General features: G+C 39.7%; 34 protein-coding genes, 2 long non-coding RNA genes, 1 other non-coding gene and 1 pseudogene across 48 annotated transcripts in view; 14 read left to right on the top strand and 24 right to left on the bottom strand.

The window, feature by feature from the left end:
• Window positions 1–8,233, bottom strand: part of fbxw8 (F-box and WD repeat domain containing 8) — a 14,352-nt gene extending 6,119 nt beyond the window's left edge. The window contains exons 1-8 of the mRNA XM_078789437.1: window positions 7,644–8,233; window positions 7,450–7,554; window positions 6,875–7,039; window positions 6,546–6,634; window positions 5,436–5,593; window positions 5,090–5,286; window positions 4,761–4,994; window positions 202–329 (exon numbers count right to left, since the gene is read on the bottom strand). Of these exons, the coding sequence (XP_078645563.1) occupies window positions 202–329; window positions 4,761–4,994; window positions 5,090–5,286; window positions 5,436–5,593; window positions 6,546–6,634; window positions 6,875–7,039; window positions 7,450–7,554; window positions 7,644–8,060 (1,493 nt within the window). The 5' untranslated portion in view covers window positions 8,061–8,233. The remainder of the gene's footprint in view (window positions 1–201; window positions 330–4,760; window positions 4,995–5,089; window positions 5,287–5,435; window positions 5,594–6,545; window positions 6,635–6,874; window positions 7,040–7,449; window positions 7,555–7,643) is intronic.
• A 166-nt stretch (window positions 8,234–8,399) lies between these two features.
• LOC144898218 (uncharacterized) lies at window positions 8,400–10,886 on the top strand. The gene is made up of 3 exons (XM_078789252.1): window positions 8,400–8,436; window positions 8,492–8,849; window positions 9,238–10,886. Exons 1-3 carry the CDS (start codon window positions 8,400–8,402, stop codon window positions 9,413–9,415), a joined length of 573 nt encoding a protein of 190 aa, XP_078645378.1. The 3' UTR covers window positions 9,416–10,886.
• Window positions 10,883–22,312, bottom strand: rnft2 (ring finger protein, transmembrane 2). Of its 3 annotated transcripts, none has more exons than XM_078789450.1 (11): window positions 22,167–22,312; window positions 22,004–22,081; window positions 21,238–21,782; window positions 21,085–21,161; window positions 20,849–20,949; window positions 20,431–20,584; window positions 16,580–16,729; window positions 12,554–12,619; window positions 12,365–12,466; window positions 12,115–12,291; window positions 10,883–12,044 (listed from the first exon to the last, which is right to left on the bottom strand). In XM_078789450.1, the coding sequence occupies exons 2-10, from the start codon at window positions 22,048–22,050 to the stop codon at window positions 12,157–12,159; spliced, it is 1,377 nt and encodes a 458-aa protein (XP_078645576.1). In that variant the 5' UTR covers window positions 22,051–22,081; window positions 22,167–22,312; the 3' UTR covers window positions 10,883–12,044; window positions 12,115–12,156. The 3 variants fall into 3 exon arrangements, with proteins under 3 accessions (XP_078645576.1, XP_057926685.2, XP_057926682.2); XM_058070699.2 differs by having other exon boundaries at window positions 10,885–12,044; window positions 21,238–21,764; XM_058070702.2 differs by lacking the exon at window positions 22,167–22,312 and having other exon boundaries at window positions 10,884–12,044; window positions 21,238–21,764; window positions 22,004–22,080.
• A 45-nt stretch (window positions 22,313–22,357) lies between these two features.
• spring1 (SREBF pathway regulator in golgi 1) lies at window positions 22,358–25,826 on the top strand. Its single transcript, XM_058070722.2, has 5 exons — window positions 22,358–23,100; window positions 23,464–23,620; window positions 23,691–23,842; window positions 24,035–24,148; window positions 24,771–25,826. Exons 1-5 carry the CDS (start codon window positions 23,005–23,007, stop codon window positions 24,852–24,854), a joined length of 603 nt encoding a protein of 200 aa, XP_057926705.1. The 5' UTR covers window positions 22,358–23,004; the 3' UTR covers window positions 24,855–25,826.
• A 1,397-nt stretch (window positions 25,827–27,223) lies between these two features.
• LOC131128135 (uncharacterized) lies at window positions 27,224–29,873 on the bottom strand. Its single transcript, XM_078789460.1, has 2 exons — window positions 29,625–29,873; window positions 27,224–28,904 (listed from the first exon to the last, which is right to left on the bottom strand). Exon 2 carries the CDS (start codon window positions 28,878–28,880, stop codon window positions 28,467–28,469), a length of 414 nt encoding a protein of 137 aa, XP_078645586.1. The 5' UTR covers window positions 28,881–28,904; window positions 29,625–29,873; the 3' UTR covers window positions 27,224–28,466.
• Window positions 29,874–32,693: 2,820 nt separating this feature from the next.
• Window positions 32,694–42,205, bottom strand: castor1 (cytosolic arginine sensor for mTORC1 subunit 1). The gene is made up of 9 exons (XM_078789454.1): window positions 41,894–42,205; window positions 38,205–38,275; window positions 37,901–38,094; window positions 36,841–36,976; window positions 36,477–36,600; window positions 36,029–36,148; window positions 35,808–35,890; window positions 35,621–35,715; window positions 32,694–33,255 (listed from the first exon to the last, which is right to left on the bottom strand). The coding sequence occupies exons 1-9, from the start codon at window positions 42,004–42,006 to the stop codon at window positions 33,184–33,186; spliced, it is 1,008 nt and encodes a 335-aa protein (XP_078645580.1). The 5' UTR covers window positions 42,007–42,205; the 3' UTR covers window positions 32,694–33,183.
• Window positions 42,206–42,794: 589 nt separating this feature from the next.
• On the bottom strand, window positions 42,795–49,228 carry nipsnap1 (nipsnap homolog 1 (C. elegans)). The gene is made up of 10 exons (XM_078789456.1): window positions 48,951–49,228; window positions 47,940–48,067; window positions 47,818–47,863; window positions 47,309–47,403; window positions 46,073–46,143; window positions 45,872–46,012; window positions 44,713–44,744; window positions 44,550–44,644; window positions 43,304–43,387; window positions 42,795–43,233 (listed from the first exon to the last, which is right to left on the bottom strand). Exons 1-10 carry the CDS (start codon window positions 49,016–49,018, stop codon window positions 43,169–43,171), a joined length of 825 nt encoding a protein of 274 aa, XP_078645582.1. The 5' UTR covers window positions 49,019–49,228; the 3' UTR covers window positions 42,795–43,168.
• Window positions 49,229–51,049: 1,821 nt separating this feature from the next.
• On the bottom strand, window positions 51,050–53,749 carry LOC131127792 (uncharacterized). Its single transcript, XM_078789452.1, has 2 exons — window positions 53,498–53,749; window positions 51,050–52,643 (listed from the first exon to the last, which is right to left on the bottom strand). Exons 1-2 carry the CDS (start codon window positions 53,673–53,675, stop codon window positions 51,622–51,624), a joined length of 1,200 nt encoding a protein of 399 aa, XP_078645578.1. The 5' UTR covers window positions 53,676–53,749; the 3' UTR covers window positions 51,050–51,621.
• An 807-nt stretch (window positions 53,750–54,556) lies between these two features.
• Window positions 54,557–58,165, bottom strand: LOC144898248 (uncharacterized). Its single transcript, XM_078789453.1, has 2 exons — window positions 57,921–58,165; window positions 54,557–56,097 (listed from the first exon to the last, which is right to left on the bottom strand). Exons 1-2 carry the CDS (start codon window positions 58,090–58,092, stop codon window positions 55,145–55,147), a joined length of 1,125 nt encoding a protein of 374 aa, XP_078645579.1. The 5' UTR covers window positions 58,093–58,165; the 3' UTR covers window positions 54,557–55,144.
• Window positions 58,166–58,296: 131 nt separating this feature from the next.
• Window positions 58,297–76,809, bottom strand: LOC131128095 (uncharacterized). The gene is made up of 15 exons (XM_078789251.1): window positions 76,226–76,809; window positions 75,374–75,520; window positions 74,977–75,198; window positions 74,446–74,652; window positions 73,359–74,303; window positions 69,158–70,382; window positions 66,702–67,114; window positions 64,993–65,157; window positions 64,614–64,835; window positions 64,071–64,277; window positions 63,068–63,928; window positions 61,237–61,623; window positions 60,367–60,531; window positions 59,988–60,209; window positions 58,297–59,338 (listed from the first exon to the last, which is right to left on the bottom strand). The coding sequence occupies exons 1-15, from the start codon at window positions 76,593–76,595 to the stop codon at window positions 58,683–58,685; spliced, it is 6,414 nt and encodes a 2,137-aa protein (XP_078645377.1). The 5' UTR covers window positions 76,596–76,809; the 3' UTR covers window positions 58,297–58,682.
• A 120-nt stretch (window positions 76,810–76,929) lies between these two features.
• Window positions 76,930–79,097, bottom strand: LOC144898249 (uncharacterized). The gene is made up of 2 exons (XM_078789455.1): window positions 78,866–79,097; window positions 76,930–78,205 (listed from the first exon to the last, which is right to left on the bottom strand). Exons 1-2 carry the CDS (start codon window positions 79,011–79,013, stop codon window positions 77,367–77,369), a joined length of 987 nt encoding a protein of 328 aa, XP_078645581.1. The 5' UTR covers window positions 79,014–79,097; the 3' UTR covers window positions 76,930–77,366.
• Window positions 79,098–80,191: 1,094 nt separating this feature from the next.
• LOC131128126 (uncharacterized) lies at window positions 80,192–81,962 on the bottom strand. Its single transcript, XM_058070710.2, has 2 exons — window positions 81,716–81,962; window positions 80,192–81,330 (listed from the first exon to the last, which is right to left on the bottom strand). The coding sequence occupies exons 1-2, from the start codon at window positions 81,960–81,962 to the stop codon at window positions 80,318–80,320; spliced, it is 1,260 nt and encodes a 419-aa protein (XP_057926693.2). The 3' UTR covers window positions 80,192–80,317.
• Window positions 81,963–85,704: 3,742 nt separating this feature from the next.
• LOC131128139 (galactose-specific lectin nattectin-like) lies at window positions 85,705–89,758 on the top strand. Its single transcript, XM_078789250.1, has 5 exons — window positions 85,705–85,747; window positions 87,227–87,315; window positions 87,392–87,526; window positions 89,170–89,266; window positions 89,447–89,758. The coding sequence occupies exons 1-5, from the start codon at window positions 85,705–85,707 to the stop codon at window positions 89,521–89,523; spliced, it is 441 nt and encodes a 146-aa protein (XP_078645376.1). The 3' UTR covers window positions 89,524–89,758.
• A 1,318-nt stretch (window positions 89,759–91,076) lies between these two features.
• Window positions 91,077–94,465, bottom strand: LOC131128117 (uncharacterized). Its single transcript, XM_058070697.2, has 2 exons — window positions 94,195–94,465; window positions 91,077–92,855 (listed from the first exon to the last, which is right to left on the bottom strand). Exons 1-2 carry the CDS (start codon window positions 94,370–94,372, stop codon window positions 91,630–91,632), a joined length of 1,404 nt encoding a protein of 467 aa, XP_057926680.2. The 5' UTR covers window positions 94,373–94,465; the 3' UTR covers window positions 91,077–91,629.
• Window positions 94,466–98,127: 3,662 nt separating this feature from the next.
• On the bottom strand, window positions 98,128–101,462 carry LOC131127793 (uncharacterized). 2 transcript variants are annotated; one of them, XM_078789434.1, is made up of 3 exons: window positions 101,239–101,462; window positions 100,291–100,383; window positions 98,128–100,260 (listed from the first exon to the last, which is right to left on the bottom strand). In XM_078789434.1, the coding sequence occupies exons 1-3, from the start codon at window positions 101,252–101,254 to the stop codon at window positions 98,450–98,452; spliced, it is 1,920 nt and encodes a 639-aa protein (XP_078645560.1). In that variant the 5' UTR covers window positions 101,255–101,462; the 3' UTR covers window positions 98,128–98,449. The 2 variants fall into 2 exon arrangements, with proteins under 2 accessions (XP_078645560.1, XP_078645559.1); XM_078789433.1 differs by having other exon boundaries at window positions 98,128–100,383.
• Window positions 101,463–102,030: 568 nt separating this feature from the next.
• On the bottom strand, window positions 102,031–105,266 carry LOC131128100 (uncharacterized). The gene is made up of 3 exons (XM_058070674.2): window positions 104,955–105,266; window positions 102,630–103,760; window positions 102,031–102,540 (listed from the first exon to the last, which is right to left on the bottom strand). The coding sequence occupies exons 1-3, from the start codon at window positions 104,968–104,970 to the stop codon at window positions 102,047–102,049; spliced, it is 1,641 nt and encodes a 546-aa protein (XP_057926657.2). The 5' UTR covers window positions 104,971–105,266; the 3' UTR covers window positions 102,031–102,046.
• Window positions 105,267–106,719: 1,453 nt separating this feature from the next.
• LOC131128116 (uncharacterized) lies at window positions 106,720–114,296 on the top strand. 3 transcript variants are annotated; one of them, XM_078789448.1, is made up of 4 exons: window positions 106,720–106,981; window positions 108,851–109,084; window positions 110,396–110,796; window positions 110,990–111,740. In XM_078789448.1, the coding sequence occupies exons 1-4, from the start codon at window positions 106,903–106,905 to the stop codon at window positions 111,662–111,664; spliced, it is 1,389 nt and encodes a 462-aa protein (XP_078645574.1). In that variant the 5' UTR covers window positions 106,720–106,902; the 3' UTR covers window positions 111,665–111,740. The 3 variants fall into 3 exon arrangements, with proteins under 3 accessions (XP_078645574.1, XP_057926678.2, XP_057926679.2); XM_058070695.2 differs by lacking the exon at window positions 106,720–106,981 and adding an exon at window positions 108,211–108,484; XM_058070696.2 differs by lacking the exons at window positions 106,720–106,981; window positions 110,396–110,796; window positions 110,990–111,740 and adding exons at window positions 108,212–108,484; window positions 112,250–114,296.
• Window positions 114,297–114,441: 145 nt separating this feature from the next.
• Window positions 114,442–117,307, top strand: LOC131128131 (uncharacterized). Its single transcript, XM_058070715.2, has 3 exons — window positions 114,442–114,634; window positions 114,970–115,146; window positions 115,562–117,307. Exons 1-3 carry the CDS (start codon window positions 114,553–114,555, stop codon window positions 117,031–117,033), a joined length of 1,731 nt encoding a protein of 576 aa, XP_057926698.2. The 5' UTR covers window positions 114,442–114,552; the 3' UTR covers window positions 117,034–117,307.
• A 1,269-nt stretch (window positions 117,308–118,576) lies between these two features.
• LOC131128127 (uncharacterized) lies at window positions 118,577–122,038 on the top strand. 2 transcript variants are annotated; one of them, XM_058070712.2, is made up of 5 exons: window positions 118,577–118,842; window positions 119,151–119,378; window positions 119,787–119,942; window positions 120,735–120,891; window positions 121,032–122,038. In XM_058070712.2, exons 1-5 carry the CDS (start codon window positions 118,758–118,760, stop codon window positions 121,558–121,560), a joined length of 1,155 nt encoding a protein of 384 aa, XP_057926695.2. In that variant the 5' UTR covers window positions 118,577–118,757; the 3' UTR covers window positions 121,561–122,038. The 2 variants fall into 2 exon arrangements, with proteins under 2 accessions (XP_057926695.2, XP_057926694.2); XM_058070711.2 differs by having other exon boundaries at window positions 119,151–119,414.
• On the bottom strand, window positions 118,609–123,222 carry LOC144898256 (uncharacterized). The gene is made up of 3 exons (XR_013627151.1): window positions 122,913–123,222; window positions 121,719–121,922; window positions 118,609–119,429 (listed from the first exon to the last, which is right to left on the bottom strand). It is a non-coding gene; the product is annotated as an uncharacterized LOC144898256 (long non-coding RNA).
• LOC131128087 (uncharacterized) lies at window positions 122,276–124,009 on the top strand. Its single transcript, XM_078789457.1, has 2 exons — window positions 122,276–123,120; window positions 123,449–124,009. The coding sequence occupies exons 1-2, from the start codon at window positions 122,871–122,873 to the stop codon at window positions 123,997–123,999; spliced, it is 801 nt and encodes a 266-aa protein (XP_078645583.1). The 5' UTR covers window positions 122,276–122,870; the 3' UTR covers window positions 124,000–124,009.
• Window positions 124,010–125,755: 1,746 nt separating this feature from the next.
• LOC131128112 (uncharacterized) lies at window positions 125,756–133,252 on the top strand. Its single transcript, XM_078789249.1, has 7 exons — window positions 125,756–125,998; window positions 126,159–126,380; window positions 127,280–128,627; window positions 129,268–129,279; window positions 130,310–130,452; window positions 131,017–131,238; window positions 131,718–133,252. The coding sequence occupies exons 1-7, from the start codon at window positions 125,899–125,901 to the stop codon at window positions 132,851–132,853; spliced, it is 3,183 nt and encodes a 1,060-aa protein (XP_078645375.1). The 5' UTR covers window positions 125,756–125,898; the 3' UTR covers window positions 132,854–133,252.
• A 788-nt stretch (window positions 133,253–134,040) lies between these two features.
• LOC131127794 (uncharacterized) lies at window positions 134,041–147,627 on the bottom strand. Its single transcript, XM_078789248.1, has 11 exons — window positions 146,838–147,627; window positions 145,855–146,534; window positions 143,874–144,068; window positions 142,135–143,457; window positions 141,022–141,170; window positions 140,782–140,977; window positions 138,843–140,186; window positions 137,317–137,505; window positions 135,103–136,367; window positions 134,136–134,194; window positions 134,041–134,065 (listed from the first exon to the last, which is right to left on the bottom strand). The coding sequence occupies exons 2-11, from the start codon at window positions 146,498–146,500 to the stop codon at window positions 134,041–134,043; spliced, it is 5,391 nt and encodes a 1,796-aa protein (XP_078645374.1). The 5' UTR covers window positions 146,501–146,534; window positions 146,838–147,627.
• Window positions 147,628–147,792: 165 nt separating this feature from the next.
• LOC144898247 (uncharacterized) lies at window positions 147,793–150,635 on the bottom strand. The gene is made up of 3 exons (XM_078789444.1): window positions 150,346–150,635; window positions 149,868–150,041; window positions 147,793–149,265 (listed from the first exon to the last, which is right to left on the bottom strand). Exons 1-3 carry the CDS (start codon window positions 150,440–150,442, stop codon window positions 147,797–147,799), a joined length of 1,740 nt encoding a protein of 579 aa, XP_078645570.1. The 5' UTR covers window positions 150,443–150,635; the 3' UTR covers window positions 147,793–147,796.
• A 519-nt stretch (window positions 150,636–151,154) lies between these two features.
• LOC144898246 (uncharacterized) lies at window positions 151,155–155,320 on the bottom strand. Of its 2 annotated transcripts, none has more exons than XM_078789443.1 (3): window positions 155,157–155,320; window positions 153,142–153,372; window positions 151,155–152,849 (listed from the first exon to the last, which is right to left on the bottom strand). In XM_078789443.1, exons 1-3 carry the CDS (start codon window positions 155,212–155,214, stop codon window positions 151,429–151,431), a joined length of 1,710 nt encoding a protein of 569 aa, XP_078645569.1. In that variant the 5' UTR covers window positions 155,215–155,320; the 3' UTR covers window positions 151,155–151,428. The 2 variants fall into 2 exon arrangements, with proteins under 2 accessions (XP_078645569.1, XP_078645568.1); XM_078789442.1 differs by lacking the exon at window positions 155,157–155,320 and adding an exon at window positions 153,711–153,958.
• Window positions 155,149–155,314, top strand: LOC131128849 (U1 spliceosomal RNA). Its single transcript, XR_009129732.2, has one exon. It is a non-coding gene; the product is annotated as a U1 spliceosomal RNA (small nuclear RNA).
• A 483-nt stretch (window positions 155,321–155,803) lies between the features above and the next one.
• On the bottom strand, window positions 155,804–170,425 carry LOC131128099 (uncharacterized). Its single transcript, XM_058070672.2, has 5 exons — window positions 170,142–170,425; window positions 167,600–168,832; window positions 158,677–158,826; window positions 158,263–158,463; window positions 155,804–158,156 (listed from the first exon to the last, which is right to left on the bottom strand). The coding sequence occupies exons 1-5, from the start codon at window positions 170,311–170,313 to the stop codon at window positions 156,571–156,573; spliced, it is 3,342 nt and encodes a 1,113-aa protein (XP_057926655.2). The 5' UTR covers window positions 170,314–170,425; the 3' UTR covers window positions 155,804–156,570.
• Window positions 159,549–166,882, bottom strand: LOC131128085 (uncharacterized). The gene is made up of 5 exons (XM_058070647.2): window positions 166,635–166,882; window positions 165,202–165,432; window positions 164,754–165,110; window positions 164,055–164,243; window positions 159,549–163,025 (listed from the first exon to the last, which is right to left on the bottom strand). The coding sequence occupies exons 1-5, from the start codon at window positions 166,729–166,731 to the stop codon at window positions 161,023–161,025; spliced, it is 2,877 nt and encodes a 958-aa protein (XP_057926630.2). The 5' UTR covers window positions 166,732–166,882; the 3' UTR covers window positions 159,549–161,022.
• A 1,120-nt stretch (window positions 170,426–171,545) lies between the features above and the next one.
• LOC131128129 (uncharacterized) lies at window positions 171,546–180,053 on the bottom strand (annotated as a pseudogene). Its single transcript, XR_013627112.1, has 4 exons — window positions 179,568–180,053; window positions 178,017–178,838; window positions 175,635–175,911; window positions 171,546–173,798 (listed from the first exon to the last, which is right to left on the bottom strand). The product of XR_013627112.1 is annotated as an uncharacterized LOC131128129 (transcript).
• Window positions 180,054–180,095: 42 nt separating this feature from the next.
• Window positions 180,096–184,483, top strand: LOC131128154 (uncharacterized). Its single transcript, XM_058070750.2, has 2 exons — window positions 180,096–180,824; window positions 182,155–184,483. The coding sequence occupies exons 1-2, from the start codon at window positions 180,335–180,337 to the stop codon at window positions 184,350–184,352; spliced, it is 2,688 nt and encodes an 895-aa protein (XP_057926733.2). The 5' UTR covers window positions 180,096–180,334; the 3' UTR covers window positions 184,353–184,483.
• A 699-nt stretch (window positions 184,484–185,182) lies between these two features.
• Window positions 185,183–187,228, top strand: LOC131128342 (uncharacterized). Its single transcript, XM_058071096.2, has 2 exons — window positions 185,183–185,490; window positions 186,213–187,228. Exons 1-2 carry the CDS (start codon window positions 185,379–185,381, stop codon window positions 187,142–187,144), a joined length of 1,044 nt encoding a protein of 347 aa, XP_057927079.2. The 5' UTR covers window positions 185,183–185,378; the 3' UTR covers window positions 187,145–187,228.
• Window positions 187,229–188,094: 866 nt separating this feature from the next.
• LOC131127798 (uncharacterized) lies at window positions 188,095–191,142 on the top strand. Its single transcript, XM_058070038.2, has 2 exons — window positions 188,095–188,200; window positions 188,702–191,142. Exons 1-2 carry the CDS (start codon window positions 188,095–188,097, stop codon window positions 190,561–190,563), a joined length of 1,968 nt encoding a protein of 655 aa, XP_057926021.2. The 3' UTR covers window positions 190,564–191,142.
• Window positions 191,143–191,632: 490 nt separating this feature from the next.
• On the bottom strand, window positions 191,633–194,048 carry LOC144898229 (uncharacterized). Its single transcript, XR_013627118.1, has 3 exons — window positions 193,956–194,048; window positions 193,603–193,722; window positions 191,633–192,126 (listed from the first exon to the last, which is right to left on the bottom strand). It is a non-coding gene; the product is annotated as an uncharacterized LOC144898229 (long non-coding RNA).
• A 3,708-nt stretch (window positions 194,049–197,756) lies between these two features.
• Window positions 197,757–207,143, top strand: LOC131127799 (uncharacterized). 2 transcript variants are annotated; one of them, XM_058070039.2, is made up of 6 exons: window positions 197,757–197,893; window positions 200,313–200,450; window positions 203,838–204,980; window positions 205,084–205,152; window positions 205,302–205,396; window positions 206,487–207,143. In XM_058070039.2, the coding sequence occupies exons 1-5, from the start codon at window positions 197,849–197,851 to the stop codon at window positions 205,362–205,364; spliced, it is 1,458 nt and encodes a 485-aa protein (XP_057926022.2). In that variant the 5' UTR covers window positions 197,757–197,848; the 3' UTR covers window positions 205,365–205,396; window positions 206,487–207,143. The 2 variants fall into 2 exon arrangements, with proteins under 2 accessions (XP_057926022.2, XP_057926023.2); XM_058070040.2 differs by having other exon boundaries at window positions 197,789–197,893; window positions 200,316–200,450.
• Window positions 207,144–208,994: 1,851 nt separating this feature from the next.
• gak (cyclin G associated kinase) lies at window positions 208,995–228,754 on the bottom strand. Of its 2 annotated transcripts, XM_058070037.2 has the most exons (30): window positions 228,356–228,754; window positions 227,419–227,480; window positions 226,386–226,445; window positions 226,170–226,284; window positions 225,783–225,925; window positions 225,574–225,699; window positions 223,948–224,037; window positions 223,729–223,864; window positions 223,544–223,656; window positions 221,830–221,908; window positions 219,581–219,698; window positions 217,046–217,095; window positions 216,052–216,200; window positions 215,802–215,924; window positions 215,585–215,718; window positions 215,316–215,510; window positions 215,130–215,247; window positions 213,773–213,852; window positions 213,503–213,696; window positions 213,266–213,433; window positions 213,036–213,202; window positions 212,740–212,962; window positions 212,169–212,363; window positions 211,947–212,087; window positions 211,714–211,800; window positions 211,361–211,648; window positions 211,118–211,266; window positions 210,436–210,612; window positions 210,169–210,271; window positions 208,995–209,613 (listed from the first exon to the last, which is right to left on the bottom strand). In XM_058070037.2, the coding sequence occupies exons 1-29, from the start codon at window positions 228,495–228,497 to the stop codon at window positions 210,170–210,172; spliced, it is 3,924 nt and encodes a 1,307-aa protein (XP_057926020.2). In that variant the 5' UTR covers window positions 228,498–228,754; the 3' UTR covers window positions 208,995–209,613; window position 210,169. The 2 variants fall into 2 exon arrangements, with proteins under 2 accessions (XP_057926020.2, XP_078645553.1); XM_078789427.1 differs by lacking the exon at window positions 211,714–211,800 and having other exon boundaries at window positions 208,995–210,271.
• Window positions 228,755–229,504: 750 nt separating this feature from the next.
• Window positions 229,505–233,197, bottom strand: LOC131127801 (uncharacterized). 2 transcript variants are annotated; one of them, XM_058070041.2, is made up of 3 exons: window positions 232,814–233,197; window positions 231,945–232,013; window positions 229,505–230,687 (listed from the first exon to the last, which is right to left on the bottom strand). In XM_058070041.2, the coding sequence occupies exons 2-3, from the start codon at window positions 232,004–232,006 to the stop codon at window positions 230,042–230,044; spliced, it is 708 nt and encodes a 235-aa protein (XP_057926024.2). In that variant the 5' UTR covers window positions 232,007–232,013; window positions 232,814–233,197; the 3' UTR covers window positions 229,505–230,041. The 2 variants fall into 2 exon arrangements, with proteins under 2 accessions (XP_057926024.2, XP_078645415.1); XM_078789289.1 differs by having other exon boundaries at window positions 229,505–230,682.
• Window positions 233,198–234,180: 983 nt separating this feature from the next.
• Window positions 234,181–239,229, bottom strand: LOC144898228 (uncharacterized). The gene is made up of 3 exons (XM_078789288.1): window positions 238,657–239,229; window positions 236,378–236,434; window positions 234,181–235,061 (listed from the first exon to the last, which is right to left on the bottom strand). Exons 1-3 carry the CDS (start codon window positions 239,199–239,201, stop codon window positions 234,434–234,436), a joined length of 1,230 nt encoding a protein of 409 aa, XP_078645414.1. The 5' UTR covers window positions 239,202–239,229; the 3' UTR covers window positions 234,181–234,433.
• A 2,248-nt stretch (window positions 239,230–241,477) lies between these two features.
• Window positions 241,478–269,979, top strand: aacs (acetoacetyl-CoA synthetase). Its single transcript, XM_058071335.2, has 18 exons — window positions 241,478–241,764; window positions 242,940–243,043; window positions 244,202–244,322; window positions 245,948–246,061; window positions 247,390–247,487; window positions 248,400–248,514; window positions 248,825–248,906; window positions 248,997–249,150; window positions 252,218–252,298; window positions 252,427–252,551; window positions 256,832–256,896; window positions 259,246–259,368; window positions 264,318–264,431; window positions 265,002–265,127; window positions 266,223–266,292; window positions 267,903–267,961; window positions 268,046–268,248; window positions 268,318–269,979. The coding sequence occupies exons 1-18, from the start codon at window positions 241,626–241,628 to the stop codon at window positions 268,453–268,455; spliced, it is 2,031 nt and encodes a 676-aa protein (XP_057927318.2). The 5' UTR covers window positions 241,478–241,625; the 3' UTR covers window positions 268,456–269,979.
• Window positions 269,980–278,883: the final 8,904 nt, after the last annotated feature.

The following is a 278,883-nucleotide window of genomic DNA, read 5'->3' as shown; positions in this document are numbered from 1 at the left end:
AATGCGGCATAGCCTGGCATGTCCTCCGAGCCAACTACGAGACATCCAGATGCATTCTGGGACGAATAGAAGCCATCAGCTGCAGACAAACACCCACCAGTGTCTCGTCTTTGTCCGCAGCACCCTCCGACCTCTTTTACACTCCTTCTCCTCCACCAACTGCCATCTTTTTTAATGCGGTTGAGCGACAACAGAACTCACCTCCTGTCTTTGTTGCCGCACGCCAGCAGGTGGGCGGGGCCGTCTCGCAAGTTGATGCAGGTGAAATCACCGGGCGAGTTGCCGACGCACGCCACCGGCTTGCCCGTCTCCGAGCTGTAGACGTGGATCTGGAAGGTGACGAGACATAAATTACAGTCTTCAAGATGCAGAACAGGGATTCTTAGTAAGTGCTACAATCTTTGCATCAACATTTGCAATAAAAGACAACTCACACAATTATTTTTTGTTAGTTAATTAAAGTATAAAATGTACAGGTAGGAAGGAATGGGAGTCACGGCGTCAGAGTTGTAGATAAGCTTCAAGTTTTGCATCTCTGTGGTGCCTTCAAGGACCACCAAAAAAACATACAGTGAAGCGTAGAGACTTTCTGGAGAGAGAATTTCTGCAGGCTGATTCCTTATTTGTAAACGGCATATTTCTATAGTTGGGGGAATATCTTTGAATACCTTTGAAATACCTTATTGAAATTATTAGAGCCCTCAAGACATAAAATAGCACCCCTATAGTCACCTTTGAACTTATATAGTGGATATAATAAGACATATTTTGAGATAATATAGACTTGTGCATGTTAGCATTAGATTTTTTACCTGCTACTGTCTTATTAATGCTACAATTCTGACACCTACTGACCATAAGTAGAATACTTTTACTTTAATTTTACTTTATTTTGACATTTTTATACTCATTTTAGGCAAAACAATATGCAGAATTTGCTGAAATATACTTATTTATTGACTAATAATAGGCCACATTCAACAACGGATAAAAATAAAAATAAAAATAAAAATAAAAATAAAAATAAAAATAAAAATAAAAATAAAAATAAAAATAAAAATAAAAATAAAAATAAAAATAAAAATAAAAATAAAAATAAAAATAAAAATAAAAATAAAAATAAAAATAAAAATAAAAATAAAAATAAAAATAAAAATAAAAATAAAAATAGCCATTTTTTGATCAGGGGTGTATTTGCAGAAATGTGAGGGATGGTACTCACTTGTGTTTTTTTTCCCCCATTAAAAGCTGATTAGCTTCTTTTTCCACTTATAACAGCTAAGAGCGTCAAACCATAAACGTTGACATTGCATTACGCTCGTTTACATTAATCAGCAATGAAGGGATTGCGTTTCCGCTGTACGTTTTACAGGCAAGATTCCATTCCGCCGCTTTGTACTTTTAACAATTTCTTCACCGCCTCGGGGGGGAGCAGCAAACTCTGTTCATGCGAGCAACAATGATGTCATCGGCAGCCCGTCTAATTGGCCAATTAGTGGCTGGTGTTTTCACCAGCAAATGAGAAACGCCGGCCAGAGTGCCAAGCCAAATTGTCTTTATAATGAAATCATTAAAAAAAAAAACGTGAGCAAAATGAGTGGAGGGACAGAGACGGACGGAGAGGAGCGGCGATAAGGATGCTTCAAATAAGGGAGGGGAGGGGGAGAATAAAAGACGAATGATGTAAACCTCCAGAGGGAGCCAGCAGTGTGTGTGTGTGTGTGTGTGTGTGTAGCTTATTTGGGCCAACACAGCTTTAATTGTGCACCACCGGAGGGCAAAGAAGCCCAAACGAACGGCAGACTTGGAAGTGACAGCTTGATGGGATTTGGACATGAACACAAACAGTAGCAAAGCCTGCTGTTTTTGATTATTCATTACACTTCCTACAATGTTTTTTCATCAGGAAATATCTTCCATTCTTGTCTATTTAGCAGTGGCGTCATTAGGCCTCTTTTAGGGAGCCCCCCCTAAATAATTTGATATTTTTTATGAATTTTTAAAAACATTTTTATAGATTTTTTTTACAAAAAAATAAAAATTGTACATATAATTTGTAATTTTTTACATATAATTTTACATATGTTAAAATTTAAATATAATTTTAAATGAATATTATAATAATGATTATTATATAATTGATGCAGAGCTTGAGCAGCGGTTTTGCAGTGTAGATTGTGTGTACTTGTGTACATTTAATGGTGGCCTAAAACAATTGAGTATTTTTTTGAATGTATATGTAGTATGATAAAACTGTCATGGCAGGCAGGTGAAACAGCTCAAAATTGCATTTTTTTTCCAGAAATTGCACAAGAATTTTTTTTTTTTCAGATAAGTATGGTATTGGTTAATAGATCACAGCATAAATTAGCAATCTACAATGACAGTATTGGTCCAATGTGGTCATTGTAGTCTTATTCATTTTGTTTCACTCATAACTTTTTATGAAATATGAATCGTGAAAAAATGAGGAAAAATGCATTCAAAGATGTGGTGACGATATGTAGTCACCTACACTGGTCACTAGGTGTCTAATGTTACTGGGGAGACACACAGACTGGATAGCCGGAACAACAGGCTTTTATTGCAGGTTGGAACTATCACAAAAATCCTAATAAAAGCACGGGCGACTGCTGTGGCCGTAACTCACGCCAAGGCAAAACTCAACTCTGACTCCCAGACACCACTTCCTGTCCACCTCCTACTCAGGTCCCCCTATACGGAACACATTTATATCAACGCACAGGAGCATGAGTCCTATTTATGTCTTAAATGGCTTATTTTCTCTTATTATGTCCACTATATTGCGTAATCCGAGCATAAAGGTGACTATGAGTGTTATTTCATGTCTAGAGGGCTCAAATGTTTTAAAAAAAACTAATTTAGAAGGCCACAAACAGGTTTTCTATGCTCTATAATTTTGTTGTAATTATTAAAAATTATGATTATTAGTATTTGTTTTTATTTAACTATTTATTGTTCTGCATTTATATAAAAATATTATTATTATTATTGTCAACATTTGTTGAATTAAGATTGCATTTATTTACCCATAATTATTTATATTATTTTTTATTCATAATGATTTATTATCATTAAATAGTTATTATGATGAATGTCACAATGTGACTTCAAAAATTGCCAGTATAATTAGTAAAGGTTATATGATGGCCACAGCTTGACACTGGAACAGACCATTTGTATTTGCATTATTTCCTATGGGGAAAATTTCTAAATATTTTTGCAGCATGCAAAAAAAAAAAATTTTTTTAAATTCATGTGACTTCGCCATGTCTTCTCGCCAGGCTCCACATCCCAAGCGAACGCAGCCTATCATGATCCATCTAAATAAAGATGAAGCACGTTCCCTAGAAGGACAACGTGCGGCACAAACAGATGCATCTTGGGAAACATCAGCTGGTCCGAGTAGAAAAGAGTCCGACAGGACCGAGCCCACCGAGGGCCGGGCGCTATTTAGGTGCGCTAGCTGCACTGCGGTCCGTAGTCCCGCAGGAGCCGGGTATTCACTTCTAAGGGGGCCCGAGGGCGCAGTGAGTGCAATGAGGGTAATAATCACCACGCCGGTCCGCAGAGACATTTTATGTTTGTAACACATGCCAAGCCCTAATGAGAGCAAATGCTGATTCGACACTTTATGGGCTTGCTCTGAACAGTAGACGGTATGACATCATTTTTTTTGTTTTTTTTTGACACATGCACACAAGCTGAAATGGTCAAAATGTAATTTGATGATGGACATGTTGTGCTACCTCAATGGGCTGCCGCAGCTCAAAGCACTTGTTGGGGTCAGGTCGGTTAGTTCCTCATTAACACATTAAGATTTAAAATACAAAATATTTACAAAATTATAAAAAATATTATTTGAAAAAAAACAACTAAAATTACAAATTAAAAGGTACATATAAAAGAAATAAAAAGGTCAAATAAACTTGCAAATTAATAATTTTAATTAATTACTAATAAAATTAAAATATCAAAAATAAATATTTTTAATTTTAATTAAAATGTAAAATTAATGTACAAATTAAATGCATCCTATTAAAAATAAAGATAGGGAATTAAAAGAAGTTTGGATTTAAAAATAATTACAAATAATTCAAATTTAACATTAAAATACATTCTAAATGACATCAAGATGTAATATAAATTTATCAATTGTATGTTTCAATATTCTTACATTACACTGTATGAATTTATGAACTGAATTTATTAATTAATGTATTCATTAAAAGTGAAAATGAAAGATATTTACATTTGTAATTATTAAAATAAAATGTAAAATTTAAAAATTAAAATAAAATGTAAAATACACATGCACACAAGCTGAAATGGTCAAAATGTTGGGGTCAGGTCGGTTAGTTCCTCATTAACTACTGTAATTTTACCTTATTAAAAAAAATACAGTACATTTTGTGTTATTTTGTTGGATTTTTTCCACACCTTAATTAAATAAATAAAAAACAATTTTTTTTTTGCACTAGTAAAAAAAAAAAATCTATAAAATAATACAAATAAAATCTGAATTGGACCGCACGCCAGCCAATGGCAGTCTACGGACATGATGTGCTTCCTCTACAGGCGGCGAGAGACAATTAGATGGTAGTGAGGCCTCTTCGAGATATTCGCATAAAGTGACATATCGGCTCTACGCCATCAGTAGAACCGTGCGCAAGATAATAATAAAATAAACGTCATTTGTAACGTAAAGATTTCAACAAATCCATTGAAACTAAAGTCACCTTATTGCCTCCGTCGTGCATAGCCCAGCCGGTGCGCTTCACCCCGAAGGCGACGTGGGAGTCGGACGCATCCAGGCACGTAACGGGATGTCCGTAGACTGAGTGAAGCGCCCTTAGCTCCTCCTCATCCTCCACCGTCTCCAGGAGGTCCAACAGATACACAGACTCTGCAGCTGCTACGGCGGCCACCTTGCACCGCTGCCCCCTGCTGGGCACCAACACCAAGCTCTCCACCTATTAGACAGAAAACACACGATAACAGCATCATGGTCCGGGGCTGCACGAGTGCTGCCATGCTTGGTGAATTACTACATTGTTTCATGACTTACAGTCTTGGGAAGCAGAGTCAGGCCGAGCGTCCTCCACAAGCCGTGATCATCAGCGCCGTCCAGTCGGACCTCCGACCCCCCCGCGGAAGCCAGGGTAGAACCATCTGGGCTCAAGGCCAAGACCCGGTTCCTCTCTGCCGTCTGGTAGTGGTAAATGGGCTCTCCGCCCGTCTGTGTGCTCCACACATCCACGCAACCTGTACCAGGGAAAAAAACAATAACATTAACAGATGTGGCTGTAGGCAACTTTCAATTTTTTTTTATGAACTCCACAAGATGGCAGTAGGTGTATTGGAAGTGACATGAGTGTCCAGCAAAAAACATTTAATGAACTTGAGCAGTGTACCATCGTGGTAGGCGGCGGCCGCCACGTTGTCGCTGACCTGGACGTGAGCAACGTGAGGTCTGGGCTCGGAGTGCGCGGACAGTCGGTTGGACTTGAGGTAGGATGACGGCAGGTCCCAATGTAGCGTGTCCCATAGCCTCACGTCACCAGAAGAGTAGCTGGGATCAACATCGAAATGTTTCATCTTCATGGCTCATGTTTTTACAAAATTTTTTACATTTGACTTTCGATTTAAATAAAACATATTTATATATTTTTTTAAATTACAGCTCAAATTAAAATGAAATTATAGGTCATTTCATTAAAAAATTTCATTAAAAAAATCAAACTGAATTTTAATTAAATACAAATGTATCAATTAAATCAGAAAATAATTTTATATTAAACATACATTTCTAAGTTAAATAAATAAACTGTATTAACTTTAACAACAATTATAGTTAAAAGATGAAAAAGTAAAATTTAAATTTAAAAACTAAAATACAGTTAAGATTTAAAGCACAAAAAAATTTACAAAATTATAAAAAATATTAAATTAAAAAGTCAACTAAAATTACAACTTAAAAGGTATATATAAAATAAATAAAAAATGTAAAATACATTTGTAAATTAATAATTGTAATTAATTACTAATGAAATTAAAATGTCAAAAAATCACAAATATATATTAAAAATTGTAATTAAAATGTAAAATGAATGTACAAATTAAATGTATTGTATTAAAAATAAAGTTAGGGAATTAAAAGAAGTTTTGATTTAAAAATAATTATAAATAATTCAAATTTAACATTAAAATACATTTTAAATGACATCAAGATGTAATTCAAATTTATCAATATATGTTTTAATATTCTTCCATTACACAGTATAAATTTATAAACTGAATTTATTAATTAATGTATTCATTAGAAGTGAAAATGAAAGATATTTACATTTGTAATTATTTAAAATACAAATTTTACATTTTAAATTAAAATAAATCTCCATCAAAAATTAAATTAAAGTGTGATTTTTTTTAAGGAGTACATTTTTAATTAAATTTCTAAAATAGTAATTAAAATGAAAAAAACAAAAAGTCCAAGCTATAACTCCATTAGATCCTAAACTCACCCTGCCAAGACGTAGCCGTCACAGGAGCTGACATCACACAGGACCTTGCCCAGCTCGAACTGCAGCTGACTAATGGATCCAACACGATTCTGCACAAAGCAAAAGAGTGATTGCATTCAAAGCACGCCATGTCACTTGGAACTCAACGTAAAAGCCCTTTGGTAGTGTTTTTACATTTGACTATACTACACTTTGTACATGTGGCTGACAGGTAACGTAAACACATGATTGTGGTGTTTTATTAACTATAAGAGCATGTTTTGATTTTTCTTTGTATGTTGTTTTAGGGGAAGAGAACGAACGGTTCCCAGGGTCCCACTCGAGCCCACCTTCCAGTTGGAGCGCACAGTTTTGGCGGAGTTCCTGCAGTCTCGCAGCGTGCTCTTCCAGCAGGGGGAGTCAGACACAATGGCACCTTGGTGATAGCCCTGCCTGGCGCACATCCTGAACCACAGGACGCTGTCCTCGGCCAGGACTCTCCACGCCCTGCTCACCTGGGAAGGGGAGACGAGAGCGTATGTTTACAAGAGCCATTCATCATCTTTACTGTGCTTATTAAAGCCGCGACCTTCATGCCGCCAGGACACGCAACGCAAACAGCGGCGGGACGTTACGAGCTCTAGTCTCGCGCCAAAGAGTGAGATGCAATAAACTCTTTGGAGAGGGAAGACTTTATTGATCCCAGCGGGGTGGCTGCTTTGTTAGCGGAGGCGTGGCCTCAGCTATCTGCCTGTTGGAGGAAGTGAATGCTATTGTGAGGATGCACACCAACGGGGGATTGCCTTGAAAAGGACGACTCAGCATCTGTTTGTCGTTTATTTCACTTCATGTTCACTTCCCGCCCACAGACCTGTCAATCATTCAGCCTACCAAGAGTAAGAAAAACAAATCTAGGTGGGCTTACCTGGGCACAGCGGCCAAGTTCAGCACAGTTGAGATACTGGAATATCTTCAAGGCCAACTCATACGGCAGCTCAATGTCAAAGAAAGGAATGTCGTTGGCATCATTCTGTGAAAAGATGAAAAATATGTATGATAAATGTACGCTACTCAGATTGATTATGAATGTTGTGTGTGCCATCATCACAATCATCATACCAGATCTTGAATGAGTTGATCCACCAACTGCTCATCTTTCTTGACTTTCCTCTGAGGATGCTTCAGGGACTCGCTGCACGCTTCAGTCACGTTCCGGTACTGCCTCTTCCTCCTGCTCCTTTCCTTCTGGAGTCTGTCCAAAATGGGGCTGGTCCTCCCGTCCAGCAAACTCCTGGCAATGGACACATAGCCGGGCTCCCCCTCGTCCACGTCTAAACATCTCCCACTCTCCTCGTCTGACTTACTTGTCTCCCTGTTTGAGTTACTTGAGTCCTCATAGCGGACTTCTTTGGAGGGACCCTGACCCGAAAGGCTAGGATCACTTCTGGAAGCGGAGGAAGGGACAAGATCATCTTTTTGACTGGACAGCTCACGTTTCCAGCGGTCTCTGAACGCAGCGAGTTCGTCCTCGGCCATATTGTACAAACATTACGAATAAAAAACAAAAAGTATTTTTTGTGTTTAAAAGATGAGGCAAGAATATGCAAAGTAGAAAAATAGATTTAAAACAAGAAGGGAAACCCAAAGAACGGAAGTAATGGAGACAAAACAAACACGAGTCCTACGGTTTAAAGACGTCGACAAGGAACCACAGTCAAATAAATATTTGTTCCGGGTCTAGTTTGATTGTAAAACTTACACCAGGGGTGACGAGTAAATGTTTTTTATGTTTAAAACATCTAATATATAAATAAGTGGAGTTAAGGAGTTAAGTGGAAATGTCTAGAAGACAATAACGTGGTCTGAGGAGTAGCCATGTTGTTTCAAAAGGTAAAGTGTTCTCTCCAGTACGGCAAGAGATGACGTCAACCCCCTACCACGTGACCGATTCATGAATAATTAAGCAGTGGGCGGTGAACAAATAAGCTTTGAAAACAAGAAGAGGGATTCGCGCATCAGCACCACTCAAAGGACAGGACATCATCTTCATCATCACCATCATCATCATCATCATCGGGAGGAAGAAGACGACGAAGATGTGCTGTTGGCCCGCCACGCCGCTCGTGGCCGCGCACGCCGCACGCACGCCCACCTGCTGCGCGGCTCAAGTGCTCGCGTCCCGTCTGCGGCTCATCGGGGACCACCTGGACAAAAGCTGGACGGCCAAGGACGTCGCGCCGGGGGGCAGCGGTCGCTGGGACCACCTGTGGAGGACCGTGTTGGAGATGCTGGCCACGAGGATGAGACCCCTGTAGGCGGCAACAGGTGCGTCGGCTGATCACGTGACCTACGTTAATACCACAAAATAATGACTTTCAAATATATTATAGAAATATTTTGAAAATTAAGCGGTAAGTTTGAGATGCCAAACATTTTATTAAGTCAAAATAGTATATTATGATCATACAATAGTATCCCAATTTTACCCCAAATATGTAATACGTCACAAAACGATATATATTAATATAATATTATGAAAACAAAGTAACTTCTAATATTACAATTAAAAGGTCCTCATATTTCCAGAATAATGATGCCATATATTAAGAACGTAATCCAAAAATGACAATAAACTAAAATTATTATGAAAACATATGAAAAAAAGATATAATTTTCACAAAATTGAATGGAATGTCGCGTCCCTTGTCCACAGACGTCTTCTGAGCATGTCTGGGGACAAAAAGAGACGTGCACGCATCCCGACTCAAACGTTTGGAGGCCACCTGAAGCGACGCTTGGCGACAGAAGATCGTACCTTCAGCACGGAGGCAAGCACGGTTCAGGAGCTGATGCACCGGCGCCCCCCCTCTTCTCCCAGCGACATGCGGTGATGTCATGCTCCCCTGGTAGCTCGGAGGGGAAAGCTCACTAATTGGGCTCCTCGAGCGTCATGGAGCTGCACGGTGCCAGAGCGTCTGATGCCGCAACCTTGTATGAACTTTTTTTTCCAATAGACTCATGGCGAAGCAATCTCTGTTGTTGTTGTTGTTATTTTTCTTAGTTCCACTTCGGCGCTAAGCTAAGCTGTTACAATCAATATTTGTTTGTGAGCAACTTTCTGTTAAATAACGGGGACAATCAATGCCAATCAAACATAACATGGGATCCAAGTCAAGTAAAAATGCTAAAATGCGGCCACAATGATCAATTAATCGAGAGCTGCAGCAATTAATAAATGATTAATCAATCACCCGATTAATCAACTACTATTATAGCACTCGATTCGTAATTTTTTGTAAATATTTTGGTAAATATCCTCTGATTTCATCCTCTGAGGTGTGATGTTTTTTAATTTCCTTATAGTCACGCATGAACGCAGAACAATTTTTTTTTGTTTTGTTTTTTGGAAAAAAAACAAACATATTCACACACATGAGTTCTCGCTTTGGAGAACAGTGATGGACATTGTTGCCACATTTCCAATACATTATTTCAGATTAATCGACAAAATTAATTATTGCAGTCCTAAATTAGTCGATTGTTTTAGATTTATTTTAAATGTCAAGAATATAACCGAGGGAATCACATTTTATGTTTTACCCCTCTTGAGTTAAAATAAACATAAAAAATAAAACAATGTACTTGATCAATTATGGCCAAAATTAATTAGTTAATGCAGAGGTGTCCAATGTGTTACCCCGGGGGTCATTTGCAGTCTGTGGCTGTTTTTTTTTGGCTCTTGGCTAAAAATATAACTCAAGAAAACTAAAAAAGCCTAGCAAAAATATTAAAAAGTGAAAATATTAACATAAAAACTTTTTCAATTTTCAATTTTACAAGAATAACATAAAATTAAGAAAAAATAATTTGAGTAGCTTAAAGTTGAAATATTAAAGAATCAAGACTATTAGCAAAAGAAAACAAAATTGGGAAAATTAGGTTTCGGCAAAAGTTACAATCCTACGACAATTAAGTGAAAATATTAGGGGAATAAAGCCATAATTACTAAAAGAAAATTTACAAGAAATTGAAATAGTTAGGAATTAAAAAAAACAGCAGAAATGGAAAAAAACTGCTGTAATTTAACTAGAATTAAGTCAAAATATTGCAATTTTTTTTAAAGTTGTCATATGAGAAAAAAAATGTGTAATTTTTGTATTTTTGTAATTTTTTTCATGAATGCACCCTTCAGTTACACATAAGCTATGTAAATACATCTATTTTTGCAATGATAAAGTCTTGCTAAAAGTGTTTAGACGTAGTTGAGCATAAGTGCATGTGCATAAGAACGTGAAAAGCCTTTTCTAACGCGTGTATACTTTTTTTTTTTAATTGTTTAGATGTAGAAGCTTTTCAATAAAGAGAGGAATCCTTGGGAGGATGAGTTCATGTGTTTTACTTTGACTCACCATAAGTGCCAATAAATCATAAGTTACAAGGAATGACACATTACAGAGTAGGAAGATGACTGGCTGACATATTCATACACACACAGTGGGGGGTTGGGATTTGACTCACCTCTAAATACATCCTTTTTTTCCACCCGTGTGCCTAATTCTAAATTCAAGGGAGTCAAACATGAAAACAACAATGTTGCTAAAGCCACACTTCACGCCGTGCCGCTGCGGTGTGACGGTTACCAAAATCTGTACCAGGGGTTCTCAAATGGTCTCGGCTTCAAAGTGGTCACCGAGTTGCAACCCTTTTATATTTAAATTTTATTTTTAGTTTTTATTTAAATCTTACTTATTTTTAGTTTTATTTTCGGTATTTAATAAATTTTTATTTACGTATATTTATTCTTTACACTTAAGTAATTTTAATATTATTATAAACACTTTTATTCAAGTCATTTAAATTTATTTTTAGTATTTTTTTTACACATATTTGTATTATTTCTTACACTTAGAAGTAATTTTATTTTAAATGTATTAACATTTATTTAATCCATTTCAATTTATTTTTAGTCATTTGTATTTTTCAGTCATTTTAATTTATTTGCACTATTTTACACATTTTGTATTTTATTTAGTTTACATTTTAAATTTTTTATTAAATTTTTTTCACTTGTATTTCAGCCTTAATTTTATATTTATTTAGTTATTTATTTAGTACATTTTAGATGATTTTTAAGGACATTTTGAGAAATGAGAAGAACATGTATTCATATATTTAAATTGTCAAAACACCACAAAATCAGATATTTTGTAAAAGGGTGCCCCGAAGACAGCTGGGATAGGCTCCTGCATGCCCTAGAAAATGGATGGATGGATCCGCGACCCACCAGTTGAGAACCCCTGCCGTATACCGCACCACCTCAGAAGTCAAGCCGAGAAGTATAAAAAACTAAGTAAAACTACTCACAGCCCTCCAGATCCCTCTTAGTAGGATACAACAGTAACAGAAAGCAGACATTTCAAAATAAAAGCACTGAGCAGGAAAAAGTCCAAATTGTACCGTCTATCCGGTGACAGCGTGTGTTCCATTTTTGGTTCTATGGTTATCATCACACTTAAAAGCCTGTAAAAATATGTAACCGTCAAACTGAATGCAAATGAGATTGACTGTGTTTATGAAGGTTAGGACTTACGCTGGGAGTGTGTCCACCGGCTGTGGACAAGATGGTGGGAGTTCAGTAGATCTGGAAGTGAGCGGAGGTGGTGCCGTCCTTCCAGCATCGGAGCGTCTCCACCACAGTGGAGCGACACAGCGGGCACGCTCTCTCCCGGTCAAACCAAGATGACAGGCACTCCTCGCAGAACACATGCTGGTGGGGGAGAAGCAGCCATGCCGTCATAAGCGTTGGTTTGCCGCCGCCGCCGCCACCACCATCGCCTTACCTGGCACAGGAGGGCTACAGGATCTCGGAAGTCGGCCTGGCAAATGGCACAGACGTCGCCGGCCTCGCTGCATTGCTGGCTGCCGGCTCGCACGCCGTAACTCTGCGGGATGGGGAAAGGAAGTCACCGTTATGCTTAGTTACGGCGAATAGTCGTAAAGTCGTAAAGACGGGAACAGGAGAGCCTTACCTGAGGGCGACAGAGCAACACCAGAGCCTTGCGGAGGGCGGACGCTCGGCCGCAGACGTCGAAAGACTAAAGGAATACACAAAACATAACATCAAAAGGTCACTATGTGACACTGTCAACTAAGACAAAGGTTCTCAAGTGGTGGGTCGGGACCCAAAAAGGGTCGCAGATCCATTCCAGGTGGGTCGAAAACAGCAACTCAATTGAATTGTTGTCATTCAGCCACAATGGAGACTTTTCCAGCATGAAGCCTTTTTAAGGTCATACCACAGCATCTCAATAGGACTCAGGTCAGGACTTGGACTAGGACACCCCAAAGTCTTCAGACTTGCTGGTGTGTTTTGGTTCATTGTCCCGCTGGTCAGACATTCTCCTTCTACATTCTCCCCAGAATTCATGTTTCCATTTATCACAGCAAGACTTCCAGGTCCTGAAGCAGCAAAACAGCCCCAGACCATCACACTACCTCCACCATATTTTACTGGTGCTATGAGGTTCTTTTTCCTGAAATGCGGTGTTACGTTTACACCAGATGTAACGAAACACACACCTTCCAAATAGTTCGACTTTTGTCTTGTCTTGGGGGACCGTAAAAATTTTTCTGGCGAAACTGAGACAAGCCTTAACGTTCCAAAAACCACTGCCAGTTTTGGTCTTGGAACTTTGCCATGAAGGCCGTTTTTGCCCAGTTTCTTTCTTATGGTGGAGTCGTGAACACTGACCTAAGCTGAGGAAAGTGAGGCCTACAGTTCTTAGGATGTTGTTGTGGGGTCTTTCGTGACCTCTTGGATGGGAATAAAGTCATTATTATGACATGAAGTTGGAATATTGACCAAAAAATAGCAGAAATGGAAAAAAAGAGCTGTCAAAATATCAGAAACAAAAAGTTGCAATTTTACAAGAAAAAAAACTCAATATTGTAAGGAAAAATAACGACAGTTAGTAGCAGTCGTAATATTTTATATATTTTTATATAATTATATTTTGATATAGATAGATTTAGATTTATATTATATAATTATATAATCATATAATTATATAATTATAAACATAATAGTATAATTATATAATTATAAACATATTTATATAATTATATATTTAAAAAATTATACAGATGATTGAAGAAGTTGAAATACTGTATTGAAAGAAATTTTAAAAAATCAGCAGCAAAAAAGAGCAAACGTGATTCCAAAAGTGGGGTACGCCAATTGTAACGGGGATACGTGAATAAAAATTCCGAGGGGGCCTGAACACCCCACAGCATGAAGCAAAAGGGAGACAGAGCACAGAGTTGCTGGTTGCTCTGTGTGCATCATATGAAGAAATGAGTGCGTTTGATGACGATGTTGTGCATTAAGAGTGTTTCATCTTGCAACGCGGCGGTGACAATCTGTCACTACGAGTGGGAATTCCCCCTCAAATGAGTCTTTATCTGCTTTATCATGATTGCTGGACTTTCCACTTAGGTTTGGTATGGAATGGATATGACGATTTATGCAGTGTAGTGACATCATCATCCAGTAGATGGCATCGTAACACTGCAGGGTTAGAAGCCACCAACTGCTTGACAACATGACACAAAAACTTAAACTGTTGTTTAAAAAGCGCCCACAAGGCATGCTGGGTACTCCAGCAAGAACTAGAATGAATACAATGATGTGTACATTAGCTTTAAATATATATATATTTTATTTAAAGCTAATGTAAAGCTAATTGCGGGAAGGCGCCGCTTCCTCCACAGAGCGTGGGCCTCTGGAATGCGGTCTTCCTCATCTGCCGTCGTCCACTCAGACTTGTGTCACCTGCTGAGTTCTTTTTTTCCGTGTCAAGTCATCGCCACACATAACTTGAGACAGCTCCTCCGCCGCGTTATTCATATGCAAAAAGCCACGGCTGCTATTGGCAGCCGCGGCCCGTCACACCACCGGGCCTGGCGAAGTCCGCCAGACGAGCGTCCTCCCACTTCCAACGAAGGGATGGCTCAGGGTATATTAAGAGAATGGGTCAAAGATGACAGCCGTGGGAACGGATCAGACGGATCTGTCATCACATTGTCATTGTTCGTTTGCGATAACGTGACTGCACAATCGCTCTCATGGAGGAAGCTGGGAAGTGAAACTGGAATGAAAGAGGTGGTTTTTCATTTGAAGAGGCGCAGTTGGGCTCTCGGTTGGAAGGCTGCAGCGCTCAAAGCAACATTTGCAATAAGAATGCATTCACATTTAAAAGTTATAAAAGATGCATCGGCACAGCATCATGGAGGACCAAATGGGACAAAATTTAATGAATAAATAAATATTTAAATTATTAATTAAATGTTTCGTCAAATAATTAAATCAAGAAATAAATCTGCTAATAATTAAAGGTGTCAATTAGATCAATAAATAAATGCGGCATTAATTAACTTGATAAATACATATGCAAAAATCAATTTAATGTGTCATTAGTTAATTAAATCAATAAATAAATCTACAAATGTGTCAATTAAATCAATAAATATACTGGATATCAACATAAAAGCCAATATCGGACATCCCCAATTATAATAAATTAATCTTTTATATGAATATGGTTGTTTGTATATATGTGCCCTGTGATTGGCTGGCGACCAGTCCAGGGTGTACCCTGCCTCTCGCCTGAAGACAGCTGGGATAGGCTCCAGCTCCCTCCGCGACGCTTGTGAGAATAAGCGGTAGAAAATGAATGAATGAGTAATAGAAGAATTATGTCAATTAAATATTTTTTTAATGACCAGTGAAGCATAAAAATATAACTATGCAAATCTAATTCTTTGCTGAAATTTTTGTTTTATATGTAGCTCAACCTGTTGCAGTCGAGTTGAGATTGACTCAGGAGCAACGTTTTTGTTGTTTCGGGGGGTGGTGTTTTGTTTGGAAACTTCTGCTTTCAGGGGAATTACTTCCTGCAGCTGATATGACTCTCTGGATTTCATGTGAATGGAAAGTAAAAAAAGTTCAAATGGAACATTCATAATCACTTGAAATACTACAAATTGAAAAAAAAATATCCATATAGAAAACAGACTTAAAAAAACATTTAAGTTCATAGTAATAATAAGAAGAAAAATAGTTTTACAAAATGCAAAAAAAAAAAACCAAAACTACAGTTTCCTCCATATTGTGTTGTACACGATAAACATTAGTCCTACATTTATTTTATCTACATATTTATATTCCTCTGCCATGAAAGGACTAGGTTTTTTTGTATTGTAAGTGCCTACCTCTGAAATGTTAAAAATATTAGTATAATTATGTTAGCATGCTAACACCTAGCATGATAATGCTAAGTGTCTGCTATTCCATATTCAAAAATATCCCAAATAATGCTTGTTTGTTCATGTTTACTCAGCTTACCATGCTAGCAATGCTAACATTAGCATGCTAACTCCCAGCATGATAGTGGTAAATGTTTACGTGTCTACCCATGAAAATAGCCAAATATGTCAGTATGCTAACATTAGCATGCTAACACCTAGCATGCTAAGTGTCTGCTATTCCATATTCATAAAAATCCCCCAAAATGCTTATGTTTGTTCATGTTTACTCATGTTAGCATGCTAACACCCAGCATGCTAGTGGTAAATGTTTACATGTGTCTGCCCATGAAAGTAGCCCAAAATGACAGTATGCTAACGTTAGCATGCTAACAACTAGCATGATAATGCTAAGTGTCTGCTATTCCATATTCATAAAATCCCCAAAAATGCTTGTTTGTTCATGTTTACTCATGTTAGCATGCTAACATGCTAGCATGCTAACACCTAGCATGATAACGCAATGTACCGGGAAGGCTAAATGCCCCAAACAAGTGAGGGTAAGCATTATAGAAAATGGATGGATGGATATGCACAAATACCGAAAATGGTCCTGGCTGACAATGTTAAGGAATCCTGGATCCAGACAGGGATCCAGATCCCGATCATCCATTCAGAACTTTTCAAGTTACATTGAACACAAAGACAAACGCCAGCAAAAACATAAACTACGTGCGGAGGTAAAAATGCACCTTGCAGAGGCTGTAGATGATAATGAGCGTCGCTCCCAGGAAGTAGCTTCCGGAGGGCTCTTCTCCCATGATGTACTTGTACCACAGCTGGATGGGCACCAGTGCCCGAAACAGCTGGCTCAGCTCCTCCATCAGCAGGTAGATCTTGCCCTGAAAAACAGTCAAGTTTAAGAACACTTTACCGGAGTGCTCTGAATGCAAGTCGGTGAACTTGCCTCTCTGAAAAATCTACTTGAATTAGATGGGGGGTGGGGGATTGGGTAGGGGTAGCCAGCACCACTTGGCCAAAACTTGAAAGGTGAGCGCATGTGCTTAACTCAAAAAAGCAGCAAACGTCTTCCGGCTCTTTTTTTCTATCTAGCGGAGAGCAGAGTGGTATTAAAAGCTTAAACGCAAGGCGCGCCTGCAGCACAAACATGGCCGCCATCCAGGCCGCTTTGCCGACACAATGAAAAAAAAGGCGCCGGCGGCTCTCTCCACCTGCTCCACGCTAACACCTCAGAGAGACACTGCCTGCAAGTCGCTCTATTGGCTGGTCTAATAACTTCCTGGATGCCCACTGACAAAGATGGATGGCTGTGGGTGAAGAGGCACTCGCAGGCAGGTTGCAAGGAAAGGAAGACCCCAGCAGAGCCTAATTCATCTTCCTTATTGTCCCCGCAGCCTCATGTCCCACCGTGCCCATCACGCCCACGCCAAAACTGTCAAATTTAAGCTTTGAACGCCAGCCAAGGAGTTAAGACTTATTTAGTTTCTCCTTTTTTTAGCTTTCACGACTGCCACTCCTTTGTCTGCTGACACAAAACTTCCTTTATTTGTTCCTACTACAGTCACGGTTCCATGTTTTCTTCATCCTTAAAAGTACTAAAGTTGTAATATTGTGGGAAACAAACAAAACAAATGAAATGGTTGGTGAAAAAGTTATTTTATAATGGTTTAATTTCATTTGAACATGCATCAGATTACAATTGAGTGCATCCCATAATCAGTTCCCAGTTCCACATGTCCAAAAGGAGTAGGAAGAAGCAAAGCTTATTAAATCCTACCCCTCCATCTGGTACTTTTTAATCAGTAACTGTTACATTTGTTCACGTCCTGCTTTCCATAATACAGTTTAATTTTTTTTCTTCTGTTTATGTCTGTTTATGAGAATAATGGCAGAATATTATAGGAATAAAGTCATACGATCATGATTACTTCAAAACATAGTTCCTGTAGTTGGGAAAATTACAAAAAAAACAGCAATGGTCAGCCTAGGGTGGTGTAATGGTACAGCTGCTGCCTTTTAATGCAAAGGCAGGGTGTTCCTTTTTTTTTTTTTTTTTTTTTTAAATCTGTTCATGTGGAATTTTTCAGTAAAGTGAAGTGATGGCACTTCGGCAAGCACTATGGCCGACAGGGGTCAAGAGGCAAATGAGAATGCAATGCGGGAGTGAGAGTTCGGGCACCATGAAATTCCATTTAACGCTATTTTTTGTGTCTTTTTGCAGAGAGTCAGCAATTTGTCTGGAATCAATGAATACTCTCACATGAAAATATTCATTACAGTGACTCACGGTTCTCTGGAAGGGTTTCCCTTTCATTACACGACTAGAGTGAAGCACAACACTGGGAGGCTATGTTTTGATTTCCTTGTTAATTCAAAGTTAGTTAGCACTGTATATGTACGGTTAATGGCCGATACTTTCTGGGGTCAAATGGGGAAGTGATCTACCAGGTGAGGCTGTGGTGGACACGAGTGGCACGGCTTTACTACCAACAAAACACGTCAGACAGACATGTTGAGGATCATCAGGCCAGGGCCAAGTTCTGCGCTCTATTGAGTACTCTGTAGTGTTGTAGTACAGCAGTTAGCAGTTATGGACACAGAGGGGTCCTAAGCGGGATTTGTCTTAGGGGCCCAGTTTACGACAAATTATATCGCAAGGCCCTAAGAGATGAGGAGGAGAAGAAGAAGCGACACAACGACAAAACGTGATCCACACTGCGAGAATGAATGATAAGGGAGAACCTGGTTCATGATGTCAAGGAAGTTGGGAGCACAGTGAGGAAATAAAGCATTTGTGAAGGCAAGGTATGACAAGAGAGGAGCTTGTTCATGATGTCAACGGAGTTGGGAGCACAGTGAGGAAATAAAGCATTTGTGAAGGCAAGGTATGATTGTGAAAATGACATGAGAAGAGCTTGTTCATGATGTCTAGGAAGTTGGGAGCACAGTAAGCAAAAAAAGCATTTGTGAAGGCAAAGATTGATTGGGAGAAAGGTGAGGGACCAGTCCAGAATGACAAGGGAGGAGTTGGTTCATGATGTCAAAGGAGTTGGGAGCACAGTGCGGAAATAAGGCATTTGTGAAGGCAAGGTATGATTGTGAAAAAGATGAGGGACCAGCCCAGAATGACAAGAGAGGAGCTTGTTCATGATGTCAAGGAAGTTGGGAGCACAGTCAAGGGGAAAAAAGCATGTGTGAAGGCAAAAGATGATTCTGAGAAAGCTGAGGGACCAGCCCAGAATAACAAGGGAAGAGTTGGTTCATGATGTCGAGGAAGTTGGGAGCACAGTGAGGACATATGTAAAGCATTTTTGAAGGCAAAGTATGATTGTGAGAAAGGTGATCCCTCCTGAGATGTACGCAACCCTGGTGAGCAACCACAAGAAACGAAAGGAAGAGTGTGTTGCTAAGCAAGTGCAAGAGTTATGTGTTGTCAAGTTTAGCAATAGGGGAAGAAGATGATTTCCTCTTTTCTACATTTTTATCCGACTTTTGTTATTTGGGGAAAATAAGCTGCAGTCAGCATCCTGCCCCCTGGAAAGTATTACATCTTCTAACAGCAGGGCCACGTAACTGTGCGCCCATGCCCATGCACCCTTAAAGACAGCAGACTGCTCCAGTTATACAGTATAGAGGATCTTTGACTAGCTTTTTTGGCCGTATAGTCTTAAAGACATAAGAGCACCGTTGTCATATGCAGGCTCTTTGACTTGCGTTTCTTTTGTAGCAGGTCAGTAAAAACAGAAGAACACTCCTGTCACATAAATAGGGTTAGGTTCCTTCAGATTCCTTGTTTTAATGCCGGTTCCTAATGATACAAAATTAAGGATCTTTGACTAGCCTTTATTTTGCAGTAGATCCTTAAAAGCAGGAGAGCGCTCTTGTCATATACTGTAATGGATCCTTAAGGGTCCTTAAAAACAGCTAAGTGTTGCTGTCATATAGAGGATCTTTGACCCGTGTTTATTTTGCAGGAGGTCTTTAAAAACAGAAGAATGACATATAGATCCTCTTTGACAAGCGTTTTTGGGCAGTAGGTTGTTAAAAACAGCTGAGCACTCCTGTCATATACAGGATCTTCGACTCACTTTATTGTGTAGAACGTCTTTAAAAACAGCTGAGCGCTCCTGGCATACAGAGGAGATTTGAATGGTGTTCTTAAAAACAGAAGAGCTCTCCTCTATTATAAAGGATCTTTGACTGTCATTTATTTTTGCAGGGGGTCCTAAAAATTAGTCGAGCACTCCTGACATATAAAGGATTTTTGAGTAGGTTTTTCTTTGCAGTAGGCTCTTTAAAAAGGAGGGCACTCCTGTCGCATAGAGGATCTATGACTAGCGTTTTGGGCAGTAGGTTCTTAAAAGCAGAAAAGCGCTGCTGTTAAATGAAGAATCTTTCATTTGCATTTTTTTTAGTACAGCGCTGCTATCATTTAGAGGATCTTTGACTAGCAGTTTAGTAGGTCCTCATGATCATCTTTCATCAAACAAAACAGAGGTCGACCGATCTCAAAAGATTGCACCGTGTTATTTCGTGGTTTCTCCGGAATGAAGGGAAGTGTGTTTGACTTGAGGATTCTCACCCTGGACTTGAAGGCCAGGAGGATCTTGGGCAGGAAAAGGACGACACATTTCAGGCCGATGGTGATGAACTTGAGGACAAAGTCTGTGATGCCCACCACCCAGATGAGGTCAAAGAAGTCCAGGCTGTTGAGGTTGGGCTTGGAAAACAAGAGGCTGGAAGAAACACACATGCAATAAGCAGAGTGACTTTATGCTTCGTGGTCAATTGTGACAGAATGACGCGCAACAGCCACGCTCATGAACGTCATGTGAAAAAAAAAAAAAACAATCAAGACAAAAATGAATACTCACAGGACACAAGCAGACAAGAACAGGAGGTCTGCCAACAGAAAGAACAAATGAAATGGCCGACACAACAAAAGAGGAACTTAATTGAACGTAAGTGATGTAGCAGGCAAAGAGGTGGTCTGCTGGTACCTGTTGTACAGCTCCTCTTGGCTGAAAGCGTAGTAAACGTAGGTGACGTTGCCAGAGAGGAACAGCATGATCCACAGGGCGACCAATATCGAGCGCTCCTCCTGAAACACATGCAAACGCATGCTAATCATCCATAGTTTGGTCTTTCTTATACATTTATATATTTGTGGCTCATTTGGACAGCCACAGGTGGACTGTAATTAGCTCCACTGTAATTGTATTGTAATGTTGTTTACCCGTAGCGACACTTGGTGCTTAAAAGTAGAGTTGGCGTAGGCGAACGTGCTGGCCATCCCCACACACACTGCGATACCTGCCACACAAATGCACGATAACATCAGCGGGCATGAAAAATGCCAGCAGTTAGCAAGATTGTGGCGCGGCTTTACCAAGCTTATGCTGAAAGCAGACTTTGGCCAGAAGAATGAGGATGAAAGGAAAGCCCCTCTGCAGCCAGGTAACCACCGCTTTCAGCTCCGACAAGGCCGGCGCCGGCGTGGATGGGTCATCCTGGCCGCCCTCCTCTCTGGAGCCCCGCCTCTCTGAGCCGGCAGCCGCCGTGGCCTGCTGGAGCAGAGAGGAGGTCCTGTGCTGCAGGGGTGGGTGGTGGAAATGGTGGTGTTGGTGGTGATGGTGGTGGTGATGCTGGGGAGGCCGAGGGAGGAACGGGGCCACCTCAGGGCGGCGGGTGCCGCCTTCTTCTCGAGTCGACGCTGTCATCTGGATGAAAACTTCCGGGGGGGAGCCCAGAACTAAACTTGCCGCCTGGAACTGGGCAGAGGAAACAGTCCCGGAAGGGACACCTACCAAGCCGGAAAAGATCTGTTGGGGTGACGTGGGCGAGTCGGGCTTCAGGCAGTCAAACACGCCACCTTCGTCCAGGCTGCTCTCTGATCCCAGAGTTTGGCTACGACTTCTGAACAGACAGAAACATCTGCATCACATGTGTCTTTTGCAATTCAAGAGTCATACTTAAAATAACATTTATGTGGTTTTTGGTTTAGGATCAGTTCGGTGCTTGTAGCATGTACGCCACCATACATTTCTATAGCAGGGATGCGCTTTCTATATCTAAAGTATGCTATGACACACTGGGGTGAACTAGGTTTGTAGATAATTATCTATCATGTGGTAAAATAGACATTGTATGCCCACCTTTCTGAAGGCATGCCATCAGTGTTGCTGCTATGTCTCCTCTGCATGGCACACCGCTCCTCAGCACATGAAGCAGCCCTGATGAGACAAATTTAGGGTCTCTGTCAAAATCACTGTTGACTTCAAAGATATGATTCTTCAGTGATACGTTACGAAATTGTACCTTAATTTGTTGGAGTAGTTCCCCTGCGGCGCTTTTCATGGTTAATTTTCATTTGCTAGCTTAATTGTTGCTCTGACAGACGCTTGGCCGCACCAGTGTTGTTTCGCTACAGGGCTAACAACTTCCGGGTTAACGGAATGACGTACGGACCAATCACAGTGGACTTTGTCGTTCTGCTGCTTCCGTGTTGTAGGATTGTTTTGCTGATGCGGAATAGAGAACGCTAAAATTCGATCGTACGTTATGAAATTGTAGCTTAATTTATTCGAAGTTCCTCTCCGGCGATTTGCATGATTAATTTTAGGTTAGCTACCTTAATTTCTGCCTCGATAGACGTTTCGCCGCGCCAGTTATGTCAACTTCCGGGGTGACGTAATGATGTGGTAGTTCCGCCGCTTCCGTGTTGCACGGTTGTTTTGCTGTTTCGGAATTACGAACTCGCGGGTGGTTTACATTACAGCTGTTTACTGCGCAATATGTAACTTTTGATTTCGTTAGCGAATCATTTTGTTGTCAACGGAGTTTCCATTTGTGCAGTAGCTGTGTTTGTAATAGGCGAGTAGGTTGGGGGCTAGCTCGCAAGCTAACAAAACAGGCTAATTTTTATTCACGTATCCCGTCACAGTATCGCGTTGTTTTATTGTCGAAAAAATACACGATTACGTGCATTTATAAAATAGCATGGGTTAATTAGAACTCATGTGGTTGTGTGAGCTCTCCGAGTGATCATATTGTGGTGTTCTGGTGGAACAAGCTAGCTTTGTCACAGCTAGCTGCTGAGATTGACATCCGGGAGGTTGGATGTTTCGGGCTGGTGTCTGTCTGTCAAAGTCATGCCATGATGGTCCTTCGTCGGCTCCTGAGGAAGCGCTGGGTGCTGGGAGTCGTCTTTGGGCTTTCTCTAATCTACTTCCTCACCAGTACACTCAAACAGGTACACAGCAAACACAATCCACTTTAAAACCATTTCCCTTTGAATATCATGGGAATATAAATAATCTGTTCCAGGGTCAAACTGTCACCATTACAAAACATGTCTGGGTTGAACAGGGAGTGTTTTTTTTTGTCTTATTTAACTGGTGTACCCGAGAAGTCTCCATTACGATCTAGAAGGAATATAATATTGCTGCATGTGTGGAAAATGGGAAGAAAACGTTTGTCATATTCTGACTCTCACTTGTGTCAGAACTTCATCCCACTTTCGGTCTGAGTGACGCACGTGAAACACACACACACACAGGAAGTAAGCAACACTGTTTACTCACACCAAATGTGTGGGGGTTTGTGTTTTGCACAGGAGGAGCGGATCATACGGGACCGCACGCTCTTAGAGGTTAGGGATTCGGACCACCGCATCCCGTGGAAGGTGCGCTTCAACCTGGGCAACAGCAGTCGCCAGATGAGCCAGTGCAGGAACTCCATTCAGGGCAAAATGTTGCTGACGGACGAGCTGGGTGAGCGCTCGCTTCCTGACGTTGGGGAAGCACCACGCCTTAAAGGTTTTAACTCGGACTTTTTTTTAAGGTTACGTGTGCGAGAGGAAAGACTTGCTGGTGAACGGCTGCTGCAACGTCAACGCTCCCAGCACGCGGCAGTACGTCTGCAAAAGCTGCTTGGCTAACGGCTGCTGCAGCGTGTACGAGTACTGCGTGTCTTGTTGTCTCCAGCCCGATAAGGTAAGCATCAGTCATGTACAATCTAAATTATTATTTAGGTTATTTCCTGTCCTGTCTCTCACTTATGCTTTTCACTATACCTGTGGAGTTAACCTTTTACATGCTCACCCAGCTGAAGTCTCATGAGATTTGCTGAGGTCTCGTGTGATGTGATACGGTGACGCAAGGGGTTGTGTGTCCTCTCGTCTTCAGCAACCTCTCCTGGAGCGCTTCCTCAACCGCGCCGCTGAAGGCTTGCAGAACCTGTTCGTTGCCGTGGAGGACATCTTTGAGCTGTGCCTGGCCAAGTGTCGCACCTCCTCGCAAGTAGGTGGCCGGGTCGATACCAAACATGCTGCTCCTGCAAAAGGGAAAATCAGCTAATGGTTATGAGTTCAGTTCACTTATCGGAAGTTTACGGTTTCCAACCCTTTGACTTTTTGTTGAACGCGGCCAGAAGAATATCGGCCAATGCAGCTAGAAGAGTAGCAAGAAGAATATCAGCAAAGTAGCCAAAGGAGTGTCAGGGAACGTAGCTAGAAGAATACCCGCAAACGTAGTAGCCAGAAACTTATCTGCAAACGTAGATGGAGTATCCCCGATCTTAGCTAGAAGAATACCAGCAAACATAGCCAAAAGAATATTAGCAAATGTAGCAAAAAGCTATGAGTGTAGCTATGAGAATATCAGTTAACATAGCCAAAAGAGTATCAACAATCGTAGTTAGAATATCAGCGAATGTAGTCAAAAGAGTATGAACGATTGTAGCCAGAAGAATATCAGCAAACGTACGCCAACTCCAGTAATAATAATATTAAAGCAAACAGAGATCTGGTATCAGAATTGAATCGGTATCTGGATAGCCACATTGTCAAGGTGTTGCGTCCCTTATACGTTTGTCTAATCAGCCTGTTTCCAGCACCCGCTCACAATACAAATGTTTTTGCAGAGTGTCCAACATGAGAACACGTACCGGAACCCTCAAGCCAAGTACTGCTACGGGGAGAGCCCTCCGGAACTCCTTGTACTCTAAGACGGAAAGGAAAGACTCTGTTGATATTTTTCATGATGATTTACACTTCATAAGTGCATTAACCGCTTCCATCCAGTCATCCGTGATGATCACTAGGCAGCTCTTTGTTCAGCATGATTCATGAAGTCACGTCCCCTCCACCAGTGTCGATGGGCGAGGCAGGTATTATGCATTTGGAGATGTGTAGTGAAGCCTTTTTTGCCTTTAGTCCAGATTTGGTGGAGGTCTAGGCTCCATGGTGTGCCGTTGTACTTTAAAACTCTGTGTCATCAAATGTATGGTGCATGTTTTGGAATCAAGTAAAAGAAACTGTGAGTATGTAAACGCAACATGGAAACAAATAAGGAAGTGTCTTTGGTAAGGAACAAAATACAGGATTGGATAATTACAGAAGTTCATGCTGCTCACTTCCAATCTGTCCACATCTTCCACCATGACTGGAGTCCAAAGCGGTGACTCTGTGCACCCTGTCACGGTGCCTCCACGGGGGCCGATGGGCTTGGGACAATTAATCATCCTGAAGGCTGAGCAAGCAAACCAAAAATGTCCTAATTAGGAAACTGGTTGGTGGTTTTGGCAGCTTGATTAATTCTGCCACCGGGGAGCAACATCACGTTGGATTGAGCAGCTTTTCAATTCCCAACATGATCAAAACAAAATTGCAGTATAATACGTCAGCCATTAGCGTTCTGGGACCGGTTGCCCTGCTGCAAAATTCATTTCTTAAAAGCATAACAAAACTGGACTACAATGGAAACCATCAGCTCAGACTGGATTACTTCTGTATGTGGACACACCAACCAAAAACCCCCAACAAAACTGAATACATAGAATTCTGCAGTAGAAACTATGGGTTCAGACCCGACTACCTCCTGGACAACAGTGCAACGTATGGATGTAGATCTTAAGTTCTAATGAAAGCCTGCAGAATTTAGTAGTGGAAACTATCATTTCAGACCCAAATACACTTTGGACCTGGATTCTGTTGTCTGCGAAGATTCAGCAGTGGGAAATAAAATTTCAGACCCGACTTCTGTGGCCTGGAAAGAAGTCTGCAAGTCCCTCAATGAGCAAATCTTAGGAATAAAGGTCTTTTTTGTGTATACTTGCATTGTAATAGAAAAAAAATCAACAGTATCCAGCAATGGAAAATGTCAGTTCAGACCCGACTATCTTCTGCACCTGGATTCTATGACCTGGGCTCAGGTATGCACTCCCTCACAGAGCACAAAGTTTGAGTGAAGACACTTTCTGTGCAAAATGAAGTTCTAACAAAATAATATGCAGAATTCAGCAGTGGGGAATACCATTTCAGACCCAACTACCCTCAAGACTTGGATTCTGTGGTCTGGAAAGAAGTCTCCAAGTCCCTCAATGAGCAAATCTTAGGAATAAATACCTTTTTTGTGCATATTTGCATTGTAATAGAAAAAAAATCAACAGTATCCAGCAATGGAAAATGTCAGTTCAGACCCGACTATCTTCTGCACCTGGATTCTATGACCTGGGCTCAGGTATGCATTCCCTAACTGAGCACAACTTATGAGTGAAGACATTTTTTGTGCAAAATTAGCAGAATTTGACCTCTGGAAAATATAATTCCAGACCCGACTACCCTCACTTGGATTATATGGCCCAGGCTGAGGTCTGCACTCCCAAACTGAGCACAACAGCAGCAGTGGGAAATATCATTTCAGACTCGACTACCCGCTAGACTTGGATTCTGTGGCCTGGGAAGAGGTATGTGCAGTCCTGGAATGAAGACTTTTTTTGTACATAAGTTGTGGAAAAAAAAAACAATACACAGTATGGAAAATGTCAGTTCAGACCCAACTATCTTCTGGACCTGGGCTGAGGTCTGCACTCCCTTACTGAGCACAGCTTATGAATGAAGACTTTTTTGGGGTGCAAAATTCAATTCTAATAAATATAAAATACTACAAATTTTACTAGTGGAAAATATCAGTTCATACCCGACTACATTTTAAACCTGAATTCTGAAGCCAAATTAGCCAAATCTTTGAATAAACACTTTCTTGTGCGTAAAATTAAGTTAATAATATGCAAAATTCAGCAGTGGTAAACATCAGTTCAGACCCGACTAACTTCTGGACCTGGTTTCTGTGGGCTGGGAAGTGGCCTGCAGTCCCTGAATGAGCAAAACTTTAGAATTGAAAATTTCATGGTGCAAAATAAAGTTGCAATTTAAAAAAAAAACACAGTATACACCGGTGGAAAGCATCACTTCAGACCCTACTACCTGGAGGGGAAGTGGTCTGCAGCTTCAAAGAAAACTTCAAAGAAAACATATGCAAGTTAATGTACAAGTACAGATTTTATAAAAAAATTACTTGTTAAATAGTGCATACAATAAAAATACATATTAAAAAAATCATCATATACAGTATATGGCATTAGAAAAATAGATGGCATTGCAGTAATAAGTAACAAAAAGAGGAAAATCTCCCTCAGATTTTCTCTTTTAAGCAACAAGGGTTTAGACGTCAGTGCAAAAGAATGAAGGGATGAAGTATTTCTGTGCAAAAGTCATTTCTTATAGAAGAACAACACGTGCTCAACAGTTCAGACCCGTCTACCATCTGGACCTGGACCTAGTTGGAGGTCTGCACCCCTTTGACTCTGCCTGTTTTTTCTACAACCTGAGTCTGCATCCAAGGAATGGCCAATGTACAAAATTCAGACCTAATGAAAGCAACAGTAGAATTGCTATTTCAGACCCGACTACCTTCTGGACTTGGATTTTGGGGCCTGTACAGAGGTTTGAACTTAAGACCCTTTTTGAGCAAAATAATGGTCTCATAAAAAATATAAACTCAGACCCGACTAGCTTCTGGAACTGTATACTAGTTAGAGGTCTGCAACCCTTGATTCCACCTGGGTTTTCTACAACCTGAGCAGAGATTTTCTATTTGTGTCCAAGTAGTGGACCTAATGAAAGCAACAGTACAATTACGACTTCAGACCCAACTACCTTCTGGATCTAGACTCTGGGATTTGTGCAACCCGATTTTTGAGTTTTCAGTGAATATTTTCTGGTGCCCAATGAAGGTCTAATAAAATAGTGCACAGAATCCAGCCGTGGAAAATACCAGTTCAGACCCGACTACATTCCGGATTTGGATGCTAGTTGGAGGTCCGTTGGCTATTCCACAACCTGAGCAGAAAAACAAGTTTTCTATCAATGTCCAAGGAATCTGCAAAATTCAGACCCAGTGAAACCAACAGTAGAATTACAGCTTCAGACCCGACTACCTTCTGGATTTGGACACCACTTGGAGGTCTGCAGGGGTTTCCCACAACCAGAGCAGAACTTTTCAATAAATAATTTACAACATAAATTCTAATAAAAGAATATAAAGCAAAAAAGGAAAGTTCAGACCCGACTACCTCCCAGACCTTAGAGCCTAGGCGGAGCTCTGAACCCTTGACTCCCCCCAGTTTGTCCCAGTAGTGACCCACGGGTCAGGGAGTGTTTTTTGTGCAAAATAACAATAAATGGTGAATCAGTTTTAGGATCAGGCCAGGTCTAGACCCTCTGATGCCCCCTGCAAGGAACACTTTTTCTACAACCCCGTGCAGAAGCAGGATCCTTCAGTAGGACTCAGTCGCAGTCACCTGGACATCACACACCTCTGGGGCCGCCTCCAGGGCCTGAGAGACTTGTGAGAGCCAGTCTCCCAAGCCCACGATGGCCCTCAAGCCGTACATCTTCTTAGCGTAGGAGTGGCTGTCGGCCGGCGGAGGAGGCGCCGCCGTCATCAGCGGGACGTCCGGTTGGATGACCTGGGCCAGAACCCTCAGAAGGTTCATTTGGCTGAAAAGACTGGTCTTGACTTGGGTCAGAGGCTCGCCCACGGACTTTGGGTTTCGCCAGTCGTTCTTCTGGTAGTCCTCCACATTGGCGATACGCTTGTTGTACTGCACGCTCTTGGCAAAGATGTCCTGCAGCTGCTCCGAGAAGTTGCTGCCCACGACCGTGGCGTCGGGGACGTGGTGGGGGGCCATGTTGGTCAGGCCGTGGAAGGTCCTCTGTGGGGGAAAGCGATGAAGATCTATTTATTACGTTGCAAATATTATATGTATTATATAACACTTACACACAGGAAGTTATATAGTACACACATATATGTATTTTTATTATATAGTGACATTTTAAAAAGCCATATTTTTAAAAATCATACATTAATATAAAAGGTCCTGGATTAAAAAAAACATTCAAAATTTTTAAAATAAAAAGCATATTATTTTTTAAAGCCACATATTTGTTCTTATCAAAAAAAATACATTTCATATAAAAAGCCATGTAAAATAATAAAAGCAAAAATGTTTATCATTTAAAATCAAAAGTAAATCATTAAATTTTTTAATTGAGGAAATTTTAATTTTTTGCAGGATTAATTTTTTTTTTTTAGTTTAGATAATTTTTTTTTCTTGTGAAAATTAAACTAAAATAATGTCATGCCTCAGAAAGAAATCCAGTTTTATTGTAGTAACATGAAATGCCTGCATTTACAACTTCCCAATTTTCCTGAATGCAGCAACAGTCTTCCAAAGAAGCTGATGTGTTACTTCCTTTGCAAAAAGAAGAAGTTCCATGTTACTAATATTACGGTCATAGCTGTACAGTAGTTGGGAATGTGTTTGATGTGCCACCACGAGCGTAACATTTGTCATGTGTCGACAGAAGTGGATGTTTTGCAACACGAGTGTGGCAAAAAGACACTCAAAGACAAGAAGGAGGACCCTTACGTATTCCACAAGCAGGTGCTTGGTCTCGAATCCAAGCGCCGTCGTCACAGAAGTCAGTCTGGCCAAGATGTCGTGGCAACGGATGGTGGCGAGAAGCGTCGGGCGCCACTGGAGGGTCAGGAACGCCAGAACCAGCGCTGAGGAAAGATGGATGTAAGGTATAATGAATTCATCATGACCACAGAGACAATTCCTTCATGTGCTCATCACTGCCTCGTAGTGGACGTATGTAGACACTGCATTAATGCTTGCAAACAAAGAAAAGGACGCAAGGGCACACTTATAATAATATTTTTAAAATCTCTTTATATATTATTTTGGTTTATTATAATTAAAATAAATAATAAAATACAAACAACTACATAAAAAGTTTCCCCAAAAAGTATACAATAATACAAAAGTCATGTTTTTCAAAATCCTATATCAAAACTAAATATTTGACTTTTCATTAAATCATTAAATTAAAAATAAAATAATAATAAATAGAAATAAAAAACATTAAAAAGTCAAATATTTTCACTTTTTATAATCATTAAAATAAAAATAAAATGATAAATAAATGGAAATAAAAACATTATAAAAAAAAACATGACATGAAAAACATGACTTAAAAATCATATATTTTTAAGTCATGTTTTTCAAAATCCTATATAAATTAAATCATTAAAATAAAAAAAAATACCCAGAAAATGAAAAACATTACCGTATACTAAAATAAGTAGAAACTTCTATAAGAAACATTCATTCATTCATTCTCTACCGCTTATCCTCACGAGGGTCGCGGGGGGTGCTGGAGCCTATCCCAGCCGTCTTTGGGTGAGAGGCGGGGTACACCCTGGACTGGTGGCCAGCCAATCACAGGGCACATATAGACAAACAACCATTCACACTCACATTCATACCTATGGACAATTTGGAGTCGCTAATTAACCTAGCATGTTTTTGGAATGTGGGAGGAAACCGGAGTTTTTTTTCCCCAAGGAAAACCAAAAATACGAACATTAGTATTATGTTTAAATTTATTAACATATATATATATATATTGTGTATAGTTATGCATAGTTTAAAAAGAACTTGAAAAAGTTCAGTAAAGTGCTGCGCATATTTTTGATGAATAAAATATTTTTTGTAAAGTTGTTAAAGTAGGAAATGCAGTTATTCGGCGTACTTTGTTACTAATACTTATTTGTTATGTTAACATATTTGTTAAATATGTAAAATAAAATAAAAAAATATTTTATCAAAAATATTTAAAAATACATGTATAATTGAATAATATATATTAATAATATATAATATAATATAATAATATATATTAATAATAATATATATAAATAATATATATTAAAAATGATTTAAAAATTCAGTAAAATGGTACATATATTTTATGAGACATAAAATATTTTTATAAAAAGTAGAAAATGCTGTAAACCACAGTGCACTTTTAATGTGCGCAATTTATTAAATTTGTTAAAAATATCAAAAATATTTTACTTTCCCAAACATTTACATTTTAAAATATATTTATATTTAAAATAAGTTAATTGTAGGGGTTTGAATATTTTTGAATAAACAAAATAATATTTGGAATAGTTTTTGTTGGTAAAAAGCTATTTAAGTATTTAAATTTAAAGTGTTAATTTGTTAAATATGTCAAAAATTTGTAATATTTTAATTTCAAAACATTTATATTTTATATATATTTAATAAATAAATATGTATATATATAAATAAATATGAGTTTTGTTTCAATAACAAATAATATTAGAACTTTTTTTGCAGGTAAAAAGTTTTTTTAAGTACTGTAAACGTGATATATTTTAATATGTGAAAGGTTAATTAGTTATAAACATCTGAAAGCATACACGTGTACTTACCACAGTGCGAGAGTAGCTTGGAAAACATGGCGAGCGTCGAACCTGGTCACCGGTCCAGTGGTGTCCCCGCCTGGAGGTACGACCTGCTTTATAGACGTCCTCCGGCACCGCCCGCCTCCACCACGCTGACACACACTTTTCAATATCCCATGTCGCAACACGTGTCAAACATGCTTCACGGTGTGACGGCGCTTTGTCACGGCGGCGTCTCTGACTTGATTCAACATCCTCCCGTCGCACGGGGGCGTGAGGATCTCCCGGAGTTTGTAAAAGATGTAAAAATAATCCACGAGCAACGCCGGTACACGCCTTCAGCAAGAGATAGTACTACAGAAAGTAACATACTTTAGAGTAGTCAGTGTACAGCTTGCATAGCGGGATAGTGAATATTCCTCGAGTGGAGCAGGGTGCACGAGTGCCCTTGGATAGTACGTCTATACTGCTCTAAAGGATCGTACTTTGTGTCCTATTAACAAGACCGCCTCTACCAAATCTGCTGATCTGATTGGATGAAAACAAAATAAATATCTTCGGTCAGCTGAATGATGAAAACCAGGGACTGTTGTGTTTCCTGTTATGGCGTACGTGCCTCAGCCGCTGACTGTCACCGCCGTCATCGCAAGCACTGAAGTCGCCGAGCCATGGACGCCATGAGTCACGACCGACTTGAGTGACACAGATTCCATTTTGCAATCGCCGTGGTCGCTTTGTGCTGACTTTCCTTTCGCTTCTTTTTACACTTTTTTACCGATTAGGTACCAATTTGGATCCTATATTTCAACAGATTAAGTTGTTTTCACTTTTAGATTTGTATAGGTGTCCTGGATCTTCCCATGGAGGCATCCGGGAGGCGTCCTTACTAGATGCCCGAGCCACCTGATCTGGCTCCTCCCGGATTACAGTGCGTTGTACCTTGACCAGCCACAGTACGGCGAAAACTCAATTTGGGTCGCTTGTACCCGAGATCTTGTCCTTTCAGCCAAAACCCAAAGATCATGACCATCGGTAAGGGTAGGAACGTAGATGGACCAGTAAATTGAGACCTGAGCCAGAAGGCCTTGACCACAAAGAAGCGATGCAGACCAATCGGCCTGTCAATCTTGCACACGTTTAGCCCCTCCGTCACTCAAAACGCCACCTCTCCAGTTATAAATATGAATATTTATGATGACGGGGGTGGGGGTAAAAAAAAAAAGTAATGTTTCCATACATTTTATTGTCAAAGACGGCATTACCAACAGTCATGTAACATTTCAAATGCTACAAAACCGAGTTGTACTCGGAAAATGTGATGTTAGCCAAAATTCAAGTTTGTGCAAATAATAAGAAACTACAAGAGACTTAATGACCTTGGAAAAATAATAATAATAATATTAATAATGTTAAAAAAATACTGACCTATGAAACTGGTTGTGCCTCAGTTAAGAGCCCAGATGCCATTTTCCGAGGAAAACGGGTAAAAAGTGTCACCGCTGAAGCATGAACGTTAGCTGATTATTAGCCGCTATTACGTGAAGAGTCGGGGAGGACTGCAAGCCCCGCCCCCTCCAATGACTGGGCTGAAGACACGACGGCTAAGTGCTCGTGGTGCTGGTGGCAACTATCAATATTTGCCGCTTGCGCAACGCTAGCCTAGGCTAGGCTAGGCTGGCTTGCACTCGGCTCGGACGGGACCTCGAGGATCAGCTGGCGGTCGGGTCCTTCCTCTGCTGCTGCAACATGTCGGTCACGTTCTCGATGTCTTCCTCTGGGACCTGGAAAAAAAAACGCCAAATTTTGACATTTCCCGAAAATGTTGTATTTAAAAAAAATATTAATTCATTCATTTTCTACCGCTTATCCTCACGAGGGTTGCGGGGGTGCTGGAGCCTATCCCAGCTGTCTTGGGGCGAGAGGCGGACTATACACCCTGGACTGGTGGCCAGCCAATCACAGGGCACATATAGACAAACAACCATTCACACTCACATTCATACCTATGGACAATTTGGAGTCGCTAATTAACCTAGCATGTTTTTGGAAACCGGAGTACCCGGAGAACACCCACACATGCACGGGGAGAACAGGGTGGAATTGAACTCTGGTCTCCTAGCTGTGAGGTCTGCGCCAACCACTCAACCACCGTGCAGCCTTAAAAAAAATACACGTTTACAAAAGTTACAAGACGGTGTCCCGTACCATCAATAAAGCGTTTATGATGATGACAAGCACAAGGTGTCAGACCCAAGCGGCGATTGCTGCATTTGGGGAAACTCATCCTCCTTCCTCTTTCTGGCTTTAAATTGTTAAAACATTTAAACGACCAAAGAGGAAGCCGCGTATTGCAATTAAGTTGAGAGTATTACTCTGGAGTGGGGAGACCCTCAACTTTTGGCGACCTCGGCGGTTACAACAGCGTTGCACAACCACAAAGGCCTGCCCCTGCACCCACACCCCCCCCTTCTGGGGTGACTGCTTCTGTTTATTACTTTCGAGTGAAGTGGCTAAAATTAGGGCGATGCGGTGGTAAAAATACACACACACCCCGGTTCCTGTAATGACAACCTTCCGTGACACTTGCAGAATTCTGCAACAGCATGACTACAGCGAGCATCGCAACAATGTGCATACTAATCGTGCGACCGCATAAAGTTAGCTAATCCACTTACGTAACCGTGCTTACATGTTTTGCTAATCTAGTCGCTGTGTACGTAGTTTGGGAACAACTAGCCAACTAATGTGGTTTGTTATTATTGAAGACATTTAACGTCCAAAACAACGCTAAATTTCTTCATCTCACATTAAAATAATGTGCGTTGAAAACAATCGCACTCGTTTTTTTATCGTTTTTGGACTCAACCTATGCATTTAATGTATTAAACAAGTTTTTTTTAAACATTGAGAATAATCTAGTCATCATTGAACCGACAAGGCATCTTCTGTTAACGTTAAAAACAACGTGTCAACAATCTAGTCGGCAGTCAGGCTAACGTATGCGTTTTGTTAACATTAAAATCTAGATGTGCGTTGTGTTAAATGTCGGAAACGATCAGCCGTCGGTGGACCCAAAACGTCAAAAACAATGTAGTAGTCCTAGGACCTAACGTACGTGTTTTGTTTACGTTGGAAACAATCTTGTCGTTAGCGTCGTCGATGTTGTTGTTCTCATGTTAAACGACACCAAAGTTTCAGATGATGAGGTTTACGCATTTGAACTCTGAACACGACGTTTCAGAAAGTTTTTTTTTTTAACTCCATCGCACTGTAATGTCACAGTGGGCTGGGCTTCCTTATATGGGCGTGCCCGGATAGAGTGGAACCAATCACAACGTAATCGACGTGTCCGGAGGGTAGAATAAATGAAAACAGACCATTTTGGAAAGCCAAGGAAATACAGCTGGAATAGGTGCAGATCCTGGAAGATCTCATAAGCTTTCTGCGCAGGTTATTGTGTGTATCTGCTCTATAGCAGTCCACAACTCAATACAAAGGGACGAAAATGAGCATAATAATGAGCAACAATCACTGTTCATGAGACCACCGAAAGGCAAAAACGTGGTCCAAGTTCCAAGACCAAAAACAACATTAAGGCTCGTCTCAATTTTGCCAGAAAACATCTTGATGATCCCCAAGACCTTTGGGAAAATACTCCCAAAGAGCTGAACTTTTTGGAACGTGTGTGTCCCATTACATCTGGCGTAAAAGTAATGCAGCGGTGCAGAAAAAGAACATCATAGCAACAGTAAAATATGGTGGAGGTAGTGTGATGGTCTAGGGCTTTTTTTTGCTGCTTCAGGACCAGGAAGCATGAATTCTGCTAAAGGAGAATGTCCGTCCATGACTTTTCCACACAGGGCCATGTAGGTCTGCATTTTGGGTTCAGTTGTGCTGTCATTGACTAATAATTAAATATGTTTGATGATCTGAAACGTTAAAATACGGTAAAAAAGGAAGATTTTTGACATCACTGTAACAGGTGACTAAATAAGAGTATATAATAAATAATCACAACGTCCTCGCCACCTGTTGGTGAGCAAACGCCACAGGAATGCGACGTCGACTCCCGCATGACAAGCAAAGAGCTTGAAATAAATGGTAAACATGTGAGGGATGCTTTGTGTGCGTGTGCGTCACACTGACCAGAGCGTGGTCGAAGCTGAAGGTGCTGATGTAATACGCCGAGATGTCGCAGTCGGCCAGCGGCCGGGAGATCTGCGCCACGATTCCACATTCGTCTGAGAACAAAAACAAAAAGGTTAATATAAGGGTTTATTTGCAGGTCTTGATTGCGTTCTAGACCCCGGCCATCTTGGATCCGGCCCCTCACCAAAGCCCAGCGGCTGTCCCCCAATGCGCACCATCCTCCACAGTTCTCCGGAAGAGCTGGTGAAGAGGAGGTCGGCTGGAAAGCTGCAGGACACAAAAAAAGAAAAAGGTCATATATATATATACATATGTATGTACATACGTATACATATATACACACACACACATATATACATACACATACATGGGGCCTATACAGGTGTGAGAAAGAGACTTCCTTACTGCCGCTGAGCGTCCGTGTCCATGACCAGCGAGACGTAACCGTCGATGAGGGAGAAGGAGAAGAACTTGATGCTTTCCAGGTCTTGGCTGGGTGAAGACGATGCTTCGTCGTCTTTTGCACTAGGGAGCAAGACGGAGAGCAAGTCAGTAGTTAGAAGCAGAAAATGAAACAATACTGCTATTATTTGCATACAAACAAATGGTACGGTATATTCTGTACCATGTACAATGGTGTGAAAAAGTGATATTTTTGTCAGAATATTACTTTTAATAATTTGATGTTAGTCTTGTAAAATGATTTTTTTTTCCCATTTTTGCTGTCATATACATTGTTTTGTTTTGTTGGCCCAAAAAAAATAGCACACTTTGGATGGCCCTGCCTTCCTTGAATGCCTGATCTCTGCCGCCATCTTGTGTTCGACAGTAGTACTGCAAAGCTCTGTCTCACCTGCTGGAGTAAAAGATGACGTCAATGAGCGTGGTGGCAATGGAGGGCAGCGTGTCCGGGTCCAGAGACATGACGCAGAACTGGTTCTGGGGTATGAGCACCGGGTGAAGTGTCGGCCGCATGGCTGATAGCACAACATACATATGGTAAATATTGTTTTTTTGTCATAATATCATCACATAATGTTATATTGACGGAACAAATAGCATATCTAGAAAGGCCTCATCAAGGGCTTTAATTTGAGGTGTCACTTGATGGGGTTTATTTTTGATCTTCAGGTCAGTCCAGTCATCCCAATCGCATTAAAAACATAAAAAAATATGAAATATGGCAGAGACGTCACACGCATGCAAAAAGCGTTCACCCTCTTTGCCGTTCTTCTCCAGGCCGTTGGAAAGGTCCTGACCGCGGACGAGGATCGACTCTCCTCCCACCTCCCTGTAGATGTTGAACTCCTCCTCCAGAGTGCTGACCACTATCGACAGGTCCTTCTCTCTCACCTGTGCACACACATCAAGGTGAAACCGTGACGGGGACGCCCAAGATCAGCTTCTTTCACACAGACGGCGGCCCGCAAATGTCATTATTGATGATAATTGTACCTCAATATTCAAAATAAGAGTGCCTTTTATACAGTACAGAGCAGCCTCTCTGGAACAAAAAATGCCGGCTGCTGTCCCCATTCTGTGTTCATGTCATTTATACAATATAACAACTAAAGAAGGGGAGAAGGTGGAAAAATGCCGGATTTTGCAGTCAGTTTGAAAGGGACTTTTTGATACTACGCCCGAAAGGTGGAATATTCACTAGAAGATTTGAGTGTTGGTGCCAATTACACAGCACGGAACAGAATTAGGAAAAATGCCGGCAGTCGTCCACATTCCGTGTTGGTGCCATTTATACAGAACAATGAAACTGGAGGAAAAAGGTGGAAAATTGCCGGATTTTCAATCCAAGTCAGTGTAGACTTGGATTGTATGCCCAGAAGTGGAATATTCACTGTACGGCTTTCATACAGTACAGAACACCAATCTGGAAAAATGCCGGATTTCACAATTACTGTCAATGGGAATTCTGATATTACATCCGATACTATGTCAAAAGACTAGGTGATTTCATACATCATACAGGAAAAAGGGCTGAAAAATTATGTCTGTCTTCATTCTGTGTTGGTGCAGGTTATACAGAACCACTCATGGGGGAAAAAAGGCAGAAAAATGCCGGCTTTTACAGTCAGTACATCCACAGGCTGTGTATTGGATATGGATATATGAATATGGACAACTTCTGTGTTGGTGCATTTTATACAGCAGCAGTCCGTGTGAAAGGAGCTGACTCCTTTTTACACTTAGGCAGCAATCACTGTAAGAAAAGTAAATAGTAAGTTGTTGTGTGTTGCTTCTTTTTACGCTTGTACACCTCACCAGGATGAAGTCGGTCTGGTACGTGGAGAGCATGAAAACGGAAACGTGCTGCTGGGCCAGCGGCGCGATGACGGACTTGGCGATCTTGGTCACGCCCACCGCCTGCGAGCTGACGGAGGCGTTGGCGTTGGAGACCACGTTGAGCGGCAGCCACACTGAACTCTCCACCTGGAGGTGCTCCGAGGGGCGGAGCTCTGCGAGGGAGGTGCACAGTATGTGACAAATTAATTCACGGGGCCTTCAGGGGGGACACAATGGGGACTTAATGGAGTTCAGGATTGGAAGTCTACAGGACTTTCTTTACCTTTGAATCCCTCCTCGTCCAACACGACTGTGTAGTTCTCAGGAGTCTCGGTCCAACTGAAGAACTTACATCTGAAACAAAGCAGAGCGGACAGGGGGCCAGGAAGTGGGGGTGGCGGGGCATACGGTAGAACAGAAGTGTTATTCATTTTTGCATTGAAAAAGAAACGAGGGGGGTCGCGTCTACAAAGAAAACATTTACCAAGAAAGAACTAAATGGGGGTTGTGTGAAATGTACACACGGGGCTGATATTTGGCTGCGACCCAAGTCGAACCAGTCCCACACAAAAAAAAGCTCCTCTTTGTTTGTCTGCTGGCTCCCGGTCCAAACTTCAGTGTGGTGCATTCAAAGAAACTTGGCAATGCCAGCGCTGACCCCGATGAAGTCTCAATGACTAACTCAATGAGAACCACGCTGGTTAAATATTAGGAAAGGTCGCTTCCACTTTGGCGCCGCCGTGCATTTTCCCTCAGCGATTGTTGATTATTTGTGTCATGAAGCGATGGCAACCACTGGAGGCACGACAACATCATCTATGCTACCGTTTATGTCGATGCCGCTTGGACCGGCGTGGGTATAAACGGTTGTCGACCTATCCCAAGTGGAACACACAACAAGCTTGTGCTTGCACATTTACTTGCGACTTTGGCATCTAAAGATTAAAGGACCTACTTTTTACAGAAATGATGTCCCTGGGTCTCAAATTTTATGTCAACATAAGCGGCTGTCGACATAACTGGGATGGAAACTAAAACTAGCCATTATTTGCACATTTAGTTGCGACTTTGGCATGTCAGGATTAAAAGGACATGTTTACAGAAATTATCCCTTTGGCTCTCAAATTTTATGTCAACATAAGCGGCCTGTCGACATAAGTGGACTAGAAAAAAAGCTAACCATTGCTTGCACATTTACTCGTGATTTCAGCATGTTAACATAACCAGGCCTATTTTTCATTTAAATTATCCCGTTGGGTCTCAACTTTTATGTCAACATAAGCGGCTGTCGACATAAGCGGAATAGAAAAAAAAAGCTAACCATTGCTTGCACATTTACTCATGACTTCAGCATGTTAACCAGACCCATTTTCCATTGAAATTATCCCTTTGGGTCTCAACTTTTATGTCAACATAAGCGGCTGTCGACATAAGCGGAATAGGAAAAAAAGCTAACCATTGCTTGCATATTTACTCGTAACTTCAGCATGTTAACATAACGACACCTATTTTTCATTGAAATTATCCCGTTGGGTCTCAAATTTTATGTCAACATAAGCGGTTGTTGACATAACTGGGATGGAAAAACTAAAACTAGCCATTGCTCGCACATTTACTTGCGACTTTGGCATGTCAAGATTAAAGGAACTATTGTTTACAGAAATTATCCCTTTGGGTCTCAAATTTTATGTCGACATAAGCGGCTGTCGACATAAGCAGAATAGAAAAAAAAGCTAGGCACCACATTTTTGCGTGTCTGTGCTCTACTGGGTGACATTGTAGTTCAAGACTGAAGCATTGCTATAACAACACAGCTAATGGTGTTTAGCGTTAGCGCTGCAGGGAAGCGGAAAGGCAAGGGGGGGGGTATCCAGGAATTGTTGCAGATGCAGTTTGTGGCGATTGGAAACATCCAAAAGTGAACTTTTCAAACAATCTTTTTTTTTTTTAAAGTTCCCTTTCTGGGACTTTGGACCAGAAAGGAAGCACCACCCTGGTCGTCCTGCTTTCCGCAGACACGCCGTCCTCGTCCTCGGCGTGGAAAGCTGCCTGCTGAGTCGACAGAGTCTAATCCTGGCCATGTGATGGGACAATCGGTCCCCAGCCAGCTGTGCTAGGCTAGGACAGCCCATTGTCTTACTTCCTGTTGACCCTTCGCCTTCCTTGGCTCACAGACTCCGAGCAGGTGGTGAACGCCATGGCTTGGACGCGGCGAAGCGTTATCCACGTGTAAAAAAATTCCAGATTCTGATACGTAGCTTATTTTGTTTATTCGCTTTCAGTTAAAAGGGGGCGGAGGCTAATCCTTATGGGGAACAACCTAAACAATCACTAGATAGTCACAGTGCCCATAAAAGCCGGCATTTTACCAGGTCACTGTTCTGTATAAACAGCACCGACACAGAAATTTACCACCGGCAATCAGAGGTCCCTTTCACACAGCCTGGAAAAGCTGGCAATTTTTCCAGCTTTTTCCAGGCCTCGAAATGAAATGGAGAGATGAAGCTGACCCGGCAATTTATCACCTTCGATTGAGGCTTTTTTCGATGTTGCTGTTTTGTATGAACGGCACCAACATGGAAAGATTGCCGAATGCGGTACAATGATGAGCTCTTTTCCGGCAAAAATTGCACATTTTCACCATTCTCCAAGCTGCTGTTCTGTACGAACGGCATCAACATTAAATGGAAAAATGAAATTGACCGGGCAATTTACCCCTTTCACACCATCTGTAAAATCCAGCTGCCTTTTTTGAGGTTGCCGTTTTGTGTAAACACCATCGACATAAACAGTCGACACGGCAATTTATCACATTCTAAAAACATTGCTGTTTTGTATAAACAACACGGAAACTCCACCTGGCAGTTACCACATTCGGTTTAATGAGAAGCTCTTTTCCGACAATTTTCCACCTTTTTCCAGGCTGCTGTTCTGTATAAGCAGAACCAACATCAAATGGAGGAATGAAGTTGACCCGGAAATTTACCCCGCTCAGAGTTTTTATGAGAAGCCCCTTTCACACTGCCTCCAAAATCTGGCCATTGTCCAGCTTTTTCAGGGAAATGGGGCACAACTTGAGCTGGCAATGTAGCGCCTTATGTCGTGTCAGAATCCCCTTTTACACATCCTTTAAAAGTCCTTTTGAGGTTTTAAAAGCCGGCAAATTTGCACCTTTTTCCCCCCAAGGCTGCTGTTCTGTGTAAACGGCACTGACAGTAAATGGAGCAATGACAACCTGGTAATTAACAATCCAAAAGCCCCTTTCACACACTTTTCTGTGTGAACAGCACCGACACAGAATGGTGGGCGGAATGGTAATCGAGGAAAACCAGATCTTGATTTCTTTGTTTTGAATTCCTAGCCAAGGAATGTTGGCATGTGAGCGTGCACATTTTGATGCTGTGACTACGGGCCAGGTGTGTCACCTGATTGCTCAACGCTCAGCACAGCCAATAGGAAATGAGGGTGAGGGAGGCAGGGGGCGTGTCCTAGCTGTGGCGCAAACTGGTCGCTCTGTCAACATGACACAATGAAGCTGGTATCTTGAAAGGAAGGAAGTTCAAGTACGGGTGGCACAACCGATCCAAGTATCGATACCAGGGGTGGTATCAGTATTGAATCGATACTGGCGCGATGAGGTTGACATTTGTGAGTTTGTAATGGCGGGAATAGTTGTATTATTTTAATGATATTGCCTGAAACTGTATTGTCATAATTATGTGTTGCTAAATTGTTCACAAGTAAGATATTTGTTCATATTTTCTGTCTCTTATTCTGACTATTATCCTGTTAAAGGACAAATCACAACCTCATTCAATGATTTTAAACATTTTACAGTAAAAAAAAGTATTGATATCGATGATTCCATACCAAATGGTCAGCATCACCCAACCCTCGAAGGAAGCAGCAGGCTGAGCAACAAACGTGCTAAGTGACGTCATGTAGCAATCAACAGTCAATCAGCTCACTTACCGTGTCCGATTCCGGAGGAATATGAGTTTGATCAGCGGGTGTGTGAAATGCACTAGTCCGCTCTTGGATATGCTGGTGACCCGCAGCCGGTGGTCCAGAATGTGCAGGTCCATGTTCCGGTCCCGCGGGCGTGCATGCAACGGAAAGGTGTGGGCGTTCGGAATGAGGGGATAGATGTTTAAAAAAGACGTGTAAATGAAGATGATGCAAAGTTAGCTCACTGCTAGCAAACACGAAAAACATCCGACGTAATCCAAGACCAGCCCTTGTGTGCAAGTACTGTATATTCAAACGAAAGGGGCGTGTCCACCTCCAAAAACCGCGCCCCCTGCTTCTTAAAGAAACAGTCACCTGCTAAACCAGCTGTTTTGGTGTCGTAAGCACAGAGAGCGTAGACGTAGAAAGCTCACATCCGGGACACAACGCACAGAGCGCAGTGCTTCAGTGTACACGCCGCCATCTTGTGTAGCACAACTTTGCAGCTCAGCGTGGGCAGTGTATAGACATATATAGGTAGTTTACAGCCGCATAGTAGGGTATGTTAATGCCTTATCGCGTCCAGAATATCGGAAACTATCAAAAAAATGTTGAAAGTTGCAAAAAAACAAGGTAGTGCTACACAAGATGACGGACTCGTGGCGACAAAACGTACGGCTCATGAGTTTTCTACGAAATGTAGTTCTGTGGTCGGAAGCGGCAGGGTTTGGCTGGAAGTACAGCTTCTATTTCCGTAGCAGGAGTGTGACTTTCAAAATAAAAGGAGCCAACACGTCAGTTCCGAAAAGCCCTCATGTTTTATGTTTTTTTGTTGTACTTGATAGTACTGCTTCACTTACTGTTGATAGATATATACTGTATTTCACTCAATTCCATGAAGAATGACAGGAAAGCGGGAATTCTCTCAGCTTTTATTATGGCAGACACTTTACATCCCTTCAGTTGAAAAAGTGAAGCATGGAGACTGTCCCATCATTATAAAAGACATTTTTTTAAAAAAACATGTCATGTTAGTTTCTATGTTTGACATCGCTGTGCAAATAAAAGCTCACCCGGCCACTTCATTAGGTACACAATCTAAATGACACCCAGTACAAAAATGGAGATAATAAGGCTCACGTTGGACTGACTCAGAGGGTCACAATATTACAATGACATGCCAATCAAGACAACATTTAAAGCTCTTGTCCAGGTGTACCTAATGCTGTGGCCAACAAGCGTAGAATCCGTTATTGGCGACGCGGAGGTAGGAGCTAGCTGAGGCAGCAGTTTCAGTCTTCACTGCAACGGGGAACTGGAGGTGGGAATCATCACCCTGGACTCCATGCTCCTGATGAGAGGCACTGCAACACACACACACATATTTAGCGCCAGCAAATGTGTGTGTGTGTGTGTGTGTGTGTGTGTGTTTACCAGTGTAGTACACGTTGGCATCCCATCCCTCCTTGAGCCAGGCCGAGTTCCTGGTTTCCTCTCGAGACTGGAGGTTCTCATATGCTGCAACACAACCATGAGGTCCGTCCAGCTGGTAGAGCTTTTTTTTTTACACATCAATTAGTGTTCCTAACACAAAGTATGGAAAATACTAAAGTCGTAAATTCACGAGAAAAAAAGTTGTCAATTTACGGGAAAAAGTTCTTAGTATTAAGCTTTGCACAAGGCCAAAGGTCACATGAGTGATAAGTCCTCCCTTTTCATAGCTGCCTCAGACAATGCCTGTTATGATGGCATAAAATATAAGCAATTTTGAGAATAAAATCATTAAAGTTGTCAACTTCAATTTCGTAATATTCTGATTTTTTTCTAGTAAATGTATGACTTCATTCTCGTAATATTAAAACTTTTTTTCCTCGTAAATTTCCAACTTCATCCTCGTAAATTTCATAATTTTTCTCTCTTATATTTACAGTTTAATTCTCATAATATTAATTTTTTCCCATCATATTACCGCAATAAAGTGAAATTATTTTGAAAGTAAATAATAATAATTTACCTTTAATTTTGAAATAATTAAAAATAATTATATATAATAAGGTGATACATTAAAGTAATAATTTACCTTTAATTTTGAAGTAATTTATAACAATTATATATAATCATAAGGTGATACATACATTAAAGTAATAATTTTCCATAAATTTTGAAATAATTTTGCATAATTATATATAATAAGGTTATACATATATTAAAGTAATAATTTACCTTACATTTTTAAAATAATTTAGAATAATTATATATAATAATGTGATACATACATTAAAGTAATAATTTACCTTAAATTGTGAAATAATTTTAAATAATTATGTACGTATATTAAGGTAATATGTACAATTATTTTTTAGAATAAATAAGAAGAATTTACATTAAATTTCAAAATAATTGCACTTTATTGTGGTAACTATGTTTTCATGATTATTCAATATATTTTTCTTTATTTTGAAATTTGGATAAATCATTTATTCTCAAAATAATTGTACTTTATAGTGGTAATATTATGACCTGATTTTTGTTGTTTTTTTTCCCCACTAATAAAAACATATCACTATCAGGTCATAAATGTACCACAAAAAAGTACAATTATTTTGAGAATAAAAAAAGCACATGACACTTTGTTGTGGTTTTACTAGCAGCGAGTCCATCACGGTTCTACGATGCTCACCCCATAAGTGATGGACCACGTACAAGTCACCCATCTGCGAGAAGAAGCCGCCCACTGCCTCGTTGTTCTCCTGCCGGTACCTGATAGCCCTCGCCCTGGTGCGAGACAACCCGTAAAGTTGGTTTTGTGCCAAGGTGTCGGGCACCAGTGAGTCCAGTCTTACCAGTGATTGCCCCATTCGATCATGGTCCCAGGCTGCAGCAGGCGGGAAACAAGATGGCAGGTAGAAGATGGTGAGAAAGCAGGAAGACACGTGACACCGTGTGGACAAAAGTACTGGGACAGCTTCTGGCTTTCTGCAAGATGTTGGGAGTTTTTGGGGCAACTGGTGAGGTCCCAGGTTACTGATGTTGGACCAAACCCGGCCAAGCATGCCTTGAGGGAGCTTGCCGTGTGCAATAGGAGCAGAAAACGGCCTTCTCCAAAGTGTAATAATAATTTTCATAATATGAAAATAAAGTCGTAAATTTAGGAGAAAAAAGGCATAATTACATGAATAAAGTTGTAAATTTAGGAGAAGAAAAATATGTAAATTTACAAGAATATAGTCATAAATATATGAGAATAAAAGTCATAATATTGCAAGAATAAAGTCATAAATTTACGAGACAAAAAGTCATAATATTACGAGAATACATTAGTAAATGTATTATTAAAACATATGTACATTTACAAGAATAAAGTCATAAATTTATGAAAAAAGTCATAATATGACGAGAATTAAGTTCTAAATTTAGGAGAAAATTCACAAGTCGTAAATATACGAGAATAAAATTTGTTATTACAAGCAGAAAGTCATAAATTTATGAGACAAAAAAGTCATAATATTATGAGAATAAGGTTGTAAATTTAGGATAAAATTTATGTAAATTTACAATTATAAACTTAAGAAAAATAGTCACAATATTACAAGAATAAACTTGTAAATATATGAGAAAAATAGTCGTAATATTACAAGAATAAAGTCGTAAATTTATGAGAAAAAAAGTCAGAATCTTACAAGAATAAAGTTGGAAATTTGGGAGAAAATATGTACATTTACAAGAACAAAGTACTAAATTTATGAGAAAAAATATAGATCTACAAGGGAAAAAATTCATAGAAATTCTGAGAATAACAGTGGAAATTTTCGACAAAATAAGTCATAAATCTATATGAAAAAAATTGTAAATCTACTGGCAAAAAAAGTTCTAATATTACAAGTATTGTTGTAGTATTATAACTGACACTTTATGACAAATGAAGCCATTCACTGATTAGGAGGAGTGTCCCATTACTTCTGTCCACACAGCGAGTCATTACTGCGGTTCTCCAGTCGTCACCTTGAGGTAGTACGTCCGCATTTCGTAGATGTTTGGTCCCGGTCTGGGAAGAGGTTCATTCCAGAAGCTGAACTCCAAGAGCAGCTGATTCCGCCTGGAATTCAGCATTTTGGCCCTCTCTTTACGAAATTCCAAATATTCCTGGAGACAAAAGGGACCAAGTCAAGCGAAAAGAAGAATTGTGTGATGCTTGTGGAATACCTTGTCAACTTTGAGCTTGTTGAGGCATTCCGTCAGGGCAGGGTAGCCCCCTCTGTAGCGCCACAGGTGCACTGCAAAGACACACCAGCAGAGGTCAGTGTGGTGCCGTGTGAGGAATGCATGCCTTCCAAACAGGAAATGCAGCAAATTCCTGCTATTATGTCATAGCAAAAAATGGCTGTCTTGAAAAAGTCTTACATTTACGAAAATGATATAGTAAATTTATGAGAAAAAAATCATGAAAAAGTCATAATATTACAAGAACAGTTGTACATTTACAAGAAAAGTGCTAAATTTTCAATATTACAGTCGCAAATTTACAAAAAAAAATCATGAATTGAGGAAAATAAAAGTCATAATATTATGAAAATATGAAAAAAGGCATAATTACAAGAATAAAGTTGTAAATTTAGGAGAAAAACATATGTAAATTTATAAGAATATAGTCTTAAATATATGAGACTAAAAGTTGTAGTAAAGAAAAATAATAAAAAAAAGTAAAACAATAAACTCATACATTTATGAGACAAAAAGCTGTAATATTACAAGAATAAAGTAGTAAATTTATTATTAAAAAAATATGTACATTTACAAGACTAAAGTCATTAATTAATGAGAAAAAAGTCATAATATTACAAGAATAAAATAGTAATTTTATTATTTAAAAAATATGTAAATTTATAAGAATAAATTCATACATTTATGAGAAAAAAGTAATAACATTACGAGAATGAGGTCATAAATTTAGGAGAAAAAAAGTACATTTACAAGAATAAAGTCATAAATATACGAGAATAAAAAATATTGAGAAGGTTGTAAATTTTGGAGAAAATGTAAATTTACTAGAATAAAGTTGTAAATATAAGAGAATAATAGTCATAATATTACAAGAATAAAGCTGTAAATATATGAGAAAACTAGTCTTAATATTACAAGAATAAAGTCGTAAATTTATGAAAAAAAAGTCAGAATTTTACAAGAATAAAGTTGGACATTTGGGAGAAAATATGTACATTTACAAGAACAAAGTATTAAATTTATGAGAAAAAACACAGATCTACAAGAAATAAAATCAGAATATTTCATATTTAATAACTTCACGACAAAATAAGAAAAAAGTTGTAAATTTACGAGCAAAAAAAGTTATAATATTACAGATATTGTTGTAAATTCACTGGAAAATGTACAAATTGATGAGAATAAAGTCTGAAATTTACAAGACAAAAATGATCGTACCCGCTTGGTCCTGCTCTCCATACCAGGTGTTCCAGCTCCCTACAACCTCACACGGAAAGTCCTGATCCTGATGGAGCCTCTTTTGCACCTCAGCCCTTAAAAAAAAAAACGGAAAAAAAACACCAACAGCCAAGCATATTCATAACCACAAACAGTAGCATTAGATTAGCATTCCACACTGGTCTCTATTTAGGAGGTCATATACATGTTTCTATGTGCTAGATTATTAATATCCAAACAAGGGGCGAGTGTGCTGCAGCTACGAATCCAGAAATTCACTCAATATTTTCCAGCAGGAAGATGCTTTAACAAGACGCCATGTTGTGTAACTGCATGTTTTTGTAAGAACAACACTTGGCAATTCAAATCTCAGATTCAAAATCCAAAAATAAGATGTTTATTTCATTCTGTGGGTAATAATTGAAAAATGTTCTTGAACGCACCACAGCTGCTATAAGACACAAAAGTGGGAAAGCTGGAAAAAGAGGAAAAAAAGAGAATAGACTCACTCCAGACTGTTGTAGGCTTCTAGGCACTCTGGTTTCACATTGTGAACTGGAACCAACAACAACAAGAACCAGAAGACGTTTAAAGACAGCACAGAAGCCACAGAAGCGTAGCGTCATCTTACATTGGATTTTGTACAAGTTGCTGGTCTCCTTCTTTGACAGCAGGTTGGAGTGGGCGTCTTGCCTGGCCTCCACTTTGTGCACAAACAGGGAACGGAACCAGCTTTTGTCGGCGCTCTGGGAAAACCTCCTGGCAGGAGTGAGGAGTTCCACCATTACCATTAGGGATACATACGGTATGTTATATAATACCACTTCATTCTAATAATATCTGTTAGAATTCGGAGGATTCCATAATTTTCATAATTATTACATTGTTGTCATTATATTTTGATTTTATTGTCATAAAATTATAACTTTTCCGCAACCCAATTTTCTTTCTTCTGTATTTTTAATTTCTCTTAATATTCCAAATTTTCCAAATAAAGATGTCTTTATTCCTTAATATTTCTACTCACATTACGGCAATGTTATCATAAATTATGATTTTAACTGTTTTTCTCTGAATATTTTGACTTTATTCTTGAAAATTTACGGCAGATTTTTGTTGGCTTTTTTTTCTCGAGATTTATAGAATGTGCCGAAGGGGTCAATAAAAACAAAACAGCCACAGGCCGCAAACTTTGAACGCCCCTGTCATAATGAATAATAGCGCAGCACGTTTGTTTACAAATACTGTCTACGTATTGTGCGTCACATAAAGTTGGGTGAGATTGAAACATTCAAGAGTAAAAGGCCAACAATTTGAAGGAAAGAGGAGATAAGTGAGAGTATGGCTTTAAGGGACAAAGTACAGAAGTCCAGCAAATGATTAAAACAGGACTGGGATGGAGCACTGGAGGGGGGGTGGGGGTCCAAAATGTACTGTAGTTTTGCCTTAATGGCAAGTAAACACAATAAAAAGGCTTCCTGACAAAGAACTGAAAGCTGTGCCTGTCAAAAAATGGGCAATAAATAGTAGTACAATAGTACAGTACTACAGTTTTTTAAAGTACTCACACATTCAAACCATTTCGGACTACGTTTTTGCAGGTGAGGTGAAGCAGTTAAAATGTAAATCCAGTAGGGCTCACCTGGCCACTTGGCGCAGACTCACAGCAGCGTACCTGTACAACATGTGTCCGTTAGCCGCCATCATCATCCGCCTCCTCCTTGTTGAACTTCTGTTGGGCTGTCAAATTATCTCACACACACAAACACTGACTACTTGAGTTAATGATTAGCTTTCTTTTCACCATTTTTTCTGTCATCATGCGGCAACGCGCCGGACATTCGAAAAGTCACGTGATACTCAGTGCCCATTCACAGAACTAGAAAGACGTCCGGACACAACACACGCCGCCATTTTGTGTAGCACAACTTGGCAGCTCAGCGTGCGCAGTGTATATTCATACATAGGTAGTTTACAGCCGCACAGTATGGCATTTTAATGCCTTAATCGCGTCCATAATTTCAGAAATCATCAATAAAAACGTCGAAAGTTACAAACGAATAAGCTAGTGCTACACAAGATGGCGGACTTACGGCGACAAACACATCCGGCTCATGAGTTTTCTACGTAATGCAGTTCTGTGGTGTCGATTACAGCGCTCACGTGGATGGGAATTTTGACCGTGTAGCACCGCCCCAACTCGCGCACTTACCGGAAATGAGCACGGAGAGGATTTAGGGTGCACCGTGCTTTACTGTACACTAGGGGGTGCCCAAAGCTTTTCCAGCGAGGGCCACATGGAGGGAAAATTGACATGTTTTGTATTTATTTTCCTTATTATGACTTTATTCTCATAACTTTGTTTGTTTCTCATATTATTATGTCATAAAAATCATCCTTTGTTGAACATTTCAACACTTCAGCTAAAAGGACATTATTTTTTCATCATCAAATTGTGACTTTTTCATAACAGATGTAATTTTCTCATTATATTACGACTGCAACAATATTTTTAAATATGTCAACTGTATGCTACTAAACCATATTTTTTTAATTTTTTTAAAATTTTGAATTTTTCTCATAAAATTCAAGCTGCTTTTTTACTTTTCAAAACATTCTTCCCGTAAATATGACTTTTTTTGCCATAATATTTTGACTTTATTCATCTTATCTATCTTTTATCTGCTACAAGATTTTCAAAAAATTACAACATCATTTTTCTTTGTTTGTCTGTCTTTAATATTTCAACTCTGCAACTAAAAATTACATTTTTTACCCTCTCATGTTACGACTCATGCTCATAAATTAGGATGTTTTCCTCATTGGATTACAATGAAGGCCAATAAAAAACTACATTACTACTTTCTATTAATATCGCCGCAATCATACTATTCTATTAAACTATAACGACGATATTTTAGCATTAGCTAGCAAGTACACGACTGAAAACGTTGACCTTCGCCATTCATGACGTTACTCTGCCGCCATCTGGCGGCGGTATTGAAGACTGCACCAGACGAGGGCTAGGGGAGAAAAAAGAAACACAAAATCTAAATGGTGTTTATTTCAAAAACGTGTGCAATGAATATTTTATTGGTAATGTTTAATGACGAGTACAAGCAGTTATATTATATTTTTAATGAAATACAAATAAAAAATAATAACGCACATTTTTTCTCCCCATTTGTTGTGTCTGAGCAGAGAATAACTGAAAAATAAATTCAACATGCAGAATACAAAACACCACCACGCTGCAAAATAGTTTGTTGTTCACGTATTTGCTATTTTTGAGAACATGCAGTTACAGGAGGTGCACTTGTATTTTGGACAGTGACGTTTTTTTAGGAATTTTGGAATAAAACGACCCAGACGTTCCCGGTCCACTCCTCATACCGTAAAGCAGGGGCGTCAAACGTCGTGTATCGCCTGTACGATTTCACTTTGGATTGTTTCACCAACAAACTTGAAAGAAGTCAAGTAATTTTATTAATAATAATTAATTACATAAATAATTAATGAATAAATATTTTTAAATTGATTTTACAAAAAATAACTTGTCTGTTAAAATTGAGTATTTTTGTTAAAAATATTTTTTTACATAATTTAACAAAAACAATATATATATTTTTAGAATATTTCAAATAAAATATAACTATTTATTTTTTAGTTAAAAATAAAACAACAAAATTAAAATATATATACTTTTTAATTAATATAAAAATAATAAAATAAAGTGAGCAAATTTTTTTACATGCATTATGGTCGTCCATTACAATATCGCAGTTTGATTATTGCTCCCACATTTTTTTCCCCAAAAATTAACTAATAAATAAGGCTGTTTCTTGGTCTATTATTAGTCAAAACATACTGAAATACAAGTCAAGTGTAGCATTCTGGCCACTAGGCGGCAGTATTGAACATTATGTGTCATGCCCCACATGATAGATTGGAAAAAAAGTTCTCCTCCCATCATGTGTGGCAGTGGTAATTTTTTGTTTCAGGTTTTCTTGGTTATAAATACAGAAATATTACATTTATTAACGCTGAATCCTGTTGTGTCGGGTCTGGAACCAATTAAGCACTAATAACGAGGCTTTTCGGGGGTTACATAAAACGATACAACAGGACGGTTCAACTTCTGGGATTTGAGTTTGACACCCGTGCCTTAGAGAAAGCCAACCACTTATTATGACTGAAAGGAAACCCACTAGCAAGGCAGTGATTCTTGGCTGTTTTTGAGTCACAACCGCCATGTTAACATTCGTTCGGTGGCGTGCCGTGACATGAATCCAACGAGGTTGTGTACTTTTTTTTTATGATTTTAATTCCCTGCTGTGGGTGGACATGTGCACCGTCAAATCGGCGCCCCGCGCGAAGGTTTGAGCACAAAGCGAGCAGGGAAATATCCCGTCTCCAGCGTGCCTTTTCATGTGGGCGAGCATGTAGGCCTTTTGAGTGAATCTCTTCTCGCAAACAGAGCAGTTAAATGGTCTCTCTTCCGTGTGCGTCCTTGTGTGCGACACCATATTAGACTTCTGGAAGAATCGCTTCCCGCAAATTGAGCAGCTGAAAGGTTTTTCCCCCGTGTGCGTTCTCATGTGCGACACCATGGTGGACTTTTGGAAGAACTGCTTGCCGCACACCAAGCAACCGAAGGGTTTTTCCCCCGTGTGCGTTCTCATGTGCGTGACCACGTTGGCTTTCCGGGAAAATCGTCTGTCGCACACAGAGCAGCTGAAAAGTTTCTCCCCGGTGTGCGTCCTCATGTGTGAGAGCATGTTGACCTTCTGAGCGAATCTTTCGCCGCAAACCGAGCAACTGAAAGGTTTTTCCCCAGTGTGCGTTCGCATGTGCGTGATCATGTTTGCCTTCTGAGTGAATCTTTTCTCGCAGATGGAGCAACCGAAAGGTTTCTGATGGTGCGACTGCATGTGGAAATTCAAGTTGCACTTATACGTGAAGCTTTTAGCGCAAACGGAGCAGGTGAAACGTTCTTTGCCTGCCTGCCTTTTGGAGCACTCCGATGGTTGGGGGTCGGCGTGAACCCTCAAGGGGTGGCCCCCATCTTCTGCTGTCATGTGACTGTGGTGAACCTGCGAGGGCTCGGGTGGTTTGTCCTCGTCGTCTTCAGTCTTCACGGAGACACCAGTCAGGGGCAACTTGGTGATATCGGCGGCGTCCGTCGGCCCGAGAAGACACCGGCCCTCCTGAGCGGTCCAGAGTTCCTCCGCTTCCTCTTTAACGTGGGGGGGCTGTGGATCCTCCAGGCCAAAAGTGGGGGTCCTTCCCTGCTGCTGAGGGGGACGTTCTTCAGCGCCTATCGACTGCTGAGCATCTAAGGGACACAAAGTGACACAAAGACACTTCCAGTAGTTTTTCATTGGAACATCAGATTTTTCATATTGGACTTCTTCATAAATTAATATAAAAAATATAAAATATTATGACTTTATTTCCATAATATTGTTCCATAATTTTTTCTCAGATTACAACTTAATTTTTTTTTATTTAATTTTAATTAACTAATAAATGAAGGCTGTTTCTTGGTCTATTATTAGTCAAAACATACTGAAATACAAGTCAAGTGTAGTATGGCCACTGGCCACTAGGCGGCAGTAATGAACATTATGTGCATGAAGTCATACAGTCAGCTATGCCCCACATGATTACAATACTTTTTTCTCTTCTTAATTTCCATAATATTGTTCCATATTTTTTTCTCATATTACAACTTAAATTGTATTAATTAATATTATTTTTTTTATTCTTTAAAAAATATTTCTACTCTTTGCCAGTAAAATGACATTATTTTTATGATGATGTTACAAGTTCATTCTCCTAAAATGGCGACTTATTTTATGTTACAATAATTTTTACTCTTCATAAAATTACTGCATTTTTTTTAATTTCAGGTTGTTAAAAATGTCGTGTTCCTTCTATTTTATTTTTTTACTATTCTTGTAAATTTAATGCTGATTTTCCCATTTTTGTTGGTATTGGACCCGGGCCACAGACCGGGGACCCCTGACCTAAACAAGCCGACGAAGGCGCGGAGGAACACCGGCTAAACTCAAGCTAACACCTGACCGAGTATTTTCCCCGCTAATGTGGCTTCTTCGGTAAATAAAACAAACAGACAACTCAGTCTAGTGTCTTAAAGAAAGAAGGCGATTAAACGTTTAAACCTACCTTCGGCGTTTAAGACAATTTGAGTCTTCCAAGCAGCTTCCAGTTGTTGTCGATGTCGCTCCTTCTCCTCTCTCGTTCGACAAAGTTCCTCCTCGTAGGAAGCTATCGTTCTTTCAAACAGCGCGAATATTTCATCAGCCGCCGCCATTAGTCTCTCCTTCACCAACTCTTTCAACATTTTGGACAGTTTTCTTGCAGCGAGTACGCTACACGACGCTGGTCAACATAAACACCAAGCTTCGGCAACTTCCGCCTTTTTTTTTTCTTCTTCGACGGTTTGACCAGTGAGCCGAGTCACCCGTGACGTCACGCTGCTGCTACCTGGAGGCGGGTTGGAGACGGTACAGGAAGACAGGAAATTATATATCAGATCGTTCGTTATATCAACACGTTCTAAAAATAACAAGGAAATATAAAATAATTTGAAAATATCAGCAGTAATAACCACGATAAACAAATAAACAATAAAGTAAAAATAAAGACGCGAAAAAATTGTAATCCAACAAGAAAAATAAATAATTGTATGTGAATAACAATTATATAATGAGGGAAAATAATGTCATTTTTATCTTACAATGTTAAAATATTAAAGATAAAATATAATTATTAGTTATATTTTTAAGAATGTAATATAATGGAAAACTACAACAGAGTATTGGGGCTTGTCTTGAGAATAAAGTCATAAACTTATGAGAATAAAGTTATACACGATTACACGTTTACACGAAAAATCGGAAATTTATGAGGAAAAAAAAGTCATAAAATTACAAAAATCAAGTCGTAAATTTCTGAAAATAATGTTGTGTATTTACACAAAAAAGTCATAAATTAACAACAATAAAGTCACACATTTAATTTTACCAGAATAAAGTCATACATTTATGAAAAAAATTAAATAGTACATTTATGAAAAGAAGTTGCAAATGCACGAGAAAAAAGTTAAAGTGCATTTAAAAAGTGCATTTATGAGAATAAAGTCACAAATTTACGAGAAAAACAGTAGTAAAATTCATGACAATAGTCTTAAATTTAAAAGAAAAACATTATACATTTGCGAGAATAAAGTCGTTAATTTACAAGAATAAAGTCATACATTTACGATTTTAAAAAAAAGTAAATTTCTCAGAATAAAGTCGTAAATTGACAATAAAAAATGTGTACTTTCATGTGAATAGAGTTAAATTAACAAGAAAAAATAAAGTTTAAATTAAATTAATTTATGAGAATAAACCTTTTATTGATAACGTGGAGCATTAGCATGCATGTAGCATGCTACAGACGTGAATTAGTGGAATAATGCAACCAAAATATTGCTGGATTTACTTTTTAATTCCACACAATGACCCTAAACAAGCAGCAGTTAGAGCAGCGACGAGCTCCCCTCATTGTGACACAGCAGTGATGGGGAACTACCGCTGTAGCTAGGGAGCTTTGAGGAAGTTGGAAAGTGGCCCAGAGTTAAGATGTCATACGACAACATGACAACTCTAACAGTTAGCTCGTGCTAACTATATAGTGAGTACGTATGTGCAACTTAATTATGCTTTTTTGGAATCTTTTAGGACAAATTTTACCAAAAATGTTTACTCTCCATTGTGTGTTTGCGAGCAGGCGAAAGGTTTCCCTCCAGCGCGAATCCACGAGAAACTACAACTGAGAGGTTTTGTCTCCCGCATGCGTCCTCATGTGTGATGCCGCGTGCGCTTTTCGAAAGAATCCGGCCCCGCATATTGAGCAACTGAAAGGTTTTTCTCCTGTGTGTGCTTTCACGTGCGCAACCATTTGTACCTTTTGAGAAAATCTTTCCCCGCAGAATGAGCAACTAAACGGTTTTTCTCCCGTGTGCGTTCTCATGTGCGTTTGCAAAATGTACCTCTGAGAAAATCTTCGACCGCAAACTAAACAACCGAAGGGTTTCTCTCCCGTGTGCGTCCGCATGTGCAGCACCATGTGCGACTTTCGAAAGAATCTAGCGCCACAAATTGGGCAACTGAAAGGTTTTTCTCCCGTGTGTATCTTCATGTGTGTTTTCAAAATGGACCTCTGAGAAAATGTGTTGCCACAAACTGAACAACCGAAAGGTTTTTCTCCTGTGTGCGTCCGCGTGTGTCGAGTCAAATCACACATGTAAGAGAAACCTTTAGCACAAACCGAGCAAGTGAAACGGATTTCATGCGTCTTCTTTTTAGCAGATCCCAACTGTTTGTGGTCAGGGGGGGTCCTCATGTCAACTTCCCAGTCCGGATCGCCGCTCAAAGGTTCTTGAGTGACGTCCTCATTGTTGCTGCGTGATAGCGGAGCTCCACGGTGGTCTCCGTTAGCTTCTGTTGAGCTGGAGCTTGGAAGCTCCGCCCATCTGTTCTCCTCACTTGGACTGTGATGAAGCTGTGAGGACTCCTGTGGTTTGTCTTCATGGTCTTCGGCCTTCAGGCAGACAACAGTCAGTGGAAGCTTGGTGAGATCCGCCTCCTCCGGCCAATGTTCCACTACTTCCTCTTTAATGTGGGGGGGCTGGGCAGGATCTGCCTGCGTCAATGTGGAGCGCCCCCCCTGTGGCTGAGGGGGACGTTCTTCTTGACTGTCAATCAGCGGCTCGGGATCTTCAGGATTGTAAGAAGACAAAACATTATTATAATATATATACCATATTATTCATATACAGTCATCCCTCCCCACTATTTTTTATTATTTATTATTTTATTTTTTCATAAGTCATAATATTGTGAGAAACAAAACAAAATAAATTTACCATTTTTGAAAATTAAGTTGGGGAAAAAGTTATAATATTCTAGCAATATAATATTATAATATAAATTATTATTATATAATATTATAGGAAAAAAGTCTAAGTGACTAAAGTCATAATATTACAAAAATAAAATTTATACAGATTATTTAAAAAAACATTTAAATACTTACAATGTATACAGCAAAAATGTCAGGAAAAAAGCAAAAAGCGAAGTCGATACTACAGTATTTGGTAATCGGAGTGTACCGGTGATTATAGGGGTGTTATGTCATATCTAGAGGGCTCTATTCATGTTAAAAGGCCGTAAACAGGTTTTCTATGCTCTAACTACTAAAATATCCCATTTATCAATAAAGTGGGTGATGGTGAGTCCCACAAATATTTTACTTAAATAGTACGTAAATAGTATGATTAAAACTAAAATATATTTAAGGCAAAAAATAAATAATAAATATATAAAAGTAGATAAAATATTTTACTTAAATAGGACGTAAATAGTATGATTAAAACTAAAATATATTTAAGGCAAAAAATAAATAATAAATATATAAAAATAGACAAAATATTTTACTTAAATAGGACATAAATAGTAGATGATTAAAACTAAAATATATTTTAGGCAAAAAAATAAATAATAAATATATAAAAATAGACAAAATATTTTACTTAAATAGGACATAAATAGATGATTAAAACTAAAATATATTTTAGGCAAAAAAATAAATAATAAATATATAAAAATAGACAAAATATTTTACTTAAATAGGACATAAATAGATGATTAAAACTAAAATATATTTTAGGCAAAAAAATAAATAATAAATATATAAAAATAGACAAAATATTTTACTTAAATAGGACATAAATAGTAGATGATTAAAACTAAAATATATTTTAGGCAAAAAATAAACAATAAATATATAAAAATAGACAAAATGACAAATATTTTTATAAATAATATAAATTACATTAAAAGTATAAAACTGCTGTCAAAATGAAATATTATAAATAAATGTGCATTATTATAAATGCCGCAATGAGGAGGCGTGCAGGAATGACACCGTCTGTCCTTCGCCCTCCTGTCATTCGTCAATCGCTGTCCTTCCTCATTCGTTTTAGGGACTCTCCCTCCTCATTGCGGGATTTATAATATTTCATTTTGACAGCAGTTTTATATTTTTAATGTAATTTATATTATTTATAAAAATATTTGTGTCATTTTGTCTATTTTTATATATTTATTTATTTTTACCAAAAATATATTTTTGTTTTAATCATCTACTATTTACGTACTATTTAAGTAAAATATTTGTGGGACCCACCATCACCCACTTTATTGATAAATGGGATATTTTAGTAGTTGGAGCATAGAAAACCTGTTTACTGTCTTTGAAAACAGTTTTTTAACATGAATAGAGCCCTCTAGATATGACGTAACACCCCTATAATCACCGGAACACTCCTGTTACCAAATACTGTAGTATCGACTTCGCTTTTTGCTCTTTTTCTGACATTTTTGCTGTATACATTGTAAGTATTTAAATATCCTTCCTCATTCGTTTTAGGGACTCCCTAAATACCGCAGGACAGGCGGTTTTTTTGTTTGTTTGTTTTTTGAGCACATCCTGTATTAGTTCCATGTGTTAAAGATAGGTCAGTGAACATTAAACTCACCTTTCATATTCAAAACAAGGCTGCCAAAAGCTTCCACTTGCTGCCGATGTCGCTCCTTCTCCTCTCTCGTTCGACAAAGTTCCTCCTCGTAGGACGCTATCGTTCTTTCAAACAGCGCGAATATTTCATCAGCCGCCGCCATTAGTCGCTCCTTCACCAACTCTTTCAACATTTCGACACCTTTATTCTTCTCTATTCGTTCAGTCTCTCTCCAGCCGCTGCGTCACAATACTTGATAAGAGTCGTTCGCTTCCGCCTTTTTCTTCTTCGTTGGTTTTTTCCACTTATCAAGGTCACGCTGCTGCCACCAAGCGGCGATAATAGGGAAGTGAAGTGAAGATGAAACATGATACACAGGTTTCTGTCATCAAGAACTATGCAGTACTATTTGTAGGATTCAGCAAGATATCTCTTTAGACAAGGAAACATGGTACTGTACCCTTTTACAGCCAAAAATACTAAACATTTTTAGCTTATTATACAACAAAAGAGTCACAAGATTGAAATATACAACATAAATATTGCTTAATAAAACCCAATACCACAAAAAAGCAAAAATACCACCTAACCTGACATATAAAGAGTATTTACTTGCATTTGCTAACCATACAATTTACTGTGTTATTAGTTTCAAACCTTACTTAGCTTGAAAGGCATTTAAAGAAAAACAACACATTCTATGTGGGTGGGCAAGGTGAGTAGCTGCGAGGAGCATGTGAGAGTCGACGGTGTGAGTCCTCAAGCGTGTGTTCATGACATGAACTAAGAGTTTTTATTTTCGGTGTGTGTTCTCATGTGTGACACCGCATGCCATTTTTGAACGAACCTAGCGCCACAGATGGAGCAACTGAACGCTTTTTCTCCCGTGTGGACTTTTGCGTGAACCGTCATTTGTCCCCTTTGAGCAAATCTTTTGCCACAAACGGAGCAACTAAAGGGTTTTTCTCCCGTGTGCGTCCTCTTATGAGATACCACTTCCGACTGTCGGAAGAACCTAGCGCCGCAAATTGAACAGCTATAAGGTCTTTCTCCTGTGTGCGTTCTCATGTGAGCTGTCAAAGTCGACCTCTGGGAAAACGCATTGCCACAAACGGAACAACAGAAAGGTTTTTCTCCCGTGTGCATCCGCATGTGTTGGGCCAAATCACACCTTTCAAAAAATCCTTTTCCGCAAACCGAGCATATGAAACGTTTCTCTCCCGTGTGCGTCGCCATATGTCGAGACAAATAGCTCATATAAATAAAGCTTTTATCACAAACTGAGCAGGTCCAAGGTTTTTTACCCGTCTTCTTTTTAGAGCATTTAGAGTCTTTGTTGTCGGTGTGAGTCCTCAGATCATCTGCATCGCTGCTCAAGGGTTCTTGGGTGATGTCCTGGTCTTCAGCTTCAGGGGAGTATGACGTCGTGTCGTCGCTATCTGATAGCGGAGCTAAGAGGTTGTCTGCTTGTGATCCTCCACGGTGGTCTCCATCGGCTTCTGTGGGACACAATTTACATTGTCATATTTTCGTCAATAAATATCGATACGATGGATTGTGCCCGGTTCTCGCCTAATCCCGCCGCCTCAACCCGTTCTAACAGACCGTGGGTGCCTCCTTTTCCAAGGCAGACGGTGGGTTCCGAACATGCAGTGATTACCGGCGTCAATGATCCCACGCCAGACAGCTACACCGATTCAAGATTTTTCAGCGCACCTCACGGGGCGCACAATTTTTTCGGACGTCAATTTGGTGCGGGGTTACCATCAGGTACCTGTACACGCCGCCGACATCCTGAAGACGACCGTCATTACACCTTTTGGGCTGTTTAAATTTCTCCGGATGCCGTTTGGGCTCAAGACCAACGACGCTGTGATTTCTAATATTCAAGACTGGTCGCTTGTAATGTTCAGTGAGACACACAAGCACCAGATCTGATCGTCGGGGAATGTAATCTAATGAGAACATTTTTACAAGAATAACGCAACATTATAAAGAAAAATAACATCATTTTGGTAGTAAATACTAAATAGTACAACAATAGTACTTAGATTAGTTTCTTAGAGAGACGTCAACAGAACTGTGGACCTTTTTCTCCTCTCTGATCCGCGGGGCGCGGTCTTAGACTCTGGATGCCTTCAAGAAGAGCCGACACCATGGACTCGTTGCTCTGGAGGATGGTATTCACCAGCCTTTCCTGCATTTCTTGGCTCTGTCGTAACTGGTCGACCAAAACAGTCTGGAATCTCTCCATGCTGGACGTAAACCGCTTCACGTCAGACCGTCGGCCCCTGTGTCTTTGCCTTTCCCCTAAAACATATAAAAAGTCATCATTAGCCATCCTCCAAACCCCTTGGACAGCTCAACAGGCCAATTTAGAGTCTCCTATGAAGCAAACATCCATATTCTTTGGAGAAAATGCCACACAGAGATGCAACATTGTCACCATACCTGCAAGATAACCTACCAAACGTCGCAAAGCTACCTGTGTGAGTATTCGTCTTTAATACAGGAGGACTATCAGTCTCCCGTTCTTCTGTTTCAGTCGTCTCTTCCATTTCGACGGCATCCTCTTCGTCTGGATGCTTCTCTGGGTCATCAGTTGGCTCTCTCTGGTCTTTCGGCACACTCTCTACAAGCAAAATAATGAAATAAACGTAAATAATCTGTTACTATAGAAGAAGCAGACGTGTTTTTAGCTCTTCAGCAATTGAAAAGGTCTATAATTTGCCGAATGGTTTGTTCAAGTATGCATTTCTTTATGCCTCGCTGTAGTCAAAACAAATCATAAGCATTCAATTGTATTGTGCAATGTATTTAACATTAAAAGTACAACTACAATTTTTTCTAATAATCAGCAATCCTTATGTGAGACTTGAATACGTGTCTCTCTTTTATGAGCATTCTAAAGATATAAAAAGAGCTAAACAGGAACAGTTAAGAACGCAGGTAATTGAAAGCACCTTGTATAAAACCTATTGAAAAAATCTACAATGCCCCATTTACATAATGTGGCCTACCTATTAAACAAACTACAGCGACATTGTTATTATTATTATTGTCTTCTAGCTGTCATGTATAGTCATTCCACGGTCAGAATATTCCATCGGGGTGCTGCGGTATGATCAATAATGTGTTTGAAACTATAGTGGTATAGTTGTATTTATTGAATAATTGGCCATTTAAAAATTGCATTGAGGTGAAGCGATATGAGGAAATGACGAATCTGCGGATAAGAACAAAAAGATCGAACATGGACACACATTAGCTTAAACCATAGCTACTAGCGATGTGTACGGATACAGTTAGCTCCTAGCTAACGTCACTAGCAATTTACCTGAAACGGAAGCCCCAAAGCCAACGTCCAAGCCACACGTTTGAGACAACGCTCGTCCTCCTAGCAGGTCATCGAGGAGCTCAAAGTATGGACACGGAACTGACTTGTGTCCATTTATTTGAATCTTCCTTTTGGTTACGAAGTAAATCCGCTTCATGCTTTTCCATTTCATTTTTATCTGCCCGAAAGTCCGAATGAAGCCCGCTTCCTCCATTTTTTTCGCCACCTTTTTAAATACTTCCGCATTCCTGAATTTTCGTCCGTCGAGCCACTTGAAAATGTTGGGTTCTTTCAGCTGCCGAAGCAAGAAGACGGCCTCCTCTTCGCCCCAGAAACGAGTGCCACGTAGTCCTTCTGACGACATGTTGGAAAATAATGTCCGTCTCTCTTGAAGACGAAGTGAAGTGAATGGGATCCGCTTCCGGGTTATTGCCCGCCTTGGAAGATGGCGCATGCGCAAAACGCCAGCTCGGACAATACTGTACCTCTGGAATAGAGGGGCCTGTCGAGCAAAAGACTAAAGCTAAAACAATTTGCTCACGATATGTTTGTGTTGCGTTTGTGTCAAAAGGAGAATGCATTATATTTATTATATATTTTATATTTTTAGTTCATCTAGCCAGTCAAAAGTTGTATGTATTATAACTATATATGTATAAATTACTTTAAAAAACAATAATAGTCAATAGTTTATTTCCCATAAAAATATCATTAAGTAATGTGTCATGTGACTAACGTAAACACCGAAATAAAATAAGCCACATTTATGATCAAGATGTAGAAAATGTTTAAGGTAGCAGAACATGTGCGGGGTTGCATTCAAAGACACAATTGCTTTGTGTTTTTGTTTATTTAGAAAGCACACACACACTCTCTCTAAGGTCACATCTACTTCTGACCTGTGCAGCTATGTCCTCTTGAGGGTGTGATAAAACTATCTGCTGAGAGAATGTTCTGACACGTTCTGTTTTCTCTAATCATGATACACACCAAATGTGCAAGCGACACAACATTAATCTTACTTTTGCCACGTGAGTGATATGAAATCCTTGTAGGTCATAAGAAAATAGGTCATAAGAATATAGTAAAAATAGAATAACTTTATGTACAATTCTTCCAACCAGACTGCACAGTTATAATCCTCCTTACCCACTCTGAGACAGTCTCCACTCTCCGTGCTTTTTATTCAGTTAGGAACGCCCTAGTTACATGAGATTTCAACTGCTAAGAGGAGGTGTGCGGTTAACTATTCCAGTTGAAACCGGTTCTTTTGTACAACATGTTATTCAGTGTGTGGGTATTTCCTCCTTAGCATGTTATCTCCTGGAAACACTCACACACACACACACATCCTACGGTCACATGCAGCTATTTCCTCTTCACGAGGGTGCAATAAAAACTGCTGAGAGAACATTCTGTTTTCTCTAATCATGAGGTACACACCAAATGTGCAAGCATCATCGTATTAATCTTACTTTTGCTACATGAGTGATATGAAATGTTTGTAGGTCATAAGAATATAGTAAAAATAGAACAACTTTATGTACAATTCTTCCAACACTTAATAAAACCCAATACCACAAAAAAAGCAAAAATACCACCTAACCTGACATATAAAGAGTACTTACTTGCATTTGCTAACCATACAATTTACTGTGTTATTAGTTTGAAACTTGACGGGTTCTTACTTAGCTTGATAGCGTTTAAAGAAAAACAACAGTTACATTCTATGTGGGTGGGCAAGGTGAGTAGCTGCGAGGAGCATGTCAGAGTCGACGGTGTGAGTCCTCAAGCGTGTGTTCATGATCAGCTAAGAGTTTTTATTTTTGGTGTGTGTACTCCATGTGTGACACCACATGCGATTTTTGAATGAAGCTAGCGCCACAGATGGAGCAACTGAACGCTTTTTCTCCCGTGTGTCCTTTCATGTGTATCGTCACTTGTGCCTTTTGACCAAATCTTTTGCCACAAACGGAGCAACTAAAGGGTTTTTCTCCCGTGTGCGTTCTCGTGTGTCTGTTCAAAATGCACTTTTGAGAAAATCCTTGATGACAAATTAAACAGCGAAAAGGTTTCTCTCCCGTGTGCGTCGCCATGTGTCGAGACAAATGGCTCATACAAGAAAAGCTTTTATCACAAACTGAGCAGGTCAAAGGTTTTTTACCCGTCTTCTTTTTCGAGCATTCAGAGTCATTGTTGTCGGTGTGAGTCCTCAGATCATCTTTGCGGTCTGTATCGCTGCTCAAGGGTTTTTGGGTGATGTCCTGGTCTTCAGCTTCAGGGGAGTATGACGTCGTGTCGTCGCTATCTGATAGCGGAGCTAAGAGGTTGTCTGCTTGTGATCCTCCACGGTGGTCTCCATCGGCTTCTGTTGTCATGTGTTGTGGCTCCGCCCCTCTGTTCTCCTCACTTGGACTGTGATGAAGCTGTGAGGACTCTGGTGGTTTGTCTTCATGGTTTTCGGTCTTCCCAGTGATGGGAGTCAGTGGCAACTTGGCGAGATCAGGAAGAAACTCTCCCTCTTGGGTGATCCAGAGTGCTTCCTTTTCTTCTTCTTCTTTAACCTGGGGGGGCTGTGGGTCCACCTCCTCCTTTTTAAAGTGGAGGGGATGTGGATCTTCCTGCTTCCAAGTGGAGGTCCCGCCCTGCAGCTGAGGGGCGTGTTCTTCTTGACAAATCATCTGCTGGATGTCTGTGGGACACAATTTTCATTGTCATATTTTCGTCAATAAATATTTCCCCCGGGATACTTTTACTGCCAAGCTGACGCTCAGCTCTGAACCCCTGACATCACTTCCTGTCTGCCTCTCTCTCAGGTTACCGAGGAAACATACCGTATTTACAGCCCCTCCGTTCCAACCATGGGGATTGTAATGTAGCCATAAAGGATTCGGGCGGTTTGTCTTCGTGGTCTTTAGTCTTCACGGCCATCTTGGTGAGATCAGCCTCCTCTGGCTCTCCGTCCTCAACTTCCACGTTAACGTTGGGGGTCGGCGGGCGGGGCTCCCCCTGCGACTGATGACCATTCAGCTGGTGGACGTCTGCAGGACACAAACACACGTTTGTGTAAGTCCCACGACAAAAATGGCGGCTCATTTCATGAAATGTATGCATGACCTTTGGGGAAACGTGAATACTGTTTTGGAAAAATGAAACAGTCAGCAGTGGGGAGCGAGGATTGAACCAGCAACTGTGTAAAACCCGCTCTACCACACTGAGCAACTGACACACCCACAAACGTAATCTAATGAGAACATTTTTACAAGAATAACGCAACATTATAAGGAAAAATAACATCATTTTGGTAGTAAATACTAAATAGTACAACAATAGTACTTAGATTAGTTTCTTAGAGAGACGTCAACAGAACTGTGGACCTTTTCCTCCTCTCTGATCCGGGGGGGGCGGTCTTAGACTCTGGATGCCTTCAAGAAGAGCCGACACCATGGACTCGTTGCTCTGGAGGATGGTATTCACCAGCCTTTCCTGCAATTCTTGGCTGTGTCGTAACTGGTAGACCAAAACAGTCTGGATTCTCTCCATGCTGGACGTAAACCGCTCCACGTCAGACCGTCGGCCCCTGTGTCTTTGCCTTTCCCCTAAAACATATAAAAAGTCATCATTAGCCATCCTCCAAACCCCTTGGACAGCTCAACAGGCCAATTTAGAGTCTCCTATGAAGCAAACATCCATATTCTTTGGAGATAATTCCACCCAGAGATGCAACATTGTCACCATACCTGCAAGATAACCTACCAAACGTCGCAAAGCTACCTGTGCGAGTCTTCGTCTTTAATACAGGAGGACTATCAGTCTCCCGTTCTTCTGTTTCAGCAGTCTCTTCCATTTCGACGGCATCCTCTTCGTCTGGATGCTTCTCTGGGTCATCAGTTGGCTCTCTCTGGTCTTTCGGCACACTCTCTACAAGCAAAATAATGAAATAAACGTAAATAATCTGTTACTATAGAAGAAGCAGACGTGTTTTTAGCTCTTCAGCAATTGAAAAGGTCTATAATTTGCCGAATGGTTTGTTCAAGTATGCATTTCTTTATGCCTCGCTGTAGTCAAAACAAATCATAAGCATTCAATTGTATTGTGCAATGTATTTAACATTAAAAGTACAACTACAATTTTTTGTAATAATCAACAATCCTTATGTGAGACTTGAATACGTGTCTCTCTTTTATGAGCATTCTAAAGATATAAAAAGAGCTAAACAGGAACAGTTAAGAATGCAGGTAATTGAAAGCACCTTGTATAAAACCTATTGAAAAAAGCTACAATGCCCCATTTACATAATGTGGCCTACCTATTAAACAAACTGCAGCGACATTGTTATTATTATTATTATTGTCTTCTAGCTGTCATATATAGTCATTCCACGGTCAGAATATTCCATCGGGGTGCTGCGGTATGATCAATAATGTGTTTGAAACTACGCAATCGTGATAATCTGCTTATAGTGGTATAGTTGTATTTATTGAATAATAATAATAATAATGAATAATAAATTTAAAAATTGCACTGAGGTGAAGGATATGAGGAAATGACGAATCTGCGGATAAGAACAAAAAGATCGAACATGGACACACATTAGCTTAAACCAGGGGTGCTCACACTTTTTCAGCATGCGAGCTACTTTTAAAATGATCGAGTCAAAATGATCTACCCACTACAAAAATGCAAAACATCTATTTATTTTCAAATGTATTGAGGATTATTTGTACGTACAATGTATGTTGATGTACCTTACATAACCAAATGAGCCAATATTGGAAAACACACATAATTAACTATTAACAGTTTTTGTAATTACCTGAGTTTACTTTGATGACTTGCACTGAATTGAATCAGCCAGGGATGCATAGTCCGGACAGTAGCTGCTGATAGCCAGGTTAGCCAGGCAAACGCACTTCGAAAAAGACATTGTGAAAAAAAAAGTCCACCTCCCATTCCGTATGGAAGTGATATGTTTTTGGCTTTTTACTTGGTCCAGCTACTTCACTCATTTTAGTGACCATAAACTTTAGCGAGGGCTTAAAATCTGACGCTATTCGCCGACTAGCTTAGCACTTTGCATCGTTGTTTACGCATGAGCGGTGACCTAAAGGTCAAAATTCAGTTGTCATCTGATTGGTTGTCCTGTATGTCAATCAAGTAACGGGGATGGGATGATAGGCTGACATCGTAAGTTCTGCTGCACTTAGAGATGTTGTTTGATTTGATTGGTCACCCGAAGGGCAACGTTCAGTTGTCATCTGAGTGGCAGCCCTGTATATCAATCAAGTGACGGCATTGATGCTAGGATGATATTTTTTTAATGTCACGCCGCGATCGACCAGTACCACCTCCGCGATCGACCGGTAGATCGCGATCGACTTAATGAGCACCCCTGGCTTAAACCATAGCTACTAGCGATGTGTACGGATACAGTTAGCTCCTAGCTAACGTCACTAGCAATTTACCTGAAACGGAAGCCCCAAGGCCAACGTTCAAGCCACACGTTTGAGACAACGCTCGTCCTCCTAGCAGGTAATCGAGGAGCTCAAAGTGTGGACACGGAACTGAGTTGTGTCCATTTATTTGAATCTTCCTTTTGGTTACGAAGTAAATCCGCTTCATGCTGTTCCATTTTATTTTTATCTGCTCGAAAGTCCGAATGAAGCCCGCTTCCTCCATTTTTTTCGCCACCTTTTTAAATACTTCCGCATTCCTGAATTTTCGTCCGTCGAGCCACTTGAAAATGTTGGGTTCTTTCAGCTGCCGAAGCAAGAAGACGGCCTCCTCTTCGCCCCAGAAACGAGTGCCACGTAGTCCTTCTGACGACATGTTGGAAAATAATGTCCGTCTCTCTTGAAGACGAAGTGAAGTGGATCCGCTTCCGGGTTATTGCCCGCCTTGGAAGATGGCGCATGCGCAAAACGCCAGCTCGGACAATACTGTACCTCTGGAATAGAGGGGCCTGTCGAGCAAAAGACTAAAGCTAAAACAATTTGCTCACCATATGTTTGTGTTGCGTTTGTGTCAAAAGGAGAATGCATTATATTTATTATATATTTTATATTTTTAGTTCATCTAACCAGTCAAAAGTTGTATGTATTATAACTATATATGTATAAATTACTTTAAAAAACAATAATAGTCAATAGTTTATTTCCCATAAAAATATTAAGTAATGCGTCATGTGACTAACGTAAACACCGAAATAAAATAAACCACATTTATGATCAAGATGTAGAAAATGTTTAAGGTAGCAGAACATGTGCGGGGTTGCATTCAAAGACACAATTGCTTTGTGTTTTTGTTTATTTAGAAAGCACACATGAAGACGATTACCTGCGTCAATAGTGTCCCAACACTTTTGCTGTTTTTTTCCAAATATTTCTTTCCTCTTCAAAAAATTTTAGTAAATGTTCTTTTTGTCGTATTATGACTTTATTTTCATATTTTTACTTTATTTGATTTTTATTTTATTATTTGATTTTATTATTTATTTTTTATATATTTTGTTTTGTTTCTGTTAATATTATGATTAAAAAGTAATGTATTTTTTCTTCAATATTTCAGTATTTTTCCTCATAATATTATCATTTCTTAGTCTGCACAACATGACATTTTCTCTTAATATTTTGACTTTATTCTCATAAAATTACTGATGTTTTTTTAATTTTATTTTCCACCTCTTTCGACTTTCCTCTTGTGAATTTTCTTCTCGTAATTATGACATATTTTGACTTTAAAAAAATCTTAGTAAATGTTTTTTTTGTCATATTATGACTTTATTCTCATATTTTTACTTCATTTGACTTTATTCCCATCACATTATAACCTTTTCCCCAACCTAATTTTCAAACAATTACAACTATATTTTGTTTTGTTTCTGTCAATATTATGATGAAAGAAGCAATGTATTTTTTCTTCAATATTTCAGTATTTTTCCTCATAATATTATGTTGGAAGAATTGTACATAAAGTTATTCTATTTTTACTATATTCTTATGACCTATTTTCTTATGACCTACAAACATTTCATATCACGTAGCAAAAGTAAGATTAATGCTGAGTCGCTTGCACATTTGGTGTACCTCATGATTAGAGAAGAACAGAATGTTCTTTTAGCAGATAGTTTTTATCACACTCTCGTGATGAGAAAATAGCTGCACGGGTCAGAAGAAGATGTGACCTCAGAGTGTGTGTGTGTGTGTGTGTGTGTGTGAGTGTCTCCAGAAGATCACATGCCAAGGAGGAGATACCCACACACTATGGATAACATGTTGTAAGAAAGAACCGGTTTCAACTGGAATAGATAAACCCCCCCATCCCCTTATCAGTTGAAATCTCATGTAATTAGGGCGTTCCTGACTAAATAAATAGCATGGAGAAATGGGGACTGTCAGAGTTGGTAGGAGGATTGTAACTGTGCAGTCTCCATCACTCTCCTTGCAAGTAAAAAGAAACTCACCTCTCTGTGTCTTCCTTTGTACAGGCTGTGTGTTGGGGTTTAAACCTGACAACTATGCAGTACTATGCAGTACTTTTTGTAGGATTCAGCAAGATCTCTTTAGACAAGGAAACATGGTACTGTACCCTTTTACAGCCAAAAATACTAAACATGTTTAGCTTATTATACAACAAAAGAGTCACAAGAGTGAAATGTACAACATAAATATTGCTTAATAAAACTCATTACCACAAAAAAGCAAAAATACCACCTAACCTGACATATAAAGAGTATTTACTTGCATTGGCTAACCATACAATTTACTGTGTTATTAGTTTGAAACCTGGCGGATTCTTACTTAGCTTGAAAGGCATTTAAAGAAAAACAACACATTCTATGTGGGTGGGCAAGGTGAGTAGCTGCGAGGAGCATGTGAGAGTTGCCGGTGTGAGTCCTCAAGCGTGTGTTCATGACATGAACTAAGAGTTTTTATTTTTGGTGTGTGTTCTCATGTGTGACACCGCATGCGATTTTCGAACAAAGCTAGCGCCACAGATGGAGCAACTGAACGCTTTTTCTCCCGTGTGGACTTTCGCGTGTACCGTCATATGTTCCTTTCGAGCAAATCTTTTGCCACAAACGGAGCAACTAAAGGGTTTTTCTCCCGTGTGCGTTCTCGTGTGTTTGTTTAAACTGGACTTTTGAGAAAATCCTTGATGACAAATTAAACAGCGAAAAGGTTTCTCTCCCGTGTGCGTCCTCTTATGAGATACGACATGCGATTGACGGAAGAACCTAGCGCCGCAAATTGAACAGCTATAAGGTTTTTCTCCAGTGTGCATTTTCATGTGTACAATCAAATGTGTACTTTGAATAAATTTTTCCCCGCAAACGGAGCAACTGAAGGGTTTTTCTCCAGTGTGCGTTCTCATGTGAGTTGTCATAGCCGACCTCTGGGAAAACGCATTGCCACAAAAGGAACAACAGTAAGGTTTTTCTCCCGTGTGCGTCCGCATGTGTCGAGCCAAATCACACCTTTGAAAAAATCCTTTTCCGCAAACCGAGCATATGAAAGGTTTCTCTCCCGTGTGTGTCGCCATGTGTCGAGAAAAATCGCTCATATAAGAAAAGCTTTTATCACAAACTGAGCAGGTCAAAGGTTTTTTACCCGTCTTCTTTTTAGAGCATTCAGAGTCTTTGTTGTCGGTGTGAGTCCTCAGATCATCTTCGCGGTCTGTATCGCTGCTCAAGGGTTTTTGGGTGATGTCCTGGTCTTCAGCTTCAGGGGAGTATGACGTCGTGTCGTCGCTATCTGATAGCGGAGCTAAGAGGTTGTCTGCTTGTGATCCTCCACGGTGGTCTCCATCGGCTTCTGTTGTCATGTGTTGTGGCTCCGCCCCTCTGTTCTCCTCACTGTGATGACGCTGTGAGGACTCTGGTGGTTTGTCTTCATGGTCTTCGGTCTTCACAGTGATTAGAGTCAGTGGTAACTTGGCGAGATCAGGAAGAAACTCTCCCTCTTGGGTGATCCAGAGTGCTTCCTCTTCTTCTTCTTCTTCTTCTTCTTCTTCTTTAACCTGGGGGGGCTGTGGGTCCACCTCCTCCTTTTTAAAGTGGAGGGGATGTGGATCTTCCTGCTTCCAACTGTAGGTCCCGCCCTGCAGCTGAGGGGCGTGTTCTTCTTGACAAATCATCTGCTGGACGTCTGTGGGACACAATTTTCATTGTCATATTTTCGTCAATAAATACCCCCCCCCAACAAAATTGAACATAGACAAAAAAAAAGGACACTTCCGGTCCACCTCTCTCTCTTAGAGACACAAGCACAAGTCTTGTTTATTATGTCAACTATATTGGGGGACACCAGAGTAAATGTGACTATAGGGGTGCTAGTTCATGTTTGTAGGTCTCTAATAATGTTAAAAAACACATTATAGAGTAAAAGCAAAATAAATAAAAAAATACCACCAGATTTATAGTGAGCAAAGCTATGATTGATTTGTTTGCCATCAATACTCCATAGCAAAAATATTTTGTTTATTTTATGTGTTAACTTATTAATTCATATTCATAAAGTGTTAAAGTTATTGTGGTGTTGTGTCATCTATGTCATATATTTGTCATTTATGCTACAAAATGCTAATCTGTTGTAGTACACGGACTGTGTAGAATAATGAAAATATGTCTAATTTATAGCCATATTCAATCCTGGGGCGTCAAATTAAAGCATTAATTGTAATTAATTCCGGTCATATTTACTGTGTTGTGATTTTTAAAATATTGTTAATCTATTTCTTTATCTAATTTTCCTGTTTCTGTATGCGAGTTGCCTTTTTGTAAAATCCCTTTTTTTAAAGATGTTGGGGTGGAAAACAATGGAATGGAACAAGGGAAAACACACCCGGAAGTGGTCCCTGATTGGCTGTCATTGTGTTGGGATTGTTGCTGTGAGCTTCATCTTGCAAGCACAATAACAGCCAGTCCATGTCCACTTTAGGGTGTGACTTTCCATCTTACACTCGGAATTTTCCACTTTTCAACACTTTATGAGTAAACACATAGAAATACCTTCTCCTTTTCCTCTCCTGTTCGAGAAAGTTCCTCCTCGTAGGACGCTAGCGTTCTTTCAAACGATGCAAATATTCATCCATTCATCGGCTGCCGCCATTAGCCATGACCGTTTTCTTGTAGCGAGACCCCCCCCCAAAAAAAACACTAACTGTGTCCAAATGAAGGATGTGCAGCCGACGAAGGACCCAGAAGACCCGGTTCGACGAAGGCCAGACGTCTGGGGGTTCCTCCTTCAGCAGTCGCTAGCCTTTTTCTTCTTCGACGGTTTTACCACTGAGCCAAGTCACCCATGATGTCACACTGCTGCCACCAGGCGGCGGGGATGAAAACGGCAACGGAAACACGAGTGAAGTCGTTTTTTCCATAGCAGGGGCGTCACTAGGTTCTGACGGGGGTGGGGGGCTGAGTCCCCTGGAGATGAACAGGATATGCCTAGTAGTTTTTTGTAAAAAAAAAAAAAACAATACATTAAAAAAATCAATACAAAATAAAAAAATCGATACAAATTTATTTATAAATTCATATTTTAATGAAATAATAATTAATAATTATTTTGTAAAATGTTAATTTATATAATTTTATAAATTCCAATACAAAATTAATCATTTTATAAAATTAATAATTTAATACAATAATAATTACTTTATAAAATAATAATTTTAGAAAATAAATAATTTTGTATTTGCTATTAATTTTTTATAGATTTTTTTTACAAAAAAATCTCAGACAAATTTATTCTAGGGGGCCTGAATAAATAATAATAAAATAAAAACTAAAAATAATTTAAAAAAATAGGCCTAATGACACCACTGTTCCATAGATTGTATTAAATATAACAAAAGTAGCATGAGCTTTAAATGGTCTGAAATGACCTCCTAAATCAAATAATTTTTGACAAATATTGCGCCGGTCGAGCAAACTTGGTTTCTTGGATGAAAGGTGTCCATTCAATTTATATTGCAATAAAAAACATCAAGAAAAGACAAGCTACATCCTTCTAGTATACAGTTGAAAAAAATAACCTAAGAAATCAGTTTTACTTACAATATTTCACAACAACATACATTACCGTAGGGCACCTTTAACTATGCGTTTAACTATTCCAGTTGAAACCGGTTCTTTTGTACAACATGTTATCTATAGTGCGTGGGTATCTCCTCCTTGGCATGTGATCGTCTGGAGACACTTACACACACACACACTCTCTCTAAGGTCACATCTACTTCTGACCCGTGCAGCTATGTCCTCTTGAGGGTGTGATAAAATTATCTGCTGAGAGAATGTTCTGACACGTTCTGTTTTCTCTAATCATGATACACACCAAATGTGCAAGCGACACAACATTAATCTTACTTTTGCCACGTGAGTGATATGAAATCCTTGTAGGTCATAAGAAAATAGGTCATAAGAATATAGTAAAAATAGAATAACTTTATGTACAATTCTTCCAACCAGACTGCACAGTTATAATCCTCCTTACCCACTCTGAGACAGTCTCCACTCTCCGTGCTTTTTATTCAGTTAGGAACGCCCTAGTTACATGAGATTTCAACTGCTAACAGGAAGTGTGCGGTTAACTATTCCAGTTGAAACCGGTTCTTTTGTACAACATGTTATTCACAGTGTGTGGGTATTTCCTCCTTAGCATGTTATCTTCTGGAAACACTCACACACCCACATCCTGCGGTCGCATCTTCTTCTGACTCGTGCAGCTATTTCCTCTTATGTGCAAGCGACACAGCATTAATCTTACTTTTGCTATGTGAGTGATAGGAAATGTTTGTAGGTCATAAGAATATAGTAAAAATAGAACAACTTTATGTACAATTCTTCCAACACTTAATAAAACCCAATACCACAAAAAAGCAAAAATACCACCTAACCTGACATATAAAGAGTACTTACTTGCATTTGCTAACCATACAATTTACTGTGTTATTAGTTTGAAACCTGACAGGTTCTTACTTAGCTTGATAGCGTTTAAAGAAAAACAACAGTCACATTCTATGTGGGTGGGCAAGGTGAGTAGCTGCGAGGAGCATGTCAGAGTCGACGGTGTGAGTCCTCAAGCGTGTGTTCATGACATGAACTAAGAGTTTTTATTTTTGGTGTGTGTACTCCATGTGTGACACCACATGCGATTTTTGAATGAAGCTAGCGCCACAGATGGAGCAACTGAACGCTTTTTCTCCCGTGTGTCCTTTCATGTGTATCGTCACTTGTGCCTTTTGACCAAATCTTTTGCCACAAACGGAGCAACTAAAGGGTTTTTCTCCCGTGTGCGTTCTCGTGTGTCTGTTTAAACTGGACTTAAAAAAAAATCCTTGACGACAAATTAAACAGTGAAAAGGTTTCTCTCCCGTGTGCGTCCGCATGTGTTGGGCCAAATCACACCTTTGAAAAAATCCTTTTCCACAAACCGAGCATATGAAACGTTTCTCTCCCGTGTGTGTCGCCATGTGTCGAGAAAAATTGCTCATATAAGAAAAGCTTTTATCACAAACTGAGCAGGTCAAAGGTTTTTTACCCGTCTTCTTTTTAGAGCATTCAGAGTCTTTGTTGTCGGTGTGAGTCCTCAGATCATCTTTGCGGTCTGTATCGCTGCTCAAGGGTTTTTGGGTGATGTCCTGGTCTTCAGCTTCAGGGGAGTATGACGTCATGTCGTCGCTATCTGATAGCGGAGCTAAGAGGTTGTCTGCTTGTGATCCTCCACGGTGGTCTCCATCGGCTTGTGTTGTCATGTGTTGTGGCTCCGCCCCTCTGTTCTCCTCACTTGGACTGTGATGAAGCTGTGAGGACTCTGGTGGTTTGTCTTCATGGTTTTCGGTCTTCCCAGTGATGGGAGTCAGTGGCAACTTGGCGAGATCAGGAAGAAACTCTCCCTCTTGGGTGATCCAGAGTGCTTCCTTTTCTTCTTCTTCTTCTTTAACCTGGGGGGGCTGTGGGTCCACCTCCTCCTTTTTAAAGTGGAGGGGATGTGGATCTTCCTGCTTCCAAGTGGAGGTCCCGCCCTGCAGCTGAGGGGCGTGTTCTTCTTGACAAATCTGCTGGACGTCTGTGGGACACAATTTTCATTGTCATATTTTCGTCAATAAATATTTCCCCTGGGATACTTTTACTGCCAAGTTGACGCTCAGCTCTGAACCCCTGACATCACTTCCTGTCTGCCTCTCTCTCAGGTTACCGAGGAAACATACCGTATTTACAGCCCCTCCGTTCCAACCATGGGGATTGTGATGAAGCCATAAAGGATTCGGGCGGTTTGTCTTCGTGGTCTTTAGTCTTCACGGCCATCTTGGTGAGATCAGCCTCCTCTGGCTCTCCGTCCTCAACTTCCACGTTAACGTTGGGGGTCGGCGGGCGGGGCTCCCCCTGCGACTGATGACCATTCAGCTGGTGGACGTCTGCAGGACACAAACACACGTTTGTGTAAGCCCCACAACAAAAATGGCGGCTCATTTCATGAAATGTATGCATGACCTTTGGGGAAACGTGAATACTGTTTTGGAAAAATGAAACAGTCAGCAGTGGGGAGCGAGGATTGAACCAGCAACTGTGTAAAACCCGCTCTACCACACACACCCACAAATGTAATCTAATGAGAACATTTTTACAAGAATAACGCAACATTATAAGGAAAAATAACATCATTTTGGTAGTAAATACTAAATAGTACAACAATAGTACTTAGATTAGTTTCTTAGAGAGACGTCAACAGAACTGTGGACCTTTTTCTCCTCTCTGATCCGGGGGGCGCGGTCTTAGACTCTGGATGCCTTCAAGAAGAGCCGACACCATGGACTCGTTGCTCTGGAGGATGGTATTCACCAGCCTTTCCTGCAATTCTTGGCTCTGTCGTAACTGGTAGACCAAAACAGTCTGGATTCTCTCCATGCTGGACGTAAACCGCTCCACGTCAGACCGTCGGCCCCTGTGTCTTTGCCTTTCCCCTAAAACATATAAAAAGTCATCATTAGCCATCCTCCAAACCCCTTGGACAGCTCAACAGGCCAATTTAGAGTCTCCTATGAAGCAAACATCCATATTCTTTGGAGAAAATGCCACACAGAGATGCAACATTGTCACCATACCTGCAAGATAACCTACCAAACGTCGCAAAGCTACCTGTGCGAGTCTTCGTTTTTAATACAGGAGGACTATAAGTCTCCCGTTCTTCTGTTTCAGCCGTCTCTTCCATTTCGACGGCATCCTCTTCGTCTGGATGCTTCTCTGGGTCATCAGTTGGCTCTCTCTGGTCTTTCGGCACACTCTCTACAAGCAAAATAATGAAATAAACGTAAATAATCTGTTACTATAGAAGAAGCAGATGTGTTTTTAGCTCTTCAGCAATTGAAAAGGTCTATAATTTGCCGAATGGTTTGTTCAATTATGCATTTCTTTATGCCTCGCTGTAGTCAAAACAAATCATAAGCATTCAATTGTATTGTGCAATGTATTTAACATTAAAAGTACAACTACAATTTTTTGTAATAATCAACAATCCTTATGTGAGACTTGAATATGTGTCTCTCTTTTATGAGCATTCTAAAGATATGAAAAGAGCTAAACAAGAACAGTTAAGAACGCAGGTAAGTGAAAGCACCTTGTATAAAACCTATTGAAAAAAGCTACAATGCCCCATTTACATAATGTGGCCTACCTATTAAACAAACTACAGCGACATTGTTATTATTATTATTGTCTTCTAGCTGTCATGTATAGTCATTCCACGGTCAGAATATTCCATCGGGGTGCTGCGGTATGATCAATAATGTGTTTGAAACTATAGTGGTATAGTTGTATTTATTGAATAATTGGCCATTTAAAAATTGCATTGAGGTGAAGCGATATGAGGAAATGACGAATCTGCGGATAGGAACAAAAAGATCGAACATGGACACACATTAGCTTAAACCATAGCTACTAGCGATGTGTACGGATACAGTTAGCTCCTAGCTAACGTCACTAGCAATTTACCTGAAACGGAAGCCCCAAAGCCAACGTCCAAGCCACACGTCGGCGTTTGAGACAACGCTCGTCCTCCGAGCAGGTCATCGAGGAGCTCAAAGTTTGGACACGGAACTGAGTTGTGTCCATTTATTTGAATCTTCCTTTTGGTTACGAAGTAAATCCGCTTCATGCTTTGCCATTTCACTCTTATCTGCTGGGAAGTCCGAATGAAGCCCGCTTCCTCCATTTTTTTCGCCACCTTTTTAAATACTTCCCCATTCCTGGTTTTTCGTCCGTCGAGCCACTTGAAAATGTTGAGTTCTTTCAGCTGTCGAAGCAAGAAGACGGTCTCCTCTTCGCCCCAGAAATGAGTGCCACGAGGTCCTTCTGACGACATGTTGGAAAATAATGTCCGTCTCTCTTTTGTGAAGTGAATTGGATCCGCTTCCGGGTTATTGCCTGCCTTGGAAACTGGCGCATGCGCAAAACGCCAGCTCCGACCTCTGGAAGAGAGGGGCCTGCCGAGCAAAATACTTGATGATGTAACGCCATAGTCACATGGGAAAGTAATCTAATAATCTGCTCACGATATGTTCGTGTTTGTGTTGCGTTTGTGTCAAAAGGAGAATGTATTATATTTATTATATATTTTTAGTTCACCCAACCAGTCCAAAGTTTTATGTATGATCAGTTTTAGTTTTATGTTTAAGGTAGCAGAACATGTTCAAAGACACAATTGCTTTGTGTTTTTGTTTATTTAGAAAGCACACATAAAGGCGATTACCTGTGTCCATAGTGTCCCAACACTTTTGCTGTTTTTTTCCAAATATTTCTTTCTTCTTCAAAAAATCTTAGTAAATGTTATTTTTGTCATATTATGACTTTATTCTCACATTTTTTCTTTATTTGACTTTATTCCCATCACATTGTAACCTTTTCCCCAACCTCATTTTCAAACAATTACAACTATATTTTGTTTTGTTTCCGTCAATATTATGATGAAAAAAGCAATGTATTTTTTCTTCAATATTTCAGTATTTTTCCTCATAATATTATGATTTTTTTTGTCTGTACAACACAACATTGTCTCTTAATATTTTGACTTTATTCTCATAAAATTGCTGATGATTTGCTAACTCGTAGCGCGTCCCACTTAGCCTAGTGGACATCAGGGAGGACATCCCACGTGTGTCCCCATGTGTCTATTCAATGTGGAACTCTGAGCAAATGAATCGCCACACACAGAGCAGCTAAAAGGTTTTTCTCCAGTGTGCGTCCTCATGTGTGACACCACATGCATCTTTCGGGAGAAATGAGCGCCACAAACCGAGCAACTAAAAGGTTTTTCTCTGGTGTGCGTCTTCATGTGTGACAGCATATTTACCTTATGGGCGAATCTTTCACCACAAAGCGAGCAGCAAAAGGGTTTTTCCCCCGTGTGCGTTCTCATGTGTCTTGTCAAAGTGGACCTCTGAGCAAATTTATCACCACAAACCGAACAACTAAAAGGTTTCTCTCCTGTGTGCGTCCGTATGTGTCGAGTGAAATCACCCTTTTTAGTAAATATTTTCGCACAAACTGAGCAAGTCAGATGTTTTTTACCGGTCTTCTTTTGGGAGCATTTAGAGTGTTTGTTGTTTGTTCCGCTGCTCAAAGGTTCCTGGGCGTCGTCCCAGTCGTCATCCTCAGGGGAGTGTGACGCTGTGTCGTTACGATGTAGAAGTGGAGCAAAGAGGTGGTCTGCTTGAAGCTGAAGCCGTGACGACTCGGGTGGTTTGTCTTCACCGTCTTCAGTCTTCACGGAGACACCAATCAGTTGCACCTCGGTGAGATAGGCCTCCTCTCCTTCCTGAGTGATCCAGAGTTCCTCCTCTTCTTCTTTAACGTGGAGGGGCTGTGGCTCCTCTTCTTCCACTTTAATGTTAGGGGGGTCCTGATTGAAAGTGGCGATCTCCGTCTGAGGCTCAGGGGGTCTTTCTTCTTCAGCATCAATCATCTGCTGGGCGTCTGCAGGTCACAACAAGAACACTTTAACTCAGACTGTCAAATATGATATGATCAAATATGAATATTTTACTCTAGTGGACAGACAGAATGGTGTCTGAATGATGTTCTTCTACACATGGAATGGTCTTGAAAAGCAGGCAGACATTATAAGAAGTTATAAATAGTTCTAGTAGAGCTGGTCTATGACAGCTTTGCCTTGATTTTGACTTTATTCTCATTATATTGTGACTTTATTCTCCTAATATTACTATTTTTTCCCCAACCAAATCTTTCAAAAAATTATTTTTAAAATATTGTCTGTAAAAAACATTTTTTAAAATTAATTCAACTTTACTGCATTTCTGTTGTTTCTTTCCATTTCGTAAAAAAAAATTCAACTTTTTCTTGTTTTTTCCCACATTATATTTTTATTATATTTATAATTTTATGATATTATTTTCTAACCTAATTTTCCAAAAATGACTATTATTTATTTCCTTTAAAAAATGCATCAATCGCTACATATAGTATAACTCGAATAATACCGCTCGTTTCACACAAATGGAAAAAAAAGGCAGAAAAAGACGATCAGACCTACCAGCGCTGGCAGATATATTAAATGTAGTAAAAGTAAAAGTAGAAGGCTAGTAAAGTTGGGAAAAACATCAATGTGAGACTCACAAACAGCTTCAAGTTGTTGTCGATATCGCTCCTTTTCCTCCCTTGATCTAGACAGTTCCTGCTCGTAGGAAACTATCGTTCTCTCAAACAGAGCGAATATTTCATCCGCTGCCGCCATTAGTCGCTCATTCACCAACTCCTTGAACATTTTCTATGTTTTTAACCCAATTAGACCTCGTCTTCTTTACCCTTTGTCGCGTCTCTGCCGCCCCCGGAAGCGTTGCTAACTTCCACCCTTCTTTTCTTCGGTTGAGGTTAGCTAAGGCGACCGCGGCGTCACAATGCTGCCATCTTGCGGCGGTGTTGAAGGTTACCAAAATAAGGAAGAAGAGTGAGAATCACCTTATCGCTAATCTTTCTAGTCAATAAAATGTAATAGTTGTACATTGCGCTAAATAATGCACGTGCTTTGCCTTTTCTGGTTTGAATCGGTTGATGTCAAAACTTGGTGGGTTTTCCGCCCTTTTTCCCACACGTGACACCGCTCTCTTCTCCTATTGGTTAGCAGAACGTAAACAGGAAAAAGGGTTTGTTGGGCAGACCTTGAAACAACTAGTGATGGAAAACTCGATTCCTTTAAATGATTCGCTTTCTTATGAGTACATCATTGAAGTGAATCGGGTAGTCTATTCTCCCAAGTCGCTACAAGATTGTAATGATTAAATTGCGCAAAATTCGAATAATATTACGATGTACAGACTATTCAGCAGGAAAAACGTCACGACTTCGAAATGAAACCTCCTGACAAAAACTCAGTCGTTATAAACATTAAATAAAATGTACAATCTTTTCCAAAATCCACTTTTCTAAGACCTAAATGCATATAACTGAGTCCTTGTAAAAAAAAGTGCTATTTTACTTGACGTGCAGGTGGAATAACAAATAATTGCTTCCAAACCCGACTGTAATCATTAATTTCTCCAAAAACTAGGATTCCTTAATATTATTAGAGCCCTCTAGATGTGGAATAACCCCCCTATAGTCACATTTACACTCGTATTGCCTAATGTGGTCAACATAATAAGAGTAATTTAACATAAATAAGACTCATATTTGTGTGTTTTGCCATAAATATGAGTGATCAGGGGTTCAGAGTTTAATTTTAACTAGGCTTGGGTTACAGTCACAACATTAGTGGTTTTTTTTAGGGATTATTGGTGATTGATTATAATTCTAACCTGCAATAAAAGCCTTGTTGTTCCTGTGATCAAGTCTGGTGCTTGTGTGTCGCACCCTTTATAGTATTTTAGTACATTAATGCTTGAGTATGCTTAATTATGTAAACATTCATTCAATATGTACAAATCCTGGCTAATATTGGGCTGTATTCAACAATAACACAACAGCATGGTTTATTAATTCATATTTTTGACAAACTGTGATAAAGTGAAGCTGAGAAAATGTTTTTTTTCGGAACTCACAACGCTTCATTCACTCCACAGTACCCAGACCTTACAATGAGACCTTTAAAGGAAGTGTAGAACCCGTGTGTGTTCCCATGTGTCTGTTCAAAGTGGACTTCTGAGCAAATGTGTCGCCGCAGACTGAGCAGCTGAAAGGTTTTTCTCCTGTGTGCGTCCTCACATGACTCAGCAAATGACTGGAATATGAGAATGTTTTAGCGCAGACGGTGCACGTAAAACATTTTTCTCCTGTGTGCGTTCTCATGTGTAATAGCGCATAATCTTTTCGGAAGAACTTCTTACCGCAAAGCGAACAATGAAAGGGTTTTTCACCCGTGTGCGTCATCATGTGTCTTTTCAAATTGGCCTTGACCGCAAAAGTATCGCCGCACACAGAGCAACCGAAGGGTTTTTCTCCAGTGTGCGTTCTCATGTGCCCGACCACATGTTGCTTTCGGGAGAATCTTTTCCCACAAACTGAGCATCGAAAGGGTTTTTCTCTTGTGTGCGTCTCCACGTGTCTCGCCAAATAGCTCTTATAAAAAAACCTTTTACCACAAAACGAACACGTAAACTGTTGTTTTCCCGGCTTCTTTTCAGAGCATTCAGAGTGTTTGTTGTCGGTGTGAGTCCTCATATCACCTTCAGCGTCTGTATCGCTGCTCAAAGGTTCTTGGGTGTCGTCCCCGACTTCATCCTCAGGAGAGTGTGACGTTGTTTCACCACTATCAGATAGCGGAGCTAAGAGATTGTTAGCTTCTGTTGTCATGTTTTGTGGTGAGATGCTGCTCGGAAGCTCCGCCCCTCCGTTCTCCTCACTTGGACTGTGATGAAGCTGCGAGGACTCACGTGGTTTGTATTCATGGTCTTCGGTCTTCACAGAGACACCAGTCAGTGGCAGCTTGGTGAGATCAGCCCCCTCCAGCCCTAGAAGACACTCTCCTCGCCGGGTGATCCAGAGTTCCTCTTCCTGTTTGACATGGGGGGGCTGTGGATCCTCCTGCCTCAAAGTGGAGCTCGTCCCCTGCTGTTCTTCTTGACGACCAATCAGATGCTGGACACCTGCATGACACAAACCGGAATTATTGATTTGTTTTGAACATTGTCTTGTTTGATGTCATAGTTATTAAACTTCAAAAAATGTTTATTATTATTGTACATTTATTGATCAACATTGACTGCTTATAAAGTAACCACCAATAAAAAGTATTTTACTACATACTACAATGTATGTGTAACATAAATGAAAGCTAAATGAGAACACACAATACTGTACATTTGTATACGGGCCGCCATTTTGGATTATATTAGCATACTGTATTGTGATATCATAAACAAAACTCTTTCGTGGTGTGTGCGAAACTGCATATATAAATATAAACATATTCTAAATATATATATATACAATGTCAAGAGATGAAGATGTCTAGTTGAGAGGTAAACATACGTCCAACTTGCAATCCAATGTTAGCCTTGCTAACAGCAGCCGTCAGTTGTTGTCGATGTCGCGTCTTCTCCTCCCTCGTTCGAAAAAGTTCCTCCTCGTAGGACGCTATTGTTCTTTCAAACATCGCGAATATTTCATCAGCCGCCGCCATTAGTCGCTCCTTCACCAACTCTTTCAACATTTTAAATGCGATTTCACTCGTTTTCGCCCTTCGACCCCAAGCGTTTCCGGTTTCTGACTTCCGCATTTTTCTTATTTTGCTTTAATGGCGGGTTGCAACCATGACTTAAAAAAGGTGAATACCGCCACCTAGTGTGTCAGACTTATTTTATTATTCAGATTAGGGAGAAATAAAAAAATAATACTGATTAAATAATTAAAAATTAAATATTACTACCATCATGTAATATTCTAATTATATATATATTCACAGTAATGGTAATTATTATGAATAATTTTTACTCCTCTACTGGTTTGAAGCCTTTTGACCTCTATTGTTTTACTTATTTTACCTCTGATTTCTCTCCTAATTTCTTATTTTAACTTCGTAATTGACATAGTTATTTTTGTTTAATTACATATTTTCCTTTTTCTAATAAATGTTTTGCAACGTTTCATGCTTTGTTTAATTTCTAATTTCTGTCACCACTCAAACTCCAACTTCTGCTCAAACCAGTTTGGTTGGCTGGCCTTTGTTGTTGTGCCAAGAGACACTTGTAGGACATCTTCTGACACTTAAAGGGTGTTACTCAAAGGGTGTTTAAGTGGATTAATTACACAGCCGTGCGAGGCGTTTATTTTCTTCAAAAATAATTGATGTTTTGTAACATTTCATGCTTTGTTTCACATCATTTCTGTCACAACTCAAACATTAATGACATTTTTTCCGCTTTTAAAATATTTTTTCTTTCTTTTTTCTAAAATTTTTTAACCTTCAAATGAAACCTTTACCATATATGACAATATCCACGTTTACATGAGGAGTTTTTCCTCTTTCCGAATGACCTTTCCGAAAGCAATGGTATACATGGAAAGGAATATTCCAGTCTCTTGTCAACATGCGCCGCTATAATCAACCAGAATAGTCAATGGGGCATGCCCAGTAAAACCTAAACATCAACATCACGTGATACCGACTTCCTGGAGTTTTTCTTTCACTTGTTGGAAAAACTCCATATTGCCAGTTTTTCCGTTGGTCCAGTCTTGAAATTTAGTTTGGATCAAAAACAAACATTCCTGCAGCAGTCCAGTGCCGACTGCTGGCCTCCATTTTTAAAACTGAAGAACATCTCGAGCTGCGTGTTACTATACGTGGCTAATTTCAGGTTAAATATTTCAGTATTTGAAACGTTGCAATAACCAATCAAATTTATACAGGCTGTAACCCCATCTGCATTTAAGCAAGTTTCAAACAAACATTTAATTAATTCACATGACAAATTCAATCAAAAAAAAATCCCCAAGCAGCAGTTCATCTTGGGGTAATCTATAAACAGGACAGTATGTTTGGATGATAATAGCGTTTACCGCATCCTGCAGACTCTTTGATTTGTGATTGATTTATGAGGGAGTGGATAGATGAAAGGAAGGCAGGTGCACAGGTGGGGAAGACGACAATCCCACATAATCAGTACACATAATCAGTAGGGGTGGGAATCTCACCACTGAGGACGATTTGATACACATCTCGATGTACTGCCAGCAAATTTTCTGGCGATACGATTCACCCTCTTCACGATGCGATACGATGCGATACTCATTTAGTTCAACTAAATGCGATCCGATACAATATGGAGCAATTTCTTGCGATATGATGCAATTCAACATGATGCAAATAAGCAAAGAGGAAAAACTGTAATTCAGTATGGTCCTACAAAAAGTACTTGGCTTTATTCCTTATCGGCACTTAGCAGTAAATTTTTTACTATGCACCACTTCTTACTAATTATTTTTGCCATCTTAAAACAGCAACAACTTTTCCGCACACTTTCACATCGGCTATGCAATTCCAATAGCAGTGGTTCAGTGGTGGAGTAAAACACTTAAAAATTACTGCTGTAAAAAATACAATGCGCAGCAACAACAAAGTTAAAGTGACACTTTCAACAGTGCAATTAATGTTTGTTTATATTCCTGCAAAACAACAAAATTGCAAAACACACTGCTAATATAAATGCACTAGAACAGGGGTCTCAAACGCGCGGCCCGCGGGCCAAATGTGGCCCGCAGGACACTCGTTTGAGGCCCCCGCCTTGATATGAAAGTTTAATGTTAGTGCGGCCCGCGCAGGTTTGATATGGATGCTGTATGGTATCATGTACCCAGAAAAAATTATTACGTTTGATTAATGTTCATGTTAAAGGTTAAATAACTGTTAATAGTTATCCTCCCTATCTGTGTGGAAGTGGTAAGTTTTTGGCTATTTAACTTTAAAGGAAATAACTTGAAGGCTACCGTTTAGGTCGCTAGCGCTCTAGTTTTCGAGTTAGCATGTGTCCCAAGACCCTGCAGTTGCGCAATATGTTGTAAATAAAAAGAGTATAAATGTGACTATAGTCGTGTTTTGTCATGTCTACAGGGCTCTAATAATGCTTTGTTCATTTTAATCTGAAAAAAAATAATTTGGCCAAATAACTTTGGCATTGTTTAGCACGCAAACACTACAATCTAACTATATTTAAGGTCAGAAAAGTGGAAAAAGCCTAATTAGTCCAGCTTTAAGATGTGCTCATTTCCAGTTAAACCACACCTACTTTCAGTTTAAGTCCCGCCCACTCCAAGTACAGACACAACACAGGTCATTTCGATGGGCGAACCGATAAAGATAGTGGTGTACTTCCTCATCCCCGGTACTTAATCACTTAATCACACTTGATGGGAGTTAATAACGGGCATTGAGCAACTAATTGCACAGCCATGCGAGGCATTTCATGAAAAGCACACAAACAGGTTGACACCCAAGACCAGGATTTCAGTCGCGAGAGTGACATGCATTTCAGTGTGACTCAGTCAGATCAAAGCATCTTCGTTATTTGCAAACAATTAAACAAAAGAAAGAAGAAAGTAATTACTTTTACTCACGAGGAGAACGGAAAAGATGCACTGAACATACAATCTCCAAACGCTCTCCATTGCATCTCTTTGTATTCTCTTTGAGGGTCCCCTAGTTATATAGTTCACAGTGCAATCGTTATTATGGTGTACCTTCCTTGTCTGTGTATCAGTTCGGTGAACATCCGCTACACCCACCAGAACCTTTTGGAAATATGGGACCAGCATCAGATATCTGATACAAGTGAATATCATCACACGTGCAACATTCAGGACAACATAGCGAGACCACCGGGCTCTCCGTGGATTGTTTTCGGGTCTGCCTAGGAAGTTGATTACGCAACATTCAAGCCCTGTTTTGTGTGTAAGAAAGTTTTAAAAATGAGGCCGCCTTGTGTTTCCATGGTTTCGGATAGTGTTGTTGTTGTTCCATTGTGTTGTGTTCGATCAGTCGGTCGCTGCAAAAAAAAAAATTGGGAACCAAATGAAGGTGAAATTCCACACAGAAAGACCTTATTGCCTTATTGCCTTATTGCCTTATTACCTTATTGCCTTATTGCCTTATTGCCTTATTGCCTTATTGCTGAGAGACAGCAGTGCCAAACAACAAAATATTCCAGTGTGAACAGGACCTTTTGTGTCAATATATACCAGGGGTGTCAAACTCATGGCGTGGAGGGCCGAGACACTACAGGTTACTAAAACAGTTGATTTTAATAATGAACCCTCCTTTGGTTTGCGGGAAGGAGCTCAAGTATCAAAGAAATCCCCATTATGTTTTGTTTGGCTTAATTGCGCGTGTGAAGTTGAACCGATGTTGATAGATTAATTAAATCAATTAACGGTCTGAACTTTTGCGGCATTTTAAATGTGATATGTGTCTCATGGAGATAATTGACATAGTTCCAATTCCAGGGTTGGGTTAAGACAACGTATAAATGGCTCCTTGTTGGTCTCAGAGCAAGCATCACAACCGCAAAGGTAAGACGACACATCTCGCTTAACCTCACTAGATGGATGGATGGATGGATGGATGGATGGATAGATGGATGGATGGATGGATGGATGGATGGATAGATGGATAGATGGATAGATGGATAGATGGATAGATGGATAGATGGATAGATGGATAGATGGATAGATGGATATATTTTTATATCCATTCTATTTTATATTTTATATTTTATATTTTATATTTTATATTTTATATTTTATATTTTATATTTTATATTTTATATTTTATATTTTATATTTTATATTTTATATTTTATATTTTATATTTTATATTTTATATTTTATATTTTATACAATAGCTGAAACGTGACTTATAAAATATGATATATAATCATATAGCCTTCAAGTTGTTTGAATGACAATGGAAACATGGAGTAAGCGTATATGAACCTTTTGCTTCCGCCCACTCATTTTGAGCTTTTTTTTTTTTGATTGTACAAACATTTTGTGAGTCAAATTGCTCAAAAATCTTCATATATATTTTTTTATAATATTTTGTATTTTTCTATCATTCCACAGATGGCATTTGCTTTTGGCATTTTCTTCCTCCTCTGCGGGATCACTTCACAGGCTGTAAGTCAAAGGGGTTGTAATGCAAAGTGAGTTATATGTGTTGAGTGGAAAGCAGGACTTGCGTGTGTCAGTGAAGGCACCTGTCACCATGGTAACGTAGGCTAAACTCATAACCTGGTCAGGACCAGGACATGGCGTCATCATTTATCAAGAACCTTTCAGCCTCCCAATGAGACGGAGTGCTCTTCTCAGCACTGCCATCTAGTGGCCGTAGCGAGATACAGCAAGTATATTTCAAAGATTAAAAAAAATATGTTTTTGATCTTATTTATTTGTTGTTTTTAATGGATAAGTGTTAAAATGTGCAAGTTGTGCAATTGGCTCAGCTTGGCTGTAGCTGTTGCACGGCGGTCGAGTGGTTAGCACGCGGACCTCACAATTCCACCCTGGGCTATCTCTGTGTGGAGTTTGCATGCGTGGGTTTTCTCCGGGTATTCCGGTTTCCTCCCACATTCCAAAAACATGCTAGGTTAATTAGCCACTCCAAATTGTCCATAGGTATGTATGTGAGTGTGAATGGTTGTTTGTCTATATGTGCCCCGTGATCGGATGCCAGTCCAGGGTGTTACCCCGCCTCTCGCCCGAAGACAGCGGTAGAAAATGAATGAATGAATGAATCTGTACTCAGATTGGGCGGGGCATAAACCGGAAGTGGGTGTGGTCTCACCGGAAATACCCGCAGAATAACCGCCCTAAATCTCATCTGCTGACTTCAGTAAACATATATTTTAAATTGTCTATATTTTTGTTTACTTTTCTTCATCTCAGTGGTCTCGGACTGCCTGGAGCAAAGGTTGATAGCTTTTACTTCTTGACACTTTTTCAAATGAACATTGTTTGCTTTTTTTTATAACAAATAACTCCGTGTTGCAGTCGGCAAGGGATGTCCTAAGGGATGGACTCGCTTGGATGATCGTTGTTTCATCTTCCAAAATGAGGAAAGGACTTTTGCTGATGCTGAGGTAAGGAATTAATTTCACACAGTCGTTGTTGTGTATCTCTAAAGGAGTTGACCCGTGTTGTCATATTTCCTATTAGCGTGTCTGCCAAATTCTTGGTGGGAATCTGGTCTCCATCCACAGCCAACTGGAATATTCAGTCGTGTTGGATCTGATTGAGAGAGGCACTGAGAATTTTCCAGACACTTGGATTGGACTCAACGAGGCAGTTGAGGTGAATGAACATGTCCACCATTCTACAGGAAGAAGGTGGAAAGTAGAATACTAATATCAAAGAGTCACTGACGTGATGTATCAACTTTGCTTCAATATTTTCTATATTGTTTGTGTATTATATTATGTTCTCATAAGGGGGTTCTCATCTTAAACAAACATGAAAGAATGGACGGGGCATAAACCGGGAGTGGGTGTGGTTTTACCAGAAATGGGTGGCGCTTAAATCTGACAATTATTTGATCCACGAGTGAAATCGGCCAATACCAATACCGATACCGATCACATGATCTACTGGCTATATGTGGCGTGACTAAGGTTATTTTCTTGTGAGAGCTACTTTTACGGGCGGCACGGCGGTCGAGTGGTTAGCGCACAGACCTCACAGCTAGGACACCAGGGTTCAATTCCACCCTCGGCCATCTCTGTGTGGAGTTTGCATGTTCTCCCCGTGCATGTGTGGGTTTTCTCCGGGTACTCCGGTTTCCTCCCACATTCCAAAAACATGCTAGGTTAATTGGCGACTCCAAATTGTCCATAGGTATGAATGTGAGTGTGAATGGTTGTTTGTCTATATGTGCCCTGTGATTGGCTGGCCACCAGTCCAGGGTGTACGCCGCCTCTTGCCCGAAGACAGCTGGGATAGGCTCCAGCGACCCTCGTGAGGAAATGACTTTTACCAAATGAAAATGGTCAGTGACAGATGCACGATCGTGCCTGTTGTTTTATTATAAAGTGTTTTATGAAACAAGTTCTTTTTAGTTAAGGTGGAGTGCTTCCTCTGGGTTGGGGATGAGATCCTGCCCCAGGAGTTCAAGGATCTCGGGGTATTGTTCACGGGTGAGGGAAGGTGGGAGCGTCGCTGTACCGAACCGTCGTGGTAAAAAGAGAGCTTACCCGGAAGGCAAAGTGGGAGGGGCTCAGAGTCGCGTCGCTTCTCCTTCACATTGAGAGGAACCAGTTAAGGTGGCTCGGGCGTCTCATCCGGACGCCTCCCTGGTGAGGCGTTCCGAGCATGCCCAGCCGGGAAAACGCCCCGGGACATTCCTAGGACACGCTGGAGGGATTTTGTCTCACAGCTGGCCTAGGAACGCCTTGATGTTCTCCCTTTGGAGCTGGAGAAGGTGGCCGGGGATCGGGAAATCTGGGCTTCCGCACTGAGACTGCTGCCCCCGTGACCTGGTGGAAAAATGTAGGAATGGTTTAAGATCGCAAGGTGGATACTGCAGTTTTCCAACTGACTTTATATCAGCAGCCAAACCACCAGAAACAAGCAGACAAAAAAGAAAAAGTCCGTGACTGATGCACGATCGTTCCTGCTGTCTTGTTAAAATCACCTTGTATTTTATGAAACGAGTTTAAGATTTCAAGGTGCACAGATGGGTGTAATATTTTATGCTAGCCATACATGTAGAATGCTTGATGCTGCGCTTGTGCGGCATCAAGTGTACCTAATGTGGTGGCCAGTCAATGACCAGTCACAGAGCATGAAGAGCGAATACATAATGAGCTTTTTCTTTCAACATAAATACGGGTAAAATTTTATTTTTTTACCCGTATTACCACAAAATTTCATTTTTTTCTCATAAGTTGTAAATGAAAATGTAGTTGTTATTGTCAAAAAATGTCATTTTTGTCTTCCAGTCTGAGCAATTAATGTGGACCGATGGCTCCGTCGTGGATTTTGAGGCCTTTAACAACGATGACAATGATGGAAGTTGTGTGGAGATTGAAAACTCTGGTAAGTATGTATATAGAATTACTTCTGATTTACTAAGAGTAATACTTGCTTCAAGTATTTCTAATGTGATTTTGCCATGGATGAATAAACAATAAACGGGGCGATTCCAGGCCGAGCTGTACTATTTGCTTCAATAATCAACAGAGGATTCTTTGTGATCACACTCTTGTTTTCTTCCAGATCTACTCTGGGATAACGACGATTGCTCAGATATGAACGATTATGTCTGTGCCAGAGATGCTGACGACAAATACTGATCAGCCTTACAAGCACAACCTCTTCAATGATAATTAATACCTTTTCTGCATGGTGGCTGTTGCAATTTTTCTGATCACATTTGTTTGATTTCCAGCATACACACTAATTGATGATGCGTTATGACATATTGCTTCATGTATTCACACAATCGGGCAGTTCATTTACTCTTATTGGGTGCAATCTAAAGGCCAACAGAATTGATATGATTTCCTTATTCATTTCTGTGGAATAAACGGAACCTAAAACATTTGGTCTGGATTTGGTTTCATACAGCGAATTATAGCGTGGATCCTCGGGTAAGAGGACATACGGATCGGAAGATTCTAAGTTCAACTCCAGGGCATATTTAATCCTACCACCTCTCCATTGCTAAAACATTTGATCACTTCCTGTATTCAACATGTACTAATTCACTATTTATATTGTGGTAGTTCTTGAAGAATTAGCTTTCTGGTGAGTCCATGTCTCGTTCTCTGCACTTTTTTTGTCTATTTTAGTCTTAAATCTTCCCCTTTTGCAAAAGAAAACAAACTTACAGTGTCACTCGGGTACTGTAAACATCCAGCAGCAACACGATATTTTGGCTGAACCAAGGTTATTCCGCAAAGCGAGTTTTGTGTTAAGTGGAAAGCCAGACTGCCCCAAAAGCAACCCGTCTTGTTAAAGCTAAAAGAACGAGTCCTAAGTGGAAACCGGACCACTACCAAATTAGATTAATTAGCGTTAGACTGAAGCTCAATCCCGGGTTTCCATACAATCTTTATGTTCTTCTCGACTTCTTGAGATAATCTGAAAAGGCTTCTGTAGGTTGGCTGATCAATGGCGCTGATCTTGACTTGATTGAGCTTAGATGGAGAGAGCACTTTAAAAAGTTGATGAATGCCGAGTAAGTCTTCAAGGATGAAGTACTAATCCACTTACAAATATATAAAGAAAGAGTTTTAGCACATATTTAAGAGTTTAAAGTAGAATTTCTGGTGTTTGGAGAAAACAGGAAGTGAGTCCCCCTGTTTAAGAAGGGTGACTGGAGGGTGGGATCACACTCCTCAGCCTCCCCAGGAAAGTCTATTCCAGGGTGCTGGAGGGAAGGGTACGACTATTGGGGCAACCTTTGCTACAAGAGGTTCAATGCGGTTTTTGCCCAACTGGTCTACATGTGCTTTGTAGACAAGGCTGCCCTTTGGCGCCGATTCTGTTCACAATTTTAATGGACAAAATTTCCAGACACATTTGCATATTCCCCCGTGTGTGCGTGGATTTTCTCCGGGTACTCCGGTTTCATCCCACATTCCAAAAACATGCATTGAATCAGGTTGCAGAAAATATCTAAAAATATTGTAATTATGAGAAAAATTTTAAGAAAAAAGTTGCAAATATACCCAAGCAGCAATGGGGAAAATAAACAGCTGGAAGTGAAAAAGTAAAAATTAATATTATGAGTGAGTAAAAAAAAAAGATATTTTAGTCTTGTAGAGATGAAATATTCAAGAATTTATTTTATACTCATAATATAAGAAACAAAACAATATCAACTTTTTGGAAAATTAGACTGGTGGAAAAAGTGACAATATTATCGCAAATAAAAACAACCTATTATGAGAATAAAGACATTATATCACAAACAGAACATTTATAAAAAATTATATAAGAACAAAGTTGAAATATTTTGGGGAAAAAAAAAACAAAAGCACAGACCTAAGTTCTTACCAATAAAGCACATATATCACATTTTTCTTGAAATATGTATGACTTCTTAGCATAACTACATGTGCTATTGTAGAAAACATAGAATATAACAAATATACTCAGTATAACACTATGTACTTGAAGTACATAATGTATATACGTATATATATGTATTAGCGACACTGTCCCCTGTAACTCTGCTTTAAAAGGGGACTATTATGCTCATTTAGGGCCATTTGTATTGAGTTGTGCGCTCCTATAGAGCAGCTACACACAATGACACGCACACAAAGCTTTCTAGATCTTCCAAAATCTGCACCTATTTCCTTCATCGGTTGGTTTTCATTTATTCCACCCCCGGTCCACCCCCGGGTACGCCCACTCACCCACTTTTCTCCTGTGTGTATTCTCATGTCTGCTCAACTAACGGGGATTTCCACGACGTGTGCTGTCATGTGTGTCAGCAAAGCGGACCTCTGAGCAAATTTATCGTCACAAACCGAGCAACTAAATGGTTTTTCCCTCGTGTGTATCCTCATGTGTGACGACACATTACGTTTGTTATTGAATCTTTTATCGCAAACTGAGCATCTAAAAGGTTTTTCTCCTGTGTGTATCCTCACGTGCTCCAACATATTGCGCTTGTTGGAGAATACTTTATCGCACACCGAGCATCGGAAAGGGTTTTCTCCCGTGTGCATCCTCATGTGCGCCGTGTGAGTTGACTTTCGAACGAATCTTACGCCACAAACCGAACAACTGAAGGCTTTTTCTCCCGTGTGTGTTGTCATGTGTCTGTTCAAAGTGGAGCTACGAGCAAATTTGTCGCCGCAAACTGAGCAACTGAAAGGTTTTTCTCCCAAGTGTGTACTCATGTGTGAGGGCATACTGCGCTTGTTAGCGAATCTTTTACCACAGACTGAACAACTAAAGGGTTTCTCTCCTGTGTGCGTTGTCATGTGTGTCTTCAACGTGGACGTCTGAGCAAAAGTGTCGCCGCAAACCGAGCATCGAAAAGGTTTTTCTCCCGTGTGTATTCTCATGTGCGATTCCATATTTATTTTTCGAGTGAAGCGCTTCCCACAGTTTGAGCAACTAAAGGGTTTCTCTCCCGCATGCGTTCTCATGTGTAAGAGCATGTGCTCCTTTCGAAAGAATTTTTTGCCACAGTCTGAGCAACTGAAAGGTTTTTCTCTTGCGCGTATTCTCACGTGTGATTCCATGTTCATGTTGACGTGTGACGTTGTGTCGTCGCTATCTGATAGCGGAGCTAAGAGGTTGTCTGGTGATCCTCCGCGGTGGTCTCCATCAGCTTCTGTTGTCATGTGTTGTGGCTCCGCCCCTCTGTTCTCCTCACTTGGACTGTGATGAAGCTGTGAGGACTCAGGTGGTTTGTCTTCACGGTCTTCGGTCTTCACTGAGACACCAGTCAGCGGCAACTCTGTGATATTAGCCTCCTCCTGCCTGAGAAGGTGCTCTCCCTCCTGAGTGGTCCAGAGCGCTTCTTCTTCTGTTTTAACATGGAGGAGCTGGGAATCCTTGTCTTCCTCTTTCACGTGGAGGGGCTGTGGCTCTTCCTGCTCCGTGGTAGAGCTCTCCTCCTGCGATTGACGTTCATCTTGATGACCAACATGCAGCTGGACGTCTGCAAGACACAAACAGAAATGATGGTGGAATTCAATTTGAGGCCACATTCCTTGTTCATATTATAATTCATTACAAGAAAAGCACAAATAATTATTCTAATGTAATTGTGTAGTCTGCTTTTTCCACTTAGAGGAAAAAGGGTGAAAAATCTGTATCACTCTCACAAAAACAGGAAGTCCCACACACGGCAGACATGCTTGTTCTAGATGCTGCAGCGGGGGAACAGTTTTTCTATCCTTTTCCCACTTTTCTGACGTATAAATGTACTTAGAATGTTGTATTCTCGTGTTAAACGATGCCAAAGTTTCAGATAAAGAGGTTTACACATTTAGAAGTGAGCCCTGAAAGAAGTTTGAGATGGCTAAAAACGCTCGGTTTCTGAGGGTGTTGCAAAACTGTGCCTTTGTGATGTCACAGAGGAGCGGGTTTCCTTATATGGGGACACACTATCTGCCCTCCCCCAAGATCCGCTTCTCTATTTACGAGGCAAGCTCAGGCGTCCACAGAAGTGGAAAGAACCACAGTAGTGGACTTGCGAGCGTGTAGCAAAGAGACCGGAACACAGACAAGAGTTCAGTCCCTCCATTCACTCTGCTATAGAACCAACACGCCCAGGTGCTGGGACGGCAAAATTATCGAGTGTGACTTTGTGCTGCTTTTTGGAATATTTTATTTCTATTTGGGCGGGGGGGTTAGGCCACTCCAAAGTCTTCATTTGGTTTTTCTTCAGCCATTCTGAGGTGGACTTGCTGGTGTGTTTTGGATCGTTGTCCTGATACAGAGTTTTTTCTGGTAAATTTACAACTTTTCTGGTAGATTTAAGACGTTTTCCTTGGTAAATTTAAGACATTTTTCCTGGTAAATTTATCACTTTTTCTGGTAAATTTGGGACTTTTTACCTGTTAAATTGGAAACATTTTACCCAGTAAATTTACGACTTTTTTGCTAGCAAATGTACGTATTTTTTGCTAGCAAATGTACGTCTTTTTTGCTAGTAAATTTGAGACTTTTTCTGGTAAGTTTGCAACTTTTCCTGGTAAATTCACGACTTATTTCCTAGTAAATATGCTACTTTTTTCTGGTCACTTTAGGACTTTTTTCCTGGTAAATTTAAAACTTCGATTTTTTTGGGGGGGGTGGTGTTTTTGTAAATCTAGCGATGGTCTTAAACTTTGATGAACAGCCTATTTCATTTCAACGCGTGTTTGTGATAATTCTAAAGCTCCACTTGGTACCTCAAGATCCCACAATGCGATAAATAACGATAAAAAAATAAGTATAAGATAACCAGCCGAAAGAAACAACAACAAAACTGTATTCACAGTAATTAAACTTACCTTCAATGTGTAACACAATTGGATTCTTGCTAACAGCTTCCAGTTGTTGCCGATGTCGCTCCTTTTCCTGTCTTGTTCGGGAAAGTTCCTCCTCGTACGACGCTATGGTTTTGTCAAAGATGGCCAATATTTCATCGGCCGCCGCCATTAGTCGCTCCTTTATCAAATCTTTCAACATTTTCGATGTTTTTGACTCGATTACACTTCGTCGTCTTCGCCCTTTTGTCTTCAAGCGTTGCTAACGTCCGCCTTTTTCTTCTTCTTTTATTTTAATAGCGGGTTACAACCATACCGCCACCTACTGGACCGGAGTGCCACATGCTCCATGCAACCTAATGTAATTACATGGAACCTAAATATATATAATAAATCTAAAAATATGCGTCCTTTAAATACTGTATTACGGTTTTACTCTATCTTACATGAATAAAGTTTGCGATATAATCAAAAATATTTGAAGGATAGAAACATTTTATAAAAGTCAGAATATTATGAGAAACCAAAAACAAAACCGAAATCAGGTTGCAGAAATAATAACGCCAAAATATGATGGCAATGAAGTTATAAAAAAGTACAAATACCAAGAGATATTCTAATTAAAAAAAAATAAAATTTTACAAGACTAAACCCTTAATATTTTCACAAAAAAAATTCGTTGCATATTTTAGAAATATTAAATATTAAAATGGGGTGTTTTTTCTAAACATAATATGAGAAACAAAGAATATAAATGTGCATTTTTTGGAAAATTAGGCAGGTGAAAAAATGATTATATGGAGAATAAAATAAACATATAAGTACAGTTTATTTCTTTTGCAAAAGTGGTCAGATGACACACGAGTTCAAACAAATTACATCAAACAAAAAAACAATGAATATTATGTTGTGATAATGTTATTAGAATAATGTCAAAATATTACAGGAATTTACAAGATAGTTGAAATATTTGGAAAAAAACTATAGCAAAAATGGGGGGGAAATGCTGTAATTTTGAGTACAAAGTCCAAATATTAAGAGAAAAAAGTCACAATTTTACAAGAGTAAACTAATAATTGTATAATTGTGGGAGCATAGAATTGGAAAAAAATGTTCAAAAAATGTAGTAATATTATGAAAAAGTAATGTTTGGAATATATTGTGGGAATAAAGTCATAATATTACAAGAAAAAATATTCGCTGACATTTAAAAGTAAAACATTAGTTTCAGCCCTTGTATCATGTAGATACATATTGGAATTATTTGGAATATGTAAACAGCATATAAATTCCAGATGGGTGATCATTGGAAGACCACTTCCGAGAAACCCTCGGCTTCAAACTGAGCAGCCTTTTTCTCCTATTTGTGCGTTTGCATGTGCCGAGTTAAACAGGAAGTTTGAGCAAATGCGTTACTACAAACGGAGCAACTGAAAGGTTTTTCACCGGTGTGCGTCCTCATGTGCGACAGCATGTGTGCCTTTTGGAAGAATTTTTTACCGCATTCCGAGCAAGTGAATAGTTTTTCTCCGGTGTGCGTCCTCATGTGTGAGCGCATGTGCGGCCTTTGGGAGAATGTTTTCCCGCAGTCTGAGCAACTGAAAGGTTTCTCCCCGGTGTGCGTTCTCAGGTGCGACGCCAGGTTGGTTTTGTCCGAGAACCTTTTGCCGCAAACCGAGCAACTGAAAGGTTTCTCTCCGGTGTGCGTTCTCATGTGCAGAAGCATGTGCGGCTTTTGAGAGAATTTTTTCCCACAGTCTGAGCAACTGAAAGGTTTTTCCCCTGTATGTATTCTCATGTGTGATACCATGTTAGTCTTGTCGGAGAATAATTTCCCACAAACTGAGCAACTGAAAGGTTTTTCTCCAGTGTGCGTTCTCACATGCAAAAGCATGTGTGCTTTTTGAGAGAATTTTTTGCCACACTCTAAGCAACTGAAAGGTTTTTCCCTAGTTTCCCTTCTCGTGTGCGCTTCCATTGTCGCGTTGACGTGTGACGATGCGTCGTCACCATCTGATAGCGGAACTACGAGGTTGTCTGCTTGTGATCCTCCATCAGCTTCTGTTGTTATGTGTTGTGGCGAGCTGTCGCACTCAGGCTCCGACCCTCTGTTCTCCTCATTTGGACCGTGATAAAGCTGTGAGGACTCGGCTGGTTTATCTTCATGGTCTTCGGTCTTCATAGAGACAACAGTCAGTGGCAATTTGCTGAGATCAGTCTCCTGAGTGATCCAGAGTTCCTCCTCTTCCTCTTTAACGCTGGGGGGCGGTCCCTGGGCGCCTGCGGCAGGACACAAAGAGATTGCGGAAGCTTTGACTTAACAACTTCTTGATGTGAAAAGTTGGGGAGAACATGCAAACTCCACACAGAGATGCCTTAGGGTGGAATCAAACTTGGGTCTCCTGACTGTGTGGCCTTGGTGCTAACCAGCCTGGATATGTAATCCTCCAAATTCTTTCAGGAGAGCATACAAATAGCTCTTGCTGATTTTTCCTCTCTATGGAAGGACGGCAGTGACAAGCAACTTGTGTCCAGATGAAGCGGGAACTGCAGGGGTGGACAAACGTTTTCTACTGACAGCCACAATGTGAAAAATGAAAGGATACTTTACACTTTATTTGTAGATATATACAGTATATATAAAAATAACTTAATACTGTATTTCAACTCAATTAAACTGAAATTGATGCATTTGTGTGACTTTTTTCTCTTTATAATATTTTGACTGTTTTGCTCATAAAATCCCAATTTTATTTCTATTTCCACTGTTGCTTTTAGTTACATTTTCTATTAAGTATTTCTACTTCCTTCATGCAAATGTTCTCAATACAATTCGTCAGATAATATTATACATATTTCAGCCACCTAATTAAACAAAACTGGAAATTTATTGTGTTTATCATTATATGATGAGTTTTAAAAACAAACATTTCTCCTGTAACATTTCAATTTTATACTACTAAGTTTATTCTTGTAAAAAATAAAAATAATGCTAATTTTTCTTGGTTTTTTTGCTTTATATTTTGACTTAATCCTCGTAAAAATTACTGCCGATTTATCAATGTGGTTATACTTTTTTCAATGTGCCGGGGGCAATAAAAAACTAACAGCCTCAAATGGCCCCAGAACCACAATTTGGACATCCCTGTTTTATGGCAGTTTAGTATATTTAGTTGCTCACCAATATAAATGATCCGCAAACGCAAAAAGAACATGGATGACTGCAAAGTAAGAAAAACACGTCAATGTGTACATTGGCCGCCATCTTGGATTTGATATTTACGGTGCTATAATTTAATAACTAGAGGATAAGCGGTAGAAAATGAATGAATGAACTCGTTTATGTTAACTTTATGTTTATGTAAGATGTAAAAAAGTGTGTTAAAAGATGAAGTGGAAGCTTATTGAACATGTAAACATACCTTCAGCGTTTAAGACAATTGGAGTCTTGCTAACAGCTTCCAGTTGTTGCCGATGTCGCTCCTTCTCCTCTCTGGTTCGAGAAAGTTCCTCCTCGTATGACGCCATGGTTCTTTCAAACAGCACCAATATTTCATCAGCCGCCGCCATTAGTCGCTCCCTTATCAAATCTCTCAACATTTTCGATGTTTTGACTCGATTATAGTCAGTCGTATTTGCCCTTTTGTCGCCAAGCGTTGCTAACTTCCGCCTTTTTCTTCTTCTTTTGCTTTAATGGCGGGTTACAACCATACCGCCACCTACTGTACCATAAGTCGCTCCTTTAACTCTTTAAACATTTTGTTTTTTTTATGATTACACTGCGTCGTTTTCGCCTTTTTGCTAACTTCCGCTTTTTTCTTCTTCTATGGACGCTTTTCACGAGCAAAGCATCCATAAAGTTACACTGCTGCCATCTTGCGGCGGTAATCAAAACAATTCAAAATGGGAGCAGAAGAAGAAAGGCCCATTAGAATGCGGTAAAACTTTAATGTCTACCAGGCCAATTTCATAATAAAATTCCAAGTAATTCACTTGAAAGCCCACAAATATCCCTCAAGATAGAAATACATACAGTACACAAGCAAATACACAAAGTTATGTATTTTGTCAATATATTTACAATCAATAAAAAACCTTTGCATGGATCACAGGCCATACCACGCTGTGTTTTGGAGGAAGCAACAACTGACTAATCATCAAGTTGACAGACATTGAAAAACAAAAACTATTAGATGTTGCATTCAATGTCCAGAATGAAATACAGCATCAGACAACTGACTTTGTGACACCGAACCACCTGCCGGGGGAGTCAGGCTCATCAGTGACTCCGCAGGTGTTTGTTCAAAGAGGACTTGCGAGAAAAAGTCCCGCCACAAATGGAGCAACTAAAAGGTTTTTCTCCTGTGTGCCCTCTCATGTGTGACAACACGTTGGCCTTTTTAGTGAAGCCTTTACCACAGTCGGAGCAACTAAAAGGTTTCACACCAGTGTGCGTTCTCATGTGTGCCTTCATGTTGACCTTTTGAGTGAAACGTTTACCGCAGTCTGAGCAAGCGAAAGGTTTTTCTCCGGTGTGTGTTCTTATGTGTGAAACCAAGTTGTTTTTTCTTGAGAATTTTTTGTCGCAAACTAAGCAACTGAAGGGTTTCTCTCCTGTGTGAGTTGCCATGTGCGACAACATGAGTGATTTTGTAAAGAATGTTTTATCACAATCCGAGCACTGGAAACTTTTTTCTCCTGTGTGCGTTCTCATGTGTGCCAGCATTGTCGTCTTACGAAAGAATTTTACACCACAAACCGAGCAACCGAAATCTTTTTCTAGTGCGTGCGTGCTCATGTGCAAACGCCAGTGCGCCTTTCGAGCGAAACGTCTGCCACACTCGGTGCAACTAAAAGGTTTATCTCCCGTGTGTATCCTCGCATGTGCTACCATGTTATCCTTTTTAATGAAGCTTTTGCCACAGTCTGAGCACCTAAAAGGTTTTTCTCCAGTGTGAGTCCTCATGTGTGATACCATATTTGTTTTAAGGGCGAACTTTGTACCGCAAACGGAGCAACTGAAAGGTTTCTCTCCTGTATGTGTTCTCATGTGCGCACGCACATACATTTTTTGAGAGAACCTCCGCTCACAAACAGAGCAACTAAAGGGTTTTACTCCCCCGTGCGTCCCCATGTGCGCCAGCATTGTCGTCTCACGAGGGAATTTTGCGCCACAAACCGTGCAAGTGAAAGCTTTTTCTTTTGCGTGCGTTCTCATGTGTGCGAGCCTGTGTCCCTTTCGAGCGAAGCTTTTGCCACACTCGGAGCAACTAAAAGGTTTTTCTCCTGTGTGTATTCTCGCGTGTGCTAACATGTTATCCTTTTTCGTGAAGCTCTTCCCACAGACGGAGCAACCGAAAGGTTTGTTTCCTGTGTGCGTCCTCATGTGCGACACCATATTTTCCTTAAGAGAGAACTTTTTATCGCAATTTGCGCAACTAAAAGGTTTCTCTCCCGTGTGTGTTCTCATGTGTAAATGCAACTTAATTTTTCTCGTAAATCTTTTATCGCAAGCCGAACAACTGAAGGGTTTTTCTCCTGCGTGTGTTCTCATGCGTGAGTCCATATCGACACTGACGTGTGACGTGTTGTCGTTTTCTGATAGCGGAGCTAAGAGGTTGTCTGTTTGTGATCCTCCACAGTGGTCTCCATCAGCTGTTGTTGTTGTTGTTGCGCTGCTGCTCAGAGGCTCCGCCCCTCGGTTCTGCTCATTTGGACTCAGATGAAGCAGTGAGGACTCAGGTGGTTTGTTTTCATCGTCGTTGGTCTTCACAGAGAAACCAGTCAGTGGTAACTCCTCCTGTCCTTGAAGGTGCTCTCCATCCACAGTGGTCCAGAGGTCCGCCTCCTCCTTTTTCACATGGAGGGGCTGTAGCTCCTCCTGTGGCTGACGGGGATGTTCTTCTTGGCTACCTCCAAGCAGCTGGACGTCAGCAGGAAACAAACAGAAATGATGGTGGAAGCTTATTGTGGAATGTGGTTTCTCTTCATGGTTTTGAGTCGTCAGAGACAAAACAGTCGACGGCAACGTCATGGCGACATCAGCGTCCTCCTTCCCGATCCAGAGTTTGTCCTCTTCCTCTTTTACTTTGGAGGTCTGCGAGTCTTCCTCTTTTACTTGGGGTGGCTGTGGATCTCCCTGCTTCAAAGTGGAGCTCCACCCTTGTGGCTGAGTGGGATGTTCTTCTTGGCGACCAATCAGCTGCTGAACGTCTGCAGGACACAAACTATGATTGAACAGCTTTTTTTTCACGGGAATTGACCTGCAGTCATATCATAGACTGATATGAATGGAGAAATCAAGTCACATTTTAATCTCGCGAGACATTAAGAGTTGGATTCAAACATGTGTGATCGATGTGATGCATTACAATTAAAAAATAAAAAAATAAAAAATAAAAACTGCCAAAAAAATAATACATAAAAACAGTGTAATCAATAAATATTTTTTCTACAAATGCACAGGCTGCAATCTTATTATTAAAATTAAAAACATTTTATAATTATTTGATTTATTTATATTTCTTTATGGTTTGTTGTCATTTAAATTTGTTGTCATTTGTCATTTATTTTGTCTCAAATTAACTATCCTGTCATACATACATTACTAAGACATAAGTCAAATTCACAAAGTCTAACAACTCAGTAAAAAAGTCAAGGCTTGGCTTCCAAAGACAAAAAAGCTCCACGCAAGAAGCTGCCTGCACAGACCGGGTATGAGGCTCTCTTTCCGGCTTAAAAAGGAACGAACACCGCGGTGGTCGATCACCATGGGCGTAGTCGACGTCTCGTATTTAAACGCGAATTTATGCTTCTAATGTCACACTAATATATACATATCTGACGTTGCTTGGTCTAATAACTAATAAAAGATATATTTGCATTTCAAGTTGCCTTTTTTTCCTCCTCGTAGCGCCGCCATGTTGAAATACTTTCTCAGCGTTTAGCTGCGCGCGCAAAGAATGCTGGGGTATACTGACCGCCATCTTGGATCATATATATTTATGGTATAATAATGTTTTCTCCCGAGATCTGTATAAAAGAATTACAAAGTATAGATGTACATACCTTCGCTGTGCATCATAATTCCAGTCTTGTAAACAACTTCCTGTTGTTGTCGATGTCGATCGTCCTCCTCTCGCTCGATAAACTTCCTTTTTTACGACGCTGTCGTTCTTTCACAGCAAATATTGAATCAGCTGTCTCCGTTTGTCGCTCCTTTGCAAACTTTCCCCGACATTTTTAATGTTTTTATTCGATCACACTGCATCGTCTCCTTCTTCATTACCCAGTCTTCCTGAGGAACAGGAAGAAGGAGCTACGGAAGCCGAAAGGGAACAGAAGGCACCGAGTGACGCCCACTACACCCGGGAAGCTTTCATGCGGAATTATTTAAAGAAAAACACTTAAAAGAAAGCAAACTACGTCATTTCCTGACTACACTTCACAAACACATGATCACATTGGCCAACTTTAACTCGGGTAGGCTAACCAGCTAAGCTAACTGGCTAACAGCTGACTTCAACGGACTTGAAAGCAAATTGATAAATAATGAAGCCACTAAGAGAGCAAATGAAGGAGCTGTAAATGTAAACACTGACAGTGTGACCTGGAAGGAACGGCCGCCCTGATCTGAACTCGTGTGGTGTGATGGAATTGGACTTCTGTGCAAAACGAAAACTATGCTCGAACATAGAGATGTTCATAAGTACACTTGGTACCAGGGCAAACTCCATGTGTCGTATCAGCAGGGAATGCATCACAGCGCTTGGCAGCGGAGAGACCACTTGGCTGCACAGCTGAGTACTAGCCTCCATATGTAGTGTCCACAATTTCAATTAAAGATCCACAAAATCACTCATGAAACACATTTTATTTAAACGACTCTCCTTCCTCCTCTTCGCAAGCTTGAAATGCTGTTTGGAGAAGGAAGGGGGGAGCCTGCGGAGTGTCGTCCTACCCTGGTTCGGGGTCTCAATGGCCACCTGCGACCGGCGGGGGTTGTCGATGCACCCTGCGCTATGAGGCGTTCGGCAGCATCCGCCAGTCTAATGAGGCTGGAGTCAATTGAGGAGAGATGGCCCTCCAGGCCGCCGAGCCGGGTCTCCACGCCCTGGAGCCGCGCATTCAGAGTTCCCAGCTGCTTCTCCAGCATCTCGAAGCCCCCCTGCTGAATGTCAAGAAAGGGCTGGTCCTGGATCTGTACATGGGGCTGTCTCTGCCCGCATCGCCCATCTCTGTGTCCCGTGAGTCGCTGTCTCCCTGCGCCTTCCACCTCCTCAGTCCCTGGGTCTCCCACCTCCTCGGTTACCGGGTCGCCAAGTACCTCCTCTTCCTCCTCCTCCCCTTTCTCTTGCTGCTCCGTTTCATCTAAAGAGATAATAAAAATGTTATGTTATGTCTTATGTGGAGTTTAAAAGCTATTAAATGTGATGAGTGGGAAAATATGTTTACTTTACCCGTAATCCCGCCTTCAACCCCACCATAGCCCTCCACGCTTATCATGGGCAAAGTGGTGGACGCGATGTCCTCCGCTGAGCTGATCGTGAGCCTGGACGAGGGGCCACACCCGGTGGCCACCATGTGACTGCTTTGCCCCGTCAGCTTTTTTTTGGCCCTCCTCCTTACATCATTGAAGCGTTTTTTACATTGAGCAGCGGTTCTCAGAATATCAGGGCAAACTTGATTGACAATGTTAGCAACTTCCTGCCAGGCGGTTTTGGCATCATCAGCCCGTGGAGGCCTGGTCGCCGTCCCGTATATCCTGGTACTGCGAGATTGGACCTCCCGGACCAGAACGTCAGTTTCCTCGTGGGAGAAGTTTGGCCGCCTGGAGTTGCCGCTGATGCCGTCTTCGTCCGCGGAGGTGGACGCGAGCTTTCGAGAAAAGCTTTTCCCACAGTCGGAGCAACTGTGGTGTGTTCCCATGTGTAAATGAAACCTATTTCTTCTTGTGAATCTTTTATCACAAACTGAACAACTGAAGGGTTTCTCTCTTCTCTGCGAGTCCATATTTTCGTTGATGATGTCTGCTTTTGTTCCTCCACAACGGTCTCCATCCACTCGAAGCTGCGAGGAGTCAGGTGGTTTGTCTTCAGTCTTCACAGACGCAACAATCAGCGGTAACTTGGTGATATCAGCCCCCCCCTGCCCTAGAAGATGCTCTCCCTCCTGAGGGGTCCAGAGTTCCTCTTCCTTTTTAACACAGAGGGGCTGTGGATCCTCTACTTCCTCTTTCACGTGTGGTTCCTCCTGCTCTGACGTAGAGCTCGCCGCCTGCAGCTGAGGGCCAAGTCCTTCTTGACGACCAACAAGCAGCTGAACGTCTGCAGGACACAGACACAAACTATGGTGCAAGCTTATTGTGGAATTCGGTTTGTCTTCAGTCGCCAGAGACACAACGGTCAACGGCAACGTCATGGCGACATCAGCTTCCTCCTTGGCGGGAAAACGCTCTTCCTTCTGAGCGATCCAGAGTTCCACCTTTTCCTCTTTAACTTGGGGTGGCTGTGGACCTCCGTGCTTCAACGTGGAGCTCCACCCTTGTGGCTGAGTGGAATGTTCTTGACGACCAATCAGCTGCTGGACGTCTGCAGGACACAAACAGGAATGAACAAAATTTTTTATGCAACAGGAGTTAACGTTTTCTTCAGCAAATTTTGACTTTTAAATAAGAGTTTGTGGGGAACTTGCCGAGACACCCAAAAAGCAAATATACACACATATATATATATTTTTTTTAAAATAATATTATACAGTGGGGGGCAGTACTCAGGTGGAACCTTTGTCTCGGGAGCTGTTGTGCCAGGATTGCATTGGGGCGTGGACTTCCACCAACGCTCACACGCAATCTGGACGAAGAAGTTGCGGCTTTGACTTTTGTCTAAATTCTAAATATATATTGTATATCGATATTCTACCTAAACAAAAAGTCAGGGGTCTCCAGCCAACAGCTCATGAGCTACCAGTTGCTCTTAACCAATTATCAAGCAGCTCTCCAAAGCGTTTATTCATTTATTATTAAATCCTATACCCACATAATTACAATGTGGGTTTCGGCAGTAGTCCGGAAGTCCTCTGGAGCAGTTGGGAGTGCCCGGAAACAATTAAAACATACCATTTTTGGAATCCAAGGAAATACAGCTGGAATAGGTGCAGTTACTGGAAGATCTAGAAAGCTTTCTGTGCAGGTTATCGTGTGTAGCTGCTCTATAGATGTCCACACTTCAATAAAAAGCGCCAAAAGGGAGCACAATAGTGCCACTTTAAGTGGACTACACTAAAAATAGAATATATAGCTGAATATTTTAAATTAAGGTTAAAGAAACCAGGCGCTAACAACTCGGCCGACGTGAAGCCCATACGACAAATTCACAAAGTTAAACAAGTCATGTTTTATTTCTGAAAACAAACAAGCTCCATGCATGAAGCTGCCTGCACAGCCCCGGTATGAGGCTGTACTTCCGGCTTAGAAAGAAACGAACAGCGCGGTGGGCGACCACCATCTGGGTCGTCGAGGTCTCGTATTTGAACACAAATTTACGATACCAATCTCATATTAACCGTTATATATCTGATACATATTCTAATGAGTAAAAAAAAGCTGTACTTCCACTTCCTCCATGTAGCGTCGCCATATTGAAATGTTTACTGAGCGCGCAAAGAATGTTGGGATACACTGACCGCCATCTTGGATTTTATATTTATGGTATTTATAGATTTAATTCCTGTCTGTTGTCTCCTGGTCTCTGTATAAAAGACTAATAAAGTATAGATATACATACCTCCACTTTGCATCATAATTCCAGTCTTGTAAACAGCTTCCGGTTGTTGTCGATGTCACTCGTTCTCCTCTCGTTCTAGAAACTTCCACCTCTTCCGACGCTGTACTGTTTTCACCGCAGCTATTTAATCCCCTGCGGCAATTAGTCGCTCTTCCACAAAGTTTCAACAGTCTGAATGTTTTTATTCGATCAAACTGCGTCGTCTAACCCTTTGTCTCGCGTCTTCTTGGGGAACAGAAAAGGAGGAGCTACGGAAGCCGAAGAGGAGCAGAAAACACAGCAAAGCTTTTTTTCTTTCTCTTGTTTATGGTGGGTCAGTACCAACATTTTAGCTGCATATCGCCACCTACTGTACCACAATGTGTATCCACTGGTTGTGTACATAAGTTACAGACAGCCTGGAGCCGCCATTACGCTGTGCACAGGAACTTGAGTGTGTCCACAATATAACAACCTACAATGTTTACTTAATTGTAGTAATTGCCATGCAGGCCTACCCTTATTTCCTGAGGGGGCGTTCCTACGCAGCAACAAACAAGAGGCCAAGGCAATAACATCGAATGGCCGGCAGTAGCAAGAGACCTATTATGCTCATTTTTCGGCTCTTTGTATTGAGTTGTGGACTCCTGTAGAGCAGCTACACACAATAACCAGCACAGTAAGCTTATTTATATTACAGAATCCGCACCTATTTGTTTGGATTTCGTTTTAATGTATCCCACCCACTGGTCGGTCACACCAAGTGCTTCCGGTTTGTATCGCTGGCTATAAAACCCAACTTTATCGGAGTTTGACACCCATTCTACATGCATGGAGGTCAGGTAAACAATTAGGAGCTCACCAATGACTATGCAAGTGTTTGTTCAATGAGGACTTGTGAGAAAATGTGTCGTCACATATGGAGCAACTAAAAGGTTTTCCTCCTGTGTGTATTCTCATGTGTGATACCATATTCCCCTTTTTGGTGAGGCTTTTACCGCAATCTGAGCAACTAAAAGGTTTTTCTCCAGTGTGCGTTCTCATGTGTAGAAGCAAATTCATTCTTTCAGAGAATCTTTGATCGCAAACCGAACACCTGAAAGGTTTTTCTCCCATGTGGGTTTTTCATGTGATGTTTTTTTCTCCCATGTGCATTATCATGTGTGTCAGCATTGTTGTCTTATGAGAAAATGATTTACCACAAAATGAGCAACTGAAAGGTTTTTCCACCCCTGTGGTCGAGTCGGACAGTGTTCTTGGAGACCAGTCGCCTGCTGGACGTTTGTGGGACACAAACAACACAAACAGTAATGATTATGGACGTTGTTGTCTTGTTTGAGGCCACAAAAAAATAACCTTCTTGTCATTAGAATTACAAGATGAGGTCATACGAAGAGGAACAACAACAACTTTTTGGCATTTCATTGATAGTTTTATGATTATTTTTTAAAAAATATCCTCTGATTTCAGCCTCTCATGTGTGAATATTTCCCATTTTCTTATAGTCATCCATGAAAGCAGACGTATTACCTTTGTGTTTTAGGCAAAACAAGATATTCCCACACATTGAGTGTTAATGTTTGTCCTGGGCTGGTGTGTACCCAAATATGTGTGATCACATTTGTTTTAGTTGCATTAAATAACTTTGTGTGATAGGCACATAATATTTTCAAATATATTTTGTTAATTAAGTCGAGAACTATTTTATATCTAGAAGATGTTTTCCTGTGTGAATATCGGTGAGTGAAGGAGAGAAATGGTAAGCGGAACATTTGTTACTGTAGTCGCGTACCTTCCGGTTGCTTACTGTAGACGGACTTCCCGTCCCCCTTCAGACGCAATCTGGAGAAAGCTACGAGTGTCTGTGTGTTTTTCCCTCTCAAAGACTCTCCCTCTTTTTCATAGATATAATTATTTTTGTTATTGGGGTCACCCTGCCCGGGAACCGTAACACTGGCTCATTCGAAGGATGCAGAACCTGAATTGGGACGCCGCTTGTAACGGACTAGGCTCCACATCAACAGTGGCCGCCATCTTGGATTATACAGGTACGATATATTTACGGTACTGCGGAGTTAATAAATAGAACTCATTTATTTCATTGCGTTGGCTTTGTTTATGACACCCGGCACATGGAGGTAAACAAACCTTCAATATGTGTCGTAATTCCAGTCCTGCCAACAGCTTCCGTTGTTGCCGATGTAGCTTATTTTCCTCTCTCGTTCGAGACAGTTCCTCCTCCGACGACGCCATAGGTCTTTCAAACAGCGTGAATATTTCATTAACCGCCGCCATTAGTTGCTCCTTCACCAACTATTTCAACATGTTTAATGTTTCTTTACTTGATTACACTTGATCTTTTAATTTTTATTTGTTTTTATTTATATATATATATTTTCCGATTACACTTGGTCGTCTTCGGTCCTTTTTCTTCCGTATTCATAAGGAACAGAAAGAAGAAACTACGGAAGCCGAGGAGGTGCAAAACACACAGAGTGAGATAGTCGTTAATTCATTCATTTTCTACCGCTTATTCTGACGAGGGTCGCGGGGGTGCTGGAGCAGGCTTCACAGCTAGGAGACCTGATTTCGATTCCTTATCCCTCATAAGGATAAGTAGAAAATGAATGAATAATATTATGACTTTAAAAATAACATATTTTTTCTTTAATATTTTAACTGTATGCTACTAAAAGTCTATTATTTTTCCTCATAATACCAGAATTTTATTCCTGTAAAATACTAACTTTTTTCTCTTGAAATTATCATAAAATTAGAGATGTTTTTTTCATCTCTGCTGGGGTATTTTTCTTGCAAATGCTCTTCCTGAAATCATGAATTCATCCCCATAATATTTTGACTTTATTAGAACTGTAATTTTCAACTTTACGCTAAAACAAGGTTATTTTTTTCCTCATACAGTTGCCTTATTTTTTGTTAATATTTTGACTTTATTATTTTAAATGACTGTTACTGTGACTACTGATTTATTAAAGACAATACTGCCAATACTGTATTTGTTTAAATCCCTAATAGTCATAGACAATCTTTGGGGCTAACAATGTATAAATCTTAATCATAAAAAAAAAAAATCAATTCCCGTTTCCCGGGAAGGATATTTTGTATACATTCCACAAAAAATAGTATTTTTTTATTTTTAGAATTAATCTCTGTTGTTTAGTGGTACTGAATACTAGAATATTCTAATAAATATGTTAATTAGTTTTAGTTCCATACTCCAGTCCAATAAGCGGCGGCAAAAGCACCTAATAGCTAGTGTGGCACCCGTCAATAAAAACCAACGAAGAAGAGAACGCGGAAGTTAACAAGCGACAGGATGCAAATGGCGAATCAAGTCATCTCATGGAAAAAAACATTCAAACGCTTGAAATAGTTGAAGAAAATACAAATTGGGACCACTGGTGATATTTCTGGGCTGCCTGAAAGAACGATGGCGTCGGGCGAGGAGGAACTTTCTCGAACAAGAAAGAGGAACGAGCGACAGCAGCAACCGGAGGTTTGCACGACTGACAATATGCTTCTTTGTCAAGGTATATTTACTTCCTGTGTTAACACACAACATTAAACAATTTTTAAAATCATTTATTTTATTTATTATTTACTTTTTTAGTACTATTTTCCTTTCAACTGGCTCTAAAGTCCGGCTGTGGCAGCTAGGTCAACTTCTTTTCACGTCCGCAGATTCGCCATTTCCTCATTTTCCCCAGTTGTTTAATTAAACACGATAATTATCCCACCTAACATTTTACAGGAAATAATAATTCTGTAGCCCCATTACTGTGAACCATAACTACATAATAATTTCATGCTTTAAAAAAATGCTAATGCACACATGTATTGTGTTGACGTGTAGCACATAAAACCTCATTTGACTCTAATCCCTCTGTGTCCTGCAGATGTCCAGCAGCTGATTGGTCGTCAAGAAGAACGCCCACCTCGGCCGCCGGGGGGGAGATCCACGTCCACGTTGAAGCAAGAGGAGCCACAGATTCCCCACGTTAAAGAGGAAGTGGATGAACTCTGGATCACTCAAGTGGGAGAGTGTCTTCAAGGGCGGGAGGAAGCTGATCTCACCAAGTCGCCTCCCGCTTGTGTCTCTGTGAAGACCGAAGACCTGGAACACAAACAAGGTGAGTCCTCACAGCTTCATCACAGTCCAAGTGAGCAAAAGAGGTAGATAACCTCTAATACAAGGTTTTTATAGCACCGGGTTGCATATGATTATTGAGATAGTCCATTTTTTTAATGCAGCAAGAAGGAATATTTATATGCAACTCAAGTTAAAATATTGCTGGAATTCTCATGAAAATGGGCCCCACATCTGAAACTATAGATATGATATTTCCTCATATCTCTTTATCTAATGAATTTTATTTATATAGCGCCAAATCCCAACAAAAGCTATGTCAAGGCATGTGAGGTCGGTCTACGATTACGCTCCTCGTAAATGTGTAACGTGCAATCATGCTGCACTCACGTCAGACGGTAAACATGGTTGATACCATCCTTATACAGAAACCCTTATGCTAGGAGTCCACTGGGCCAGTTGGTGCCAGTTTGCGCCAATGCAATTCACTGTGTCGCCAATAAGGTGCCGAGTGGCATGCAGTGGCTCAAACTACCTCCCAACTGGCTCGTAGTGGCCCGTAAAGGCTTTGTTTGTGACATTTTCAAAGTGCCAAACAAGTGGCACCAAATGTCGCAAACAATCCGCCTGTTGGAATCCACTGGAATGTAATGACGTGTGCCAAATAATTCCCACAGAAGCGTTCTAAATTAACAGTGACGCGAGCCAAACGGCACCTGATTGGTGACTATTTTGCGCCGAATACCACTTGGTTTCCTCCATTTGTCGCCACTTGCCGCCTATGAAAGCATGACCGCATCGCATGGACACAACTTGCAGTATTCGACTGGACAACATCTCTGTAGACGCAGTTTTTCCCAGATTTCACATAATTTTCAAAGAAGATGTCCCCAAAAGGCAACAAAGGCAGTAGTCCTTCTACTTGAGCAGTCCAAGAAGAAGAACCCCCAACCCAAGAAGCTCAAATTGAACTCCAGGGCGAGGCCCCCCTGCAAGCAGCAAAGGTGACGAAGAGGCTCTCCAAGACCTGCTACCCCTGTCCAAGATGTTGCTCCAGACCTACCAGCTTCATCTACACCCCCTTCCAGTCACCATGCACGTGAGGCGGAAGAGGAGGTTGCACAAGCAAGTCCTGCTAAGTAATCATATAGGTCCGGATTATCCACTGCCTCCTATGGGAACTTTATGGACTTAAGTTGTGGACTGTAATCGGTGCATCTTAGTTGAGGGTTTTGTTGATAAAAATGTAGTATTTTGGATTTCGGTCTCGGTAATATGTTATTACTTATTTCTTACAGCAGTACCATATAATTTATACTTATTTCAAACATGGGTATTTGTTGTCTATGCATAGCTGGGCCTTCCTCTCTGGAGGAAGAACCCGCAAACAGGAGGCAGAGGAATAGGGGCGGTTTTGGAGCGAGGCGGAGGACCGTTAAGCTCAATGATGCTCAGGAGGAAGAGGCAAAAGAGTACTTGCTGGGGTGCCCGGGTCTCTACAACAAGCGGGATGCCATGTGGGCCGAACCGGACAAGAAAGACGAGGCCTGGAAGAGGCTGGCCGACCAGCTAGCGGTGGACGTCAAAGACATGCTCACTTGGTACAAAACGCTGCGCAAGGACCTGGGCAAGCTTCGTAAGAAGTATCGGAAGTCGGGGCAGGCGGGATGGAGCTTCCACAGCATGCAGAGGTGGGACCGGTGGGAGTTCCTGATGCCGTTTGTTCATGAAGTGAACATTCGCTCGACTCCAACTGTAAGTATTTAATGTTAAATCCAATCTGTTATAACCATGCTTGACAAAATTATTGACGTATTTCCGTTATAAGAACAAATAATAGCTAATTTGTCAAGATAGAGCATGCAATTTGACATCTAGACATCAAAATATTTTCAACATACAACCTCATATAGTAATAATTAATATGCATTGTCATTTACCATTGCAGCTTCAAGCACCTCCGACCGCAACCCGCACAGCAACAACCGCAACGGCTGAGAGCGACCCCGAGGAGGATGCCGAGGATGAAGATGGGGACCGAAACAGCCCACTTCCTGTCGATGCTGGCCGTCCAGCCCCTGCTCCCCTCGCTGGCTGTGCTCCCCCTCCAGCTGGGCCTCTGCCTCTTGCTCCTCTTCCCAGAGACCCACTCCACGCCATCATTGCAAGTAGCAGAGAGCAGACCAGGGATATCCTACACTACCTGGCAACCCAGCGTGAAGCCCATGTTGACCCCGAGGTGCAGCAACGCATCGACTTTGGGAAGTACGTCACCTCCTCCCTCAGGATAATGCCCCATGACATTTATCACCAAGCCTCCGGTGCCATCAATGACATCGTGCAAGCTGCTCTGAGGGACGCGGACAAGAGGCGTGGTCAACAGCAGCAGCAGAAGAAGAAAGCTCCTCGGCGAGAACCCCAGCAAGCACCCCAGTTCCAACCCGGCCCTTCTTCTGGTCAGCCTCCTCTCCAGGTCCAAGTGGATACAGCTGGCCAGATGTGGCAACCCAACCCCTGGCAGTGGCACGCCAATCCTCCAGCAACTTCAGCGTGGGGGAGCCAGTCATGTGACTACACGAGGGAGTACGTCGCCACGCAGGCAGAACGCTCCAGTAAGGACTAAAAGAACAGCAATAGCAGTGTTTCTGTTGACGCTTTTTCATGGCGCTTTTATGTGTTTATGGATATTATCGGACAGTTGGATGATTTTTTGTTTGTTTGTGATGTATGCTTATTGTGCTTATGTCATTAAAATTCCATAAAATGTCATTTGTGATTTATTGTTGTCTTGTTCCAAAGTTATTGTTGGTAGAAATTTTAAATTTATCTTAAATGTGAAATAGTAAATACCACCAAATTTTAATACATGTATTTTTTCTTAAAATTACTATTAATTTTGTTACTACTAAAATTAATATTAATTAATTTTTAAATTTAATAATTTACCGAAACAGCAAAAATAGGAATATTTGATATATGTTCAAAAATGTTCATACAGCAATACAATATGACGAAGAGGACTATGTTAAAGGTCATGTGGAGTATCGGTAATGGGTAAAAAAAATCATCCAGGGATGAGGTTGTGCAGCATGATGGCGGCTTCAACGATCAAGCGGACTGTGTCTGGTTCCCGTTTTCAGCAACACGCCTTGCCCTGGACAGCCTGTAGTTGAAAGTGTTAGAAAAATAATTCCTTCTTGTCCTGCAGATGTCCGACAGCTGATTGGTTGGAGAGAACACCATTCCCGTCAGGAGGATCCACAACTCCCCCGCATCAAAATGGAAGAGGAGGAGCCACACCACTTCAAGGTGAAAGAGGAAGATGAGGAACTCTGGATCACTCAGGAAGGAGGGTGTCTTCTCGGGCTGGACGAGTCCGATCTCAGCAGGTTGCCACTGACTGTTGTCTCCGTGAAGACCGAAGACTATGAAGACGAACCACTTGAGTCCTCACAGCTTCATCACAGTCCAAGTGAGGAGAGCAGAGGGGCGGAGCCACAACACATGACAACAGAAGCTGATGGAGACCACTGTGGAGGATCACACGCACACAACTTCTTAGCTCCGCTATCAGATAGCGACGACATAACATCTCCTGAGGATGAAGACAGGGACGACACCCGAGAGCCTTTGAGCAGCGATACCGACGGTGAAGATGATATGAGGACTCACACCGACAACAAACAATCTGAATGCTCTAAAGAGAAGACGGCGAAAAAACGTTTCACCTGCTCATTTTGCGAAAAAAGCTTTTTTTATAAGAGCTACTTAGGTCGACACATGAGAACGCACACAGGGGAAAAACCTTTCAGTTGCTCGGTTTGTGGCGATACGTTTTCTCAGATATGGTCTTTGAATAGACACGTGAGAACACACACGGGAGAAAAACCTTTCACTTGCTCCGTTTGCGGCGACACATTTTCTCAGACGTCGTCTTTAAATACGCACATGAGAACACACACGGGAGAAAAACCGTTTAGCTGTTCAAGCTGTGGTAGGAACTTTGCGAAAAAAGTCAATCTGGTATCGCATATGAGAACACACTCAGGAGAGAAACCTTTCAGTTGCTCGATTTGTAGCGATACATTTGCTCAGGTATCATCTTTAAAGATACACATGAGAACACACACAGGAGAAAAACCTTTTAGTTGCCCAGATTGTGATAAAACCTTCACTCAGAAAGCACACTTGCGGTCTCACATGAGGAAACACGCAGGAGAAACCCATTTTAGCGATTCAGATTGTGGTAAAATCTATGATTGATAACTCATACACCTTGATAACGGAGGAGCGATAGAACGCCAGCAGTTTCCTGTCCAGGTTGTTAGCGCTGCTGGGTTTTCTTCACTCCGGAGCTGATGCTGTGTGGAGAGGTCCCTAGAACATATTAATAACATATTCATAAATAAAAACATATTAATAATTTCTTAAGTAATATAAAAACAGATAAAAAGAACCAGCTCTTATTATATCGCTTATTAACCCTCCTAAAAAAAACAAAACACCAACAATATTCTATTTACATATAATGTGATGTGCATATAACCAATGATACATAATCCCTTTGTTTTCTTTTTGGCATGAACGTTCAATAGATGAAGAGATAAATATTTATTGCACAATTAAAAAAAATATTTATAATCCTAAATAATAACCTATCATATGTTATTGACCTGTCAAAATATTTTAGGAACCTTATACAGTTTTTGATTGGAATGTAGCTCTCTGGTCATTATGCAAGTCTTGAATGCAGTTATGAAAAAATAACAATAATAATTATTATTATTATGACTGCAATATATATGATATTATATATAAATGTATATATACAATAGGGCAAAAGCAGGCTAATAAGCAAGCCAATAAGCAGGCTAATACTAGTCTACTACCGCTACTACTAGTGGTAGTAGCAGTAGTAGTACTAGTAGTAATAATCAGAAGAAGAATAATGATGATAGTAATAATGATAGGCTAATTAATAATATAATGATGATTATTATATAATTGATGAAAGCAGTGAAAACCTTTCATACGTTGGAGAACGTTCTAAAAACTATTCATATGAAGAATGTTATCTATTGTTTTTATTTTGTTGTTCTTATTTTCAAGCAATGTCCCTCGCACATTTCTTTCCTTGTTATTTACTTTTTCTTATTTATGTTGATATTGTTCTGTAGAATTGTACTTTCATGTTCCTGTAATTCTGCTTATACTGTTTTGTACAATTGAAGTTGGTAATAAAATAAATATTTTAAAAAATACATAAAAATAAATAACGTTATACTCTCCTCCCACCTCCAGAGGGCGACTCGCACCGCTGTTGGAATGCATTCCTGGGTGGACGAGCTGCCGACCGGATGTAGACTAAATCGCGTTGTGCACATGCGCAGAACAGATCGGTTAAGGACACGAGACAAATGGCGACAAAGTAAACCAAGAGCATAACATTAAACGTTTGGAATAGTTTATAAAGAAAATACAACATTTCTTTAAACAGCACTTTAAAGAACAATGGCGTCGGACGAGGATGAACTTTCTCGAACAGGAGACAAGAAAGGGGTTTGCACGACTTATATTGTGCTACACAGTCAAGGTATGTTTACATTTGATATGGCCACATTTAGGAGGTTCTAAGTAGAACTTCAAAATGCAAAAAGAAGAAACGGGCAAGAAAACAAGCATTAAACTCAAATAGGTTTCACATACATTAGCGGTCGTCACTGATTGCATTGACTGCTATTGATTGCTATTGCTAAGACCCTTCGTTATTTATTATTTATTCTTCTAATTCTTCTATTTATTCTTTATTCATATTTCTAATTTCTATATTTTGTATTGTGTGCAATTTCATTCTAATATATGTAAAATGACAATAAAGGGCATTCTGATTCTGATTTCTTAGCATCAAAATGTTTTTGTGTCCTGCAGACGTCCAGCAGCTCTCCACTTCAAAGCAGGAGGATCCACAGCCCCCCCACGTGAAAAAGGAAGAGGAGAAACTATGGATCACTCAGGAGGCTCTTCAAGAGTGGAAGGAGGCTGATCTCACCAAGTTGCCACTGAGTGGTGTCTCTGTGAAGACCGAAGACCATGAAGACAAACCAGGTGAGTCCTCACGGCTTCATCGCAGTCCAAGTGGGTACAAAACAAATGGCTGGGTGGCGTGTGGCGTCACACCTGTTTACTGTCCACGGGCTCAAACAGACGGCGGGGAAAGCAAGCGGAACTAGGACTGGGTGATATATTGATAATCGATATCGATAATAAACGGCGATTTGTAGGCTTTTAACATACATGTGTTGGATCCCGAATCTGATCCGGAAGTGGAAAGTCAGAAGTCAGAAGTTTCTCAAGAAGAGAGGTTACTTCAAGACATCTCTTAATGATGAGTAGCGTTAGCATTTTAGCGTTTTCTACAACATCGGTATTGTGTAATGTGTTTTGCAGGACTACAAGTGTGTAAAAAACTCAGGTAGAGCTCTTAGCAACCCCGCTTCCTCTATGCTATTGCTGTTATTAGATGTCAAGCAGCTGATTGATCATCAAGAAGAACATCCCTGTCAGCCGCAGGGTGGGATTGCCACTTTGAAGCAGGAAGATCCGCAGCCCCCAAACATTAAAAGAGAAGAAGAGGAATTCTGGATCACCCAGGAGGGGGCTGATCTCACTAAGTTGCCACTGACTGTTGTCTCTGTGAAGACCGAAGATCATGAAGACAAACCACCTCAGTCCTCACAGCATCATCACAGTCCAAGTGAGGAGAACAGAGGGGCGGAGCCACAACACATGACAACAGAAGCTGATGGAGACCACTGTGGAGGATCACAAGCACAGAACCTCTTAGCTCCGCTATCAGATAGTGACGACGTAACGTCACACTCTACTGAGGATGAAGACTGGGATGACACTCTAGAACCTCTGAGCAGCGATACCGACAACAAATACTCTGACTGCTCTAAAAGGAAGACGCCTAAAAAACGTTTGACTTGCTCAGTTTGTTGTAAAAGCTTTTTTCAAAAGAACAATTTGACACAGCACATGAAAACACACACAGGGGAAAGACCATTTGGTTGTTCAATGTGTGGTAAAACATTCAATGACAAGCGGAGTTCGGTGAAACACATGAGAACGCACACAGGCGGAAAACCGGTCAGTTGCTCAGTTTGCGGCAATGCATTTTCACAGGTATCATCCTTAAATATACACATGAGAACGCACACAGGAGAAAAACCTTTTAGTTGCTCATTTTGCAATAAGAAATTCTCACAAAAGATAACAATGCTAACACATGTCAGAATACACACCGGAGAAAAACCTTTTAGTTGCCCGGGTTGTGAGAAAAGCTTCTCTAAAAAAGTAAATATGGTAATACATATGAGAACACACACTGGAGAAAAACCTTTTAGTTGCCCAGACTGTGATAAAAGATTCGCTATAAAGGCACACATGCAGTCACACATGAGAAAACACTCAGTCGAACGACCCTTTCGTTCTTCAGTGCGTGGGGAAACATTGAACGACAAGCAGAGTTCGGTAAAACGCACGAGAACCAAAACAGGAGAAAAACCTTTCAGTTGCTCTGTTTGTGGCAATGCCTTTTCTCAGGTATCGTCTTTAAATATGCATATGAGAACGCACACAGGAGAAAAACCTTTTAGTTGCTCATTTTGCAATAAAAAATTCTCTCAGAAGATAACAATGCTGACACACATGAGAATACACACTGGAGAAAAACCTTTTAGTTGCCCAGATTGTGAGAAAAGCTTCTCTAAAAAAGTAAATATGGTAATACATATGAGGACACACACTGGAGAAAAACCTTTTAGTTGCTCATGTTGTGATAAAAAATTCTCTTGTAAATCAGCAATGCTGAGGCACACAAGGACACACACTGGAGAAAAACCTTTTAGTTGCCCCGATTGTGATAAAAAATTCACTCAGAAGGCACACATGCTGTCACACGTGAGAACACACTCAGGGGAAAAATATTAGTTTTAACTCGTTAACTTTTTTTTAATTAGTTAACTCGTTAATGACGGCGGTCATTTTTTTGATGCACGATTAAAGTGCGTGCCTCCTGTTTGACCCTCGGCCCACACCGTAGTTTGATTGAAGCAAAGTAACTCTGTAGCCACAAGCTGGAACAAATATTGAGCAGAAATGTTATTGTATGTTATTTTATTCGGCCATTTTTATTTATTTATTCCTCTTCTTCCAATTTCTTCTTATTATGCCTATTTTTTCCTCCGCTAACTACTCCTCCACCCAAATGAGTTTGCTACCTACTCAGACTTTTCACAATATTCCCACATTTAGTGTAATTTCATATTTTCTGTGAAAATGTTCCCATTGAAAATGAATGGACATGGTGTCATAATGAAGAAATGACAGAAAGTTAACATTAATGAAAAAGCTAATTATATAACATTGAACAAGTAATATTAACCACTATTTAACCATAGGATTGTCTTCAAACCCACCAGCTGATAGAGTGCATGGATCCACACCCAGACACGGTTGGTTCAATTCCTGATTTGAGCTCAAACTACCAATTTACTCTTCTTTTCATTCTATGTTTTAGCATATTTCCACAGCATTTCAGTCCAGCTTCAGCCTGTGTTCATTCTAAATTTAGATTTTTGTACTTTTTTTTAAAGCCTTTCAGTTTGGCTTCTGCTTTTGAGCATAGTTCGGGCCAATGACATTCTATTTAAATGATGGCTGATGCATTGAATTGCCAATAATGAAGTTGTGAAAACACTGATGTGCTGGTTGATGGGTGGGCTTGTGATAGGAAAATGTTTTTACACCGAGTCCTGCATTTCAAAATAGTTTGTAATACCATTAAAATGTACTAGCGTCCAAAGAGTGAATTGTTTGAGTACCTTCAAAAAAATGTTTTTTGTTTTTCAAGACTAAATTCATAATATGAGGGAAAATTAATGTCATTTTAGTAGAACAGAGCTCATATATTAAAACGTTTTTTTTAAAATAATGTCAGAAACTAAAGTTTTAAGATGGGGTCCTAATGATGAGAAGAAATTTGAAAATTTGGAAAATTAAAACAGCAAAATTTGGGGGAGTATGTATGTATGTATGTATATATAACTTATTAGCATCTCTAACACGTATTGCTTTACAAAATATTAACGTAACAAAGTTACAACCTTTCATTTTATTTTATACTCTGTGGTCTTCGCTGGAAAAAGTCCGAAGTATGAAGAAATTACGAATCTACGGACGAGAATAAAAAGCTGAGTTGACCTAGCCTCCAATTTACACGTACAGTGTTTGCTGTGCAGCAGGATCGGGTCGCACATGCATTACTTGTCCTCACTGATAACAGTTTATAAGAACGACCAAACATTTGACTGGTTTCGTAAATGTAAAAATGTACTATACGGTAAAACCGTGATTTCTCAAGTTGAAAGTGAACAAGGGAAACATCACTTCCACTCCCCCGACACCCGATCCACAGCCACAGGACGACCGAAACTGCTTATTGGAATGCAGCCCGCAGTTGGCTGCCGGATGTAGACGCGTTCTGCGCATGCGTAGAACGGGGATTATTTTGGGGTTCGACTCGATCAGTAACACGAGGCTAATGGCGAAAACGACAAAGTAATCTCATGGAAAACATTAAACGCGTGAAATAGTTACCAAAGGAGACACAATTCACGACGGTTTAGGACATTTCTGGGCTGTTGGAAAGAACTATGGCGTCGGGCGAGGAATTTTCTCGAACAAGAGAGGAGAACGAGCCACAGCTTTGCACGACTTACATTGTGCTACATACTCAAGGTATGTTTACATGTTGTATTTAATCGTTTAACACACTTTATATGCTTAATAACGGAGTCCTATACTTCAACTGTATAGGTGCCCAGATATTTAATAACCATATGATTACAAGATTACAAGCCTTGTCCATTGCAAAAGCGGGACAATTGTAGTCTGCATCACTTCCGGTGTTCAGAAGCTGGCCACATACAATCCTGATCAAAATGTCAAAACCAGTAAAAAAAATTCTATTTACGTCTTAAAGAGTTCTACGTAGAGCTTCAACATGTACAAATTAAATATAAACGAAATTCTGATGTGTCCTGTAGACGACCAGCAGTTGATTGGTGGTCAAGAAGAACGTCCCCAGCAGCCCCTGGGAAGGAGATCCACTTTGAGGCAGGAGGATCCACAGCCCCCCCACGTAAAAGAGGAAGAGTATGACCTCTGCATCCCCCAGGAGGGAGAGTGTCTTCAAGGGTGGGAGGAGGCTGATCTCCCCAAGTTGCCACCGACTGGTGTCCCTGTGAAGACCGAAGACCATGAAGACGGAGCATGTGAGTCCTCGTCCTCACAGCTTCATCACAATCCAAGTGAGCAGAAGATCTCTAATACAAAACAATACAATGCTTTTATATTGCTGGGTTGCATGTGATGCATCCTTGGTTTGTGTACATTTTCTTGGTTAGCGTACTTCAGGGCGTACGTCTTGTCTACATTAGTACTATGTAAAATCTATAGGTGCAGGAAGCCAAATGAGAAGATTTGGAGGCCATCAGTCATGTTACATGGTGGTACCACATACCTGCAGCTGTGATGTGATTTTTATTTTCAGACAACACAATTGAATTATGTTGTCTGCATAAACATATTCCATTCATTTACAACCAACATATTTGCATTTCATCAATTAAACAAATGCCCTGGCTGACTTTTTTGAGTGTGTGTGTGTGTGTGTGTGGCAGGCCATCACTTCACATATTCAGCAATGGACGATGAGAGGCTCATCTTGGGAGTGGAAAACCACACCGTTTTGTACGATACCGCCCATCCTTTTTATAAGGACAATCCAAAAAAGGAGAAAGCATGGGAAGCGATAGCGATGACGTTGGGAGTGGGTGGTAAGTGTTTATGAACATAACATACCTATTAACATTAAAAAAAAAGAGACTTGTTGCATGTTGTAATGTGTAATTCAGTGATGAGCGGTCATTAAAAATATGATTCATTTTTGCAAATATTATTTTTTAAATTATTTTGATCGTAAAATATTTATTGCATGATTAAAAAAAATGTATAGGCCTAAGTAATAACCTATTGAGTGTTATTGACCTGTCACAATATTTTAGGAACCTATATTATTATTATATAAAAATATTTAATAATAATGTATTATTTTTATTATTATTTGTTATATAAATAAGTATTTAATAATTTGTTATTATCATCATATATTAATATTTAATAGTTTTTTATTTTTATTATTATATAAATTAATATGTAATAGTAATTTTATTATTATTATATAAATAATATTTAATAACGATTATTATTATTAGTATTATTAATGTCCCGCGTTTACTCATGTTTTAACCTATTAACGAATGAATTTTAATTGTATCTTTTACTCTGTTTACTTGCTTTTATTCAACTCCATTCTTGTGTCTTTGAGTATTTTGAAAAGCGCTATACAAATAAAATGTATTATTATTATAATATTATTATTATTATTGTTATTAAGTTAAGTGCTCCGAGAAGGCAGCATTTTGTCAATGTACTGTTGTAGGACAAAGGTGGGCCGTAGACATTTTTTAGATTTTCATGTGGGCCCTGAGTTGGTAAAGTTTGGGAACCCCTGGTGTAATTGATGTACACAAATGTACAAAAAAAAATGATTTCAAATGTTTCTCTAGTGGAGGAATGCTGCAAGAGATGGAGGCTTCTCCGTGACCAGTTTGTGAAGTACTCCAAAAAGGACTTTTCAAGTGGCTCTGATGCCGACTCTCAGCGTCCCTGCTACAAGTATGCGGAGATAATGTCATTTCTCCGGCCCCACATACAACATAGGAGGTATTTAATTATTTTGAAGTATAAAGCTATACAAATATTACAATCAACATATTTTTTTGTACGGAGTCTGTATTGTTTGTAGTGTGTACTATAAAAATGACTAATGAGCTCTATTTGTGCTTCATATTTGTCATGAATAGCCCCAAAAGCAACTTGCGCACCCCAACGGTTGCTAGCAGGATGCCTGCCACGGTTGCACCAACACGATCCACAAAAACAACCACAACAACAAGTAGGACTGAAGTAAGTGGTGCTAGCGTGGCGGACCCTGACCGATCACAGACTCCCTCATCTGTAAGTACCGCCCCCTCTCCAGCACCCTCCGTAATGTCCTCAGCGTCAACCTCACGTGAGGTGGAAAGACCCGACCGGTCCCGTAGCCCCATGGAGAGGACAACGCCGCGAGGCTCGCAGGACGTGAAGAGAAGAAGGAGGAGGCGGAGTCCACCTCAGCAGGCCCCGACTTTTCAAGACCGACTACTCGATGTCCTTCAAAAGCCCGCGTCTAAACCAGCGGTGCCAAACACAACAAAAGATGAGGTGTACTACTTTGCCCTGAGTTTGGTGCCCATGATGCTGAGGCTGAGTCAAGATGGCCTCCGGAAGGCCAAACTCCACATATTGCAAACTCTACATTCAATTGAAGATGAGGAGTCACGTATGGCTTAAACAGGCTGCAGAGCTGCACACGTCGCCATGACGACGCCCAGTGGGGGTACTACAGGGACATTTGAGAATTCTATCCACTAAAGTAAATAGTTTTCCTTTTAAGATACCTTATCTAAGGTTATATTTTGTAATAGTTGTGAATAAAATAACTTATTTACCTCAGTGCAACAGCCAATCAATGTTTGGGAAACATTGACAGGAAAGAAGATCCACCAGCTCAGCACTCATCTTTATCTGTCCAGACTCAGCTCTGCCACAAGGTTATGAAAATAACCTTGTACCCGTCTTTGTTGGTTGATGGGATGAACCCAAATACTTGCTTTTTCCTCGCTTGGCGGCAGCAAGCACATCCTTTAAGCTAACTGAATGCATCAACACACAATATGTATTACATTATGATAGTAAAACGCTTATAATTATACAGAGATAAGTAAACAGTACAAGAAATGGATTATAGTTATTTATCAACATTGTACAAACTATTTCATGCATTACAAACATGCTATTTCATAATAAACATAAAAAATACACTTTTTTACTTACTCTATGAAGTCAAAATACACCGTGGATATGCATTCAAATACGGCTGGTGTTTACAAGAACTTCCTGTATGCAAGGCGAGTTATCGCGTGAACTCAACAGAAGTGAGAACCCACGTGAACATCTGCTTTTTTTTTTAGTATAAATATCATCCATTGATATGGAAGCCCGTTTTCGCCACTGAAAAAAAATATATCGAAATTACGAAACAAAAAGTCGAACTTTTGATATAAAGTCGAAATTATGAATTATTACCACGTTCTCCTTGGTGAGAGTAGACAACTTCCTTAGCATCTACTGCGTTCACATCAGCTAGCTTGGAGATGTTAGCTAGCATTACACACTGATTTTATCCATTTTACTGGCTTGCTTGTTGATAGCTACTTTGATTGGTGACGTCAGGACATTTGTTGACGTAGGAGGAGTCTTAGTTTTGGTTGACGGCGTGGAAAGTTCCATAGCGTAACCGTGATCAGTCGTTGTAGAACTCTTGGAAGTCCACCGTTAGCTTAGCTTAGGCTTTGGCCTTTCCCTGAATTACTTTCTTTTCTTTAAACAGCAGTTCAGGTCCGTTTCAGAAAGCCCTAGATGATTAATTTTTGCTTTTAAGAATATTGGCAAAATCTTTAATGTCTATGAAGTGAAAAAAGCGAGGTAAACATTGTATTTCCGGGTATAGAGCTTAAAAGAAGTTGCCTGCTCCGACCGCCATCTTGCCGATGTTGTTGAAAAGAAAGATTTCATTTTGAGTATTTCTTTAAAAATGTATAATGGGGCGATATAGAAAAGGACAAAAAAGGAAAAATACAGACCTTTGGGAAAGAGCAGGAGGCAAAGAGACAGTCATACGTTCATTTGTGGCGAATGGATTCACAAGGGCCACCATCCCGGGCCCGGAGAGATGGGTCGTCATTGCTCGGCATCTTTTTGGAGAATCCGATCTACGGCTTCAGAAATGGCTAAGAACCGTTTGGGTTGAAAACCGCAGAGGAATTCGGAACGATCTTCTAAAAGAAACAGGTAATGCTTTAGACGTTTCTTTGTTGATTGTGTTTTACACGGTGGCCGAGTGGTTAGTTTGTTCTCGCCGTGAGTGCGTGGGTTTTCTCCGGGTACTCCGGTTTAGCATACCTAGCATGAACGGTTGTTCGTCTACACATGCCCTGTGATTGGCTGGCGACCTGTACAGACTGTGACCACATTGCCGCTTATTGTGTTTACGTACCACGTCCTCTTTGCCGTGGAGGAGCAACAGCAAATCAATCAATGTCGTACGACATTGGAAACATTTAGCCGCCGCTAACTTTAACACAAACATGTTCCACAATAATTCCTACTTGTCTTGTAGGTGTCCAGCAGCTGATTGAGTATCAACAAGAACAGAAGGGGATCACTACTTTAAAGCAGGAGGATCCACTGCTCCTTCACATTAAACAGGAAGAGGAGGAAGTCTGGATCACTCAGGAGGGAGAGTGTCTTCTCAGGAAGGAGGAGGTCGGGCTCACCATGCTGCCACTGACTGTTGTCTCTGTGAAGACCGAAGAGCATGAAGACAAACCACCTGAGTCCTCACAGCTTCATCACAATCCAAGTGAGGAGAACAGAGGAGCGGAGCCTCCGAGCAGCATCTCGCCACAACACATGACAACAGAAGCTGATGGAGACCACTGTGGAGGAGCAGAAACTGACAACCTCATAGCTCCACTATCAGATAGTGACGACATAACGTCACACTCTGAGGATGATGACAGAGACGACACCCAAGAACATTTGAGCAGCGATACAGACGATGAAGGCGATATGAGGACTCACACTGACAACAAACACTCTAAAAAGAAGACAGGTAAACACCTGACCTGCTCGGTTTGTTCTAAAAGCTTTTTTATAAGTGTAATTTGAATCAACACATGAGAACCCACACAGGAGAAAAACCCTTTAGTTGCTCAGTTTGTGGTAAAAGATTCACTCTGAAGTCAAATATGGCACCACACATGAGATTACACACAGGGGAAAGACCTTTTAGTTGCTCAGTTTGTGGTCAAGGATTCTGTCACAAGTCTAATATGGCATCCCATATGAAAACACACACAGGGGAAAGACCCTTCAGTTGTTCAATGTGTGTTAAAACCTTCAATGACAAGCGAAGTTTGGTCAAACACATGAGAACGCACACAGGAGAAAAACCTTTCAGTTGCTCAGTTTGTGACAAAGCATTTTCTCAGGTATCATCTTTAAATATACATATGAAAAGGCACACAGAAGAAAACCTTTATAGTTGTTCAGTTTGTGGCAAAACTCTCAATGACAAGCAAAGTTTGGTCAAACACGTGAGAACGCACACGGGTGAAAAACCTTTCGGTTGCTCACATTGCAATAAGAAGTTCTGTCAGAAGGTAACAATGCTGAGACACATGAGAATACACACTGGAGAAAAACCTTTTAGTTGCCCAGACTGCCATAAAAGCTTTTCTCAAGAAGTAAATATGGTCGTACATATGAGAACGCACACTAGAGAAAAACCTTTTAGTTGCCCCGACTGTGATAACAGATTCACTATGAAGTCACATTTGCTGTCACACCTGAGAACACACACAGTGTAAAAGCCTTTCAGTTGGTACCGGTTTCAGGGTTTACCGCGGTTTGTAAATACTGCTCATTGTATCATTCATGCAGTATTTTGTTGTGTTCTGTAGGGCTGGGTAATTTGACTTTGCTGAAATCCGGGCACCTTAACCACAGTGATGTTAGCTTGTTGTTATTGTTGACATATTACTCACGTTGAGGGTCAGCAAATGTGGAGATGCGACTCAGACTGAGTCATGGGAAATGTTTTTTTTGCTGTTTCTATACTGCATGTGTGCTTTGGTGCTTGCCTGTCAATACAGTTGGGGACACCATTAAAATGTACTTACGTTCAAGTAGGGTATTTTCTGAGTACTGTGATTGAGACAAGCAATTGATTAGTCATTACCCGTTCGGCCTTTTTCCTCAGATAGCAGGGGATTTGGATCCAAGTGAATTTCCGCAAAGTAGGATTCAGTATTAATAAACTGAATATTTTTGAAGTTAGAGCATGGAAAAACTTTTTATGACTTTCCATATATATATTTTCAAGATTATGAGAGCCCTGTAATCATGAAATAAAACTCCAATAGTCACTATTACACTCCTATTATTCTGTGTTGACATCACATTGCAGACTACGGGATCACAGTTGCCATGAGCACTTAGCAAACTAGCAAGCTAACTAGTTAGCCTGCCAAATTTACATATTCTAACCTTAAAGGAATAAAATTTGAATATGAGAAACAAATCAATAAAGTTTAAATTTTGGGAATATTAAGTTGGGGCAAAAGTAAAACGTGTGAAAAGTCATAATCACGAAAAGAAAATATACGAGAACAAAGTGGAAAATTGTACAATAAAAAAAACAGCAGAAATTTAAAAAAGCTGTAATTTATCAAAGTCGCATCTTTTCCTTTGGCCCTTGCTGGAAAAGGTCTGGACACCATTGATTTAGTAGAAGCTGTATGAAGAAATGACGAATCTGCGGACAAGAATAAAAAGCTGAGTTGACATATCGGTCTTTACAGCTATTGGAATCCATAGCAGACGGAGACACGTTTTGCACATGCGCAGAACGGAGCTGATTTCCGGTATGGCTCGCTTAGGAGCACGAGGCACTTGTCGAAGGCGACACAGTAATTTAATGAAAAAAACAGGAATCCGGTGAAATTGTTGATAATTAAGAGATAATCTACGACTACTGACGAAATTTCTGGGCTATGTGAAAGAAAGATGGCGTCGGGCGAGGAGAAACTTTCTCGAACAAGAGAGAAGAACGAGCGAAAACAACAACCGGATGTTTGCAAGACTTACATTGTGCTAGCTACTCAAGGTATGATTACATGCTGTATTAATCATTTAACACACTTTCTATCTTTCTATCTCTGATCTATGGAGTCAATTATACTCCATAAACGAGGTTTGTCCAGCTGTGGTAGTTGAAAACAAGGACAAGGAAGCATTTTAGCATGACAATCCTTTGTGTCCTGCAGACGTCCAGCAGCTGATTGGTCATCAAGGAGAACGTCCCCCTCAACTGCTGGCGGGGAGTTCCATTTTGAAGCAGGAGGATCCACAGACACCCAAGGTTAAAGAGGAAGAGGAGGCACTCCGGATCACTCAGGAGGGCCTTCAAGGGCAGGAGGAGGTTGATCTCAGCAGGCTGCCACTGACTGGTGTCTCTGTGAAGACTGAGGACCATGAAGACAAACCACGTGAGTCCTCACAGCTTCTATTGGTGACCTTCAGTCTTTGCTCTTTTTGCCACATTTTTTATGTTTTTTTTTCTCAACATTTTTCTTTATTTTTTTTTAGCAGTCTCTGTGGATTTTCATATCATAATATTATGACTTTATTCCCAGAATATTTTTACTTTATTATCACAATATTATAACTTTTCAACCAACGAAATTTGTACTTCTTTTTACTAATTTTTAATAACTTTTTTTCCTCATATCACAGTGTTTTAATAATTAACATCCTGTCTACTAAAGTTTTTTTGATATTACATGATTATTCTTTTGCATCTTTTGTTTTCAACGTGTTCACTTTTTTTTCTCCAAAATTACAGCTGTGATTTCTATTTCTGCTGTTTCAAAAAAAAATTCAACTTTTCAAACGGTAAACTTTTTCTTTTTCTTGTTGTCATGACTTTATTCTCCGTAATATTTTGACTTTATTATTGTAACATAACTTTTGATGCAACCTAATTTTCCAAACATTCAAACTTTAATGTTACGACGTTAAAAATCAGTTTTCTTTAATATTTCAACACACATACGGCTGTGTGAAAAAGTGATTGGCCCCTAAAGCTAATAATAAGTCTGTTGGGCCACCGTTAGCAGCTGCAGCAAATGCAATCAAGCGTTTATGCTAACTTGCAATGAGTCTGGACAGTCCGAAGTTTCTCAAGAAAAAAAAAAGGTTACTTCAAGATGCTTTAGCATTTTAGCTTTGCTAGCAAGTAAACAGAGGAGCAGATCTGCTTACAGACACGGCCATATAAGGAAGTCTGCCTCTGTGATGTCACAAATGGGCTCACTTCCAAATGCGCAAAACTCATTACCTGAAACACACTTGATTTGAATTTGAATAATTCATTCTTGTCCTGCAGGTGTCCAGCAGCTGGTTGGTCGTCAAGGTGAACTTCCCCATCATCCGCAGGGAGGAATCTCATCTATGAAGCAGGAGGGTCCACAGCCCCCCCACATTAAAGAGGAAGAGGAGGAACTATGGACAACTCAGGAGGGAGAATGTCTTCTCGGGAAGGAGGGGGCTGATCTCACCAGGTTGCCACTGACTGTTGTCTCTGTGAAGACCGAAGACCATGAAGACAAACCACCTGAGTCCTCACAGCTTCATCACAGTCCAAGTGAGGAGAACAGGGGGGCGGAGCCACAACACATGACAACAGAAGCAGAAGCAGACAACCTCTTAGCTCCACTATCAGATAGTGATGACGTAACGTCACACTCTCCTGAGGATGATGACAGAGGCAACACCCAAGAACCTTTGAGCAGCGATACAGACTGTGAAGATGATATGAGGACTCACACCGACAACAAACGCTATGTATGCTCTAAAAAGAAGACGGGTAAAAAACGTTTCCGCTGCTTAGTTTGTGATAAAACCTTTTTTTATCAGAGCTACTTCGATCGACATGTGCAGACACACGGGAGGGCAAAAGTTTTTAGTTGCTCAGTTTGCTGTCAAGGATTCTCTGTGAAATCGCACATGCTGTCACACATGACGACACACACAGGAGAAAGACCTTTTAGTTGCTCAGCTTGTGGCAGCACATTTTCTCAGATGTCATCTTTGAATAGACACTTGAGAACGCATACTGGAGAAAAACCTTTTACTTGCTCAGTATGTGGCGACACATTTTCTCAGACATCGTCTTTGAATACACACATGAGAACACACACAGGAGAAAAACCGTTCAGCTGTTCAAGCTGCGGCAAAAGCTTTGCGAAAAAGATTAATATGGTATCGCATATGAGAACGCACACCGGAGAAAAACCTTTCAGTTGCACAGTTTGTGGTCAAGGATTCGCTCACAAGTCAACCGTGGTATCACACATGAGAACGCACACGGGGGAAAAACCTTTCAGTTGCTCAGTATGTGGCGACACATTTACTCAGACGTCGTCTTTGAATACGCACATGAGAACGCACACAGGAGAAAAACCTTTTAGTTGCTCAAACTGCGGCAGGCGGTTTGCAAAAAAGGGAAATATGGTTTTACACATGAGGACGCACTCAGGAGAAAAACCTTTCAGTTGCTCAGTTTGTAGCGATGCATTTTCTCAGGTATCGTCTTTAAATACACACATGAGAACACACACAGGAGAAAAACCTTTTAGTTGCCCAGACTGCGATAAAAGCTTCACGCAAAAGGCACACATGCGGTCACATATGAGAACACACTCAGGGGAAACCCATTTTAGTGATTCGGATTGGTAGGACCAGTTTTCTGTCCAGGTTGTTCTTCCTGAGGACATGTAGGGAATGTAACCGCTGCTGTGCCTTCTTCACTACGGCTGTGATGTTGTGTGTCCAGGAGAGGTCCTCAGAGTGGTCACAGCTTCCTCGTGTTCCCCGTTGAGGAGTGACATGTGATTTTTTTCTGTGTATCCTGAACTCCGTTGTGGACGTTCAGAGACCAGATGGACACTTTTTCTACCTCTGCTCTGTGCGATGCATACTTGAAAATGCTGTTGGTTGCGTGGGAAGGAATACATTTGGGGACTTGGTACACAGCCCTGAGGAGGAGTACCTGTGCTTAGTGAGTGTGGATGCGAGATGATGATAATTTCTTTCAGGTGTGTGCACTGATTTTGACTGTTTGGTCATTTCAGTGGACTTGGATGTACATGTGGATGTAGCTAATGACAGGCCAGGTAAAGAACTCAGTGTTGTCCCGGTTCTTTGGTCTAACTATTTGCTATTTAAAATATGAATGTTGTGGATGTTAATGACAGCACAGGGACACCGTTTATGCCAAGGGTTAGGTTAGAACAGATTCAGGACAGGAAGTACTTTGTTGGAATAGGTAACTGTGTCTCAGACCAAATGGCTATAACCTGTGGTGTTCCCCAGGGATCAATCCCGGTGCCGCTATTGTTCAATCTGTACATGCTCTTTTTAGGCTAGCTAATATGCAGCCACGATGTGTCCTACCACAACTATGCAGATGATACTCAGATCTACGTGTCACTGATGTGCGTGCAAAACAACTTTCTTTGGCTAAACTCGGACAAAACTGAAGTTATTTTTATAGTTTTATGGAATGATTTATGGAATTTTATGTCATGACTTGACAATGTTTTGTTTCTGGAATGATTTTATGAAGTGATTTTACCCTTCTTTTCTGTGAAGCACTTTGAATTACGTATGAATGGTGCTCTATAAATAAACTGGCCGTGCCATTAGCCATTTATTAGCCTTTGTGCTTGAAGTGCTGTGTTTGTCAGAGAGGACAAAAAATAAAAGTTGCATCATTGAACTCCAGCCGTTGAATGTTTAATAAACAAACATTTACACAAAGTAAACATATCCAGTCCCATGCTGAATGATGTATAGGTACACTTATTATAGATAAAAACCTCGGATTAAATATGAGTTAACTACTATATGTCTTTTAATCATGCTAAAATATTTTAATTGATTGACAGCCATCATTTTAATACATAAGCTTTTTAATTATTTTTTACCTGCATGATCAAGAGCACATTATAAGCCATTCCAGTACAAATAAACCAAATACATCTCAAACATTTAAATTATTTTATAATCCATTCCCTTTACTCGGGAATAAATAAGCATTTTTATCACCACTTTCTCAAATCTAATCAATCTACATACAATTCATATAATTTAAAATCCTTAAATTCTTCGACCCAAATATGTATATGTGTGTACTTGTACGTATGTGTGTTCGCGCTATATATTTCCCCCTTCCACACAAAAGTCCAATAGGCGGCGATAATGCACGTGCCAGCCGTCGATAAACAGAAAGAAGACGAAGAAGAAGAAGAAAAGGCGGAAGTTAATGCAGTAGTCAGACGACACGGAGCAAATGGTGACGGTGACGAAGTAATCTAATGGAGAAACATTCAAATTCGTGGAATATTTGATTAAGAGGAATAATTGCGACGGCTGACGACATTTTTTTTAAAAGAACGATGGCGTCGGGCGGAAAGGAACTTTCTCGAACAAGAGAGGAAAAGGAGCGACAGCAACAACCCGATATTTACGCCACTCACATTGTGCTACATAGTCAAGGTATGTTTACATGTTGAATTTAAACATCCAACACACTTTCTGTGTTTAATATCGGGAGTCAATGAGACTGCATGAACGGGTTTCGTCCAATTGTGGCAGCTAGGTCAACTCATGTTTTGCTAATGACAAGGTTCATTTCCTTACACGGCTTTAAGTGTCTTGTACCGCTAGAAGTCCCAAATCATTTCATAAACACGATAAAGATTACAAATATTTGTCTGTTGTGAAAAAGTATCAGTTATATCAAAAGGGGGTAACGTTGCTGGGTTTCAATCACGTGACCCGGAGGCCTTACGCATCACTTCCGGGTGCAAATGTGTATCAGTATTATGGAATGACGGGAATGACAACATTACAAGGAAGTACTATGGATGTATAAAGAATCAATAATAATACAAAATATAAATACTCACCAGCTTGGGAGAGCAAATGGAAGAAGAATATTAATATTTGTATATATTTTTTATTATTGATTTTCAGGATCTTTGAAGACTAATGCAACTCAACAAAGAGAGAAAGCTTTTGTGCCTTTGCCATCAGTCTGAATACCTTTGTGTCCTGCAGACGTCCAGCAGCTGATTGGTCATCCAGAACAACGTCCCCCTCAGCCATTGTGGGGGGTGTCCAGTATAAAGCAGGAGGATCCACAGCCCCCATTTGTTAAAGAAGAAGAAGAGGAACTACAGATCACTCAGGAGGGTTTTCTAAGGCGGGAGGAGTCTGATCTCAGTAAGTCGCCACTGACTGGTGTCTCTGTGAAGACTGAAGACCATGAAGACAAACCAGGTGAGTCCTAACGGCTTCATCATAGTCCATAGTGTGTAGGGGGGGTGGTGGTCATGATGATGATGATGCTCTCTTTAGTCATGATGTGGTTCGTGCCGGATTTCCGCACATAGTCGTGGCTCAGCAGCGTAAAGAGCAGAGGGCTCAGCGCAAATCCATGTGGGGCTCCTGTGTTCAAGCATGACGGTCTTGAAGTTGATTTTGCCGACTTGCACTGTAACTAAAACTTAAACTGTATTATGGAAAGCAGGAAGTGAACAAATGTAACAGTTACTGATTGTAAAAGTACCAGATGGAGGGGTAGGATTTAATAAGCTTTGCTTCTTCCTACTCCTTTTGGACATGTGGAACTGGGAACTGATTATGGGATGCATTCAATTGTAATCTGATGCATGTTCAAATGAAATAAAACCATTACCATTACCATAATACAAACCTTCAATGATCATATACCACAATCGTTTGTATGTGTTCTGCAGATTACCAGCAGCTGATTGATTATCAAGAACATCTCCGTCAGACGCAGTGGGGGAACTCCACTTTGAAACAGGAGGATCCACAACATTCCAACATTAAACAGGAAGAAGGGGAATTCTGGATCACCCGAGAGGGAGAGTATCTTCTAGGGGAGGAAGAGGCTGATCCACTGACTGGTGTCTCTGTGAAGACTGAAGACCATGAAGACAAACCACCTGAGTCCTTACAGCTTCATTATCGTGAGGAGAACACAGGAAGCTACATCTCACTACAACACATAACAGAAGCTGATGGAGGATCACAAACAAACAAAACAAACCCCTCAGCTCCTCTATCAGATAGTGACGACACAATGTCACACTCTCCTGAGGACGAAGACCGAGACGTCACCCAGGAACCTTTGAGCAGCGATCCAGACTGGGAGGGTGATATGAGGACTCACACTCACAACAAACGCTCTGGAAAGAAGAGGGGTAAAAAGCGTTTCACTTGCTCTGTTTGTGCTAAAAGCTTTATTTATAGAAGCTATTTGACGGAGCACATGAGAACACACACAGGAGAAAAACCTTTTAGTTGCTCGTACTGCGATAAGAGCTTTGCTAAAAAAGCAGTTATGGTAATTCATATGAGGACGCACACCGGAGAAAAACCTTTCAGCTGCTCATTCTGCGGTAGAAGCTTTGCTCAGAAGGTAGACATGGTAAATCACATGAGAGTACACACCGGAGAAAGACCTTTCAGTTGCTCGGTTTGTGGCGACGCATTTTCTCGTGTCACGACTTTAACTATTCATATGAGAAGCCACACTGGAGAAAAACCTTTTATTTGCTCATGTTGCCATAAAAGCTTTGCTCAAAAGGCAAACATGCGCTCGCACATGAGAACGCACTCGGACGAAAAGGGAACACACTCGGTAGAAACCTACTATAGTTGTTCAGACTGCGGTCAAATCTTCAACAACAAAGTACATTTGATATCCCATATGAGGACGCACACAGAAGACAAACCCGTTAGCTGCTCCGTGTGCGGCGATACATTTGCTCTCAGTTCGTCTTTGTATCGACACATGAGAACACACAGGATGTCCGCTGTCAATCATGATGAGGATGATACGGTTATAACAGATATGAATTTATAACTGAGTAGTAATGCATGGGGTAAAATATACATATTTAAATAGACATATAGAAATAGCTCAAACATGAAACTTATCTGTAGAAATAAGTTTGATAATGTTCCAGATGTTCCTTTCTAAATGCCCATGTATATCATATATCATATATCATATAGCTGACCTACACATAAATCATAATGAGTCATAAATGAGAATGGTAAATTAACTTTGAGCAAGTCATTATAATGGGATTTATGTTTGAATGATGTCTGTTTTCATATTTCACTGATCTCTATTATATAATGCATGTATTTTTCATTAAAAGTGTTTGTACGGTTATGGTTTTGTTTCTTTTGAACATGCATACAGTTTACATTGAATGGCTTCCTTTCATAATTCCACTTGTCCCAAAGTCCTAAAGAACTTGACTAGTCGGTGGTATTTTTTGGTGGTGAGTTTTTCCCTATTTGTTTAAATAAAGTTAAACCTAAATCTCAAACCTGAATGTTCCCTTATCTTCATTAAATCACGACTTGTTACACTCAATCAGACGGTCACTTAGTCAAAGTACAAGAAGGACTGGGAGTCAAACCCTGATTTAGATAAAGGTTAGTTCAAGGAAAACTGTAATTTTGGGTGAATTTTGCCCATCATCCACAAAAACCCATCAACAAATGCCCATTGTCTTCTGTGTCCCGATTGGCTGCACACCATTAGACAGTTATGTAAAGGCTTAGCACTATCATGCTAATGTTAGATTAGCATTTTTATCCATTTTCATGGTTGGACACATGCTACATGTTTACATGCTAATTTATCACATTGGCATTGCTAGCATGCAAACATTAGCATATTAGCATTTTTAACTATTTTCTTGGGTATTTAAGATACCGTAGTTCCATTATCAGAGAATTTCTGACCACAAACTGAGCAACTAAAAGGTTTTTCTCCTGTCTGCATTCTCATGTGCGATAGCAAACTTGTATTTTGAGAGAATCTTTGACCACAAACTGAGCAACTGAACGGTTTTTCTCCAATGTGCACTCTCACTCTCACTGATATCAGAGTCAACTTTTGGGAGAATCTTTGACCACAAACAGAGCAAGCAAAAGGTTTTTCTTCTGTGTGCATTCTCATGTGTATTATCACATTATCAAGTCGAGTGAATCACCACTTGAGCAAGTGAAAGGTTTTCCCCCGAGTGTTTGTTCTCATGTGCAATACCAGAGTACACTTCTGTGAGAATGTTTGACCACAAACAGAACAAGCAAAAGGTTTTTCTCCTGTGTGTGATCTCATTTGTAACGTTAGATTACTCTTATGAAGGAATCTTTGTCCACAAACAGAACAAGCAAAAGGTTTTTCCTGTGTGTTTCAGCATGTGATGAGTTAAGCCATAAGAAAAGTAAAGCAATAAAGGGTTTTACTCCACTGTGCCTTCGCATTTGTGATATCATACTCACATTTTGAGAGAATCTGCCCACAAATTGAGCAACTAAAAGGTTTTTCTCCTGTGTGAGTCAAATGAGAAGAAAAGCTTTTAATACAAACCTAGCAAGTGAAACGTTTGTTCCTCGTCTTCTCTTTAGAGGAGTGTTTGTTGTCAGTGTGAGTCCTCAGATCATCTTCCGGTCTCAAAGGTTCTTGGGTGTCCCCCCTGTCTTCATCATCAGGAGACTGTGACGTTATGTCATCGCTATCTGATAGCGGAGCTAAGAGGTTGTCTGCTTGTGATCCTCCACAGTGGTCTCCATCAGCTTCTGTTGTCATGTGTTGTGGTGAGATGCTGCTCGGAGGCTCCGCCCCTCTGTTCTCCTCACTTGGACTGTGATGAAGCTGTGAGGACTCTGGTGGTTTGTCTTCATGGTCTTCGGTCTTCATGCAGACAACAGTCAGTGGCAACTTTTGAGTGATCCAGAGCTCAGCCATGTTTCGCTCAGTCGTCCATCTTGGTCACCACCATATTGATTGTTATCATGAGACTCCAGTAAGAAAGGTTGCTATTGGCTGCCGTAGCAGGAAAAACATAACCCGGAAGAGAGACCAAAAAAAGGGAGTAAAAACACTTTAAATACATTTAGAATGATCGTAATTATTGTTAATTAATTTAAAATTTGCCATAATTTCATCACAACAAAATAACTCAATAACATGTTAACAATTGGGAACTTTTTAAAATGAGCACAATTGAACAGGGAATAAGAGATTATACTGTATTTATTTTGTTAACATGACGCCAAAAGAAGCAACATGCTGGAACATGTAAACCCTCAGTGACTCTGCAAGTGACTTTTTAAAGAGGACTTCCATGAAAATGTGTCACCACAAATTGAGCAGCTAAAAGGTTTCTCTCCTGTGTGAGTCCTCATGTGCGATACCATATTACTTTTCTCAGAGAATCTTTTCTCGCAAACGGAGCAACTAAAGGGTTTATCTCCGGTGTGTGTTCTCATGTGCCTCATAAAATACGGCTTTCGAGAGAATCTTTCGCCGCAAACTGAGCAACAAAAAGGTTTCTCTCCGGTGTGAGTCGTCATGTGCGTCTTCAACGTCGAGCGCTGAGCAAACTTATCCCCACAAACCGAGCAAAGGAAAGGTTTCTCTCCCGTGTGCGTGGTCATGTGTCTCTTCAAAGTGGACCCCAGAGCAAACTTATCGCCACAAACTGAGCAAGTGAAGGATTTTTCCCCCGTGTGCGTCGTCATGTGTCTCTTCAAAGTGGACCTGAGGGCAAATTTATCCCCGCAAACTGAGCAACTGAAAGGTTTTTCTCCTGTGTGAGTTCTCATGTGTCGAGAAAAGTCACTTTTAACAGAAAAGCTTTTAGCACAAACGGAGCAGGTCACACATTTTTTATCCATCTTCTTCTCAGAGCATTCAGAGTCTTTGTTGTCGGTGTGAGTCCTCATATCATCTTCACCGTCCGTATCGCTGCTCAAAGGTTCTTGGATGTCGTACCCGTCTTCATCCTTTGGAGAGTGTGACGTTACGTCGTCGCTATCTGATAGCGGAGCTAAGAGGTTGTGTGCTTGTGATCCTCCACAGTGGTCTCCATCAGCTTCTGTTGTCATGTGTTGTGGCTCCGCCCCTCTGTTCTCCTCACTTGGACTGTGATGAAGCTGTGAGGACTCAGGTGGTTTGTCTTCATGGTCTTCAATCTTCACAGTGACGACAGTGAGATCAGCCTCCTCCGACCTGAGAAGACAGTCTCCGTCCTCAGTGATCCGGAGTTCCTCGTCTTCTTCTTTAAAGTACGAGGGCCGTGGAGCCTGTGGCTGAGGGGGGCGTTTTTTCCGGACGTCTGAAGCATAAAACCAACGTGATGACTCAGGCGGTTTATCATGGTCTTGAGTCTTCTCGGACAAAAGAGTCAGAGGCAACTTGGTGAGATCAGCCTCCTCCTCCCCTTGAAGATGTTCTCCCTTCTGAGTTGTCCATAGTTCCTCCTCTTCCTCTTTAACGTGGGGAGGCTGCTTTGGAGTGGAGATACCGCCTCGTTGCTGACGTTCTTCCTGACAACCAATCAGATGCTGAATGTCTGCAGGACACAAGCAACACAAACACATTAAGAATTGTAGTCAAAGGAACTGGTGTTGTCGTGCTAATTGCTTCTCATTTCTAATAATATAATATTTGTTCATTTTCATCAAATAATATTTCGACTTTATTCCGATATGATAACTTCCCCCCCACAACCTTTGTTTCTCATAATATTACAACTATAAGAAAGAAAATACACGTTCTATGACACTACAATGACATCATTTGTACTCATAATATTACATTATTGTAATAAAAAAATGTAAACTTTTTATTTTCTTTAAACATTTTGACTTTATTTTTGTAAAATTATAGCTGTTTTCCCCCATTTTTGCTGTTTCTATTTCTTCTTGTCAATTTCATTCTCGTAATTATGACATAATATTCCAACTTTTTCTTGAACATATCAACATTATGTTTTATATCATAACATTAACATTGTTTTATATCATAACATCATAACATTTATGTTTTATAGCAACTGAGCATTATGTTTCCTTTTTGTAAAATTGCGACTTTTTCTCGTCAGATTTCAACTTTCTTTTCTTCATACTTTGACTTTACTGCTCCAAAGTTATAATTGGTAATACTTTTGAGAACTTCAGGGCGGAAAGAACTTCCGCCACAAGACCCCCGACCGAGTCGTCTTCCTATTGGTTGACTGGGAAAATCAACATGGCTGCCATCGGTTTTGTTGGCAGGTCGCAAAAGCGACGAGAAAGATGCTTATGTGTTATACAAGTTAGTCTTAGTCCTAGGCTTTGGTTAAACATTTCCAATTCCAACTGAAGACACGACGACTTATTTTGCTAGTTTGGTCACGTGACATGTTTACTAAACAAAACAAATGTTTTGTTCTGACGCTAGCTAAAAACTGACATTTTGGGAACATTTAGATAACCTTCAAGGGAATGAAGGTAGTAGACATGAAATGATGGTGAACATACTTTTGGTTTGTAGAGCAATTTGGTTCTTGCAAACAGCTTCCAGTTGTCGTCGATGTCGCTCCTTCTCCTCTCTCGTTCGACAAAGTTCCTCCTCGTAGGACGCTATCGTTCTTTCAAACAGCGCGAATATTTCATCAGCCGCCGCCATTAGTCGCTCCTTCACCAACTCTTTCAACATTTTCAACGTTTTTCACTGGGTTACACTTCGGCGCCTTCGCCCTTTGTCTCGCAGCGTTGCTAACTTCCGCCTTTTTCTTCTTCGACGGAGGTTTTGCGCGAGATAACCACAAGTGATGTTACACTACTGCTATCTTGCGGTGATATTGGTAAATAGATTAAATAGCAGACAAAACAAAGGAGGAGGAACAATATGACTAAGTGAATAAATGTATTTTATCTACATAGTGTATACAGGTGCTGCTCGATAAATTAGAATATGACCAAAAAGTTGATTTATTTCGATGATTGTATTTAAAAAGTGATATTATTTATTTTAATTTTGATAATTATAATTGAAAAGTCATGAAAATCCTAAATTCAGTATCTAAGAAAATTGGCAAATGGCTTGATAAAAAAAATATATATATATATATTTTTTTAATATTATTATTATTAATGTTATTAATAATAATAATATGTATTAATAATATTATTTGTTTATTTAATTATTGTATATAATTATTATTAATAATAATAATTCGATGCAGTAATAATAATAATAAATAAAATAACATTTCACCTTTATGCAACTAAAATGATGCTATTTTTCATCATAATATTACAAAGTTATTCTTGTAATTGGAACTTTTTCCTCTTAATATTTTGACTTTTGATTTTATAACCTTTTCTGCAGCCTAATATTCTAACAATGACAACTCATTTCTCATAATATTATGACTTTTAAAAAGTCTGCCACTAAAATGAGGTTATTTTTCCTGATAATATTATGATGTTATTCTCGTAAAATTACAATTTTTCCTGTTATTTTGACTTTATTCTCGTAACATAACTTTTTCCACATCCAAATGTTCCTAAAATGACAACTTTATTCATTGTTTTGTTTGTCATAACAACCTGCAAAAGACCAATTTTTTGTTTCATATTTCAGCTTTATGCTACTAAAATGATGTCATTTTTCCCTGTTAACATTAAGTTATTCTCAGAAAATTTGATCTTTTTTTCTAATTAGATTACAATTTCTTTTGTGTTAATATTTTCTGGTAAAATTACTGCAGATTTTCCCTTTTTTTTTCTATTGCTGACATTCTGAGCGCTTCGGACACCCCTGCACGAAAGTGGTCTTCAGTATAAATTGACTTGATGTGACACGCAGTGAAATAATTATTACCGTAAAACCGTTCAATTCAGTGACAAACCAAAACAAAATAGCATATGGAGATCTAACGTTGTACAATTGAAATATTGCCAGTCATAAACAAAACACAAAGAGTTGGATTATTGCAGAATTGTCAGTTTCTAGTGTGACCCCCACGCCGCCTGCGAGGAATGGGGGGTCCATCAGTGACTCTGCGTGTGCCTGTTCAACGAGGATTTAAAAGAAAAACCCTCACCACAAACCGAGCAACTAAAAGGTTTTTCTCCCGTGTGTGTCCTCATGTGCGACAACATATTAGTTCTGTCGGAAAATTTCTTATCACAGACTGAGCAGCTGAAGGGTTTTTCTCCCGTGTGCGTCTGCATGTGGACATTCAGCGAGACCTTGTGTGCAAATTTCCCACCGCAAACCGAGCAAGCGAAAGGCTTTTCTCCCGTGTGCGTTCTCATGTGCGCATTCAAGTTACACCTGGAAGTCGATGTATGGCCGCAAACGGAGCAACGGAATGGCTTTTCTCCCGTGTGTGTTCTCATGTGACTGTTTAAAGTGGACGTCTGAGAAAATGCATCGCCGCAAACTGAGCAACGGAAAGGTTTTTCCCCGGTGTGCGTTCTCATGTGTGAGACCATATTAACCTTCTGAGTGAACCTTGCCCCGCATACTGAGCAAATAAAAGGTTTTTCTCCTGTGTGCGTCTGCATGTGTGATACCATGAGCATCTTCCGTGAAAATCTTTTGCCACAAACCGAGCAACCGAAAGGTTTTTCTCCAGTGTGTGTTCTCACGTGTGATACCAAAACTTGCTTGTCAGCAAACTTTTTATCACAAATTGGACAACTTAAAGGTTTCTCCTCGACATGCGTTCTCATGTGCCGGTTCAAATTGCACCTCTGAGCGAATGTATCACCGCAAACTGAGCATGAGTAAGGTCTTTCTCCTGTGTGTGTTCTCATGTGAGACACCATATTTACCTTTTGAGTGAATCGCGCCCCACAAACTGAGCACCTAAAGGGTTTTTCTCCGGTGTGCGTTCTCATGTGTGATAGCATGTGTGCCTTTTGAGAGAATCCTTCACCACAAACTGAGCACCGAAAGGGTTTTTCTCCAGTGTGTGTTCTCCTATGTCGAGTCAAGTCCCCCTTTTGAGTAAATCTTTTAGCACAAACAGAGCAGGTCAAATATTCTTTCTTTGTCTTCTTTTCGGAGTGTTTGTTGTCAGTGGGAGTCCTCGCATCACCTCCACAGTCCGTACCGCCGCTCAGAGGTTTTCGGGTATCATCCATGTCTTCAGCCTTGGGAGCGTCGGCTAGTGGAGCTAAGAGGTTGTCTGCTTCACGGTCTTCGGCCTTCACAGAGACAACAATCAGATCAGTCTCCTCCAGCCCGAGAAGATGCTCTCCCTCCTGAGTGATCCAGAGGTCCTCTTGTTCCTCTTTAACATGGGGGGGCCGTGGACCCTCCATCTCCAAAGTGGAGCCCCTCCCCTGCGGCTGAGGGCTGCGTTCTTCTTGATGACCAATCAGCAGCTGGCTATCTGCAACACAATGTAATACAAAACAATGTGCATTGTTAATAAGCTGAACATAGCACTCTCAAAACTATTATTAACTATTAAAGCATCCGTAAGGTCTTTCTAGGCTGAATTAACATATTAAATAGTCTGGAGGTCATCCTAAACATCGCTTTCCACCGTCCATTGTTGTTACGCTTTTCTTTTGATCACAGCTGCAAAAAAACAAAACAAAACACGATACCCCAGTGCCTAAATTCTAAAAATAACTAATGGCAAAACAGGAAGGTGGCGTCTGAGTGGATCTTTGCCAACAATCACGTCTTCACTCGGGGTAAAAGCCACATTAAATGTTCATGTATCCCTTTCAAACATCATTTCGAAGTTAAACTATGTAAACAAGCTTTGCGTTAACATTATTTGCTTACTAGAACAGTAAACAATCAATGCTTGTAATGTAAGTACCAACATACACAGCAATAGTGTACATTGGCCGCCATCTTGGATTATATATTTAAGGTATTTAAAAACTACGACACGTTCATGTCGTCTCTCGGTCTGCTTCATATGTTAGCCATATAAAACATGCTAAATGGCAAAAGTCAAACAGTAAACAAACCTTCAACGTGTGACACAATTCGAGTCTTGCTAACAGCTTCCAGTTGTTGTCGATGTCGCTCCTTTTCTTCTCTCGTTCGAGAAAGTTCCTCCTCGTAGGACGCTATCGTTCTTTCAAACATCGCTAATATTTCATCTGCAGCCGCCATTAGTCGCTCCTTCACCAACTCTTTCAACATTTTCAATGTTTTCTTATACTATAATAAACCCAGTCAAGCAGACGCTTTGCCGTCTGGCTAACTTCCGCCTTTTCTTCTTCGATGTATTTTACGGCAGTTAGAGTGCCTGAGTTAAGCCTCCGTGACTTTAAGACGCTGCCACCTAGTGGCGGCATTGAAGCCTGCACAAGATGAGCGCTGAGGTAGAAAGAAACGCTGTGAAGAGGTTTTGCTGATCGATAATAGCAAAAATTGAAAAATCATCAGTAATTTTATTAATAAAAAGGAATAAATATTTTAAAAATATATTACTTTAAGGATATTGTAGTAATTCTATGTGGAAAAATAAAATCATTTTAGAAGCATAAAAATTAAATACCAAAAAAGTGTTTTTTTTTAAGGCCATAATATTAGAGAATCAACAAATAAAGTTGTGATTTTTGGAAAATCAGTTTATGGGGGAAAAAAAAAGTTGTGACGAGAAAATTATGTTCAATATCATGGCAATAAAGTCATAATATTTTAACTAATTAAAGATATGAAAAACAGCAGCCATAAAAAACATCTGTAATTTTACCAGAATAAAGTAAAAAATATTAAGAGAAAGATGTCATAGAATACCAGAAAAAAATCATAATTTTATGAGAATAAACTTGCAATATTATGAGAGAAATAATGTGATTTTAGTGGCATAGAGATATTATTATTATTATTATTAGGAAATATTGAAGAAAATAGGTTATTTTTTCCACAATACAATAATTAGCAGTAAATCAATCATTAATAAACCCACTTAATCCTTTATATTCAAACACATCATAAACAACAGAACAGGATGATTTCTGCTAGTGACGTCAAGACTTCCACCGGTTATCAACCAAATGGCTCGGAACGGTGTACTCCAGCGAGCAAAACAGCCCCATGGCCAGCACTCCTGATTCTGAAGGCCCTGGGCGGATTAGACTGACCTGGCAACACAGGTAAACTGAAAACTGATATAGGAAAAAAAATAACATACACATACTGGCAGCAGTGCATCAAAAAAACATGCTACAAATTAATGATACAGTTTCACAGACCAAATATGAGAAATTAAGTTGTAAACGTCCGTCAGTGTTTCAGTTTAGGCCAGCAGAGAAGGATTTGCAGGCCATGATTGCACTAAATCAGGCAAAACAAACCAAATCATCAATGACTCTGCAGATGACCACTCAAAGAAGACTTACAAGAAAATGTTTCACCACAAGTCGAACAACGAAAAGGTTTTTCTCTTGTGTGTGTCCTCATATGCGACACCATATTTACCTTTTTAGTAAAGCTTTTACCACACTCGGTACAACTGAAAGGTTTTTCCCCTGTGTGTGTTCTCATGTGTGACAACACGTGTGCCTTTTGAGTGAAGCTTTTGTTACAGTCTGGGCAACTAAAAGGTTTTTCCCCAGTGTGTATTCTCATGTGTGTCAGCATTGTCACCTTGTGAGAGAATTTGGTATCACACAAGGAGCAACTAAAAGGTTTTTCTCCAGTGTGCGTTCTCCTGTGTGTGTTTAAAGACGACAACTGGGAAAATGCGGCGCCACAAATCGGGCAACTGAAAGGTTTTTCTCCGGTGTGCGTTCTCATATGTGATACCATATTGACCTTTTTCGCAAAGGTTTTCCCGCAGTTTGAACAACTGAAAGGTTTTTCTCCTGTGTGTGTTCGCATGTGTGTATTTAAAGACGACAGCTGAGAAAATGCAACGCCACAAACTGAGCAATTAAATGGTTTCTCTCCTGTGTGGGTTCTCATGTGTTTTACCAAAATCTGCTTGTCATGGAACCTTTTGTAACACATTGAACAACTAAAGGGTCTTTCCCCGGTGTGGGTTCTCATGTGCGAGAGCATTGTCCGCTTGTCAGATAGTCCTTTACCACAAATTGAGCAACAATATGGTTTTTCTCCTGTGTGCCTTATCATGTGTTTCGTCAAATCGCTCTTATATATGAAACTCTTACTGCAAAATGAGCAGATAAAACATTTTTTACCCGTTTTCTTCTCAGAGCATTCAGAGCGTTTGGTGTCGGTGCGAGTCCTCATATCATCTTCACAGTCTGTATCGCTGCTCAAAGGTTCTTGGGTGCTGTCCTGGTCTTCAGCTTCAGTAGAGTGTGACGTTGTGTCGTCGCTATCTGATAGCGGAGCTAAGAGGTTGTCTGCTTGGGATCCTCCACAGTGGTCTCCATCAGCTTCTGTTGTCATGTGTTGTGGCTCCGCCCCTCTGTTCTCCTCACTTGGAAGCTGTGAGGACTTTGGTGGTTTGTCTTCATGGTCTTCGGTCTTCATAAAAATACGAGTCAGTGGCAACTTGGTGAGATCAGCCTCCTCCAACCTATGATGACGTCCATGCTGAGTGATCCTGAGTTCCTCCTCCTCCTCTTTCACGTGGGGGGGTTGTGGATCCTCCGGCTTCAGCGTGGAGATCCCACCTGCCGGCTGACGGGAATATTCTTCTCCACGACCAATCAGCTGCTGGATTGCTGCAGGACAGGAAGAAATTATTATGGAATATGATGATTGCTTTAACAAGACAGGACAAAACAGGTCATGTGAATATTTATTTTAACTCCTATTCTTGCCCTATTACATAAAATTTGTCAAAGATCTTTTTTGTAAAAACAAAAAAATAAAAAATTAAAAAATCAATAATAATAATAATATAATAATAATATTTTAGGAGGCTTGTATAAATTGTTTAAATAAAATTATTATATAAAAGTTGAGATTTTTTGCTTAAAAAAAATCAACAAAAAATCAATAATAATAATAATAATATTCACCCTCCCAACTACAAAAACATCCAATTTATAAATCCTACTTCCCAGATATTCCCTTATACATTTATGAATGTCTATATGAAATATCGTATTCGAGGTTATCTGGCTGTTCTCCTCACTTGGACTGTGATGAAGCTGTGAGGACTCACGTGGTTTATCTTCATGGTCTTCAGTCTTCACAGAGAAACCAGTCAGTGGCGACCTGGTGAGATGATCCTCCCCGGACTGGAGACCACACACGTGTGAGGTTTGTCCCTCCTCCTGCTTCAAAGTGGAGATCCGCCCCTGCAATCGACCAATCGGCTGATGGACGTCTGCATGACAGAAAGCATTTTAAGCATTAAAAAATTAATCCAGCGGAATGAGGAAGTGGCGAAAATATGAATATTAATTAATTATGGTGTATTTGGCAAAACAGTTGTTTCAGTCAAAGTGAAATATTGATAAGCACAACATCCCAAACTATTTGGTTACATCACCTCAAACAAAACAAGATACATTTCACAAAAGCGACCATACATTTTGTATGCATCACAGCCGCCATCTTGGATTTTGTATTTACAATATTTGGGTTTGATTGGTCCATCTGTGGCAGCTTGGTCCACTTTTCTCCTCTTATCATTTCTTCATAACACTTCCTTGAATGCCCCAACTGTATAAATGCCAAGTTATTAATATTGTTTATGGAATACTTGGGCACTTATACAACTTGAGCATTTAAATGAACAAAACACGAGTTGACGTCGCTGTTATTAAATATAGAAATAGTGAAATTATTAAATACAATATGTAAACATACTTTGAGTATGTTGCACGGTGTAAGTCGTGCAAAACTCCGGTTGTTGTTGTCGCTGGTCCTCCTCTCTCGTTCGAGAAAGTTCCTCCTCGACCGACGCCATCGTTCTTTCAAACAGCCCAGAAATATCGTCAATAGTCGTAGATTATATCTTCTTTATCCAATATTTCAAGCGTTTGGATGTTTTTTCCATGAGATTACTTTGTCGCATTCGCCATTTGCCTCGTGTCGTCTGGCAGTTGCGTTCACTGCCGCATTCACCTCTTCTTTGGTTTCTAGTAAGGGTTGGCAAACCAGCTATTAGGTGTATTACCGCCCCCTGCCGGACTCAGTGTTGAACGGTCGATTTTTACAGAAAAATATATATTTTTCAAAATATATATTTATATTTTATAATATTTTTCAAATAATATATTTTATGTAATCTATTCTATGTAATATATATATAACATAAACACAAAACACATTTTATAGACAATAATTCTAGATTTATGTGCACAAAATGATGGGAAAATAATTATAAGTGACATTTAACATCACTTTTACCCACAATAAACATAAATTAACAGAATAACAAACCAAAAAACACATTATTCTGCTGCAACCACAATTTGTAAAATTTGTAAAAGTGGTCCGTTATAAAGTATCCTGGAATGAAGTACATCAGTCGAAAGAAGAAAACACCCCAGGCTGCTCATCATGATTGACAGATGACATCCTATGCGTTCTCATGTGTCTGTACAAAGAAGAACTCAGAGCAAACGTATCGCCACACACCGAGCAGCTAACAGGTTTATCTTCCGTGTGCGTCCTCATATGCGAGACCAGTTTTTCTTTTTTGGTGAACATTTTCCCGCAATCTGAACAACTAAAATAAGTTCCTCGCGACTGCGTCCTCACGTGTCTCTGCATTGATGTCTGACTGGAGAATTGCTGACCACAACATGAGCAACTAAAAGGCCCATCGACCGAGTGCGTTCTCATGTGCACCTGCAGGTTTGCCTTATGACTGAAGCTTTTATTGCAACATGAGCAACTAAAAGGTTTTTCTCCTGTGTGGGTTCTCATATGTATTTTTAAAATTGACATCCAAGAGAATGCGTTGCCACAAACCGTGCAACTGTAAGGTCTCTCTCCTGTGTGCGTTCTCATATGACGTACCATGTTATCTTTGATAGTGAAGCTTTTATCGCAGTATGAGCAACTAAAAGGTTTTTCTCCGGTATGTGTTCTCATGTGTCGACTCAAAAGACACTTAAAGGAAAAGGATTTAGCACAAAATGAGCACGTAAAACATTTTTTACCCGTCTTCTTTTTGGAGCATTCGGAGTGTTTGTTGTCGGTGCGAGTCCTCATATCACCTTCACAGTCTGTATCGCTGCTCAAAGGTTCTTGGGTGTCCATGTCGTCATCCTCAGGAGAGTGTGACGTTATGTCATCACTATCTGATAGCGGAGCTAAAAGGTTGTCTGCTTTTGATCCTCCACGGTGGTCTCCATCAGCTTCTGTTTTCAAGAGTTGTGAGCTGCTACTTGAAGGCTCCGCCCCTCTTTTCTCCTCACTTGGACTGTGATGAAGCTGTGAGGACTCACGCTGTTTGTCTTCATGGTCTTCTGTCTTTACAGAGATCCCGGTCAGCTGCAATGTGGTGAGATCAGCCTCTTCCAGCCCGAGAAGACACTCTCGCTCCTGAGTGATCCAGAGTTCATCTTCTTCTTCTTTAATTTGAGGCTGTAGCTCTTCCTGCTTCAAAGTGGAGCTCCTCCCCTGTGGCTGTGGGGGACGTTCTGAAGGACACAACAAACTTAAGGACTCAGGTGGTTTGTCTTCATGGTCTTCAGTCTTCACAGAGACACCAGTCAGTGGCAACTTGATGGGATCAGCCTCCTCCAGCGCCAGAAGACACGCTCCCTCCTGAGTGATCCAGAGTTTCTCCTCTTCCTCTTTCATGTTGGTGGGCTACGGCTCCTCTGTTGTTGGATGTCTGCAGGACAAATAGGAATTATTGTGGGATATGATCAGTTAGATAGTAGAAGAGGTAGCTAAAGTCTGGGCTTTATTAATACTCATATAATTATCATTTATCCCAATTATTTTCATTAGGTAGAATGTTTTTTTGGCTGCACTGCTTCCAATTGTGCATGTTTGATTTTCATTTGGGGGTGGGGAGTCCGATCAGGATCAAGTTTAAAAATAAAAGGTCAAAACTCGTCCATGTTGTCTGACTCTCCATATTAAACACATACATTATGTTTAAAGGACAAAATACGACATCATGGTAACATACCTTGAGCGTGTAGCACAATGTAAGTGCTACAAAACTCCACTTGTTGTCGGTCATTCTTCTCTCCATTTCTCCTCCTCGCCCAACAACATCGTTCTTTCAAACAGCATATATAATATAATATTAGAATATAATATTTCGGCAGCAGTTGCAATATGGCTCGTAATTATTTATCAACTATTTCAAGCGTTTCAATGTAATGTTTCCATTACATTGCTTTTTTGCCGTCGCCATTTTGTCAACCCGGAAGTGCAATTGGCATTGCGCATGCGTCTGGCAACGGCACTTCCTTTATGGCAGATTTTCACGACACAACTTTTGCGACGTCACGTGTACACAATACACGTATTTGCATTGAGGGCAACACTCAAATACAGAGATAAAAGAAACAAATAAATATAAAACGATTAGAAAATACACATAAAGTACAGAGCAAACTAAAATAAACGCATTGGAGCAAAAACATCTTTATATTTGAAAGGTCTTCTGGTTGTATCTCGTAGTGACCACCAGGTGGCAATGTTGACGTGAGTAACTTGGACATGTCATAAAAATGAACTTCAAAAACAGAAGTGACCATTCAGTTGTTCATAAATTAATCTAAATCCAATTCATCCGTTCCACACACCAAAAAAATGTTAACACAAAAGACATTTTATAGACAGTAATTTTAGTGTTACATGCATAAAATAATTACAAATGACAAATGAATGTACAACTGAGCATTGAACATGACTTTTACATGTCTATTTTTGTTTAAATATTTATTTTTTTCCTTTATATGTGTGTTTATTTATCTTTATTTCCTAGAATATGTTGACTTTCACAACCTGTCTGTTTTGGTATTTTATAAGTGTGCACCACTGTGGAGGACTACACCCACAACTGCGTCATGGCGATTCCATTCCATTCTAATGTGAAAAAATTCAGGTCCGTTATAATGTATCCTGGAATGGTGGACATCAGTCGAAAGAGGAAAACACCTCAGGCTGCTCATCATGATTGACAGACGACATCCTGTGCGTTCTCATGTGTCTGTACAAAGAGGAGCTCAGAGCAAATGTATCACCACACACGGAGCAGCGAACAGGTTTATCTTCCGTGTGCGTCCTCATGTGCGATACCAGACTTTCTTTTATCGTGAACATTTTGCGGCAGGTCGAACAACTAAAATAGGTTCCTCGCGAGTGTGTCCTCATGTGTCTCGCCATTGATAACCGACATGGGAATTTTTTGTCGCAAGACGAGCAACTAAAAGGTCCGTTTACCGAGTGTGCTCTCATGTGTACCCGTAAACTTGCTTTATAGGAGAAGCTTTTATTGCAATAGGTGCAGATAAACGGTTTTTCTCCCGTGTGGGTTCTCTTATGTAATTTTAAATAAGACACAGAAGAAAATGAATTGCCACAAACTGTGCAACTGTAAGGTTTTTCTCCTGTGTGTATTCTCATATGACATAACATGTTATCTTTAATAGAGAAGCTTTTATTGCAGTAAGAGCAACTAAAAGGTTTTTCTCCTGTGTGCGTTCTCATGTGTGTCTTTAAATAACCCAACTGGGAAAATGCGTTGCCACAAACTGAGCAACTAAAAGGTTTTTCTCCTGTGTGTGTTCTCATGTGTTGCGTCATGTAGGACTTTATAAAGGTTTTAGCGCAAACTGAGCAGGTAAGACGTGTTCTACCTGACTTCTTTTCAGAGCTTTCAGAGTGTTTGTCTGTCGGAGTCCTCGTGTCACCTTCACCGTCGCTTTTACTGCTCAGATGTTCCTTGGTGTCGTTGGTGTCGTCACTGTCTGACAGCGGAGCTAAGAGGTTGTCTGCTTGGGATCCTCCACAGTGGTCTCCATCAGCTTCTGTTTTCATGAGTTGTGAGCTGCTGCTTGGAGGCTCCGCCCCTCTGTTGTCCTCACTTGGACTGTGATGAAGCTGTGAGGACCCGGGTGAGTTATCTTCAGTCTTCACAGAAACACCAGTCAGTGGCAACTTGGTGAGCTCAGCTTCCTCCAGTCCGAGAAGGTGCTCTCCCTCCCGAGTGATCCAGAGTTCCTCGTCTTCCTCTTTAATGTGAGGGGGCTTTGGATTTTCCTGCTTTAAAATGGCGCTCTCCTCGTGCGGCCGACGGGGATGCTCTTCTTGATCTGAAGGACACAACAAATGTAAGGCCTCGGGTGGTTTGTCTTCATGGCCTTCAGTCTTCACAGAGACACCAGTCAGTTGCAACTTGGTGATATCAGCCTCCTCCGAGCCGAGAAGACGCTCCCGTTCCTGAGTGATCCAGAGTTTCTCCTCTTCCTCCTTTATGTTGGGGAGCTGTGGCTCCTCCTCTTCCTTTTTAATGTGTGAGGGATGCTGATCCTCCTGCTTCAAAGTGGAGATCCCCCCCTGCGGCTGACGGGGATGTTGTCCATCGACGATCAGCTGTTGGATGTCTGCCGAACAAGAAGGAATTATTGTGGAATATGATCATTGCTTGAACAAGTTTGAAATAGCTCCGGTTCAAGTCAACTGGAGTTTAACCTCTTGGTGAATGTCTAAAGCAATGTATAGGTCTCTTTTTGTACAAACAATTTTTATCACTTCTTGGTAACTGGAAAAGAGGTTCCAGGAATTTTTTTTTTGTTACCTAATTTTTTGTTGCCCAAAAGTTACTGAATAGATTTAAACTTAACTTGGTTAGCACAGGCTACACAGCTCGGAGACCCGAGTTCGATTCCGAGTTTGCATGTTCTCCCTGTGCATACGTGGGTTTTCTCCGGGTACTCCGGTTTCCTCCCACATTCCAAAAACATGCTAGGTTAATTAGCGACTCCAAATTGTCCATAGGTATGAATGTGAGTGTGAATGGTTGTTTGTCTATATGTGCCCTGTGATTGACTGGCCACCAGTCCAGGGTGTAAGACAGCTGGGATAGGCTCCAGCACCCCCGCGACCCTCGTGAGGATAAGCGGTCGAAAATGAATGAAGGAATGAATGGTTCTGGAAATCGTACTGGCAACCAAAAATCTATTGGAGGTCATCTGGCTGTTCTCACTTGGTTTGTCTTCATGGTCTTCGGTCTTCAAGGAGACACCAGTCAGTGGCAACCTTCGAGGACCCTCATGAGTGATGCAGAGTTCCTCCTCTTCCTCTTTAATGTGGGGGGGTTGCGGATCCTCCTGGTTCAAAGTGGAGCTCCATCCCAGCGTCTGAGGAGGATGATGGACATCTGCAAGACAGAAGGCACGTTTACTGGCGATTAAAATAAAATCAAAATATAATATAATAAGATTAGTATCCATCCATCTGTGCAAGACGAATATTGTCATTCCTCCTCCGAATCGTTATTCTATTTACCAAGCGGTTGTTTTTCTTCATTTCTGGATCCATTTTTGAGTTTAACTCCGCTACCTTTGCTAAGCTAACAATCATGGCGGCTCTCCCTCAGCGTAGTCGGCTAACTTCTCGTCTGTCTTTTTCGGGGTTTGGGATAGCCTCTAAAAAGACGATGTTGGAAACTTTAACTCACTCACCGTTACATGCAGTTTGGCGTTTTTTCTCCATTGAAGCTGATCCCCTTCCTCCTTCTCTTTGACTGGACGTCGCCATCTTAGCATAGCAGTGGTTCATCTTCTATCACGTCTTCAATCTTCACTGCAGGATAGCACTAAAATGCCACACACTCAGCTTCGATTTCGCGGTATTTTACAAAAGACGATTTTAAAAAAAGATATTCGTTGCTCTCTTTGTTGTTAATCCGTATAATGGTTCTAAATCGAACACACAACTTCCTGTCGGAAAGCAACAGCCGCCCAGGCGTACACTTTCTTCTTCTGTTGTTTATTCATTCTTCATTTACGGCAGGTCGCAACCAACGTTTAGGTGCATACCGCCACCTACTGCATCGGAGTATGTATTCTTAGGGTGAGTGCTTGGGTGACTGACTAAAAAATAAAAAATAAAAAATAAAAAATAAAAAATAAAAAATAAAAAATTAAAAATTAAAAATTAAAAATTAAAAATTAAAAATTAAAAATTAAAAATTAAAAATTAAAAATTAAAAATTAAAAATTAAAAATTAGAAATTAGAAATTAAAAATATACATACATAATACATAAAGCATCAAAATCATTTTTACTACTGATATAACGTATAAATAATCCTGATCGTTAACATATAGCCCCAACCCACTAACATTTATTATATAAAAAATAACTCATCGTGTGTGTAACACTCATTCAATCAAATTTAGAGAGTTAAGATCATTTTTAAAAATGACATGTTTGGTATCTTTGATTAGAAAACTCAAGTTGATTGAGGTGCAAGGTGAGTTTCTTTTTGGTGAACAATGAGGTGTTATACTTTAAGAATCACTGAAACTTAAGCCCCAATGTTTTGTATCATCTATTTAATTGTCTTTGTCAACAACGACCTGAAGTTGACATCAGATTGTGTTTTATACACAACAGACACAAAGACACAATTTGTTCGTATACCACTAGGGGTGCGCGTACCCCCGATTGGGAATCACTGGTCACACACAGCTAGTGCCCCACCTCTCCACACCGGTCTATACAAAGAGAGACTCACAAATGTATGAACAGAGACTGAGCAGCTAATAGGTTTTTTTTTCGCCAGGTATTCTTTTCATGTGTGATACCGTATTTGTGTTGTGTGTTCTCATGTGTCTATACAAAGAGGAACTCAGAACAAATGTGTCGCCACAAACTGAGCAGCTACAAGGTTTGTCTTCTGTGTGCGTCCTCATATGTGATACCAGATTTATTTTTTTAGTGAAGATTTTACCACAGTCTGAACAACTAAGACGGGTTTCTCGTGAGTGTTTTCGCATATGCGACCTCATATTTGCCTTTCGAGTGAATCTTTTATCACAGTCTGGGCAATTAAATGGTTTTTCTCCAGTGTGCGTCCTCATGTGTGCCAGCATTGTTATCTTGTGAGAGAATTCCATATCGCAAACTGAGCAACTGAAAGGTTTTTCTCCTGTGTGTGTTCTCATATGTGATACCATATTGACCTTTTTTGCAAAGCTTTTACCACACTTGGAACAACTAAAAGGTTTTTCTCCTGTGTGTGTTTTCATGTGCGATGGTAAATTTGACTTCTGAGAGAATCCTTGACCACAAATTGAGCAACTAAAAGGTTTTTCTCCTGTGTGCGTTCTCCTGTGTCTATTTAAAGACGATGCACAAGAGAATGCGTCGCCGCAAACGGCGCAACGGAAAGGTCTTTCTCCTGTGTGCTTCCTCATGTGTGATAGCATACGTGACTTCACTGAGAATCCTTGACCACACACCGAGCAACTAAAAGTGGTTTCTCCCGTGTGTGTCCTCATGTGTGATACCAAAGACGACTTGTGAGCGAATCTTTGACCACAAACTGAGCAACTAAAAGGTTTTTCTCGAGTGTGCGTCTGCACGTGTCGAGCTAAATAGCTCTTATAAAAAAAGCTTTTAGCACAAACTGAGCAGGTGAAACGCTTTTTACCTGTCTTCTTTTTAGAATGTTTGTTGTCGGTGTGAGTCCTCATATCACCTTCACTGTCTGTATCGCTGCTCAAAAGTTCTCGTGTGTTGTCCCAGTCTTCATCCTCAGAAGAGTATGATGTTGTGTCGTCACTATCTGATAGCGGAGCTAAGAGGTTGTGTGCTTGTGATCCTCCACAGTGGTCTCCATCAGCTTCTGTTGTCATGTGTTGTGCCTCCACCCTTCTGTTCTCCTCACTTGGACTGTGACAAAGCTGTGAGGAAGGTGTTTTGTCTTCAAGGTCTTCAGTCTTCACAAAGACACCAGTCAGTGGCAACATGGTGTGCTCAGTCTCGTCCTTCCCGAGAAGACACTCTCCCTCCTGAGGGATCCGGAGTTCCTCCTCTTCCTCTTTCATGTTGAGCGGCTGTGTTGCTTCCTCTTCCGTTTCAACATGGACGGGCTGTGGATGCTCATGCTTCAAAGTGGAGATCCCTCTCTGCGGCTGACGGGGATGTTCTTCTTCATGACCAATCAGCTGTAGGATGTCTGCAGGACGAATAGGAATTATTGTTTGTATTAACAAACTGGCAACAGACATGGAAAAACAGTTTACAGCCCGTTGCAACCTCTTGGTTAAATAGTCTAAATAGGGTAGCGTTGGGCATGAAGTCTCGAGCATTGATGGGAAGAAGGTCAGGATGCTCCGATTAGGGTCTTATGTTGCTGATGTTGAAATTGGCCGATACAGATACCGATCACATAGATTAAGTTCTACAGGCTATATGCTCGTTTTACCAGAACATGTTGGTATTCGAAAACGCATTTCTCAAGGACTCACCGGGTTTGTCTTCCTGGTCTTCAGTCTTCACAGAGACACCAGTCAGTTGCAACTTGCTGAGATCAGCCTCCTCCTTCCTTAGAATACACTCTTCCTCGTGAGTGATCCAGAGTTCCTCCTCTTCCTCTTTAATGTGGGGGGGCTGTGGAGCCACCTGCTTGGAAGCGTAGTTCCCCCACAGCCGCTGAGGATGACGCTGCTCATCTTGACGACCAATCATCAGCTGGACGTCTGCAAGACACATAGGATTTTTCATGCTAATAAATGACAACATAATATTTTATGTGTAATATAAATACAAGGTAATGGCACTGATAAAACAAATTAAACAAATTAAAACAATAAAAGCAATTAAAATATATATATGTGGTGACAATCGGAGTACTGAACAAATGAACGCCATGACGTCAAAGTAAACATGGGAACACGTGACATAACCAGGAAGTGTTAGGAAAGGCTAGCTCGTTACATGAGGTACATGAGTCAAAACTCGTCAATGTTATCTCGTTTACAGTTTATATTAACCACATAAAGCGTGTTAAAGGACTAAATACCACATGTAAACATACCTTGAGTATGTGGCGCAGTGAAAGTCATGCAAACCTCGGGTTGTTGTCGCACGTTCTGCTCTCCTGTTCGAGAAAGTTCCTTCTCGCCCGACGTCATCGTTCTTTCAAATAGCTCAAAAATTTCATCGGCGGTCGCAATTTGTCTGTTTTTATCAACCATTTCAATGTTTTTTCCATTAGATTACTTTGTCGCCATCGCCATTTGCTTCGTGTAGTCTGTCTGCAGCGTTAACTTCCGTCTTTCGTTCTTCTTCTTTGGTTTGTGACCAGCTACTTGGCGCATTACCGCCACCTATTGGACTGGATTATTTAAAAAATCGAAATAGTGTCTAAAAATGCCAATCTAAGGTATTTCTGTTTATCTGAACATTCTGTAAAAATGACAATTTAGCAAGAGATTAACTTAAAATATAAATAAAAGAATTTTAGTGAATTGTCTGCAAAAACGAGATGTGGCTAATGCAGATATGCTAACCTTTTATGGAACCAAGGCTTGGTGAGGACTAACTATTTACGTTCAATGAACCATTGCCAACACAACAGGACTTCATCAGACTTTAATGTAATATTTGGAATACTGCGAGGCTTCCAAGGTGAGTAGTATTGATGACCAATCAGCTGCCGAACGTCTGCTTGTCACTTATAGTGTTGGGGTATTTTAATGAAGGAAATGACGAATCTGCGGACATGAACAAAAAGAGCAGTTGACCAAGCTGGCACAGCTGCAGCCAGTTGGAGAACAAAAATACAACACTCTCTGTCTTAGCGTGAGTTTAAAAGTTTAATCTGACTCCTCATATTAAACACGGAAAATATGTTGAATGATTATATGCAACATGGAAACACACCTCGAATATGTAAACCCCTGGCTGCTGCTGTCGCTTGTTCTCCTCTCTTGTCGTTCCACCTTGCCAGACGCAATCGTAACCGGAAGTGCTTCTTTGACTCGGCAAACTTGTGTTGACGTCATTGTTGAAACTATTCTCAAATGAAGTGGGCGTGCGCAGTTTTGCCTTATTGTCCCCACAGAAATAGAAAGACGTAGAAAGCGCACACCCGGACACAACTTGGCAGCGCAGCGTGCGCAGTGTATATGCATATATAGGTAGTTTAAACCATCAGTAAAAACGTCGAAAGTCGCAAACAAACAAGCTAGTGCTACACAAGATGGCGGACTCGTGGCGACAAAAACATGAGTTCTACGTAATGTAGTTTTGTGATTATCCCCGGGGTCGCAATGCATTATGGGGATTATTGTGTCTTTAAACGGAAAGAAATGCCTTAATGTGTTGCCTAAAAGCTAATTTTATGTAGTGGATCCTTTTAGATATACATGCTCCATCCACATAATGTATGTATTTGTTGGTGTAAACTGTGAGACCATCAGTTAACATGGTGTGTGTGGGAAAGACGTCTGTGCGTGAGGCCGTAGCAACTCATACTTACCTGGCAGGGGTGACACCATGATCAAGAAGGTGGTTCGCTCAGGGTGAGGCTCCGTCATTGCACTCCGACGGAGCTGATATCTCTGCGAATTCCCCAAATGTGGGAATCTCGACTGCACAATTTGTGGTAGTGGGGGGTCAGCGTTCGCGCTACCCCTGATCAAATGTTAACAACAAATCATTCCGATAAGATCAATTACAATTCTTATTGGCCAAGGAACAGTTGAATCAATGTGTTCTGCGTCCTGATTGGATGTAGACGACTACCAATCAATCTCCTTCGTCAGTTGCTAGCTAACTGCTTGCGAGCCACTAATAAACAACAGAAGCATTAGCAGCTAACCGCAACTGGTTCAATGTGTACTGCGTCCTGATTGGATATAGACCCTTGTCAATCAACCTCCTTCGTCTGTTACTAGCAAACTAGCTAACTGTTTGCGAACCACTAATAAACAATACAAGCATTAGCAGCTAACCGGCTAAATATATATTATGATGGGGTTTTACAGGAGAACGTGAGGAAAATAAAAACACTTTATCTTGGTCAACGAGCTATATATATTTCGAGGATAAAAGAGGGAATAGTGCATAACATTTATTTATTTCTGTTAACTTTAATGTTATTCAGGAATGACGTAAAGCAAAATTTCAAAGTATTGCGCTATTCAACGACTTTGACAGTTCAACAATACAAAGGCAACTCTTAAATATGTGAAAACATTTTTTTTAAATGTAATTTCAAAAAAAGATGTCACTATTTCAGAAATTAATTTTACAGCCAATTCATAATGAACAAGTACATTTTTAGTAAAATACCTCAGAGCAGGAAGGAGGTGATAGAAAAAACATTAGCTGCTGATGTCATTTAGCAACTCCTCGGACAGCAAGTAGCTACTTATTGAAAAGTTGGCACCTGTGAGTTCATGTATACTTATATAAATAAATTAATTAAATACTAGCTTCCAAGGATTGAATGATTAATCAATTCCAATAATCAGCCATAAATCGAGAGAAGCAATCGGCTGATTAATCACCATTTGCAACTAGGTGTGAAATATTCCCATGTTTACTGTATTTTATGAAAGAAAAAATAAATGACAGGGCACAATTACATATACATTTTTATGTAATAACAGCTCCAAATGAACTGAAAATGTAACTCAATCTATTTATCTAACTCAAATCTCGTTAAAAGTAGCACTTTTGAATCACGCTTTGCGTCATTAGGAGCTATGAAGAGTTGTGTTCAAAGACACCAAGTAATACACGCAAAATTCAGACAGTAAGGTGATTGACAAAGAGGAACTACTGTCTGTTTTTGTAAAGGTGTGCACCACTGTGGAGGCACATTGTACAATTTTGTTGTGTCAAACTGTGCAATGACCTATTTTTTCCATTCAAATTTTTGTGAATGATCATTCAATAGAAGACAACACCTCGGACTGCTCACCATGATTGACAGAGGACATCTTGTGTGTTCTCATGTGTCGATACAAAGAGGAACTCAGAGCAAATGTATCGCCACACACGGAGCAGCGAATAGGTTTGTCTTCTGTGTGCGTCCTCATATGCGATACCAGATTTACTTTCCTGGCGAAGATTTCACCGCAGTCTGAACAACTAAAATGGGCTTCACCCGAGTGTGTTCTCATGTGTGACCGCAAGTGTGCCTTCTGAGTGAAGCTTTTGTCGCAGCATGAGCAACTAAAAGGTTTTTCTCCCGTGTGGATTCTCATATGTGTGTTTAAATACGAGGCCCGAGAAAATGCATCGCCGCAAACCGCACAACTGAAAGGTCTCTCTCCTGTGTGCGTTCTCACGTGATTTACCATATCGACTTTTTTAGCAAAGCTTTTACCACAGTGAGAGCAACTAAAGGGTTTTTCTCCTGTGTGCGTCTTCATGTGTGAGAGCCTGTTCGACTTCTGAGAGAATCCTTGACCACAAATGGAGCAACTAAAAGGTTTTTCCCCTCTGTGCGTTTTCATGTGTGATCGCATGTTTGACTTCTGAGCGAATCCTTGACCACAAACTGAGCAAGTAAAAGGTTTTTCTCCCGTGTGTGTCCTCATATGTGATACCATATTTACTTTTTTAGAGAAGCTTTTATCACAGTCTGGACAACTAAAGGGTTTTTCTGCCTTGTGCGTTCTCACGTGTTTTTTGAAAGACGAAGCATGAGAAAAAGCATCGCCACAAACTGTACACCTGAAAGGTCGGTCTCCTGCGTGTTTTCTCATATGAATTACCATAGTTACTGTTCTAGTGAAGCGTTTACCACAGAATGAGCAACTAAAAGGTTTTTCTCCTGTGTGTGTTCTCATGTGCGTTACCATGTTCGACTTCTGAGAGAATCCTTGAGCACAAACTGAGCAACTAAAAGGTTTTTCTCCGGTGTGTGTTCTCATGTGTTGCTCCAAGTAGCTTTTATAAAAAAAGCTTTTCGCACAAACTGAGCAGGTGAAATGTCTTTTACCCGTCTTCTTTTCAGAGCATCTGGACTGTTTGTCAGTTTGAGTCCTCATATCATCTTCACAGTCTGTATTGCTGCTCAAAGGTTCTTGGGTGTCCCCCCCGTCTTCATCCTCAGTAGACTGTGACGTTGTGTCATCACTATCTGATAGCGGAGCCAAGAGGTTGTCTGCTTGGGATCCTCCATAGTGGTCTCCATCAGCTTCTGTTGTCATGTGTTGCGGTGGAGGCTCCGCCCCTCTGTTCTCCTCACTGTAATGAAGCTGTGAGGACTCTTCATGGTCTTCGGTCTTCACAGAGACAACAGTCAGCGGCAACTTGGTGAGATCAGCCTCCCCCCAGCTTAGACCAGACTCTCCCTTGTGAGTGATCCAGAGGTCCTCCTCTTCCTTTTTAACGTTGGGGGGCTGTGGCTCCACATCTTCCTTTTTAACATGGGGGTGCTGTGGATCCTCCTGCTTCAAAATGGAGATCCCACCCTGCGGTTGACGGGAATGTTCTTCTTGATGATCAATCAGCTGATGGACGTCTGCAGGACAGATAGGAATTATTGTCTAATATAAACATTGGATTAACATTGGATCACATAACGTGAACGTGTGTGTTTCTGGTGTCATGAAGCTGTGAGGACTCACAAGGTTTGTCTTCATGGTCTTCAGTCTTCACAGAGAGGCCAGGCGGTGGCAACTTAGTGAGATCGGCCTCCTCCCGCCCCTGAAGACACTCCTGAGTGACCCAGATTTCCTCTTCTTCCTCTTTAATGTCGGGGGGCTCCTGTTTCAGAGTTGAGGTCCTCAACAGCGGCTGAGGGGGCTGACCAATCAGCTGCTGGGCACCTGCAGGACACAAAATATTTTTATGCTAACAATGGCAGTTCAATTTACAATACTAGTTTGAACATGCTTATACACTGCAATCAGTGAGGACTGGTAATGTATGTATGTATATATATGTATGAACCTTATCTTTTTTAGCCTGAATATACGCAGGATGAGGCAGAAATGGACATGGAAAATGATGAAATGATTAAATACAACATGTAAACATACCTTGACTGTGTAGCACAATGTAAGTCGTGTAAACCTCCGGTTGTTGTTGTTGCTGCTCGTTCATCTCTCTTCCTGGAGAAAGTTCCTCCTCGCCCGACGCCATCGTTCTTTCAAACGGCCCAGAAATGTTGTCAACAGCCGCAGCCGCAATTTATCTCTTTTTTAAAATCAACCATTTCAGGCGTTTCATGTTTTTTGTCCATTAAATTACTTTGTCGCCTTCGCCATTTGCCTCGTGTCTCAACCAATCCCTAGCGAAAATAAGATCCATTCTGCGCATGTGCACAAAGCGTCTACATCCGCTCCTCAGGCTGCGTTCCAATAGCGGTGTCAGTCGCCCTCTGGATGTGGGAGGAGTGGAAGTCATACGTGGAACGGGTAATTCACAACTGAGCCACTGGATGATACTCATTGGTACGTGTTAGCCAATCTGCTAACAATCAAAACTGTAGCTGTTTGAATCCGGGGTCTGCATCCTACCAGGCCAGTAGTCTACCCGGTCTACGAAGGCCGTAGGCTCCTCCTCCAGCCTTGTGAATTCAGAAGGTCTCGCCTTCCTCGCACTTCCTGGTTGTGTCACGTGGTCTCATGTTTACACCGACGTCCTGACAGAATGGCGTTTGCCTTCCATCACGAGTTAAGTAGTAACATAACTAAAGTGAAGGAGAACAAACATTAAAAGTTATTATAATTAGCAAACTTATTAGTTTTTTAAATGTAGATTTTACAGGAGAAAGAAGTTTGCAGATTTATCTCCAACTCACAGCTAAATTATGAGATGACGAGAGCTCTACCATGTCAGCTAAAATGCAATTCGTAGCTGTCTCACTCACACACACACATTTTTTGTTTTTTAATAAAGATATGAACAATGTAGCAGGATACAGTACACCCCCACATGATCTTAACCATAATCAAGCATGGATGATGATCTGTACACTAGCTCTCCAACACAGCAACCTGATGCTGGAAGCAATTGCCTGGTTTTGCTAATTTTTGACTATGATTTTTGGTCATGCATAATAACAATAACAGAGAATACATTGAATAACGCGTATGGATTACATCGCAATACTGTACGTCTTTTGGTTCTCAAAGGACAAATGGTCCGTCACACTAGAAATACAATCGCTTCCTCAACCACACAGCTTTTTGTCGTCTATTCTCAGAATAAAATCTATTAATAATAATAATAATAACAGTCACATAAAACAATACCTGAACAAGATGTTGCTGGTAAAAAAAAAACATACATACATAAAAACATAAAATTACAAACTGTTTCAGGTTGGACAGCGATACAGCAGAAACAACCCAAATATGTTCAAATGTAATTTCAAATTAAAATGGCTGCCAAATATCCGATCCGGTTTGAGGTGCCAATCATTGAACTAATGTAAACATTTGTTCCACTCTGGTTGGCCACGTTTAGGCACATTTCAGTGACAGGTTTCAGTGCAGGTGTCTGTCATTATTATTTTATCGGGCGTCCTTATCACGTCTTTTCCACCCAAAGGACTCCAGAGTCAGCTGACATGTACCAGCAGGGAAGGTGGTCTGCGGTCTTTGAGGCAAAAAGCCATGGAGAATGAGGTCCAGATTCTGGACCACCATCCGCCATCTGCACAGTCAACACCGGGTATGTCCAGTGCCCCCGTGGTGGGCTTTCCTATCTCTGGGGGAGAGTTTGCCGAGGTGGTCAAAAAACTCGGTGGACCAACTCTACACCTTTTGCCTAACCAGTCTACAAGTGTTTGGTGGACTTGGAGAAGGCATTCAAGGCATGTTCCTTGAGGAATTCTGTGGGGAGGACTCCGGAAATACGGGGTACCGGACCACCAATTCAGTCATTGTCAATAAGTCGCACCCGTTTCCAATGAGGTTTGGACTCCCCGCCCAATTCTTTTCATTACTTGATGGCTGCAGGACTGGGTTTCTGTTTTTTGCACATGATGTAGTCCTGCTGGATGCACCTCCAAGTCTGACTTCATGGTTCTTGCGAAAAGGGTGAAGTGCGATCTCCGGGTTGGGAATGAGACCTTTCCCCAAGCGGAGGAGTTTAAGTCTGTTTTGCACGCTAACCACTCGACCTCCGTGCAGCCTGATCATGCATTTATTTTTCCCTAAACATAAAATTAGGGAATTTAGACCAGCGACCTTGTGGTTTTTCTCGAGTTAAGCAGTCCCAAAAATGAACTGAATCTTGAGCTTTAAATACCGAAAAGTATATACTGCACTGAGAGGATGGCGTACCGTTACTCCCTGAACGTTACACCCCTTATGTGCAAAATTAGGAGTTATCCATTCATGAATTAAAAAAAACATTAAAATGACCATACATAATGTTCAAACATTGGCTTTGTTAAACTTATTATAAGTTGCGGATTTGGCCTTTTTAAGTAGCGTGTCAGTGAACGTCTCTTTGTAACAAGCGCTGCCTTTGGAGGCGATCATGACTTTTCTTGTCACCAGGGAACTGAGAACCTCCGTGCTCAGGCAAGCCCGACGTGCCGTCTTGTTTTTAGTAACCAAGCTGAAGATCCTTTCGCAGTCGGCGTTGCTGTGAAAAATCACACACACGCCGAGCATAACGGTCGCCAGGTTCGAAAACAGCTTCGTGCCTCCCGATTCCATCGCTCCTAATTCTATCCAAGCCTCATCGACACGCTTGGTAAGAATATCATCGTCCAAGGCGGTGGACTGAAAGAGACGAAACTCATCGTCCACTTTATCCACCGTGACGCCGTTCCCTAACAAACACGGGAACCTGTCCACTAAGTACGTCAGCGAGGAGAATTTGGCTGTTTGGCGTCTGCTGATGTCGGCGACGGCGGCGTGATGCAGCAACTCGTCCCCAAAGGGGAACGAAGATAACAGGAAGTCAACAGCCGCTGTGAAATATTTCCTCACATCCCGGTAAAAAGCTCCAAGAGGTAATTGAACCTGGCTTTTGATGAATATCTGCGTGTCATGTCCGATGCAGAGCTCCTCATCGGGAAGCTGGTGCTCACCGGACTGGTACAGCGTGGGTTGGTGTCCTCGTTTGACTTCCTCCATCATTTCCACCACGCACTCGGGTTTGCAGAAGGCCAGCAGCAACTTTTGTAACTGCAGCTCCAACGTCTGCAGCAACGTGTGCACGCATGGCTCCTCTTTCTGCAGGGTCTGATTCGCCGTTTCAAATAAAGGGATGGCTCTTTTCAAGAAGAGAGCATAGAGCATGGACCGCGGGTCAGTCAGGAACGCGTACACCCTTTGCGGTTTTGTGACTGCCGTCGCGTCCGTGTTTTCCGACACATCCTTCTGATTCTCCGCTGTTTCTTTTGCACGACACATAAAATGGTCAACCCCCGTTTTGGACTTTCTGCGACAGAATTTGGTCTTCAAAAAGCTGGAGGACTTCCCAGACGTAGCTGTGAGAGTTGAGAGATGAACCGACGATGCTCCGTCTTTCCCTGCTGCTTCATCGGCAAAAAAACGCGTCAGGGGTTCCCACTGCTGGAGGAGCCGCTGGACGCATTTGCTAAGAGCCAGCCATTTTGTGGAGGATAGCTTCAAAATCTTCCTGACGTCGGTGTCGCACAGCGTTTGAAGCTCGTGCGGCAACGCTTTCCTCTTGCTACTCTTGTCCAGGTAGTAGTAGATCACAATCAGCATGTCCTCGATGTCAACGCTCAAACTGGACGAAGACTTCTCTGCGGCTGTGTGCATGAGGTGGCACGCGCAACCGACTATGTAAATGTGCGGATTCTGGGATTTTAGGAACGCCGCGACACCTTTTCTCGGCCCTTGCGTGACCGAGGCGCTGTCAGCGGCGAAGCTTACGCAATTGCTCCAAGGTATTTTCCTTTTGTTTAGTTCCTGGTCGATAACGTTGTATATCCCTTCGCTGGTGGAATCCCGACACTCAACAATTTTCAGCAGCACTACGGCTATTTTCCCAACACTGGGATCGTACACACGGACAACTAAGGGATGCAATTTCACACCGTCCACGTCTGCTGCGCTGCCGTCAGTCGCTATGCTGAAAGGGAAGCGGCACATTAGCTCGGTGATGACCTGTTCGTCGTTTGAAGAAATGGTGTTCAGTATCGCGGTGGTTTTAGTTCTGGCGCAGCCGTAATGTTGGGCGATCTGACTGTCTGGAAACATCTTCTTAAATAACGGTCCCGCGTGGTCGGCTACAGCCACTGGCAAGTTGTGCTCCGCTATGAAGTTGGTGAACAGTGTTTCTGCCCGGATGGTCCGTAGATCCGGATCGCCAGAAAATGTTGGGGCGACCTTCGGGACAAAGGGTAAGGCCCGTTCAAATTTTTTGTGTTTTGCTCCTTCTACATGGCGTCGGCAATCTGAAAACATAATTGGAGAGGGGCGGGGAGATTAAAATATATATGTACTGCATATATTATGTACTGTATATACATATGTACTGAAAATAGAGCCCTAAATGTAATGTTTGTGTACTGCAGGGGTCTCAAACATGCGGCCCGCAGGCCAAATGTGGCCTGCAGGACACTAGTTTGAGGCCCCCGCCTTGATATGAAAGTTTAATGTTAGTGCGGCCCGCGCAAGTTTGATATGGATGCTGTATGGTATCATGTACCCAGAAAAAATTATTACGTTTGATTAATGTTCATGTTAAAGGTTAAATAACTGTTAATAGTTATCCTCCCTATCCGTGTGGAAGTGGTAAGTTTTTGGCTATTTAAGTTTAAAGGAAATAACTTGAAGGCTGCCGTTTAGGTCGCTAGCTCTCTAGTTTGCGAGTTAGCATGTGTCTCAAGACCCTGCAGTTGCGCAATATGTTGTAAATAAAAAAAGTATAAATGTGACTATAGTCATGTTTTGTCATGTCATGTTTGTCATTTGCAAAGAATGCCGTGTTAAGAAGCCGTACAATGGCAGCATGACAAACATGCGAACCCCCCAACATGGGGTCTAGTTCCGTCTAGTTCCTGCTCGGACACCAGGGAAAAACCAAGCAAATCAGGTCAGAACAAGTCGATCTTCCGCAAAACTGTCCGAACCCTACTTTCTAATTTTGTCAATAAATAAATTCAAACTTGGAGGAGCAACTTGAAAAGAGCTGCGTCCACGTCACCTCACAGAGGAGGAGCACTCATTGTCGGATATACTTTGTCAGAAGCACTGCTGGAGCCGCTTGGCACACATCGATAGTGGAAAATGTGGTCATTAAACACTTGGGTAGACTCACACATTGCGGTGAAAAATGATTACCAACTATTAGCAACTCCAGACATCGGTGAGCTTGTAATTTGCATGCATGAAGATAAGACGCTCCCATATGTGATGGGGGGAGAACACTAGCATGTTGTCGAGTAACAATGAGTGTCGGTGTATTGGACTGAGTTCATTACCTGTTGCTCCTTGGTGACTGATGTCGATGTCTGTCTTGCACACGGTGCAGAACGCGTGATAAGGCAGCCTGGAAATGATGAGGCAAGGCCATCTCTCTCCATAACGGTCGAGAAATCTTTGCGATTTCCGAGGTCTTTTTTTAGCCGGTTGTTCGGACACGGCACACGATGCAAGTCTATCTTTTTTTCCTGTAATAGAGTCAGGGAAACATGACGGTTAGCCTGTCTACTTTGCAGCACACATGTCAAACAACAACATAATTTTGACAGATCAAAATACCATCTGATATTCCTGGAAAAAATACTTGAGTCTGAAAGTGTGAATATAAGAAACTAAATAAATATATTTGATAAGAGGACAAAATTAACATATTCCAGTGTGTGTTCTCATGTGTCTTTACTAGTAACATTGACCGTGAATTGAGCAAGAAAAGGGTTTTTCTTCAGCATGAGTGCACTTCCACATGCAACCATGTGGAATAAATCAGCAAATCTGCCAGTACAAGTAGAGCAACTAACAGGTTTCCTCCCCAGTGTGTCACATTTTCCATGGACTGTGTCGTGTGATGTGATTTTCCAGAGAAACTTTCCTGTTGCTCAAGTTTCAAATTGTGTATTTTTCATGTGTTTATTTCAATCAGGCGATTTTAGGAAAGCCTTCGCCACCCACCCACCCACCCACCAAACACCAAACCGTACCTGTCTTCTTTTTAGAGCATCCGGTGGTCTTGCCGTCGCCGCGAGTCCTCTTATCGCCTTCACAATCGACATCGCTGCTCAAAGTTTCTTGGGTGTAGTCCCCGTCTTCAGCCTCAGGTAGAAGCTGTGACAGCTCATGTGGTTTGTGTTCATAGTAGTCGGTCCACACAGAGACACCGGTCGGCTGCAACTGGGTGCGGTCAGCCTCGTGTGACCCGAGAAAACATGTTCCTTGCCGAGTGGTCCAGATTTCCTCCTCTTCCTCTTTAACATGCGGGGGCTCCTGCTTCAAAGTGGAGCTCCCCTCCTGCGGCTGGGGGTTATGTTCCACTTGATGAACAATCAGCTGCTGGACGTCTGCAGTATGAGCAGAAGTTATGGTAAAATGTGATTATTGACTTTGGAATTCAAATTCTCTTGAAAAAAACATTGTATTAGACATCCTCACTTGGACTGTGATGAAGCTCTGAGGACTCAGATGCTGCGTCTTCGTGGTCTTCGGTCTTAATAGAGACACAAGTCTGCGGCCACTTGGTGAGATCCTCCGGCCCGAGAAGACAATCTTCATCTTGAGTGGTCCAGAGGTCATCCTCTTCGTCCTTGGCGTGGGGGGTGTGTGGAGTCTCCTGCTTCAAAGTGGCGCTCCCTCCCTGCAGCTGAGGGCTGCGCTGCTCGACATCTGCAGGACACAAACACACCGTAAAAAGAAAAAAAAACTGAAAAAAGTGGTCAAATTTGACTATAGGGGTGTAATGTCTTGTCTGGAGGGCTCTAATAATGTTAAAAACAGGTTTTATATGCTCTCACTACAGAAGTACAGGACAGTACTGCCAACAATTAAACAAACTGCAAGCATATGTAGCCTCTTCCTGTTTTGAGTACATACTGCGAGTTACACCCAATATAACTCAATATAGCAATTGGGCTAAGTTTAGCTGCTGATGTTAGTCATCATCAAAAGTATAACCCATTGTGTGTTACCAGTCATCGTTATTGGGGCTGACAGCAATGTTGACAATTTTTACACAGATTAACTCATAGTTTTTGTGTCCTTTTATGCTATGCTAACTACTGGAAACATGTGCTAGCCGGTGTTGTTGTTCTTATGTAGTTTAAGTTGAATTAAATGTTATCGCCAGCCAGTATTGAGTTGCATCACGTGTGTGCTTGCACGTGCTGTATGTTGTTGTGCAGTGTTGACTTGTTTTGTGCCGAGTTTACCTTTGTTAAAAGAGACCTATTAGGCTTTTTCCACTTTTCCTACCTATAAAGGGTTATTAAAATGTTGTATTATTGTGCTAAAATATGCCCTGGAAAAAGTTTTAGATGGCTCTGAAGTTACGTTTCAGAGTAACGAACTGAGCCTCGTGAGCTAGTAACTTCCTTATATGGGCGTGCTCAAGGTGGGACCAATCACAACAGAGGGGGCGTGCCCGGAGGCGGGTCGTGTGTGGAATAAATGAAAACAGAAAGCTAAGGAAATACAGGTGTAATAGGTCCAGATTCTGGCTTCTTAAAAGTTCTATGTGCGTGTTAGTGTGTGTAGTTGCGCTATATAAGTCCACAACTCAATACAAAAGGACATAAAATGAGCATAATAGCTCCAATTTACGAGTAAAGACGTGTTTTGTTCCAGTTGACGCGTATGCATATGCGTATGCATAACAAATACATTTGTCAATGTACGAGGTTGCCAGTAGGGCTTGTTTATCTCGCGAGACCTGGCAACACTGAATTCCGGAGCCACTGAAGCGAAACAACTATAGCGATGTCTCGGGCGCGCGGTTTAAATAACGAAACTCGTCCATGTCGTCCCTTTGACTGTTTATATTCAACGTAGAAAGTGAGTTAAATTGATTTAATTCCTATCTGTTAGCATACCTGGAATATTTTGCTCAACGTACGTCGTGCAAACCTCCAGTTGTTGTCGCTCGTTCTCCTCTCTCCTTCGAGAAAGTTCCTCCTCCCCCGACGCCATCTTTCTTCCAAACAGCCCACAAATTGCGTCAACACTCGCGGTCTGTCTCTTTTTTATTAACTCTTTCAGATGTATAAACGTATTGGATTACTTTGTAGATTTCTTTGACACCTTCGCCATTTGCCTCGTGTCGTCCTATTGCTTGCGTTAACTTCCGTGTTTTTTTCTTCCTTAGTTTTGATTGGGGGTTGGCAAACCAGCTATTATGTACAGTACCGCCCCATAGTGGACTGGAGTGTGCAACCGAAGATCAAGCAGAAATAAATACGGGTATACAGTATCTGCAAGTAATTACAAAATAAATACAACAATAATGAACAAATCCGAAATACGAAACATAATTAAAATCAGTGTATTAAATATATATTATTTCAAAAATAATAATGTCACTCCATACCAGTGTTCCATCTTTTAAACTTCCTACAGTAAATAATGACCTACCTCTCGACAGAGCCCCCTGCAGTTTTTCGGATGTTGTTGTGGGGTCTTATTGTGACCTCTTGGATGAGTCGTCATTTTGGTTGGCCAGTCACATATGTTTTCGCCATTCGTGGAGAATGGCTCTCACTGTGGTGGTCACTAGGGTCGCAGGGGTATGCTGAAGCCTATCCCAGCTGACTTCAGGCGAGAATTAAATAAATTAAACAAATTAATTAATCACAATTAATCACCTTTTGCAACCATGTCCAAAATAGGCAATTTTCACTGGATTTTATTAACAGAAAGATAAATGACAGGTTCATACATGTTGACCATACTAAGTAAGTAAGTTTATTTACACTTCCAAGTGAAATGAAAATTCAAATCAAGCTAAAACATACTTTGTATCTTCAAAAAGTCAGGGGAATAAAAAAAAACAGGTATAATCAAGGTTCCTCCGTCGTGTGAGACTGCATGTGTGCACTCAAACGTTTCTTAAGATCAAAGCTTTTATCGCAAAGTGAGCAGCTAAAGGGTTTTTGTCCGGTGTGAGCCCACATGTGCACTCTCAAACGGTGCTTAGTAGGGAGACTTAGACCACAAACGGAGCAGCGAAAGGGCTTCTCTCCTGTGTGTGTCCTCATGTGAATCTTCAAATGACTAGAATACGAGAATATTTTACCGCAAACGGAGCAGCTAAAAGGCTTCTGTCCTCTGTGTGCCATCATGTGACTTTTCAAATGACTGGAATAGTTAAATATTTCACCACAAACCGAGCAGCTAAAAGGTTTCTCTCCTGTGTGCGTTCTCATGTGTATCTTCAAATGACTAGAACAAGGAAAGCTTTTGCCGCAAACTGAGCAGCTAAAGGGTTTCTCTCCGGTGTGTTTTCTCAAGTGCGAATCAAGTTTGGCCAGAGTGGGAAAGCTTTTACCACAGATGGAGCAACCAAAAGACTTTTCGCCTTTGTGAATTTCCATGTGGAATATCAGAGCAGCCCTGTGAAGGAATCTTTTGCCGCAAGCGGAACAACTGAAAGGTATTCCAGTGTGTGTTTTCATATGTTGCGTCAGCTGATTCTTAAAGAAAAACTTTTCACTGCAAACTGCGCAGCTAAAACGTTTTTCTCCGTGGACGTTTCTCATGTGTGATGTCATGCTGCTCTCCAGAGTGAAGCCTTTACCACAAACTGAGCAACTAAAAGGTTTCACTACCGTGTGTTTGCGCATGTGACGGGTCAAGTCGCACACATAAGTAAAGCTCTCGGCACAAACTGAGCAGTTGAACCGTTTTTTACTCGTCTTCTTCTTGGAGCGTTTGTTGTTGGTGTGAGTCCTCACGTGAGCTTCCCACTCTGTACCGCTGCTCAAAGGTTCCTGGTTGTAGTCCGAGTCTTCATCCTCAGGAGAGTGTGACGTTATGTCGTCGCTGTCTGATAGCGGAGCTAAGAGGTTGTCTGCCTGTGGTTCGTCGGCATTTTCAATCTTCACAGAGATGACAGTCAACGGCACCTTGGCGGGATCAGCCTCCTCCGGCCCGAGGAGACGCTCTCCGTCCTGAGAGATCCAGAGTTCCTCCTCTTCGTCTTTAACGTGGAGTGGTTGTGGATCCTGCGGCTTCCAGGTGGAGCTCCCCGCCTGCGGTTGATGCTCTTCTCGAGGACCAAGCATCTGGTGAATGTCTGCAGGACACAAATAGAATTTTATCTGGAATAGGATTTAACCTTGTCTAAGGCCATTATAATCATATTTAACACAATTAAATACCAGAAGAGAAAATTATCATTTCAAACAGAAAAAAGCAGAGCCAATGACGTTTTTTTTCACATGACCAGCATGGTCCATCGATGGTGTAGAAAAGTAGTCTTGAGTATAGCTTGTCAAACTATCAGACATCGCGGGAGGTCGTCATTCAATATAATGGTCTGACTTGTGGTGTCACCTTACAAAGAATACTAAAATCATCACACAGCAAATTAACATTAAAATAATGATCGTATACTGTAGGCTACAGGACAAGTACCGAATAAGACTTTGTAGTAACAAACAACAGCTATTTTAACTTTGACCCATTTCTTAAAACTGTTAAAGCTGCACGTGATTGGTCAAAATGTGCTGGGGGGGGGTTACACTGCACTAATGAGCAATAACCGTTAGCTGGATGCTACTTTTTCCTTTCAGTTCTGCACATTTTCTGTGTACATGCAATATTTTCATAGTTAAAACAGAGGAAAGCCTGTTTTTAAACATTATTAGAGCCTCCTAGTCATGAAATAACACCCCTATAGTCACCTTTACTGCCGTATTCCCCGATAGAGTAAATACAAGAAAAGAAAAGAAGCCACTGAAGACATAAACAAGACATATTTAGCTGTGTGATGTCTTGTTGATGTTGTGGTGTTTCACTGTAGATGGATGCAAATGTCAAAATAACGCAACTTTTTGTCTAATCGAGATGGGTCTTTGTTTTTGTGTTTTAGAATTCATTTTTGTAGCTATCTGTATATTAGCATAAAAATGAAGCCGTACAAATAATAAACAAGTGATATCGTTATATTTGACCAATTTCTTTTACACATTAAATCATTAAAAACTCTGAGGAGCCGTTTGGGAGCCAAAAGAGCTGCCTCTTGTAACGGCAGAACTAAAAAAGTCGGTTCTCTACATACACCGAACTTCCCATCACTTCCGGTTTCAAATGAGTACCCGACTCACTTCAGTGAGTGACTCATAAGAACTCAAGTCAGTAAAAAGAATCGATTTTCCCACCCCTATGAAATATAACACATAAAACGTGTGTTTAAAGATCCTTAGACCATGCAAACATAGATTTAATGTGCATCACAATCTGATACACATCAACAGTGTGCATTGGCGGCCATCTTGGTTTGAATATTAACACCAACTATAAAACACCGCGATTATGTCTTCCGGGCTCTTCATATGATAAGTAAGATAATAAGTAGAAGGTTCGCGAACACGTAAAAATACCTTCAGTGTCTCGCACAGTGTGCGTCTTGCCAGCAGCCTCCAGTTGTTGTTGTCGTTCCTTCTCTCTTGTTCGAGAAAGTTCGTCCTCGTACGAAGCTATCGTTCTTTCAAACAGCTCAAATATTTCATCAGCCGCCGCCATTAGTCTCTCCCTTATTATATCTTTCAACATTTTCTGCCTTTAACCCGACTGTACGTCGTCGCACTCGCTATTGCTAACCTCCGTCTTGCTAACTTCTGCCTTTTTTTGCTCTTCTGCGGTTTACGGCAGCTACCGTGTTAATGACGTCACGCCGCCGCCATCTTAGGACGGTATTGAAGGCCGCACAAAATGGGAGAACGCCGTGTCTTTCTCCATAACAGTGTTGCGGAGAAAGCGTATATTCATATTATTTGAATGTTTCTTGGTTATGACGCGGTGACTGCAGGGGTGTCATTTGTAGCCAAAGGTATTTTATTTCGTTTCGTTTTGAATGTCGTGATTATGTTTGGAAAGTGTGGCAGGCACATCTGTTTCCATCCAATGTGAAGCATCTGAAGCAAGTGTCTTCATGTGGAAGGAATTCGCCCCTCACGTCGAAGAACGCGACCAACAGGAGTTTGATTTTGGACACTCTTGCTTTCTTTGGCCTTGGCGACGTCGGACTCTTCCACCGTAGACTCTGGTGTTTGGTTTCCGGGTCGTACTTGAAGATCCATGACTCATCACCGATGATGACTCGTCCGAGCAAGGCCGGTTCGGTTTCAAGACGCTGCAGGATGTCCTGACACACACGCAGGCGCCGATCCTTGTGGTCGGCGTTCTGTACTTTGGGCACCATCTTTGCGCAGACTTTCAGACGTTGTCACGGTTCATGCCTAGCTCGTTGGCGATGAGTCGAACGCTCAAGCGACGATCGATGCGCAACATCTGCCTGATACGCTCAACGTTGGCATCGGTCCTGCTCGTGGTGGGGCGTCCGCTCCTGGGGTCATCTTCCACGTCCTCGCGTCCCTCTCTGAACCTCTTGCACTACTCAAAAACACGCGAGCAGGACATGGTCTCGTGTCCATACGCTTGCTGTAGCAACACCAGTGCTTCTGATGGCGTTTTCCCCAACCAGACCAGAAACCTCAGATTTATTCGTTGCTCTGTTCCGGTTGCTTGAAGACCTGAAACAGAGCATATGTACGATATATAAAAGCATGTGGATAAAACCTCAATGGCTGCAGTCCGAGAACCTTCCGGACCCCTCAAGTAATACGGTTTCTCTGGTCTGATTCGGTTACCTTCCTCTTGGTTTGATTCCGTTTGTGCTCAGGCAAATCAAAACACAGAAGACACGTGACATTGTTCTCTTCCCTTATTGGTCAAACAGCATTATAAACACAACACCGTCTTTGTTTCAAAACTTTAATGAGGATATGGCGATACTAACAAGCTACAATACACAATACACAGGACTTGACTCAAATTGGTAAATATATGTACAGGTAATTACTCGTTGGTTATTAAAGAATACTAACACAGAGATGGTTAAGGCACAACGACTTACAAGGACATTTGAAATAGAATAAACCTTTACTGTTGAATTTGTCCCTCAAGGGGGAAATGAAGGACACTGATGGAATAAACTGGACAATCCTGGATGCGTCCATGTGCTGCCATGAACCGTTCGTAGAAGGAATTGAATCGATCGCAACTGGGCTTTTCGGGTTGTCTTAGTAGACGTTTAACCTTTTGTACGACCAGGCTTCAACAGTCATGCTTAAAGACTAGATAGGACAGTTCGAGAAATTATGATCGTTCGGATAAAACGGAATGAGGCCACGACAAGGCAATAATGGTCGTTCGGGTGGTATCAGCTTCGTTAGCATCCAATTAAGATGTAACGGGGGTCATGAACGCACCTGAAATCAAGATGGCCGTGTCTTCTTTATTAGTCAGAGGCTGAATGATCAAATCTTTTGGGAAGGGGAGCAACGACAGGTTTCCCTCACTCCTCTTTCGAACCATAATGTGGACATCCTTTAGGGCAGTGGTTCCCAAAGTGTGGGCCGCGGCCCTGTGCTGGGCTGTGGTGGCACTGCAGGTGGGCCATAAGAAGTCATTAAAAATAAAATTAATTTTTGCAAATATAATATAGTATTATATATAATAATTATTAATAATATTATCAAATAATTATTATTATTTTTATATTATTATTAATAATAATATTTTTAAAATAATTATTTTTATTTATTAATATTATTATTATAATAATAATGTGTGTCTCACCTAGTCTTGAGGCGTAACGTCTTCAAAGACAACTTGAGCAACGCCCTGAGAATACAATGACCTGGATAAATGGGAATATTCACAGGCAAACCCTTGTTCTTGTTTTGTATTTTTCTACTGAACCCTCAAATGCTACCTCCGGGAGTCAATATAAGCTAGCTCAAGAGGTAGCCGACAACCACTGCTGTTTGTTTTTATCTTGCAACCAACATGATACAGGCGTTGATTGGAGCAACTGCGGTATCGGAATAGAACTTAACAACTAAAGGAATTCTCTCCTGTGTGTGTTCTCATGTGTCGCACCAAATTCCCTTTTTGGGAGCATCTTTTACCACAAACCGGGCAACTGAAAGGTTTTTCTCCCGTGTGCGTTTTCATGTGTTCCACCATGAAGATCTTTCGAGAGAATCTCTTATCGCACACTGAACAACTGAAAGGTTTTTCCCCCGTGTGTGTTTTCATGTGCGATACCATGAACATCTTTCGAGAGAATCGTTTGCCGCACAGCGGGCAACCGAAGGGTTTCTCCCCCGTGTGCGTTCTCATGTGTAATATCACGTAATCTTTTCGTGAGAAACTTTTACCACAAACGGAACAACTAAAGCCTTTTTCACCCGTGTGTGTCAGCATGTGAACATTTAAAGAAACCTTCTGGGCGAATTTCCCGCCACAAATGGAGCAACTAAAGGGTTTGTCGCCCGTATGTGTTCTCATGTGTCGATTCAAATTGCACCTCTGCGCAAACGTATCGCCGCAGACTGAGCAACAAAAGGGTTTTTCGCCTGTGTGTGTTCTCATGTGCGACGCCAAAATTGGCCTGTCGGCGTAAATTTTACCACAAACTGAACAAGTGTAGGGTTTTTCTCCTGTGTGGGTTCTCATGTGCCTCGTCAAATTGCACTTCTGAGCAAATGTATCGCCGCAAACCGAACAATTAAAGGGTTTTTCGCCCGTGTGCGTCCGCATGTGTTGATTGTAAGCGCTCCTGAAAGTGAAGGGTTTTGAACACACCGAGCAGGTGAATCGTTCCTTTCCTGTCTCCTTTTCAGAGCATTCCGAGTGTTTGCTGACAGTGTGAGTCCTCATATCACCTTCGCAGTCTCTATCGGTGGCCACGCCTCCATGGGTGATGACCCTGGCGTCGGGCTCGCTATCTGAAAGCGGAGCTAAGAAGTTGTCCGCTTCAGGTTCGTCTTCATCGTCTTCGGTCTTCACGGACACAACAGTGAGATCAGCATCCTCCATCCCTTGAAGACTCTCCCCCTCCTGAGTGATCCAGAGTTCCTCTTCTTCTTCTTTAACGTGGGGGGACTGCGGCGCCTCCTGCTCAAAAGTGGAGCTCTCCACCTGCGGCTGAGGGGGACCATCTTCTTGACGGCCGATCATCTGCTGGACGTCTGCAGGACACAAACATTATATAGTGTCATTCACATGGTTGTATCAAAGCAATTTAGTCCAAAAGATCCGGGTTCGTTTTAACTCATAGTTTATGCTTGTGGTCTTTCATGTGACATCGTATCGGTGTTTGGAAAGATGGGTCTCCTCGGCCTGCCTACCAGGGTACTCCAAGTGAGACCAGTGTCAACACAAACTACCACAACAGACCAAAACACCGGATATGATGTCACCAAATGTGAGCGTAACCAAGCAATGGATGGATAGCAACACCCTGAACACACACAAAACATATTATGGTAATGGTGTTATTTCATTTGAACATGCATCAGATTACACTTGAGTGCGTCCCATAATCAGTTCCCAGTTCCACATGTCCAAAAGGATTAGGAAGAAGCAAAGCTTATTAAATCCTACCCCTCCAGCTGTTACATTTGTTCACTTCCTGCCTTCCTAATATAGTTTAATATTATTTTTTTTGTCATGTACCGAAGTACAAGGTGATATGAGCATCCAATGCCATAATGGGTACCATAGTAAGTGTCAATATAGTGATATATATAGCACATCATGACTGGTTCAAGACTCTTCATCCTTGTATTTAGCAAACATCAACTGCTTGTATTGTTTCTTGAATTGGCTCATCGTTGTGCATTGTTTGATTTCCTTACTCAATCCATTCCATAGTTTGATTCCACATACTGAAATGCTATGGCTAGCATAACGTAGTCCTAGCATAGAAGTGTTTCAAATGTACTTCTTCCCTGAGATCATATTTCTCCTCTCTTGTAGAGAAGTATTGGATGACATTTTTAGGTAATTGGTTATTTTTAGCCTTATGCATTATTTTAGCTGTTTGAAGATGAACTATATCAGCAAGTTGATGTATTTGTGATTTTAGAAATAAGGAGTTAGTATGTTCTCTGTAGGCGGCATTATGAATTATCCTTACTGACCTTTTTTTGCAGTACATTTAGCGAGTGAAGATTGCTTTTATAGTTATTAGCCCATATTTCCACACATTAAGTAAGATATGGTAGAACCAGAGAGCAATAAAGAGTGTGGAGTGATTTCTGATTTAGAACAAATTTTGCTTTGTTCAATATTGAAATATTTCTGGCCACCTTATGTTGTATTATAGTCAATTAGTAGACAAAAAAGAGCAACTTTGGGCATTCTAAAAAGTTCTTATCAACAGTTCTAAGACTATCATCATGATAAAATAAAATAGTAGAAAGTTACAAAATCAGAGTATTGGTTTTGAATTGGGTCAAAAGCTACCGAGCTAACAGGAAGCAATATGTGAAGACAGGAGGATACACATCGGCAAGTCAAAATATAACATGTGGCGTACCCCAGGGGTCAATGCTGGGACCAAAACTGTTCAACTTGAATATTATTGACATCTGTAAAGTGACAAAAGATTTAAACAGATTATCAATGAACCTAAGTAAAACTAAAATAATGCTATTTTTCTAACAGTAGACACAATACGCAAGCAAAAATACATAACCACATTGGAAATTGTGTAAATTTGGTTTGATTGTTTAGGTCCTGCGTTCAAACTTGACCAACCAAACCGTACTAATTATTAATTAATTACTAATTGTAATACAAAAAAATATAATTAATAAATATAACTAATTTGCTTTACAATGTTTCAGCCTGTCGTCAAAAAATCAAAAAAGGAAGGCTAAATTTTATGGGCCCATTACCGTACATACAAAATATTGTAAATTTACAAGTGTAGCGTAAAATCTGTGGGAATTTTAGCAAGTCCGTATGGTTTTTAAACGTGTTAAAATTAAAGTAGACCGTTAGCGAACATGTTAGCGTACCTTCGACGTGTAGCATACTCCGACTCAAATAAATAGCCTCCAGCTGTTGTCGATGCTGTTCCTTCTCTTCTCTTGCTCGAGACAATTCCTCCTCGTACGACGCTATGGTTCTTTCAAACATCGCGAATATTTCGTCGGCTGCCGCGATTAGTCTCTGCCTGATCAGATATTTCAACATTTTAGATGTTTGGAACTTGATTATCCTTCTTCGCCTCCTCGCTTTGTCTCGCGACAGGCTCGACGCTTTGCTAACTTCCGGGTTTCTCGTCTTCGATGACTGCTTTACGGCAGCCAAAAGACACCCAAGACGCCACACAGCTGCCATCTTGCGGCGGTATTAAAGACGAAGAAATACGAAGAAATAAACCGTAAGGCTGATACAATCACTTGTACAAATATTTAAACAAGTACTAATGTTTGTCAGCGAAAGTATAGTTTAATTAATTTATAATACTTGTAGAGTCTGTCTGTTGAATTTGATGCTACGAGAATTACCAGATTTTTCCTTGCAATATTATGTTATTCTTGGAATAACTTCCTTGTTTTTCCCTTAATATTTTCACTTTATTCTTGGGAAATTATTACTGATTTTTCCATTTAGCTGTTTTTTTAGAACATTTTTAGAAAACAGCCAGGGGTCACAAAAGGCTCCTGGAATGCCTGTTTCGCTTGTCTGTCTGTTCAATTTTATGCTACTACAATGACCAGATTTTTTCCTTGCAATATTACGTTATTCTTGGAATAACTTCCTTTTTTCCCTCTTAATATTTTAACTTTATTTTTGGAAAATTATTGCTGATTTTTCCATTTAGCTGTTTTTTTTTTTAGAACGGCATTCTCTCTAACGTCATTAATGAACAGCAGCAGGCCCACCCTGATGGCGTTCATATTATAGCTGGGGACTTTAATAAGGCCAATTTAAAGATTGTACTCCCGAAGTTTCATCAGCATGTCAAGATGCCCAACACGAGGAGGAAACGCTCTTGATCATGTGTACTCAAACATAAAGAACGGCTACAGAGCAACACCCCTCCCCCACCTCGGACAGTCAGACAGTCAGACCATCTGTCCCTGCTGCTCACTCCTGCATACACCCCCCCTCAGACGCAGATCCAGACCCACTAAAAAGATTATCACCACATGGCCTGATAATGCACTCGGTGAACTTCAGGACTGCCTCCAACACACAGACTGGGATCTATTTCAACATCAGGACCTGGAAACATACACAGTGACAAGTTTTGTATGGGAACTGTGTCTGTGGACATGTCAGGATGCTCTTTGTGGATAAGAGCTCGGCCTTCAACACCATCATCCCAGACACCCTAACCACAAAACTGGACACCCTAGGCCTCCCTCCCCTCACATGCAGATGGATCAAGGACTTTTTGACCAACAGAGCCCCAGACTGTGAGACTCGGCCCCCACCTTTCCTCCACCCGCAGTCTGAGGACCGGACGGATCACCACAAGGCTGCGCGCTTAGCACCCTCCTGTACCCCCCATTGCACTGAAAGGAGAAACTCTCCAATTTCGTTGTACATCTTGTATAATGACAATAAACGCTATTCCATTCCATTCCAAAACAGCCAGGGGTCACAAAAGGCTCCTGGAATGCCTGTTTTGTTTGTCTGTCTGTTCAATTTTATGCTACTAGAATGACCAGATTTTTTCCTTGCAATATTACGTTATTCATGGAATAACTTCCTTTTTTCCCTTAATATTTTCACTTTATTTTTTGGAAAATTGTTGCTGATTTTTCCATTCAGCAGTTTTTTTAAAGAACATTTTTAGAAAACAGCCAGGGGTCACAAAAATTTTTGCATGATTTAACCTTTTTTTTATGATTTAACAATTTTCAGTAGCATGAACTTGAAGTCGTTCAAGTCCAATGGCTAGCTTGACATGGTACAAAGGTAAGTGTGGAAGTGGTTTAGAACCTGAACATATATTCCCCGGGAGCCATTGCTCTGTGCTAACACGGTAAGATCTTCGACAAACAGCAGAGCCTACAGCTTGTACCCAAGCAACACCCTTATACATAAGGAAGTCGCAAATGGCCCCGGGGCTGTACTTTGGACACCCCTGGTCTAGTGAACCCCACCATTCTTACAAACTGGAGCCTATGGGTTCTACTACTTCCTGGATAGTAAACAACTTTACTAGGAAACACGCTACACTCGGAGAAAGAGGTGAGGTATGAAACAATATTTTGTTAGAATAGATTTTATTCTCTGTAGATGTTGTTTTTAAATAATAAAAATAAGTGATTAAAGTTCAGATGAATGATTTTCAAATGTTTCATTCTTCTCTGTCAAAGTGTGGTGCCGCACAAATGTTTTAGCACAAAGTATGCAGCGCACATGAGAGAAAACAAACAAACAGAACAACTAAAGGGTTTGTTCGCCGATGTGCGTTCTTTGGTGTCTAATCAGAGACGCCTTGACAGCCAAGCCTTTGCCACAAATTGAGCAAATGAAAGGTTTCTCTCCGGTGTGCGTTCTCATGTGCTTCACCATATACGACTTATGAGAGAATCTTTTGCTGCAAACCGAGCAACTGAAGGGTTTTTCTCCCGTGTGTGTCCTCTGGTGCACAATCAGCGAGACCTTCCTTATGAACGTCTCGTCACATATTGAGCAGCTGAAGGGTTTCTCACCCGTGTGTATTCTCATGTGCGATTCCATATTGCCCTTATGATTGAATCCTTTGCCGCAAGTTGAGCATCTGAATGGTTTTTCCCCCGTGTGCGTTCGCATGTGTGACAGCATGTGAAACTTTCGAGAGAATCTCTTAGCGCAAATTGAACAACTGAAGGGCTTTTCCCCCGTGTGTGTTCTCATGTGTCGTGTCACGGCAGTCTTATCAGAAAAGCTTTTCGCACAAAACGAGCAGCTAAAACATTCTCGAGCTGTCTTGTTTTCAGAGTATTCGGAGTGTTTGTTGTCCAATTTGCAGTCTGTGTCGCTGCTCAAATGTTCCTGGGTGTCGTCATCGAGCGAGTACGGTTCGTCGTCTCTGTCGGCTAGTGGAGCGTAGCGGTCGCCTGCTTGCGGTTCGTCTTCGCCTTCTTCAGTCTTCACAGAGACAACAGTCAGTGGCAGCTTGGTGAGATCATCATCCACCGGCCTGAGAAGACAATCTCGCTCCTGAGTGGTCCAGAGGTCCTCCTCTTCCTCTTTAACATGACGGGGCTGCTGGTTGTCTGCAGGACACCAACACACTTTAGCTCAGATATGTCAAATATTTTAACATCAAGAAAACAAATCAGTATTAAATCATAAGAAATATATTCTTATAAAACTAGCACATAATTGCGATGAACTATGCATGCTATAATAAAAAAACATTAGCACTGAGAAGGTAGCAACTCCAAAGCAGACCACTGAGCCATTTTCCTGTCTTTGGATGTACTAATGGAAAGTTCGGGTCTTTTAAGGGATCTGGTTGTTCGAGCTTGTGCCTCACAAATGTTTGAATCTTTGTTGAATATAATGCTTTCTTATCAAAAATTTTAATTGTAAAAGTTTCTCAGCTAAACAACACAACATCATCAAGATATTGTACATTTTGACCGATTACGTACAGCTTGAACAGAAAAAAGACGAGTAAGACGAGTGGTTCACTTGAAAGAGGCGGATTGTGCGCGAACGACCCATTACTAGTTCGTTGGAAAATCAACATGGCTGTCATCCGTTTTGTTGGCATGACGCAATTATGTTAAAAAAAAGTTAATGTATGTTATTTATTTAATAGCCTTGTCGTTGGCTTTAATTAAACAGTTCCAGCTGTACTTCCGGTGGTGTAAATGTGACTAATTGTCACGTTTAATGGTGATTTAGTCTCACTCACAACTGAAAACGGACCTTCTATGGGAGCACATACTTTTCCCGTAAATGTATGTGTGGAAAAAATAAAAGGATAGCGAACGTACCTTCGGTTTGTGGCACAATTTGTTGCCGACGTCGCGCCTTTTCATCTCTGGTTCGAGAAAGTTCTTCCTCGTACGACGCTATCGTTCGTTCAAACAGCGCGAATATTTCATCAGCTGCCGCCATTAGTCGCTCCCTTATCAACTCCTTCAACATTTTGATGTTGTTTTTCAGCACTACACACCTAACACACGATCGAATCGTTGCTAACTTTCGTTTTTTCCCCCTTCGCGCCGTCTAACTTCCGCATTTCCATCTCCGGTAGTTGTTTTACGGCAGCTAAAGCATGAATGACGACACAAGGCTGCCATCTTGGGGCGGTATTGAAGACAACGCTCGATTTTGTAGAATTATGATAATTTCATGAGAAACGTCCACCATAAGAGTAATTTATGGTATATGGTACAACAAGGGAAAAAAAAGGATAGTGGATCAGACAATATAAATGGAGGAACTACTAGAAACATTATGCATATAGCCTGTAAGTCATATCGATCATTCCCATCCGGAGGGTGGCGGTAGTGCACTGTTGTAGTCTGCATCCGCTGTTAAACGACGACGAAGAAGAAACAGAGCGGAAGAGGCCTCCTGGGCGGCTGTGGCTTTCCCGACTGTCATTGACGATAAAACATTTATATAGATTAACAGCAAATAGAGCAACGAACAGCTCTGAAGTCGACTTATTTAAAAAAAATGCTATATATTAGTTGATTACGTAGCATTGGGGTGTTATCGGAGGTGAAGATTGAAGATGGAAACGAAATAGAAGATGGAGCACTGCTATGCTAAGATGGCGGCGTCCAGTCAAAGAGAAGGTGGGAGAGAATCAGTGCCACCAATTCCCAGCAAATCACAAACGGAGAAAAAAACAAATAATAACATTGAGCGAGGTGACATTTCCAACGACGTCCTTTTGGAGGCTACCTTAAACACCGTAAAGAGAGATGGTGAGAACCTGGCCGAGCAAGTCAAACAAAGACCCGCCATGATTGTTCGCTTGGCGAAGCCAGCGGATTTCAAAGGATGCGATCGACAAAAAATGAAGAAACAGGAGGAGCAAAATAACCGCCCGTGTCAAGAGAATGAGTCCAAAAACGAGATTAGCAGGACTAAGAGCTCTGCAGTGTGTAAAGAGAACAATAGGCTTGCTAGGATCTTTCCACAAAGGGATTTGGAGGCGAGCAATAAACTGTTGCTGATAATTGAACAAGCGAGAAAGGCTGGGAAACTACCCTACGTCAACGTCCAGAGGACTGGAGGTAATTACGAGCATGATTACTGTGAATATGTGTTTTGGGGTTTTTAAGTTTCGAAGGAATTAATTCGAGGCTAACTGGTTAGCTCGCTAGCTTGCTTATCTTAGGCTGATACTTACCTACTACTCATACTAACTCTTGGAGTATGCAGTGTGTTTACACTGGCGGTATGCGAGAAGTTCCCGGATGCATGCATACATACAACGCGACGTGACGTCACCGCCAAAAAAAACCGTTGACTGAACACTGAGCAGCAGCATGATGGACCAAAAGGCAGTGTCAAGCAGGATATATTGCGAGTTGGTTCGCTTCTGGTTTTCAAAGTAAAAGCAGTGATTTATCACTATGTTTTTTTTTTGTATGAGAAAAGTAAGGCGGTGTTTTATTTTGTGAAAATAACCGAAAGTGCGTTGCTCTGATGATGTCTAGTGATGTCAAAATAACAAGATTAAAAGTCAAAATAACGAGATAGAAAATCATAATAATGAGATAAAAAGTCGAAATAACGAGCTAAAAAGTCAAAATTTCAAGATACAAAGTCGAAACTACGAGATAAAAAGTTGAAATTATGAGATAGAACGTCATAATGAGAGAAAAAGTCAAAATAACGAGATAAAAAGTTGAAATTCTGAGATAAAAAGTCCAAATAACGAGATAGAAAGTCTAAATTTTGAGATAGAAACTCAAAATAAGAAGATAAAAAGTCGAAATTATGACATAGAAAGTCATAATAACGAGATGGAAAGTCATAATAACGAGATAAAAAGTGAAAATAACAAGATAAAAAGTTGAGATGTTTCATTGTTTAGCTAATATTGTCCTCATTGATGTCTGTACTGGTTAAATTTACAGCAAACGCAGTTTAGTTTTCAAAGGGGAACTATTATACTCATTTCCGGGCCTTTGTATTGAATTGTGGACTCCTGTAGAGCAGCTACACACAATAACCCACACAGAAAGCTTTCTCGATCTTCCAGACTCTGCACCTCTTCCTAACCCTAATCCAGTGTTTCCTTCAGTTTCCTGCCCCCCGCTCAAACGGTCTGTGTCATTTCCTCCACCGAACCGCCGCCGCCGCCGAAAATGAGCTACTTTTCCAGAGGTTGATGCCATCCAACTGTGATGTGATGTCACAGAGAGGCAGAATTCCTTATATGCTTCATAGTTAGGAAGCAATCACAGCGGAGTGGGCATGCCTGGAGGGGATCCGTGGGTAGAATAAATTAAAACATAGAGGTATAGGTGCAGATTCTGGAAAATCTAAAAAAACTGGTTATTCTAGAAGACCAGTTCAAGGATCATGTCTGATCTGAACTGTGTTTGTGTCCTGCAGACGTCCAGCAGCCGAACGGTTCTCAAGAAGAACGTCCCACTGCGTGGCGCTCCACTGTGAAGCAGGAGGATCCACAGCCGGTCCACGTTAAAAAGGAAGAGGAGGAGCCACAACCACCCCACATTAAAGAGGAAGAGGAGGAACTTTGGATCACTCCGGAGGGAAAGTGTCTTCTCGGGCGGCAGAAGGCAGATCCCACCAATCTGCCACTAACTAGTTTCTCGGTGAAAACCGAAGACCTTGAAGACAAACCACTTGAGTCCTTAAGTCGGGTGTGCACTTCCGACGTCCAGCAGCTGATAGGTCAGGGGAGCTCCACTTTAAAGCAGGAAGATGGACAGTCTCCTCGCATTAAAGAGGAAGAGGAGGAACTCCGGATCACTCAGGAGCGAGAGTGTCTTCTACGTCTCAAGAAGGCCGATCTCACCAAATGGCCGCTGACTGTTGTCACCGTGAAGAACGAAGACCTTGAAGACAAACCACCCGAGTCCTCACAGCTTCATCACAGTCCAAGTGAGGAGAACAGAGGGGCGGAGCCTCCGAGCAGCATCTCACCACAACACATGACAACAGAAGCTGATGGAGACCACTGCGGAGCACCACAAACAGAAAACCTCTTAGCTCCGCTATCAGACAGCGACGATGAAGACGGGGACGACACCCAAGAACCTTTGAGCAGGATTACGGACTGGGAAGGCGGTACGAGGACTCCCACTGACAACAGCTTTGAATGGTTTAAAAAGGAGACGGTTAAGAAACCAATTACCTGCTCAGTTTGTGCTAAAAGCTTTTCTTATAAGAGCCGCTTGATTCGACACATGTGGACACACACGGGAGAGAAACCCTTCATTTGCTCCATTTGTGCTAAGAGCTTTTCTTTTCAGTGTGATTTGACTCGACACATGTTGACGCACACAGGAGAAAAACCTTTTAGTTGCTCATTATGTGTGAAAAGCTTTTCTTCAAAGTGGCGCTTGACTGAACACGTGCTGACACACACGGGAGAAAAACCTTTTGCTTGTTCTGTCTGCGGACAAAGATTCTTCCGAAAGTCCCGAATGGTGTCACACATGAGAAAGCACACTGGAGAAAAAGTAGAAAAAACTTTTCTTTGCTCGGTTTGTGCTAAAACCTTTTCCAATAAGTGTAATTTGACTCGACATATGGTGACACACACGGGAGAAAAATCCTTCTTTTGCTCAGTTTGTGGGAAAAGCTTTTCTTTCAAGGGCGATCTGACTCGACACATTCTGACACACACAGGAGAAAAACCCTTTAGCTGCTCATGTTGTGTGAAACGCTTTTCCTCGAAGGGTCATTTGAATCGACACATGCGTACGCACACAGGAGAAAAACGCTTCGGCTGCTCATGTTGTTTGAAGCGCTTTTCTTCGAGGGATCATTTGACTCGACACATGCTTACACACACAGGAGAAAAACCCTTTGATTGTTCCGTTTGTGGTAAAAGATTCTGTCAAAAGTCGCAAATTGTGTCACACATGAAATCGCACAGCGGAGAACAACCATTTGGTTGCTCAGTTTGTACTGAAAGATTTTCCTTAAAGTGTGATTTGACACGACACATGCTGACGCACACAAAAGAAAAATCTTTTAGTTGCTCGGTTTGTACGAAAAGATTTGCTTTTAAGTGTCTTTTGACTCAACACATGCGGACGCACACGGGAGATAAACGCTTCAGTTGCTCCGTTTGCGGGAAAAGATTTGCCTTTAAGTGTCTTCTGACTCAACACATGCTGACACACACAGGAGAGAAACCGTACAATTGCTCGGATTGTGCTAAAAGTTTCTACTATAAGGGTGATTTAAAGCGCCACATGCTGACGCACACTGGCGAAAAACCCTTCAGTTGCTCAGTTTGTGCGAAAAGCTTTTCTTTGAACTGTCTCTTGACTCGACACATGCTGACGCACACAGGCGAGAAACCTTTTCAGTGCTCTGTTTGCGGTAAAAGCTTTGCTTTCAAACACCATTTGACTTATCACATGCCGACGCACACAGGAGTAAAACCTTTCGGGTGCTCTGTTTGCGGTCAACGGTTTCCTCGTAAGTCGCTAATGGTATCGCACATGAAAAAACACACAGAAAAACCCTTTAGTTGCTCGGTTTGTGCTCAAAGGTTCTCTCAGAAATCACACATGGTGTCACACATGAGAACACACAGAAGAAAAACCTTTTAGTTGCTCAGTGCCAAAGTATAATACAACTGTATAGAAATATAATGATGGTAGAATGAAACATATATGATTTGGTATATTATTGCAAATGTTTAGAAGACAATGTACATGTATGAGAACGTCAATAAAGAGCTGTGACTAACTTTTGATGTAGCAAAGATTTACAGTACCTTTCCAGAGATGGATCTGTGATATGAGACCAGCATTTAACTTTACCAAAACAATGAAAAAATATGACAATATACAGTATTACCATCTTCTAACATAATTTCTACAATGTTAATGTTGAATGTTAGGGCTGCACGGTGGGCGGGTGGTCAGTCCGCAGGCCTCACAGCTAGAAAACCCGAGTTCGATTCCACCCTCGGCCATCTCTGTGTGGAGTTTGCATGTTCTCCCCGTGCATGCGTGGGTTTTCTCCGGGTACTCCGGTTTCCTCCCACATTCCAAAAACATGCTAGGTTAATTTTTCGACTTCAAATTGTCCATAGGCATGAATGTGAGTGTGAATGGTTGTTTGTCTATATGTGCCCTGGGATTGGATGGCCACCAGTCCAGGGTGTACCCCGCCTCTCGCCCAATAACAGCTGGGATAGGCTCCATTACCCTCGCGACCCTAACTGTTTTGTTTAATCTATTTGTATTTATTCATGTAGATTAGGAGGCCGGATATGACGGTGGAATCTACGCATGCTAGCGATAAAAAAGCTAAGCGTCACTAAGAAAATAACCTCCAATATATTACATATATAAAGTATTGTTAGTCACTATTTATGTTAAGGAATGTAAAAAATAAATACGAATCGCGATTGTAAAAAAAAATGCGAGTAGAGGAAGTGATGTGTCTCATGTCTGGATGGTGTTTCCGGTAGGGAAGAGATGTCGTGTTCGGCGGCTATATAGCTGTCCAGAATCACGACAAATAAGCATTAACAACCTCAGATATTCGTATTTTCTAAATCCCATGAAACGGAAGTTGGGTACGTAGCATTGGAGTGCTATCTGAAGCGAAGACTGACGTGATAGAAGATGAACTGCTATGCTAAGATGGCGGCGTCCAGTCAAAGAGAAGATGGAAGAGAATCAGCGCCACCAACTCCCAGCAAATCAACGGAGAAAAAGTCCCAAACGCCACATAACGGTGAGCGAGTTAATGTCCCATACAACGTATTTTGGGAGGCGATGAAAAGAGATTTGATGAGAAGTAGCCGAGGAGCGAGTTAAACGAAGAGCCGCCATGATGGTGAGCACATTAAACAAAGAATGTGAAAGAAACCGGAAGAGTCAAAAATAATTGAGAAGGGCTGGCTTATATAACAATAAACTGTGATTCAAATGTTCTGCTACTATTAAATAGGTTATTTAGATTTTTATTTTTTGTTTTACTTCCGCATCGCAATGTTTTTTTTAAAAAAATGGAACTGAACACAAACAATGAACATACAAAGAGTATATACCTACAAAAGTGGCAACAATTTCGAGCAAATTCCAGAATAAAGACAAATCAGGCTATTGTAGGAGACAAAATGGCCAAATAAAGTAGCAAAATACAAATAAGGGAGGAAAAAAAACAAAAAAACATATAAATAACTTAAAACACCAACTGTGTCTGATAGTTCCACAGCTTCTTTTTTGTCCATATATTGAAGAGATGAGAAGAAATAGCAAAATTCCTTATGAAAGGTGTGGAAGGATGGAGTGATTCTTAAAAATCGACATTTATGAATAAAAAATGTACCCTGAATATTAATTGCATTCAATACAGATGTATTATACTTGTGTATCATGTATATGTATCTTTTACCATGCTTTCCATTTTCCATTCATTTTCCAAAGTGTGTTTGTGGTGTTTTTGTCCTGCAGACGTGCAGCAATTGATTAGTCATCAAGTAGAACCTCCTCATCCACAGAGCGGGAGCTCCACATTCAAGCAGGAGGATGCACAGCACCTCCACATTAAAGAGGAAGTGGAGGAACTATGGACAACTCAGGAGGGAGAACATCTTCTAGGGAAGGAGGAGGCTGATCTCACCAGGTTGCCACTGACTGGTGTCTCTGTGAAGACCGAAGACCATGAAGACAAACCACTTGAGTCCTCGCAGTTTCATTACACTCCAAGTGAGGAGAACAGAGGGGCGGAGCCACAACACATGACAACAGACGCTGATGGAGACCACTGTGGAGGATCACAAGCACACAACCTCTTAGCTCCGCTATCAGATAGTGACGACGTAACATCACACTCTACTGAGAATGAAGACGGGGACGACACCGAAGAGCCCTTGAGCAGCGATACAGATATGAGGACTCACACCGACAACAAACACTCTGAATCCTCCAAAAAGAAGACGGGTAAAAAATGCTCGGTTTGTGCTAAACGTTTTATATCTCAGAGCAGTCTGACGAGACACATGCGTACGCACACAGGAGAAAAACCTTTTGGTTGCTCAATTTGCGCTAAAAGCTTTTCATTGAAGGGTACCCTGACTCGACACATGCAGACGCACACAGGAGAGAAACCTTTTAGTTGCTCACTTTGTCCTAAACGCTTTTTATCCAAGACTGATCTGACCGGACACACAAGGACGCACACGGGAGAAAAACCATTCATTTGCTCACTTTGCGACAGAAGCTTTTCTTTGAAGTGTAATTTGATTCAACACACATTGAGACACGTGGGAGAAAAACCTTTTCGTTGTTCTGTTTGCCGTCAAACATTTGGCGAGGAGTCAGAAAAGGTGTCGCACATGAGGAAGCACACGGGAGAAAAACCTTCTGTTGCTTTATTGCAGTGATCATGGATGACGTGTCATCTTAGCCTTTAGCATTTATTGTAAAAAGTATATTATTTTTACAATAAACGAGGATTTCATAATGAATTGGGAGATGTTGCCTTAGCTTCGGCTGCATTGAAGAAGAAGAATTATCAAGAAGAATTATTATTATTATGTTATTATAATAATGCAAATAGTATGTTATGTATAATAATATTATAATAATTAATTATATAATAATAATACATTATTATGATGTGCTAGGTTGTACGTATGTTAAGTTTAAATGAAATACTATTGTATGTGGCCCCTGGGCCGCAGTTTGCCCACCCCTGCTCTAGAGAATTAAAGCAATTAATATCTAACATATAGCAGATATGTTTATTTTTTATTATTTCTCTTTTGTAATCTAATCTTTGGTTGTTGTTTTTTTTTTTAAAAGAAAAATAGAATATGCATTTTTTAATTTAATAGGATTTGATACAGATGTATCAGGGCACGGAAAAACCCTTCGAGTTTTCGTTATTTATTATTATTTATTCTTCTAATTTTTGCAAATTTTTGAAAATGGAGCTGCTGCAATTCCATTCTACTATATGTAGAATAATAAAGAATATAATAATAATAATAATATAATAAAAAACAATAAAGGGCATTCTGATTCTGATATTCAGCAAGTTACACAGGTAATGCCTAAATTATATACTCCGATACGGTAGGTGGCGGTACACACATTTCTGGTCATGGCTGCAACCCGCCATTAATGCAAAAGAAGAAAAATAAGAAGCGGAAGAAGAAGAAGAAGAAGAAGGCAGGCTGATCTGCGGACGTGGCTTTCAGAAGTTTGCCTTTTATCATTAAACAACTAAAGACTCTGACGATAAAGATAGTAAGAATAACCGCAGATCGTATTTTCTAAAGTGTGTAGCATTGGAAGATACCTGAATCGAAGATTAAAGACGTGATCGAAGATGAACTGCTATGCTAAGATGGCGACGTCCAGTCAAAGAGAAAGCGGAAGAGATTCAGCTTCCAGCAAATCATCGACGGAGAAAAATCCCCGAACTCCAGAAAACGGTGAGCGAGTTGACGTTTTTCTACAACGTCTCTTTGGAGGCTTAAACGTAAACTTGGAGGCTTAAAGAGGGTTTATTTTCGTTTAAATTCACCGACCCTGCTGTGAGAGCCGCCATGATGGTTAGCTTGCTAGCTTAGTTAGAGTCCAACAAAGAACGTGAAAGACAAACGGAGACGCTGGAAGAGCAAAACAACCGCTTGTGTAAAGACAACGGTGACAGCTAGGAGACCCTTGTTCGATTCCACCCTTAGCCTATGCGGAGTTTGCATGTTTTCTCTAACGTTCCAAAAACATGCTAGGTTAATTAGCGACTCCATATCAAAAGCAATTTTAATCTCTCAGCGGTATTTAACATTGAAAATGACTCGACCGCAAAAATTGCACTTAAGTAAAAATCTGAGTATTTCTGACTTTGAAACACAAAACAGTCTGCAAAATATCAGCATGTACTGTATATTGTATAACGATATTCAACCGGTTGTGCCGCTTGTGTCCTGCAGACGTCCAGCAGCTGCTTGATTATCAAGGAGAACATCCCGCTCGGATGCAGGGTGGGAGCTCCACTTTGAAGCCGGAGGATCCACAGCCCCCCCACATTAAAAAGGAAGAGGAGGAACTCTGGCTCACTCAGGAGGGAGAACATCTTCTCCACCCGGAGTTGCCACTGACTGGTGTCTCTGTGAAGACCGAAGACCATGAAGACAAACCGCGTGAGTCCTCACAGCTTCATCACAGTCCAAGTGAGGAGAACAGAGGGGCGGAGCCACAACACATGACAACAGAAGCTGATGGAGACCACCGTGGAGGATCACAAGCAGACAACCTCTTAGCTCCGCTATCAGATAGTGAAGCTGAGGAATGGGATGAAGATGATATGAGGACTCGAACTGTCAACAAACGATCTAAACGCTCTAAAAGGGGGGGCGCGGTTAAAAAAGATTTGGCCTGCTCAGTTTGTGGCGAGAACTTTTTGTATAAGAGCACTTTGAGTAGACACATGGTGAAGCACACAGGAGAAAAACCATTTAGCTGCTCAGTGTGCGCGAAACGCTTTTCTCTTAAGTATTATCTGACTCAACACATGTTGACACACACAGGAGAAAAACCATTTGGTTGCTTTGTTTGCGGTCGGAGATTCGTTCAGAAGTCAAAAATGATGTCGCACATGAGGACGCACACGGGAGAGCAACCATTTAGTTGCTCTGTTTGCCGTGAAAGATTCACGCTAAAGTCACAAATGGTATCACACATGAGAAAGCACACAGGAAAACCCTTTGGTTGCTCCATGTGCGCTAAGAGCTTTTCCACTAAGTGGTGTTTGACTCGACACACGCTGAGACACACGGGAAAAACTGATATCGTTTGCTCGGTTTGTGCTAAAAGTTTTACTGTTAAGGGCGATTTGATTCGACACATGGTGATGCACACAAGAGAAAAACCATTTGGTTGTTCTGTTTGCGGTCAAAGATTCATGCGTAGGCCACAAGCGGTATCTCACATGGTGAAACACACAGGAAAAAAACCATTCAGTTGCTCGGTGTGTACAAAAAGCTTTTCCTTTAAGTATCACTTGACTCGACATATGGTGACACACACAAGAAAAAAGGATTTTATTTGCTCGGTTTGCGGGAAAAGCTTTTGCTTAAAGCTTGTTTTGACTCGACACATGGTGAAGCACTCGGGAGAAAAACAATACACTTGCTCGGTGTGTGCGAAAAGTTTTTTTTTTAAGTGCGACCTGACTCGACACATGTTGACGCACTCAGGAGAAAAACCTTTTGCATGTTCTGTTTGTGCTCAAAGATTCTGCCAAAAGTCGCAAATGGTATCGCACATGAGAAAGCACACAGGGGAAAAACCCTTTGCTTGCTCATTTTGCGCTAAAGGCTATTCATCAAAGTGTGATCTGACTCGTCACATGCAGACGCACACAGGAGAAAAACCTTTTAATTGCTCAGTGTGCGCTAAAGGCTTTTCTGCACAGTGTTATTTGACTCGACATATGCAGACGCACAACAAAAGTAACATTTGCTCAGTTTGCGCCAAACGTTTTTCTTTTAAGGGCGATTTAACCCGACACATGTTGACGCACACGGGAGAAAAACCGTTTGGTTGCACAGTGTGCGCAAAACACTTTTTTTTAAAGGGCGATCTGACTCGACACATGTTGACGCACACGGGAGAAAAACCTTTTGAATGTTCTGTTTGTGGTCACGGATTCGTTCAGAAGTGTAATATGATATCGCACATGAGAAAGCACACGGGAGAAAAACCCTTTGGTTGCTCACTTTGTGATAAAACCTTCTCTCGGAAGTCAAGGATGCTGTCACACCTGAAAACACACGAGGGAGAAACCTCTTAGTTGCCCAGTTTTGGCCTTTGAAAGATGAAAACACATGAGAATGTACACAGGAGAACCTGTTCGTTGCTCTGAATGTGATGAAAGCGTCTCTGAGACATGAGAAAAATGACACGTGAGAGCTTGTGGTCACCCGAAAACATTATTGGAACTAAAAATACTTTAAATGGTCTTTCTGACCTGGATTATGTGTACAAATATACATGATACAAGAAAGGAATCCTTCAAAAACTAAATAAAAGTATATAAATAAGATAAAAGAATTAGAAAAACTAATCCTAAAGCTTCAGCCCCCCCTAAAATATTCTTAAAAAATATCTAAATAATAATATTTAAATAATTTTATATTTTTAAATAGATTTTTCAAAATTTTTTATTGTTTTTTTTAAACAAAAAAATCTGACAAATTTTATATAATAGGGCAAAAGCAGGCTAATAAGGCTAATAATAACACCATAGCCTACTAGTAGTAGTAATAACCAGAAGAATAATGATGATAATAATAATAGGCTAATTAATAATATAATAATGATTATTATATAATCGATCACAGATTTTTTTTTTTTTACATTTTTTGAATGTCTACTAATGTATACTAATGTCAATGCATTATGGGTAATAGTTCAAATAGCTGATAGCTAATCTTGTATTGGTACTTGGAAATGTACTTTTGAGTGTTAAGTTGCTGTGTGATGATTTTAGCGTTCATTGTAAAACGACGCCTCAAGTCAGACTGTTATTGGTGTTTACTTCCTGCCATTTTATGACTTCCTTTATTTTGGCTCCTGTCAAATAAAGAGCTGCGTGGTCGTCACAGATTGTTATTTTATGATGTGCGGGGCCATTACGTCATTTTCTACTTTTATAGCTACCTTTTTATGTGTTCGCACACTATTCTTGTTTACAATCGGAATGTTTTCCAGCTCGGAGGTTGTTTTTAATAAGACCCATCCACCTTTTTGTCCTGCAGCACCTCATCACAATATGCACTTTTACTCCTTGTTAATAAAGTTTATTCATGCCATTTACACTTCAGAAGAACCAGTTCAACCTCCCGCTTGATCCAGTGACATCAGAGTAAATCCACAAGTGAGCTATAACTTTTTAACAGTACATATTTGCAATATTTGTATGCTGAACTTTGCTTTTTTTAATACAACCTTGGTGCTATATTAATATTAACAGTGTAATATCCATGGCAGGGGTTCCCAAACTTTACCAACTCAGGGCCCACTTGAAAAACTTCCTGTTTTGAACTTTTATTTTGTAGGTGCTGTTCTTATCTTAATGAAGAATCAGTTGTGTTGATAAGCCGGTGTAGTCATTGGACTTCTCGCCATTGGTAGGCAAAGACACATAAATTCAAGTATAAAGTGTATATATATTTTTTTATTCTTTTAAAAATGCATTCTAACCTACTAAGAAGCTGGTCGGACGAAGGACCCTCAGCAACTATTAGCAACTATTGTTCATTGCAAAGGTCGGTTTTGCAGCAGGGTTTACTCTTGATGGCGACCTTCCCAGACAGCAGGCACTCGTCATCAGACATGCACCCTCGCCGTAGGTCTGACACAACCAGGAAAACAGCATCGGCGTGATTACATCGTTATTAACAGCAACAGCACACTCAACGCCGTTTGGGATGTTTGGATCACTTTTGGACCAGATTATTCGCCAAGACAAAAACACACAGACACATAATAACAATAATAACAAAAATACGAGATAAAAAGTCAAAATTACAAGAGAGAAAGTCGAAATTATGAGATAAGAAGTCAAAGTTTTGAGATAAGTCGAAATTACAAAAAAATCCAAATTACGAGATAGAAAGTTGAAATTATGAGATAAAAAGTCAAAATTTTAAGATAAGAAAGTCGAAAATTACTAGAAAAAAATCAAAATCACGAGATAGAAAGTCAAAATTACAAGATAAAAAATCTAAATTTTGAGATAAAGTTGAAATTTCGAGATAGAAAATCCAAATTACGAGATAGAAATTCAAAATTTTGAGACAGAAAGTCAAAATTATGAGACAAGAAGTCAAAATTATAAGAAGTCAAAATTTTGAGATAAAAAGTCAAAATTTCGAGATACAAAGTCAAAATTATGAGATACAAAGTCAAAATTTTGAGATAGAAAGTCAAAATCTTGAGATAAAAAGTCAAAATTACGAGATAAAGTCAAAATTATGAGATAGAAAGTCAAAATCTTGAGATAAAAAGTCAAAATTACGAGATAAAGTCAAAATTATGAGATAGAAAGTCAAAATTACGAGATAAAAAGTCAAAATTACAAGACAAAAAGTAAAAATTATGAGATAGAAAGTCAAAATTTTGAGACAGAAAGTCAAAATTATGAGACAAAAAGTCAAAATTATAAGATAAAAAGTCTAAATTACGGGATAGAAAGTCGAAATTACAAGATAAAAAATCAAAGTTACGAGATAGAAAGTCAAAATTACAAGATAAAAAGTCAAAATTTTGAGATAAAGTCGAAATTACGTGATAAAAAGTCGAAATTACGTGATAAAAAGTCAAAATTATGAGATAAAGTCAAAATTACGAGATATAAAGTCAAAATTATGAGATAAAAAGTCAAAATTACGAGATAGAAAGTCAAAATTACGAGATAAAAAGTCAAAATTACGAGATATAAAGTCAAAATTACGAGATATAAAGTCAAAATTACGAGATAAAGTCAAAATTACGAGATAGAAAGTCAAAATTACGAGATAAAGTCAAAATTACGAGATAGAAAGTCAAAATTACAAGATAAAAAGTCGAAATTACAAGATAAAAAGTCGAAATTACAAGACAAAAAGTCAAAATTACGAAATAGAAAGTCGAAATTCCAAGACTTAAAGTCAAAATTCCAAAGTCCTCTGGTTATCCAAGGAGTTTTAGCATCGGCGTCGTCTTCCTGTATCCTTTAATTGGACAATTTTTGTTATAGAGCCCAACAAAAATAATTGAAGAGTTCAAGAATGCCGAGTGACTCCTGAATGAAAATGAAAAATGAAAATGTTGCAGTAAATAAACGTACCTTTTTCTGTGAGTTGGTATTCACCACAGTTTTGTTGATGCGGGGAACAATACACCTCAAAGTCAAAACACTGATCGTCCCCTGGTCGATACGCACACGCAACGCACTTCAGCCCTTCGCCTGAGGAAGCCAAAATGTCGTCAAGCGTTTCAGCAAAGCCAGCCTTGGTGGTTACGATTTAAGTCTAAGTTACCATGGCGATGTAGCCCCTTTAAAAGGTCGCCATCTTTGCTGTCGTACATGCAAGCCCAGCTTGACAACTAACTTAGCTCACTTTGCAGGACCCCCCCCCCCCCCCTTATGCTTCTGTCTGTTGAACCGTAAAGGTCGTAGGTCAAGCGCGGCACACTCACCAGCCGTGAAGAGCAGAGCGACGCTTAACGCCAACAGCAACGACTTCATTGTGTTGTTCGGTACAGCAACCTGCGACATAAAACGTTACATTGATCATTACGTGTCTTTGTATACTTATACTTGGTGTTAGCTTCCTCTTTAGCATTAGCATGCTAACACCACATAGACCAGCGACATTCCTTCCATACCTTGGAAGTTTTTGAAGAAGTCATTTCGACTTTTTATCTCATTATGACTTTTAATCTCATTAATCTGACTTTTGACTTTTTAATCTCCTAATTTCAACTTTTTATCTCATTATTATGACTTATCTCAAAATTTTGACTTTTTAATCTCGTAATTTCAACTTTTTATCTCATTATTATGACTTTCTTATCTCAAAATTTTGACTTTCTTATCTCAAAATTTTGACTTTTTAATCTCGTAATTTCGACTTTTTATCTCATTATGACTTTCTATCTCATAATTTTTTATCTTGATATTTTGACTTTATATCTCATTATCATGACTTTCTGTCATCATTTTGACTTTATCTCAAAATTTGGACTTTTTAATCTTATTTCGACTTTTTATCTCGTTATTTCGACTTTTTGTCATTATTTTGACTTTTAATCTCATCATTTTGACTTTCTTATCTCAAAATTTTGACTTTTTGATCTCGTCATTTCGATTTTTTTATCTCATTATGACTTTCTAGCTCATAATTTTGACGTTTTATCTCGATAGTTTGGCTTTTTATCTCGATATTTTGACTTTATATCTCATTATCATGACTTTCTGTCATCATTTTGACTTATCTCAAAATTTGGACTTTTTAATCTTGTTATTTCGACTTTTTATCTCGTTATTTCGACTTTTTGTCATTATTTTGACTTTTAATCTCATCATTTTGACTTTCTTATCTCAAAATTTTGACTTTTTGATCTCGTAATTTCGATTTTTTTATCTCATTATGACTTTCTAGCTCATAATTTTGATGTTTTATCTCGATATTTTGACTTTTTATCTCATTATTATGACTTTCTATGTCATCATTTTGACTTTCTTATCTCAAAATTTTATTTTGACTTTTTAATTTTATGACTTTTTATCTCATTATTTCAACTTTCTCATCTCAAAATTTCGACTTTTTAATCTCATAATTTCGATTTTTATCTCATTATTTGGACTTACCTTTAGGATATTTTTTTTTTCAGTGACGGAAACGGGCTTCCATATTTATACTCCAGTTCATAACTCCAGTTTCTACCTAATTATGCATTTTTGGTCTTGTGCGACTTTTACTCCGGAGTGACTTATAGTCCATAAAATATGCTAATTCAAACTATACTGCTCAGTTATTAATATTAATGTTGGGCAGCATTTCTCCACTTTTGGAGCCTTTTCACTTTCAGAAGAGTCGCAACAAAACGCAAACAAAGGGAATCAAACCCCCCCATGTCCTTCCTGGGTGCAGCATAATGCGACCATATATTCTTCCTACTGGTACTTTTGTTTTTAAACTATATTAATAATTTATGGGAGCATGTACTCACCACAGGATGTCTACTAAAAAAAAGTATTTCTTACCACCATCTTGAAAACACAACCTGATTGAATACGACATCTTCCATGCCTACGACTTCACCTACCTTGGTGACTTGGAGGATTGGGCAAGGTGATCATGTTGGTGTGCTGCAGCTGGGGCTTTTATAGCCGCCTTTTGTTTGCTAACTTGATTGACAGCCACCCTTTTTCCTGCAGCACCTCATCACAATATGTACTTTTATCCACATAAACCATGATCATTATTCATATTCACGCTGGGTGTGTTCAGTGTGAATAGGAATTATTATCATCACACAATATCAAAAAGGATCTTTTATAATTTAGCTGGTGAGATAAAGTCGCTTAAAAAGGGCGGGATTGAACTCAGGTCTCCTAGCTGTGAGGTCTGCGCGCCAACCACTCGACCACCGTGCAGCATTAAAGGCGGACAATAAAAAAAAATGCATCGTTTATCAACTCGGCAGTGGGACCAACCACAGCAAAGTGGGCGTGGCTGGTGGCGGGCCCTGGGCGGAACCACGAAATCCAAAGAAATACAGTTGAATAGGTGCAGATTCTGGAAGTACTACAACGCTTTCTGTGCTGGTTATTGTGTGTAGCTGCTCTATTGGAGTCCAGAAAAACAAAGGGACAAAAAATTAGTCCTCCAGAACGAAGGGCTTCTATATTATTATTATTATTATTATTAACATTATAATAATAATAATAATAATTACTATTATTATTATAATATGGAGACAGGTCATCTTTTTTTTGCGGTCATGAATTTTTTTACGCTAATGGAGTTTCCGCTGTATCTACAAATAGATGCCTCCGTTCAAACAAACGTGTCACAATTAATCTTTTAGTCTTTTTTATTTTAAGCCCTCAGGACCAGGTGGGAAAAGCAAACAAGACAATAAAATATCTGTTGGTTCCGGGATATAAATATATATTCCCAAAATATACATAAATTCAAATGTGTTTTTTACAAATATAAAACGAGGAAAAACATTCTTTGTTTTTTACTAAACACCACATTGACTAACCGCCCCCCCACGACTTCGGGCTATGCCAGAAGTTGCTGTGCCAGTTGCGCTAGTTGTCGGTGCCAGGACACCCCATGCGAGTCAAGGTCGGCGTTCTAATCTGCGTCCACCGTTTGCGAGTATTTAATTTATTTATTGATTGAGTCCGAATTTATTTGTTTTAAGTCAATTTTATTTTGAACTGAGTGGGAATCAAGTCCCACCTGGACAACAGGAACTACTTTGTTGGCAACTGTGACTCAAACCAAATGGATAAGACCGGGGTGTACCCCAGGGGTCAATCCTGGGACCAGCATTGAAGTTTAATAGCCATATTAAATCAATAACATCACCATCTCACTGGGCTCACTAAACAGCTGTGGTACATCTAGAATAAAATAAATCAAAATTTATAAATAAAATAATAAATAAATAAATTAAAATCATATGTAAATTTTTTAAATCTAAAATATATATTTTTAAATTCATTTTATTGAATTTTTTTTTTACAAAAAAAATTCTGACAAATGAATATAATAGGACATGGGTTCCCAAACTTTATTAACTCAGGGCCTACTTGAAAATCTAAAAAATGTCTTAGGCCAATGAATATATTTTTTAATCGTGCAATAAATATTTTATAATAAAAGTAATAATTACATTAATAAAAAAATACAATGAAAATAATTTATATTCATTGCAATTAATTGCATTAATTAAATTAGTTACATTAATTAAGTTAATTAATATAAAATAATATTTGCAAAAATAAATCATATTTTTAATGACCTCGCACGGCCCCCCTGCAGTTCCTTCACAGCCCACCAGGGGGCCGCGGCCCACACTTTTTAAAATTTTATTATGACATATTTTTATTATATTATATTAATAATATAATTTTAAAAAATAATAATAATTAATACGTGTAAATACAAGACCAATCAGATTTATTTATTACAAAATCCAGCGAAATGCCACTTGAACTAAAGTTGTGATCTTTTTGTTTTTTTTTTTTTTTAGTGAGGTGGGGGGGGCAACTTCACTTAAGTAATTTCCCCTCATCAGCTCAGCTTTTTCCTGTTAATATTTTGACAAAATCGCACAAAAATTCTGCTTTTTTTCCCCCCATTTCTGCTATTTCTACTTATCTTTATCACACATACATACTTTTCCATGGCGGCAATGGCAGAAGTGGGATGATGGGGGAGTGTCAGTGAGGAGGGTGGTGGTGGGTGGTGGGTGGTGGGTGGGGTCATGTATAAAGCCTCGTCGCTCGGTGGTCTGCGTTCTTGTGTCGCTGCTTCTTCTTCCTGCCTCTGTCCTCCTTACGCGTCAACATGCCCAGCAAGAAGAAGAAGAACCAGCGTCGCATGCGGCGAGTGGTAAGTCACTACACGCTTGGATTGTACACATGTCAAAAGTATGGAGACACTCTCTCATTTAATGTAATGGGAAAGTGACCCAATACTTTTGCTGTATATGCATTAAACAATGTGCATTTATGTATACAGTACCAATCAAAAGTATTCAGACATGTTCTCATGTTAATAAACACAAAAAAGTCCCAATACTTTTGACTGGCATGCTGTACATTCAAGTGTATATAAACCAGTTAAAAGTATTAAGACATGTTGTCATGTTATTAAATAGAAAAGTGTCTCAATACTTTTGACTGGTAACGTCCATCCATGTTAAATCCATGTCGGGGTCTCGTATGTAAAAGTTGAGGATGGATTAAGTGGAGATTAGGCGTGCGGTTTAAATAGCCTGACATTTAGGATGTTCAGGGGGACAGGACGTGGAGTGCTTGGAGTGGGGGGGGGGGGTGCATAGGGGGGGGTTTGGGAATATTTCCCTGCCTGTGGTGCAAATCCATCACTCGCATTCCTCCCAGCTCGGAGAGTCACCATCATGACGCCAAAGCAGACATCAACAATCAACTGATGATGACTGATGGACCATCGTTAGAACTATTGGGGTGGGGTTGGGGGGGGGGGTAATGGGTGGTGAAGAGACATTCTAGTGACTAATAAATGGGCGTGTAGGGCAAGGAAACTGCAACATACTGGTTTGAATGCGTTATTGTTGCTAGGCGGGCTTTGACCTGGTTCGGAACAGTCAAGACAGTGCATGATATGCTGCATGGAAATAATCAGGGTGGGGGGGCGGGGGGTGTTTGGAGACACTTTTCTTACATTATTATTCTGTTGGGTTGTTTTAAACGATACTATGTGGACAGAAATATCAGAAAAAACACATTTTCATGATATAATATTAATACATTTAAATAAAAATGAAAAGAATAAATATTAATATACCTTATAAAAACATATAAATATAATATAAATAAAATCCTTGGCAATAAAATTGCATAATTTGCTAAATAATTGGTAGTAATTTTTTAAATTAAAATATTACTACTGAATAATAATATAAATCAATTAAGATATAAATAAAAAATAAAGGAATATTTCAAAAATAAAAATGAATAAATAAATATCAGGACACTCCTTTGAATGGAATAATGGCCCAATTTGCCAAATTATGGGTAGCATTTTAAAATTCTTTTTTTTAAACAAAAATATTATATAGTACAAATAAATTAAGATAAAAGTAAAAACTATTAAAAATGAATGTAAAAAAAACAAATGAAAATAACAAAAAAAAAATATAAGGAAAGACTTTTAAATTGACTTTAATTTCTTTAATAATGACTGTTAAATGCTTGGCACTATTTAAAAAAACATTATATATATATATAATATTTAAATTTTAAAAATATTAAAAATAAAAATATAGAACATGAACATTTTTTTATGCAATATGTTTAGATTTTTTTAATTTTATAATATAAATACAATTCTATAAAATATATAAATTATAATGTATATATAAAATATAACAATTTTTAAGAATTAATAAATATGAAATTGTTTTATTTCAGGAATTTAAAACTAATCTGTGTAATCTTTGGCCCATTAATGATAATTGCTTTGTTTTAAATAATCCACACAAATTTTGAATGATGTCATTTGTTTTGTCCCACATGCACATCATGCTGGAATAGTTTTCCCAACTACGTTCAACTTCCCAAGCAGTGGATTCCTAACCGGCGCTCCACGACTTTATTTGGTGCGGTGTCAAAGAGGAAGCCTGCACAAGATCTACGACTCGTTCGTGTCGTCTGAGCGGCCGCTGTTGATAACGAAGACTAAAAAAGAAAAAGTCTCTCGGGTCGGTCTTGGGGCGTCGCGTTATCACCTGTGCAGATAACAGGAAGTGGAGGAGTGGCAGCTTTACTCCATGTTTGGTGGGCTGGGAGGCGGGAGGGGGGGGTTGTTTTTGTTGGGGCACACACACACACACACACACGGACCCGCCACCCTAACAAAAGCATTTTTCAGCCAGCGATTAGAACCCGATGATGCGATTAGGCCCCTCTGTCTGGCGCGGTCGTTGGTTTTGCTGACTCGTGTGGTTTCCAAGCTCGCCCGCTTCATGGAACCTGTCAGGACGCTTCTGATTCTGCCTAATTAGCTTCCTGTTACATAACGGGGGAGCGGTGGGGCGACGCTTGTAGAGTACAAGCCCTCCGAACACTTTGGACACCCCTCAGTGTCAAATTCAAGTCCGCAAAAGCATTCTTTTATTATTTTATAAAATATTTGTATAAATAAAGTTTATATATTTTAATTGTATTAATTGTATTTTTTAAACTCTTAATATTGTCTTCGGACTTTCTATAATAATGTATTATTTTTGGGAGACAAATATGATGAACCTCTCTCCTGGCCCTGACAGCAGGCCCTGAGGAGAGCCCTGGAGGAGCAGCACGCGTCCACCTTGCCCACCAAAGCCACGCCCACCAAGAACCCGAAGGCGAGCAAAGACAAGACGGAAGCGGTCCTGCCAGCTAAAGAAGCCGAAGCAGTCAGTGAGGTAAGAACCGCCTGGTAGATTCTACTCGATTTGTCTTAAAGCTCCCTCTCATGCTAGAGCCTTCACTACACATCTTAAAATTTCTTTTTTTTATTACAATTCTAAAAAATATATTTTTATTATTGTATTCATTTTTTAAATTAAAAAAAATCTATCTTGTTGGCTTTAATTTTGAGAAAAGACGTGCTAAAAAAATCACGTTCAAGTGGCAGGTTGTGTTTTTTCAGGCTTCACTACACATCTTAAAATAAAAATACAATTATAGTATTAGAGTAATATGTGTTGATGCAGACCAGCATTTTCAGAATTTTTATTATTTACATTTGTGTTTATTTATTTGTAAAAAAAAATTGTATATTTTTTATAAACATAAAAAATGTCACATTTTTATTTTTTTTCTATAATTTATTTCTCAGAATATAACTTTTTTCCCAAAATATTAGAATTTTTTCCACAACTTAATCTTCACCATTTTTTTAAACTCATAACATTACTACTTTCCAAAAACAATAAAGTGTTATTTTAATATTTCAATTTTCAGTTACTAAAATGACATTATTTTCCCACCTAATATTCTTTTAAAATTAGAAAATGTGCCTAAAAAAAGACTTCTGGTCCTGTTTTTATGAAGTCATGGACAAAACAGGCTTTGCTACACATTTAAAAATAAAACCTGGCACTCTAAAATCATTTCCATGTCACGACAGTAATAGAATAGTAGAAGGCGGGACTTCTTTCATGACTGACTGGCACGGAAAAATCATTTTCACCCTGCGTAGGGCGGGGCCTTATGGAAGGATGAGGGGGAAGGATGGGGCTTAAACGATGGCGTGGTGATGTTGGGCGGCGAGTGGGAACAGCGTGTTCCATTTCGCAAGGAGGTGGAAAGCCTGCTCCTTCTACATTATTTACACACCCACAGCACAGTTCCCCGTGTGGCCACACGAGAGGGGAAAACATGAGCAGCATAACAACCTACAAGCGCAATCATCATCCGAATAGCGCTCAATGCTACGCGTGTGTGCATGGCGAGCGCTCCAACAATGGCGAGCATCCGTGGCATGCAGGCTGCGAGGCCCACACGTCTATGCTAGTTGGTATCAGCAATGCTGGGAAAGCGATCTGTTCCAGGGTCAAACTGTGGCCAGGAAGAAAGTCAGGTGACTGCTTTGAAGGGGAGACACCTTGCTTATGAAAATATCGATAGAATGTCCAAAGGTGCAAAGACGAAAATGTCGTCTTTGGGTTCATTTAGTGAATTGATTAAAGACTGCCCCCGCTGATACAAAAAGGTACTGCACACATGGTGCTCAACACACATGGTGATTCGCTGTGCTTTAGGGTTTTTTTATTTTATTTTATTTTGATTATTATGATTATTTTCATATATTTTTTTATTTCCCATATTAGAACTTATTTCCTTATTTTGTATTATTTCTCATATTATAATTTTTTTGATAATATTTATCATGTTAAAATGTGTATGTATATAATTTTTTAATGTTATTTAAAATATATTTTTTATAAAATGTGTACAAATATAATTTAATTTCATTTTTTTCTGTTATTTAAAATATATTTTTTAAAATATTTTTATAATATAAAAAAAATGAACAAATAACATTAATAATTATATTTACTGGATGGATGTCATAGTGTGACGCTTCATAGCGTGAAGTGTTCATATTCATACTCGTGGTCCAAGATAGCCTCCAGGAGGGGAACATCCCTTCAAGCCCGTGTCCGCCCGCCCCCCCCATCTGTCTGTCCTGCCCCTCGCCTTTTCCTGTCCGTCCTGCTTGAACCGAAGCAGACGACGTGTGACAGTATCAGCGTAGCTTGCACCCTGCTGCATTGTCGGGCCTCGCTGGAGTACGTGCTCAGTCAGTAAGGAGCTAGCAAGGACATGGGGGTCGTGTTTAGCTGGCTGTGGGGCCCAAGACAACTGGTCACGCCCGCTCTGGAGGACGCCACCATCACGAGGGTGAGTGTGAACATTCAGGGCCTCGAACATTACTTTTTTTTACCTTTACTTAGATATGCAGTTACAAAACCAGTAAAAGTTTTGAGACACTTTCTCATTTAATAACATGACAACATGTCTCAATACTTTTGACTGAATTTGCACCTGAGTATCCAATATCGGTCAAAAGTTTTCATTCAATAACAAAAAACATGCCCAAACTTTTTTTTCATAATATTTTGAAGTTATTCGCCAATCCGAGCCACATGGTGTTCTAGTGGTTAAACATGGCCCCACACTCAAAATGATCTGGGTTCGAATCTCGAACTCGTTCGAGTTTGCATGTTCTCCCCATGCATGCAACCTAGTTTTTTTTCCAAAAATTACAACTTTATTTTGCTTTTTTTACCGTAATATTAATATAATTATAATAATTATTAATATTATTATAAGTTTTAAAGAATATGTATTTTTCCTTTAATATCTCAATTTTATGCTATTAAACACTGACAATATTTTTCATCATGTTATTTTAATTCATTATTTTTTCTTATATTTTGACTTTTCTGGTGTTTTTTTTCTCCAAATATTTGAACTCGTTATTATGAAATTATTTTCTCATATATTATGACTTTATTCCTATAGTAACATATTAAAAAATAAATTTATTTTGTTCTCGTAATATGACATTTTTCTTTAATAGTTCAAGTCTGTACTACTAAAATGACATTTTTTCCTCATAATATTACGGGTTTATTCTCACAAAATAGATTTTTTTTGTTGGAATAAAAATTATTTATTAATTTTTGCATTAAAAAAATCACATATTGCAACTTTGTTTCTTGTAATATTATGACTTTTATAAATTTGTATTATTGTCTTTAATATTTCAATTTTTTACATGTATGTTCTTATAAAATTGAGAATAAAATGTTTCCAAACACTTTACTCTTGTAATTATCCACTCATAATTGGATTTATTCCCATATTAGAACGTTTCCCTAACCTACTTTAGGTTTTAGTGGTTCGATAGCAGCGTCTGTCATATTTAGACGTGGATCCCATTGTTGTCCCAAGTGAAGTGTTTGTATGTGTGCATTACAGACAAAGAGAGACCCACCGCCCACGCTGTTTGCCCCCCTTGGCTTTTGTCCAGGAGAGTCACTCAGGATTTGGGTCGCTGTGTTGGTAGCCTGCAAACATCAAATGTGAATTAAACGTGTGCTTCCAAACGGGCTGAATAATTTAACATCGGACGTTGACTTACAATATTCATGTGGCTTGACACACTTGGCTTCAGTGGTGGGGGGTCGGCGGCATGATGGTGGCAAGGAGGAGAACACTTTGTTCCCTGCAACCGCAACGATAACCTCTTTGTTACCACTTTTCTTCTGGATCTCACTGACCTTGTGTCCCTGTTACAGACGCAGCATGGCGGCCAGACCGAAGTCGTTCAGACATCAGGACCAGCAACTGTGGAACAGGCCGTCACCAGCGCACCTGAACCAGATCAGGCACCAGAAACGGTTGTGGCTCGAGAACCGCAAAAAGAACAAGCAGCTGAAGCAGAAACCGTAAAAGAGGAACCCAAATCCATTGAGCGGGTTGTTGCTGGAGTACCTAAACCAGAACCGGATGTCCTTAAAGTGCCAGAACCGGTTGCCTGCTGCATCCCTGACCCAGAAGTAGTCGTTGAAGCACAACCGGCTGTGAACGTAGAAGCAGAATTTGTGGATCAGGTTGTCGCTAGCGTACCTGAGCCAGAACAAGTGGCTGGAGCAGAACCTGCTATCCAAAAAGTGCCAGAAAAGGTAGTGTGTCGCCTCCCTGAACCGGAACCAGTCAATCAGGTTGTCGTTAACAAGGCTGAGGGAAAACCTGAGCCGGTCGTCTGTTGCATCCGTGACCCGGGACCGGTACTTGAAGCAGAATCTGCTGTTGAAGTGGAATCAGTGGATCAGGCGGTCGCTTGTGTACCTGAGCCAGAACAAGTCGCTGAAGCAGAACCAGTTATCCAAAAGGTGGCGGAACATGCTGCTTGTGTCCCTGACCCAGAACCAGTAATTAAACCAGAACCTGCCATTAAAGAAGCGACAGAATCAGTAGAGCAGGCTGTCTCTAGTGTACCACCACCAGCGACTGCGGCAAAAACGTACGTAGAGGAGGTTCTCACCATCGCACATGAATCAGAACATGCGCCTGAAGCGGAATCTGCACTCCAAAATATGGCCTGTTCCACCCAAGACCCAGAAGTAGAAACCTCTGCCCAAAAAGTAGTGGCATCAGTACAGTTTGTACCAGAAATGGTAAAAGCAGAACCAGTTGTCCAAGCGGAAACTGAATCCGCAGAGCAGGTGGTCACTAGCGTACCTGAAACAGAAACACCAAAGGCTGAATCCGAACCTTCCCAGAAGGTAGCAGTTGGGGAACCAGCTGCTAAGTTAGGAACAGAACCAGAAGTGCCGGTTGTTGGTGGTGTGACAGAAGCAGCTCCAGCTGACAAGGACGAAACAAATGTGGAGGTCCTGGTCGAAGATGGGACTCAAGTCCCTGCGGAAGTCAAAGAGGTGCTTGCCAGAATTCCCTTCTATCCCAAAATCAAGGATGGTTGAAATGAGTCCTGCATAAAAGCTAACTTGATGTTTTTGCTGTCATCTTCTTCCCCTCCAGGAAGCTGCTACCAACCTGAAATGTGTGGAGGTACTCTCTGAAGATACCAGCGTACCATCATGTCAGATGGTGAATAAGACGCAGATCTGTTTTATGAAGAATTCAATCAATCTGGAAAAGAGTCAGATCAATATCGTAGAGTCTTGGCACAACATTTCAAGGGAATCGCATGTCTGGAAAAAATTTGCTAGCTAAAGAGTTTTGTTTTTCTTCTTCAGGAAATGTCAGTGGAGGCGGTGCTGAATGGACACGTGGCTCCAGAGGTCTCCATCGAGGGCTAGAACTTTCAACACAGTCCATTTTTTTTATCTTTGTGAGTTGAAAACATGTTCGGATCCAGTCCAAGTTTTAAGGCAATGAAAATCCAAGGCTATAAACGTTGAGCAAAAGGGGCGAACAGGAAGTACGGTACTAGGTACCAATCTTGGTTCTTTGGGTAACGACCTTCTGCACCTCTTTGGTGTGGTAGCAAACTTATTCTCTGGGTCTTCCTTTGCTTCTTTGGAATCGATCATCCTTGGTATGTAGACTCTTATGTAGACTATGTAGATTCTTCCTTCTTCCTGTGTTGGGTAGCTAACTTATTTTCTGGGTCATCTTGAGTATTTGCATCTTTGGAACCCATCTACCACAAATCTTCTGCATCTTTGCAGAATTGTTGTCATTCAGCCCCACTGGAGGCTTTCACGGCATCTCAATAGGATTCAAGTCAGGACTTGGACTAGGCCGCTCCACAGTCTTCATTTTGGTTTTTCTTCAGCCATTCAGAGGTGGACTTGCTGGTGTGTTTTGGATCATTGTCCTGCTACGGAACCCAAGTTTGGTTTAAGCTTAAGGTCACCAACAGATGGACGGATATTCTCCTTCAGCAGAATTCATGCTTCCATTGATCACAGGAAGTCTTCCAGGTCCTGAATCAGCAAAACAGCTCCAGACCATCACACTACCTCCACCATATTTTACTGTTGCTATAATGTTCTTTTTCTCAAAGGCGGTGTTACCTTTTCGCCAGATGTAATGACACACACCTTCTAAACAGATCAATTCTGTATCGTCAGACCACAGAGTATTTTCCCAAAGGTCTTGGGTCTCATCACGATGTTTGTTCTGGAGTGGTTTTGGTCTTGGGACTTTCTGCCCTGTGCAATCACGTTTTTTCCACCCATATTTACATTTGCTTGTTAATCTGAAACATAGAAGTGGGACAAAGGGAGAAGGGCGCAAAAACTTTTTCACAATAAAAACAAAAAAAATTCAGATTTTTTTTGCATTCTTTCTTGGGAACTTAGTCTTGGGAACCCTCCACTAGTTATCGTACCTACTTAGTTTCCTTGTTGCATAACTACAGTACATTCCGTCCTCACGAACAGAACAAAACCTGCTAATGTTTCTGTCTCTTCCAGATACAACATGGACATTTAGTGGACTTGAAGACAGGAAGTCCTAGCAGGAGGAAAACAGATGGCATCCATTCTTCATATTCGGAGTTTAGAACAGGAAATTGAAGGGACATCTGAATCTCAAAGTGCGTTTCCGGGGTTGGTTCTTGTCCCTCCTGTTTGTATACACCCAAAGAGCCTCGGGCAAAGACCCAAGTGGAACCATATTGTGGCTCGTCACGAGCGCATCAAACATCAGTGAACGAGGCTTCGGGTCCACTCTGCTTTGTCTGGAGAGGGACATGAAGTTTCAAAGAAGCACAATTATTCTGTATGCTTTTTCTTTCGTAAAGGACCCTAAAATAGGCGATCTGTGGCATCCTACTTTTCGACATGTGTTCATTGGGGTGCCATCATCTGGTCATCAGAGAATTATTGAACTGAATTAACGGAAACAAGGTTTAATTAGCATGCTAGGACGCTATCGAGACACATCCTTAGCAATGTTTTATTACAGTTTTCTTATTTTTTTAAATTTTGTATAGACCGTGCAAAGTGCTGGGTTTTATTTTCCGCATGGAAGATGTTTGTCTGAACAAAGCAACACATCGGATGGGATTGTAATTTTTTTTTTCCTTCAGCTGGCTTGACTTTTGAAATAAAGCTGCCAACTCATTACGATGATATTTGTGTTTTGTCTCCATTACACGTAATTTTAATTCCGATATAAATTACAATTCATCATATCACATTTTCACCCAATCCTGGGTTTTTCAAAATGAATTCATAAATCATTGGCTTATTATTAGTCAAATATGCATATCTAAGTGTATATGTCAGCATTGTTACTGCATGAAGCTCTTAATTCCTACTAAATTACATTACTGTTCCTCACAATATTGAGGACCACTTCTTTTCTTGTTTAAAAAGAAAAAAATCTTTTAACATTTGGACCTTATTCCCATTAAAAAAAAACTATTTCAACAAACTAAATTTTCTTCTCATAATTCTGACCTTATTCTCATATTTTGACTTTATTCTTGGAACATTATAACTTATCCCTAATTCTCCACAAATGACATCATTATTCGATGTATTGTCATATTTCAACTTAATACTACTAAAATGTTATTTTCTATCCATTCTGACCTGAATGGTCCCAAGCTGCACTTTGGACACCCCTGTATTATTTTATAGATAAACTGTATTTGTATTTGAAGAGACAATAAATAAATCCATAATATGTCACTTGGATCAAACATCATTTAATCATTCCTTGTGGGTGTTTTTTTTGCATTGAAATCTACATTCATGATATTAGTAGGACATAATTGGTTTGGTAGAGTAAAACACTGCTGATGTGTGCTATTGTGTACTTCGTCCTGATGCTTGTCACGTTCATACTGTCAAAACGTCAACTTGATTTCAAACACAGGGGAAAAAAAAAAAAGAAAAAAAGTCATCTCTCCTGACTTGGCCCCACATTTGTGTTGGAATTGAACAAAGTAGTGAAAAAGAACAAAGGAAGTATAAAAAAGGAGAAGATGGAAAAATAATAAAGATGATATAATAATATATTTGTAAAGGAACATTCATATTCATAACTGATACTTTGGAATGAAATCAACGAGGCTCATCATGATCAGCCGTCCTGCTCGCCCATTCTATATATTAGAATATCAACGCCTAACTTTTATTACGCATGAATAGAGGTCACTACAGCCCTCCCTCCCCCACACAAAGCCACAAAAATAATAATAATAAATAAGAAAGCAAGTGATTGGATTGGTCCATGAGGTAAAAAGTGAAATAAAAGCAGAGTCATTAAGGGTGATCTTATTCTTACAAAAAAAACCACACACACACACGTCACTCAAACGCTCAAGCTGTCATCCACGAAAAGTCACTTGATGGATGTTTGATATTTACAACGATGGCTGAGACAAACAAACACACACACACACACACACACAATGGACGCCAAAGACCACATTCAATCACCCTGTTCTTTTTTTTCCTTCCTTTCATTTGTTGTTTTTTCTTTAATGTGCTCGTAACGAGGCCCTCACTTGGATTTTTTGACAGCTGTCAATCAAACCAAAGGCCAGTATTGTGCAATGCCACTTAGCCAACTGTATGCGCTCCATTCCGAACCCCATGCATCGCTGATGACGTAATCCTGGAGGTGTACCCAGTTAGCCACATAGCATAGCGTGATGCTAACTGTCCCCATGTTGTGAAATCGAGGGTCAGTGTTTGTGAGCCTGCGCTGCATGCCCCCCCCCCGTCAGTATTAACTTCATTGCGAGGGTGCATGTAGTTCAACAACCTTACTGTATGCCCTCCCTCCATCACTAACAGTATCATTGCTAGGATGCATGTAGCTACTGCATGCCCTCCCTCCATCACTAAGAGTATCAGTTAGGATGCATGTATTTACTGCATGCCCTCCCTCCATCACTAAGAGTATCAGTTAGGATGCATGTATTTACTGCATGCCCTCCCTCCATCACTAAGAGTATCAGTTAGGATGCATGTATTTACTGCATGCCCTCCCTCCATCACTAAGAGTATCAGTTAGGATGCATGTATTTACTGCATGCCCTCCCTCCATCACTAAGAGTATCATTGTTAGGATGACTTCCTTCCATCACTAAGAGTATCATTGTTAGGTTGCATGTAGCTACTGTATGCTCTCCCTCCATCACTAAGAGCTTCACTGCAGTTAGCTGCATTGCACACCATGACTGTGACCGTATGGTCTCCCTCTGTCGTTAAGTGCCTCAATGTTGGTGCGCACACAGTTAGCAACACAGCGTCGCACGATGCTTACGTGGCATTCAAGTCTACTGGGAAGTCAGAAATTTCCTCCTTTGGGGGGGGGTTACCATGTACGGCAGTCATGTGTAAACAAAAAACCTGGCTGACGAGCATGACGGTACGTTTTTTTTTTTTTAATACATTTGTAAAAGGTGCTATCTGATGATATAACCACTTAAAAATAGATACATTGTCAGGGTCCGAGTAGGAGAGGAGAAATACCTGACTTCCCAGAACACCTGGAAGGCAGCTCGAGCGCAAGATCACCGTTCGTCATTCCGGTGCCTGCAGTTAGCAACGTAGCATAGCACGAGTGTCTGGAACAATTCAGCTACAAAAAGAACAAAAAAAAAGAGCACTTTTTGAGAGCGAGAGACTGCCTGCTTGGGTTTATACTGAGCCAGTAACGTGCATGTGAGTGTGTGTGTATTCATCAGGGTAATGGGAGAAGCGGTACATTTAGTACTCCTGTCCAATGTTCCTTGTCTGTCGCTACTTTTCCAAAGCTTACTAGCCAGTTTCTCCATTTGGTAATAAAACAATGCTAATGTTTTTCATACTTTCGCAGCAGTTCGATAAACCGCTTGCTTGTAATGCTCACAGGCACTAACACATATCGGCTGTTAGCGTCATATGTTTTTTTTTTGTGAGTTTGAGTGACCACTTGAGGTTTGGACTGGTTCTACCAGCCAGGAGGCAGAAGGAGACGGCAGTCAAGGATGGAGTGGTCCGAGAGAGGACACCTCTCAAAAGCAAGAAGGCCCAATGTGGGCTCAGTCCAGTCCAATCTGGCCCAGGATAAATCTTTGTTCGGAAGGCCAAATCCAGTCCATCTTAGCACGGTCTGGTCCGGTTCGAGCTGAACCCAGACCAGCGACCATATTACCTTAAAAGAGCGCTTTCGATCCCTGGTTCTCAAACTCTGACCAGGCGTCGTTCAGTTCCATGAAGATCATCTTAGCGTATTGCTCGTAAGGCTGGCCCGTTGCCTGCAAACAATGAGGGGCCGAACATGTCAGGATGTGTTTGAATTTAAGGTGTCCCATTGACCCCAAGACCAGAAGACTACATGTTGTATTCTACTCCATCGCATGAGAAAACATGCTATTGAATAATAGCCATCATAGTTTAAAATCCTAAATTCATACTGCACCTTGTCGGGATGGACAACCAGGACCGCCTTCCTGTAGAACTTCTTCACCTGGTCGGGCGTCACCAGGTCGGCCATGCCCACGGGCTTCCAGCGAGTCTCACCCTCCCACAGCACAGTGTGCAGAGTGGACAACAGCGCCCTGATGTTCCTCTCCTTGCCCTCGATCCAGTCCAAGATCTACAGAGGACCAACGATGGAGAGCAAGCAGCCCAACTGGGAGGTGTGTCTTTGAATTCATCTCGGTCATCAAGTGACTGGACAGGTTGTCTTAGAACCCTCTCATCTGAGCAGACCTCATTAGTTCACGCTCAAAACTAGACTAGATAGGACTGCTCTAGTCTGAGGGGACGGTGCAAGATCCAAATTTAGCACTCGCTTTGCACCACAAAAGAGCAAAAGTCTTAGTTGGGGTGTTCCTCCACCTTAGGAAATAAAGGCCGGGATCTTGCACCATGCCTTCTGACTAGATCTGTCCTATGGAGTACTTATGCATGAACTGATGAAGTCTGCTAGGATAAGCGGTGACAAACTGAACAGTCCATTTGCAATCGATTCTAGTTGACTAGAGCTGTCCTATCTAGTGGCCTCGAGATAACAAAAAATATATAAAAATGGTCCATGGTGCCGCACTTTGGACACACCTGATAGTGTAATTGTCTTATTAGGGGTATGTAACGGTTACCTGTAATTTTAGGGGATCCATTTCTTTTGTGATCTCCTCCCTCCTCATTTCGGCGATGGTCCTCGGCCCTTTTTTGTCCAGCTTGGAGGAAAAACCCTGAGTGGACAGCAAGTCCCCAAAATCGTCCTCCTTTACCTTGGGCTTGGGGCCTGCGTCACATCCAGGAAGAATGATGACAGATGATTGACGTTTGCGTGTCGTAAAAGCAGAGAAACCTTTTAACTCGTGGAGCGATGTGCGTACCGAATCCCGGAGCTCGCACACCTCGCTCCTCCCGGCCTCCGATGACACTGGAGAAGTTGAGGTTGTAGTTGGGCTTGGCCGCCTGCGTGCTGGAAGGCTGGGGGGCAGACGACGCTTTGGGTGCAGACCCAGATCCGGACTGCCATGGCTTGTTCTGACTAGAGGGGGCTCTACCGGGCTGCCAGGACTGGCCTTGAGGCTTAGCAGAAGAAGAAGAGGAGGAGGAGGAGGTGGTGGACGTTGCTTTTGTGCCAAATGACGGCCCAGACATATTACTGTTGGTTGAATCTGGAAGAGAAAAGCTTAGTCGGTTAGCACATTGAATTCAACATCATTGAACCTGGTACTCTTACTTGGTAATTTGGAGCTCAGGTTTCCTAAGTCAGCAAAAGGGTCAAAGGTCTGAGATTTGGCCTTCGACATTGACGACATAGAAGCACCTATAAGCACACATACAGTAAGGGAATCTAACACTACAGAATCACTCTTATAGCTGCTGATGTACTATAACATAGAAGCAGTGACACTAGACCACCGCTTACCATCAGGCCTGTAAGACACGTATGAAGATTGTATCTTCAGTTACCTGCACTGGTGTAGGCGGGCCTGGTGGCGCTAGCGCTGCTCATGCCGGTGGACGTGCTTGCCGCCCAGTTGTCCCACCCCCGCAGAAGGTCAGGGTGGCTGGCAGACGACGTCATCTTGGGAGCATCGTTCACTAACTTATCTATTAGGAGGTAATAAAAAGACATGTTAGATGCAGGTGTGGCCTCCATGGCAGCAGATGACGCCACAACGGTGGGCTCACTGAGGTCTAAGAGGCTGGCGTTGGAAGTGGGGGCGGCGTCACTCTGGGCAGAGTTGAACCCGCTGCCGGCAGAACCATCCGAGCCCAACAAGTCCCCGAAAAGGTCCGGACCGGAGGCCTGACGAGACGAGCCCACGCTGGAGCCCACGCCGGAGCTGGAGCCCATGCCGAATGGATCGAATGGGTCATTTACGGCTACGGTGAAGAAGAACCAAATGGCATCAAACATGTCACGTATATATTACACAAAGAAGAATTATCAGCCTCCAGATGAGGTGAGATTATCTCTAATGTGCGGAAATGACATTTCACATTGCTAGTTGTACCAAATGCTCCGTGATAAGCTAAGCTAGGTGGCTCCTCCGCTCTAAACTGTGCTAGAGCAGGTAGCCCCCTATGCTCTTCATCCTCCTGATAGTAGTGATGCGTACAAAAAATAGCTAGAACTGGTTATCGGTATCATATTGGTCTTGAGAAGCAGAAAGTTATCTGTATTGGCGTCGGTTTGAAAAAAAAAATAATAATAATAATGATATCGAACATCTCAAATAATAACCATTATGCAACTCACGTTTCGAGCCTCCGGCTTGTCCGCTGAAGAACAAGTCTTCCTGCGCTGCCGTGCTGTGCCCAGCAGGGGGTGCAAAAAGGTCATTAAGAAGGTCGCTGTGGCTGGAGGAGGTTTTCAGGCCCGCCCGTGCGCTAGGATAGCCAGCTGAGGAGGGGTCAGAGTTCAAACCTAAGAGATCAGCTGTGTCGTTGGCGGGAGAGTCCTCGGCTGTGGTGGACGGGGTCTGGGGGCCAAGGAGGGAAACGTTTCAAAACAAAAACCCCAGGGTGGTTAAGCCGCTAGAACGGTTCCCATACCTGGAAGTCGGCGTCAAAGAGGGGTTCGCTGGTGTCCCGCGACAGAGGCTCCCCACTGGGGGCAGAGTAAGAGTAGGACTCTGCTTCTGACTGATCGCTTCCATCCTCCTGATCGTTCACAGATCCTCCTGCTTGACTATTAGAGGCGTCCTGAGGGTGGCCAACATCTAAACACAGACGGCGTCATCAATTAACGTCACAGCCGAGATGTGGCTCTAACGAAAGAATACCTTCCCAATCCAGCGTCTGGAAGAAGTTGTTGGCATTGGTATCCGTGCTACTGGGAGAGTCCGGTTGAGTGGCGGTTGAGTTTTCGGGGGTCTGCTCTGTGGGCTGTGGTGGCAAACCGGAGTCATAGAAAGCCGAGGACCCCGGCTGGCGAGGCAGTTCCGGTTTACCTGCACGCGCAAGAGCGTCAGGGCTTAAGACTGAGCTTCCACGCCTCCAGGTTTCATAGCGCCACCTACCGAACTTGCTGAGGATCTCCTGCTGCTCGTCGCGAGAGGAGAAAAGGATTTTGGGATTGAGGCCCTTGGTCTGGAAGCTGTCCCATGGAGGGGTCTTGGTGCTGGGCCTGTCCCTGGGCTCCACTTCGATGTCCAGGTTGACCTTGAACAAGTCTGGGTACTTCTCCTGGATGTCACAGGCGTCCAGGTCGTACCTGCAGGACCAATGATAGCTTAAAAGACGTCGCTAACCGGAATTTGTGAGCGCATTCTTCCATATTTGAAACCCACTTGGCAAACTTCACAGTGGTCGCGTTCCGAGGGACAAAGCCTGTGTGGAACTGGATTTGAAACATTTTCATGGAGGCCATCTGAAACAGCAAACAGGAAAGAAAAATACATGTCATTATCCTATTCCTCATAATATTGTAAAACTTTTCTCTCAATATTTTAACTTTATTCCCATAAATTACAGCCGTTTCTTTCCATTTTTTACATTTTCAACTGTTTAAACATCCTTCTTGTAAATGTTCCTCCCATTAATGATGACTTTATTCTCCTTTTTCCGCAACCTAATTTTACAAAAATCACACCTTTAATCGTTGTTTTGCTTGTTTCTTATGTTATTATGGTGTCTTTTTTTTATTTCCTATTTCAACTTTAGGATCCTAAAATGCAATAGAGGACAACAGACTCCTCCAGTTCCGTTCCTACGGTGAACGCTAACGGATTTCATTCATTCCACATGCCATCCAGGTCTACAATACCATACCTGTCTGTAAAAGATAACTGACATTATTGCATTATATAAAGTGTTAAAGCGTGTTTTTCTTTTTCTACTCCAATTGAGCGACTGCAGCTAAGCAATTTCCTGTATGGATCAATAAAGTCTATCAATGTAAGTCTAAAATGTTATTCTAGTAAAATTGCTACTTTTTCTTGATTGGTTACTTTTTTTTTTATTAATTATTACGTCTAATACAGCTTATGGTCTCTTATTATGTCTACTATATTGGGTAATACGGGTGTAAAAGGTGACTATAGGTGTGTTATTTCGCCTAAATAACTAAAAAATAAAAATAACTAAAAAACTAAAAATACAAATAAATAAAAATAAAATATATATATATATATATTTAAAATGTATTTGTCATAACAATATGACGTTATTGTAAAAATACCCCTTTAAAAAAAATTCTCGTCAGAATATGACTTTATTCTTGTAAAATTACATTTTTTTTTCTTTAACACTGTTTTGTTTCAGCGTTCTCCTTGAATTTTTGTCTGACTTTATTCCCATAATATTTGGACTTTATTCCCATAATATTATAACTTTTTCCCGCATTCTAATTTTCCAAAAATGCCAAATTTATGTGTTGTTTCTGATTGTCTTATAAACGTATCATGAATGTATTTTCGCTGGATGTTATTTTTCAAAATATTACGTCAATATTTGGTGTCAATATTTGGTAAGTTACAAATTGTTCTTGTTTGTGAACTTTTTTTCTGTGACTTTATTTCCAGCAAAATTATTGCAATTTTTCCAGTTTTGCTTTTGTTAAATTCTATTTTTAGAATGTGTGAGAGTTATCACCTTGCAATTATTACCTGACAATTCCTGCGTTAAACGTGAGGAAAATGTTTGTACCTTAGCCTGCAGACGTCCTCCCAGCGTGGACCGGGCGTGGTAGATCACCACCAGTACGTCTCCTTGAACCGTCACATTCAAAGGAATGTCTGCTCTTCCATCCTCGATCTTAAAATCCCTGATACAAGAAATCGATTTTAACCACCAGAAAGATCAACGAATGAAAAGCAACAAAACCAAACCTACTTCATCCTGTCATACTCCTGTGAGGTGGTGAGGACCCGCTCGTCTCCGACGTAAACCTCGCAGAACGGCCTGCAGCCGTTGCGCTGCTTGTTGAAGAGGGGCACGGGCGTCATGGTGATGGAGCGGATGACGATGGGCTTGCAGTGGGGGATGATGGGCTCCTCCGCCATCATGTCGCACATGTACTCGATGTACCTGCAGGTTAAAAGGCATGCCTCAAGTCAAGCATTTTTCCTGAAAAGAAAGCCCGGCTTTTGGCGTGTTGGCACCTCTTGTGCGAGGGGGCGATGCCGGGCGGGCATCGCTTCATGGAGAACATGTAGACGGCCGCCTCGGCTGTGGTGAAAAGGCGGCAGAAGCACAGGAAGGAGCACACGGCCACGGCCGACGCCGCTCTGCCATCCTGTTTTAACGGTTAACGGGGGGAGAATAGGTCACAGAGAGGTCACAAGAGAGCGGTCGCCATTTGACCACATCTCAACCCACCAGGCAGTGGACCACGCAGATGTTCCTCTGGTCCTGTTTGAGCCACTGGTGCATGTTCTTGCAAACGCTGTAAAGGCTGCGCAGGTTGGGGGAACGGCGCACCTGCCAGTTGCACTCAGAAACCTGCGCAAAAAAAAAAGACACTGAAACACGGCGCCCGCAAGGCATGCTGAGGAGCCAATGCTGCCTGACTGGGCAGGACATATTTTGGTATTTGGCATGGAGTGGCCCACTGGAGATTCAAACACACCCTGTTGTGGAAGCGAGACGGCCTGTAGGAGCGCTTGGAGAGGTTGTAGACGGCGTAGTGGCCGGGGTGGCGAGAGTCCAAGAAGAGACGCACATCCTCGATGTTGTTCTTTATCGCCGACTCCACCCCCTCGGCTGGGAACGACATGACTGCACAGCAATGCACACACACCCATAGCAGTTATTATTACCGCCGTCAAGGGCAGTGCAAAGCACAAAAATAACTTCTGAATAATAATAATAAGTTCATTTTCCGGAGTTATTGGAAATGGGATATGGAAGAATTGGTCAGCGTACTTAGCCTATCATGCTACATGTTAGCATAATTAGCATTTTTTTTTGCTATTTTATGGGTAGACACATATTTGAACACCACCATCAAGCTAGGTGTTAGGATGCTAATATTAGCATAGCTGCATTTGTAGCCTTTTTCATGGGACACTTATCAATGGTCTTTCACTTGAATAGCCCCCAAGTACTATGTGTACAAAGTACACGTAGTACTATTATGTGAGTTGTTAGCATGCCAACATTAGCATAGTAACATTTTCATCAGTAGACACTACTATGCGAGGTGTTAGCATGCTAATGTTAAGATGTTCACATTGCTAGCAGGAGCATACTAACATTTTTTTTGCAATTTTCATGAATATTAATTAAGTGGACACTTAGCTAGGTGTTAGCATGATAACATCAGCATGTTAGTTTGCTAACATAATTATACTACATACAGAAGTAGTCACTTTTACAAACACTTAGCGTTATTAAGCTAAGTGTTAGCATGCTAACGTTAGCATATTAGCATTCTTTAAGTCATTCAAACCCTTCCATTATATGTTTTCATGGTCAAGGCATATAAATAGACCCGGGTAAGTCACAATAAGGGGGGAACTATGCTGAGGTCTGTGCTCAAAGTGATTTTACAATGATAAGACTTAGTAATAATGAATGTTTTATTATTATTAGTATTATTTCTATGAGGTCCAGTTACCCACCTGCTATCCTGGAGGTGATGTAGGATATGTCTAGGTCACCTTTGGCGTAGCTGCAAGGCAAATCACAGCGTGAGGAGAAGTGTATGACAGGCGTGTCCAAATGTTTAACAGAGAGGGCCGCATGCTGACAATTCAAAAGACAAGAGCGCCATTTGTTTTTCGTTTTGTGGAAAAAAAAGACCAAAACCAGTCAAATATGCTAAGAAATGATGTACAGGTGTAAAAAAAAATTTTTAATCTTTCAAAATTAAAAATACGTTTATAGCAAGAATGATTGTTTTTTTTTTTTCTTAAAATAATATTATTATTTATTCATATTATTTATTATTATTTTTGTTAGAAAAAATATTTTCTGACAACATTACAAAATAATTATATTAAAAGTTAAAAATGTGAACAATGATGTATAGTTCTATTATTTTTTCATTTATTTTTATATTATTTATAATTTATTAAAACTACACAAATAATATTAATTGCTATTTGTTATTAATGATCAATAAATACATTGATTTGACAACAAAAATAACTTTTCAAAAAGTTTGAATTTTTATGACAATAAACACAATATTACAAGGAAAAATAGTGTCATTTTAGTAGCATAAGGTTGAAAATTTTTTTCAAGTCAAAATATTAAAAAAATGAAAGTTTTGGGAAAATACGGATTGGAAAAATTTTATAAAATATTGGAATAAAGTCAAAATATTATAAGAATAAATCATATAATAAAGATTATTGAAGAACAAAGTTGACAGCTACAATTCAAAGTCAAAATATGTAAAAAAAAAATGTGAATAAGACATAATAAAGAGTGACGTGGATATGAATAACACACTTTTCCACCTGTATGGGCCAACGCTGAGATGCAAAGTTGCGTCCTGTCACACTTCACTATGTGGCCCTCGCTGCAATAACGTTTGGACAGCCCTGGTTTGGATGTCGGACTAAGATCTGGGAGAGGGAATCTGCTACGAGTCATGGAAAGCCTTTTCCTGACTGCTCGATGTAAGACTTTAAACACACTCTGGAACATTTCGAGCAAACGTGGGGCGAAGCAGTGGGAGCGGCGTGACGCCACGGGGACACCGTGTGATGCTGGTTAAGACAAACAGCCATTTTAGTTTGCAATCATTCATGCACTGACACGCTCCCTCCGATTAGTCCTCTAACGACAAGGGCAGGTGCTTGATTGTGGGATTAAACAAACACACTTCCTGTTCGGCTGAGCGTTAAAGGTGCCGTGTCGGCGCCAGGAAGCTGTGACTGCAGACACAACAAACAGCTTAGTAGAGTTTTTTTTCCACATCTAAATGACACACAAACTACGGGAGAACACACACACACACACACATACAAAGCGCTGCACGGGCGGCACGCTTTACCGACCCCCTTTATTTACCTTGGGTTGCTAGGCCACGCAGACAGTAGTGGAATCGTGAAGGATTGGACACACAAGAGAAAACAAAAACAACATACAACAAATGCCAGGGGGGTAGGAGGGGGGAAAAAAACAATGAATACAAGTGAATACGTTGCAAATGTCGACAGTAATCCCTCCTTTAGCGCGGTTAATTGCTTCCACACACCACTAGGTGTTGCCGATGAGCTCGGTGTATACATGATTACACTCCTATGTCCCATTATATTTAATAGGCAAAATAAACACATACTAGACATACAAATGTTGTCACATGTTTAGCCCTTTAGAGAACAAATAACACCCCTACAGTCTTTACCTTTACATGCATATTAGTAAGATATAGATGACATCATATAGACCAGCAGTGGCCCGGGGCTTGGCCCCATGCACTTTCTAAAAATATAGTTAAAAAAATAAACAAACAAAAAGTCAAATCACCAGTAATTTTAAATACATTTGTAATATTATTAGGAAAAAATAATGTTTATAGCATAGGTTTAAAATATTATAAGATTATTCTGGTAAAACTGCAACCAACTCTTTTTTTGTTGTTACAATACGGCTATATTTTGTTAATATTTTGACTTCATTCTTGTAACATAACATAATTTTCTTGTTTGAATCTGACCGTGTTTTTCAGTTTCTCCTATTTCAATCTTTTTACCATAAATTTCCTTCTCATAATTATGACTTTATCGCCATAATATTGTATTATTATTACATTACAACCTAAAAAAGAACATTTTAACTTTATGCTACTAAAATGACATTTTCCCTTAGTGTAGGTTTATTTTCTCTCAATATTTTGGCTTCATTCTTATTAAAAAAAAAAAAAACGTGATGGAGTGGCGAGGGATTACTGTATGAAATGGAATACAGTGGAACCGCTAAAGATGAACCCCCCCCCCCCTGTAAAAAATGGCTTTTTATTTATTTGCTTTCGGTTAAAAATGTGATGACGGGGACCTGTTGGACTCTGATGATCAAACGTGGGACAATGAGAACTTAGAGGTTCCACTGCGTGTTTCATAGCTCCGACTCCAAGGAGACATGATGGCAAAACACAACGGCTTTTGGAGGACATGTGACCTGTCACTTGCATAGCAGTGCCTTACCTGGCTACCGATTGGATGACCTTGGAGGAGGTGTCCTTGATGTTGGTCAGGAAGCGCTCCGTTCCTCCCTTGAGGATGTCCAGGAAGCCGCTGCCCGACTGATCTGGATCATAAATGCCTTTAAAACATGGGAAATATTTTCCAATGTTAAAATCGGCATTACGTAATGTCTTTATTTTTAGAATGTATTAATATTTTTTTCATTTTTAATTAATGTCAATATATTAATACAATTTCATATTTTAATTGGCCAACAGCACATTCTTAAAAAATGCAAGAATGGCAGTAAAAGTCAAAATATAAAGAGAAAAATAATGCCATTTCAGTAGCATGAAATTGAAATTTTCAGAGGAAAATGACAGATTTTTGGAATGACCTAACGATATGAGAAAAAAACCCCCAAAAATCTGAATAAAGTTATGATTTTTGGAAAATTTTGTGTTTTTTTTTTTTACTTTTATAGTAAAATTCTATTATTTGAACATTGTAAAAATACTTGAAATTGGCTTAAATATGTGTATTTTTCTTTAAATACTATGCTGTAGTCAAGCAAATAACACTGCTGATGTATTAATACATGTTTTAATAAATTCTTTTTGACAAACCATCCATACTACAGAATTTTTAAAAAAATAATAAGATAAATAAATATATTATATTATTATAAATATATAATAAATATAAAAGTCAAATATTATGGTAACAAAGTCAAAATATTACAAAAAGAAAATTAAAAGATTATTTAAGAAAAAAGTACTTGGAAAGTATTTGGAAAAGTACAAGAAAAAAAAGAGTGAAGCTGATACTAATAAATCATCCTTTTCACCGATATGACAAAGCTGCATTGCAGTTCTTTCCTGAAACTTCTTAGTACATTGTCATTCATCAGCTGGTCATCAATCGGAGGAGTGGAAAAACGTGGGAGACAATCCTCGGAAGAACAAGCTACTTCTGCCTTTTGACAGATGGGTGACAGGCAGTGCAGAAATCCTCTTAATGGACGGTACACGGCACACGCGTATTCTCTACTTAGGGTGTGTATGTGCTCGTGTGAATAACAACATAGATGATAGACATGATATTAGCAACTTATTCTCTACCAAATATGTATTTATATAGTTTTTTTTATTGTTATAATATATCATATTATATATACATATATTTTATAATATATTTATATTTTATATATATATTTTTTCAACCTGACTGCTTGCTCCCATAGACATACTTATACATCGTTTACAGAGACGATGATGCAACTCAACAATCGAAGAGAGGCATTGTGTGGTGCAGGTTGCAAAAACGGCCACAAGATGGCAGAAGTACATTTTATAAGAGATTGTAAATCGTTCATGGTGTCATTGGAAAAAAAAAAAATTATGGGAAAAAAAATATTTCTGTTGTTTACATTGTGGCATCAGTGTTTATATATTTTGGATAAATATATATGGCTGAATGTGTCCAAGAGAAACCGATATTTTGCTGAAACCTACAGTATGTTCTACTGCTGATTACTAAAGAACACAAAAAGGTAAAAACTGATAAACTGATAAAACTGATAAAAGACGAGAGTAAATTACCAAATAAAAGTTGTACTTTGGGGGGAAAAAAAGATCTATTTTGGGAATAAAGTCAGAATAGTCAAAATACTACAAGAATAAAGGCAAAATATCATGAAAATAGAGACAAAATATTATGAAAATAAAGACAAAATATTATGAAAATAAAGACAAAATATTATGAAAATAAAGACAAAATATTATGGAAATGAAAATGTGGACTCCTGTAGAGTAGCTACACACAATAACCCGACCAGAAAACTTTAAAGATCTTCCAGACTAAATTATGGGAATAATGCCAAATAATAATAATGTCAAAACATTGTAAGATTATTTTTCCAAATAATATTGTGAAATTACAACTTTTTTCCTTGTAATATGTTGACGTTTTTCTTCTAAAATTATTGCTGATTTCACAATTTTTGCTCTTTTTTTGTTAAATTATAGATTTAGTATGTCCCACAGCCATGACCCGCTAATGGCTCCTGGCCCGCAATTTGGATACCACTGGTCTACGGTGTAACCAATGACTTGATGAATGAAAACAAGCTTCTAAAAAAAAAAAAAACAACTAGTTGTAGCCCTAAATAGAAGAATTACCAAGATAGGACAGAAAGGGTCATTTCATCAATTCTGACCTTGGAAGACGGCGTGTTTACGCCTGAAAGCGACATCCAAGCAGCCTCTCACCTGCATTGCCGTGGACGTTGTGGATCTGCGGGGGCGCCGGGGCTCCGTTGTTGCCGAATCCTCCGTTCTGCTCCAGCAGCTGCAGACATTCATAGCCGTCATACACCGGACGCCAACAGTAGTAGGCGGTCAACATTGCAACGGATCTGTATCTCCGAAAACCAAATACCCTCGAAAGGGATCTCAAGAGCCGTCAATGAGACAGAAACTGGAGGATGTGTTTCTTTCCTCCGCGTGAAAAACCCATAAAAGCGCTGACTGGGATATCCGCTACATTTTTTCCCTCCACGCAGTCTGGTTACGCTTCCTTCTTCTTCAGCCAAGAGTGGCGCTCTCCGTACGTCTGAAGGAAATTCACGGCGAGCAGGACAATAATCTCCTTATGGCCAGAAGGGAAACCCCTTCTTAACCCAATAAGATTAGCCTGCTTCGCTACACACACACACACACACACACTTATTCTCCTGGTCGTGTGGACGTATTCTCTTGCATCGATTATGAAGACATTTGCCGCAAAAGAGGAGACTCTTGACCCTGAAAGCAGCTTTAAATAAATCACAACTTTGGTGAAGGATTTGGTCATTAGTGGCAGGATTTGAGGATTTAAGGCAGTTGGCTTCCGAACCGTTGACCGCGAACCCCACTTTGAGTTGATAATACACGAATAAACCCTTTGGAGAGCGAATTGAAACGTGGTTAGGAGCGATCTGACTTACTGTGTCAGTTCGTTCACTCGTGTTCACGTTCGTTCCGACTCACCAACTCACCAACTAGTGCTGTGTCGGTCATGAACGAAACGGCCGGCGGACTGAACGGGTATTTTATGTGCAGTGACATCATTCATTCGTTCGCAAAAAATAACCAGTTCTTTTGACCCGTTCGTTCACAAACGACACACCACGATACTCAGAATCAAAAAATGGCGGCGGCCGTGGCAACAAATTTCAGTGAGTTGGGCCAGAAGAACAGACACGCTATAGTTAGTTTTATTTCTATTATTATTATTATTGGTATTATTCATGTTATTATACTTTATTGATATGAATATATTTTTATTAACCTGTGCATGTGTTTGTGATTTATGTTTTCAGGGACATAATTAAAAATAATAATTTAGAAAATTGCAGCTGTCACTGCTGCATTTATTTTAAAAATATATATATTTTATTTTATGTTTTTGCAGTTTTATTTATTGATTTTTTTTAATTAAAGGATTGAATTGTGCACTTTATTTTTTATTGTTCAATACAATTCAGTTTTGAAGTTGTCCATAAAAATATATTGGAAAGAAAAAATTAAAAACTGAATCGTTAGATTAATCAATGCATCAAAAAACTATTTTCTAGATTAATCGATTACAGATATAATCATTTAACCCAGGCCTAATCGGTAGTATAAATGTGGTCATTACAGGTTTTTTTTGCGGTACTACCCGTTCTTAAAAAAAAAAAAAAAATCAGGTAGACACTGAATGTGGAAAAAAAGGACATAAGCAACTCCAGAAATCGGTGATCTTGCAACTACATCTTGCTACACGGACAACTGCTTACTTAGACGAAATAAACACAGTTAGGATATTGATAAATTGTTACTTCCTGTTTGTGCTTCCGACTCTTCAAAAGCATAATAGATCCCTTTTAAGTTGTTCTATTGGAATGAACGCTAAATAATGACAACGGCAATCGGATATGAGACGATTCCGACACACGCCTACCTCAGTGACGGGAGACTTGGGGTTGACGTTGCGCGCCGCCGCTATTTCCTGAAGCTGGTTGACCAACTCTGTAATGGAGAGACGCTCCTCTGGGTGCACCTTCAACATGGAGCCTGGGGAACGGGAAAAAAATTAATTTTGCAAAATGAAGGCACCGTGTAACCGAAGAAAGGGGTGCTACTCACGTATGAGGTCGTGATACACGGCGTACTTGGCGTCGTTCTGCGGGATGGAGTATTTCCCGTTCACGATTTGCAGCTTGGCGCCCTCCTCAAACGGGTGCTGCTTGAAGCACAGCAGGTAGAGGATGCAGCCCAGGGCCTGCGTCGGTCGGGACACACAATCAAAACGCTAACAAGGAAAGCGGTCTCATCCGCCAATGAGAAAACAGAAGAGAGGCTGACCCAGATGTCCTGTTTCTCGTTGATGGGGAAGTTGGAATACAGGTCGATCATTTCTGGGGTCCGGTACGCTGGAGTGGTGTTCCGCGTGATCTACACAAATAACACAAAATGAAATATTCATTTTTTTTCTCCATTTTTTTCCCATTGGAAAAATATAATTTAATAAGTAAAATAAGATTTTTTTTAAGGCAAATAATTTGTCATCCAATGAGAAAGTCATCATTTTTACATTTAATGTGAGGAAAAATAACGTAATTTAAAAAATAAATAAATAAATAAAAATAAAAAAATAAAATTATTATTATTATTATTAAGATGCAGGATTGAAAGAAGGGGGATAAATTTAATCTAACACACAAGACATAATTAATTCTCATACTTTTCATAACTGCATTCAAGAGCTATGTTCCAATCATAAACTGTATAAGGTTCCTAAAATATTGTGACAGGTCAATAACACTCAAAAAGTTATTACTAAGGCCTATACATATATATTTTTAGGAATATTTTACAATAAAAATAATATTTGCAAAAACGAATCATATTTTTAATGACCTCTCATGGCCCACCTGCAGTAACACCACGGCCCACCAGGGGGCCGCGGCGAGACGAGTTTAACTGCAAGAAAGGTCACCTTTTACTGTTCACTTGCGTCATCAACTCGTTGGCATTGAATGAGTTAAAGAAAAACATTTTTTTTTTTTGCTACAAAGCATTTAGAAGCTCATTTTTCACTTGCTATCAGTTTCATCACCACACAACGCCCTCCCCAAAGCGGCATTAGCGTGATGAACGCGCATGTTAATGCGTTTAACAACGCAATCTCTGGGCTACATCTCGGCAAAGCGGTGCAGATGGAAGGAAACTTCCTGGATGATTTCCTGCTTCGGCTGATTATTAAATCCAGGGCTTCTGGTGTTTGTCAGCCAGCAGCAGTGCCATTCCTGCAACGGCTCCAGCAATGCAAAAACAAGTCAAGACATAACTCAATTTAAAGAACTAACGACCCAAAATGTGTATCCGCTCATCCCCGGCATCTAGATTCCATTTTTCTAAATCAGTGATTCCCAAAGTGTAAATACACAAAAGACTAAGTGTGAATACACAGGTGCACACTTGGGCACTCATGCACCCTTAAAAAAGTGCAAGTGCGCACAAATGCACTCAAAGAAAGTACGCAGAAGTACAAAAGCGCACTTATGCGTAAGTACGCAAGCGTAAGTATGCAAGTGTGCACTTATGCACTCTTACGCAAGTGTGTGAACTCATAAGCTTTAGTATAAAAGACTAAGTGGAAATACGCAAAGTGTAAGTTTGAAATTGTGCACTGATGCACTCATAGTGTGCACTTCAGCAATCACAAGTAAAAGAAGTGTGCAATTGTGCACTCAAAAGACCAAGTGTAAATACACAAAAGACTAAGTGTGAATACACAGGTGCACACTTGGGCACTCATGCACCCTTAAAAAAAGTAATAAAAAAAAATAATAATAATTATATATTAATAATATATATAATATATATTTATAATATATATATATGTTATAATTAATAATAATAATTATGGGGTCAGAGCTGGGTGTTTTTCAAAGTTGTAGTTGACATGCATGATGCACGATGGCGTACCTCGTCCTCCACCATGGACCTCTTCTGTGCCGACCAGCTGTAGTCGGGGTAATGTGACACGGTGGTGGCGCTGCCAAAGTCGCACAGCTTGACGGTGCCTTGGTTACTAATGAGGAGGTTCTCGATCTGCAACACCGAACAAAAATATTTGCGTTTAAGATACACTTCAGGTCGTTGCATCTGAAATGTACCGCGGAGGGCGTACCGACCTTGAGGTCTCTGTGTATGATGGGCGGCTTCTGCCTGTGCAAGTGCTGCACGGCGCGGCACGTCTGGTAGAAGACTTTCAACACTGTGTCACATGACACGTGCGACCGTTGCTCCACTCGCCTCAGGAAGTCCACCAGCTGACCTGAGGCGAAAAAAAAACACACAGACCTGATTCTCCAAAAAATGTCAACATTATTTTGCCCGGACTTCTTAAAAGTCATACAAAGTCCTGTGTCGTAAACAGCCTGTGTGGGCAGACAGGAAGTGGGTCAAAGATCAGCGAGTCTGCCCACGGGAAAAGTGTTTCATCACGGCCGCTGAAGTACAGCCGGCGAGCGCTGACTCAGCAGTAAATATGTCCGAGAAGGCAAAAAAGACAACTTTACCTCTGCATAGTTCCGTGAGGATCAGGAACTCGGCCTGGCCGGTGTCGGACTCCTCTTTGCTGATGGAGGCGGCCGAGCAGAACTGGACCACGTTGGGGTGTCCTGATAACTTTTTCTACAAAGGGAACCAGGTTAAAAAATATTATAGTACAAACCGTACCAACGGTGAACCTCCATTGGCGAATTACACGTCATGAAGACTTGATTGTGTCATACCATGAAGCAAACTTCTTGGATGATTTCCTTGTTCTTCTCATCCTCGTTGGACAGCAGCCGCTGAAAGAAAAGCAAATATTTATTCTTCTTCAAATTAGGTGACTTCTTGCTCTTGAACCGATGCAGCAAAACAAAGGAAAGGTCATTCTGGGGAATAACAGTGAAAGATAAATCAATTTGGCACATTAGGGAGCTAACATCGTACTTTGAAGTCAGCTGCGATTTAAATACCAAAATATGTGCTGTGTATGATTTAACACCAAAGTGCGGCCTTGGGCCATTTGTGGCTCACAGCTGTATTTTTATTCGTCCACAGCACATTCATAAATACAATCAAAAGTAAAAAAAATTAAAGCTGCAAGAAGGTTACAGTTCAGTGACAAATAGTCTGATTCATCAACAACAGGTTTTTGAGACTTTTTCGGGGGTCCTGTCACGATTGAGGCCTCCGCCAAATTTGGCGGCGCTCTGTGAAACAGGTGGCATGTGCAATTTTTTTTTTTGAAACCAGCAACAGCAAAAATTGCTGTAATTTTACAAGACTATCGTAGAAATATTATGGGGAAAAATAACATCATAAAGTTAAAAATAGTAGAGAAAAAAACATTGAAAATGAATTCAGTTTATTTTTTTAAGACATATTATGAAAAAACAAAAATTTAAAGTAAAATTGGGATTATAGGTTGATAGGTTGGAGTAAAAAAAAAATCACAATAATATGGGGAAAAAGTATTTTTAAAAAGTATATGGGGTAAAAGTATTACAGAAATTAAGTTGTAACTTTATAAGAAAATAAGGCACAAAACGGTTGAAAAGAGCTAAAATGTGTAAAGTCAAAATATTAAGAGAAAAGGTTATAGTCTAGTCTATTTGTGAATACACAAATACACAAATACAATTTTGGTGTTAAAATAAGGTTGTCTGATGCGTTTCGTGCGACTTTTGTATGTTTTTTTTCCTGTCTTCATCACGCATTTTTCATCACGATGAGACTTGCACAACGTGTAAACACCATAAATTAGATTTGGCTCACCTTTAGAGCGTAGTCTTTACCGCTTCCAATGTCCTGGGCTTCATACACAAAGGCAAAGCCACCTGAGGAAACAGTTACAATGAATTATGATTAGTCGTTTGTCATCAAAATAAATAAGCAAAAAATGCCAGAAAAATCACTACTACACTAAATCACTACTCAGAATAATTTGATGAAGAAATAATTGTTAATTATTATTATTATTATGAGTTAAGAAAAAAATACACTTAAATACTAAGTGTATTAATAAATGATTTTATACTTGAATGAATATATTTTAATAAGTACAAAAAATTGATGTGTAAAAATCTTTATCACAACAATAACTATTAAAATATTTAGCAATATTTAAAAAGTAAAAAAAACAAGTGTATTTTTCATTATTTTAATAATTTTAAATTCTAATCCAAATAGATTTAATTAAATAAAATAAAATGTGAATTTTTTTTCACAATAACTAAAATTGCCAAATAATAGTTTAACTATAGTATTATGAATTAAAAATACAATAAAATTAATTACAATTAAAATACATATCCAAATATTTTTTGAAACATTATTAAAATCATGAAATGTATGTAGCTTGTCAGTACAACTCCATACAGTCGAGGGTGTCACTGCAGAATAATACACACCAATGGCAGTCTTAATAAAGAGATTATTTTCTTATTTTGTGATAGCTTCCTCTCAACAGCATCAAGTGACAGCTGCCGAGTTTGGACTACAAACCTGTCGTAAATTACCAACGCGTTTTCATTTTTGGTCATCACAATGAAAACCGACATTTCCTTGAAATTGTGTGCAAAGGTTACTGACACTGACCGCCAACCACAACTGGATTTATCATCATGTTAGCTGGGCTAGCGTTCTCGATGCTAGCTATCATGCTAGCACACTTTAGCATCGCATTAACTCTCTTCCTACAGCGTCACCCTACCTTCCGCAATAACTCTCTTGATCCGCAGCTTCATGTCGCCGAGTTCAACGAGCTGCCCCACAAAGTCGTTCTGGTCCCGGCTAGCCGCTCCGGCGGAGCCGGGCCCGGCGAGGAAATCGAGCGCCGACTGGAAGAGCGACATCCTGTTAGCCTCCTAGCTGCTGCGACTTGCTGCCCACTTCGGGGCTCACAAGGACCACCGCGGGCACCGGGCGAGGTGGGCAGTCTGATTCCACAGCGACTCCGGCAAGTGAACTCTCTGGCGGGGTGATCGCTTATGGAAGTTTAACATAAGCCGATGGTCTCTTGTCGGTGACAGAAAACATTCTCTTCCTGTTGCCGAGATGACGAGGCCGCGGCCATCACTAGCCTGCACTTCCGGGATGGTGGTGACGTCAACGCGCAGCCAATCACGTGAGCGTCTAGAACCAACACAAACATAGTGTCCCATGCTATATGCTGTAATTAAACACGAGTAATCACGCTAAATACATTTAAGAAGTCCACGCACATGATTATAATGTGCGTTGAGTTAAAAAAAATGGAACGCACTTAAGCGAAACGAAACGCAGCAACAGGCTGTGCATTGAACAAACACTACTAGGGCGCCATCTACTGGACGTTTGGCTACAAAACACAAGCTTGTTTATATTTGTTATATTGTATATAATACCTTATAATTTTCTTATAATTATGTCAAGTATATTAGGTAACAGGAGTATAAATGTGACTATAGGGATGTTATTTCATGTCTAGGGCTGTAATGTTAAAAACACGTATTTAGAAGGTTGTAAACTGGTTTTGTATGTCTTGTGTATTATTTTCTATTATGTCAATTAAATAACGTACTTGTAACCCGAATGTAAATATGACTAAAGGGTGTTATTTTATGTCCAGAGGGCTCTAATAATGCAAAAAAATATGGCTTTCAAAGTTATTACTGCATTAATGCAAGTTTCCTTTGATGGAATTTTGATTTTATTTGATTTGGCACATATTTACATTGCTAATGTTAGCAGGTTAGCATGATAACGACTTGCTTAATATGTTTGTGTCGAGCGATAAAAATGTCTAAAAACGCTACTATGCTATGTTAGCATCCTAGCAAAAACACCTAGCATGATAGTGCTAAGTCTTGATAAAAGCGGGAAAAAAATGGCCAAAAAATTGTTATTATGCTAACGTTAACATGCTAGCATGCTAGCTCGGTTGAGAAAAGCGGCAGTAGTAGCAGGTTAAAATAATTAGCTGAAAATAAAAGAGTGAATTTTGTGAACATTTTGAAAATGTATCACTTTCAAAAAGCAATCACTTCATCCGTGACAAAAATTTCAAGTTATATCGAACACAAATTAAACTTGCATTGTACCTCAACAAGGTAAATATGAATATGAAAACTGCTTGATTTGATTACAATTTTTAATCATCCAACAGCCCTAGTAAAAACTGAAACGTTGATTCAAGGATGTAGAGGGTTAGCCTTGGGCCCCGACTGACTAAATACGACTAAAATACTGTCTCATATGTCATCTTTTCAGACTGTATTTTGTATGTCCTTCATGTGTTCTTGTACAGCGTGAGCGCCCGAAATAGTAATTCAGGGCTATATCCCGACATAGGAAGAACGGGTGCCGCGGATCGGTAAAGATTGGGAACCACCGGCGAGGAAGTGGACATGTAACACATCTAATTTTTCTTCGAGCAACTGAAGCGGTACGCCATGTCATTGTTACAAGCGATGCCGCGGGCCAATCCCTGCGCTCTGTGCTGTAGATCGGACAATTTCTGCTGCTGTTGTTTCAGGGTGGCTAAAGTCTTATTCATTGTCTGGAGATCTGTTGCCCTTTTGTTGCAGGACTTGACATTTTCCTCAATCTGCCGTTGAAGAGTATTTACTTGCGGTTCCACGTTCATGCTAGTGCTTTGTAGCGAGCTTAATTTGGTCTTCAGTGCGTCATACTGAACCTGCAGTTCATTTTGCTTAGGCTGCAGGCCCTTCAGGCTGGTGTTCATCTGTTGCTGCTCCTGGATCAGTCGGGCGAGTTGAAATGATTGTTTGGACGGCTTCAGCGCTTGATGCTTCTTCATCAGGTCGTCATGCTGCGTCAGAATGTCGTTCAGACGCCAGCGGTCTTCTTTGGTGGTGTTCACGGTACTCACAACCTGCTCTAACTTGAGGTTCATCACATAAAAGCCGGCGGCAACGCAGCCGAACAAAATCAAGAATCCCAAAAAACACCAAACGCATCGACAGACGGCCATCATCCGTGACGAGGTGTTCTGTGTGGATGGAAGAGCAGCTTCTTCCACTGCAGGATTCTCGGGTGCTAAACTGACAGAGGGAGAAAGAGAAAGTAAACAAGCTTTTAATTTCACTTTTCTTGACAATGTTAACACTTAATTGGTCATAGGGGACATTTTATGAATAAGCGCAGTCGATTCGTTCATTTTCTACCGCACAGGGCACATATAGACAAACAACCATTCACACTCACATTCATACCTATGGACAATTTGGAGTCGCTAATTAACCTAGCATGTTTTTGGAATGTGGGCGGAAACCGGAGTACCCGGACCTGATGTACCTGATGTACCTGATGTGGCCGTATTCCAGCTAAAACTCAACTCTGAATGAATATTTGCTGTGATTATATCTAATATATTGAGTAATAGGAGTGTAAAGATGACTATAGGGGTGTTATTTCATGTCTAGAGGGCTCTAATGATTTTCTTTCCTCGATGAAAATATGAAAATATTCAGTAGTTTATTGATTAGTCAGGTCTGGAACTAATTAAAACCGATCATGGGGGGATTACTGTACTGTAATATTACTGTATTTCAACTGTGGGTCTCTCATTAATTTTTATATTTTTATATTAGTTTTAGTATATTAGTTTTTTATTTATATTTTTGTATTGATTTTTTGTCATTTTTTTCTGGCAAAAATCTGCAAATTAGCAAGGAAAACGGGGGTGCTGGAGCCTTTCCCAGCTGTCTCCCTGGGGCGAGAGGCGGGGTACACCCTGGACTGGCGGCCAGCCAATCACAGGGCACATTTAGACAAACAACCATTCACACTCACATTCACTTGCAGTATTATGAGAAACAAAATAAGGAAAGTCATTTTTGGAAAAATTTAATTTGGGAAATTATATTATAAAAAATAAAGTAAAATATTATGGGAATAAAATCACAATATTAGGAGAAAAATTCTATAAGATTAAAGTTGAAAATTGGTGTTAAAACCTAGCCCAAACAAGAAAACAACATATTCTTGTTTTCAAAATATTAAGAAAATAAGTCATTCTAATCAGAAAAAAGTAGCAACTTTACGAGACTAAATGTCATATTATGACAACAAATGAGTTGAAATATTCAAGAAAAAATGATTATCTCTCATATCTAAGTCGCCAATACCGAAATCAGCCGATACCGATATATGTAACATGACATATTGCGGACAGCATTTTTAAAATATCGCTTATCAGGAAGAAAACCCCATTCTGTTGTCGACCGATATCACATTTTTATGCTGATATGGTGCATCCCCGGTTGTAATAATAATATGTGAGAGTGTGAAAGTCTCACCTAAATTCAATGCTCTCAGCACCGACAGGCTGTTCTTCCTGATTCTGATTCTGATTCTCCATCTCATTCCTGGAAATCACACAACAAAACGCAGATTCATCTTCATGCAATAATTCACCTCTATGCTACTGAAATGGCTAAATTAATTGTGTGTGAGTCTCCCCTCGGGTGTCATTTTAGAAGAATAAAGTCAAACTATGAAGAGACGGTAAAAAAATACATTTTTATAGGAATAATTTTACATGAATAACATAATAACGTGAGGGATAGCATAGTGTTGAAATATGAAATATTAATGGGGTAGAAGCCAGTGTCTTGAGACCAGCCATGTCGTTTGGTCTCGTCACAGTGCCACTGAGGAAAAGATAGGAAGCAGAACTGGAGGTAGCAGAGATGCGGCTGCTGAGGTTCACATTGGGAGTGACCAGGATGGATAGGATCAGGAATGAATCCATCAGAGGGACATTACATGTTAGAGACCTTGGAGATAAAGTCAGAGAGAGGCCATTCAGTGGCCATTTTCATGTGTTAAACCCCAATAGCTGTCAAACATCACTCTTATCGGGAATTAAATTAGATACTACAACATTTAGGAGGTACCATGTCCAAACTCTGATTAAAATACTGCCTCGTCGACTTCAGCTAGTAGCGGATGTTTGCCTTGACGCTTCAAATTAAAAGAGCACATTCGCAGCGACACTAGCTACGACCGGATGTTAACACTTTTATTTTGAAAAGACGTGTAATTTAATATTTGTTCCTATAGTTCTAATATGACTTTATATTTCTACAATTGTGCCAAATGTTGACAATAAAAATAAAATGGTGCATTCCCAACCGAGTTTTGCTATGTAGCGGCAAGCTATTACCGGAAGTGTTGTTCGCCTACGACCGGTCCTCCGTCTCTTCCGGCTTACTCATGGTGACGTCATCTTATCCTCTCTCTCAATATCATTTTTGATGTCAAGTCTAATTTCCCATTATGGGAAAAAATATCTGGATGTGTTCCGTATTTACACTTGACGAAGTATACGGAGCGCACTGCGTGCTCGGTTGCTAAACACAGCCTTGGCCACCACGCCTGGCGTACTGACGTGATGACGTCATTTCCCCGACGGCTTTGACAAAGAGGCCGTATGTGCGTCAAGGGCGTCGTGAAATAAACCGGCTGACGTGAAGCACATGAAGGAGGGAGAGCCGGGCGGATCGATCCAATTGCCGATTGTGTTTGTACTGTAACACTCTACGCTCAGCCAAACACCAGATCAGACGGGCGGAACAACAGCCGGACACTTCCTGTCCGTCATCCCTTTCCCTTCCCGACCCCGGAACATATCTCTCCATGGCAACACATGCGCAAATACAACACGTAACACATAACACAATACCAAGTTCATTTCGTCACTTCGAAAGTGACCCTCTGGGGCCATTGTAAATATATTACACGATGTATAAATAAGCATAAATAAAACAATATAAAATAATAAACTAAACAATTGAACACAACTCACATGGACCCTAGTGAGGACAAGCGGCATAGAAAATGGATGGAGTGTATAGGTGACTTTTGGGGTGTTATTTAATGTCTAAACAGGTCTAATGTATCTTTACCTCATTATGTTTATTATTTTGGGTGACTCTTGGGGTGTTATTTCATATTATTTCAATAATGTTCAAATTAAAAACATATTTAGACAGTTGTAAACCGGTGGTCTTATATGTCTTTTCTTCTCTTATTCTATTGTTTATGTTCGGGAACAGGAGTGTCAAGGATAATTCATAATTCAAAAATGTAAATTAAAATAAAAAAAAAACTTAAATTATATTAGGAAAGCAGGAAGTGAACAAATATTCTTCCTACTCCTTTTGGACATGTGGAACTGGGAACTGATTATGGGATGCACTCAATTGTAATGTGGTGCATGTTCAAATGAAAATAAAACCATTACCATTACCATAAAGGTGACTATAGGGGTGTTATTTTAAGTCTACAGGGCTCTAATATTTAAAGCCATATTAAGAAAGTCATAATCAGGTTTTATTTTCTCTTATTATGGCTACTATATAAGGTAAAAGGAGTATAATGGTGACTATAGGGTGTTATAACATGTGTACGGGTTTTCTATGTCCTTTAAGTTGTCGGTTATTATGTGTACTATATTATGTAACAAGAGTATAAATGTGATTTCATGTCTAGAGAGCTCAATCATGTAAAAAAAAATATCTAGAATGTCATAAACAGGTTTTTATGCTTTGTATTGAATCCTACTTTGTGGAAATTGACATATTGAGGTCGGGTCTAAAAATCCAAAGCCCAAAAGAAGAACCAAAAAAGCAAAAGAGTGGCCCTCTGCCACTGTGAAATTTCATTCTCATATTTAATCTTTTCTTGTACAGCGTGAGCGCCCTAAATGGTAATTCAGGACTACGGCCCAACTACCTCAGCACGGGTCGGGAACCATTGACTAGGAAGTGGATATGTGGCACATCTAATATTTCTTCACGCAGTTGAAGCGGTCCGTAATCGGAATGTTACAAACAAAAGCACGGAGCAGTCCCTGGATCCTCTTCTGTGAATCAACCAAGTTGGCCGTCCCATCTTTTATGCTGTCTAACTTCCCAGTCGCTGTCTGTAGTCGCGTTGCCAACGACACGCAGGACTTGACGTTGACATCAATCTGCCGCTGCAGACTCGTTACGTCCACGCAACAGCTTTGCAGGGAGCTCATTTGATTCCTCATTTTGTCATACTGAACCTTCAGCTCATTGTGCTGAGGCTTCAGGCCGTTGATGCTGGTGCTCATCTCTTGCTGGTCCTCCACCAGTTGGTCCACGTTTTTCTGTTTGGACGTCCCCAGCGCTCGATGCTTCTTCATCAGGTCGTCGTGCTGCGTCAGAAGGGTGTTCAGACGCCGCCGGTCTTCTGTGGAGTTCATGTTACCCTTGATCTGTTCTAACTTGGAGTTCAACACGAAAAAGCCGGCCGCGACGCAGCCGTATAAAATTAAGAATCCCGTCAAACAACAAACGACTCGACACACGGCCGCTAGCCACGATGAGGTGTTCTGTGTGGATGGATGAGCGTCTTCTTTCGCTGCAGGATTCTCCGGTAATAAACTGACAGAGGGAGAGAAAACAAACAAGTTTTTAATTTCACTTATAGGTCATAGGTCATATCCACAGACTTTAGTTTGAACACACAGTCTTTTGTTTTGTGGAAAAAAAAGTCCTGCAGCTATGAACCTCAACAATTTCCAGCAGGACGATGCTTTGACAAGTTGTGATGTTGTCTACCTGCAAATTGTGTTAAGTAACAGTACTGTGCACTGAAGGGATTACTGTCTAGCGGGCCATGGTCCAAGTCTGGACCCAGGCACCGTCCGATACAGACTTGGACCTATAGTCATGAAATTCTACACCGCTTGTCCTCATCAGGGGCGTACACCCTGGACTGGTCGCCAGCCAATCACAGGGAAGAAATCTGTGCATTCCAGCTGCTAAACATATACAGAGACAGACAAAAGAAGGGAGAAGGGAAGCGAGTGAATTGGTAAGATCACGTGAAGATCAAAACCAGTGAGACATACTGGTAAAGTGGACAGCGAGACAAGTGAGAGTCGTGAGAAAAGAAGAGAAGTCACTGGCAAGTTGTAAAAAAAGCGTGAAACCAGTGAGATATATGGATAAAGTGGACAGCGAGACGTGAGAGTCGTGAGGAAAGAGACGTGAGTGGCATGGAAGCTCAAGTGAGATCCAGGGAAAAACAAGCCAAGTCAGTGAACTATACGGATAAAGTGGACAGCGAGACGTGAGAGTCGTAAGAAAAGAGACGTGAGTGGCATGGAAGCTCAAGTGAGATCCAGGGAAAAACAAGCCAAGTCAGTGAACTATACGTATAAAGTGGACAGCGAGACAAGTGAAAATCACATGGAAGTGAGAGACACAGGAACAAAAAGAGCACAAACAATGAATTATGGATAAAGTGGACAGCGAGAAGTGAGAATCAGAAGAAAAGAGAAGTGCTCTGGAAGCTCAAGTGAGATCTAGGGAACGACAAGCAAAATCAGTGAGCTATACGGATAAAGTGGACAGCGAGACAAATGAGTCCCGAGGCACAAAAAGAGCACAAACAATGAATTATAAGGATAAAGTGGACAGCGAAACAAGTGAGCGTTATGATGAATGAAGACAAGTGACTAGCATGGTAGCTCAAGCTAGAGATACAGAAGCTAAAAGAGTAAAATATATGGATAAAGTGGACAGTGAGAAGTAAGAATCAGAAGAAAAACCCAATGCAAAAAGAGGGAAGCTGACGTCATTGCAGCGCAGCAACGAATGCAGCTGCTGCTAATAATATGCTATTTGGGCACCCCTGCACTCAGCTGTTACGCTGAAAATATGAAAAGTTGAAAAGTTATCATAATTTGTCTCACCTAATTTCAATGCTGTCAGCACCGACAGGTTGGTCTTCCTCACTCGCCATCAAACTCCTGGGAATTACATATTCATATTCAAAACATATTCATATTCATGCAATAATTTACTCGATGCTACTAACATGATGTTTTTTGTTAGCCCATGTAAACAAAGTCTCACCTCAGCTGAACTTTTAGCAAAGTAAAGTCAATTTATATTTATTGGAATTGGCTTAACTACAATAAAACACAAGTTACTCTATTGTCATTGTACACATAAGAAATATGCAGTAGATAAATATGACAGTAGATTTGCGTGTTTGTCCCGACGCAATAAAAAATTAGATAAGCACCCGGAGAGCGCAGACCTGCGCCAAGCACCATACATGCTACCATTAGCATACTAAAACCTAGCAAGATAGTGTTACGTGTTTGTATTAGTCTACCTACGAAAACGAATAAAAATACTACAATGCTGTTAGTATGCTAGAAATGTTAACACAATAACATTAGCATGCTAACACCTAGCATAATGCTCAGTGTTTCTCGATGTGTCTACCTATGAAAATGGCTATGAAAACAACAAACAAACATAGCGTCTTTATATATGTCTAGCTATGAAAATGCCGATAAATGCTCCCATATTAATGTTAGCATGCTAGCAATGCTAATGTGCTAACGTCAGCATGCTAACACCAAGCAATCTAAGTCTTCATATAGGTGTCTATCTATGAAAATGGACACACAAATGCCACCATTAATACACTATTATAAGCTAATATTAGCATGCAAACGCCTCACATGACAATGCTAAATGTTTATATATATGTGTCGACCCAAGAAAATAGCGAAAAATGTTAGTATGCTAACATAGCTAACATACTAACACTAGCATGCTAACACCCAGCATGGTAGGTACATGTCACGAATTTTGACTTTGCACTGTCCCACATTCCAAAAACATGCTAGGTTAATTAGCGACTCCAACTTGTCCATAGGTATGAATGTGAGTGTGAATGGTTGTTTGTCTATATGTGCCCTGTGATTGGCTGGCCACCAGTCCAGGGTGTACCCCGTTTTGGATCGTCGCAAGAATTTAACCATTTCTTTGACCAGTTCTGACAATTCCTGAAAATGTAATCTCAATCCGTTCGGAAATTTTGAAGTTGTTTTGAACACAGACAAACAGATAAAAAAAAGAAAAAACATAACAAAAACAATGTATAGCCTTCGCACATTTAGTAGAGATGGGATTTTTGGCTCTTTGAGGGGAGCCGGATCTTGATGAGCCGTTCCTTTCAAAGACCCGTTCATAAAACTGGCTCATTTGGCACATTTTTATATTTATAAAGTTTTAAGATGCCAGTCTGGCCTTAACTCGTTTTATCTTGGAAATAATCACTGGGAGGAATTAATTTAGATACCCCCCCAATATGGAACGGTTCCCAGCTACGACTCGGTTACTATTGTTCATGTTAATGAACCATTCAAAAGAACCGGTTCGTTCGTGAACGTCACAACACTAACATTTAGTATTGTTTTCAACTGGTTTAGTGATTCAGTATAGCCTAGCATGCAGCTACATTATTCTCTGCCTGGGAACGGCAATCCTTATATTGAACACTTGAACACACGAGGCAGCTAATAATGCAACATAATTGGATTAACCTGTCGCGCCGACAAAGCCCTCTAAAAAAACCCTCGAAAGGACGCCAACAATGATGCGTTTACATGAAGTGATCCGCGACGGATCGGGTAACAAGCCCACTCCAAAGCAACGGTTAGACTGGTTAGCTCATATTTACGTTTTTTTTTTGTACACAACAAAATGTATCACACACAATATCACAGTGATTTGTTGCCCGTCTGGAGAGTAGTTAGCGGCTCTGGCATAGTTAGCAAACAGAGATGCACACTTTTTACGCTAGTGTTGACGGATGTAGCATGCTAAGCTAAGGGCTTTGTGAAAAACGGCCAAAATACAAAGTCGTTAATGTGCCGGTTACTGCATGGCCACGCCATGTTTATAAAAGGACAAAACATTTTTGGAGGTTTTATATTCGAAATTTTTGTTAGCTGCTTCATGCTAGCTGTTATTCCTTCTTTAGGACACACAGAAACGGGAACGACGTGTGTTTATGTTTCACATAAGGATTGTAGCGGATGGGCCGATTTCCGAAAGAAAACAATGTTTCTGCTTCTTTTAGGTCGGAAAACATTGTTCCTGGGATTGTCTACGAATCTTAGCCATTCCCGAACGGAAGATGGTCATTTACTGACCGAGTTCAACAACTTGCCTTAGGTTGTTCAACATGATGGGCGGTTGATCCTGCTCAATGCTGGACGGGTCTGCATTTCCGTACTTGTCCTCGAGGGCTCGGAATATTTCCTCGGTAGAGCCGTAGGACTTTAATCCAAGATCGTTTACAATTGTATTGTCTATGCAGGCTATTAACTGAGTTTTCAAGACTTTATCCGATTTGTGTGAGTTTGTTTGCTTTTGTCCGGAAATCCAATCTTCCTTCCATTTGTAGAAGTTTCCACTGTTTCCAATCCCGAATTTGGTAGTTGTTTTAACCATCGGGAATTGGGATTTCTTATGCTTCAGGTCACTTTTAGTCTCTTGGATGGTTTCCACCCTTGCTTTTAGTTCCTTCATCTCATCCTTTGGTACCCATGTTTCCCACTCAGAGATAGCTTGTGTTGCTTCAGCTACGTGTTTTTCCAGGTCGTCCAGCTGTGAGTCGTAGTCATCATGATTGACGTCAGCAGGAGATAACCGTTTAACTGCGTCACATTTCCTTTCGGCCCTTCTAATTACAGTCACTAGGCTGTTCTTCATGTATCTCTTCAAACTGGCCCGAACGAGATCCTCGGTGTTCTCCAGCTTGACTTTGACTTTCCCGACATCATCTTCCAATCGCTCGATCCGCGCCGTGTTGTCCTTTTCTTCAGCAGATTCGTGGTCAATGAGTTCTTTACTTCTGTCGCTTACCATACAAAAGTATCGGAAGAGTGTCGCGAATTCCTCTCGGAGCTCATCCTCCGTCATCATGTCCGCCATCGCGTGAATGACATTGAATTTCTTTGTGAAGCAACCTTTCGAAGCGGCTTGTTTCCTTTTGAGAATAGTGAGGTCTGGTACTTGATCCTCCATTTTGATAAGGTCTCAGCTGGGTCAGCAGTCAACATTGAAGGAATACCTTTTCCGTGGTTATCGACTGTTTCCATCTAACTGTTCCGTTGGTGATCAAGTTGGTTTGGACTTGGGCCAGCCTGCACTTGAAAAGGCTGAGATTGTCGAACTCAACTAAACTCCAGAATCCTTTCTTGAGTTTTATTTCACACTTCAACTGGTTAGGTTGATAACCTTTGGATCAAAGAGGAATAGCATGAAAATGACTACTCGGACTAAACACATTTGCATCTTGGAAGCAACAACAGTTACATACCGATGGTCTCGTCTGTGTTTCCGCATTACAAAAACAACCTACCATTATGTAATGCATGACATCATATCTTGCATCATATTCATATCAGGGATTTGATATGATGCACTTTTAGCATCATAACCATCATAAGAATTGTCATACTCCTTGATGAACACACCAGTTCCATACAGTCATGTGACAGAACACCCCCATTATTTTATTTTCTCCTCAATTCTCCTTGAGGATTCTTTGGTTGACAGAAGATGTCATGCTTTTATTTATCACAGTAAGTCTTCCAGGTCCTGAAGCAACAACACACCCCCAAATCATTGCACCACCACCACCATATTCTACCGTATGAAATTCAACTTTTACTTTTACACCACATTTAATGGGATAAAAATAAAAATAAAAATAAAAATAAAAATAAAAATAAAAATAAAAATAAAAATAAAAATAAAAATAAAAATAAAAATAAAAATAAAAATAAAAATAAAAATAAAAATAAAAATAAAAATAAAAATAAAAATAAAAATAAAAATAAAAATGTGTCAGGTACTGTTCAGAATAAATATAAATATATGTACATAAAAACAATAACCTATACAGTAAACAAAATGTACAATTGCACATATTGTACATGAATTACAATAACAATACAAAATATGACTTATTTTACTTGATTCTATTAAAATTACAGTTGTTTTTTCCATTTCTGCTGTATTTTTTTTACTTTAAATTCCCCTCTTGTAATTAACTTGTAAATTAATCTTGTAACTTAAACACGCCTCTTTCTTTAATCATTCAAATATTACATATTTTTTCCCTCAGACAACTTTTTTCTATTAATATTTTGACTTTATCGCTGTAAAAGCTTAGTTATTTTGCGAAATTATATTTTTAGAATGTGCCTCATGCCAAAACAAATACAGCCGTGTGCCGCAAATGGCCCCCGGACACCATGTGTGAAGGAAATTTATTTGATGTTGATGATGACTATTAATTTTATTGGGAATGAGAAGATGGTGCCAAGATTTGCCATGCTAGTTTTGATAGCAAGATTTCAAACAAATAACACTGTGGATTTACTGTATGTATCTTGGGTAAAGTAATGTAAGTGAAGAAACCAAACAAAAACTTCCATGAAATCAAACCGAATGGTTGAATTGCAAACGTTGCTGATTATTTTTAATTTAAAAGCTATTCTCATCGCCTTGTCACTGACTGCAACACACAGCAGACCACAATGAGGCGGGCTCCTCTATCGACTTCCTGATAGGGCACACCCCTGAAACGTGACTCGATTCTCCCTCTCTGATTGGCTAATGGCCCCGAAATGGAGTGGCTCACTTGGTTCCTCCCCTAGATGAAGCCATCTGTCGGCTGATGTGGAACCAGTCAGCCAAGGGCCAATCAGAGTCTAGCTCTTAGCCCGGCAACGTTTACATTGGGGAGACGTTCAAGACCACCGTGGTGGTTGTGTTCAAGAATGATATCTAAACACTGCCACGCAGTCTTTTTCTCGACAATTACTAGTATTACACACTTTAAATATAATATATAATACACAAAAAAATGAATTGGGGATAACAATTGAAGTTTTGTGGAGTTATTTTTGGCACGTAGCACGGTAGGTGAAAAACACTTCTGCTCTTGAACGCTCCCTTGCGTCATCATGCCGTCTCCCTGCCTAGCGAGTTTTCCTTGACAGCGGGGTTCAGTCGGCTCCCAGTCAGGCTCTGCTAGCTGTCACCTCACAGTCAGCGCCGTCCAGCTTAGCGTTTTAGCTTCTTAGCCATTAGCAGCAGCCCGACAGCGACTGAAGGGAGGCAGACATGTCCAAAGAAACGGAAGGGAAGAGCGACAAAATAATGGACATGGAGAACAAGGTGCTGTGGTACCCGGACTCCAAGAGGGACACGCAGATGGACACGTTCAGGACGCGGGTCAACAAGGAACATGGACTCGATCTGGGTCAGTCAATGCATGTCTATTTATCATTGCAGCTGCAAGGACGTTGCTCTTACTGTGCATGGATGCCGAAGAGGCATAAGCAGGTTAACCTGTAGAGCTGCTTCCATGCTGGATTACTTGCAGCACCGGAAGTAAAGAATGCAGAGCTGCCAAATGATGACAGTGTTTATTTTGCACCGAACATGTTGGCTTTTGGTAATGCTAATCATAGTTGACTTCATGACTGACCAACATGCGGAAGCGTGCACGTGCATCACATGTTTATATTTACATAATCCACCATGCCTGAAAAGGAGTAGGAAGAAGCAGCTCTTGTTGAATGAATCGTCTGATCGATCGGTTCACTTCCTGTGTTTGACGTTATTCGAATAACATGTGAACTATTCATCATTATTAATTTAGCAATACTACATTGCAATACTACATTAATAAATGATAACTCTGTTTTCATTCAAAAATAATAAATTAAACAATTCATAATAATGATATCAGACACTGGTATGCATTTAAACCTGGGGTCTCAAACTCAATTTACTTGGGGGCCACTGGAGCTCGGGTCTGGGTGAGACTGGGCCGCATCAAGAATAGATGAACAATACAATGAACAAATCAAGAATAAAGAAAATCCATCAATCAGTAATAAAAAACAATATAATAATAATAATAAAACGGTAAATAATAAAAAGTTAAGAAACCAAATATAGTTGGTGGCGACCTAAACGGTAGCCTTCAAGTTATTTCCTTTAAACTTAAATAGCCAAAAACTTACCACTTCCACACGGATAGGGAGGATAACTATTAACAGTTATTTAACCTTTAACATGAACATGAATCAAACGTAATAATTTTTTCTGGGTACATGATACCATACAGCATCCATATCAAACTTGCGCGGGGCCGCACTGACATTAAACTTTCATATCAAGGCGGGGGCCTCAAACTAGTGTCCTGCGGGCCACATTTGGCGTGTTTGAGACCCCTGATTTAAACAATACTAAATGAACAAATTCAGGATAAATGATATCAGGCACTGTTTCCTGTTAAAAACACAAAAAGCACCTCTTTACGTCCACCAGGTCTCTTACAGGCTCCGCCCCCTCCACCGGTACATGCTCCCCACATGTAGCATTAGCATGACCATGACCATAACCGCAGTTGATGTCTGTGTCCGCCAGCCAACTACAGTGACTTGTACCAATGGTCGGTGGACTGCTACTCGGACTTCTGGGCACACGTGTGGACCTTCTGTGGCGTGGTCAGCTCCAAAACCTACGAAGAGGTATTGCCCATATTTGGATATATTTTTGGCCCATAAAAAAATAATGGAAACAAACATCATCTGTCCCACAGTCAAATTCATATTTATGGTTTTGTACACCAAAATATGCATATTTTTTTAATTATGAAAAACTTTTTTTTCAAAAATATGCTACTTTTGTACTTCCTTTTAAAATGTAGTGATTAGAATAAAAACTTTAAACTAAACCTGACTTCTTACATTTTATTTCTCAGAACCTTTTTCATAACAATATGCACTTTTTTCTTGACAGTGTATACCCAAAAACATATACTTTTTCAAGAATTTCTTTTCCTAAAATCATTTTTTTTCAATAGTTAAAAAAAAAAATTCCCCTCAAAATATGCAATTTTTTGATCAAAATATGCATTTTTTCCCCAAAAATGTGCCAATGTGCCATTTTTCTTGAAAATGTACAACTTTTTCTCAAATACTTTTTCATGACAATGTGTAACGTGTAACAATATGTAATGTGTATGTTTTTTTCTTAAAAGTATAAAATCTATTGGAAATATATAACAAATTAATCTGAGTTTTTAAGAATATTTTAGATTTTTTTTCTTGAAAATGTACAACTTAAAATCTTTTACATGAAATGTATTTTACAAATTTTACCTCTCAAGTTAAATATATTTAGCATTTTTATTTTACATTGACTTCTCAAGAATATTTGTTTCTTGAAAATGTACAACTTAAAAACAATTAAAAGTAAGAAATGTTGAATTTGAAAAAAAAGTATTCCTCAACAATATTTTTTTCTGATTTTTTCTATTCTATTATTTATTTTCATATACAATTACATTTTTTTGAATTCATATTTTAAATCAAAAAAATGTTTGTGATTTTTTTTACAAATTGAACACGCTTAAAATATTTTTATTATATTAATACAATTATTATATTATATTTTATTTATATTTTTAACATGGAATATAGAATAAAAAAAATCTGTAGTACAAAAAAAATGTAGTACAACTTAAAACCTTTTACATTGAAAAAGATATTTTTTTTTTTTATCCGACTTTTCCAACTTTTGTCCAAAGCTAAACATTTTTCACAGGAAACACAATTATTTTGTGGTGAAGAAAATATTAAGTATTTCTCACAAGTTCTTCCATGTGTCTTGCGGCCGTGTTGCAGGTGGTGGACGTTTCCAAGCGGATCTCGGAGGTTCCCGAGTGGTTTAAAGGGGCTCGGCTCAACTATGCAGAGAACCTGCTCAAACACGCCGACCAGGACAAAGTGGCTCTTTATGCTGCAAGTATGTCTACTACAGACCCAACGGGATGGGGTCACTATTGGGATGCGGGGGTACCGAGTGGGGGGTTTATGTCCCGAGACTTCAGCCAATGGCAAAAACACCCTTGATTAATGAACCGCCCACAAAAAGCTTAAACACATTATAATGGGACTCATGACTTCCACCACGTTAGTCCAGCCAAATCCGCACCCGAGTGCATCTTGTTGCTGCCGTGTACGCCACCTTGATTAGATTAGCAATGAATAGGCTCTTCCTTTATTGCTCTAGTTGGGTGTGTGTGTGTGTGTGTAGAGTGTGTATGTGTGTGTGTGTGTGTACACTATGTGTTTTATGTGTGTGCGCTTGGCTAAAGATAGCTCATGCAGCTGTAGCGTCATTATGGAAAAGTCCATTGGCTGCAGTGTCTCTGCTTCTAAGTACAAGCTAGATGCCCGGTGTCCAAAGGGCGGCCCTGGGGCCCATTTGTGGCACTTTTACGTTCTAAAAATTTTAGGAATGTTAGATAATTAATGGTACCGATAATATCCTGATCTCAGCATAAAATGTGATATCAGTCCACATCGGTATCTGAATTTTTTCCCGATCATGAAAAAAAAATGTGTTCATTCCACCATATGTCATGATAAACATATCTGGATCGGTTGATATCGGTATCGGAAATCGAGAGTTGGGCAATATTGGCATATTGGTTTTGCCAAAAAAAGCCAATATCGGACATCCCTAAAAAATATAATTTATTTTAATTTTCTAATTTAAAAATGGAAATGAGAAATTTTGCAACGTTTAATGTTTTTTAACCCTCTTGATATTCTGAAAAACAAACAAAACAACAAATAAATGTGGTAATTTTTGGAAAATAAAAAGTAGGAAATAAAATTACAGGAAAAAGTAGGTTTTGATAATGAGAAAAAAGTTTCGTTTTTTTGTATTATGAGGAAAAAATCTGTCACTTTAGTAGCCTATGCTAGCGTAGTAGCCTATGCTACTAAACTATAACTTTATAGTTTTTATAAGTTTTCCCCCGTCCTAATTCAATCACTATTATATTTGGTTGTCTGTTTCTCATAATATTACAGCATTAAAAAAAAAAAAAAATTTGGTTTAATATTTCAATTCATAATATTCCGAGTTTATTTATTTTTTTTTACAAAAAATTTACTTTTTTAATGCTAGAATATTCCTTTTTTCTCTTAATATATTTACTTTATTCTCGTAAAATTACAGCAGTTTTTTTTTATTTCTGCTATGTTTTGTTTTTTTTCTATATTGAGTTGTAATTTTCTAAAAATTACAACCGTATTTGTATTTTGTATGAAATAACCCACTTTTTAAAAAATATATTTTAATAGTTCAGTGGCATAGCCTACTATGCTAGCATAGGCTCCTAATGTGATGATATTTCCTTATAAGATGAGGGGAAAGTTATAATTTTAAAAATATGATTGAAATATGATTGGAAAATAAAATTTACAAGAAAGAAGAAAAAATACTGTAAAGAGTGAAGTTGATATTAATAATATGCTTTTTCACATGAAACAATATTAGCATATCCTATGTGTTGCTTCACCAAATACCCTGTAAGTATTATTTATGTTATTTATGTAAGTTTTGTCTGTTTCTGTCAGCCGAGGCCAACGAGGAGATTGTGAAGGTGACCTTCAGGGAGCTGAGGCGTGACGTGGCGGTGTTTGCCGCGGCCATGAGGAAGATGGGTGTCCGGACTGGAGACCGAGTCGTCGGTGAGCCTCATTTGCTCCTCTTTTAAAAAAGCCAACTGTAGACGGCGGTCATTAGCGTTTGAAGCTTTATCTGACTGTCATGGCAACCGAGAAGAAGAAGAAGAAGAATAGGAAGCAAAAGGCGTGAATGTTTGTGCAGGGCGGTGCAGCAAAGCGTGTTCTCCTGCAAGGTTTGTGTACATACGTTCACTCTGCACACGTCGACCCGTTACCATCCGGGTCCCAAAGCTGCGCATCCGCAAACGTTGTTGAGATGACCCTGCAGTCTCAGAAACGCTGCAAGACTAAACGCAAGTTAGCCAGACTTGAAAATGTACAAAAAAATTAAAATCTTGAGGTGGTGCCGTCCTTATGTTGATGGCTAGCGGCTAGTAGCGCATCTGACTACAGATCAGATGTTTTTATGTTCGAATCCTGGCTAACTCCACATACTTTTTCAATTAACCTAAGACCGAAATAGAAGTTGTGCTCGCAGATAAATATAAAGCGACTGGGATAAACAATCAGCACCTCCGCGCCCGTGTTTATCGTTATTGTTATCGCCCGGCAAAGCGAACAGATCCATCTCCAGATTGACGATGAAATCCTGCCCCAAGTCGAGTTCTATCAGTACACAAGTACCTTAGGATCCTGTTCACGCGGGCGGGAAGGATGGAACGCAAGATCGATTTATTTTATTTTATTTTATTTTATTTTATTTTATTTTATTTTATTTTATTTTATTTTATTTTATTTTATTTTATTTTATTTTATTTTATTTTATTTTATTTTATTTTATTTTATTTTATTTTATTTTATTTTATTTTATTTTATACCGCTTATCCTCATGAGGGTCACAAGGGGGGATGCTGGAGCCTATCCCTTGGGGTCTTGGGGTACACCCTGGACTGGTGGCCAGCCAATCACAGGGCACATATAGACAAACAACCATTCACACTCACATTCATACCTATGGACAATTTGGAGTCGCCAATTAACCTAGCATGTTTTTGGAATGTGGGAGGAAACCAGAGTATCTGGAGAAAACCCACGCATGCACGGGGAGAACATGCAAACTCCACACAGAGATGGCAGAGGGTGGAATTGAACCCTGGTCTCCTAGCTGTGAGGTCTGCGCGCTGCCACTGATACCACTTCCTACGTATCTGGTAAACCAGGTGCGTTATAATCTTCTCAAAAGTGAGGGCGAACAGGTAGCGTCATATCTAGTATTTGTGGCGGTCCAAATTTATCTGTGGCATTCTGCATGGATTCCTGTACTGTAGCAACATTATTAGTTCCTGTATGTCAAGTCAAAGCCTCTCCACCCTCTCTGTCGCACCGTGTAGGTTACCTGCCCAACGGCGTCCATGCAGTGGAGGCCATGTTGGCGGCAGCCAGCATCGGAGCCATTTGGAGCTCCACCTCTGTCGACTTTGGCGTCAACGTAAGGAGAAATCTTGCTTGTTTCATGTATGACAATTTTATTAAAATCTGTGGGGAAATATGCATGTCTTATACAGTATAACAAGGCAGCTTTACATTGGTGTTTTAGCACCTCTTGTGGACAGTAGTGGTATTACACATGCACTGTAGCAGTTCTACAGGATTCTGATTAGGATTTTTATTTTATTTTATATTACTTGTTCCACTCTCAGATATCTCTGTGGGGAATTTGCATGTTCTCCTCGTGTATGTGTGGGTTTTTTACGGGTACTCCAGTTTCCTCCCACATTCCAAAAACATGCTAGGTTAATTAGCCACTCCAAATTGTCCATAGGTATGAATGTTTTATTTTTCGTGACATTTAGTCATATTATAGTATTAAAGTTGCAACTTTTTTCTGATTAGAATTACTTATTTTCTTAATATTTTGAAAACAAAAATATTTTGTTTTCTTGTTAAACACCAATTTTCAACTTGAATCTTGTAGAATTTTTTCTCCTAATATTGCGATTTTATTATTATTCCCATATTATTATTATTATTTTATTCCCACAATATTTGACTTTTTTTTAATAATCATATAAAATATATATAAAAATAAATATATAAATATATAATAATATATAATAATTTCCCAAACCTAATTTTTCCAAAAATAAATTAACTTTCCTTATTACGTTTCTTATAATACTGCAAGTGAATGTGAGTGTGAATGGTTGTTTGTCTATATGTGTCCTGTGATTGACTGGCAAAAAGTTCAGAGTGTACCCCGCCTCTCGCCCAAAGACAGCTGGGATAGGCTCCAGCACCCCTGTGACCCTCGTGAGGAAAAGCGGTAGAAAATGAATGAATGAATATTACTTGTACGCATTCATTGGTTGCCTTCCTTGAGTGAATATTTCTCTTTTCTCAGGGCGTTCTTGACAGGTTCTCTCAAATCCAGCCCAAGCTCATCTTCTCTGTGGCCGCCGTGGTGTACAACGGCAAAACTCACGACCACATGGAGAAGCTGACGAGCGTCGTCAAAGGTCGGCACTCGATTTTTTGCTTACTTGATCCTTCAGTTGGGAGACACATTACAGCTTCCAAACATTTTGCCTATAGAAATGTGCTAAATAGTCTGTTCCAGGGTCAAACTGTGGCCATAATAACACTTTTCACAAGTGTACAGGTAAAAAAAAAGTCTGTTAACTTTGCGAGTAGTTACCGGGAAGAACACTAGAAGTGTGAATGTTGGAGGACATAACGCTTCTATTCCTCTGGGTTCGCCTGATGCCTTTTCGGAATAGTGTTCGGAAAGCGGCAAAGTGCAAGTGCCTGCGTCTCTTCTCCCTGTAGGTCTTCCTGACCTGCAGAAAGTGGTGGTGATTCCCTACGCTCGCGCCAAACACGACATCGACCTCTCCAAGATCCCCAACAGGTGTGAGCACACGAGCGCACGTCCTCTTTGAGTCTCTTTTTAATGTATCCCCCCCTCACCCCCATCCCACCCTCCCCCCCCAAAAAACAGCGTGTTTATAGACGACTTCCTGGTGTCTGGACGTGGGGAGGGGGACCAACTCCCCCAGCTGGAGTTTGAGCAGCTTCCTTTCAGTCATCCTCTCTTCATCATGTACTCTTCTGGAACCACAGGAGCACCCAAATGTATGGTCCACTCGGCTGGGGTGAGAATACTTGCTGACCACAGTGGGCATACGTGCCAGTATCCTATTCCAGGGGCCCACAGGGCCCACTCAGGACCCACTTGGAAATCTAAAAAATGTCTGCGGCCCACCTTTGTCCTATAAACAGTACATAGACGAAATGCTGCCTTCTCAGAGCCCTTAATAATAAGAATAAGAATTATTATTATTATTATTGGGAGTAATAATAATAATAATAATAATTATTATAATTTAAAAAAAATAATAATAATGATATTATTATTATATAATTTTATAATATTTATGTATTATATATATCATAATTTATAATATATAATATTTATAATAATAATTATTATTATTATCATTATTAAGATTCAGGGTTAAAATGAAAGCAGGGGATAAAGGAAGCTATGATATTATTATTATTATTGTTACTAATATATATAATATTAATAATTAATAATTATTATAATTAATCATTGTATTATTATTATTAGTGTAAATATTTTACAATAAAAATAATATTTGCAAAAATGAATCATATATTTAATGATCTCTCATGGCCCACCTGCAGTACCACCACGGCCCACCAGTGGGTCACGGCCCACACTTTGGGAATCACTGTCCTATTTTATACACCTTGAATTTGAGGGGATTATTGAATTTCAAAATAATAATTCAAAACAAAATGATTTATTTTTATGGCAGCGCAAATATCTAAACATGCCACAACATTAACAACACAAAAAGGGGTTGTTTTTATCAAAATATAATATCCACCACACGGTGGCAGCAGAGCTCTATAAACAGACTACAGTTTGTTTTGTTTTTTTTTTGCCACCTGACAGAAGGTCATGTGAATGGCGTGTTTGGGTGTCATGAAAGAGTAACTTAAAAGGCTTCATTGTCATTAAACAGCCATTTATTTTATTTATTTTATTTATCTCTCACACGTGCAAATATTACTTTAATTAATTTACAAATTAAATTAATATATAAATTAAATTAAATTTAATATATAAACTAATTAAATATATATATTAATTTAATATATAAATTAATTAATAATTTAATATATTTTTTAATGTTTTACTTTAATAATTTTTAATGTTTGACTTTAATTTATTAATTACTCTTATTATTTTTCAGATCCTCATTAGGCCTTTTCCCCACTTAACTCCTCCGCACTGACTTGCCATTTCCCTCTCATTCTTTAGCAATTTCTTCCCTGCCCCCGTCTTTCTCCCCGTGCGGCCGATAATTGGACAGTAACGCTTTGGTGAAAACATTCTTCGCCGCCCTGGTTGGCGGTCCTCTCCGACTCACCAATTAGCCGTGGCGCTTTGGCCTGTTTTCTGCTTTGTCACGCCTCTTAACATAATAGCTGTCAGGAACAAGACGGCAGCCGGCACGGGACGGATGTGACAGGCGCCAAACATGAAACGCTCGCACGACATCGCCGCCGATGACACCCGGCAGTGACGGGTTCCGACTGCAGGAGAAGTCGCACTTGACACATTTTTGCCGGCCTGTTCATATGTCTGCGTGCTTGGGGTGAAGGGTTTTAGTGCTACGTGATTAATAGCAAATAGCAGAGCAGTGAGCGTGGTGGAATGTGGATGCAGCGGAATGCAAAATTAGACCGGAGCAGCACGAGTCTGGGATGGAGAAACTCATTCATAAAAATATGTGCTGCTGTTTTGGGTAGCAAAACAAAAAATACATGAAGGATAACACATTTTTGATGTGGGTAAAACATTCGCTCGACCCACACTGCCGATGCGGACCATGGTTAATGATCTATTAGGCCAGTGATTCCCAAAGTGTGGGCCGCGGCCTCCTGGTGGTACAGGTGGGCCATGAGAGGTCATTAAAAATATGATTCATTTTTGCAAATATTATTTGTCTTGTGTGTACACCACAGATTTAAAGTTTGGGCTTCCTTTATTCCCCTGCTTTCATTTCAATCAATAATAATAATTATAATATAATATTATTAAAATAATGGAATATTATTATTAATCAAAATAATATAATATTATTATTCATCATGTGTTATTAATAATAATATAATAATAATACTTTTATTAGTATTATTATTTTAATTATTATATATAGTACTATTATTATTATTTTTTTTATATTATTATTATTATTATTATTATTATTATTATTATTACAGATTTAAAGTTTGGGCTTCCTTTATTCCCCTGCTTTCATTTCAATCAATAATAATAATAATAATATAATATTATTAAAATAATGGAATATTATTATTAATCAAAATAATCTAATATTATTATTCATCATGTGTTATTAATAATAATATAATAATAATAATACTTTTATTAGTATTATTATTTTAATTATTATATATACTACTATTATTTTTTTTTTTATATTATTATTATTATTATTATTATTATTACAGATTAAAAGTTTGGGCTGTATCCCCCTGCTTTCATTTCAATCAATACTACTACTACTACTACTACTACTACACATAATAATAATAATAATAATATTAGTATTATTATTATTGATTGAAATGAAAGCAGGGGGATAAAGGAAGCCCAAACTTTTAATCTGTAATAATAATAATAATAATAATAATAGTACTACTAATATTATTTTTATTAGTATTATTATGTAATAATATTATGTAATTATATAATAATAATAATAATAGTACTACTATTACTACTAATAGTACTACTAATAATATAATAATAATAATAATAATAATATTCTTTTTATTAGTATTATTATGTAATAATATTATGTAATTATATATTATTATTATTATTATACTAATAATAGTACTATTATTATCATTATTTAATAATATTATAATTTAATAATAATAATAATATTATTTTTAAATTGAATTATTATTAAGTTAAGTGCTCTGAGAAGGCAGCGTGTCTATGAACTGTTTATAGGACAAAGGTGGGTCACAGACATTTTGTATATGTTCAAGTGGTCCCCGAGTGGGTAAAGTGTGGGAACCCCTGTCTTAGGCTATGCTAGGCAGAAATGCTGGTGTTTAATGGGACGTCATCTAATGGTATCTTGGTGTGTGCAGGGCACGCTCATCCAGCACCTGAAAGAACACATCCTGCACGGCAACATGACCAGCAGCGACGTCATCATCTACTACACCACAGTAGGTCTGCACGCTGCCTGCCGTGCCTTGCCGTGCCTTGCCAGGACTTGGGGAACCTTCCGGCTTCTCCCTGCTCCCCTGATCTTGATCCCAAGGCTTAGTAAAGCTGATGTGTGTTTGTTCCTCAGACGGGCTGGATGATGTGGAACTGGCTGGTGTCAGCTCTGGCAGTGGGGGCTTCAGTGGTTCTGTATGACGGATCGCCGCTCATGCCCACCCCCAGTGTTCTGTGGAACCTGACCGAGCAGCTGGGGTGAGTTAGCTAACAAATGCTGCTTGTAGCCACCCACAGGGCACATATAGACAAAAGGACAGAAAGGAGCCAATCACAAACTATGAGAAAACTCACAGGGAGATTATCAACTCATTGGAAGTCATGGTTCAATATGAAATTCTGTCATGATTTCATCTTAGATAAAATGCTTAAATCATCACACATCAACTTAACATTCAAACATTCATTAATTCATTTGCTTCCGCTTATCCTCACGAGGGTTGCAGGAGTGCTGGAGCCTATCCCAGCTGTCTTGGGGTGAGAGGCGGGGTACACCCTGGACTGGTGGCCAGCCAATCACAGGGCACATATAGTCAAACAACCATTCACACTCACATTCATACTTATGGACAATTTGGAGTCGCTAATTAACCTAGCGTGTTTTTGGAATGTGGGAGGAAACCGGAGAAAACCGAGTACCGAGTTCCATTCACACAAAAAATATTTATTATTAAATATAAATATAAAAATTATTATTTTTATCATTAATTTATAAATATTATTATATAATTATGTTTTGTGTTTTTTTAAATGTACTTATTTCGATGGATTTAGTGTTATTTATTCAATTTTTATGTACTATTTTTTCAAAATATTTATTTTAATTATATTTAAACTAAATGCATGGAGAGAACATGCAAACTCCACACAGAGATCGCCGAGGGTGGAATCGAACTCGGGTCTTTTAGCTGTGAGTCCCGCGAGTTAACCACTCGACCTAGACAAACTATAACTTAAAATACTTTAGTAGCTTCACAAAGGACACTTTTGCTTAAATTCCACTTTTCGGGTGAGGTGGCGGGTGGGTTCCGTCCCTGGAGGAGCCCCCTCCCCTATTGTGTCACATTGTGAATTAGGACTCTCGGGCTGCTAGGAATTGGAAATATGTGCGCTGTGGTCAGCAAAAGTAGCACGATTTAAGGCACGTCGCCGTCAGCAAAGAAAGTTGGGGGTTTTGACATAAACGGCAAATGACTGCGACTACGGCGCGGACGTTTCGCGTAAAAAAAAAAAAAAAAAAAAGTTTTTGCTGCTGAGTCGCACCATCTGTTTGCCCGATCCCACGACTAATGAGCTCCTTTCACGTCTGGCTAGAATTGAAATTATTTGACGTATTTTTCATCTTCTCGGCTGAAAAGCTTCAACTTCCCAAACTCTTTCTCGTCGTCAACGTTGCGCTTTAGTTAATTACCGCTACGCCGGAACATGACATGGCATTAACGAGCTTTGACGGGGATTCAAGGTGTGTATACTTGAGACCAAATGAGCCCCCAAAGAGGAGCCGAGCGCGATGACACAAAGATGGATAGAACCTTTTCAACTGCCAGAGACTTTTTTTGAACCAATTAGGTGCTGATGTTGCCTCCTCAGACACATTTTCCACATCCCGGCTTCCACGCTGGGAAAAACCCTCTGGGAAGAGGCTGACAAGAACATTTTTTTTTTACACCCTCGTCCTGCGAATCGAGGTTGGACCATTTAATTGGGGCTAAATCTGTCAGAGCCTCGGAGAGTCTTAAACTCTCGCTGAGGCTTCCCCGGCTCCGCGTCGGCCGACTTTTGGACTTTGATTTGGAATTCTGCTCGCCTCCGATGCCGGATAATTGGCATTTACGCTTACTCATGGTTGCAAATGTTGATGCTAATCTCTTAATGGGCTCAAATCCGTCCACTAAAATACGCCATGAGGAGCAGAGACACTGGATGTTACCAACAATACTACTACTACTACTACTAATAATAATAATACTGTTTTTTATTTTACAAATATTTGACTTTTTTTTCTCAAATAATCTTTGTCAATTTTATTTTTGTACTGTTATGATTTTATTCCCATAATATTTTTATATTGAGTATGTGTGATTCTATCTAGGCGTGTAAAGGTGACTATAGGGGTGTTATTTCATGTCTAGAGGGCTCTAATGGTTTTCTCTCCTCTATGAAAATACTCAGTAGTTTATTGATTAGTCGGGTCTGGAACTAATTAACAATGATAATGGAGGGATTACTGTATTACCGTATCACTGTATTTTATCTGTGTGTCTCTCATTTATATTTTTATATTATTTTTTATTTATATTTTTATACTAATTTTTTCAAATTTTTTTTGTCTAGCAAAAATCAGCAAATTAGAGGGGAAGACATTTATTGAAACACACACCAGCACGAGTCGTATTTATGTCTTAATTTGCTCATTTGCTGTGATTATGTCTAATATATTGGGAAATAGGAGTTTAAAGGTGACTATAGGGGTGTTATTTCATGTCTAGAGGGCTCTAATGGTTTTCTTTCCTCTTTGAAAATGTGAAAATATTCAGTAGTTTATTGATTAGTCGGGTCTGGAACTAATTAAAACCGATAATGGAGGGATTACTGTATTACTGTGTGTCTCTAATAAATTTTTATATTTTTATATTATACTATTTTTTAATTTATATTTTATTATATTTTTTTAATAATTTTATTTTTCTAGCAAAAATCTGTAAATTAGAGGGGAAGGCATTTATTGAAACACACACCAGCACGAGTCATATTTATGTCTTAATTTGCTCATTTGCTGTGATTATATCTAATATATGGATAATAGGAGTGTAAATGTGACTATAGGGGTGTTATTTCATGTCTCGAGGGCTCTAATGGTTTTCTTTCCTTTATGAAAATATTCAGTAGTTTATTGATTAGTCCGGTCTGGAACTAATTAAAACCGATAATGGAGGGATTACTGTATTACTGTGTTTCAACTCATTAATTTTGATATTTTCATATTATATTTCTATATAATTTTTAATAATTTTATTTTTCTAGCAAAAATCTGCAAATTAGAGGGGAAGACATGCCAGCACTTGTCATATTTATGTCTTAATGTGCTCATTTGCTGTGATTATATTTAATATATTGGGAAATAGGAGTGTAAAGGTGACTATAGGGGTGTTATTTCATGTCTAGAGGGCTCTAATGGTTTTCTCTCCTCTATGAAAATCTGAAAATATTCAGTAGTTTATTGATTAGTTGGGTCTGGAACTAATTAAAACCGATAATGGAGGGATTACTGTATTTCAACTGTGTGTTTCAACTCATTAATTTTAATATTTTTGTATTATATTAAAATATTTTTTATATTAATTTTTAAATAATTTTTTTTCTAGCAAAAATCTGCAAATTAGCGGGGGCCGTGAATGCCGAATCCTGACTGCGAGGGGATCCTGTGTATTTTTTGTAGGAGAGTTGCGATAAAAACGCTCATGGTCTCGAAGGACCGTCGCGAGCCGGTCTCTCCAGCCCATCTGTGATGTTGCGACCTTTGCCCTTTCACCCCATCAACAGCTTTTATTAACAGTCATCGATTTGAACCGACAGCTCAAGAGTCAATCCCATCAATGCCTCTGTCTTGTCGCCGCTGCGTTTTTCTTTTTGATTGACAGCAGCGGCTACCGTAGCGGCAAAAGCGCCTTTGATTGATTGGACGGCGGCGAGAAGGAGCCGAACGCCTGCTCTTAACCGGCCTTTTGTTTCAAAGTGAAATCATGCGGGAGAGCGCGGGAGCGCCGCTTTGTCACTTCTCCTCTCGCACTCGCTGTCCGGCCGTTGACAGCTGTCAGAGTCGCTTCCTGTCACCCCGAAGAAAGCCACCTTCCGCCGCCGTCGCCTCCCAAAACACCCCCACGGTGCCACCCGTGTGAATCGTGTGTCCTCTGAGCGTGTTTATCTTTCACTCTTTGGATTTGTTTGCTCAATCCTGAGTTGATCCCGATTCGCTATCCCGCCATCTCTCCCCGCCGCTTCACTGAACGCGTGCTCGTCCTCGTCGTGCCTGGCGGTATATTCAAACAACGATGAACTCTGCCGAGCCTCTCCTGGGAAGCCGCGTAGCACAAACGGCGGCGAGCAGATGGGATGAAGGGCGAGATGCGTTGTTGCCCTTTACGCAGGAAGAGATGCTTTACTATGCATGGATTCCGGCGGAAACAAATCGAGCGCCGCATTAGTTCAGACAGAGTCCCGAGATCGCACGTCGTCTCGGCTGATTGGGATCAGCTGCTTCATCCGAGCTGCTCGTTTGACTTCATAAACTCCCCTCTGACTTCCCCCCCACTTTGCTAATCCTACAGGCCTGCTGCTGCAGTGTCCTCCGTGTCCTCCGTTACCCTGCACGCACTTCCTGTCTTAATCTTTTGGCGTCAGAAGTGGGACCCCGTCTGCAGCGTGACCGTGCTCTATGAAAACATATTTATATTCTTTTCTCTTCTTCTTTTGAGCAGCATCACTATCTTCGGTACGGGGGCCAAGTGGTTGTCGGTGCTCCAGGAGAGGAACCTGAAACCTGGTGAGCCGCCCACACACCAACAACACACAACACACACACACACACACATAGTCTGCCAGTAAATAAAAGCCTGGACAATCGCAGCAGATGTAGACGATAATGATGATAATAGTGACGCCGTTTGACTCTTAATGTCCTGCGGCCATTTTAGTGCGTGAATCAACAGTTTGCCCCCCCGTGTGTTCCGGTGCTCGACACTAAATCAAAAGCATAAAAGGCCCGTTATGGTTATTCATATGAATCATTGAGAGGAGCCGCTAATTGCTTTTAGTGTTGCAGCTCTCCGGAGATAGAAACGGGCCTCCACTCGTAATCATAGTCGTGTCAGTGCTTATTAGCCGCCCTGCTAATCTTCCCACCAGCGATCCTTTCCGACTGCGGTATGCCACAGTATGTAAGTCGGAAAGGGGCAGGGAGGGGGGGGGGGGTCCAAAGCGCCATTTTGATTTTGTTTGGACTTTTACACCAGCAACGCCATTGCAATCGATGTCATTTTTAGCCGGGAAAGCCATCATGAATCCGCTGAATTGGTTACATGAACTGAAGGGGGTGTAATGATTCACCGCTGTGGGGGTTCAGTGTGGGAATTGGACTTGATTAAATACACCGTTTTGGACTTGGAACTCCACCACAGCAACACGTGGTCCATTCACAGCCTGAAAAATATTTACTATTAATATAAATAAATAATAATAAATATAAATAAATATTTATTATTAATATAAATATAAAAAACTAATTATAATTATTATTTTTTATAATTATTTTATAATAATTCATTTTATAATCATTATTATATAATTATTTTTTGTGTTTTTTAAAAATAGATTTATGTATTTATTTTAAGGGATTTATTTATTTGATTTATTTTTCAAATTCGAAGTATTCATTTTTAGGTATTTTTTGTTTATTTTGATGTCTTATTTATTTGATTTTTATGCACTTGTGATTTTTAAGTATTTATTTTTATGTATTTTTTATTTTGATGTCTATTATTTATTAGATTTTTATGCACTTGTGATTTTTTTAAAGTATATATTGTAATGTAGTTTTTGTTTATTTTGATGTCTTTATTATTTATTAGATTTTTATTTACTTAAGATTTTTTTAAGTATTTATTTTAAATGTAGTTTTTGATTATTTTAATGTCTTTATTATTTATTTGATTTTTATTTACTTAAGATTTTTTAAAAGTATTTTAATGTATTTTATGTTTATTTTGATGTCTTTATTATTTATTTGATTTTTATTTACTTAAGATTTTTTTAAGTATTTATTTTAAATGTAGTTTTTGATTATTTTAATGTCTTTATTATTGATATGATTTTTATTTACTTAATGTTTATTTTGATGTTTTTATTATTTATTAGATTTTTATTTACTTAAGATTTTTTTAAGTATTTATTTTAAATGTAGTTTTTGATTATTTTAATGTCTTTATTATTTATTTGATTTTTATTTACTTGAGATTTTTTAAAAGTATTTTAATGTATTTTATGTTTATTTTGATGTCTTTATTATTTATTTGATTTTTTTTTTACTTAAGATTTTTTTAAGTATTTATTTTAAATGTAGTTTTTGATTATTTTAATGTCTTTATTATTGATTTGATTTTTATTTACTTAAATTTTTTTTAAAGTATTTTATGTTTATTTTGATGTTTTTATTATTCATTCGATTTTTATGTACTTGTGATTTTTTAAAGTATTTATTTTAATGTATTTTTTTATTTTGATGTCTTTATTATTTATTAAATTTTTGTAGTGGGTGTGGCGCGTGCGTCAAAAAGGAAGCCGTTACATTTTGGTGAGAATCGGGATAAATGTGCGGATGGTAGAGTTAATAGTCACAGTGGCGTCCGTCCTCTTCCGTGAAACAGGAAGTAGTCCTGGTTCTAACTACCAATCAGATCTCTGCTACCATTAGTGAAGGGCGATACCGATGGCAGGTAGCGACAGCGACAGTTTAGTAAATAAACAAATGTATCATGACTTATTTGACACTGAATAGATGCTTCCATCAGCCTTCCATTTCATTCTTTGTTAGGAGGGATGAGATGGGGGGGGGGGTGTTGTTGCCTTGCTGCCCCAACGGAGGGGCCCTTTTCCCTGGGCTGACATTTGGACTGGACACCTGGAGGCATGGTGGGGGGGAGCAAGAGTTCCCGCTGTGTGTGTGTGTGTGTGTGTGTGTGTGTGCCCACCGGAAGAGGGTTGCACACTGGCAGCTTATTAGGTTTGGGGGGGGTGACAAAGCCCACCAATACTTCTATACTTATATATATATATATATATATAATACTTGTATACTATTCTGTACCTCAGTATATTCCCTATTCTCTCTCCATAGCCGAATCCCACAACCTGCAGTCCCTGCACACCATCCTGTCCACCGGATCCCCACTCAAGCCCCAGAGCTACGACTACGTGTACCGCTGCATCAAAAGCAACGTGCTGCTGGGCTCCATTTCAGGTTCACTTTTTCAAAACATAAAAAAAAACAAAAAAAACAAAAAAAAAATTTGTGAAGCTGCCACTCACCGCGAATCGACAAATCACAAAAGGACCGACGCGCGTGCAGAAAAATAACTCACAATATGGTATAGAAATGTAGGTTTTCATGGCCGCCCTTTCAGCCCATTGTTGTGTTGACGGGTCCATTAGAATGCTGTCTGTCTCCTCGTGTGGGCTCTGACACGTTTAACATTTAGCCACTGACGCATTGCTGAAACGAAGGCGCCATTCACTGGCATCGCACACGGGGGCAGGAGATGTAGTCGACGACCTGGAGGCACCGCTTCAAGGCAGCAACGAAGGGAAAAACTCTAAAAAGGCCCTAAAATGGCCAGGCGTGGATTTTCAACCCCCCCACACGTGTTGCATTCAGTGGGCAATTATAGAAAAAAGTCACACAGCGTTATTTTATTTTATTCATGACTATTATTATAAAGATATTTTATTATTTTATTTCTTAGGATTTTTATTTTATTTTATTTGAAAATTGATAGATTTTATTCTTATTATATCTATTATTTTTATTCGTATTTTATTTTATTTATGAATTATTATTATTGTGTGATTTAGTTCAGTTTAATTGAATATAAATTAATCTTATCAATTATATTCATTTTATTGTATTTAATCAGTTCAGATGGTATCGCTGATATAGCAAGGATAGATGGATTTTATTCTTATTACATATATTATTTTGTATTCATATTTTATCTTATTGTTTGTGTTATTGTTATGGTGTTGTTTTATTATTTAGATTATCATTATTAGTTTATTTTATTAATGATTTTTATCTTATTTTATTCGACCAGTCCAAAGTGTACACCACCTCTCAACAAAGTCTGCTGGTATTTTAATTGAATTGAACATTTTAACATTTTAAATTTAATTTAACATTAAATTTCTTTTATTTAATTTAACATTTAAGTTTTTTTTATTTAATTTAACATGTAACATTTTTCATTTTATTTTTATTTAACATTTATTTTTTTATTTAACATTTATTTTTTTATTTAACATTTACATTTTTTAAATTTCATTCAATTTAACATCTTAATTTTTTGAATTTAATTTAATTTAACATTTAAAGTTTTTTAATTAAATTTAACATTTAAATTTTTTTCATTATTTTATTTTTATTTAACATTTAAATGTTTTTATTTTATTTAATGTTAAAAAATTTTACATTAAACATTTAATTTTTTAAATTTAATTTAACATTTTAATTTTTTAAATTTAATTTAATTTAACATTTTAATTTTTTAAATTTAATTTAATTTAACACTTTAAATTTTTAAAATTTATTTAATTTAATTTGACATTTTAGTGTAGTTTAGTTTAGTGCATGTCGTGCATGGGTCAAATCGCCGGCTATTATATTTTGAATCTCCACGGAAGAATACCATCATTGGTATTCGTCAGGAAGGACATCCGGAATATAAAGTACTCGAGCCAAAATCAATATGCAGATCAAAAGATCAGCTGTGGCGACTCCGTAATCAGGAAAAAGCCGAAAGAAACAAACAAAACATTTCGATGGGAATCTGAAACCTTCCTACTTAAATCAGTTATCCATATATACAAATATACCCTGCAGTGAACTATTGCGGCCACTGGGTGTCACTATAAAACCACCCCACTTGTTCAACTGTATGCTCTGACTTCTGGTCCACAAATGAAGGGAAGGTACTTAAGTATTTTTCTGTGCCCATAAGGCGCTCATGTTCACTTTCACCCCGACAGCGGGCCGCGCCCCAGTCACTTTCCTGCTCGTTGTCAAGGGCAACAGCAGGCTGTGGCGCTGTTGGCTGCCAGCCTGGCTAACCTTGACCCCTGAGGCCATAATAATTCTGTGTGTGTGTGTGCGGTGGGGGGGGGGGTCTTAGGATTTTATCCCAGCATATGTGACAGACTGGTGCCCACTGTGACATATGTGATGGGGCCCCCCCATTTGGCCATTTCACCCTCTTGCGTGATGTTAATTGACTTAAAAATATTTATTATTAATAAATTTATTATTTATTTATATATATTATATTTAAATATAAATAAATAAAATAAATATTTATTATATTTAAATATTTAATACCAGCAAAAGTTGTTTTTAAGTAAATGAAACCATTAAAAAAAACTTTTTTAAAATTTTAACTTGAGTTAATGAGAATTACTTAGCTATTTAATATGTATAAATAATTATTACAAATTATTTTTTTTAATAAAAATAATTTTAAATAATAAACAAATGCAAGATAAATTTGTCAGAACTAAATCAGCATAAATGGAAAAAGAATATAGAATAAAGTTTTAAAAAATCTGGTAATATTATTTTAGTAGCGTAGATTTTAAATATTAAAGAAAAAATATTGTTATTTTTAAATCTGAATTTTATGAGAATAAATAAATAAAATTGGAATTCTTAAATTCTTAAATAGGTTGCAAATTTATGCAAAATGCCAATTTACTATGGGAATCTGAAGGGGGCGTATACTCAAGTTTTCTCTGTCCCTGTGATGTACTCCTTCCTGATCCTATCCATCCTGGTCACTCCCACTGAGAACCTCAGTGCACAGTATATACAGTATATAGTACAGTATATAGTACAGTAAACACTCTAAGTGTGTTATAACCTACAGTCAAGATTTTGTGGAAAAACTTGAAGAAGTGAACAATGGCAATTGAAGAGAGAAGGGGCGGGGTTCTGAAACTGAATTCACATTTTTGAAAAAAAAATCAGTATGCGACTCAAAAGACTCTAAAATCAGGAAAAATCCGAAATAAATAAATACAATTATTTTAGTGTGATTTTTAAAAAATAAACAGCATTATTTTTGTTTTATTAGTAGGAAAATTAAAATGAAATAAAATAATATAATTTAAAAATAAATATTTTTATTGCAAATGTTGATACAAAAAATAACCAATGTTATTTTTATTTTGTTATAATGCATGTTCGTGTGTGTCCTCACTCGAGTACTCCCTTTTACTAAGCGTGTGTGTGAAATCACCCCCCCACGGTGTCCTCATTGGGGGGCTTTAACACTTTGACTGCTGGGTTCCTTCATGCTAATAAGACGCTCCATATGTCCCTTTGCTGTCTTCTTAGTTTGAGTTAGCTTCCACTTTTCCACTTTTATTGCGTTCCCTTTTGCCTCCGGCCGGGATCCCCGACGGTGCCACAAGATGTGCTGTGAAATATGAAATATGAAATATGAAATATACGGCGTATTGCGAACGTCGCCATCTTACGTGCGGCCTCAACATGCTGGCCAACGCTAACTCCTCGACCCCTCAACACACTTTGTGGGTATTTGTGTGCCCGCCTCCTTGAAGTGAGCGCCATCGTGAAATAATTGTGTGTCTCCGCCGCTCTAAAGTGCGAACGTTTAATCAGACGCCCCCCCCTCCTCCCCCCTCGGGAGCTCATTAAAGCTCAATATAAGAGCTCGATATAAAAGTGAGACCTGGAGAATGATGAGAGGTGTAGATGGGTAGGAAGGAAGGAAGGAAGGAAAGGAGGGAGGGAGGCGAGGAAGGGCAGAGAGACAAGATGGATGGATGGCGGCGGCGTTACAGCCAGGTCGAGATGGAACAATGGGACGGGAGATGAATCGTATCCGTCAGAAACACCCGATTATTGGACGCCGCTGAGACAAATGGATGCTGCGGCAAAGGATTCTCTTTCTGTGTGTGTGTGTGTGTGTGTGTGTGTGTGTGTATGTGTGTGTGTGTTCTTGCCTTTCTGTCACCATGTAGGACAACTCTTGACGTCTCACGTTTGATTGTAGGGACATTTTGGCAGCTCCACTCCAGTATAAGTATATAATTAATAACAATAAATTCATAACTAATAAAAATAAAATGAAGAAAAGATCATTGGAAAGTCAACACAATAATGCACAGGACATACAGTCATATGTACTTTAATAAGATAAACAAGGTTTATGAAAAACTTTAAATAAAGAAACACATTTTGTTTTTTTAATAAAATATTTAAATGATAAAAACATAACAATATTTAATATATATATATATTACATTTAAATATAAATAAATAAAATAAATAAATATTTATTATATTTAATACCAAGTAATTTGGTGAAAAAGTTCTAATATTATAGGCCTAAAATAAACAAAATGATAAAAACATACAAATATAAAAATATTTAATTTTTTTATATATATATAAATAATAAAGTCACCAAATAAGTTACAATTTTGGGAAAATGAATTTGGTGAAAAAGTTCTAATATTATAGGCCTAAAATAAACAAAATGATAAAAACATACAAATATAAAAATATTAAATTTATATACATTACATTTAAATATAAATAAATAAAACAAATATTTATTATATTTTATACCAGCAAAAGTTGTTTTTAAGTAAATTAAACCATACAAAAAATACATTTTTATTTAAACTTGAGTTAATGTGTGAATTACTTAGCTATTTAATATGTATAAATAATTATAAAAATATTAAAATAATTATTAATAGTAAAAATGCAAGATAAAATTGTCAGCATGAATGGAAAAATAATATAGAATAAAGTAAAAAAAAAAGTTGTATTCTGATGGGAAAAATCAGATAATTTTAGTTTAGTAGCATAGAATTGAAATATTAAATAAAAAATATTTTGAAATTAATAATAATAAAAATAACTTACAATTATTTTTAAATCTGCATTTTATGAGAGTGAGAATAAATAAATAAAATTGGAATTCTTAGAAAAATAGGTTGCAAATTTATTATAGGAGTAAAGTCAGTAAAGTAGCTATTTAATATGTGTAAATATTAAAAAATAGAATTTAAAAAAATTAAAATAATTATTAATAATAAAAAATGTAAGATAAAATTGTGCATATTAATATTAAAAATAATGAAAATGTTTCTGTATGATATCCCCCGTAGGCGGAACAGACATCGTGTCGTGTTTCATGGGTCAGAACCCAACAGTTCCAGTCTATCGGGGCGAGATCCAAACCAGGAACCTTGGCATGGCAGTGGAAGCATGGAACTTTGAAGGTAACTTTTTTGGATTAAAATGAGCCGTTTTTGGTTTTTTTTTTGTTTTGTTTTGTTTTTTTAGCTTTTTCTGCACAGGAGAGGCTTGAAAAAGCAAATAAGTAAAACATTCAGTCCTGCATTCAGCAGAGGAGCTGTCATGTGGAAGTAGTCGCCGTTGGCCTGAGAGGAGTTTTTATCCAGCAAATATTGCAGAAGTAATTAGGCGCCGCATTCCCAGGGTAAACAAGGCTGAAAGCACAAGACAAACACTATTTTTTTTTCACAAAATGAGCCTTTTTTTTTATCTCGCTTGGAGTCTTCCAAGTCCCCTAATGTCTTTTTTTTTTTCTTTCTTCATTGACTGCGGTCCCTAACTCCCCAGCCTCCGATCCCTGCTTCAGGCTCCGCTCCGCCACGTCAAAGGCGGACGCAATGAGGGATAATTTAAAGTGGGAAGATTTTAGTCGCTCTCTAAACCCTTTAACTCCGTCCCGGGGGAGACAGAAGTGTATCACATCCAAAAAAAAGCAGGGTGTGTGAGGGATAAGCTAGCAGGTGCTATTGTGTGTCCATGTCTTCCGCGTCCAGGTAAGCCGGTTTGGGGGGAGAGCGGCGAGCTGGTCTGCTTGAAGCCCATCCCGTGCCAGCCGACGCACTTCTGGAACGATGACAACAGCAGCAAGTACCACAAAGCCTACTTCTCCGCGTTTCCCGGTGAGTACGCTAGCTAGCATTTTCATTGTTGTCATACAAATCATCTCGTCACGGCACGTTTGACGCCTCCACAGGACCTAAGCGGTACTGCGGGTACCGGCGTGTGTGTTCTAGTGCAGTAAAACCCTGCAAAGATGGCTGCTTTTTACCCTCACGATCCAACCGAAAATAACAAGCAGGAAGTTAACCAGCATGCCTCGCGGGTAACAAATGAGTCTTTTCCAAGGGACAATGAGGGCAATTCTGGTCATTCTTCTGAATGATTTTACTCCCGTGCTTTTATTTTGAAGGCTGACTGTACCGTCATGGTGGTTTGAGTTTTTCATGAAAGTTAAAATGCAGGAAAAATACCGGAAGCTACGTATAAAAGATGGTAAAGATAGGTTACCCAGCATACCTTGCAGTTTAAACATTAAATAAATAATTTAATTTAATAAAAATTATTAAAATGAGTAAAAATACACAATTTTATAAATTATAAAATGAAATACAACAAAAAAATACAATTGATATTTATAAATATATATTGATAAATATATAATATTTGAATTTATTTGTACATTTTTTTCTGAAAGTGAAAATATGGGGAAAAAATATTTCATGAGAATAAATAAATAATAAATAATAATAATATAAATATATTATTAATAAATATAATTCTGGGAAAATTAGGTTGCAAATTTATGCAATATTTCAAATTTATTACAGGAGTAAAGTCATAATATTATGAGAAGAATTGTAAAAAAAATTGAAAGAGCAGAAATGATTTTTACCAGAATTAAGTCAAAATATTACGAGAATATTGTCGAGCGAGGAGAATAAACTTCTAATATTATGAGGGAAAATAATGTCAATTTATTAGCATAGAGCTGAATTATTAAAGAAAAAATAAGCAAAAAAAAATTGCCAAATAAGCTAAAATTACTTTGGTGAAAAAGTTGTAATATTTTGGGACTAAAATGAACAAAATGATTTAAGAAGAAGTTGAAATATTTGGAGGAAACTTGCCAAAACATGAAAATGTAAAAGTGTAATCCTTTGGTTTTTCACTGTCTGGAATTCCGGAATGACTCATGCTTTTCCTGACCTCTGCAGGCGTGTGGGCCCACGGGGACTACTGCAAAATCAATCCAAAGACGGGAGGCATTGTCATGCTCGGCAGAAGGTGAGTAAAGCCGGACATAAACCCGATCGCTCGTTAATTCTTCCTCTTAAAGTCTTTTTCCCGCTCCGACTCGGCCTCTCCGGCTTTCTTCCCTCTTATTTGGCACACGATTAAGCTCCGATAATTAACACCTTCGTTCAGGCGTGTCCAACGTTTTTCCAGCCAAAATGAAAATGAAAGGATGCAAGCAACAATATGTTAAGACGTTATATATCGTATATATTTCGAAAAAATATACTCTAGGTCTTTTTCCCCAATTTTTACTGTTTTTAAAGACATTTTTCCACATATTTAACGCATTCACTACCAAAAACGTTATTTGTTTTTTTGTGCAAGATTAACAAAGAAGTGATGATGCAACTCCACCGTAGAAGAGAGCATGTTTGGTGCAGTTTAAGCCAACAAAACGGCCAAAAGAGGGCAGAAGTGCATTTTATTAGAGCGCAGCCTTCATAAATAAAACTAAATAAAACTAAATAAAACTAAATAAAACTAAATAAAACTAAATAAAACTAAATAAAACTAAATAAAACTAAATAAAACTAAATAAAACTAAATAAAACTAAATAAAACTGAATAAAACTAAATAAAAATAATAAAAATAATAAAAATAAAAACAAATAAAAATAAATAAAAATTAATGAAAATTAATTTACATAAATTAAAATAAATTAAAATAAATTAAAATGCGATATACACATATCGGTATTATCCCGATATGTCGCATTGCACATATAGGTATGAGCCGATACGATATATCGTGTTGCACATAGCGGTATTAGCCGATACCGATATGTCGCGTTGCACGTATCGATATTAGCCGATGCCGATATGTTGCGTTGTACATAGTGTTATTAGCCGATATTGATATGTCGCGTTGCACGTAGCGGTATTAGCCGACACCGCTATGTGCAACGCGACATATCGGTGTCGGCTAATACCGCTAATTTACATTTTTATTTTTTCAAATTTTTCAAAATTTTTTTCAATTTTTCAAAAATTTACATCTTCATTTTGTTTTGTTTGTTTCTTTAATATTCTAACTTAAAATAACATATACATATTTTTTTATATTTAAACTCTATGCAACTAAAATTACGTTATTTTTCCTCACTATATTATTTATTATTAATTTCCATAAAATTCTATTTTTTTTCTCATTGGAATTAAACTTTTTAGTTTTACTTTATTCTCCTAAAATTACACTTTTTCATAATATTAAAAAACAAAAATCAACATTGTGCTACTGAAATTTTTCCTCACAATATTCACTCGTCAATATATTTTTTATAAAACTTTTTCTGTAAATATTTAGATTTTACTCCTATAAAATAGTTTTTAAATTATTTTATTATTTAAAAACTTATTATTATAATTATAATTTATTATATAAATTATTTGACTATGTCAATGTTGTTGTTTTTTTTCATTGGATTGCGTCTCTTAATATTTTGACTTTATTCTTGTCAAATAATTTTACACAATAAAGATGATCTATACCAGAAAAAGCTGTTTCCATCGTGTCAAAATTCAGCAGCACTCGTACGCGCCACCGTTTTGACTTTAAGCAGGATGCTATGATGCTATGATCTCTCACTCGATCGCTGCAGTGACGGGACGTTGAACCCCAACGGCGTTCGCTTTGGCAGCTCGGAGATCTACAACATCGGTGAGCTTTTGGAAAAAGTAAAAATAATAATAAAAATAAAAATAATAATCCGTTACAAAGTGTCGTGTCTCCTCCTCCCCGCAGTGGAGGCGTTCGAGGAGGTGTCGGACAGCCTCTGCGTTCCGCAGTACAGCTCCGACGGCGAGGAGAGGGTCATTCTGTTCTTAAAGATGGCGCCCGGGAAGCCTTTCTCCCCCGACTTGGTGGCGAAGGTGAAAGCGGCCATCAGGAAAGCCCTGTCAGCCCGACATGTTCCCGCCCTCCTGTTGGAGACCAACGACATTCCCGTAGGATGACGTCCAAAAAAATACTCACCACGCCACCACTTCCTGTTGATCCCGTGTCTTGTCCTTTAGTACACCATCAGCGGGAAGAAGGTGGAGGTGGCGGTGAAGCAGGTGATCGCCGGCCGGGACGTGACCCAGCGGGGCGCTTTCTCCAACCCCGAGTCCTTAGACCTCTACAAGAACATTCCGCAGCTGCAGAACTACTGATGATGATCCGAGGATGGCGAAGGACCCGCATTCCCGCTCACGGCTACAAGGGGCGGAGCGTTCACGGTACCAAAAGGAACACCAGACTTTTTTTCCGGCAGCTGCTCTGGCGTGGAAACACGCGACTGGACGTTGACGCTGACAAAAGAGCTGCATTTAGCATTAGCATTAGCTTGACTTCAGACGCCATCTTTCCCAACCTAGATTCCCAAACAGGGCACGATATGAGACATCGAGGTACGGCTCGATCACGGGTCACCAACACGCGGTTCTGCTGTATCACAGGTGACCGACATACGGCCCCGTAATGGCTAACAGACATTCTGGAGCGAATAACGACTCCATTAGGGTGACCGAATTACGACTCAATCAGGGTGACCGAATTATGACTCTATCGGAGTGACGGAATAGCGACTCTATCGGGGTGACCGAATTGCGGCTCCATCAGGGTGACCGAGTAGCGACTCAATCGGGGTCACCGAATAGCGACTCTATTGGGGTGACCGAATTACGACTCAATCAGGATGACCGAGTTATGACTCTTTCGGAGTGACCGAATCGCGACTCTAGTGGGGTGACCGAATTACGACTCTATCAGGGTGATCGAATAGCGACTCTTATTGGGGTGACCGAATTATGACTCTATCGGGAGGACCGAATCGCCTCTCTATGGGGGTGACCGAATAGTGACTGCATCGCGGTGATCGAATTACGACTCTTTCGGAGTGACCGAATTACGACTCCATCAGGGTGACTGAATTACGACTCTATCGGGGTGACCGAACACCGACTCTATTCGGGTGACTGAATCGCGACTCTATCGGGGTGACCGAATTACGACTCTTATCGGGGTGACCGAATTACGACTCTTATCGGGGTGAACGAATTACGACTCTTATCGGGGTGAACGAATTACGACTCTTATCGGGGTGATCGAATTACGACTCTTATCGGGGTGACCGAATTACGACTCTATCGGGGTGACCGAATTACGACTCTATCGGGGTGACCGAATTACGACTCTATCGGGGTGACCGAATTACGACTCTATCGGGGTGACCGAATAGTGACTGCATCGCGGTGATCGAATTACGACTCTTTCGGAGTGACCGAATTACGACTCCATCAGGGTGACCGAATTACGACTCTATCGGGGTGACCGAACACCGACTCTATTCGGGTGACTGAATCGCGACTCTATCGGGGTGACCGAATTACGACTCTTATCGGGGTGACCGAATTACGACTCTTATCGGGGTGAACGAATTACGACTCTTATCGGGGTGAACGAATTACGACTCTTATTGGGGTGATCGAATTACGACTCTTATCGGGGTGACCGAATTACGACTCTATCGGGGTGACCGAATTACGACTCTATCGGGGTGACCGAATAGTGACTGCATCGCGGTGATCGAATTACGACTCTTTCGGAGTGACCGAATTACGACTCCATCAGGGTGACCGAATTACGACTCCATCAGGGTGACCGAATTACGACTCTATCGGGGTGACCGAACACCGACTCTATCGGGGTGACCGAATTACGACTCTTATCGGGGTGACCGAATTACGACTCTTATCGGGGTGAACGAATTACGACTCTTATCGGGGTGAACGAATTACGACTCTTATCGGGGTGAAGGAATTACGACTCTTATCGGGGTGACCGAATTACGACTCTTATCGGGGTGAACGAATTACGACTCTATCGGGGTGACCGAATTACGACTCTATCAGGGTGACCGAATTACGACTCTATCAGGGTGACCGAATTACGACTCCATCCGGGTGACTGAATTACGACTCTTATCGGGGTGAACGAATTACGACTCTTATCGGGATGACCGAATTACGACTCTTATCGGGGTGACCGAATTACGACTCTTATCGGGGTGACCGAATTACGACTCTTATCGGGGTGACCGAATTACGACTCCATCCGGGTGACCGAATTACGACTCTATCGGGGTGACCGAATTACGACTCCATCCTCATCGTTTGTGTGTTCGGATGACTCCGCCCTGTCAGCCGGCGTCCTTTTAAGGACGTATTTCCGTCTTTTCTCTTTTTGCTTGTGCTCGGTCTGGAGTATTGATTTGGTTCCATGAACCAGGGACCTAACGCGCATTAAAAACAAAAAAAACTCTACTTATTCTATCCAAAATGTTTTGCGTCTGCGTCGTGCTCGTTTTAATTCCACGTCTCGGTCGTAGCCTGACATTTTCTCTTCTGACGTTGTGCATGTGGAAGAAATAAAGTATTTCTAATGACTTCATCTAGTCTACGTTTTGAAATGAGAATAACAATCATAGTATTATAATAATAATGTACATATAAAATAATAAATAGGAATTATTTCATTTATATCAATTATGAAAATATTTTAATTTAATTATTAAAATTAAAATTAAAATTAAAATTAAAATTAAAATTAAAATTAAATACATATTAAGTAATATATAATAATAACAATAATGAGTAATATTTAATACACATATTTTATTGAATTTATTTATATAGTGTATTCATCATTAATTAATTTCTGTATTTTTTAACAGGTTTGTTTGTATTATTGTCATTTAGATTTTATTTACTTTATGTATTATTAATTAATTTATAATTAAAAAATAATTAATTGGAATTAATAACTAAGAATACATAACTTCATTATTATTATTACTTATATTAGTATTATAAAATGATTTAGTAGTATTTTTATTATATTAAAATACTAATTATTATTACAATGAAATTACAGTAAATCAATATAAAATATAATACATAAATTACATTTAAATAAAATAAATAAAATGTAAACACATAAATTATGAAATTTATTATTATTAATTTTATTAAGAATGTTATTGCCCTGACAAGCAAACATAATGAAATGCTTTCCTTGGCGGAGGTCATCCCGGCCCGAGTGGACTCGAACCGCTGCTTTCTGTGTGTGTGTCGCCATGGAAGCTCCCCAACAACGCAAGTTGACACTTTGTGGCCAAAGGACCTTGACGAGACTATTTCTGTCCTGGCTTCTTCAGCTGTCATCATCATCATCATCATCATCGCCATCTTGGGCGCTTTCACGCCGACCGCTGCTTGGCAGACGAGAACGTGCGTTTTTGCGTGTGCGTTTTTTGCATGTGCGTGCCAGTCATTTTGACTGACGTCTACTTTGCCTTCAAACGCTCTTTTTCAAAACGCGGCTCTAACCTTTAAAAGCGTGAACAGACCTGCCACTCACGTCCACGCCGCTCCACGACTCAGACCAAAGAAACTTTTTTTCACTCGTCTCGTTTAATTGCTGGCGGTTGGAACTAATGAAGGAAAAAGCTTGTTTTACCCGGCTGGCGAATAAAAATATAAACCAGGACAATTAGACCACTTCCACCACGGGAGGACTCTTGTCTTCCCGCTACGACCCATCAGTGCCTTTCCTCCGTTATTGCTATCAATATGCTAAGCTAATGCTATGCAACTAAATGTTTGTTTCTATTTGGAGAACTGTTTTTTTTACCTCAAATTATGCTGAAAACATCTATAAATAATAGTAATAATAAAATAATAGTACCAATAATAAATATTAAAATAATTATTTATTAATTCATTATTTTAGAAAATTTTTTTTATATATTAACTTTTAATATTTTATTTCATTATTATAATTGAATTGTTGTTATTTTTTTACATCAAATTATGCTGAAAACACAAAATAAATAAAATAATAAAGTAGTAGTACCAATAATAAATATTAAAATAATTATTAATTAATTATTAGATAAAAGAGATAAAAGAATTATATTTTGTTATGACTTTTATTATTTTATTCCATTATTATAATTGAATTGTTGTTGTTGTTTTACATCAAATTATGCTGAAAACGTTGATAGATAAGTCATAATAAAGTAGTAGTACCGATAATAAATATAAAAATAATTATTTATTAATTATTATAAATAAAATAATTATATTTTATTATAACTTTAATTTTATTTCATTATTATAATTGAATTGTTGTTGTTTTTTACATCAAATTATGTTGTAAATGTCAATAAATAAATAAAAGTAATAAAGTAGTAGTATCAATAATAAATAATATAATTATTAATTAAATATTATAGGTAAAAGTATTATATTTTATTATAAATTTTATTATTTCATTTCAATATTATAATTGAATTGTTGTTTTTTTACATCAAATTATGCTGAAAACATCAATAAATAAATAAAACTAATTAGTAGTACCAATAATAAATATTAATTAATTTTTTAAATAAATAATAATAATAAAGTAGTAGTAATTATAAATAATAATACATATTAAAATAATTCTTATTAATTAAATAATAGATATAATTATTATAACTGGATGTTTTTAAAAAAATACATCAAATTTTGCTGAAAATTGAACTGAATAAAAAGTAAATATTAATAATGGAATAGGTCTATTAATAATAAATAATAAGTAGTTATAAATAACAAACTTAATTTTTTTTCAATTACGTATGTTTTAAAATATTATTTAAAATAAATATTCTTATTAAATTATCGTAAAATAAATAACCTGCCCGGAATTGCATTTTAAAATGCATTTTGCCTACCAACTGTCATTCAAAAAGTTTCTTTTTTTTAATTTTTAAAATGCATTTTACTTTTAAAAATTCTACATCTTACATTACATCTAATGTAATCTAATGTAATGTCATGTAATGTCATGTAATGTAATGTAATGTCATGTAATGTAATGTCACTGCTCATCCTTGAGATGTTTCCCCAGCTCCATTGGACTTCCTAAAAGCCCTAACGAGCGCTGGCTAGCATCCATGTGACCTTTGGCCAACAAGCCGCTTCCCAATTTCCTCCTACCTTTATCTGAGCCGGCTCTTCGGGATGGAAGACCGTTCCATGGATCAGTGTTCGCATCGCTCCGTCTCATCCTCAGAATGACAATATTGTCTCTTGTTTTTTTTTTTTTATCCCCCCTGAAATGTCTCGAAACGCCAATTTCCTGGGATGCTTGCGTGGGAGCCCGGCACACACTGATCCTCCTTCCGCGCTTGACCACGTCCTCCTTCGTCCTCATATGGTGAAAAGTTTGCAGTTTTCCTGCTTTGTGGCTACCGCCACCCTTTTTTTCTTCTTAACCGTGGTTAAGTGGTTAAGAACCAACTAAGATCAACCTTTTCCCACTTTTTGTAATTAATAGTAATACAATACAATAATAATGAAACTAAATGAATCAAAATTATAGACAGGAAATAATATAAAGTAACAAATAATGCAATTTAAAAACACATTCTATAAAAATTAACTTTTAAAAATCAATCAGAAAATGTTTACAGGTTATTAATATTATATTACATTTTTTTTCAATTATATCATCATATAAAATAAAAATTAAAATTAAAATTAAAATTAAAATTAAAATTAAAATTAAAATTAAAATTAAAATTAACTTTTAAAAATCAATCAGAAAATGTTTACAGGTTATTAATATAATATAACAAAAAAATTAAAAATATATCATACATCATACAAAATTAAAATTAAAATAAAGCATAACACATAAAATAAAATACATAAAATAATGCTAACAAACATTACATTCAAAATGAATTAAGTACAGGTAATATAAAAAAAAAATAAAAACACATAATGCACGAATTATATAAAATAATAAATAATATAATAGTTAATTATAAAATATAATTAATTATTATTAAAATATATCATAAAATGTGACACAAAATTAAATAATTAATATTAATCAATTTGAAGCTTAAAACAGCTTAAAAAAGCTTAAAAATACTATAAAAAATAATAAATAATTATTCATATATTTTTTTCAAATATTGCAGATCAACCCATAATCACTGACTGAGTTTGAGTGGCGGGTGTGTGTGTTGTCATTCCTCTGCTTCGCAGATAGGTGGCGCAAGTGAGGACGCCTTCCCGCAATTCCACCTGTCAATCTAGTTTGTTTTTCCCTTTCTGGGATTCAGGCGCCGCGGGGGGGGGGGTCGCTTACCTCGCACGCCAACGCCCCAACATCACAGCTTGACTCGCGTTGCCGCGCGTTGTCTTTATCAGCTCGGGCTGACTCAAACATCAAACTTGGCTCTCGTAGTCGAGAGAACGTTCCGACATCTTGTAAAAAAAAAAAAACTTTGCTTCCTTTCCCTCGCGTCTATAAATGGAACGGGATGCATGTTGGCGCTGCTTTGACTGTGGAAACCTCGGGAACGTCAGGACGGGGACGCTCAGGACCACAGATTCCTCTGAAGGTACTGTTGTCGCCCCACAACGTTGTGTGGGTCCGTGTTTATGTTAGCTAGCTTGTTGGCTTGCTAGTTTGTTTAATCGTAGCTAGCTCGTATTGCCAATTTTCATTGGACCGATGATTGTCAGGGTTCCAGTCAATGTGTGGTCGCTCCACAATGTTGTGTGCCTCCATGTTTATGTTAGCTAGCCTGTTGTCTTGCTCGTTTGTTTAATCGTACCTAGCTTGTATTACCAATTTTCATTGGGCCGATGATTGTCAGGGTTCCAGTCAATGTGTGGTCGCTCCACAATGTTGTGTGCCTCCATGATAATGCAATTGATCTTGTTTTCTTGCTAGTTTGTTGCCTCGTAGCTAGCTTGCTGGTCATTTTTCATTGAGCCGACGAGCGTTAGCTTTCCAGTAGGCATGTGGTCGCTCCACAATGTTGTGTAGCCTCCATGATGATGCAATTGATCTTGTTTTCTTGCTAGTTCTTTGCTTCGTAGCTAGCTTACTGGTCATTTTTCATTGAGCCGACGATCGTTAGCTTTCCAGTAGGCATGTGGTCGCTCCACAATGTTGTGTGCCTCCATGATGATGCAATTGATCTTGTTTTCTTGCTAGTTTATTGCCTCGTAGCTAGCTTACTGGTCGTTTTTCATTGAGCCGACGATCGTTAGCTTTCCAGTAGGCATGTGGTCGCTCCACAATGTTGTGTGCCTCCATGATGATGCAATTGATCTTGTTTTCTTGCTAGTTTGTTGCCTCGTAGCTAGCTTACTGGTCGTTTTTCATTGAGCCGACGATCGTTAGCTTTCCAGTAGGCATGTGGTCGCTCCACAATGTTGTGTGCCTCCATGATGATGCAATTTACCTTGTTTTCTTGCTAGTTTGTTTAATTGTAGCTAGCTCGTATTACCAATTTTCATTGGGCTGATGATTGTCAGGGTTCCCGTCAATGTGTGGTCGCTCCACAATGTTGTGTGCCTCCATGATAATGGAATTTACCTTGTTTTCTTGCTAATTTGTTGCCTCGTAGCTAGCTTGCTGGTCATTTTTCATTGAGCCGACGATTGTTAGCTTTCCAGTAGACATGTGGTTGCTCCACAATGTTGTGTGCATCCATGTTTATGTGAGCTAGCTTGTTTTCTTGCTCGTTTGTTTAATCGTAGCAAGCTCATATTGCCAATTTTCATTAGGGCGGATGATTGTCAGGGTTCCAGTCAATGTGTGGTCACTCCACAATGTTGTGTGCCTCCATGTTTATACGACTTAGCTAATTTTTTTGATAGCTTGTTGACTTGTGGCTAGTTTGTTCATCAGTTTTCATTACGCCGACAATTGTTAGCAATCTAATGGACAGGCAGTCGCTCCACAATGTTGTGTGTGTGTATGTGTTTATGCTAGCCAGGTCGTTTGCTTGCTTATTTGATGACTCGTAGCTAGCTTGCTGGTCATTTTTCATCGGGCAGACAATTGTTAGCATTCTAGTAGACATGTGATCGCACCACAACGTTGTGTGCATTTGTGTTTATGTTCCAATTGCTGGCAATTTTGTTTAGTTTTATTCAATAATAATAACAATTCATCTCAGCTAAAAATGCTTATGCTATCTTCGTTCAACGGGATTTTAACGCCTTCCCAGTAAGCAAACTAAGACCGTCCGGTTTTTGAGGCGACGAGACATCCTTGACTAAATCTCCTCACCGCCGGCCTTTTTTAAATTTAACTACGGCGAGGAATGTTTCCCACGCTCGCAGTCCATTAGCCGACCGACGCAGCCGAAGTATCGATCGCAGGCCTTGATTGAGTGGCGGTGCTTGCAAAGAAACGGCATATTAAAAGACTACACACACACACACACACACACACACAAGGTGTGGCGTTGCTGCGCTCGTGTTCACTGGATTACGGCAGGATAAAGTGTGTGTCCTCCACACACCAGTGTACATGCAAACACACACACACTGTTGATATTGACCCACTGACTAAACACACACACACACACACACTTTCCATTTACTTTAACTGTGTACACGTAGAAACAAACACACACACACACACACACACACATCTGTCCTTGTTTGACCTGTTGGGTTCCGGATGGTTCTGGTCCAGTTCAACACTCACTGGTCACTTCATTAGGTACACCTGATGCCAATGAGATAAAGGAACAAAGGAACACATTCTACCTTTTCTACCGTTTCCAATATTTTGGCTTTATAAAGGTCGTGGTTTTACAAATATTAAAAAAAAAAAACGTATTTACTATATTTACTTTTTTACATTTATTTTTACTTTACTTTTATTTTTTTGTTGTATTATCATATTGTATTTCTTGTTATTTCTTACTTATTACTTATTTATATATATATATTTTAACTTATTTTTATTTTATTTAATTTCTTATATGTTGTATATATAATAAACATAATGCTAAAATAAATAAAATAGCATTTTTGTGTTTTGTGTAGTTTAAAAAATTCTTTTACCTTTATTTTTTATGTTGGTGTTTATTTAGTTCTCATTTTGGAATTTTATTCATTTTGAAATGTTTTTATTATATTGTCATGACATTATTTACTGAAAAAAGTTAAATTAATCCAAAGTGAGCAACAAAAATCAAATCTAATGATCAAATATAAATATTAATAATTTAAATCATAATTTAAAAAAAAAAAATTATTTTAAATATCATTGAGAAAATGTTTATCACGGCGTCTCGTGAATAATATTAATAATAGTTAAATGAAATCAAAATTGCTCAACAATATCTGAAATAAAATAAAATGAAAAGTATACATTTTATCATGCATAACATAAATCCTTTTAAATGTATATTTTAAAAAATAATAAAAATAGAAAAATATAAAATATATACTGTTATTTATATACTGTTAATTATTTATTTTAATTATCATTATTATTATGTCTTAGTAAATTATGTATTTTTTTTAAACATATAATAAAAAACACAATAAACAATAAAAGTACATGAATAAAACTGTAGAATTATATTTATTTTATTGTATTTTTTATTTTTATTTATTGTAGTAGAAGTAGTGTCTGCCAGACAGAATATTTACTTTTTGAAAGACTGACAATAATAATAATAATCATTTGATGCAATCAAGAGCATTCTTCATAAAACACACTCCACTCGGTGTGTGTGTGTGTGTGTGTGTGTGTGTGTGTGTGTGTGCGCGTGTCTAAATGAGCTAGAGAAATCATTAGCACGCGTCTAAATATGTCGGCGATATTAATCCTCCATTGTGGGAAGATTCTCACCCGGGCTCCCTGAAGGATGCTGTGGATCAATGGCGTCTACGATATTAAACGGCATCACCTTGGCGTCTTCATCTATCGGGTGGGGGGGTGGGGGGGGCGCCTGTGTTTGTTTGTTGGCGGAAACTTATTAACTTTCGGCAGCAACGATCGCTGTGGTATCAATCGGCTGCGTTTTGCTGGCATAAGACGCTGATTTTCACGATACACCTGCGACGTTAGCGCTGTTATTACTTATGATATTAGTATTTTCTTTACGCCCACACAAATCCATTTTAAATATTCTTATTTGTCCTTCGAAACGCCAGCCATGATATAACACAAGTGTGGGGCCTTTTGTGACCCCGCAGCTCATTTTTATTGCTATATACTATAATATAAATAAAATGTAAAAAAAAAAAGATTTTGTATTGTAATGTATCTATTTCTAAAAATAAAGATTTTTTATTATATTACAATTAAATTTTTTTTATTTATTTTTATTTTATTTATATAATTTTATGAATTATTTGTAAAATATTTATTATTTTATTTGTATATTTCATTTATTTTTTACAAAGTTAAAAAGAAGACAAATAATATTTTACAACAAATAAACAAAAAAGCCATGTAAATAAATATGATAATAATAGTAACATTTTTATATATAATTTTATATATCATAAAAAACAATTATAATTCAGTTTTCACAAAAACAATAATAATCAATATTTTTTTATTATTTTATATTCAGAGATTAGTATTTTAGCTTTGTGATTTTATAAGTATATACTATAATAGAAATAAAATGTTTAAAAAAATGATTTTGTTTTGTAATGTATCTATTTCTAAAAATAAAGAATTTAAATAAAGATCTTTTTATTTTATTTATATAATTT

Source organism: Doryrhamphus excisus, linkage group LG3 (genome assembly GCF_037039965.1).
Source record: "Doryrhamphus excisus strain RoL-2023G ecotype Guam linkage group LG3, RoL_Dexc_Guam_v1.1, whole genome shotgun sequence".
Classification (NCBI taxonomy): domain Eukaryota; kingdom Metazoa; phylum Chordata; class Actinopteri; order Syngnathiformes; family Syngnathidae; genus Doryrhamphus; species Doryrhamphus excisus.
This window is presented reverse-complemented; position numbering and strand designations above follow the sequence as displayed.

Coding starts and splice junctions, on each gene's coding strand:
- LOC144898218 (XM_078789252.1), top strand. CDS start 8,400: ATGTTGTTTCAAAAGGTAAAGTGTTCTCTCCAGTACG. Junction 8,437..8,491: donor AAAGTGTTCTCTCCAGTACG/GCAAGAGATGAC, acceptor ATAATTAAGCAG/TGGGCGGTGAACAAATAAGC. Junction 8,850..9,237: donor ACCCCTGTAGGCGGCAACAG/GTGCGTCGGCTG, acceptor CCTTGTCCACAG/ACGTCTTCTGAGCATGTCTG.
- rnft2 (XM_078789450.1), bottom strand. CDS start 22,050: ATGCAGAGGAGACATAGCAGCAACACTGATGGCATGCCTTCAGAAAG. Junction 16,730..20,430: donor TCCTGGCCTTCAAGTCCAGG/GTGAGAATCCTC, acceptor ACTGTTTTTCAG/GGCAAGATCTACCTGCTGAT. Junction 12,620..16,579: donor TCATCTACAGCCTCTGCAAG/GTGCATTTTTAC, acceptor GTATTCCTTTAG/TCTTTCGACGTCTGCGGCCG.
- spring1 (XM_058070722.2), top strand. CDS start 23,005: ATGATGGTCCTTCGTCGGCTCCTGAGGAAGCGCTGGGTGCTGGGAGTC. Junction 23,843..24,034: donor GTTGTCTCCAGCCCGATAAG/GTAAGCATCAGT, acceptor TCTCGTCTTCAG/CAACCTCTCCTGGAGCGCTT. Junction 24,149..24,770: donor AGTGTCGCACCTCCTCGCAA/GTAGGTGGCCGG, acceptor ATGTTTTTGCAG/AGTGTCCAACATGAGAACAC.
- LOC131128135 (XM_078789460.1), bottom strand. CDS start 28,880: ATGGCCCCCCACCACGTCCCCGACGCCACGGTCGTGGGCAGCAACTTC.
- castor1 (XM_078789454.1), bottom strand. CDS start 42,006: ATGGACCTGCACATTCTGGACCACCGGCTGCGGGTCACCAGCATATCC. Junction 38,095..38,204: donor GGACGAGGAGGGATTCAAAG/GTAAAGAAAGTC, acceptor CCTCCCTCGCAG/AGCTCCGCCCCTCGGAGCAC. Junction 36,149..36,476: donor GTCATCTTTTACTCCAGCAG/GTGAGACAGAGC, acceptor CTTGCTCCCTAG/TGCAAAAGACGACGAAGCAT.
- nipsnap1 (XM_078789456.1), bottom strand. CDS start 49,018: ATGATGATGGCGGCTAACGGACACATGTTGTACAGGTACGCTGCTGTG. Junction 47,864..47,939: donor CAACTTGTACAAAATCCAAT/GTAAGATGACGC, acceptor TGTTGGTTCCAG/TTCACAATGTGAAACCAGAG. Junction 46,013..46,072: donor ACAAGCTCAAAGTTGACAAG/GTATTCCACAAG, acceptor TTTTGTCTCCAG/GAATATTTGGAATTTCGTAA.
- LOC131127792 (XM_078789452.1), bottom strand. CDS start 53,675: ATGTTGAAAGAGTTGGTGAAGGAGAGACTAATGGCGGCGGCTGATGAA. Junction 52,644..53,497: donor AATTGTCTTAAACGCCGAAG/GTAGGTTTAAAC, acceptor TGTGTCCCTTAG/ATGCTCAGCAGTCGATAGGC.
- LOC144898248 (XM_078789453.1), bottom strand. CDS start 58,092: ATGTTGAAAGAGTTGGTGAAGGAGCGACTAATGGCGGCGGCTGATGAA. Junction 56,098..57,920: donor CCTTGTTTTGAATATGAAAG/GTGAGTTTAATG, acceptor ACAATCCTGAAG/ATCCCGAGCCGCTGATTGAC.
- LOC131128095 (XM_078789251.1), bottom strand. CDS start 76,595: ATGTCGTCAGAAGGACCTCGTGGCACTCATTTCTGGGGCGAAGAGGAG. Junction 75,199..75,373: donor AAAAACGAAGACTCGCACAG/GTAGCTTTGCGA, acceptor TATATGTTTTAG/GGGAAAGGCAAAGACACAGG. Junction 64,836..64,992: donor AGGTAGCTTTGCGACGTTTG/GTAGGTTATCTT, acceptor TATATGTTTTAG/GGGAAAGGCAAAGACACAGG.
- LOC144898249 (XM_078789455.1), bottom strand. CDS start 79,013: ATGTTCAAGGAGTTGGTGAATGAGCGACTAATGGCGGCAGCGGATGAA. Junction 78,206..78,865: donor ACAACAACTTGAAGCTGTTT/GTGAGTCTCACA, acceptor TGTGACCTGCAG/ACGCCCAGCAGATGATTGAT.
- LOC131128126 (XM_058070710.2), bottom strand. CDS start 81,962: ATGCGGAAGTCAGAAACCGGAAACGCTTGGGGTCGAAGGGCGAAAACG. Junction 81,331..81,715: donor CATTGGATTGCAAGTTGGAC/GTATGTTTACCT, acceptor TGTGTCATGCAG/GTGTCCAGCATCTGATTGGT.
- LOC131128139 (XM_078789250.1), top strand. CDS start 85,705: ATGGCTCCTTGTTGGTCTCAGAGCAAGCATCACAACCGCAAAG. Junction 87,527..89,169: donor GACTCAACGAGGCAGTTGAG/GTGAATGAACAT, acceptor TTTGTCTTCCAG/TCTGAGCAATTAATGTGGAC. Junction 89,267..89,446: donor TGTGGAGATTGAAAACTCTG/GTAAGTATGTAT, acceptor GTTTTCTTCCAG/ATCTACTCTGGGATAACGAC.
- LOC131128117 (XM_058070697.2), bottom strand. CDS start 94,372: ATGTTGAAAGATTTGATAAAGGAGCGACTAATGGCGGCGGCCGATGAA. Junction 92,856..94,194: donor AATTGTGTTACACATTGAAG/GTAAGTTTAATT, acceptor TGTGTCTTGCAG/ACGTCCAGCTGCATGTTGGT.
- LOC131128100 (XM_058070674.2), bottom strand. Junction 102,541..102,629: donor GGTTGAAGGCGGGATTACGG/GTAAAGTAAACA, acceptor TTATCTCTTTAG/ATGAAACGGAGCAGCAAGAG.
- LOC131128116 (XM_058070695.2), top strand. CDS start 108,385: ATGGCGTCGGGCGAGGAGGAACTTTCTCGAACAAGAAAGAGGAACGAG. Junction 109,085..110,395: donor AGACCTGGAACACAAACAAG/GTGAGTCCTCAC, acceptor GTCTATGCATAG/CTGGGCCTTCCTCTCTGGAG. Junction 110,797..110,989: donor ACATTCGCTCGACTCCAACT/GTAAGTATTTAA, acceptor TTACCATTGCAG/CTTCAAGCACCTCCGACCGC.
- LOC131128131 (XM_058070715.2), top strand. CDS start 114,553: ATGGCGTCGGACGAGGATGAACTTTCTCGAACAGGAGACAAGAAAGGG. Junction 114,635..114,969: donor TATTGTGCTACACAGTCAAG/GTATGTTTACAT, acceptor TGTGTCCTGCAG/ACGTCCAGCAGCTCTCCACT. Junction 115,147..115,561: donor AGACCATGAAGACAAACCAG/GTGAGTCCTCAC, acceptor TGCTGTTATTAG/ATGTCAAGCAGCTGATTGAT.
- LOC131128127 (XM_058070711.2), top strand. CDS start 118,758: ATGGCGTCGGGCGAGGAATTTTCTCGAACAAGAGAGGAGAACGAGCCA. Junction 118,843..119,150: donor CATTGTGCTACATACTCAAG/GTATGTTTACAT, acceptor TGTGTCCTGTAG/ACGACCAGCAGTTGATTGGT. Junction 119,415..119,786: donor ACAGCTTCATCACAATCCAA/GTGAGCAGAAGA, acceptor TGTGTGTGGCAG/GCCATCACTTCACATATTCA.
- LOC131128087 (XM_078789457.1), top strand. CDS start 122,871: ATGGGGCGATATAGAAAAGGACAAAAAAGGAAAAATACAGACCTTTGG. Junction 123,121..123,448: donor CGATCTTCTAAAAGAAACAG/GTAATGCTTTAG, acceptor CTTGTCTTGTAG/GTGTCCAGCAGCTGATTGAG.
- LOC131128112 (XM_078789249.1), top strand. CDS start 125,899: ATGGCGTCGGGCGAGGAGAAACTTTCTCGAACAAGAGAGAAGAACGAG. Junction 126,381..127,279: donor GGACCATGAAGACAAACCAC/GTGAGTCCTCAC, acceptor CTTGTCCTGCAG/GTGTCCAGCAGCTGGTTGGT. Junction 131,239..131,717: donor AGACCATGAAGACAAACCAG/GTGAGTCCTAAC, acceptor TGTGTTCTGCAG/ATTACCAGCAGCTGATTGAT.
- LOC131127794 (XM_078789248.1), bottom strand. CDS start 146,500: ATGAAAGAGGAAGAGGAGAAACTCTGGATCACTCAGGAGGGAGCGTGT. Junction 141,171..142,134: donor TTTGAGTGGTCATCTGCAGA/GTCATTGATGAT, acceptor ATTATCGATCAG/CAAAACCTCTTCACAGCGTT. Junction 134,195..135,102: donor AAAGTCACTTGCAGAGTCAC/TGAGGGTTTACA, acceptor TGAAACACACAG/GAAAAACCTTTTGCTTGTTC.
- LOC144898247 (XM_078789444.1), bottom strand. CDS start 150,442: ATGAACCACTGCTATGCTAAGATGGCGACGTCCAGTCAAAGAGAAGGA. Junction 150,042..150,345: donor ACGCCAAACTGCATGTAACG/GTGAGTGAGTTA, acceptor TCTGTCTTGCAG/ATGTCCATCATCCTCCTCAG. Junction 149,266..149,867: donor AGACCATGAAGACAAACCAA/GTGAGAACAGCC, acceptor CTTGTTCGGCAG/ACATCCAACAGCTGATCGTC.
- LOC144898246 (XM_078789442.1), bottom strand. CDS start 153,870: ATGGTTGATAAAAACAGACAAATTGCGACCGCCGATGAAATTTTTGAG. Junction 153,373..153,710: donor CACTGCGCCACATACTCAAG/GTATGTTTACAT, acceptor TGTGTCTTGCAG/ACGTCCAGCTGATGATTGGT. Junction 152,850..153,141: donor AGACCAGGAAGACAAACCCG/GTGAGTCCTTGA, acceptor TTCGTCCTGCAG/ACATCCTACAGCTGATTGGT.
- LOC131128085 (XM_058070647.2), bottom strand. CDS start 166,731: ATGGCGTCGGGGGAGGAGGAACTTTCTCGAAGGAGAGAGGAGAACGAG. Junction 164,244..164,753: donor ATGCTCTAAAAAGAAGACAG/GTACGGTTTGGT, acceptor ACTCTATTACAG/GAAAAAAAGATAGACTTGCA. Junction 163,026..164,054: donor CAGTCACCAAGGAGCAACAG/GTAATGAACTCA, acceptor TTATGTTTTCAG/ATTGCCGACGCCATGTAGAA.
- LOC131128099 (XM_058070672.2), bottom strand. CDS start 170,313: ATGTTGAAAGATATAATAAGGGAGAGACTAATGGCGGCGGCTGATGAA. Junction 158,464..158,676: donor CATTGTGCTACACAGTCAAG/GTATGTTTACAT, acceptor TGTGTCCTGCAG/GTGCCCAGCAGCTGATTGGT. Junction 158,157..158,262: donor AGACCATGAAGACAAACCTT/GTGAGTCCTCAC, acceptor TCTGTCCTGCAG/ACGTCCATCAGCTGATTGAT.
- LOC131128154 (XM_058070750.2), top strand. CDS start 180,335: ATGGAGCACTGCTATGCTAAGATGGCGGCGTCCAGTCAAAGAGAAGGT. Junction 180,825..182,154: donor CAACGTCCAGAGGACTGGAG/GTAATTACGAGC, acceptor TGTGTCCTGCAG/ACGTCCAGCAGCCGAACGGT.
- LOC131128342 (XM_058071096.2), top strand. CDS start 185,379: ATGAACTGCTATGCTAAGATGGCGGCGTCCAGTCAAAGAGAAGATGGA. Junction 185,491..186,212: donor GTCCCAAACGCCACATAACG/GTGAGCGAGTTA, acceptor TTTGTCCTGCAG/ACGTGCAGCAATTGATTAGT.
- LOC131127798 (XM_058070038.2), top strand. CDS start 188,095: ATGAACTGCTATGCTAAGATGGCGACGTCCAGTCAAAGAGAAAGCGGA. Junction 188,201..188,701: donor TCCCCGAACTCCAGAAAACG/GTGAGCGAGTTG, acceptor TGTGTCCTGCAG/ACGTCCAGCAGCTGCTTGAT.
- LOC131127799 (XM_058070039.2), top strand. CDS start 197,849: ATGCCCAGCAAGAAGAAGAAGAACCAGCGTCGCATGCGGCGAGTG. Junction 204,981..205,083: donor TCCCTGCGGAAGTCAAAGAG/GTGCTTGCCAGA, acceptor CTTCCCCTCCAG/GAAGCTGCTACCAACCTGAA. Junction 205,153..205,301: donor GCGTACCATCATGTCAGATG/GTGAATAAGACG, acceptor TTTCTTCTTCAG/GAAATGTCAGTGGAGGCGGT.
- gak (XM_058070037.2), bottom strand. CDS start 228,497: ATGTCGCTCTTCCAGTCGGCGCTCGATTTCCTCGCCGGGCCCGGCTCC. Junction 224,038..225,573: donor GGTCCATGGTGGAGGACGAG/GTACGCCATCGT, acceptor TTATTTGTGTAG/ATCACGCGGAACACCACTCC. Junction 215,511..215,584: donor ATCGCCCCCTCGCACAAGAG/GTGCCAACACGC, acceptor TTTAACCTGCAG/GTACATCGAGTACATGTGCG.
- LOC131127801 (XM_058070041.2), bottom strand. CDS start 232,006: ATGGAGAATCAGAATCAGAATCAGGAAGAACAGCCTGTCGGTGCTGAG. Junction 230,688..231,944: donor GCTGAGAGCATTGAATTTAG/GTGAGACTTTCA, acceptor TCCCTCTGTCAG/TTTAGCACCCGAGAATCCTG.
- LOC144898228 (XM_078789288.1), bottom strand. CDS start 239,201: ATGAAGAACAGCCTAGTGACTGTAATTAGAAGGGCCGAAAGGAAATGT. Junction 236,435..238,656: donor ATCATGTTGAACAACCTAAG/GCAAGTTGTTGA, acceptor TGTAATTCCCAG/GAGTTTGATGGCGAGTGAGG. Junction 235,062..236,377: donor GCTGACAGCATTGAAATTAG/GTGAGACAAATT, acceptor TCCCTCTGTCAG/TTTATTACCGGAGAATCCTG.
- aacs (XM_058071335.2), top strand. CDS start 241,626: ATGTCCAAAGAAACGGAAGGGAAGAGCGACAAAATAATGGACATGGAG. Junction 264,432..265,001: donor GGAAGCATGGAACTTTGAAG/GTAACTTTTTTG, acceptor TTCCGCGTCCAG/GTAAGCCGGTTTGGGGGGAG. Junction 267,962..268,045: donor CTCGGAGATCTACAACATCG/GTGAGCTTTTGG, acceptor TCCTCCCCGCAG/TGGAGGCGTTCGAGGAGGTG.